The 271,520-nt window shown below is 46.6% G+C and overlaps 3 protein-coding genes and 1 non-coding gene across 5 annotated transcripts; 3 read left to right on the top strand and 1 right to left on the bottom strand.

Moving 5' to 3' along the window:
* The first annotated feature begins 45,468 nt into the window (after window positions 1–45,468).
* PPP1R16B (protein phosphatase 1 regulatory subunit 16B) lies at window positions 45,469–117,521 on the top strand. The gene is made up of 9 exons (XM_069496099.1): window positions 45,469–45,718; window positions 92,981–93,051; window positions 98,440–98,585; window positions 103,498–103,601; window positions 105,591–105,715; window positions 109,454–109,529; window positions 110,185–110,314; window positions 110,407–110,575; window positions 116,997–117,521. Exons 1-9 carry the CDS (start codon window positions 45,469–45,471, stop codon window positions 117,504–117,506), a joined length of 1,581 nt encoding a protein of 526 aa, XP_069352200.1. The 3' UTR covers window positions 117,507–117,521.
* A 6,311-nt stretch (window positions 117,522–123,832) lies between these two features.
* Window positions 123,833–145,422, top strand: FAM83D (family with sequence similarity 83 member D). Its single transcript, XM_069496262.1, has 4 exons — window positions 123,833–124,315; window positions 136,993–137,160; window positions 142,072–142,196; window positions 144,453–145,422. The coding sequence occupies exons 1-4, from the start codon at window positions 123,839–123,841 to the stop codon at window positions 145,420–145,422; spliced, it is 1,740 nt and encodes a 579-aa protein (XP_069352363.1). The 5' UTR covers window positions 123,833–123,838.
* Window positions 145,423–153,269: 7,847 nt separating this feature from the next.
* Window positions 153,270–219,831, top strand: DHX35 (DEAH-box helicase 35). Of its 2 annotated transcripts, XM_069495637.1 has the most exons (22): window positions 153,270–153,315; window positions 157,341–157,474; window positions 161,729–161,821; window positions 170,848–170,925; window positions 177,360–177,464; window positions 179,048–179,109; window positions 179,967–180,036; window positions 181,974–182,033; window positions 185,124–185,236; window positions 186,172–186,268; window positions 187,159–187,317; window positions 189,252–189,462; window positions 193,243–193,367; window positions 196,954–197,008; window positions 200,411–200,506; window positions 203,157–203,251; window positions 205,311–205,388; window positions 206,837–206,966; window positions 209,221–209,302; window positions 211,669–211,740; window positions 213,883–213,994; window positions 219,547–219,831. In XM_069495637.1, exons 1-22 carry the CDS (start codon window positions 153,276–153,278, stop codon window positions 219,589–219,591), a joined length of 2,112 nt encoding a protein of 703 aa, XP_069351738.1. In that variant the 5' UTR covers window positions 153,270–153,275; the 3' UTR covers window positions 219,592–219,831. The 2 variants fall into 2 exon arrangements, with proteins under 2 accessions (XP_069351738.1, XP_069351739.1); XM_069495638.1 differs by lacking the exon at window positions 161,729–161,821.
* LOC138401290 (U6 spliceosomal RNA) lies at window positions 161,376–161,481 on the bottom strand. Its single transcript, XR_011236452.1, has one exon. It is a non-coding gene; the product is annotated as a U6 spliceosomal RNA (small nuclear RNA).
* Window positions 219,832–271,520: the final 51,689 nt, after the last annotated feature.

The following is a 271,520-nucleotide window of genomic DNA, read 5'->3' as shown; positions in this document are numbered from 1 at the left end:
ATAATAAGGGAAAATGTTTCTTTGTAGAGGATTTCTAGCTAAGAATGAAGATGGAATGATGGAATACTACCATTTTCTAATTCCCAGTGAAATAATGGCAAGAGACAGATGATCATCAATGACAGCTAAAAGCCATCTGGTAAAAAATGGATGGGGATCTTTATAAAGGGTGGATATGACGTGCCTGCTGGTGCACTCCAGTAAAGCACACGGAGCATCATCCGTGAAGTGTTCCTACAAAAATATTTGAACCTGAGTCTGATCAACCCTCTGGATTTAACTGCCATTTGACTGGAAATACAGGAGACAGAGAAACATGGTGTAATTTGGGGTGCCAACAGGAAGCAGATGGTGTCCTCAGATGAGGAGGATAGAGGCGATGGCAGGATGGGAAGAATAGTGTGGAGTCCTGGGATGATCGGCAGAGAAGCCTTTACCAGTAGGAAGGAGAAGATACCCAAACCTGGAAGGAGAAAGAGTTGTGTAGAGCAGCTGTCTTGAGAAGCACGGTCACCTTCAGTCCAGCAGCACAACTAACCCGCAGTGGCCTTGCCAGCAGGCAGACACTCTGACCTCTTTCTCCTCCCTCCCTCCCATTCCTACCAGGGCTCCCTATTGGCCAAACCCAACTAAAGCCAGAGGGCAAGAGAGTCCAGCAGATGTAGTTCACAGAGGTGAACTCCAAGGGCAAAGGTCCAAGTATCTAAATGGAGCCAATGAATAAAAATCCTCAAAAACACGATAAACAATTATCATGGGGACACAATCAACAAAATCCAGAATGCAGAAAACTCTCCACGACAAACAACCTCCCTCCCCCATCAAATAAATTGCAAAGGGGGAAAAAGAGAGAGGAGAACATGTAAATTAAAATAAAATTTAAAAGCGTATCACAAATATAAAGTGTGGACCTTGTGTGGATCCTGATTCTAATAAATCACCTTTTTTTTTTTTTTTTTTTGTCTGAGGCAATCTGGGAAATGCAAACGCTGTCTGGCTATTTGATTATATGAAGAACTATTGATAGTTTTTTAAAGATGTGGTTGAGATGTTTGTGGTTATGGAGGGAAGGGGAGAGAGAGAGAAGAGCGAGTGAGCTTATCTTGCAGAGATACACACTGAAATATTTGTAGATGCAGTGATGTTTGGGATTTGCTCCAAAATAATCCAGTGAGGGTGAGAGGGGTGGGGCAGGGGCCTGTAGGCCAAACAAGAGTGACTGTGTTGATTCTCATTGAATATGGGGGAGGAGGTACACATGGGCTCATTATACTTCTCTCTCTGTTTTTGCATGTGTTTGAAATTTTCCATTAAAAAATATTGAAGAGTAATAACACTCTTGTCTAGGCTTGTTTTGTTTATCATATATAACATGACTTGGGTATCACTCAGTCTCAATGTACATGAATGTATGAATGTATATTGAGCTACTTCTTATCTCTCTCTCTCTCTCTCTTTTATTTTTTTTTTAGGGATAGGGTCTCCATCTGTCCAGGCTGGAGTGCAGTGGCCTCCTCACTGTAACCTTGAACTCCTGGGCTCAAGCAATCCTCCTGTCTCAGCAGCCCAAAGTGTTAAGATTACAGGTGTGAGCCACCTCACCTGGCCTTTCTTGTCTCTTTTTAATATATGTCTATATAAATTATATATGTCACAAACATGATAACGCCATGGGGATGCAATCGGCATATCCATGACAGATACATATAATTTTTACCCAAATGCTGCTACTACCAGCATACAGTATAACAGCATATCTTGGAGATCACTCCATATCGACACAAAGAGAGCTTCCAAGTCAGGTGGGGTGGCTCACGCCTGTAATCCTAGCACTCTGGGAGGCCGAGGCGGGGGGATCACTTGAGCTCAGGAGTTCCAGACTAGCCTGAGCAAGAGCGAGACCCGTCTCTACTAAAAATAGAAAAAATTAGCCAGATGTGATGGTACCGACTTCTGTAGTATTCCATTTATGTTCTTTATAATGTTACCCTTTTGTTGTACATCCCTAAACATTGTTTTCAAGATCCACCCACATTGCAGGTAGCTGTGGTTCATTCATTTTCATCGCTGTGTAGTATTCTATTTTATGCATGTACCATAATTTATTTATCCAATTGGAATTTATCTTGGCATAGGTTTATGGTAGGGCTTCAGCTGAATTTCTTTTCTGATGACTAGTGAGCTGTACCAACAGCATTTATTGAGTAATCCATCTTTCCTCAACTGATTTAAATGCCACTTTTATTATTAATGTTTATTAAATGACCTTATGTATTTTGGTCTACTTCCAGACTCATTTCATCTGTCTGCTCCATTCATCTCTCTGTCTATTGCTGAATTCGTAATTAACTATTTATTACTGTCACTTTATAACACACTTTAAGATCTGGCAGAGTTTGTCTCCTAGATTTCTCTTTCTCTCTCTTTTTTTCCCCAAAACTTTTCTTCAGTTGCCTGCATAATATTTGGAATCAGTTCGTCAAGTTCCAAAACAATCCTGTTGGTATATGTATTTGCATCCCAATAAAATTATAGATGAAAAGTAGAAAGATGGTTATCTTTTCTTTATTGAGTCTTCTGGCCAAAAATGAGATGTGCCTTTTTCTTGTATTCACATCTTCATGCCAAGTAATAAACTTTGAAAGTTTTATTCATATAGTGCCTCCACATTTCTTGTGAAGTAACTCATTCATTTAAACATCTGAATAGTATTCCGTTACGTTTCATTCCATGGTTTAATCATTCCATCTTTGCCTGACATTTGAATAAATCTGTTTCCAAATTTATTCTATTACAAATAGTGCTGCAAAAAAAAAAAAATGCCTGCATATGTATTTGGAAATGATGTAACTATAAATGAGATTGAAGGACCAAAGGATTTTCAAAATGTAAAATAATAAGGTAATAAGAGCCACGCTAATATAAAGAGAATAAACGTGAGATTGAAGAATAGCATAATAACGTGGAAAAAAGAAGAATATGAGGACAAACACAAAATACATCAAAATAAAGGTAAAATATGTAATATCCTTGATATTACATGGAGGATCATAGCAAGAAAGTAAAATGATTATTATATTATTATTGTTATTACACTGGTCTTGACTGCAAAATCATTGCCTGTCCCCAGGCTGGAGGCCACAAATGACAAGGCTGCTACCATTGCTCTGTTGAGGCTCTGCTCTGGGGCTTCTCTCCTCTGCAGAGGACACTTGGAAAGCCTCCCCCACAGGCACACAGCCAGGCAAGGGAACAGAAGCTGCCCGAGAGCTCTGGCTGTTCGCTGCATTAACACGTGGGGTATGGAACACAGCAACCATGTGGGGAAAGCCTGTCTGCAGAGAGAATCCCAGCAGAATTGAGCAGAGCCCCAAAGACATCACTTGAGGCCCTGGATCCAGCCTCACCTGAAGATGTTTCTGAGCAAAGTTCTCTGGGACCTGAGCCACAAGTGAGTGTAGCTGTATCAGGCCCCAGGGGACATAAGAATTGGGGAGAAGGTCTTGGCAGCTCAAATATCAACACTTTGGGAACTTCAGGAGTGCTCTAGGGGTGGACACCAGTAGTAGCATCAGCAAGGCCCTTCTAGAAGCCTAAAGAAGGGCATTGGAGCAGAAAGTGACAAACATAGCAGGGGATCGGTTATCTATTGCTGCATAATAAATCGCCCCAAACTTAGTGACTTAAAGTAACAACTATTGCATTTGCTCAGGATTCTGTGGGTCAGCAATTTGTGCTGGGCTCAGCCGGGCAGTTCTTCTGCTGATCATGCCAGAGTCACTCATAGGGTGACTTGACCGGGGTGGTCCAAGGTAGTTTCACGCACATGTCTGGGTGTCAGCTGGGATTCCTAGAAGAGGCAGTTTGGCTGGGTCATTCTCTGCCCTTGGTCTCTTATCCTCAAGGAGTCTATTCCGGTTTTACTCACAAGTGGCAGTGTTGCAAGAGAACCAGGCCCAGTATATAAGTGCTTTTCAAGCTCCTGCCTGCATCATGTTTGCTGATGTCCCACTGGCCAAAGCAAGTCCCAGGAGCAAGTCCCAAGTCAGTGAGGGAGGTGGTCCTTTGGGCACCATTAATGCTATGGCATTACTATGTAATAAACAACAGCCTATTCATAAGCAGGTGAGACCTTCCCTGGGACAGCCCATGCAAAAGCAGGGCGGCCAGCAGGTGGGCCAGGACAACACAGAAGAGGGAGCTGAACCAGTGCCAGGGCTTTCAGAGGCCCAGTGGCTAAGAGGTGACAAACACAGGCTCTGGAGCCAGGCTGACCTGGGTTCAAATCTTCACTCTGCCACTTACTTGTTCTGTGGTAACTTCCCTACTCTGACTGTCAGTTTCTTCACCTGTAAAATTGCTACTGTGAGAATTATGAGACTGACGCACTGCCAGCTGCTCTAGGAGGGCAGCTCCTGGCGTGACAGCCAGGGAGCTCAGAGGCTTAGCCAGGCACAAGGAAGCAGTTCATAGGTGGCAGTGGAAGTGGTCAGTGGGACAAGAGTGTGTGTGGGGGAGTATCATGACGGTCGATGGCGACAGGGGCAGGGCACAAGGTGAGGGGTGTTCTGGATGAGCAGAGAGCTCTGGATGGGTTAGTGGGAGCGGACTGTTAGAGGAGGCAGGTGAGGGCATCCCGGGCAAAGAGAATGGTGCATCCAAAGGCACGGAGGTAGGAATGACAATGATGTGTTGAGCAAACTGCAATGCCACTGATGTGTGGGTGTGCCATGGCAGATGGCACTTTCCCAAGACAGGTGTGTCCCTTTCCCGTGATCTTCTGACGATGTGGCTGTTATGGGCAGACTTGTGCTCCCCCCGATTTGTATGTTGAAGCCCAGTACCTCGGAATGTGACTGTGTTTGGAGATACAGCCTTCAAGGAGATAATTAAGTTAAAATGAAACCCTTAGGGTGGGGCCCTAATTCAATATGATTGGTGTCCTTATAAGAAGAGACGCCAGGGAAGCACCACACAGAAGAAAGGCCATGTAAGGACACAGAGAGAAGGCAGCCATCTGCAAGCCAAGGAGAGAGGTCTCCGGAGAAACCAACCTTGCCAACACCTGTTCTTGGATTTCTAGCCTCTAGAACTGTGAGAGATAAATTTCCATTGTTTAAGTCACCATTCTGTGGTACTTTGCTATGGCAGCCTTAGCAAACTAATGCATTGACCTTGACATTCCAGTGGTGGCCTGTGTCCTCTCCGCTTGAAACCTACACTCGGGCCGCAGCCATGCTGGGAGGAAGCCCAGGTAGTCCATGCAGAGGGCCCCCAGGTAGGTGTTCGGCTGACAGCCAGCATCAATCACCAGACATGTGAGTGAAGACGCCTCCAGACAATTCCACCTCCCAGCTACTGAGTCACCGCCCCCCACACACCTCCCATCCTCAGCTGTTGAGTCACCCGCAGACAGTGAGTCTTTCCACCTGACGCCCTGGGCATGTGAACGGATGAGCTGTCCCGGCTGCACCCTTTTTCCAAATTTCAGACCCGCAGAATTCACAAGCATAGGGGAATGGTTGTTTTATTCCACCAAGTTTTGGGGTGGTTTGATACACAGCAATAGTAATTCCCAAAGGCTTTTCCAGAGCTGTGCCGCCGCCTGGCTTTGTTTTCCCATGAAAGCATAGAACACCTCTCTCCAGCACGCTCCCCAACCTTATGGAGAGCTGATGCTGCCACCTGGTGGCCAGGAGAAATAACGCAGGCTCCACCGCTCTCCCTTCCTGTAGAGACGCTTATTCACATTCATTCATTCATTCCACAAACATTCGCAATCCCTGATGGTGGCAGGTCAAGGTTAGTTTAAAAAAGCACATTCTAACACTACCATGTTTTGGGGTTTTTTTTGTATTCTTTCATCTTTGGTCATGAGATTCTGTTTACAAGTCCACAATCTCTTATACTCTTTTCCAAAATCCAAAATTCTCTGAAAACTAACGGTGTTTGCATCAGTTTACACAAGCTTCCTCAGTAACTAAACCTACTGAACTGACATAGGTTGTTTATAGTCTTTCATTAATATTTCACGGTGGAAATATTAATGGTTGATTGTGGGGTGTTGCTCTGGGCCCCTCTAAGGCTGCTGCACAACAGAGCAGTGGTTCTTAAAAGTGTGGTCCCCAGACCAGCAGCACTGGCGTCACCAGGTGACTTGTGAGAAATGGGAATTCTCAGGCTCCGCCCCAGACTTATTGAATCAATGGGGCCCAGCACCGCATTACTTTTTTGTTTGTTCGTTTTGAGACAGGGTCTCACTCTGTCTCCTCTGGTAGAGTGCAGTGGTGTCATCATAGCTCACTGCAACCTCAAACTCCTGGGCTCAAGTGATCCTCCTGCCTCAGCCTCCCAAGAAGCTGGGACTGCAGGCTTGAGCCACGACTTCCGGCTAGTTTTTCTATTTTTAGTAGGGATGGGGTCTCGCTCTTGCTCAGGCTAGTCTCGAACACCTGAGCTCAAGGATCCTCCTGCCTCAGCCTCCCAGAGTGCTAGGATTACAGGTGTGAGCCACCGTGCCCAGCACATTATATTTATAAAATCCAAAAAAATTCTGAAATTCCAAAGCACATTTGACTCCCATGGCTTATGGTAAAACATTGCTTTCAGACCTGTATTTTGAAATTTCAAGGAACATTAAGGGAAGCCATGAGGTTTTAATGTCTAAAAAAGGGAGCAGAGGCCAGGCGCGGTGGCTCACGCCTGTAATCCTAGCACTCTGGGAGGCCGAGGTGGGCGGATCGTTTGAGCTCAGGAGTTCGAGACCAGCCTGAGCAAGAGCGAGACCCCATCTCTACTAAAAATAGAAAGAAATTATATGGACAGCTAAAAATATATATAGAAAAAATTAGCCGGGCATGGTGGCACATGCCTGTAGTCCCAGCTACTCGGGAGGCTGAGACAGGAGGATCGCTTGAGTTCAGGAGTTTGAGGTTGCTGTGAGCTAGGCTGACACCACGGCACTCACTCTAGCCTGGGCAACAGAGTGAGACTCTGTCTCAAAAAAAAAAAATAAAAAATAAAAAAAATAAAATAAAATAAAAAAGGGAGCAGAGATTCTTTGTAGGAATGGAGAAAGGCTGCGATTAATAACAACAGAAGCTAACTTTTTCTGAGTGTTTGTAACCTACCAGGCACTGGGCCAAGTCCCTGCACTTACCTAGTCCATGCAATGAACCTAGGAGGTAGGTGTCTTTATCATGCCAACTTTATGAATGGGGAAACCGAGGCAAGGAGAGTGAGCAATGACCAACGCCTGAAGAGGGCCACCAACAGAAGTTGTGGCCTTCAGTACAAGGACACAGCCAGCTCACATGGCTTCATGCCTTTTTCCCTCTGATCTCTTGCTGATATGTCCCTTTGGCTAAATCCTATAAGAAGCCAGAAGACAAGGGAATCCCTACTATTAAACTCACAGTGCTGCAGAGGAGGATGAGGGGCGGAGAAGGGATCTGTAGGGGTAGTGAAGACATCCAGGCCACTATATTTTATGCCTCTATTGCATGTCTGTGCATCACATATGGATGCTATTGTAGTTTTAAGGTATAAAAGTATCACACTATAAGTATCCATTTGTGACTCGCTTTTCCCCACAACTCATTTGTTTTTCAGATTTATCAGTATCGATACAGGCAGATTTATTTCAGTTCATTTTCTCTGTTGTTTAGGATTCCATGGTATTAAAATACTTCTTAATTCATTTGTCCATTCCCCTATTGGTAGGCATTTAGGATGTTGCCAATCTTTTGATGTTACAGCTAAAGCTATAATGAATATCCTTAGACATATGAGGGGACTTCAAAAAGTTTGTGGAAAATGGAATTAAAAGATAAAAATTTAAAAATGTAAACTTTATTTTGTATTTCAAAATATTAAGGGGTAAAAATATAAACTTTATTTCTCATCATAAGCTCCATCAAGTTCAAGACAATTTTGTAAGTGATGATGCCAGTCATTTAGTCCACCCCTAAAGAACTTAAGGTCCCAGGAATTTAACCATGTCAGTGCAGTCTTTTTTACACAATTAAGAAAAATGGGTGCTCTTTACAGATTTTTTTTTAAGTTTAGGAAATAAAAAGAAGTCAGAAGGAGCCAAATCAGGACTGTAAGGTGGATGCTTAATGGTTTCCCATTGACACTCTCAAAAAATTGCCCTTGTTTGATGAAAGGAGTGAGCAGAAGCATTGTCGAGGTGGAGAAGGACTCTCCGGTGAAGTTTCCTGGGCATTTTTCTGCTAAAGCTTTGGCTGACTTTCTCAAAACACTCTCGTAATAAGCAGATGTTATCATCCTTTGGCCCTCCAAAAAGCAACAAGCAAGCAAAATGCCTTGAGCATCCCAAAAAAGTGTTGCCATGACCTTTGCTCTTGACAGGTCTACTTTTGCTTTGACTGGACCACTCCCACCTCTTGGTAGCCATGGCTTTGTGCTTTGTCTTCCTGATCATATTGTAAAGTTTTGTTTCATCTCCTGTTACAACTCTTTGAAGAAAGGCTTCAGGATTTTTTTTTTTTTCTTTTTTTAGACAGAGTGTCACTCTGTTGCCCAGGCTAGAGTGCCATGGTGTCAGCCTTTCTCACAGCAACCTCAGACTCCTGGGCTCAAGCAATCCTCCTGCCTCAGCCTCCCGGGTAGCTAGGACTACAGGCATGCGCCACTATGCCCGGCTAATTTTTTCTATATATATTTTTAGTTGTCCATCTAATTGCTTTCTATTTTTTCAGTAGAGACGGCGTCTCACTCTTGTTCAGGCTGGTCTCAAACTCCTGAGCTCAAATGATCCGCTGGCCTTGGCCTCCCAGAGTGCTAGGACTATAGGCGTGAGCCACCGCGCCCGGCCAGGCTTCAGGATCTTGATCCCACTTTTTTAAAATTTCTGTTGAAAGTTCTGCTCTTGTTTGCAGCTGATCTGGGCATGATGGTTTTTGGCACCCATGGAGTGGAAAGTTTGCTCAAATCTAATTTTTCAGTTAGAGTTGTGTGAGCTGAACCCATTGAGATGCCTGTGGTGTTGGCTATGGTTGCTGTTGTTAATTGTCAGTCCTCTCCAATTAGGGCATGAACAAGATTAATTTTTCCCCTGCAAATTGATGTGGATGGTCTGCCACTGCAGGCTTCATCTTCAACGTTGTCGTATGCTTTCTTACAATGAGTTACCCGTTTGTAAACGGCGATTTCTTTGGAGCATTGTAAAGCCTTTTCATAAAGCATCGACGATTCAGCATTCTTCCACCCAAGCTTCGCCATAAATTTGATGTTTGTTCTTGCTTCAAAGTTAGCAGAATTCATGTTGCTCTGAGAGGGGGGCTCTTTCACACTGACATCTTATCCTTCTTAGTGCCTCAAACTACATCCTGTTCAAACATGGTACAAGTTAGCACTTATGTCTTCTCCTACATAGGTGGGGGATTTTCGTTCTGCTGGTGTTCCTAAATGTGGACCTGTGGGGTTACAGGATACGTGTATCCAACTTTCCTAAATAACACCACATTTTTCTCCAAGACAGCTGTACCAGTGTTTGTTTCCTCACACTCTGTGGGATTCCAGTTGCATAATCTTAGCCCACCTCAGTATTGGCAGAGATTTTTTTTTTTTTTTTGCCTTTCTGATGGCTTTGAACTCCTGGCTGTTTTATTTATATTTTCCTGATAATTGAGAAGTTGAGCATCGCTTCAACCAATTTGTTGTCCGGGGATAAATATTTTGCCTTCTTACTTCATGCTTTGCCTATGTACAGTGGAGCCTTAATGCAGTTTTGAACTGCGTGGGTCCACTTACACGCAGATTTTGTTCAATAAATACAGTCTCTTTGGACAGGCTCCCCAATTCTGCAATCCAATTCGGATATAAAACACAGCATCCTCAGGGTGTGAGAGGTGACAGGCGTGGCCACGTTTTTGTACCCACAGGTTCTGCAGAGCCCACTGTAGGACTTAAGAATGCACTGATTTGGGGAGACAATGCCCGCCAGATACTGAGAGATGACTGTTCCTCCAAGCCTGGATTCCTAGAATTCCAAAAGACCTTCCCTCTCTTCTTCCAGGCAGCAACACGTGAAAAGCACTTTGGCGTTCAGGCTACCCCCTGGGGTGTGTATGTTCCAGGCTCAGTTTTGCCACTGGGGACTGAGGAACAAGTCTGTTTGCTGTAGGTGGTGTCTGTCCTGCCCCAGAGGCAACATGTGACAGTGGATGAGTGAGGGCAGAGGCAGCAGAGGCGGCAGCGGCAGCAACACAGCAAAAATGGAGGCGATGAAAACCTAAACCTCAGGTGATGATTCCCCAGATATTATCTTGCTGCATCTTCAAGCGCTTGTTTACTAAAGCCCTAGTGATGCCAGGATGAGAATCTGTTCCTCTAAACCCTTCCGCCAGCCTCATAAAGCGGGGTCGTTGCATTCGTTCAGCAAATCCGTCCTGTGCACCTCCCCTGTGCCAGGCTTTGTCAACAAAGCAGGCTGGCTGCCTGATTGGTGGCACTAAGTGGCGCTCAGTGGCGCTCACTGTATTAGTGTCCTGGGGCTACCGTAACAAAATATCACAGACTGGGTGGCTCAAACAACAGATTTTTATCTCCTCACTATTCTGGAGGTTAGAAGTCCAAGATCAAGGTGACAGCAGGGTTGGTTTCTTCTGAGGCCTGTCTCCTTGGCTTGCAGGTGCCATCTTCCTGCAGTGTTCCAACGGGGTCTTTTCTCTGACTCTTATTCCCCTCTTATAAAGACACCAGTCCTGCTGGATTAGGGCCCACCCATAGGAACTCACCTTACCCACCTCTTTCAAGACCGTATCTCCAAATACAGTCACATTCTGAGGTCCTGGGTGTTAGGACTTCAACGTATGAATTTGGGGGTGGGGGAACACAGCTCAGCCCATAAGGAGAAGACATTAATTCAATAGCCACATGTGAAATGACAGCTATGGTCCCTGGGGCTGCCTCTCCCAAGGGGTTTGACTGAGTGGGTTCTAGAAAATCTTCCCTGAGGAAGTGATGGTTTTGAGCTGAGGCCTGAAAGAGGGGTGTGGTCTAAGCAGAGAGAGAGAGAACACCAGGCCAGCCTGGGGGAACAGAATGCGTCAGGAGCTGGTACCCAGCCGGGTGTCTGAAGACTGAAAAGCAGTGAGGACATGGGTTTGGGGTGGCGGGGAGACCTCTAGAGATGACTTTGGAGATGGTGGTGCATTGCACTTGATAAAAATCATCTGAGCACTCCTTTAAAAATGTAGATTCCTGGCGGGGGGCCGGGGTGGGGAGTGGCACCTCACACCTGTAATCCTAGCACTCTGGGAGGTCGAGGCGGGAGGATCGCTTGAGCTCAGGAGTTCGAGACCAGCCTTAGCAAGAGCGAGCCCACCTCTCTGCTAAACGTAGAAAAATTAGCCAGGCATTGTAGCGCATGCCTGTAGTCCCAGCTACTCGGGAGACTGAGGCAGGAGGATCGTTTGAGCCCAGGAGTTTGAGGTTGCAGTGAGCTATGATGATGCCACTGCACTCTAGCTGGGGCAACAGAGTGAGACTGTGTCTCAAAAATAAATAAATAAAATAAAATAAAATAAATATACACATCCCAGGCCTTACCCCAGACCTGCTGAATCAGAATCTCCAAGGGGAAGGGCCCAGGAATCTGCATTCCTCCCCACATTTTTATGTTGAGAAATCTCACACCCAGGGAAATTGAAACAAATGTACAAGGAACACTTAAATCTCCTTCACCTAGATTCACTGATTGTTAACCTTTTGGTTCGTTTTCGATTTCACACCCTTCCTTCCTCCCTCTCTCCTCAGCAGGCATCTCCTGACTGTCAGGACCTTTCCCTCCACAATCATAACACCATTGTCATCCCTGAGAATAGTAATATCAATCCAGTAACGTCACCTAATGTGCAGATACTATTTCACACAATGTGTGAAACGTCCACAATGTTTCTTCTATCTGCTTGTTCAATCCAGGATCCTACCAAGATGCACACATTACATATATTTTTTTGGTGTTTCTCTTTAGTCTCCTTTAATCTAGAATAACTCCCCACCTTTAAAAAAATGATATTAACTTTTTCAAAGAGAGTCCAGGCAGGTAGAATGCCCCACATTCTAGATTTGTCTAAATTTTCCTCATGATTAAAATCAGGTTAAGTATTTTTGGCAAGAATATGACATAGAAGATGTCGGGTACGGTACGTCTTATTGCATCACATGGGGCGGGGTGAGCAATGTCACGTTGTCCCATTCCTGGCCATGCTGAGTGTGAGCCCTCAGTTACGGTGGACACCCCTGGCCCCTGGATCCCTCTGTCATGAAGGTACGTTTCCCACTTTTTAACTAGTGAATAATCGGTGGCATGATGTTTTGAACAATGTGAATATTCTTTTACCCAGTAACTTCCCACTCCATAGCTCTGGAAACTGTTCATGACCTCTGCTCTCTTGATCAATAATTGTATTGGTGATTGCAAAATGGAATCTGCATTTTTGATAAGTGCCCCAGGTGATAATTCTCCTTAGGGAATTTTGGAAACCGTATTTAATTCAAAGTAAAGGACCCAAGAGAATGAGGTTTTACTGCCAAGACAGCTGAAGCATTTTCCTAGGCCCCATCCTCCGCCATAGAATGAGAAAGGTGTGCAAAGGAGAGGCCTAGGAAGGAGCATTTTTAACACACACCCCTGCTATGGTTTGAATGTGGTTTGCTTGTCCCCACCAAAACTCTTGTTGAAATCTGATCTCCAGTGTGGCGGTGCTGGGAAGTGGGGCTGGGTGTTTGGGTCATGGGGGTGGGTTCCCCATGAAGGGCTTGGTGCTATTCTCTCACTTGGGAGACTGGATTGGTTCTCGAGGGAATAGATTAGTACCCATGAGATTGGGTTGTTCTAAAGCCAGGAAGCCCCTCCGGTTCCCCCTCTCTGCACGTGTCTGCTTCCTTTTGGACCTTCTCCGCCATGTTGTGACCCAGCAGGAGGGCCCTCACCAGAAGCCAGGGCCATGCCCTTGAACTTCTCAGCCTGCAGAACCAGGAGCTAAAGCAGCCTCTATTCTTTATAAATTACCCAGTCTCAGTTGTTCTTTTATAGCAACACAAAACAGACTAAGCACCTGCCCCAAACCCCCCCTTTCCTGCCCCCATGATTCTGTGCTCACTGAAGTTTGAGAAACACTGACATAGGCAATGATCCTTAACCCTCACTAAGTTAAGTGAAGTTGCATTTTTCACATACCTGGGGAATTTTTTTTTTTTTTTTTTTTTTTGATCTCTGTGTATTTAAAAATAAACCTCTAGAGATCCTGACTCAAAGGATCGCAGGTAGAGTCCAGGCATTAAAAACTTTAAAGCTCCCTTGGTGATTCCAGTGCACTGCTGAGACCGAGAGCCACTGTGCAGAATTCCCCAGACACTCAGTACAAACGTGGAAACCAGTCTGCCCCACGCCTAGTTATCCTTATCCTCACAGCATCACAGGACGAGCTCATCTGCTAGCCCCAAACATGTAGAGCTCCCGTAACAGCACTTTTGGGGCTTCCACTGTGTGCAAATAGTTCTTTGGGGAGCTTATGAAAGAGGTAGAAGAAAGGTCACTTCCCTCAAAAGCGCAAGGACGTGGGAAAAAAAACACACATACAAATACACGCAAGGTTGTACAATCGGAGTTTTACAGATCAGGAAACCATCAATCTAAAAGAGGAAATGACCGCCCAGCCAGCTCTTGCCAGAGCCAAGACTTATTCGGGATGCCTTTCTCCCTCTTGGCTCATTTTTATTCAAACCCACAATGCACTTCCTGCTCTTCTTTTGGTTGGACCTGGCCTGGAGCCAACACCTTCACCAGCAGCGTGGAGAGACAAGGGCCACCTAGCAAAGCTACTCTGGGCCCAGCATTGGACTAAGTATCTGTTGAATGAATGAATGAATGAATCCATCCAGCCCAGCATCTGCCCACAGGCTGGCCTTAAGAACCACTGGATCAAATAACTTTTAGAGTGAATCCCTTCTGAGGCTAGAATTAGCTCATTTTTCATGGACTCAGGAGTCTCTAGGCCTTGCCTCACATCATAGCAACTGCATAATTCACCCAAATTCTACCTTCTGCAAAATTTGTATGTAATTATGAGTTGATTGAGATGCAGTTGACTACTTGACCTAAAGTTATGTTGATATTTAATTCTATATTTACAAACATCAATGTTTCAGATTTTGTATGTTGGAGCCAATCCATTTATTTGCAGGTCATCAAGCATTCTCCGTAGCCTCTTAGGACATTCATTGGCCTTGTCTGACCACAGATGGTACCACAGATGACTACAAAACAAAGGGAGGACTCTCCTCCCTGGGGACAGGAGAGAGGGGTATGGAGGACACGGTCAGTGTTGCTTTCAAGGACCAGAGTATAGTTTAACTTATTTTTTTGATAAAAACATTATTGAGCTATAATTCACATACCATACAATTCACTCATTTAAAGTACACAACTCAATGATTTTTAGTATATTCATAGTCATGCAACCATGATCACTATCAATTTTCAAACATTTTCATCACCCCAAAAAGAAACTTCCTTTCACAGTCACCCCCCCAACTGCCCCCAACAACTCCCTCCCAGCTCTAGACAACTACTAGTATGATTTCCGCTTCTAAAGATGTGCCCATTCTGGACATTTCATACAAATGGAATCACACAATATGTGGTCATGTGGCCTTATAACTTGGTTCTTTCCCTTAGCATCATATTTTCAAAGTTCATCGATGTTGTAGCATGGACAGTGCTTCATTCCTTTTGATTGCCAAATAATATAGTGTTGTGCAGATGTACCACATTTTATTTATCTGTTCATCATTTGATGGACATTTGGGTTGTTTCCACTTTTTAGCTATTATGAATAATGCTACTATGAACATACGCATACAAATTTTTGTGTGCATATGTGTTTTTATTTCTCCTGAGTAAGTATCTAGGAGTGGAATTGCTGGGTCATCTTGTAAGTGTATGTTTAATATTTTGAGGAAATATCATACTATTTTTCAAAGGAGCTGCACCACTTTCCATTTCCTCCAGCAACATCTGAGGGCTCCAATTTCTCCATATCCTCACCAACACTTGTTATTGCCTATCTTTGATTATCACCATCCTAATGTGTGTGAAGTGATATCTCATTGTCTTTGATTTGCATTTCACTGATGGCTTAATGATGCTGAGCATCTTTTCATGTGCTTATTAGCCACCGGTGTATCTTCTTTGGAGAAATGTCTATTCATATTTCTGGCCCATTTTTTACTGAGTTCTTTGTCTTTTTATTATTGAGTTGTAAAATTCCTTATATATTCTTATATAGTATAGATGTAAGTTCCTTATCTGATTTGCGATTTGCAAATATTTCCTCCCCATCTGTGGGTTATTGTATTAGTTTGCAAAGGCTACCATAACAAAATGCCACAGACTGGGTTTCTTAAACAAAAGAAATTAATTTCTCACAGTTCTGAAGCCTTTAAGCCTGGGATCAAGGGGTTGGTAAGTCTGGTTTCTCCTGAGGCCTCTCTCCTTGGCTTGTAGATGGCTGTCTTCTTCCTGTGTGTTCACATGGTCTTCTGTGGGGCACATCCTTGGTGTCTCTTCCTCTAACAAGGACACTAGTCATTGGATTAGGGCCTCATCCTAAGGGGCCCTAACTCAATCACCTCTTTAAAGACCTTACCTCCAAATACGGTTATACTCTGAGCTACTGGAAATGTAACCAGGACAGTTCAGACTCCAGCATACGAATTTGGGGGGATGCGGTTCAGTACACAGGAATTATCTTTTCACTTTTTTGATGGTGTTCTTTGAAGCACAAAAGTTTTTAATTTTAATAAAGTTCAGTTTATCTACTTTTTCTTTGTTTCTTGTGCTTTAGGTGTCATATCTAAGAAACCATTGCTTATTCTAAGGTCACAAAGATTTATGCTTATGTTTTCTTCTGAGTGTCTTATAGTTTTAGCTCTTACATTTGAGTCTGATCCATTTGGGGTTAATTTTTCATATGGTGTGAGGTGGGGTCCAAATTCATTCTTTTGCACGTAGTTATCCAGTTGTCCCAGCACCATTTGTTAAAAAGACTATTCTTTCCCCATTAAATAGTCTTGACACTCTTGTTGGAAATCAATTGACCATAAATGTAAGGATTTATGTCTGGACTTTCAGTTTTATTCCACCGTCCAGATGTCCATCCTTACACCCATACCACACTGTCTTGATTACTGTAGCTTCATAGTAAGTTTTACAATCAGGACTTGTGAATCCTCTGACGTTTTTTGAATATACTTCAACTGCTGACATGAAACCCTGGGAGAAATGTGAATGAACAGCACAACATGGGAGCTTGGGAGTCCCTTCCACCCAAGGACTTCATTTCGGGAACACAGGCTCCAAGCTCGACATATGCCTTGGAGAGACGGATTCCCGCTCTTCATTATAAATCAATGGAAACGTTCTGCAGAGAACAGTGATCCCCTTGGGTTATTTTAAACATCACTTTAAGTCTTACCCACCTGCTCTGCTCTCTAATTGCTCCTACTGAAATGGTGTCATTCACAACTGGATTATTAATGAACTGAGAGGGGGCAGATGGGAGGGGGCTTTCAGAGTTTGGGGGGAGGGCCTGGGGGCCTGGAACAAGCCCAACCCACAGGTTTTCTCTCCCCTGAGAAAGGTTACCAAGGAAATCACTATACTCAGGTGAGCATAGCAAAACAACATTGCTAGTGGGTAAGGGACCCAGAGGAGTTCTTCAGACAAGATGGCTGGGAACTGAATTAACTGGGTACCACCCCCAATCCCTCCAAACTGAAACCCTGTCTTCCCCTCAGCAGGCTGGCCCTGGGGTGCCTAGAGCTCTGATCTGTAGGCTGAAAAACTCAGGAAACAAGGCCCTTTGTGAAGAAGAGAACCCTATTGTTCTCAGGCCAGTGTGGATTCCAGAGAATGTTTTGGGACGGTTTTTTCTCCTTTGTTTATTAACTTTCTCTCCTCTTCCAGGGGTGGGGGTGGTGGGGAGGTGGTTCTCAACACCAACGTAAAGATAAGTTAGGGTGAAGAAAGACCGGTGCACCGAGTTGCAGGGGCCTTCAGCCCCAGAAAGAGGCTTGAGTTAGATGATAGAAGCCACCGCGTATGTTTTGCTTTTTATTTTTAGCGTTAAATCTCAGGGAAGCAGCCCCTTTCTCGGTCCTGCACGTCTCAGACGGTGGCAGACGTCGGCGGAGGTACGACCACTTCCTTCCTTCTTGGCTTTACCTCTCTTCTTTCCGGAAAGAGGAAATGATGCGAGCCCACGTCGCAGGCCACGGCCCCCAGGCTCGCACTTGTCTCCCCCTCCCAGCTGGGGACCTGCCCCCACAGATCTGTCCCCAGGGCAAGGCCGGGCTGGCCCCTGGACTTCCTGGGAAGCCTTCAGACTCAGGCTGCGCGGGCCCTTAAGGTAGGAGACTTGAATTCCTGGCATTTGCACTAATTCTGTGTGACTTTGGGCAGGTTACTGCTCCTCTCCGGGCTTCACGATGCCCATCTGTCAAATGGAGCAAGAATAACGTCCTTGGCTTCCCCCTTTCCATGGTGGGGGCTGGGGAGAAGAGCGTTAGGAAAACTGTTCAGAAGACAGGCCGCGTCCCACCCAGTTTCAACTCAACTTCCTGCTGCTCAAAGGAGGGGCCCCCAGCCCGACAGCGCGGGGACCCCGCGGTGCTCTGGGTGGAAGCCGGCCGGGTGGAGCGCGCCCACCCCCTGCCCGCGAAGTCAGGCCCCGCCCTGGGGGAGGAGCCGAGAGGCGGCAAGGAGGCTCTGTCGGAGCAGAGCTGGCTCTGTCGCCTCGCGAGCAGCTGCGGCTCGGGGACCCACAGACCCAGCCAGGATCGGGAGCTGCCCGGGGCAGGGCTCCGGAGAGAGGGTGAGTTCCTCGGCGGCGCCGCCTCCTTCCCTGCGCTCTGCGGCTTGACAGCGCGGGGGACTAGGATGGGGCGGGGAGGTAGTCCCAGCCTCTGATAGCCTGGCTGGGGGCGGGGACGCTTTGGCTAAGGGCCGGTGGCTTAAGATAATTGGGGTTGGGGGACGCTGGAAAGGCTGGTACCGAGAGCGTGGGGTCGGGGAGTCGGGCTGGGGCGGGGCGTTCTCCTTGGTCTCGCTCTCCCACGACGAGGCCAAGGGTAGGGGGCGCATTGGCAGGTTGTTGGCTGGGGCCGTCCTGGCCAGATCTTGGGGCGGGGAGGCGGGGTCCCGGACCGGTTCTGGACTCGTGGGCCGCGGTCTGCCGGGGGTTGCAATGCCGGGCAGCGGGAGCCACAGCCCGAACCAAACACCCTCCCGGGGCCAGTCGCCCGGCGGGGCATGGGGGCGCCGCCCCCTCGCGTGGCGGGGCTTGGTTTCCGCAGGGAGCGCTCCTGGCCGGGCGGGAAAGGTCCTCAGGGCAGGCGCCCCCGCACGCAGACCCGCCCCGCCGCTGGATCCGGCTGACAGTGCCTGACAGCCCGGGGAGACCCCGCGCATGGTGGTTCCCCAGGAGAGGTGCGCCCGGCCTCTCCCAAGGGCCGCCGAGCGCCGGCTGCTGGGTCCCACACGCCAGGAGCGCGCCTCTCCCCGCGAGTCCCGCGCATCCACTCCGGCCGGGAGGAGCGCCCCCGAGCGCCGAGGATGAGCAGAAACCTTGCAGTCCGCCCCCGAGAGGTCGCGCAGAGGGGTCTCCCCAAGGTCACCCAGAGCGTCCAGGCTGAGCTGCCCAGACCGCCCCGGGTGGAGAGCCTGGAGTGGGAGTCGCTCGCTGCCCGCCTCCTTTCCTGCTGCAGACTCCCTTCCTCCGCTCCCCCTCCTCCCCAGCCCGGCCTCCGGTTTCATGGAGATGCTGATGATGCAGCTCCCAGCCTCGGCGGATAACTTGAGCCTGGGCGAGCTTTGAATCTGGCCCTGCCTCCCGTTGCGCGCCAGGCCTGGGACCCGGTGCCCCCGGACACCTCGGCAGCAGGGGGACGAGCTGCTTGCGCGCCCATGTGATTGGATTCCACATAATGGGTCCCTGTTCTCGCTGTCAGAAGCGCTCACCAGCTCCCCGCGGGCCTGGGCACCAGGTGCCGCCTCTGAATCACCCTCTGTGGAGGACCCGGGGCCCCGAGGTACCAGGCACGCTTTCCTCAGGGCTTTCCCTGGAAGGGGCCTGCCCTTGGCCGCCTCAGCCCGCGGGGTAGTTCTCTGAGTGCCCTGCCATTTCCTGCGGCTGGTGAAGCACGCGAGAAAAACCCTCCGTCTGGGAGGCCTCCTCCTAGCTGGTATTACAGCTTCTTAGCTCAGCCAGCGGCGAGCTGTCTGCCCCTGGGCCTCAGCTGCCTCTGAGAAATGGGGCTGATAGTCCTTTATGAGGCTGTGAGTGGCCTCATGTAGAGAGCTGGGTGCAGCCGAGCTCCAGCTCGGGAGGGTGAACTCTGCTAGGTAAATGTTGGCCGCCTTCAATACTGCTTTTGAGTGGGGCGTGTCCCTTTTAGACAGGTGCAGAAGAGGAGCCCTGGTGGGTGGTTCTGCAGGGGCTGGGGGTGTTTCCACATCTTCCTCCCTCAGCTCTGTCATACAGAGCCAGCTTGCAGGGGGCCGGTGGGGGCCAGCGCGTCTTTCCAGCACCTGCGGGCTCACACAAATCCCCCCTGCTTTCTCCCACTTGTCACTCAAATCCCATCTTCTAGGCGGAGTGCCCAGGACGATGGGGGCAAGGTGTCAACTGGGCTGCTCTGGACCTTCAACTCTGTACCTGCCTGGCGATTGGGGTCTACCCAGTAGTGTCCCCCCACACCGGAACCTTCCTGGCCCCAGCTCTTCCCAGCCTCTGGAATGACTTTCTTCAGGAAGGCCGTGGATCCTTCCTTCCCCTCTTGAGGTGCCCTCCCACTGCCACCCTCATTTGTGGCTCTGTGGTTCCTGTGTCAGGGCCCCACGCATTCTGCTGCTCTCTGGGTCTTCCCTGGCCTGGAAGGATGTGGTAGGCGAGGCGCGATGCCCGCTCAGACTTTGTTCTCTCTGGTAAATGACGCTGGAGTGGAGGTTAAATTCTAATCTAGCTGGTAAATCGTTTCTGAAGCCTGAGGCGCAGGGCTAAAAGGATGCTGACGCAAGGAGGTGGTTTTTCCCTGGGGCCAGAACCTTTCTGCAGAGCCCTGCTGGCCCCTTTGGAAGCTAGGCCTCAGGTCTTCTCCAAAGCAGCTCCATACCTGGAGTGAATTTTCTCTGACGGGCAGAGGTTGCAGCCAGTTTGGTTTAGCAGATTGCAGAAGGCACATGCCTGGATGCCTTGAACTCTCAGGAATCCCCCCACTCAACTTGTCCCCCCTCTCCCAACCTCGCCCACTCTCCCAATCTAGCCACTACCACCCATGCACCTAGGACATCTGACTCACTTGTTGGACAGTGGGTCCCACATGGCATTCTTCCAGTAGAGACCAGGAAAACCTTTTTCCTGAGTACACCTTAGCAATTGGGCTTCGAGGAGGGCTTGGACAAGCCTGCCTTTTATAGAAAGCTACAAATATGAAGTTCAGGGGAGCCAGCAAGTTCTCGTTAAATTCTATGCCTAAAAGCTCTGTGGCCCTGTGTAAGTTACTTACTCTCTCTGAGCCCTGGTTTTCTCACCTGTGAAATGTGAATCATAGTATATGCCTGCTTCACGGGGTTGAGAGGCTTCTGTGAGACCATAACGCATCGAAAGTGCTTAGTACAGCACCTGGCGTGGGCAGGAATGCAGGAAGTGATTGTTGTCACCATCACCACCATTTCCTCCCTTGCAGTGGGCTCTCAGAGCTTCCACCTCCTTCCGTGGAGCGGGGAGAGTTCGACCCTGTCTGTTCTGCCTCTAGCTGGCAGGACAGGGAAAGTCAGCCTGTCTCCTGCGGGTGGGGTGGGGGCTGACTCCTGGGAATTTAAGTCCAGCAGGGGCCTGTCCTCAGGGAGTCTGTGAGCAGCCGCTTAGCCTTTCTGGGGTTCATTGATTCATGCAACAGACATTTACTCCGTTCCAGACCTTGTGCTTAGCAAGGGATTTCAAGATGAATAAGGCAGTGCTCAGGATTCTCACTCTGTGGGGAGAGGAAGGCCTGGGGACAGATAATGAGGACACTGTGGGATCAAGGCTTCAACAGCAAGAGGACAGAGTAGCAGATCCAGGTGGTTCAGGCCGACCCAGGTGTGAAGCCTGCAGCTGCCACCTGGGAGCTGGGTGAGGATGGACACATGCCTTACCTCTCAAGCAGGCAAGCTGCCTCCCTCAGGTGGTGATGTGAGGAGAAAAATAAGACAATGTGTGTACAAAATCTTAGCTCAGGGCCTTGTAGATATTAATAAGTGCTCGCAGATGTTATTTGCTATTACTATTATCACTAGTCTGTGATTAGCAGTAACAGGTGGGCAGAAGTTGCTGTGGGAGCACATCGAGCCCTTCAGTGGCGGTCTTCCAGGTGGTGGTTTATAGAGGGGTGGGCAGCCAAAGCAGAGAGAGCAGCGTGTGCAAAGCACAAAGGCTTAGAGGTGCTTGGTGTCTTTGGAGAGTAGTGGCAGGAGTTGCAGCTAGAGCAGAGTCACTGCAGAGTGTGACGGAGGCAGGGGCAGGGGCAGGAGCAAGGCCAGGGAGGTGGTAGAGGCCATCCTTCCAGGGGCCCCGAATCACTCGCTGACCCAAAGCAGGCACACTGCAGCCTTGTCAGGTGGTGGCTCTCTGACGAGGGTTGTCTGATTGTAGCACCAGAGAAAGTTCAGGATTAACTTTTGTACGGGAGGAAGGGCTGGCCTGTGCTCATACATTCATGGTCCCTCCCTCTTCGTTCCACTCAGGAAGCACAGAGGGCCCCTGTCTCTTCCTGAGATGTTTTCCCCCACCTCTGCACCTGTTTCTTTCTTCCTGGGACTCAGTTTCTCATTTGAAAGAAGAGGGTAGGGATGGAGGAAGTGTCGTGACCTGACCTATATATTGATCATAGTATAGTACCAAGTGCATTCCAGAATGCTTGTCACTGTCCAAGGTCTTTACTTGCGTTGCCATTGAATTCTCATACCAATCCATTGAAGTGGATGCGCCTATCTCCCATTGCACAGAGAGGGAAACTGAGGCACAGAGGGAGAGGCAATTTACTAAAGGGCATGCAGCTTATAAGCGGCAGGAACTCACATCTGAGGGAGTCTCCAAAAGTTGCACACGCTGCACCACCTCTCTCACACCCTTTGTAAGCCAGAGTGGACTGCAGCACGTCTGGCTTCTTTCACTCTGCCTACCCTGGGGTGCTGGGCAGTGGGCACCTTGGAGGTGGGTCACAGTGGGCTGTGCTCTGGGTACCTGCCCTGATTTTTGGGAAATTCCTGTGCAGGAACTTTGGGGTGGGGGGAGGTGTTTTTGGATGTCTCAGAATCCATTCCTCAGCCCACGAGCATCTCAAAAACGGGCCTTGATGCAGGCAGTTTGCAGCCCGATTGATGTAGCAGGTGGTGGCCCCAGGAAGGAATGAGTGTTTGTGGTTGGCTGGTCAGAGCATCACCCTGTTACAGAAGACATCCAAACAAAGGCTCACATTTCCTTTGCCTTGGGGCTGAAGTTTAGGGCCAGCGTTCAAATCCTGGCTCTGCCTTCAGTTGACTTTTGGGCCTTGGGCAGTTTGTTCACTTCCTTGAGCCTCTATTTCTTCACATATATACCAAATAAATACAGATATATAGCACACATACATAATTCAGGATTGTCATAGGAATTATCATATGTAAAATGCCTGGCTTTCAAGCTGTAGATAATATTGATATAATGTCCACCAAATTTTCCTCCATGATACTTACCATAGTTGTGATTGTATGGTTATTTGTGATAGTCACTCTTTTAGTTTTCTGTCCCGTGCACCAGACCTGCGGTTCTCAACTTGGGGCACTTTGGCCCTCCAGGGGCTATTTGGCAATGTCTAGAGACATTTTTGGTTGTCACAATTTGGGAAGGGGCAATGGGGGAGGGGAGCTACTGACATCTGTTGCGTAGACACCAGGGATGCTGCTAAATGTTCTATAGCGAGCAGCACAGCTCCCTATGACCAAAAATTCTCTGATCCCAGGTGTCAATAGTGCCAGAGTTGAAAAACACTACACTGGACTGTGAGCTCCATAAGGTCAGTGACTGTGTCTAATTCATTCAGCTCGGTGTCCTCAGTTGCCCAGCGTGGTGTCCGGCACACGGGAGACAATCAATACGCATTAAAGGAATGAATGAGCACTTGGAAGGCCTTATGTCCCCTGAAGTCCCAGGGGTTTGGCTTGCAGGACATTTTGAATGGGCAGAAGAGATTTTAGATGAACCTGAATGATGAACAGCCAGTTGGTACTTCAGGCCAAAGAAATTCAGACAAGCTCTCTGTTTTCCTTCCCAGGCAAGTCCTTGGGGGCGGGAATTATCTGAATTGTTCCTGCAGTCGGCACTGCATTTTGCCCATGTAGACACAGGACTCACCTTTATCTGGACAAGGAGGCTGGGGCAGGGGAACATAGGTGCTGACAAGAAACACCCTGTCAGCTGGGCTCTTGGGATTTGCCCAGCTCGGGCACAGCTGCTGTCAGCTTCCTGTTTTGTCCCTTTCTGGTGGAATGAAGGAAACCCACTGAATGGCTGTTTTCCACTGACATTTGCGGCAATGCGATAGGCCTTGGATTAATGAGGTCAAGCTACGGTGTGAAATCTGCCTGATAACTTGAAGCTTGGCCAACAGGAAGACATCGCTTGTTTTCTTTGGGCTGTTTGATGTCTCTGCATGGCTTTAGGCAGGGAAGCAGGGCAGGGTCTCAACTCTGTACAAAAGACGGGAGTGTTTTACGCCCTGGAATTATAGAGGCTGGAGTTATCTCTCTTTCAATTTATTGGGAAGGTTTATTTTAATGTGGACTTTAAAATAAATAACTTGTTAAAGCAAAGGTTCACCCTGAGCCTTACACTGGCGGCAAGGCATGAGTCTGGGCTATTGAAAGGACCACGGTGTTCTTCCGGGTCTCTGTAGGAGTTTGAAGGGCAAGATTGACCCCAAAGGGTGTTTGGACAGGTAAGAACGTTGGTTAGAACTTATTGGATAGGGAAAAGGGGTCTAGGGTATACCTCAAACTTGTGCATGAATCACCCTGAGGTTCCTGTTAAAATGTTAGTTGGACTGGGGCTGGGGCTTCTGCATTTCTGTGAGCTCCCAGGGGTGTCATTCTGCTGGTCTGTAAACTGCACTTTGAATAGTAAAGATCTGGGGAACCCCACGTCTACAGATGGGGGTTCCCTGGTAAAACCCACCCAAGGCCAAAAGCAAATTTGGCCTGTTGTGCATCACACACAGCCATCTGCTCTGCTGGCCGGCTTGTGGAGTCACAGATGTTTACTGTGCCCCTTCTCTGTGTGCCCAGGCCTGGGACCAGATGTGACATACAGGATGCCTGGTCTCAAGGAACAACTCAAACAGCCAGAACAAGGTGGGATGGGCTTCGAGTGCTTCCAAAAGCACACTGTTCCCGAGTCATCTGGTCACCTGGGTCTTGTTAAAAACACAGATCCCTGGGCCCTAGCCCGGCCCACCTGTGTCAGAATCAGCCAAGAGAATCTGTATTTTTAAAAGGTGTGCCAGGTGGTTCTGATTCACAGCCAGGCTGATGGGAGGGAAGGTGGGAGGAAGAACTGCCAGCACACGCAGGTTAATTGCTCAGCAGGGCCTATGTGAGATTGTAGGGCTGTGAGCTGCCGGTGGCAGAGTTTAGCGCACACTGTGCTCCACTTGCCAAGCTCTGCACCCTGCAGGGTTGCATCTGCCTGGAGGGAAGGGCACCTTTTTCCTAATATTCATCATCATCATTAACACTCGGTACTTACCATGAGCCAGGTGCTGTCTATTTGACTCTTTCAGTCCTCCTAACAAATCTAAGGGGTGACATTGCTACTACCCTGTGTTTGCTGCTTAGGAAAGTGAGGCACAGAAAGGTTCAATGACTTGCCCAAGGTCACATAGTCGGTAAATGGCCAAGTCAGAATCTGAATCCAGGACATCTGGTTTCAAAACCCTTGCACTTAATCATTCCGCTCTCTGGCTTTTCTTTGCATAAAAATGCTATCTTCTCTCCATGCATGGGGCTGTCCCTACTCTGAGGGAGTGCCTATTTTCTGTCCCTCCCTCAGAGGTGGGGAAGGCTAGCAGTGACCTTGGCTGGTCTTGGAGTCAGACCTGGGTTTGATTCCCACCTCCACCATTTGCTCCAACCTTGAGTAAGTTACTTGCTTATATTTACTGAGCCTCAATTTCCCCATGTGTAAAATAGGAGTAATAATAGTGTAAGATGATATGATTAAGTATTTAGCCCCTGCTTGGCAGGTAGGATGTACTTGATACATAGCAGCTATTATCATTGCATTATTATCATTCAAGTCAGCCCCTGGGAGTATTTGGAGGCTGAGGGAATAGGTGAGCAGAGCGGCTGGTCATTTGTTTTGCTCCCTAGGTTACTTACGGCCATTACTTACCTGGGCATCCCTAACCTTTGCTCCTTGGCCCTGGTTAAAGGCTCCAGTGTCCATGCCAACCTGGAGAGTTCTCAGAATGTCTTGGTCCAGAGTCTTCCTCAGAACTGGCTTATTTCCTGTCATCCAAGAGCAGGTAAAAGGTACACATTCTGACACTTATTCTCTTTACGGCTTTGGCACTTTTTGGTGACTTTCCTGTCTCCAGGTTCCCTTCTGGAACTATTGTTGTCCTTGGCTCTCCCACGGACTGGACAGAGAGATGATGCTGGCCTGTAAACATTGCCTATTGCTTTATAAAGAAATAGGGGAGATTTTCACCAAAATGTCATTCATTTTTTTTTACATATAAACTTAGGCTTTGTTTTCCTATAGCTGTATTTTATGCTTTCTAATTATAAAAAGAATACAGATGCATCATAAGTAAAACTTCCTCAGCCATCTTCCCAGCCACCCATTCCTGTTCCTGAGAAGAAATCTCTGAATGTTTTCTGTATCTTCCCATGCATTTTTTATGCACATACCAACCCATATTCATTTACGTTTTATCCTTTTCTCTTTTCAACACATCTGTACAACACTCTTCTGAGATTTTCTTTCTCAGCTGATGTATCAGAGCACATGCCAACACCTAGATCTGCCTGGGTCTTTAAGGCTACATGTTATTCCAGTGGTAAAAATGTACCATAATTTATTTTCTAGTCCCTCGATGATGGTTAAGATTGTTTCAGTTTTTTTCCTACCACAGATGTATAATGTTGTAACATCCGTGTTTGTAAAGTGTATGCCTTTGTACACTGGTTTGATTTTATTCGTCAGGAAAACTCCTGGCAGTCAGAACTATGATAGACATTGCCAAATTGTTCTTTCAGGAGGGCAAACCCATTTCTGTTTTCTCTACAGTGTGTGTGAATGACTGTTTCCCATGCCTTCTCCAACACTGAGCACTAACTTTCATTTTTGCTAGTCTTGCCGGTATAAAACAGAAATAACGTTTCTGAGTTAGGTTCTACAGTAATTCAGATCGCATGACCCTTTGGACCATGCCTAACATAACGATTGTTAAATATTCGGGAACTACATTTTACCTGGCCTTAATGCTTGGAATTAGAGGAACAAAACTGAATGAAACTGCCCTCTGCCCTCAAGTGGATCCCATTTCCTGGATGTGGCAGACACGTGGACAAATAAAACACAAGAGCAAAATGAGGTGGTGGAAGTTGTGCTAGAGGAATGCATAAGCTAAATTTTGTCTGATAACCTCTATCTTCAGGAATATCACAAATGAATTCATAAAATAACAGTATGCACTATGTCTTGGGGTAGGGGTGGGGGGTGCCTTGAAATTCTCGAAAGCATACAGCTTGTTTAGAAGCAGAAAAATCAGGTAGCTTACCCCTAGTGGGGGCAGCAAAAGAGTTGGGAAGTTAGGAAGGGTGAGAAATTTTAAAGTAGTCTCTTTTGGCCGGGCGTGGTGGCTCACGCCTGTAATCCTAGCACTCTGGGAGGCCGAGGTGGGGGGGGGAATTGCTCGAGGTCAGGAATTCGAGATCAGCCTGAGCAAGAGCAAGACCCCGTCTCTATTAAAAATAGAAAGAAATTATCTGGACAACTAAAAATATATAGAAAAAAAAATTAGCTGGGCATGATGGTGCATGCCTGTAGTCCCAGCTACTCGGGAGGCTGAGGCAGAAGGATTGCTTAAACCCAGGAGTCTGAGGTTGCTGTGAGCTAAGCTGACGCCATGGCACTCTAGCCAGGGCAAAAGAGCAAGACTCTGTCTCCAAAAAAAAAAAAATAATAAATAAATAAATAAAAATAGTCTCTTTTGCTGATTTCCATATTTACTAATAGGGTTTGTTTGAGGAAGCCTGTGCAGAAACCCAGCTGGGTTTGCAGCTGGCCCTGATTACAGATCACATATACCTAGGCAGATCTGTACATTCGTCCAGAAAGAGTGGCAGCAAGGGAGCAGAAGGCTGGCTTTAAAAATCTGCAGCCTTGGAGCTCATAGAGTGTGGATGTGGGTGGCATAAGTAGGCTGCTTATCCCAGGGGTTACAAGCAGGTGTGCTCTAAACAGGGCTGTTGTAGAGTGGATGCACAGGATGGGTGTTCAGTGACTGAGCGAGCATCAGAGATCTGTCTGTGTCTTGTAAAGGGGCCTCCCACTCAAAAAGAATAGGGCCATTTAGAAAGGGGTATGATCACCTGATCTGCCCACCTAGGGGGAAACAAACCTTCGCTATACATTTGCCTTGGGCCCACCTGTCCCAGATAGCTCTTCATTCACTTGGGACATCTTAAGAACAACACAAGGCAAGGGGCAGTGGAGAATATCAACTGAAACCATGCTGGGGAATGAACCTGCCATTGTTTTATAACAAATCCCCTAAGCAGGAGTATATAGAGCCAATTGCAAAGCCAATTGCAAGGCCAGTTGCAGAGCAGGAGGGAAAAAGAGACTGTGAAGTCCAGGGCAATCCCAGTCCATTCTTTCATGGAAGGCAAGATAGAAACCACGTAAGGTAAGTCCTGGTTCTGGTTCCAGGGCCCACCCTCTTCCTCCATCAGCCAGGTCTGTTTTGTCTGGTTTGATGCTACAGCTCTCATTCCAAGCCAAAGGACCACTCTCTTATGACAGAACTGATGGAATAATCTTTGTGAATTTTCATTCTCTTGGTCTCCCACCTTCCTGTCCACTGTCTCCCATCACCTGCCCTGTGCTGGGTGGCTCTATGATGGGATGTAAAGGTGAGTGACACATAGCCCTTGTCTTCTGAGAACATCCAGTCTAATGGAAGAGGCAGATCCCAAACCAACAGTTACCACAGAGTGTTGAATGTTGGGTGCCACAGTGGAGATGTGGTCAAATGCCTGGGAACTAGTAAGGAGGAAGAGACACATTTGGCATGGGGAAGGGAAAGAACAGTTCCGAGGGAATATTAAGAACATTGAGACAACATTGTCTAAGGGAGACTAAGCAAGGCAAGTGCTGAACATGGTGCCTGGAAAGCACTTAAGAGATGATGTTATCATCACCACACTTGAGCTGCTTTTCAAAGAACAAGGAGTTTCCCAGGTGGAAGGAAAGAAGGGTATTTCCACCTGTGGAACAGCATGTGTGAAGGTGAGGAGGTAGGTGTGATGGAGTGAAGATTGAATGGGTTTTGTAGAGGTAAATCTTTATTCAAATCCTAGCCCTGCCACTTCCCAGTTGTGATTTTGAGCATGTCAAGATGAGGCCTCCCTTTCCTAATAGTGGGGATAATGGTATCTGTTTTTAAGACCCATTGTGGGGATGAAAGTCAATTTATGCACAATACCTGGCACATAGTAGAGTCTTAGCAAATGGTGGGTACCATTGTGGAGGTGTGACTCTATCAGGCTTGTTCAGTGTAGCTGGAAAATAAGATATTTAGTGGGTTGGGGGTGGAAAGGAAGGGTAGGATGGCCAGTGATAAAGCTACAATGTCAAGGTCAGATACTGGATGGTCTGGACTTCTAGGCTGAGGGCTTAAGACTTGACCCCACCATAGGCACTGGGACCCATCAAATGCTTCCCTACAATGGAAATACAGGATCAGACTTGGTTTAAGAATGAAAACTCCACCAGTGATGTGGATGGTGGGTTGGAAGGTAAGAGATGGAGGTGAGGAACCCACTTTGAAAACCACTGCGTTCCCTCTTCTTGTCTTAGCAACTTAGCTCACATTAGCGTAGTAAAGGCCCTGTTAAGTTTCATAGTCAAGTCCTGCCTGGAGAGGCAGTTGAGGGCAATGGTTAAGAGCTTGGACTTCAGTGTCAAAGCTAATCTGGATTTGAATCCTAGCCCTGTTGCTTACTGGCTGTATGACCTTGGGCAATTACATAACCCTACTGGGCTTTAGTTTACCCTTCCATAAAATGGGGATTAATAGTACCTTTCTCACAGGCTTGCTGTGAGGATTAATTGAGATAATGTAGCTACAGCACTTAGCTCTAGGAACACAGTGAGTGTTCAGTAAAAGTTGATAGTTGTATTAAATATATTACTTATTTAACCGTGGAACCCTTTTGCCATGTAATGCCTATTAACCTCCTTTGGTGCCATTAGTGTTCTACCCAAAACATCCTGTTGTAGACTTTCTGGAGAAGCAGCAGCACTTTCTGCTCCAAGAAAGAGTAAGGAGGGTTGCCAAGTTCTGACACAGGGGTTCTTGGATGCACAGTAGACCCACCTGGGGAGCTTTTTAAAATTGTCAATTTCTGGCTGCACTCCAGACCAGTTAAACCAGAATCTGTTGAGGTGGGACCCAGACATTAGTCTTTTAAAAAATTTTTAATGAATTTTTAAGGAAAAACAAATACAGAAGAATACACCAATTCTCAGTGAATGTACTTTTCACAAACTGAACACGAAACAGAATGTTACCAGCATTCCAGAAATCCCCCAGTCCTTTTCCAGTCACTCCTCCTACCTTAAAACCTCATAGATTAGCTTTGCCTGATATTGAATTTTATGGTAATGGAATCATAGAGTATGCGTTTTGTGTGTGTTTGGCTTATTTTGGTTAACTTTGTGAGAATCATCCATACTGTTGAGTGTAATTGTATAATATGTTCATTCTTATTGCTGTACAATGTTCCATTGTGTGAATATACCATACTTTCCCCCCCAAACTAATGTTGGTGAGCATTTTGGATTGTTTACACTTTGGATCAATTACAAATAGTGCTATTAACATTCTTGTGAATGCCCTTTAGTGATGCATGTAGAAATTTCTCTTGGGTATATTCCTAGGAATGAAATTGCTAGGAATGAACATGCATATGTTCAACTTTACAAGATACAGCTAAGCAGCTTTAAAAAGGGGTTGTACCAATTTATATTCCCACTCAGCATATCAGAATTTTGGTCCATGGTTGGCATTTTCAGTCTTTTTAAAAAATTTTTGGCCATTCAGGTAGATATGTGGTGGTCTTAACATAATATTCCCAGCATCTCCAGATGATCCAATGCCAATTTTGAGAACCTCTTTCTTAATAGTTTTGAAAACGTAAAGTGGAATGGGGAAAGAGATGATACAAGGGCGAGTGCCTCCCATCGACTCCCAGCAGTGTCTGTACCCAGAGATTTTTTATAGACCTGACCTGGCTGGTTGGCCAGTGGAGGGAGAAAGTCCAGGTGTCTCAGCCTGACAGCCTGCCCCTCATCCCTGTGTGCTTTGTGTGGGGCAAATGGCTCCATCAGGAGTGATCTGGAAGCTAATTTCCATAAAGTTCTGAAAAGAGACCACGGCAGTACTTCACTTTTCTTTTCATAATTTAAGACCTGAAAGAGAAGGGAAAACATGAGAAGTGACTAGTAGTCTATATAGATATTATCAGAGGAGAAGATCTGGTCTTTGAGACAAGAGTTTAAGATTTTCTGTCGTATTTTCACTCCCCAAAGCCTGCCCAGAACTTGAACTTTGCCCAGAACCTTTAGCACTTGTAAGGTGCTGAAAAAAACAAAATCCACTGAAACAAATATTAGAACTTTGTAACTGTCCCCGGTGAGACACACAACTCACATGGATGCAGAGGAAGGTGTTGGTGAGGATTTAGCTGAATTGATTAATAGTTTTGGTTCTTTTCTTTGTTGTTTCTATGTTGCAGCTGAGATTTCTTATCTATTCATTTATTGCAAGCATTATTTTTTGAATATCCTTGAGCAAAGTTATGATAACTGCTTTAAAATCTTTGTCTATTAATTCCAACATCTGGGTCATCTTGAGATCAATCTCCATTGATTTACTTTTCTTTTGAGTTTGGGCCACATTTTCCTGTTTGTTCTTTTTAATTTAATTTATTTTATTTCATTTTATTGTTATTTTTTTTGAGACAAGGTCTCGCTCTGTCACCCTGGCTAGAGTACAGTGGTGTCATCATAGCTCACTGCAACCTCAAACTCCTGGGCTCAAGCAATCCGATAGCCTCAGCCTCCCAAGTAGCTGGGATTACAGGTGCATGCCACCACACCCAGCTAATTTTTCTATCTTTTATAGAGGTAGGGTCTTGCTATGTTGCTCAGGCTGGTCTTAAACTCCTGGCCTCAAACGATCCTCCCACCTTGGCCTCCCTAAGTGCTGAGATTATGTTCATCAGAAATAATTTTTTTTTTAAGTCAAGCAGTCAACTTGACCAAATTCAAAACTCCAAACTCAGTCTCCCTCATGTGGGCAACATCTCAAATCTTTGCTGGGTTCTTTTAGCTTTAGTTAAACTGCTTAGAGTCTGCCCTTTACATACATCATTCAGGGATATTTGGGCACAATGTATAATCAGATTTTGGGGTTACTGTTCTGTGACTCTCTCTTTTCTGGAATATGTGTCTTCACTTTCCAGCTGTAGTTACAGCTGAACTCTGTCCTCTGATTCCTCAGATAGGAAGAGAGAAATTTTCTATCCAAGTTTTAGCCAACAAGTCCAGCATTGACTAGGGCCATCCCTCAGGTAAAAAGCTATAAAAACATGAAAGTCACCTAGTGCCATTTCTTTCTTTCAAGTGTCGACTCCCCCCCAGTTTCTATGTGCTTGTTATTGAACAGATTGAGTGCCTCTGATTTTTTTTTTCTGTCCAGAGTTCATAATAGTTTAATTTGGGAAGGTTGGTCCAATAAGAACTCCTCTGCCATACTAGGAGCAGAACTTTTCTGATCAATAGTTTTGTTCATTCAGGGATCCTCTGGCCACCCTACTTTATTACCTAGCACATAGTGGACGGCAATAAATATTTATCTATTGACCAAATAAATGAGGCTTTAAATTAAAAATGGAAGTGAATTAGCAGAGAAAAATTCCAGAAGAAAACCCTGAAAGTAGTCGTTACTCGTGGATGACATCAGGTATGAAATAGGAAGTTCAGGAATTTGCTAAGTCATAGGATTGATATAATGGTAGGGCTCTAGATATCTTGAGTGTAGACCAAAGTGGTTAACAAAGTGAGCCTGAGACTTTAATATGAGGAGATAAATGCAACTGGGATAGTACTCCCACTCTCATGGGATGGAACTTAGGGCTTATGGAGAAGTCACCGTGTTCAAAGGAAATGAAGCTGGTCGGAAGCGAAGCAGAGGTGTGCTTGGAGTTCTGGACACCCAAGAGGAGGGAATCAAAGTGAGGAATCTTTGGCTGGAGATCAAAGAGGGGAAGAACAGAAGTAGTGTTGTAAAGGCAGCGCACTACAGCGTGCTCCTCTGCACGGTGACCCAGCACTGAGACTTCAAAACCCGCATATTGGATGGAAACTTCATGTACCAAAATGCAAAGCATCTTGAAACTTTCTGACTTATTTTACTAACAGTTTCACCTCTCAGAGAGGAGAGGAGAGAGGCCAGTTGCTGTTATAAATCTAGCTTGGGAGCTATGGGGTAAAGTGAAAGTGAGAAAGTGCTCACCAAAAAAGGAACACCAGAAAAGGAACAGTCATGGGGGGCTGAGCCTATAGGCATTTGGAAGGCAGATTTTATGAAATTTAGCATGAGATACATATATATTTCCTGCCCAAGCCTCCAAAAGTGATGATGGCCCCAACGGTTAGGAACTTACGACTTTAATCAGTTAACTTTACTCTGCATAGATTTCATTTATTTTCTTTCAAGAACTTCTCTTCTTGCTAGCAGTCATGCTTCTGTGGATCGTCTCTCCGGAAAATTTTTTTCTTTTATTTTCAAGCGGGGAGGGGGGGTATTAAAAATACTTGATGAATGACATAGGTACTGATCAATCAAAACAGATGTTGGGCTAATCAGAAGAGATGCCAACCACAAACAACTGGAACACGTAAGCCCTACTTACAAGTTCCTTAACCTCTCTGAGTCCCAGTTTTCTTCTCTTTGAAATGGGGACAATATCTGCGTTGCAGAGTTGGTGCAATGATTCCAAGAAATGCCACATGGACAGAGCTGGGTGGGGGAAGGGGTGCTGTATACAGAAGCTGCCGTTACTACCTGGCATTCTCTGTCTCTGATGAATTTTACATACCTAGTTTATAGGTTCTTTGATGTTTACCTGTAGTTTCATTAATCATAGGTTTTATTTTATTTTGATTTCAGCAAGTATTTGTTCTATTACAAGTTGGTCTGTCTGGTTTCTTAACTGACTTGTCCTCTTATCTCCCCGAGCTCTAATAGCATGGATTTTCTGAAATCTTCTTGCATTTCACGAGGAAGTTCTTATAAAGTATTTAAGTCCTTTTAGAGTTTTTCTTAGTTCCTTTTTCTCCTTCTGCTTTTTATATGTGTGGGCTTTGGGGTTAGACCCTGTCCTGGCTGTGCAGTTACTTGGAACCTGCTCTCTGCGTTGCCCTCTCTCTTCCCCTTCTCATTCTTTCTTCCTCCAGGCTAGGACTTTCTCGTTCAAGTTCAACTCTGCTTTTTATCATTCTTGTTTCCTTGGAGTTATTCTCTAAACCTCAGTGAACAAACTATATGAAAAGCTTTTTAAAATTCCCATCCCAGCTACTTCCTAATTGGCTAAGAACGCTGCTGGCTAAAGGGGAGGAGATGGCTTGCTGGGGATATTTTTGAGGTTTCTGCAGTGGAGAGAGGGGTCTTGTTAGGGAGACGACCAAGGTCCCTGTCCTCCTTTACGCTGGTCATGGTGTGGAGCCCAAGATGCTTGGAGTGGACAAGACAGTGATCCCTGGATCTGGATGGAGAAGGGTGTTGGCGGGTAGCAGTGCCTTTGCTCCCTTCCCCATCCTGTTGCCAGCAACCTGCTGTCTCCCTGCCCTCCAGGGACAGCCTTGGGCGGGTGGCAGTCGGCGGCAGAGGCTGCCCTCCTTTGCTTGGGTTGGCTCAGCACACGACTTCCTAAAATCCAGATCCAGGCAACTTAACAGGATGGAGTACAGTTCTTCCCTCCCCTCCCTAGGGCAGGTTACTGGAGAGATTCCTATTAGCACCTGAGATTTTCTTGTTTCTTCTCTGCCATTGAGGCCATGGTGATTCTGTGTTGTTGTTTGGATGAGAGCCTGGGATTTGCAGGTCTCTTCCACTCAATCTGGTAACTTTCTCGCTGTCTGTGCTTAAGAGTAGAGGGTTTTAGTCAGTGAGGCACAGGCAGATATGGGAATCCAAGCTGGGGCAGCATGGTGCGGAGCACGGTGGCATACCCGGTGTGCACGGCACCACTTCCCACTGCCTCAGCTGTGGCAGACTTTGCTCATCGATCACAGCACACACTCATCCTGTTGTCACATGTGGCTTCCACATCCCTCTCTCACGGCACTCCCACGAGCCACCACCAAACTAGGAGTTGGCACGCGAGAGGAGAGCTTGGTCAAGGGAGGCATGCTGAGAAAGAAAGGCAGAGGAGATAGAGGCTACCCCAGGCCCAGCCAGTGTGCAGGGCCATCCCCTGTTTAATAACTGTGTAACCCAGGAGGCTGTTCTGTGGCCACAGGTGGCCTGCTTTGGAAAATGATCTCTCCAGCTGCAAAGGGAGCATTTATCTCCCTGAGAAGGGAGGGGGTGGACCACACTCCCCCAAGCCTGGAGAAACAGTGTTTGTAATTGGACTCCCATTTCCCGGTGCTTAGCTATTACATAAGCGTCTTTAGAAGACTGGCTGTTTGGTTTAGCGCCGTGGCTGTCACTGACTAACATGTTTGTAGACATCATGTCAGCTTTGTGTGTGTGCCCGTCCTTAGCACATTTGTTACCGTCCCCTGCGGCCTTCTCCACACTGCTGTTCTTACCCATTGAAGTGTGCAGCCTTCTCTGGGTTCGGGCCCACGGGGAGACGCTCAGCGTGGAGGACGGGTGTGTGCGTGGGTTTTCCTTCACCTGTTCAAACTATGGCCTCCTTTTGACGTTTTCTTGGAGCTGAGCCTGAGAAAGCTGTCTCACCTTCACAGGCAGAACCACTCCAAAACATCGATCCATACCTGCTTGGAACGGTCCTTGCAGGTTGTCTAGCCTGGTGGTTACCAAACGCCGGGGTGCAGATACGCGTGGCAGAGCGCTTGCTCCTAATACGATGATCTCTGCCAGGCCAGGATTGGGGCTCGAGGGGCCAGTCTCACCTGCCACCCCCTCTCAGCAGCCCTATGAGTGGCCGTAGACATCCTGGTGCTGGGGACCCCTGCATCGTGCCATGGCTGGGCTTTGTGGAATTGCAACATCGGACAGTTTCCCCTCATGCCAGGCTGATGGTTCTTCATATTGCCCGTGCGTGATCCCAACTGTGCCCTCTAGAGGCTCAGAGCAAAACTGACCCTTTCCCACATGGCTCTAGTTAACGCCTGATCCTTTGCTCCCAATGTGTCCCGGCCAGTTCAGCTAGGTCACCTGGGCTGTTACTATTCCTGTGCCAGACATGAGAGAGCTCAAGATGTGTTAGTTGTCTGATCACTCTTTGTTCTTGTTGAACTTGTGGTTTTGAATCCTGCTTCCCTCATTCCCCATCACACAAATTCCTGCCAAATTCAGTTGCAGCAAACGGACTTCAGGGCACAGGGACAAGTCAGGGCCACCATTCAGAGATCTGAACAAAGGATCACAGCTGGGAGAAGTGGAGTTAAGGGGCAGGGCCGTGGGGACCTGAATTCCACAGCAGATTGAAAACCAGGGGGTCTGTCTATGCTGACTGTGCCTGAAGTCTGGAAGGTTCATCCCAGCAGGAGTAGGACAGTCCACAGAATCCCATGAGAACGGGGTCGGAGGAACAAGGGTAATTTCCAATTCAGATATTTGGAGCACCTAGGGCCCCAGAAGTCTCTTTGCTCATGAGTAAAGCATTTCTATGCTCGAAAAAAAAAAAAATGCTGTTATTCAAAGAAGCGTGTTGTGGGAGGGCGGGGGTGTGCATCCTTTAGGAGAGAAAGTAGGTCCCAAGTGAGATCCGAGGAGTAGGGAAGCCGGTGCTGTTTGTTTTGTTTTCTTTTTTCCCTCGTGCTCAACGGTACAGGAAACACAAGGAGAAAAGCTCCCCTGGCCTTCCTCCGGCCTGCTGCCAATATTGTGTAGAGAAGAATGGCTGAAGAACAAGAAAACAAATCTTCACGTTTTCTTTCAACAGTGTGAACTTTGAAATGCTTTCTGACTCATGTTTTAAAGTCTCTTCCATTTGAATTCACCTTCCCTCATGTTGTTTTTCTCAAGGCGCTAGGCTCCAGTCCAAAGATGTGTCAACCAGCTGCTCCCCGGGAACTAAGAAGTCACAAGGCCCGGGCCTCCTTCTCCCAGCTCAGTGGGCAGGGCTTCTGGGGGAACCTGGCTTTGACCTTCCCACCCTTCCTAAAGCTGCCCGAAGGGCCGGAAATGGCCATTGTAGGGGGAAATGGAGGCATGTGGTAATATGCCCCAGCAAGAGGCCCACTCATCTTGCTACAAGCAACAGTTCCTCCTGGGGTCCCTATTTCTGTATCCCTAAAAGCACCATTGCTGTCTCTTAGGGCGCTTTTGGCTACAGGTAACAAAATCCAATTCAACCGGCTTAAATATTAAAAGGGATGTTGTAGGCTTGGGTCGCTGAAGTCCTGAGGCCCCTTAGTTAAAGGTCCCTGTTTCCCGCCTGTGACTGTCAAGTATGGCTTCATCAAAGGCCAGCGTCCTGCGTGGATGGTGGCAGGACGGCTCCCAGGAGCACCTGGGCTTTGTGCTTCCAGCTCCCACTTGGTGGGAAGAGAAGCTTCTGATTGGGCCAACCCAGGACATGTACCTGCCCCTGAGCCAATCACTGGGGCTGGGCTTAGTCCCTTGCCAACAGGCTCTGGCCAATCAGGGTCCAGCATCAAGTGATAATGGGGGAACTACATAGAGCATCACCAAACCAATCCCTCTCTTGTTTCCCGAGAGGCATATTTACTTCCAAACAACATGCAGGGTGGGGAGGTGTGAGGGTGAGGGGTTCTAGAGGGCATCCTGCCCATCCCCCCGATCCCCCTCTCCACCCAAGCCCTGGCACACTTCCTTGCCCTTCCCCTCGAGGGTCTGCCTTCTGGAGCTTAGCCTCTGCTCCCCACGATGTACACCGGCTCTTTCTCCCTTTGGGAGCAGCAAGAGGAATCAAGTTCAGACTTTGTCAGACAGCAGGGGCTGAATCGGCTCTGGGGGAAGAGGTGTGGACACCCTGACAGCCTGATCCTGCTTCACCAGGGTCAAGGGCCCTGGCCTCTGACTTCCTGCTGGCCACGATCAAGCTATTTTGGTTTGTCCACCCAGATGTTGGAAAAATTAAAAACCCCTCCCTGTTTCCCCTTGCCTCTGACTTCTCACATCACATACACTTCCTGGGTGACCTCACCTGACCTGGCCTCTGCAGACCCCTCCCACACCCATCTTGCCAGCCCGGCCACTGTGTGGACTGTGGTCCCACGTGTCCAGGTCTCTGCAGGACGGTCCAACTGGATGTTCTCAACACACTGTGCTTAATCTGTCTCCGTGGAGCTGGTTTTCCTCCAGATGAGGTCTTCCTTGGGTTGGGGATCCCCTTTAAGCGTTAAGCGTTGATGATAACCACTGCTCTCCCAGGCCCTGGCAGTTTGGGCTGTGGTCCATCACCAGCCGGGCCTTTCGCTGGAAGTGTGGACAGGTCTGCCCAGGTCTCACAAGGAGGCCAGTCCGCAGCCCATTGGAGCCATGGCTGCTGTGGGCTGTCCCAGCACCCAGGTCAGTGCCTTGTCTTGGGGCCACCCAGCTGCTGTGTTAGCAGCACCGTGGCAATTCCTTAATTAGACCAAGCAGGGTTTTCTCAGACGGGGGCGGGAGGAGGTGTGTGGGTCTATTGGGGGAAACTAGGTCACCTGAAAACCAGTAATCAAGAGGGAGCTGTCCTTGAGTCCCAGCTCCAGGGAACCCAGAGGGGCGAGGTGGGAGGGGCTGGCGGGGAGGGCCAAGTCGGAGAAAATGTGCCCTGGCCCCTTTTGTTGGCCCTTGGGAGACATTGTCCTCACCTTTCTCCAGGGGGCTGGGCAACTGCCCTTAATTCCTTTGCCAGGAGCAGGGAGGACACTGCAGTGATGGCTTATGTCTGCCTGGGGCGCCATCCTGGGGCCCATGAAGGGAGCACTGTGCTGGGAGTCAGACCCCAGATTTATTTACTGCTCAGCCTCCTTGGAGCACTTCACCCACTCCCAGTGCCTATATTTGTCATTGTCCATGGGACAAGGACCACGTCTGTCTTCTACTCTGCTGTGTCCCCAGCCCTGAGCACAGTCCTGGCATGTGGTAGATGCCCCATGAATATTTCTCATGGCATCATGGGTTCATGTGAGTGCTTCTCTTATCAGATTGTTGTCATGAGGATCAGTGGCAAGGTGGGTTTCCCAAATGTCAGTCGCTTATAATTTTTGCCAATGCTAAATACCATGGTTATTCAATTTTTCTGTACTACTAACTTGCTAGTTTTCATCTGAAATAGATTTGTTTAAAAAGGAAATTTGATATCACTACCATAAATAAACAGTAACTGTGAAAGCAAATCCAGAGAAAACAAACAATGTCATTACAGCCTATGCTTGATGCAATTGCTTGCCTGAGGCTTGGAGCCTGGGGCCTGCTTTCTGTTTGTTTACAAGGGAGATTGCATGGTTATCAAGGCGGGAAGAGCCTATTAGCATAGGACTGACTCTTTCTTTTGGAGAAAGTCCGAAAGATTAAAAAATAAGTGAAAAGGGTATACCTTGCTCTGTGTGTGGGTCTGTGTTATAGTAAGCCTGCTCCCTGTGCTTTTGAAAATTCCCTTGGGGTGGATTCTCTTTCCACATTTAGGGAAGCACTTGGCTGAGATGATGGCTAGGGAAATTCTTTGCAACGGATAAAGTGCTTCGTAATCATGGAAGTGGTTGGCACCATTACTTTTATCTTCACTTTGGGTATGCTTCTGGTACCTCCCACTTCAGAGGTGGTCGGTAATGATCATGGAGTGAGTAACTGCAAACAGAATCTTAGGGCTGAAAGGAATCTCAGAGGTTATGTAGGCCAGTCTGACACCGGTGGAAATTTTATCCTCCAATAAGTGATGGGGACCTTGCCACCTCTTGAGACAGCCACTGACCGTGAGCACTTTTGTTGAGTTGCTTCTTGGGCAGCTCTGGAGGCCAAGCGTCCATTCTGTGGGTGCACACAGCTGCTTCTCTGTACATTGGTCCTGCTCTGTGCTGGGGAGACTCACAGACTGTCTTCCCTTTCTTGTGCAGATTGGAGCTCTGGATATTTGGAGACAGAGGTCTCATTCTGCTCAAGACAGGGCTTGCAAACTCAAATGACCATGGGAGCAGTGAATGATGTCAATTCATAAAGGAGCGTGGGTACTGGGTGACTGTGGTGAATGAGAATGTAGGTTCCCTCTCTTAAGGAGACGGCCCTGCTCTGCACCTGTTGATGGCTGCCAGTGAGCCCAGTGTGGCCAGATGCTGAGATGTTCTAAGAAAAGCAGGAAATCTGATGTTGGATTAAAAAAACCTCCAAGTGTCAAATGCTGGCAAGAATTAAAATATTGTAAAACAAGCCAACATGATGTGGACAACAGGGGGCTTTCCGGTTAAGTGTGGCCCACAGCCACAAGTGGCTCATCAGGGCCCCCAGGACTTCTCTGTTCCCTGTGAGCTGGGCAGCCCTGTCCTCTCCAGGCCGTGTCTGTGTGTGTTGGCTTCTAGAATTCCCTGCTTTGTGGCCAGCCTCTCTGCATGCCTTTGAACACTGCCAAGCTCCCTCTCACCTGGCCACCTCCTGCTCATCCCTGGACATTCAAATCACTTGTTCCTTACTCTGGAGAGAACTTCCGTAATAACCCCAGGCACACTGGCTCTTTCATTTTCTAGCTTCAGTTAATCCCTCTGTGCTTCAATTTTCTTATCTGGAAAATGGGCATGATGGTAGTACCTATTTCATTAGGTTGTTGGGAGGATGAACAGGATTTATAGATTGACAGACAGACAGGGATTTCCTAGAAGGCAGAGCTGGTCCCTGATCCATCTCTGAATCGGGGCTTGTCCCAGAGCAGGTGTTCATTAAATGTTTGCTCACGTGAGGCAGTGGGGTCTACTGGCTCCTGGTGAGCTCTGACCGTCGTGATGATACTGTGTGGTGGTGAATTCAACTCCCTGGAACTCCTCACTTCTAAAAAAGCCACCAAAATATCTAAATGGCTAAAATAGAAAGCAGTGACAACACCAAATGCTCACAGAAGAACTGGATCACTCATATGTTGCTGGAGGGAATGCAAACTGGTACAGCCAGCCGCCCTGGAGAAAAGTTTGGCAGTTTCTTTTAAAGCTCAACGTGCAATTACCATATGACCCATCAGTTATACTCTTGGGCATTTACCCCTAAGAAACAAAAACTTATGTTCACGCAAAAACCTGTAGATGAGTGTCATGGCCCCAAACTGGAAGCAACGCAGATGTTCTTCAGTGCGTGAATGGTTAAACAAAGGGGCCCGTCCATAAGCTGGAATACTGCTCAGCAACGAGAGGGAATGAACTATTGACACACCCAACAGTTCAGATGAATCTCAAAGGATTGACGCTCAGTGAAGAAAAGCCAATCCCCATAGGTTCCCTGATATCTGATTCTATTTACATACTGTATTTTGAAATGAGAAAATTCTAGAGATGGGGAGCAGATTAGTAATTGCCAAGGCAGGGACAGAAGTGGGCTGGAGGAGGTGCTTAGGGAAGGAGATGGGCGTGGCTGTAACAGGGGCGCATGAGGGATCCTTGTGGTGGGGGAACTGTAGCTTGACTGTGCTGGTGGAGACATTCATAAAATTGCATAAAACAAAACACATACATTCAAATAAACACATGTGAAACTGGAGAAATCTGAATAAGGTTAGTAGATTGTATCCATGTTAGGTTCCCGGCAGTGATATTGTACAGTAGGGTTCAAGATGCTACCATCAGGATAAACTTGGTACGTGGGATCTCTCTGGATTATTTGTTACAACTGCATGTGAACCTACAATGATCTCAAAATATGAAGTTTAATTAATTAATTTAAAATGCTTTGCAAAACAAAAGTCAAAGCCAAACCAAAGGCAACCAAAGCCAGTGAGCTTGTTTCCTGCGCAGCCTTGCCATTGGCTTATTTACACGGAAGTCAGACCCACTCAGAACTCTGGGATCTTTGCCTTTGGAGCATTGCCAAGCCAGCCCCTTCCACGTTCTGCGTGTTTACTGCCCCGTCTGAGAGCTGGGAGAGAGGCCTGAAGAGCAGTCTGACCCCACCTGAGCCCCTGAGGTCTTTAGCCTCAGGAGGAGGGGCATTTGGAGGGGCAGCGTGAAACAGGGGACCCGGGAGAGTCACAAGGGTTTCTGAAGCCCAGGGCTAACCTGCCCCCTTTGAGATAGCAAGCATTTCCACATTACTCAGATGTAGACCTTTGCCAATCTGCCCCTGTCACCTAACCTTGCCTGTTGGCTGACACATGGAGTCCATTTGCATTCCCCATCTCTTCTTCTGGGATCTCTTTGCTATTAGGTGTTTAACTTTTTTGACTGGGTCTTTTTATTCCTTGAATACCCTGCCCATAACTTCTGGGAGGTAGATAGAGTATTTTGCAGCGGGAAAACCAGCGTAGAGGGGTTCAAGTGATTATCCCAAGACCCTTTCCCTCTGCGTCGGAGAAACCATAGGGTCCGTGTGACATGAAGACCAGTTGGCTTCAGACTCTGAAATTTTGTTGACCCCATGTTGTCCGAGACTCATGAGAGCAAGAGGTGTGGTTATTTATTTTTTCTTTTTTAAGATCATACAAAGAAGGAAACTTCAACTAAGATTTTCTAGGTCCTCTGGTAGTTCAGTAGTTTTTAAACTTTTTCGTCTTAGAATCTTTTCATCCTCTTAAATTGAGGATCCCAAAGAGCTTTTGTGTATGTGGATTATGTCTGGCAATCTCTACATATTGTAAATAAATACTGAGAAATTAAAAAATAGTATTAATTCCTTTAAACCCATGATACGTTATAACAATATAACAACATATATTTTTATTAGACTATTATCAAAATATAACATTTATATAAAAATATATAACATTTTAATAAAAAATAACTTTTCAAAAACAAAAAAATTTAGTGAGAAAAGTAGCACTTTAAAATTTTGCAAATCTCTTTTTTTGGGGGCTTCCTAGCTAGGTTCTCATAATATATTTCTACATTTAATCTGTTACAATATCAGCTGTCATGTAACTTTGGAAACCAATGTATACTTGTGAGATAATGAAAGTAGAAAAGGTCAATAATATCTTAGTATAGTTATGAAAATAGCTTTGACCTTGTAGACTTCTTGGAAGAGTCTCAGGGATTCCCCTTAGTGTTCCCAGATCACATTTTGAGAACCACTGCAATAGTATATTAAATGTCTGATTTCCTTAAGTACTAAGTTTGACAGTTGATATCTCTGACATTTCTCTTCTTTTTTTCTTTTTTTTTTTTTTTTTTTTTTTTTTGTTGAGACAGAGTCTCACTTTGTTGCCCAGGCTAGAGTGAGTGCCGTGGCGTCAGCTTAGCTCACAGCAACCTCAGACTCCTGGGCTTAAGCGATCCTACTGCCTCAGCCTCCCAAGTAGCTGGGACTACAGGCATGCGCCACTATGCCCGGCTAATTTTTTCTATATAGATTTTTAGTTGTCCATATAATGTCTTTCTATTTTTAGTAGAGACGGGGTCTCGCTCAGGCTGGTCTCGAACTCCTGACCTTGAGCAATCCACCCGCCTCGGCCTCCCAGAGTGCTAGGATTACAGGCGTGAGCCACCGCGCCCGGCCTCATTTCTCTTCTTGTTTTATTTTTATTGTGAAGGTACATCCTCAGGCTTGCAAACGCATGTTTTAGCTTATGATTATCTTTCTAATTTTTTTTAAAGCAATTTTTGTGAACCCATGGGTAAGTAAAAAACTCGTGTTATTTTCAAATATGAGTTCCAGTGTGGAACCAATGCAGTGCAGACAGCTCGAAATATCAACCAAGTGTCTGGAAAGGATGTGGCTAATGGATGCACAGGATGTGGATGGTTTGAGAAGTTCTGTTCTGGTGATTTTAATCTTGAAAAGGAGCCATGTGGGTAACCTGAGACCAAGGTGGCCAACGATGAGCTGAAAGCTGTAGTGGAAGCGAATCCATCTCAACCTACGAGTGAATTAGCAGCAAGGTTTGATGTTACTATTCCCACAATATTGGACTACCTGAAAAAAATTGGCAAGGTAAAGAAGCTGGATAGATGGGTACTGCATGAATTAAATGAGCATCAGAAGAGAAATCATCTCTGAAGCTTGCCTTTCTTTGCTGTTACAACATAAAGGCGAACCATTTGTATACCGTATGATTACCTGTGATGAAAATGGATTCTTTTTGACAATTGAAAGCATTCAGCGCAATGGTCAGATAAAGATGAAGTGCCAAAACACAGTCCAAAACCAAATATTTATCAAAAAAAGCTAATGGTGTGTGTTCGGTGGTCTAGCACTGGTATTATCCACTACAGCTTCATGAATCTGGTCAACCGATGACAGTAGATGTCTACTGCAACCAACTGGATGAAATGATGAGGATGCTTGTAATGAAGCAGCTGAGATTGGTCAATAGAGACAGGCCAATCCTCTTGCAAGACAATGCCCAACCACATGTTGCACAAACATCTCTGCTCAAACTAGAGAGGCTGGACTTGGAAACTCTCTGTCATCCACCATGTTCACCAGACCTTGCACCGACTGACTACCGCTTCTTCAGGCTTTGGACCACTTCTTGCAAGGAAAAATATTCAATTCTCAACCAGCTGCGGAAAGCACCTTTCACGATTTCATTGCCACTCTCCAAGCTTCTCTGTTGCTGGCATAAACAAGCTACCGTTATGATGGCAAAACTTAATGATAGTTTAGGGGCATACTTTGATTAATTGGACTGCTTCTTGTTTGAGATATAATAAACTACACTTTTGATTCAAAATCGAACATTTCATATTTAATGACCTAAATATATCCTCTGGTCTCTTTCTAGTCCTGTGCCTCCCATCTCCATAACAACTTGCATCCCATAATGTGCAGACCAAAAGAGGCTTGAGCAGAAGTGTCCGGTATTCATATTTCTGAGGGCTTGGCTTGGCTTCTATTTGGATGCTCATAAAGTCTCCATGTTTTCTCTGTTCTCCAGCCCCCATCATGTTCTGAGCTCCCCTGTGTCCCTCCTGGTTCCAGCACCCACATACCAAAATCCTTGAAGTGTTAATGCAATGGCTGTATACGAGAAAGCTGGAAGGGCATGGTCCTGTTAGCTGTCTGCATCTGGAGAGGCAAACAACCACCACTGTCCAACAGAACTTTCTGCAATGCTGGGAATGTTCTCTGTCTGCACTGTCCAATATGAAGCATGTGGGACTTGAAATATGGCTAGTGTGGCTGAGGAACTGAATTGTTTTACTTTATTTTATTTTAATTAATTTAAATTCAAATAGTGGCCAGACACAGTGGCTCATGCTTGTAAACCCAGCACTTTGGGAAGCTGAAGCAGGAGGATAGCTTGTGGCCAGGAGTTTAGACCAGCCTGGACAACACAGCGAGACTCCATCTTTAAAAATTTTTTTAAAAAATTAGCTGGGCCTGGTGGTGTGCACATGTAATTCCAGCTACTCAGGAGGCTGAGGCAGGAGGATCGCTTGAGCCCAGGAGTTTGAGGATGCAGTGAAAAGTCAAATAGCCACATGTGGCCACTGACTGCTGCATTAGACAGCACAACCAGACCTTGCTGGTACTCAAAGGCTCCTGTAAGGATTTGCACTTTTGTCTGAGGAGCAATGGAAAGATAACGTCAAAAGGGTTTTGAACCTGGCGTGGCGGGGTGACACAATCAGATCTGACTTTTCCAGCCTGACAGGTGTGTCCATCTGTGTCTCTCTTCCTGCCACAGGTGCCACCATGAAGCCCCAGCCCCACAGGAGCCCCCGCGCTCCCCTGGCCCGAGGCGCGCCGCGCTAGCCCCCTGCTAGGGCGTGGGGAGGCGCGGTGGCCATGGCCAGCCACGTGGACCTGCTGACGGAGCTGCAGCTGCTGGAGAAGGTGCCCACGCTGGAGCGGCTGCGCGCCGCCCAGAAGCGCCGGGCCCAGCAGCTGAAGAAGTGGGCGCAGTACGAGCAGGACTTGCAGCACCGCAAGCGCAAGCATGAGCGGAAGCGCAGCACGGGTGGCCGCCGCAAGAAGGTGTCCTTCGAGGCCAGCGTGGCCCTGCTGGAGGCCTCGCTGAGGAACGACACCGAGGAAGGTAGGCCCCTTCTGTGCCCTGGCGGCTGGTCGCTGCCCGGGCCTCAGAGCCTCCTGTTCAGGGTCTGGATTGCAGGTTCATGCCGTAGCGGTGTGGACCAGGCGGGTTTGCAGACCCTCTCCAAGTTCGGGCGGCCACACACATCTCGGGAAGCGGATGTTCCTAGGGAAAGCTGTGATGAATTTATCTTGGATTTTTATTTTTGTTTGTTTTTGGAAGCTAGGATTCCAGCCTTTGGCTGATGAAGACCATAATAATTTTTCTTCTCTCCCACAAATATTTACTGACAGCCTACTCCTTGCACATGACTGTTCTAGATACAGCGGGGAACAACTTGGATCTGATTTCTTCTCTCCAAGAGCTCAATATTTATAGGATTTGCATTTCTTAAGCCCCTTCTCTGGGCCAGACCCCGCTGTCTGTATGTGGTCCCATCTTATTTAGTCTTCGCTGCAGACAGAAATGGTGGAGAGAAATGTTTAAGGGCCTAGATACCAAAGTGAGACTACGTGGGTCTAAAACTGGCTTTGTCCGTTTCCTCTGTGACTGACACGTAGACAAATCCCTTTGGCTCTCTGTACTTAGTTTCTACCTCTGTCAAATGGAGCTAATAAGGGCTTACTGTGAACATTAAATTAGATAATCCCTGTGAAGTTCTTGGACATGGTCCCTCATGCTAAATGGTTATTAATATGTTATATTTTATTATATTATTACTATATTTTATTTCACTACGTTTATATTATCCTAGGATGCCCATAACATCTGAAAACATAGATAAATGTACATAGTGTTGTCTAGGACATTTTCACTCTATAAAGTAAATGAAGAAATAAATGTAAACAAACACATATACACATTTATATAATCTTACGTTTCCAGATTTGATGGCTACGCTGTACTTGTTATCTTTGACTTAGTTATATTATTAGTGTCCTGTGACCCAAATATCATGATCTGAGCCATGTATAATGACACCCATTTTACAGATGGAGAAACTGAGACTCAGAAAGGTTCAGAACCTTGACCAAAGTGGCAGAGCAGGAGTAGAACCCCCAGCATCCAAGCTCTTGTCACTGTCTTCATGGCCTTGTGGGTTTGCTTCCCGTTGTGAGAATGGATGGAGAATCCACGGTTTAACCTAAGCCTCTTCTCCAGGCGTGTTTTGAGCGGGTTGTGCCTGCTAGTTGTGCAGCCTCTGGCCGGTCCCCATGTACTGAGCCTTCCTGGCTGTCCCTGGAGAGGCCCAGCTGTGTGTCCTGGGTCCCTCCGCATGCCCTCCGGACACTTGGCACTGAAGCAGCCAATGGAAGAACTGAGTGGTGGTGGCACAAGAGGGTGCTGGGTTTTATTCACTTGGCTCTTCAGGTTCTAGAACCATCGGAGAAGCACGATTCCACTCCCACGCTGGTCACAGAGGGCTCCGGGCTGTGAGCCGAGGAGCGTGCCTGGCCCCACGCTGCTGGGAGCAGCTCCGAGGGGAGCCGGGGGTGAGCAGTCCCCAGGAGAGAGGCGTGAAATCTCATGCTCGGGGACACGGCCCCGCAGAGCTCCTTCCCACGTGTGGTTTGCCGGATGACGTGGCAGCCCCGTCCCACTCAGTGGGTGGCTCATCATGATGTCTAATTCTTGCCGGGGGCGGCGGTTCATCAGCTTTTCTCTCATCCCTCACCGTTCACTCCCTTCTTCCCCGACAGAGCCCCATCTCCCCCTCCCTGGGGGGCTTTCAGAGGCTCCTGTGAGCAGGACGTGCTGCTTCAGAACATCCCCCCTCAGGGATGGTGCCTCCCCAGCCCCCTGCCCGGGCCCCACCCCTCGCTGGCTGCCACGTGCACTGGTTAGAAAGAGCACTGGACTCGGAGTCTCAGGGACCAGTGCCCTGCAGCCCTGCCTGTGACCTTGAGCAGCTCGCTTCACCTCTCTGGGTCCAATGTTTTAACCTGTAAAATGGGGTTTTGAACACCTGGCCTCAAGAGTGTGCGGCAGGAATTAGATAAGATTCTGGGTGTGACCCCTCTTTCAAAGGTTACCCTGAGCCCTGTGCCAACCCAGTGATAATTTTAACACACTTTTTCTTTGTGTGTGTGTGCATGTTTTTTTTTTTTAATAGACTTGAATGTTTTCAAGAACCTAGGTACGCACTAACATGTACTTCTTGTAAAACGCAAGCAACAGAGATGTGCACAAAGTAAAAAGTCCCCTCCCTCCCTTCGTTCTTTCATTACTGTTGTTAGTTTGATGTGTTTCCTTCCAGGCATTTTTCTCACTTACCTATAGAGAAATATAGAGTCAAATTTTTTTAAAAAAGGTATTACATAAGTGATGACATCCCAGTATGTTATTCTGCAATTTCCTTTTTTTTTTTTTAATCCAGTGGTATATCTTGGTGATATTTTCATGCCAGATACATAGAGTGCAATAGATCTTCATCATTCTTTTTAACTGCTGTGTAGTATTTCATAATATGGATTCACCAACCTTTTTTATCCCTTCCTTATTGATGTAGGTGTTTTCCCAGTAGTTTTGCTTTTGCCACAATGTTTTGTGCGCATGTGCAAATGTTTATCTAGAGCAGATGTGGAAAAATGGAAGAGATGGATGGAAAGGTATTAAATTTGAATGACAAAAGTGCTAGACCCTGTGGGCTGGTCCTCTGCCTCTGGGGACGGCCAAATGAGGGTGGAGGGGCCAGAGCACTGTGCTCTGTGCAGGCTGTGGGGGTCGGGGGAGAGGTGTCCCTGGGGTCCACAGGTGGTTGGGTTTGGATGGGGGTGTGAGGCTGCCGTCAGTCAGCCCTCGATCTTGCTGGGCTGTGCTAAGCCTCCTGACAGCATGACAGAGCCCGCTGCTCCCAGCTCGCTGGGAACAGCTTCTGCTGGCTGGTGGAGCTGGTGCTCGGGAGGCTGCCGGGGTGTTAGCTCACAGTGGGGTGGGAGCGTGGGGTGGCAGCTCCCCCGCTCCCCTGAGCTCACAGCAGCCTCTGAGGCAACCTCCCCCACTTGCCTGGGGAATGTGATTTGTTCCCAGAGAAAGGCAGGCTGGGAACGCACTGAATTTCCTCCTCTGGCCGTGCACTGCCTTTAGGCTCATGGCCATGCCCTTGGACATGACTGAGCCCCACCCTCACTGCCCCAGCTCCTCCTACCTGCCCCCATATACCTGTGTGCTCTGACCTCCACACCTTTGCATGTGCGGTTCCCTCCATCTGGAACGCTCTTCCCCTGACTAACTCCTATAACTCTTCAGATCTGGGCCTGGCGTGAGCTCCTCTGGGGAGCGGTCTGTGAGCCCTTCTGTACCCCGACCCCAGCACTAGGTAGTGCAGCAACTCCAGGCTTAGTGCAGTTTACTGAGAGGCACTGCAGTGTCATGGCTGAGAGGGTGGGGAACCTGCAGCCTTGGGGCCACGTGCGGCCTTCTGGATCCTTGAGTGTGGCCTTTTGACCAAATCCAAATTTTACAGAACAAAAATAAAGGGATGTGTTCTGTGAAGTTGGATTCTATCAAGGGGCCGCACTTGGGGATCTGGGGGTGGGCCACACGTGGCCTTGAGGCTGCTAGTTCTCTGCAGTTCCTCCTCCAGGATTCACACCCCAGCTCACCATTTCCTAGCTTCTCAATCTTGGCAAAGCCACCTAACTTCTTGGTGCCTCAGTTTCCCCATCTGCAAAAATGAGGCTGGTAATACACCTGCCTCATAAAGTGGTTGGGGGAGGGCGTCAAATTGCGTTGATAACTATTGCAGTGGTGTGGTAAGAACTTTATAAGTGCCATAAATTGTTGTTTTCTACATTCACATAATCTGTTATGGTTATATATTTTGATTGTCATCATCATCATTATTTATCAGGTACTTACTTTGTGCCAGGCAGCCTGCCTTACGTGTGTTATCTCAGTCAATCCTCTGAGGTTAGAAAATCAAACCCCATTTTTAAAAAAACAGCTTGGGGTTTAATTTACATATCATATAATTTGCCCATTTTAAGTGTACAATTCAATGATTTTCAGTAGATTTATAAAGTTGTGCATCCATCACCATCTAGTTTTAAAACATTTCCAGAGTCCCCAAAAGAAGCCTCCTGCCCATTTGCAGTGACTTGAGTTTCCACCTGCAGCCCCGGCTCCTGGCAGCCACTCATCTACTTTCTGCCTTTCTCTATATATTTGCCTTTTCTGGACATTTAATTTCCATGGAGTCATACAACATATGCACTTTTGTGATTGGCTTCTTTCCTTTAGAATACTGTTCTCAGGGTTCACCCGGGCTGTCGCATGGACCAGAGCATCCTCCCTTTTCATTGCCACGTTGTATTCCAGTGTACGGACTGACCACTTTCTGTTTATCCATCGCCAGCTGATGGACATTTGGATTCTTTCCATTTTTGGTGATGATGACTAATGCTGCTAAGCACATTTGTGTGCAAGTCTTTGTGTGGACACATGTTTTCATTTCTCTTGAGTAGTTACCTAGGAATGGAATTGCTGGGACATATGGTAAATTTATGTTTGACTTTTTGAGAAACTGCTAAACTGTTTTCCCAAATGGCTGCACCATGTTCTATTCTAAAACCCTGTTTTACAGATGAGGAATCTGAAGCTCGGGGAGGCTAAGTCACTTCCCAAGGTCTCACAGGTTTTTGTTTTTGTTTTTTTTTTAATTTTTTAAGAGACAGAGTTTTGCTCTGTCATCCAAACTGGAGTGCAGTGGCCCACTCATAGCTCACTGCAGCCTGAACTCCAGGGATCAAGAGATCCTCCTGGCTCAGCCTCCTGAGTAGCTAGGACTGCAGGTGCCAACCACCACATCTGTCAATATTTTCTTAATTTTTGGTAGAGATGGGATCTCACTGTTTGGCCCAGGCTGGTCTCAAACTCCTGGCCTCAAACAATCCTCCCACCTTGGCATCCCAAAGTGCTGGGTTTACAGGCATGAACCATCATGTCTGACTGGTCTCACAGGTTTTAAGTGTCAGATCCAGAACTCAAATCCAGATCAGTTGTGTCCAAAGCCCACGGTTTTAACCACCAGGGAGTCCTGGCTCCTCTTGCTTTGGATTTTCCCTAGAAAACAAGAGAACCACTCCCTTGTGGTCTGTGTTTCTTTTGGCTGTATGGATCCTGGTGTTTCTGCTGGCCTCTTGGGCCCTTTATTTAAGGGGCCCCCAGAAAAGCCTTTCATCCCCTGGTATAACTTCTTCTAGGGCTACAATAGCCCAGCCTCCCTTGAAACCACAAAATATATATATACATATATATATATATATATATATATATTTAGACAGAGTCTCACTCTGTCGCTGGGTAGAGTACAGTGGCATCATCATAGCTTGCTGCAACCTCCAACTCCTGGGCTCAAGTGATCCTCCTGCCTCAGCCTCCCAAGTAGCTGGGACTCCAGGCACGTGCCACAACACCTGGCTAATTTGTCTATTTTTAATAGAGATGGGGTCTCACTCTTGCTCAGATTGGTCTCGAACTACTGAGTTCAAACGATCCTCCCGCCTTGGCCTCCCAGAGTGTTAGGATTACAGGCGTGAGCCACTGCGCCCGGCCCACCAAATATATGTTGTTGGGGCTTTTGTTTTTCTTTCAAAATGTGTAGGGTTTTCTTTATGAAAACTCTGTTCTCATTAAAAAAAAAAAAGTTTGATTCTTCTGTACTCTAAATTTAACTCTTATTAAATTTAACCGTTATTCTCACTGTAGAAGTTTTCAAACTTTTTCTTAAGCAGTGGAAACTTTTCTTTAAATGAAATATGCAGGAACCCCATATGTATAACAGATGAAGAAGCCGTTCGGACTGAGGTTAGGCTGGGGGGTGCTGGAACCTTATGCGCTCACCCCCCCAACGGCCCCCACCCCCAGACGCACCGGGGGACACCTGGGCTCCAGATGCCACTTCCTAAACCATTGGCTCAGCTCCAGGAAACAGCTCTGACTTTCGCTTTTGGTGATGTTTAAAATGGAAGTTTCTTTTCTTTTAATGATAAAAATATGGAGACGGAGGGGAGAGGGAGAGAGAAAAAATTATAAAAATAATGCATCCTTGCTCTAGAAAATTTTTAAAGTGCAGAAAAAAAGAAAATGAAGGGTTTGCAAAGGGTTTAGGGCAGTGGTCCTCACACTTCTTTGGTCTGAGTCCTTTTATACTTTTTTTCCTTTTCAAAAATAATTTAGCATATTACATAACCTTTTATATTCTTAATAACTGAGATCTCCTAAGATCTTTGGTTTAACTGGGTTTTAGCAATCCCTATTTACTGTATTAGAAATGAAAACCGAAGAATTAAATATTTATTCGTTCATTAAATCAGAACAAGAAACCCATTATCTGTGGTACTTTCTGTTATCTATTGCTGCATAGCAGATGAGCTCAAAATTTAGCAGCTTAAAACAATAAACATTTATTGTCTCACACAATGTCTGCAGCTCAGGCATCCAGGGCTCGGCTTAGCTAGGTGCTTCCAGCTCAGAACCTCTCATGAGGTTGTGGTCACTTCAAGGTCTACCTGAGGCTGGATGATCCACTCCCGCTATGCCTCACTCATGTGGCTCTTGGCGGGCGGCCTCAGCTCCTCGCCATGTGACCCTGTCTGTAGGACAGCCGGAGTGAGTGAGCCAAGACACAAGAGGAAGCCACGGTGCCTTTATGACCTGGCATTGGAAATCACATCCCATCACTTCCACCATATTCTATTCATAAGAAATGACTCAACTAAGTCCAGCCCACACTCAAAGGGAGGGGAATTTACCTCCAGCTCTTGAAGACAGAAGAATTTGTGGACATGTTTTAAAACCACCACACGTTAACATAAATATGTTTATGAAAAACTATGATATTTTTTCAAAACAAAAAAAAAATAACAAGGAGAGTAGCTTCGTTTTATACTTTTGCAAATCTTTTAAAGGTCTGGCTTAATAGAAGACAGTTGGTTTCTCTTATCTGCTGCATTCAATCTGTTGTGGTGTGTTATTTTGGTTGAAGTAAGGAGAGAAAATCTTACCTCACAGAGATATATAGTTAGAAAAGGAAGGAAATATTTTAATTGCTTTTTCAGATAATTGTGGGCATTCTTTGATACTACATTTAAACTCAACAAGTGGTAGCTTCTTAAAGATTAATTGCCACGTGGAATTTGAAAGCATATCAATTTTTCACTTCTCTTACTCTGTTACATTAAAATCCATTAGTGTGGCTTGCATTTTGAGTGTCCATTTTACCCATGTGTCCTTTTTAAAACATCATGTATCAGTCTGTTAGAAAATAGTGGTTCCCTGAGTTACGCAGATCTTCCAAATGTGGACATATTTCATTATATAGTATAAAAATATTTATAGTTTCAACATCAATCTCGCCAGAAAATTCTTCAAGTACTGGAAACTGTAAGCTCATGGTGGCTATACCAGTTTCCTAACATTCTAATTTTTGCTGAAAAATTCAAGTTCTACCATTTGCAACACACGCTGTCAGTTATGAGATGACCCCTTTGTTCATTTTAGAAAAAAAAGTCTGCTAAATACTCCAGTCTGAATAACCATTGCTTGTTATTCATCCTTTAAGTAAAAATTGTACTCCTTGAGAGAAGGGGCTAGCTTAGTGCACAACTTGAGCAATGGCTCAAGGCATGCAGATTGAGACAATGATTGCACTTGTTGTACACTTCTCATCTCGTCATGCAGAATAGTAAAAGGACATGTACTAAAGGATTAAGATTTAATAAAATTAGTACATTTTACTGCTTCATCAAGAACATTTTTAAGGGAAACTGGTATTGATATATATGTTTTTTTTACTGTGTCTATAATGCAGTGAAAAATACTGTGATTGCTAGTACAGTTTGGTGCCATTGGGCTGATTCTATTAAAGCGACAATGGTTTTATCCACCATTGTTTTTGTACCATCAATGCAAATGTCAACACAGTGGAAAATGCAAATAACGTCTCAGTGTTCTTACGAAAATAGTTTTGACCTTCTGAATACCCGAAAGAGTCTCGGGGACCCCTTTGAGAAACATTGGTTTACAGGAACCAACAAGGGATGGGGTAGTACCTTAGGCTAGTGCAAGTGGGGAGATGTTACCATCCCCAGGGCCTGAAGGGGACAAGGGAAGTTGGACCTGCTGGAACGTAAAGAAGGTACCGTATGCAGAGGGCTGCCTGGCTGGAGCGGCAGCTTCCGCCCCACACCCCGGCCTCCTGCCGGTGCTTTCCATTACCAAACTGGAAAGCAGAATGCGAGGATGCCTTTGAGGTCGTCCAAGTGGGGTGGCTTCCCCAGGCTCGGAGAAGAGGGGATCTGGAAGGACAGGCTGCCCAGTTGTCTTCAACCCCCTGGATCAACGCACAAGCACAGAGTGAGTTTGTGTATATTTAAAAAACAACTTTTATCCTAACATTCACTTGTGCTTTCAGCAAAATTAGGCGTCTGCTATGCGCTTTGAAGAACCTAAACAAAGTAATGTTATAAATAAAGGACGGAGGAGGGAGGCTACTGTGTGAGCCAGGGTGTCTGGGAGAGTGGCTCTGAGGGGGTGCTTTGGGCTGAGCCCTGACTGGGGGGGCTTCTGGAGGAGGGATACAAAGGCCTGCCATGGGAATGAGCTTGGTGGCTTTTTTGTTTGTTTGATTTTGTTTTTTGAGACAGAGTTTCCTCTGTTGCCTGGGCCAGAGTGCCGTGGTGTCATCAAGGCTCACAGCAACCTCAAACTCCTGGGCTCAAGCCATTCTCCCACCTCAGCCTCCTGAGTAGCTGGGACTACAGGCGCATGCCACAGCACCCAGCTAATTTTTCTGTTTTTTGTAGAGATGGGGTCTCACTCTTGCTGAGGCTGGTCTCAAACTCCTGAGCTCAAGCAATCCTCCTGCCTCCACCTCCCAGAGTGCTAGGATTACAGGCGTGAGCCACCGCATGCAGCCTGAACCTTGTTTTGAGGACAAAAAACTGATGGCAGGTAGAAGAGTGCTGGGGGAGAGGTGGGTTGGGGGTGGAAACTGGGGTAGGACGTGTGCATTTAATTTGATTGTGATGAAAAGCCACTGGTGGTTTTGAAAGGGACATCATAGGATGAGATACAGATTTTGAATGAGATGTAGACTTTCCTGGCTGCTGGGTAGAGAACATACTGTAGGAGCCTGTTCTCATCGAGGTATGTGGGGGGCAGGGTGCTCATAGGAAGCAATCACTGGCTGTGCAGATGCAGAAGAGAGAAGGTGGAGCTAACAGGGCTTGTGTGCCAGGCAAGGAAAGGAGGGACTCAAGGATGACTCCCGGCTTTTTGGCTTGAGCACCTGGGTAGATGCCAATAGTGCCATATTTTGAGACTGGGAAGATCAGAGTAGAGGGGAGGTAGGGATTTGGAGAGAATCAAGAGTTCTGTGGGACTGTCCGAGTTGACGTGCACTTTGAACACCCAAGTGGAGGCCTTGAGCAGGTCCATGAATATGCGAGTCTGGTGCTCAGGGATGGATACAGCACTTTGGGAGCCACTGGCATGCAAATGCAATCTTTTCAAAGCCAGGGGGCTGTAGGAGATCCTGGTAGGAAGCAAGAATAGAGCAAAGAAAGGACCCCAAGAGGAAGCCCTGGGGCACCTCAATAGCTACGGGTTGAGCCTAGAAGAAGAAGAGAACAAAGGAGATCAAGAATGATCTACCAGGAAGGTAGAAAGAAAACTAGGACTAGTGTGGCACCTCGGGAGCGGAGGGAGGAAGGTGCTTCTAGAAGGAGGGACTGTCTGCTAACTCAAATGCTGTTGTCAGGTTGACTATTTTTATGTTGTCTTCATACAATCTTTGGAAAAAGAGATTTTTAATGATGACCTCACATACCCTGTCTAGATGTTTCCTAATTTGTGCAACGATTCCCCTATTATTTTATTTTGAGGTCGTTCCCAATTTTTGCTGCTATAAATTATGCTGTGTTGAGTATTAGTGTATAAAAGTATTTGGCTACAGCTTTGATTATTTACTTAGATAGATTCCTAGAGGTTCACTGGATTCGAGGATATAAACATCTAAACGTCTACCGGGTTTCGATATAAACCGCTCATTTGGTCACCAGGAAGGTTGTGTCAGCAGTGGGTGCCAGGCCTGCCTCACCACTGCCTTCCACGTCAACACTGGACCATGGCACTGAAAACACACCTTTGTGGATATCCTTGGTATATGGAAAACAGCCCTGGTGTCTTAATTTGCATAAAATGGAGACATTTAAGGTTGCATACCTATTTCATTAGCTTACTTGTCATTCATCCCTCTCTTTCTTTGATTTGTCTAGTGTTTTTGGTCCAGTTTTTCTACTAGTGTGTTTCTTTTTCTTATTGATTTCAATGATTGTGTATGTGTATATTTGCGGGTTTGAGAGGAGAGAGAGGGAGAAGAGAATAGGAAAGAATGACATTGGGGGGAGAGATGCCAACCCTTTGTCATGTATGGTTCATATATGAATATTTTCTGCAGTGTGTGTATATATATGTATGTGTTTGCTTTAACATTTTGTTTATAGTGGGTTTTTTTAAAAAAAAATGCCTTGGAGTTCTTATTTTTTGTGTAGTCATACCTAACGATGCTTGCTTTTCTTTTCTTTTCTTTTTTTCATCACATTCATTGTTCTTTATCGTTATCCCTTTAAAGCAGGGGTCAGAAGACTATGGCTGGAAGGCCAAATCTTCCCAGTGTTTGTTTTTGTAAATAAAGTTTCACTGGAACACAGCCATGCCCACTCATTTACACACCATCTATGGCTGCTTTCACACTACAATGGCAGAGTTGAGCTGCTGCAACAGAGACCATATGGCCTGCAAAGATGAAAACATTTACTCTCTGGGCCTTTATAGAAAAAGTTTGCTGACTCTTGCTCTAAAGTGTTTCCTCATCTAACGATCTATATTGATCTATATTTTCTTCTAGATTTTGGTGGCCTTATTTAAATAAGTATGTCATCTTTCTGGAATTCATTTTTGTATAAAGTAGTAAATGGAAATCTATATTTTATTAACAAAGATTTATCAATTGTCCCAGTATCCTTTCCTTCCTCACAAGTTTGTGGTGCCACCCTCATACGCTAGAGCCTCATCTGTAAAGAAGGATAACTTTCCAAGCTGTTTATTCTGTTCCAACAATCTGTTTTGGTGCCAGTTACACACTGCTTTAATCCTCGTAGCTTTATATTGTGGCTTAATACAGATAAAACAAATCCTTCCTCATCTTTTTCAAAATGTTTTTGGTAATTATCAGCTGTTCACATAATATTGAAGACTATTTGGTCAAATTTCCCCTCCAGACCTCAAAAATACATTCCTCCAAAATTGATTGGGATTATAAAAGCCAGTAAGTTAATTTGGACCAAACTGATATCATTATCATGCTGCGTTTTTCTAAGCAGGCAAAGGGTACATGTCTCTATTGGACAAGTATTCTTTTATGTCCTTTAGGAAAGCAGTAGGGTTTTTTTTTTCCCCATATAGGTCCTATTTATATCTCCGAAGGAGGGCTTTTGGTTTTTGTATATTAATGTTATATCAAGCCTCTTTATTGAACTCACCTTAGTCTTGGTTTTTCAGTGGGTTCTCTTGGGATTTTCTCTGTATAAAAGAACATTATTTGCAGACAATAAGGTTGTCTGTTCATTCCAGTGTTTCAGTGAACCTGAGGGTACTAGTCCTATCCAGATCCTATCCTCTCATCTCTTCTCTCCAGGCTAACTACTCCCGTTACTTTCACTATTCTTTCATGACGTGTGGTTTTAAGATTTGTGAACATGCTCTACTTTGTCTGTATCCTTCCCAAAGGCTGATCTGGCTCACCTTGGAGTGAATGGAACTGTCATCTTCCTCATTCTGGTTGAATTTGTCTGTTAATATGCCCCAAGTTTCCATTGACTTTTTGGGTAGCTACTGTTGACTTATATTGAACTTATAAGAAAATGAAACCCCCAACTCATTTTGCCATTAGTGAGGCTACATTTTTCCCATCCTCATTTTTTAAAAAAACTATTTGTTGAAGTATATTTGTCATACAGAAAAGGACAAAACTGGTTGCATTTTCATATGCTGAGCAAACCCGTGTAACCAGCACTCAGATCAAGAAACAGAACATCGTCAATACCCCAGAGCCTTCCTGGACACACAGTTGATTTTTACCATTGAGGTTAAGGCTCTAAATTTATCTTGTTGGGTTTTGAGCCCATTATTCTACTTGCCCAGATAATTGTGGATTCTTGAATGCTAACTTAGGACTTTTGTGTCACCAGTGAAAGAAACTCGAAGTAACTTAAGCAAAACAGGGTTCATGTAATAAATAGCTGAAAAGTTCAATGATATCACAGCTTCAGGCACATGTGAGTACAGGGGACTACCAAAAATGTCTCTGAATAGATGACTGTCTGCAGCTTGAAATATATATCCTATCCTTTTAGCAACCTCAGTAGGAATAATTCCTCTTCCCAGCAGTGTCCCAGGCTCAAGAAGTCCCAGAATGGACTCCTGTTGGCTAAGATTGGCTATATACTCACTTCAGAGTCAATCACAGTAGCAAAGCCATGATTGGTCTGGTCTGAGCCATACGCTCACCCCTGAAGTCAGCTTCTCCCCAAACACATGGACTGACACTCAGGGATAAGTTGTACCTACCCCAAGACAAATTGAGTTGTTGTTTCCAGAAGGAGGGAAAATGGGCTCTGGCCAGGTCATAATTAAATATATCCACCTCAAATGAAATATTGAGCAGAAATTTCTACTCCATGTCATTCATAGATGCAACGAGCGTTTGCCTTCGAGACCCGAACTTTTTTCCACTGATGGAGATGTGCTGTTCAATATGGTAGCTGCTAGCCCTGTGTAGCTATTGAGCACTTAAAGTGTGGCTAGGACTGAAGAACTGAGGTTTTGACTTTATTTAATTTAAAATAATTTAAGTAGTCAACTGTGGCTAGGCTAGAGGCTGCTGAGTTGGAAACACAGCCCTAGACCGCTATCCAAATCCCTAATAAAAATGTTGAATAGGTTATGGGCAAAGACAGAGCCTAGGGGCACACCCCTGGAGACCCTCTCCAGATTAAAGCATCAAAGTGTCACTCATTACTCGTTGGGAATAGTTATGCCATTGAAATGAACTTAACTATACTGTTATTTGTAGTTGGTAGGTGAGGACAATAGCAAGAGTCTCTACCATTAAAAAAAAAGAGCCTTCCTTTTCTGCAAAATCTTGATGGAGGATTTCTCTCTGAGGGTTAAAACTACAACAAAATATGGAGGGTCAGAGTACAGATTTGTGCACAGACATTCATGGAACACAGTCTGGGCATCATCAGGCTGGCAGCGATGGTTCAGTAGTGAACAAGACAGACTGGGACAGGCCATCCTGGAGCTCAGAGTCTAACAAAGTCACTCTAAAGAGAGCACATTATTAACTGGCTTAACAATGGATAGTGTTGTTACCAAGAGGGCCTTGTCAAGAACAGATGCCTAGGAAAACAGAGACTAGGATATCATTTATGAGCAATGCTATTTGAACTTTATCCAGGGGAGAGGACAATGTGATCAACAAGTTTGAAGATTACCATCCTGTTGCCAAGGACAATCTGATTATGGAAAAAGGAGACTTCAACCCATCTTGGCATAATACCATTAAACATGATGATTATGTACCTCCTTACAACCTTCTGATTTGAATTTGGCACCCCAGCCAGGTCTGCTTACAAGCACAGAAGGAGCTGACCATGCTTAAATGAATTTATGGCGTTCAGGGAAATTCTTGTGCCCCTGTGATGCTGGCATTGTGGTTTTATGCAGTGGCCTCATAAGCTTGGGTAGTATGAGGCTACCCTTGGGAGAAGCAACCACTTTCATTCAGCTGGTCAACCATGGCCAGTCACCAAGCTGATGCTATCCCTGGAGTCTTGGGAGCATTCAGCCAATTGCACCTCTCTTGGAACCTCACCAAACTCAAACCACCATGCCACTCAACCAGCATTCCCCCAGGTTATTAATAAGGAAATATCTCAAAGGCTTGTCAAGTGCTCAGTGGAGTCCAGACAGTTCCTATCTTTCAAATTTCTCAGTCTAGTGAACCCGTTGTGGAGATGGACGAGGTATCTGTGGCATGATTTATTCTCACTTGGCTCCCTTGGGTCATCATTTCCTTTCTACCCGAATGAGAAAATGGTCAGTATTTCTGTGGAAGAAATTCAGAGGCTCTGTAAATGCATGAACCTCAAGGCCTTCTCTCAATAATCACCAAAGCCAAAGCGTCGTGTGGAGGAAGGCTGGGTTTTGAAAAACAGAAGAATGTTGCGGAATCTTTCCAGAGCATTGCCTTGTCCAGCACTTCCGTCCCAAGTTTGTGCCAACAGACAGAGCTGGCCCTGCTGCCCTGGTCCTGTGTCTATGGTGTTAGGCTGAGGTGTGGCATTCAGAGCGAGGTGGAGATTAAGAAAGGAGACACATGAAACCGATGAGTAGGGGAGAGGGAAATCTCGCTTCGTCATTTATTTAATACACTTGACAAGCAAAATGAGATTCAGATCTTGGTAGAAGAGTCAGAGTTTTCACTCCTTCAAGAAAAACTCTAGGACATGGGCTTTTTGGCTTAAGGACCCCAAATTCCCTGGGTACCTGAAGGTAGTAATGGCAGTCCTTCAGGTGGGTCAGTGTCTAGAGCTATGCAGTATCAGTTGCCTGTTGTTAAACCTATTGCCAGGGTGACCTGGAAACATGGTAGTGGCTTAAGGTAACAACTTCTTATTTCTCAATGATTCTTTGGGTTGACTGGGCACTTCTGCAGTTAGCTGCTGGGTCAGCCAGTGTCTGCGCTCGGCTGGGAGGGCTTGGCTTCCGTCTCCATGTGGTCCTTCACCAGCATGGTGGACTCAGGATTCAAGAAGGTAAGCTCCAATGCACAGGTATTTATCAAGCCTTTGCCTGCATCACGTTTGCTGATGTCTCATTGTCCAAAATGGGTCACATGGCCAATCTCATGGTCAACGTGGGAAGAGTCTATACAAGCTCACGGGCACCAAAAAGCATGATTCATTGGGGTCCGTTATTGTTCTAGACTTTGCTGTTCTTTAGACCGGAATTCTACCAATGCAATGTGATAACCCTGGGCATGTCATGTTGCTCACACACTAGGATTGGCTGTTGATGTCCCTGGAATGTCTGGGATGTACAGGGTGGACCAAACGCTGTTACCAGAGCCCTCTATCTGGGAACCCTGGAGGCTGGGTTGAGAATGCCAATCATATGAGTGGCATTGACTCTAAAACCTTGTGGCAGTCAGAATTCAGTGCTGGGGAATGGTGCTTAGTTAATTTTATTGCCCATTAGCTGCATAGCCATGGCAGTGATTTGTGTGATTTCATAACATTATGTTGAACCCTCAATAATTGGGGTTAAAGTCTGGATCAATGTTGAAACAGAAACAGGAATAGAAAAATAATCATCCGCCAGATGGAACAAATTATTAGTTCACAAATGCAGTGTGCTCAGTAATGAAATCTTTCAAAACACGATGGCATAGGGGAATGAAATAAAAGGGGCCCTGGGTGGAAAGGTTGGGGAGCTTTGCAGGGAGGTGGCGGACCTGGGAGGTTAAGAACATGGAGTCAGACAAAACTAAATTTTCATCTCCATTTTGTGACCTTGGCAAGTCACTTAACCTCTTTTGGACTTGGATTCCTCGTCTGTAAAGTGGAGAGAATGATAATGTGTGTGTGTGGTATCGGGGGTGGTGAAGATTCATAGAAGTAAAGGACAGACTGTGAATGTAGTGAATGTAGCTAGTAGTAGCATTTGCCAGTAGCCTCAGTTACCGTAGATCAGAAGCAAGATTAATATTTCCTTTTTCTTTCTAATTCTTCCGCTTAACCCCATTGCCATAACTACCCTGATTTTCTCAATCTCTATTTACTCAGTGTCAGCCTCCTATCAGTCATTCACATAGAAGTGTTCTTATTGTATTCATTTACACTTTAGTGTGAATGAGTTGGCATTTTTTTTTTTTTTTAAAGTGTAAGCCAGTGGGAAATGAAAGGTTTTGGCCGTCCCACATAATGTATGACTTACAGCCTGCTGCCTTAGAAAACCCCTTCAGAGTCCCTGAAACAAAAGGACCCCTGAAAAACTTCTGACCACAGACCTCACAGTGCCTGAGATTTCCTGATTCCCATGTGTCACCTCTTAAGGCAGCCATACACAACCATTTTGATCGACTCGAGCCATTTGAATGTCTGAAACCCATCTTAATTACAGAAGCTCTTTGAAGGGACCCTAATTAGCATCTTTCAATTGCTTTCTCTAACCTTTTAGAGTTAATGTAATCTGTACCCTTGTCATTAAAAAAAAAAAAAAAAGACAATCTCGAATATATCACAAAACTTCTCCCAAGTTACTTGGCACCTAACATTTTGTCAAGGAGACATGGTGGCCAACCTTCCCCTGAACGGGCTCAGTTTCTACAGAGTCATTCCTTCCGGCTCATGACTTTCTTCTCCATTTGCTGCCCACGAATGCTGAAAATAACTTGTTTTCTGGCAGGCTTGGGATGAGATTCCTTGTGATTTAATCAGATCCATAATGAAGCTCTCCTAGTTTTCAGGAGAAAACATCTTGAACTGCAGGGCTGGTTAGGGCAGGGCCTTGGTGAAGGGGAGGAGCCTCCTGCCTGAGTATGACACCTGCAACCAGGACAGCTGCAACAGGACCATGCCACCCACCCTCTGGGGTCCTCCCTCTGTGGCTGAGACTCCTGGCTCTGCCTGGCAGTGTTCCATGGTGTGGACCAAGTGGGATCTGCCTTCCCAATCCCTATAGCCCAGCCTAGCCCAGCCTACAGGCCTTAAAGATAATGGGCAGGACATCCCATCTCTGAACATCAGCTGCTTGGTTCAGGAAGAGACAGCTTCCTACAGAGAGAGAGATACATACATATACATAGAGAGAGACGAGAACAGATTTGCCCTCACTAAAGCCAGGATTCACTTGATTGTTCCAAACTTATGTTAAATTAGAAGGTAATTCCAGATATGAGAAGAAGCTGGGGGTGATAGAGCAGCTGAGTAATGAGTGATTTTCTGGGTGGGTGACAGGGAGTTGGATAACGAAGGAGCAGGTAAGATAATGGAAAGTAGCTGGGGAGAGAGGGAGTAGCTGGAGAATGGGAGAGTAACTGGATAATGAAGGCTGGGCACAAAGTGGGAGTTACTGTAGTGGAATAGCAAGACAGCCCCAGACAGGGGGGTAGAGGCCATTCTGCCCTGCTCCAGTAGGTCTTGTTGGTGAGAAATAAACTCAGGCTGAGTCTGGACCGGTTAGCTGCAAGCTGGGCTGTTGTAAACTAGTGGGGTGAAGCTTAGCAGAGGTTGTGGCGGTGGTGGGTATGCATGGTGTGGCTGGCTAAGTGTCTTCCCTTGAAGGAGGGGCTCTCTCTCAGCCCCTCAAATGTTGGGTGAGGTTACCAGCCAGAGGGCCTGGCACAACCCACACCTGAGCCGCCACTGCCCGCCATCACCTTCATCATCCTCTCTACTGGTTTTTATCTGATAGCTTAAGTGCCAGGCATTGTGCTAAAGTCTTTCCGTGCATCAGCTCGTTGCATCCTCTCAACAATTCTCGGAAATAAGTACCCTTAGCAACTCCGTTTTATAGGTGGATAAACTGTGGCTTAGAAAATTCTAGTAACTTGTCCAGGTAAGAGGCAGAGCCAGGACTGTCTGACCTCAGAATCTGTGCTCTAAGCCTTAGGCCACGTGATGGTTGCACCTATGTGGAGCAGTTTTCCTTCTTCAAAAGCCCACTCACTGTTTAACAGCTAAACTTAGCGAGGTCTGGGCTGCGTGAAGGCTTAGGTAGAGCATCATGGTTGAGAACAGGTGCTCCTGGCCCTCCACCTGCAGTGGGTACAGCCGCCTGGCCACCCTGTTCCAAACCCGTCCCCAGTGAGGTCTGCCAGATAACGTCACAGTGTAGAATCAGGCTTCCCCAGGGTGCACCCACCACTGGCAATCAGACCTCATTTGCACTGAGACATTTATAGTCCGTGGTGAATTTCCATCCTCTGCATAGGCTGAGATGTAGAAATGGAAGCCTCCTGGTTTGGGGAAGTTTCTCCTCTCTTCTGTCTGACAGCCACCCTTTCCAGTGTGTCATGGGACACTTGCCATGTCAAGGGTCACACCCAGCTGACATTTTCAAAAGCATCCCTGACACTAGGTGCTTGGAAAACAGTGTATGGCAGTAATTCCAGACTTTAGAATTTTTTTTTAATTCAAAAAAGGTCTACATTTGGGTCCTGGAGAGCCTGACTATACTCCTTATTTCATGAAAGCAAAAATGCAGTCACGTTGTCATTGGTGACGTGGCACCTTATTTAATAAGCTGCTGGCTCCCAGATGAGCCATCTATCTACTCCAGGAGGTTCTCGATTGGTAAAATTGTTTTTCACTAAAAGAAGCTTAAGGTTAAGCGCTAATTAATGGAAGGGGGTCGGATGTTATATAGATAGATGGGTAGGTAGGTTTGGGGACATGTCAAATATCACCATCTTTGTCTCTGCAGCTGAAAATATATTCTTAAAGCCCACACAACTCTGTAGATTTCTTGAAGCTCCATTTTTGGCAAGGATATTCTGGTCTTGGTGTGCTCGGGCTAATAAACAGCGTCTGACTCATGGCACTCAGTGACTGATCATTGCATTGACCCAGGTGTCTCTCAGGGCACAGCTCATGGGGCCAAAATCCCTCTGGTGGCTTGAGCCCATCAGTCTTTCTTGGTGGACATGGTTTGGGGACCTCGGCTGGGCACTGGGGTGCTGTCTTAGTCAGCTTGGACTGCCATACCCAAATACCATAGACTGGCTGGCTTAAACAATAGAAACATATTTCCTTATAGTCCTGAAGCCAGAAGTCCAAGATCAAGGCACCAGAATGGCTGGTTTCTGATGAGGGCTTTCCTCCTGGGTTGCCACCTTCTCGCTGTGTCCTCACATGGTGGGGGTGAGGGCAGGGGGTGGGCAGAGAGTGCTCTCTTGCCTCTTCTTATAAGGGCACTAATCCCATCATGGGGGCCCCACCCTCATGACCCCATCTAAACCTAATTATCTCCCAAAGGCCCCCATCTGCAGATACTATCACACTGGGGGTAAAGCTTCAACGTGTGTATTTTGGTGGGGGGCACAGTTTAGTTTCTGTTGTCAGGTGAGAGGCCGGCTTCTCTGATGCCCGTGTGGCTCCCTGCAGTGCTGGAGAAGCCGGTAGGAACTCTCCAAGGGCAGGGGGTACATAAAGGCCTCAGACAGCTGGAGGGTGTTCCTGAGGCCTGGCTGCACTGAGGGCAGATTCCCTGCTGATGGAAAGCCCGATGGTGTCTCCAGATCCTGGCAGAACTCCGGATGTGTCCTTTCTGGGGGTGGAATCCTGGTCTTTGAAAACTCTGTAGTGGAGAAGAAAGGAAAGGAGGCAGAGGGAAGGACCAAACCTGACTTACCGGGCAAATGAATGAATGGGTCCAGTGGCTGACACCTCTTCGTGCCACGAGATTGGAGGAGGGGGAGAGGGTTCCGATCCACAGAACTGTGGAGAGGGCAGTGGGCTTGTTTCCTAATCCCTGATGCTACCCAGAGAGGTGTCCGGGGACTTGAAGCAAGTCAGGATGTGGAGGGAAGCTGCGTTATTAGGGAGGTCTCTGTTTCTCTATTGTCACATGAAGAACCACTCCAAAATGTACTGGCTTAAAACCACGACCATTCTATCGTTCTCTCTCATGGGTCAGGAGTTCAGGTGGAACACAGCAGGGAATCTTCATCTCCGCTCCATAATGTCTGGGGTCTCAGCAAGGATGACTTAGACAGTCATCCTTATGGTCCCAGGGCCTCTCCATGTGTCTTTTCCAGCACAGTGGCCTTGGCATAGTCAGACTTCTTATATGTTGGCTCCACGCTCCAAGAGCAAGTGTTTCAGGATCCAGGGAGCTGCCATGTGGCCGGGCACAGTTGGCTCATACCTGTAATCCTAGCACTCTCGGAGAACGAGGCGAGAGGATCGCTTGAGCCCAAAAGTTCGAAACCAGCCTGAGCAAGAGCGAGATCCCACCTCTACTATAAACAGAAAAATTAGCCGGGCATGGTGGCGCATGCCTGTAGTCCCAGCTACTCAGGAGGCTGAGGCAGGAGGATCGCTTCAGCCCAGTAGTTTGAGGTTGCTGTGAGCTATGATGATGCCACTACACTCCAGCCTGGGTGACAGAGCAAGACTCTATCTCAAAAAAAAAAAAAAAAAAAAAAAAAAAAATACAGGAAGTTGCCAAGCTCTTGAGACCTGGAACAGTCACAAAGCCTAACTAGGACTTACAGGGAAGGGACGAAGACCTTGCCTTCTGACGGCAGGAGTTTGATGGTTGCAATCTGTGGCCATCTGTAATCTACCACAGGAGGCTAACTGCTATGACAGCGTTTCTCTTGCTCGCTTAGCCATCTAGCAAGGGTATTTGTGGTTACCTTGAGCTGGAGGTGGGGGGCGGAGGACGAGGAGTGACTGCAAATGTGGGGGGTGGGGTTTCTGTGGGGGCTGATGAAATGTTCTGAAATTGATTGTGGTGGTGGTTGCACCACTCAGGAAGGTCCCCCTGGGCAGCTGTCCTCTGCACGGTGACACCTAGGCACCTTCCATTCTATGGCTCTTCCTTCTGGATCAGAGCTATCCAATAGGAATAGTACGCAAGCCACATACATAATTTTTAAATGCACTAATACATTAACAAAAGTAAAAATAAACAGGTGAAGTTAATTTTAATAATATATCCAAGGTATTATTTCAACATGCAATCCACATAAAAGTTAGTAATGAGAGATTTTGCATTCTGGTTTTATTTTGTATAAGTCTTTAGAATCTGGTGTATGTTGATGCACCATATGTTGATTCTGACTGGCCACATTGCAAGTGTCATGGCTGCATGTGGCTTGTCGTCACCATAGTGGGCAGTATAGCTCTGGACGCTTAGAGTCCCCTCCGTTCAGGCTGGAGGGGAGGATTGCAGGGCAGGGATCTGCAGGCCACACCTGCAAGTGGCATGGGTCACTGCTGCCCTCATTCCACTCCCCAGGCCCCAGACTGTGGTCACACCTTTGCAAGGGTGACTGGGACAGATCTTCTAGCTTTGTGTCCAGGAAGATAAGGAAACAGGGTTTGGTGAACACAACAGAGTCTGTCCTAGCGGCCACCAGTCTAGTTTTCTGTGCGTCTACGATGGGCTGGTCCTACTGGTTGGCAGGCTTTGCCTAGGTTTTGAGTGAGGGGGAAAAAGTTTTGCTTTGTGTACCAGCTTCCCTTGGCTCACGGTACATATTCCCTGAAGTGGCATCCAGGGTCTTTTGTGCCAACTTGCATCCCACCCACGCTCTTGCTCGTGCCCTTCCTCCCACCGTGGGTGCTCATGTTCTCCTCTGGGCGTATGCCAGTCTCCCCTTTTCCCTTGGCCCTCTTGGTCTCTTACGCTTCCCTTCGCTGCCCTCCACCATGTACAGACATGCAGACAGCACGAGGGGAGAGACGTGCTGCTCAGAAGAAGTTGGGCCTGGATTCCAGCCTCAGTTCTGCTCATCTGCTGTGTGACTTTGGAGCAAATCTCTCAACGTCTCTGAGTCTCACCTTCCCCTCTGTAAAATGGGAATAGCCAGAGCTACCACGGGATGTTGGCTCCTGCCTGTTTCAGTTCTGCACAGCTGCAGGCCAAAGCCCAGCTGGTATGTGAGCTAGTTCTGACCAGGGCAGGACCTGGAGGAGGGCCAGACCCCTGCCCACTGCAGCAGGTGGACTTGATCTCGCTGTCTCAGACCTTGGCTATGAGATGCCTGGGGTGGGCCGAGACTCCTGTATACCTGCAACGTGACGGCTCTGCCGGAACTAGGGTCTGCCTCCAGCACACCATCCAGCTCCCTAGTTTGCTTAGAGGAACATGAACCTGGTTCTGATGGGGACTTTGACCTCCTGTAAGGTTTTTCCCTGCAGGTGAGACACTTTCACCCCCTGTCAAAGCAGCCAGCCTGCATCAATTTCCTGTTGTCCACTTGAGCACCAGGACAGCAGCCCCTGGCCTGATACACTTCCTCCTTTGCTGCAGGTCTCTTTCTGGGCCCCTGGGAGGCTGACACCAGCCCTGACCAAGCCCAGCCTCCTTGGAGGACAGGCCTAAGTCCAGCCCGCAGCCGTGTAGGGCCCCCAGCTTCATTGACTCCCACACCTGGCTTCCTTCCCTCTCCCTAGGGGCAGACCATGCTGGGATGGCTGCCTGGGGCACCCAGAGACGTTGTGAGGAGTGGACACTGAATGCCAGGTGTCCGGTGACCCTGAGCCAAAGTCCTCATTCCTCTGTTCAGTGGAGACAAGAGCGATGTTAGCACGTTGAATGTTGAACTGTGCCAGGTGCAGTGGAAATGACACAAGGCAGCAACTATCAGGCAGAAGATGCTACAACCATTTTATAGAAGAGGAAACCGAGGCACAGAGAGGTTCAGAGACTTGCTCTCGTCTCACATCTCCTAAGTGGCCAACTTGGATTTTGACTCCATGTCAAAATGAGTGACAAGTGTGTGCTCCTAACTATGGCACAGCCCTACCACCTTAAAAATTCAAAGGAAGATATGAAAGCAAATATATATAGCTGGTACCTAAAGGTAAAGTGAAGAACCCTTATGACTCAGAAATAAAATCATCTTCCCCTTTGTCCAGAAAACTCCTAACATAATGGGTGAGGTTGATTACCCATCCAGGGAAGCCCTGAAGGATTTGGGGTTTCTCCCGGGTCAGGGCAGGAATAAGCAAGTCTTTGAGAAAACGAGGAACTGGGTGAAGAAGAATGCTCTGGAGGGTGTGCATGGCCACCAGGGTGGCTTTGGCCTGCCTTCAGAGTGGGGAGTGCAGGGGCAGGGGCTTGGAGCTCTTGGGGGTTCCTTCCCTGCTCTCCCGCCCACCCAGAGTCCATCAGTCACAGCCTCGGGAGCCTGTCTGAGTCTCTGCCCTGCTTCCTGGCCCCTGCCTGTCACCAATTCAGCCTCCCAGGTGTTCTGCTGTTGGAAGGGGGGAGTGCGTGGATGGTGGGCGGGAACATCCTGGCCTCTGGGAAGGAGTGGACTTGGGTGTCAACAGATACAATGGGCTCTCACCAGTCCCCTGGGGCTAGGAGACCATCAGGGCACTGGGTCGTGAGGCAGAGAGCATTTGTGGGCTGTCCTGGCTGAGGACCGGACCTCTGAGCCACAGTGACCCCCAGAGGGCACACTCTCCGGAGGCCGGCCCGCCTCCCTGCTGCGAGTTGCCTCTCTTGTGCGTATAAACCACAGCACAGACCACAGCACAAAGTACGAACGGTGTGGAAATGGAGAAGTTCCCGGAAAGCAGCTCAGATAACCCCGTCTGACCACAGAGATCTGATGCACGTCTTACTTCCCGTCCCGTCTGTGAACCGTGAATTTGGCTGGTTTTGTGCCTGTGAAGCGTGAACTGGGCTGGTTTTGTGCCGCCTCAGCTCAGAGGTCCCTGCTGACACGTTTAGCTCTCTGCACGACCGGACTCCTGCAGGGCTGGCCCCGCTCCGCCAGGCTGGGGGGCTGGGGGCTCCCTGTCACTCCAGCACGCCCTTTCCAGGTTCAAGTTCTGAGTCCTCTCCACTTTAGCTCTGTGACCCTGGAAGTTGCTGTGCCTGTCTCAGCCTCAGCTTTTTCATCGGAATAGTGACAGTCACAATAACAACCATGTCGATGAAACTATGAGAAGTAAATAAAGCTGTGGATGTCAGCCTGCCTGCAACAGTGACTAGCAGATAGTAAGTGCTCAGGAGAGGTTAATTCCCATCTTTTCTGCTGGGTGGCCCCAGATGAGATGAGGATGTTTTATTTAACAAAAACTTACATAAAGAACCAGCAAAGCCGCCCCTAGGCATATCCCCCAAGAGAAATGAAAACATCTGTCCCCACAAAAACGTGTACACATATGTTCATAACCACGTTTCTCATGATAGCCTCAACATGGTAACAGCCCCAAACGACCATCAGCTGATGAAAGGATAAATAAAATGTGGGTTAGCAACACAATGGAATATTACTCTGCCATAAAAAGAAATTGATGGCTGACATATGCTCCATCATGGATGAACCTTGAAAATATTATGCTAAGTGAAAGAAGCCAGACATACAAGGTCACATGTTCTATGACTCCGTGTGTATGAAATATCCAGAACAGGCCAATCTATAGAGACAGAAGTAGATTAGTAGCTGGGGGTGGGGTGGGGAATGAGGGAGTGAGTGCTGATGGGGGTGAAGTTTCTTTTTGGGGTGATCAAATGTTCCAAAATCAATTGCGGTGATGATTATACAATGCTATGAATTGTGCATTTTAAGTAGGCGAATTGTATGGTATATGAATTATATCTCAAACAGGCTATTAAAAAATGAAAAGTTAGGGAGAAAAAACGACACCTACCAGTGTTGGCTGGTGCCACTGACTTAAATTGCTTCCTAAGTACTCACCCACTTAACCCTCATGAGAATCTTAGGAGAGGTATAGTTATTACCCTGTTTTTGCAGTTGTGGAAATGGACGCACACAGGTAAAGTAACATGGCCCAAGTCACACAGCTAGTTAATGGCAGACCTGGCATCTGACCCCAGGTGGACTGGCTTGTGCCTTAGTCACCACTGTCAGCTGCCCTTTGTTGCAGCAACCAAAGGTCAGACTGTGGGCATTACAGAGGGGTCCACAGGACATCCTCAACCCAGAAAGACCACCAGGATCCCCCACTTCTCACAAAGGATCTTCCGGGACTTGGCTAGGGAGAGTGTGGGGCCTAGATGCACCAGCAGAAAGCCAGGCTCTGAGACGCAGACAAGAAGTGGGTGTTTCCGGGTGACTCTGAGGGACTAGCATGTCTCTGACCCAGTTTGGGAGCTCCTGGCCCCTCCCGGAGTTGGAGCTGCAGAAATCGATTTGTAGACTGGCGGTTTCCACTTAATTAGCGTGGCCTCCTTCTGGCTGGGAAAACACCATTAAATGGGCTGGGTTGGCCTGAAATCATGCCGGCGGCCTCAGTCCCAGTCCTGTGGGGCTGTCTGTCTCTTGGGCTCTGTCCCCTTAGCCGGGCTGGAGTTTAGAATGGCCTGAGTTTCCAATGTTGAGTGTGAGACAAATGCCACCTCTGTCCAAGCCCAAGGAAACACCTGCCGTGAACAAGGCGAGTGTGAGATTGCCCTGGGGCCTGGGTTGTGAGGGGACAGCAAGGAGAAGCAGTGGCTGCACCCCACCACGCTCTGCCTCCCTGGGCCAGCTACCAGCTGGGACGTAGACGGGGCACCTACACCACGCCCCGCACAGTGTCACATCCTTGACACGCATCACCTTGTGTGCCTGTTGCCGGAGTCTGACACAAGTGGGCTCCGCTTCGCGGATGAGGAGACTGCAGTGCAGAGCGACTGTCGCTTACTTGATGTTCCCGCAGCAGTAGTGGCAGAGCAGGATTCTTACCTCCAGGTGTCCTGGCTTCTGCCGCAATCTCAGCCTGCCCCTGCCGAGCCTGCTTCTATTTTGAGAGCAGCACCCATTGCCTGAGTTTTAAAAGCTCACAAAAATCGGATTTCTGCTTCTGGCTTTGGAGGGAGGATGAGTGCTCAGGCACTGGGTTTCTGGGGACCCGAGGAACTCCTAAGCCCGGGGTGCTGTCCTCTGTGGGCTGAGGTGTGTGTCGCAGGAAGGGGGGCGCTTGTGGATTCCACCGCTTACCTGCTGTGTGATCTACAGCAGGTGACTTGATTTCTCTTAGCCGCTCTCCCTCGTCTGAAGCACAGAGGTCACAGCGGCACACTCCTCGGGGTTGTTGTGAGAATTAAATAGGTGACATTTCTGTGCTTTGGCACACAGTGTTTATTAACAGCTGCCGGTTGTCTCGCCGGTACTCTTGTGTGGTTAGCCTCTCAGAAACCGAAAGGAAGGAGGGCTGCTTGCTTTTTCTCACGCTGTGGATGTCTGGGGTGTGAGGCAAGGCACGTGTCTTTGCCATGGAGGGGACACAGCCAGGCATGCAGGAGACAGCCAGGGATGGAGGGTGGGCCTAGGAATCAGGCGTAGGCCGGGAAGCCCAGGCACCCTGTAGGGTTTTTGTTTGTTTGTTTGTTTTGTTTTTTTTTTTATCAAGTGGGGAAAAAAGGGAAGCCAGATGTGGGGAGCAACAAAGCCGGGAGCCCTTTGTCCAAGGAGGCTGGGCTCGATCAGGGCTGGTGTCAGCCTCCCGTCATCCTCCCAGGAGCCCAGTAAGCGACCTGCAGCACAAGAGGAACCGTGGCAGGCCAGGGGCCGCTGTCCTGGTTCTCAAGTGGAAAAACTACTGTTTTTTGTTTTTTTTTTCCTTTTTAACTGAAGTGAAATTCACATAACATAAAATTAACCATTTTAAAGCGTACAGTTCAGTGGCATTTAGTACCTTCACAAGGTTGTGCAGCCATCACTTCTACCTACTTCCAGAACATTCGGCTTACCCCAAAAGGAAACCCTGTACTCATCAGCAGTCACCCCCCAGTTTCCTCCTCACCCCAGCCCCTGGCAACCTCTAATCTGCTTTCTGTCTCGATGGGTTCATCTATGCTGGACATTTCATGTCAATGGAATCATATAATATAGGACCCTTTGTGTCTGGCTTCTTGTACTTGGCATGTTTTCAAGGTTCATCCATGTTGTAGCAGGTGTCAGTACTTCATTCCTTTTTACGTCTGAATAATTTTACATTGTATAGGTAGACCACACACACACACACACACATGCACACACAGCCTGGAGCCGCCCCAAGGCCCACCCCCTGCAGTGATGGTTAAAGTGACGTTCCCAAAGGGCACTGTGACCTTGGCTTCCCTGGCCTCACTGGCTCTTAGTGCTCAAACATGCAGCCTGGTGCTGATGGGGTGAGGTGGGAGTGGCTCCAGGGCATGGGGACAGTTAAAGATCCACCAGAGGCAGAAGATGAGCTTCCTGTGTGATCCAACCCAGGAGTCACAAAGGTACATGGTTCAGACCCTGGGCTCTGGAGCAAGACCATCTGGGCTCAAATCCCAGTCCCACTGCCTCCTGGGTGACCTTGGGCAAATCACTCAATCTCTCTGCGCCTTACTTTCTCATTATGTTGGATGGAAATAATAATACAGTACCTAGTTAAAAAGGTTATACCAGAACTAAATGAAGCCTTGGCACATAGGAAGTTTCCAAAACATGTTAGTTGTCGGCTCTTACTATTCTTTGATTCTGCGAGTTGGTGTTTCTCCTTAAAATTGCAGTCCTGAGACTGTGTGGAGACCCCGACCTGTGGGTCTCTGCTGTGCATGGTGTGCCTTTTCCTCCCATGCTCCTCCATGTGTGTTTGAGTGGTTATCTTGTCACTGTGCACCCCTGTGAGCCCCTCAAGGCAAAGGCAGGCTCTGGTTGGTTCAGCAAGTGCATACGCCCTGCGCAGTCCATGGGACACCCACAGCACTCCTGCTTTCATCTCAGGAGCCCAGGGCCCTGTCCCAGCCAGCTGAGCTCATGCCTTTTATTTTGAGATAATTGTAGATTCACATGCAGTTAAAAAAAAATACAGAAAGATCCCCTCTCTCTACATCCAACTTACCCCAATGGTAACATTTTGCAAAACTATAATATACTGTCACAACCGTGAAATTGACATTGATACAATACACCAACTCTATTTGGCTTTTGTCAGTTTTACATGGGCCTGTTTGTGTGTGCATGTATTTTGCTCTGTGATGTCATTTATCACAGGTGTAGATCTGGATGACTGTCACCACAGTAAAATATAGAATTTTAAAATATTGATTGCATGATAAAATTATAATATATTGGATATATTGAGTTAAATAAAATATATCATTAAAATTTCACCTGTATTTTGATTTTTTTTTTTTTGTAGAGATGGAGTCTCACTATGTTGCCCAGGCTGATCTTGAACTCCTGGCCTCAAGCAGTCCTCCAGCCTCAGCTTTCTAAAATGCTAGGATTACAGGCGTGAGCCACCATGCCCAGCCTATTTTTACTTTCATAATGTTGCCAACAGAAAATTTAAAATCACATATGTGGCCCACATTATATTTCTGTTGGACAATGCTGGTCTAGACATTATCGTCAGTCCAAAAAGTTCTCTTATGCCCTACCCAGTCAATCCCTTACCCTCTTCCAGATAAACGACTGTTCTAATGTTTTTTAGATCTTTTTCCCAACACAGGTTATCTTTTTCTATCCTTTTTTACTTTTTGTGGTGAAATGCACATAACATAAAATTAGCCATTTTAAAGTGAACTACGGCATTTAATGCATTCGCATGGTTGTGCAACCACCTTATCTAGTTCTGAAACGTTTTTCCTACCCCCAAAAGGAAACCCAGTACCTATTAAGCAATTGCTCCTCATTTCCCCCTCCCTCCAAGTCCTGGCCACCCATCTGTGTTCCTTCTCTGTGGGCTTACCTATTCTGGACATTTTGTATAGTGGAGCCACGCAATGTGTAACCTTTTGAGTCTGTCTTCTTTCAGGTAGCATGATGTTTTCAAGGTTCACCCACATTTTAGCAGGTATCAGTATTTCATGCCTTTTTATGGCCCAATAATATTCCATTTCATATAGATACGGGCTGACCATCCCAAATCTGAAATTTGAAACACTTCTAGTCCCGTGCATTTCAGATAAGGGATACTCAACCTGTATAGGCATATCTATATCTGTATCAGTACCTGTATCGTATATGAGGGCTGTCCGGAAAGTATCCAGCCATGTAATAAGGAAAATGTACTAACAATGGCTGGATACTTTCCGGGCAGCCCTTGTGTATATCTCTATATATCTCACATTTTTTAATGCATTCCTCCACTGATAGACACTTGGGTCATTTCCATCTTTTGGTTATTGTGACTAGTGCTGCTATGAATATGAGTCTACATGCATTTGTTTGAGCACCTGTTTCCAACAATGGTCAGCCCTCCATAACTATGAGTTCCACATCCGTGGATTCAACCAACCACAGATCGAAATTATTTGAAAAATAAAATAAAATAACAATACAATAATAATGAACAATACATATAAAAAACAATATAGGATAACAACGATTTACATTGTATTAGGTATCATAATCTGGAGATGATTTAGAGTATATGACAGCATGTGCATAGGTTATATACAACTGTTATGCCATTTTATACCAGGGACTTGAGCATCTGTGGAGTTTGGTGTCCGGGGAGGGGGGGGCGTCCTGGAACCAGTCCCCTGCAAATACCAAGGGACGACTGTATTTTGATAAATACCTAGGAGTGGAATCTCTGGGCCATCTAGTAACTTTATGTTTTAGCTTTTTAGGAGTCTGCCAGACTGTTTACCATAGCAGCTGCACCATTTTTCACTCCCACCAGCAAGGTACAAGGGTTCCAATGTCTCCACCTCCTTTCCAACACTTGTTATTGTCTTTTTTTTTTTTAATTAAACCATCTTAGTGGGTGTGAAGTATACTTTTAGTTTTGCTTGTTCTAGGAGTTCATGCAAGTGGAATCACACAGTATGGACTCTGTGTGAGCCTTCTTTTACTCAACCTATATGTGAAGATTTTTGAGATGTGTGGTTTGAGAGCCTGAAAAATCACATCATGGCCCATGGAATACATTAAAGGGAAGGGAAGATAAGATTCTTTAAGGCGAAGGTGGCAGCTCAGTAACCCCCTCCCCTGCAGATCCCTGCCCCGCTACATATAGATGCACCTGACTGCCTTCCTTCATTACAGAGCAGAATGATTGAGCACCTATGGTGTGGCAGGCCCTGTGTCAGATGCCAGAGATTCATTTATGAATAAACAGACAAGGTTCCTGCCCTTGTGGAGTTTATAATCTATAGGGGGAAACTGACAACAGCCAACAAGTACATAACCTATAATTAAAAAATATGTCTAAATGCTGTGAAGGAACAGGCAGGGTGCTTTGATAGAGGACAAAGGGACAGTGATGTGTATAGGCAGTCCAGTTGGGGTAGGTCTCAGAAAAGGTGACATTTAGGAGACCTGAAGGATAATGAGCAAGTGGTGCAGAAGGAGAGAAGAGGCTGGGCCAGCGGAGGGCGTTCTAGGAAGAGAAAATAGCATGAGCAAGGGCCCTGGGGCAGGAAAGCCGCTGGTGTTTCAGAGCTGAGTTGGGAAGGTGTAAAACCAGTGGGAAAGGAAGAGGTGCTACCGCTGGCTGATGGCCCGTGCTGTAGGGACCACACGTCATGTTAGCTGTGATCAGGACCTGGGACATAAGAGTCCAGGCACCAGAACAATTTCCTTGCTGCCTCCTCAGCTCCAAGGGGCAGCTCGGCCAGGATGTTGTGGCTCATCCCAGTGTCTTGCAGCCTCTTAGACTGGAGGGCTGGAGAGTTGGGGAGTGGTTAGGGGCAGCTGCATCAGAGACCCTCGGGAAACAGGCGTGTAATTCCTGTAGTGACTTACACCCAGGCCCCAGTTCACCTCGGCTACATGCTGATACAGGCTTGGATGCTTGTGTCTCCTGGACCCCTGTGCACCATCACCCTCCCAGGCCCTTGGGGACATAGGTGGGGGAAATGCATGGCTCAGCCTGGGACCCTCCCCTCACTGGAGAGCTTGCCCCTAAAGCCCCAAGCCCAGGTCCATGCCCTGGGCAACCTCCTGGAGCTCTGAGAATGAGGTGTTCTGTACACAGAGTCCTGGCCCCGGGACCCGAGCTCCCTGTTTGCAAGAAGGAAACTGACCCCAGCCCCGAGTTACATAAGGACATCTTTGGAATTTGACTCCTTTTGAAATGAAATGGGATAACTACAGTCACACAAGCAGGTACGGGGAATGAAATAGGAGGGATATAGCCTCAGGGTCACCTGTGTGGGCCAGTCTGCATTCTGGGCATTGGGTTTATTCATTCAGCAAACATTGTTGGCACCTACTTTGTGCCAAGCCTCATGGTGGGGTACAAGAACAGTTGTTTAATAAATGTTTATGGGAAGAAGAAGAGAGGAGAGGAGAAGACCGGGAGGGAAGGAGAAAAGGAAGGAAAGGTTGTCAGAAATGTCTCCATGGAGCTGATAGCTCTGCCTATAGTCATGTGACTAAATATTTACAATCTAGCTCAGCTCTGGTCAATGGAAAAACAATGTGAGCCACATATGTAATTTTAAATTTTCTAGTAGTTGCATGAAAGTGAAAAGAAACAGATGAAATTAATTTGAATAATTGTTTAACTCAACATATCATTTTAACCTGTAGTCAGTATACAAATTATTGAGATATTTTACATCCCTTTTTTCTGTACTGAGTCTTCGAAGGCCAATGCGTGTTTTATACCTTCAACACATCTCAATGTGGATTACGTACATTTCAAGTGCCCACTGCTGGTGGTGCCTTACAGGACACTGTGGAGGCTGGCGGGCCGCTCTGATTGGGGTGCGCAGGGCCTGCTAGGACACTGAACTCAGGGTCGAGGAGGACTTAGCTCCAATGGTGCATCCAGTCATTTCGTCATCACTCATTTACTGTGCAGCTAATGTCTATTGAATGCCTCCTGCACTGGGTGTGAGGGCGGGCAGGGGCTGTGCTGGCGGGAAGGAGGGGCATTCCAGACTTTGGGGGGACACACTGCAGGCTCGGAAAGGGCAGATCAGTGTCTGTTTCGTTCACTGCTGTGGCCCTGAACCTGGTGCAGAGTTGGTGCCTGGTGAATATTTGTGGAGGGGGGAGGTGAGGAGAGGAGATGGGTGTTTCTAGAGTCCAGGAGCCCAGAGAGGACCGGTCAGAGAGGAGGCTGGAGCCACGGTTCTCACACTTGATGGTGCGTCAGAATCACGGGGAGGGCTTGATAAACCATAGCTTGTTGGACCCACCCCCAGAGTTCCTGATTCAGTTGGTTTGGGGCAGGGACACATGATTTGCATTTCTAACAAATTCCCAAGTGATGCGGCTGCTGGTGGTCCGGGGACCACCCTTTGAGATCCACTGGGTTAGCTCATGAACAGTGGGAAGGCAGTGGGGAGCCATGAGAGATTTCTGAGCTAGAGAGAGGCGTGTTCAGGTTCATGATTTAGAAAACTGTGGGTGGCTGCTGAGGGCGGGGATTGCCACCTTATTCCCCACCTCTCCTGCCAGGTCATGGTACAGCTCAGGAGGGTGCCTCAAAACCCATCTGCAAACAGTCGGAAAGCCTGGGCTGGGCTCCTAGGACAAGAGAGAGCCCCAGGTGATGCGTGACGCGTACGCACAGTTCCCAGCACTGTGGGCAGAAATAGAAACCCTTAGTCAGCTGTAGCCTTCAGAGAACAATTTCCCTGGTTAACGGAAACTTGACTGACTGTGGGCGGGCGTGGAGTTGGGTAGGGACTTGGGTTCTGGGGGCATCTAGGAGGCCTGGGCTCTTTGGTTCTCATGGTGCTCAACTCAGCATAATGTCTGCAGACTCGACCCTCCACCTCTGGTTGAACCTCTTCTCTAGTGCGTTGGTTATATATGCTGCATAACAAATCACCCCAAAATGTAGCAACTTAAAACAATAACAAACGTTTGTTGCCTTACAGTTTCTGTGATTCGGGTGAGTTAGGAGTCCCTGGGTGGCTGCGTGGTCTGGGCTCAGGGTCTCTCACAAGGCAGTAGGCAAGAGGTCTGCCGGGACTCCCATCAGCTGACGGCTCGTCTGGGGCTAGGGGAGCTGGTTCTAAGATGGTGCACTCACATGGCTGTTGGCAGGAGGCCTCAGTTCCTCACTGTGTGGTCTCTCCATGGGCCAGCTGAGTCTTCACAGCATGGCAGCTGGCTTCCCCGAGAATGGGCCATCCAAGGGCAAAGATGGAAGCTGAAACATCTTTGATGACCTGGCCTCACAAGGCACATGCCAGCCTGTTGGTGACACACATTAGCCCTGTTCAGTCGGGGAGGGAACTGCACAGGAGTGTGAATCCCAGGAGGCTGGGATGCTTGGCTGGCATCTTGGAGACTGACCACCTCTCCCAGGCTGTCCTTTGGCCCCGTCTTGTAGCCTGGCCACAGACCTCCCAAGATGCTTGCTGTGTGGAGCTGAAAGCCTGGGCCCCATGTTGCTAAGGTGGGCCTGCTGAGGCTGCAATAGTTCAACAGCTTGCTTCATTCCAGGCACCGTGGTCAGCACTGTATAACCGAATTCTCAGATAGCCTTATGAGGTCAGAGCCCCCATTTTATAGATGAAAGAAACTGAGGCTCAGATAGAGGAGATAATGTGCCTGAGATCAAATCACTGGGAAATTGTGGGGTCTGAATTCTGAGCCACTACACCTGTGTTTCCATGCCAGTTGCAGTGCTTAGGTAGGCTGCATGTCCCCATAGTACGCTTTGGTGGCCTCTCTCCAGGGTGGAAGTGATTGTTGCAAAGGTCAGACTAACCCTTTCGTCCCTTGGGTGCTTGGCATGCTGGCAGAACGGGAAACAGGGAGGCCTTGGGCTGCAGATCCCCAGCTCTTGAAACCTGGGTCAGGTTTGGCTCTAAGACATGTGTTGAAATTCTCATGGGGAAGCAAGCGTGGATCAAGTGTGGGGTGCTGGGGCCTCTTACCAGCCGAGTAGAATGGGGCAAGTTAATTGAACTCACTGTGCCTCAGTATCCCTGTTTGCAAAATAGGAGCTCATGATAGAGCCGGCCTCACTTCTGCACTCCTATACGTGCTAGACATGGGACGGGGCATGCAGCAAGTGCTCAATAAATGCAAGCTCTTAGTATCACTGGGTTGTTAGACACTGGTGGGTATCTGCTCTCTGTCCCCTCATCTGGCTGAGCCGTGAGGACGTGAGGGTTGAGGACAGTGGCATTTTTGTCTGTTGCTGGGAGCATCAAGGTCCCAGAGCTCAGAACATTCTCAGCCCATGACTCCCAAGCCCCATTCCTAACTCTCCCTCCATCCTGTCCTGGTCCTGTCTGAGCCAGGGCCGGCTGAGGACAGCGGGTTCCAGGAGCTCTGGAAAACCTGCAGCTTGTCCCCTCCAGGCCCAGCCAGCTCCGCTCTAGCTGTTCTTCTCTGATAAGAGAGTGGATTTTTCCGTTTCCTGCGACAGAAATGCTTCTGTTTACCCTCTGCCCACCCAGCTGGCCTGGTTTCTGCTCCTGAGCTGGCAGAAGATGGGTATCTCAGCATCCCAGGGGATTGTGTGGCATGTGGGGAGAGTACGCAGGACAGGGTGCCGGGGCAGGTGGGCCCGGGGCAGGGGGAGGCAGGCAGCATACCCGATTAGGGGACAAACTTCTCTGTTCTGGTGTGACAAGGGAGCCGAGTCTGTATACGAAATGACAAAACCAACCCCAGCAAACAAAATCCCCCAGCCAGCAAACAGGAAGCGGGGTCTGGATAAAAATACCACCCCCTTTGCAGCTGCAGCCTCCTCCGTGCAGGTTTCAGCAGGTCACGCTCTTGACAGGAAATGTGGCTGCTCTCAGAGTTGGGCTGGGGGTAGGGACAGTGGTGACAAAGGCAAGCTGCAGCAGACTGTCGGAGGAGGTGTGTGTACCCTTCACTCCAGGCCAGGGGAAGGAAGACCTTGGGCCTGATATGTCCGTGCCTGACCTGGCCACGATCCCAGGACTCACCTTGGACTTCTCATTTGTTTCTTCCTCTCCCACCTGGGACCGTGAGACTTTTATGGTGAAATGAGACTGTGGTTTTGAACATATTTTGTTAGCTGAAAAGCACTACCCCAAGGATCAGCAAAGTTTCTCTGTTAAGGGCCAGAGAAGAAATATTTTAGGCTGTGTGGACCATATGGTCTCTGTCTAACTACTCAGCTGTGCTGTTGGAGCCAAAAAGCAGCCATAGGCAATGCATAACAAAGGAGCATGTGTTCCAATTAATTTTTGGACACTGATGCTTGATTTTCATATAATGTTCATGTATCATAAAATATTATTATTCTTGGATTTTTTTCCAACTATTAAAAAAAAAAAAGAAACCATTCTTAACTTGCAAGCAGTACAAAATTAAGTGGTGGGCCAGATTTGGCCCATGGATCATAGTTTGCCAACCCTTGCACTCTCCAAACAAAATGGTTTTTGTTATCATTGCTATTTAACTTCCTACTCAGCGCAGGAATCTCGGCTTTAGCACCTCCTTCATGCGGTCAGCCAGCCTGATACCTCATCACTACACCAGCAACTTTTAGCAGAAATATAGTTCTTACCATTGGCTATCCTTCTGGGGAGGGTTTTTGTTTTTTAGTGAATTTGAGAAATTCTAGTGAAGAAGGTAGTACCTACAGATTTTTAAATGCTTGGAAAATACTGGGAAACAGAAAATAAAGATCACTGATAACCACAGTTAATAACTTAACTTTTTTTCCCAATGAAAAGCGCATGGATGCATGGCATGCATTTTTCCTTTCCAGTTGAGATTGCATTGCATGTATAGTTTTGATTCCTTGTTTTTCCATTCTACATTATATATGAAGCATTTTCCCATGTCATTACAAATTCCTCAGAGACACCAGCTGCAGAATATCCCATTGTATGGATGTTCCATAATTTACCCCATCAATCTCCAGTTGTTTAGACATTCCAGTTTCTTCTAGGATTTCTCATCTATAAACCACGTACATATATAAACAATGTTGCTGTGAGCATCCTTGTCCATAAATCTTTGTCCACACTCTGATCTTTTCTTTAGGGTGTATGCGTGCTGAAGATTCCTAGGAAAATTGTGCTTCTGACTCGTATACTAACAGTTTTTGCTTTACTGAATTTTGCTTCGCTGGTTATGCAATTCATAAGGTTTCCCACTGATGCACCTCCCTTCTCCCCACCTGCACCACTCGCCCCAGGCAACCACTGATCATCTCTCTGGTTCTGATTTCATTCTGAAGTATCTTCCTTGATCAACCTAAAGTTGATTACCTCCTTATTTGCCCAGAATTCCACTCCGCATCGTAGTAGTATTGCCACCCCCACTTTCTTTGTGTTTGCAGTTGCCTGTTTTATATTTGAACGTTCCTTTATTTTTAGTCTCTCTGTTATTTTGTTTGGGACGTATCTCTTGTAAGCAGTACACAGTTGATTTTTTTTTTTTTTTGGCAACTGAATCTTTATTGCCTTATGGGGAGGATGAATGATTGAATTTATTCTTATGCTACATGTTTGGGTTTGGGTCATCTTGTTTCATGATTTGCGGCATTTATGTTTCTTTGTTATTCTCTTCATTTTGTGACTTTGGTGAATACTATGTGTATTTGCTTTTATCTTTTCCACTGATAATATGGAAGATACAAATACTGATTTCAGTTTCTCATGTGGTTACCTTTGAGATGTTAGGAAATCTTGTTTAATTTCCCCAGCCAGACAGGTAGAAGCCCAGAGTGGGATTTGCTCATGTCCTGTGTAATCCACTACTGAGGCAAAGAAGCAAAACGGAGCATCTTTAGGAGAGACCAAAATGAGAGCCAAGTGGACAGGCAGAGAGGGGGCAGATGGTTACAGGACAGCAGGGCAGGGCCAGGGGAACCAGAGGGAAGATTCAAAGTGGACAGGTAGGGGCTGAAGAAACTTCTTCCTTTCTAGGCAATGCGTTTCCTCTTCCTAAATATTGATAGGAATGGATTTTATTCTTGGCTATATTTGGGTGAGGGTCTCTTGGCACTAGTTATGCTTAAAATACCAGTTACGCATGAAATCAACCAGACTAGAATTGAGTCTCAACACTTATTAGCTAAATAAGCCTGGCCAAATCATGGCAGTTCTCTGCTGAACGGGCTGAGAATAGCACCTAAGTCCTAGGGTTGTTGTGGGGATTAAGGGATCCCAGAGATCTGGGATAATAATCCCAGCACCGTGCCTCGCACTTGGAAGATATTCAATGAATGTTGGGTACTGTTAAGATGGCTGTGAAGCCATTTCAGTGTTTATATGTGTGCATGTCCTACCTGGAGGGCTGGGAATGTTTTTATCTGCTACTTGCCTAGAGATATAAAATAATAGTGCTTTTCAAAAAAAATTCAGGAGAGATAGGTAGAAAGAGAAGTGGATGAGAGAGATGAGGGTCAGAGAGCAAGAGGAAGTCAGAGAGAGGAGTGAGGGGCATTTGGGGAGAAAGGGGAAATGAGATAAGGCTGCTCTTGGAGATACCTTGGAGAGTTCCCGGGCAGCCGGCTTGTGTAAGCAGGCCAGGCTCTTCCAGGCAGAAGAGGGACCAGGTCCCTGGGTCTGCAGTGCAGCTGCTGGGGGTGACGCTGGGAGAATTCTGGACGTGGAATCAGTGAAGACCTAGCGCAGCTGGGGTCTGATGTGTTCATGAGTGGAACAGGAAAGTTCCAGGATCATGTTTCTGGACAAGCAGTACGTTTGCCTTGACTGCCTGGGATTATTAAGCACTGTAGGGGGCAAGGTACCTATTGGGGAGGCAGGGGGTGGATAATAGAAGAGGACAAAAGGACACAGGGAAGTGTGCACAGGTACAGTCTTTGCAGCTTTGTTGGAGAAACCTTACAGACCCACATCTTCTCCACATTGATTGAGATAAATGCAGTTCACCCTCCCTTTGAGGAAATCCAGTACATAAATGTCCACTCACGCATTAGGAAGTGACTGCCCACCCCAGCCCCTGCCCCCATGTCTCAGGTAGACAATGCCTTTTTCTAGAGGATTAACTGCGAGCTTACTTTGCACATCTGATTCCCTGGTATCTTTGTTTTTTGTTTTTTTTTTTGTAGAAGAAAAAAATTTTTTAATCTGTTTATTTAGTAAACAAATATTTATTGAGTGCTTCCTCTAGGTGCACGCTCCAGATAAGAAGACAAACAAGATTTGCCTGCATAGAGCTTGCATCCTAAAGGGTCTGCAGTCACTTTTCCTGCACACACCCAACACTAGATGTGAGTTACACACATGCAGAGGCATCTGGGTAGCTGATGCGAATCTCTGTCAACCCCTTCTGTCCAGCACAGCTGCATGTTCTGGGCGTAGAGGTTCTGGGAAGGAGAAGATTATAGCTACCTGCCTGGGTTCCCCTTGGCTGTCTTGTCCTGGTGATGCTGAGGGTATCAGAGATGCTAAGAGAGAAACTGGTCTCTTTGTACAAGCCAAGGGATGAACGTTCTTTCTGGGATGGAAAAGCCTGTGGCCCAAGCTGGGAGTGTTGTCCAAAGGAAGAAACATAGAGTAGCCCAAGAACACATGCTCTGGCCAGTTCTGAGGCTTAGGTAGAGGCCAGGTAGGCTCCAGTCATTCCTGTGGTCATCAGATATCGACTGGGGGCCTGAACTGCATCACAGTAGCAAGAAGGTAGTGGTCTTACTCCCTCCACCCCTTCAGAGCTTATATTTTAGTAAAGACACAGAAAAATCCATATACAACTACTTCATAGTGTTAAGTGTTTTGGGGGTGGAGGGGTGCATGGAAAGTGCATGAGAAGAGTACCTGGCCCAGCGTGGGGAGGCTTCATGGAGGAAGTAACATTTAAGCTGGGACCTGGAGGCCAAGTAAGAATTAAGCAGAAGTGAAGACAGAGAAAGACAGGAACAGCTCCCGAGAAGGCCTGCAGGTGCACGGGAGGGTGGCACGTGGGTGGTCCTGAAGGGAGTCCCTATGTTTAGGAGGGACGATGCTGGGAGGGGTGGGCAGAGGCCAAGTCATACAGGGCCCAGAAGGGCCGAGTGGCCACTGGCTTTCCCCCTTCCTTCCGCTTTTCATAAGTAATGCCTGAGCACCTACTGTGTGCCGGGCTCCATCCTCACTCTCTGGGGTACAGAGATGAGTGGCACGGGCACTGTTTTGACCTCACAGGGCTCCCAGACTGGCAGCGAGTGAGCTCCCAGCAGGATGTCAAGGCCTGGCTTGGAGCCCCCTCTGCTTTTTAAACTGAGATGTAATTGACATACCAATAAATTCACTCCTTTTAAAGTGTGCGACTCTGTGGTCTTTAGTGCCACCACGACCACTGTCTAATTCCAGAGCATTTCCTCGTCCTCAAAGGAAACCCAGCAGCCCCTCCCCACTCCCCTCCTACCCCCAGCCCCTGGCAACCACTAATCTGCTTTCTGTTTCTAGGGACTTCCCTGTTTCCCATAAATGGAGTGATACAATATGTGGCCTTTTGCGACTGGCTTATTTTACTTACCATGATGTTTTCAAAGTCCGTCCCTGTTGCAGCATGTAGCAGGACTTCATTTCTTTTTATGGCAGAATAATATTCCATTGTATGGAATTTTGTTTATCCGTTCATCCATTGATGGACATTTGGGGTGTTTCTACCTTGCAGTTATTATGAATAATGCTGCTATACATATGAATATGCAAATTTTTGTGTGGCCGCATGTGTTCATCCCTGTCCGATATGTACCCAGGAGAGGAATCGCTGGGTCATATGGTAATCCCATGTGTAACGTTTTGAGGAACTGCCAGCTGTTTCCCGCAGCGCTGCACCATTTTACGTCCCCACCCTGCAGGGTGTCCTCAGCCACACTTGTTATCGCCCAGCCCCTCCTCTTCTTGAATGGGCCAGAGTGAGACCCTCTGGGGAGGAGTGAGGGTTGGCTCCTGGGGCCTGGGCCTGGGGATGTGACTCTGAGGGACGCCCACGTCCCCCGGGCCCACCCTCCACTATGGCTGAGTCATTGCCCAGGATCCTGGGTGACTGCCTGGCAGAGGGGCAGGCTGCACCAGGCACTGCAGAAGCCACCGGGAGACTTGACGGAGTCTCCACCCCCACCCTCGGGCGGCCGGGCTTCCCTGGAAGCAGCTATTTCTGGCTATTTGTGCTCCAGGGAGGAGCAGTGGTGGGTGGAAAGGTTGAAATTGCTCAGGGGTGATTTTGGAAGCACAGTGCATTGAGGACACAGGACAACTTTGACTGGGGAGGAGAGTAAAGGGGCTGCTTCTGAGTGTGCTGGGCATGGTCAGAGCAGAGGGCTGGGCCGGCTGCAACCCTGACAGCACCTTGAGGGTGCGGGACTCGGTCAGTGTGGGCAGGGATTTCCAGGGAAGAGGTGCCGGCCCAGTGGGTGGGGTGCCACAGACCACCAGGGTGCTTGGAATGAGGGGTGGGGCGGGGGCTGCCTACCACAGAGGAGCAGCAGGAAGGCCAGAGCTGGCACCTGTCTGCCACATGACCTTGGGCTAAGTGTTACCCTCGGTGCCTCAGTGACCTCATTTGCAAACCTGAGAACAACCAGACGGCTGCGACTGTTGGCGATCGTTGTCTTCTTTGCCACATGATGTTCTGGAACACTAAACCTTATTGGCAATGTTCTTGACCTTCCTTTTAGTTTTTTGCCATCTCTGCGGCTCTCTTCATGCAAACACCTGTGTCCATCCTGCACACCTCTCTGCTGCCCAAGTTTCCTCCCCTGGGTCCTTGTTTGGCACCGTTTTAGCAAAGTGGTTAAGTGTTCAGTGTTTGGAGCTGGCCCGGCCTGAGTTAAAATCCCAGCTCTGCCCTACCCAGCCACGTGCCCTTGGGCAAATCATTTCACGTGTTCAAACCTGAGCCTCCCTCAGTTTTCCCATCTGTAGATTGGGGCAATAAGAGAAAGTAGTTAATTAATCATAGCAGCTCATTAATGCTCATAACTGGGTGATGAGGACTAATTGATTTGATGGATATAAAGTGCTTAACACTATGCCTGGCACACAGTTAGTGCTGGGTTGTAGAAGGGACAACCCAGGACACAGGGCAGAGAGAATAAGGACTGGGATCCTGAACAGGAGAGAAATGATGGGTGCCCTGTGCGTGGCCTGGGGAGGGGACAGTGTGGGGTGGAGCTGAGAGACTCTCATGTCAGCTTCTAAGTCTGGCTGTGTTGATGCGGGAAGCTCAGGGAAAGGTGTTTGCTCACTCGATTTTGCTGTTTTGTGAGGAAGGGTCTCACTATGTTGCCCAGGCTGGTCTTGAACTCCTGGGCTCAAGTGATCCTCCAGCCTCAGCCTCTCAAGATGCTGGGACTACAGGCTCCCACCACTGCACCTGGCTTCTAATTCATTTCTGTACAAAAGCCATAATCATTGCTTTTCGGTTGAGTCACACTCCTTGCAGTGCCCTGCGTCTGCAGAACTATAACAAGAAACAGTCCCATGGCCTCAGGAGCAAGTAGCTCTGCAGGCAGTGAAGTAGGTGCTGTTGCGAAGTACAAATGTAGAAATGCAGAGTACTGTGCAGAGAATAGCTTGGGAAACTTGATTAAGATTGTGGGGATCAGGGAAGGCCTCCCAGAGGAGGTGACATTTTGTGTGGAATCTGACGGATCAAGAGGAGTTTGCTGGTCCAAGAATGGGAAGAAAGAGGGCTCTAGGCATAGGAAACAGAGTGTGTGAAGGCCTGGAGACTGGGAGCTTGTTTTCGATTTGTTTTAGGAAATGAAAGAAGCCAGTGTGCCTGAATCCCTGAACCGTTCAGGGAGGGAGGTGGGATTGCAGGGTGGGGCGGGGGTGGGGAGCGGGCAGGCACTAGATCATGCAGGGCTGTGGAGGCAGTGGGAGGAGGAGGCCTCATGGCTGGGCGCTGGGCAGGAAAGGAAGGGGGTGGGAAGCGAGGGCTTGGTGGGTGGGTACCCCCTGAACAGGACTGCAAGTCATGGGACCAGGTGGCAGTGGCTCAGCCCTGGAAGGGATGACGATTGCCCAAGGTCCACCTCCAGTGGGCAGACACCTCTGTCTTGCTGTCCCTGTGTCCCCAGGGCAGGAGCAGGAGCCACACCTGTGCTCACGTGTCACCGACTGTCTTGAGGTCAGGCAGTCTGCTCTGTGGGACAGAGTGGATCAGATGCCAAAGAAAACACAAGCTTGTCAGCAGTGATTTCTCCCTGCAACGGCAGCCGCCACCCGCTTCCTGCTGAGATGGGCCGGCTCAGCCTCACTTGCTACAGCTGGAGATGGAGGGGAGCAGATGGCCCTGCTTGGCCCAGATTCCAGCCAGATTGCCAGGGCGGTGTGGGCGGAGCGGCAGGTTGGCGCCAGGAGCAGGGTACACGAGTGAGGAGGGCGGGGCTGCTTCTTTGCCATCTCAGGGGGCTCCTGCCTGTGGAGGGGGTGGTGGGGCACCGACCATGGCCTCACAGTGGTCCGTGACCAGCATATGCTGGGAGCTCCCTGGAGGGAGATGGCCTCTGTCTTTTACGAGAGCTCTTTAGGGATGCAAGACGTCGATGGTTATATCCCCAGCACCCGGCACCGGGCGGGACACAGGCAGGATCTCAGTGGTTTGTTTTTATTTTTATTTTTAAAATAAATGATCACGGTAGGTCTAGGGCATAATCTCTTTTAAACCTCACAGTGACCCCACGAGGGAGCACTGCTGTGATCCCCATTTTACAGATGAGGACACAGAGGCACAGAGAGCAGGAATAAGTTGCCTAAAGCCACAGCTACACATAGGCGAGAGAACAAATGGGTCACTCTGACACACTGGTGGCCAAGCCTGGGACCTGGGCTTGGTGGGCAGGGAGCAGACCTGAGTGTGGGCAACCAGGAGAAGTGCTGGACACTCCTGGCTGCAGGGAGAGCATGCCCTTCTTGTCTTGGTGCTCCCCGAGCTCTGCTCAACACCTTAGACCCCCAAGCCAGCCTCCTCCATCGTGCAAGGTGCTTAGGGAGCAAGAGATGAGCCTGGAGAGATAGGGAGACAGGACCTCGGGGCACAGCTGAGCAAGCTGAACACTGCACAATTCCAGGGCACCCCATTCTCATAGACTATGATGAGAACAGAGCAAGGAACTGTTATGCAAGCACTTTGCATTTTGCTTTGGAATTCTGAAAGACAGTAGCTCTGTAGACAAGACCACACCACATAGGACCTTGAAGACCAGGGGTCTGTAAACCTTGTCTGTAAAAGGCCAGATAGTAAATATTTTAGGATGTGTGGGCCATGCAGTCTCTGTTGTAACTACTCAAATCTGCTGTTGCAGGGTGAAAGCAGTCATAGGCGATATGTAAATGAATGAGTGTGGATGTTTGCCAATAAAACTTTATTTACAGAAACAGGCTGCCTGCCAGATTGGGCCCACGGGCCATATTTGCCAATCCCAGTGAAAGTCATGGAAGGATTTTTGAACTTCATTCTAAGAGCAGTGTGGAGCCATGAGAGGGCTTTAAGCAGAGAGTGAGGGGCTTTTACATTTGAAATTGTCCTGAAAGATCTAACTGGGGCCGCAATATTTCTTCTGTCCTACTCACAGATCCTTGGGCCCTTCTGTCTGCATAAGGACCTGCCTAAGACCCGAGGGCCTCTGATGCGTAGATGGTCTCGGAAGCAGAGGTCACCACTGTCCGTTTCCCTGTTACCCTCCTCCTCCCCATCCCAGCTCTCAGCACAGGTCTGGACACGGAGCAGGGCTCCGGAAACACTGCTTCCCATTCCCGGCCACAGGGCAGAATAGAACAGCCCACTGACCAACGGCCTGGGCTTTGAAATCAGAGAGGTCTGGTGCCAAATCCCTGCTCCTCCATTTGGCCCTGTGTGACTGTGAGCTACACCTTTCTGACCCTCTGTCTCCTCTTCTGTACAAGGAGAATAATTACAGATGTGAACCTATGAACGAAAGTGGTTCTGAATTGACCTGGATGCAAACGAAAGGCACGGAAGGAAGATATTGATGTAAGGATCACGTTTCTTGCTGAACCTCAGAGGCGGGAAGCCTGGTCGAGCACTGGGTAGTGGGGCTTTGCTCCAGTGAGCTAGGTGCAGAGCCAGGCACTGGACTCCTAGCTACAGTGGAAGTAGCTCTGCTGAGGCAGCCTTGGCTCATGAATATTAAGGGCTTCTTAAAGATGGGGATGATTTGTCCCACCTCTCGGGCTGAAAATAACTGCCCAACACCAGGGTAATTATACGTCTTGGACTCCTGCACAGCCTAGAGAGCACCACAATAATTACTGAGCACGAACACTGCTTTTGGCAGCTGATGCTTGTTTTCTGCCTCATAGAGTGTCTCCTGGACAGAAAGCTTGTTCTACCTCCCACCCCATGGGACTTGAACCCTTGCCTCATGTGAGCAGAACCTTCCAGGAAACCCACCTTGGACATAGTGGCCACTTCTACTCTCCCCAAGGCCATCTGTCAGGCTCAGGGCACTGGCCCTTGGTCAGGCTAGACCTTGGTGATCAGTGGCTTTGCATAATCTCTTTACTTGGCCCTGAGGCTGCCACCAGGTCCCCCACAGCTCTGTAGGAGACACCTGTGAGCAGAGCTGCATAGTACAGACATGGGTCTTCCGGAGTCAGCACTGGAGGGTGACCTTTGCTCAGAGATGGAGAGGCTGTGTCCTTGGACGGAACCAGGGCACTGACAATTAGATCAAGGTCCTGGAGAAGTTCTTGAGGATTTACTCTGTGCCAAGCCTTAAGGATAGAACCCTAAGTACCAGGTCATGGTCCTGCCCTCTTGGGACTTAGCATCCAGTGGGCAGACAGACCCAAAGCCCATAATTACCCAAATTGTTATGTAATTGTAGTTGTGATAAGGCTATAAGTGAGATGTATGGGAGCTATACGTATGCATAACGGGGAGTCTGGAGAGTGTGAGCTGAGACCTAAAGGATGAAGAGTGAGGCAGCTCTGTGTGTGTGTGTGTGTGTGTGTGTGTGCGTGTGTGCATATCTGTTAGAGATGGATGCATGGATGGTAGATGGTGGTGGATGGGTGGATGCATGCGTGCATGGTGGAAGATGGATGGGTGGATGATGGTAGATGGATGCACACATGCATGAATGGATGCATGGATGGATGGCTGCGTGGTGGCATGTGGATAGATGGATAGATGACTAGGTCTTCCAGGCAGTGGGAATAGGCTATGCAGAAGCTCATTGGCCAGAGGAAGTGTGGTGACTCTGTAGCTGACAAAAGACTATTTTAGAAAGTGTTTGTGGTTTAAGAAATGAGACTAGAGAGGTAGGCAGGGAGGATCACTGTGTACAGCTGAGTAAGTTGTGCACTACACAGCTCTAGAGGCTTCCAGGCTCATAAACCACGATGTGAATGGTGCCTCCTAGAATTGTGCAAGATGGTGGCCTGCAGGCAGGGCTCACATCATGCAAGACCTTGTAGACCATATTCCCCGAGCAATGGGGAACCACAGAAAGGTTTAGCAATTTGTGATGGAGCTTACTTCCATTTATGATGCCGGAAAGCAGCACTGTCCAATAGAACTTTCTGTGAAGGTAGAAGTGTTCTATTTCTGCCCTTTCCAATATGGTTCAATTTCTCCCCTTTCCACATGTGGCTACTGGGCACTTGAAATTGAACAGAGAGTGACTGAGAAACTGAATTCTGAGTGTTTATTAATTTAAATTCAAATAACCACAAGAGCCAGATGTAGCCAGTGGCTCCCTGTTGGACAGTCTGGCTGCAAAGGATCTGGCCCCTGCTGGACAGAGTCCTGTCACACCTCTCCCCTGCCAGCAGTGCATCTGGGCAGGTGTGCTGGAGACGTCACACCTTGCTGGGCGGAGGCCTCAAGCTCCCTTTCACACAGGGCCTCTGTTTACGCTGGGCCCCAGGGTGCAGTGGGGCTGTGGTCCAGGAGCTGGGCCTCACGAGGGAGGAGCTGCCTCCGCCCCTGCTCCTGAGGCCTCACGGGCCCCCCACCTCTTGCCTACCAGCATTTTCTCCCCTGCCACCCCCTGGGTTTGCAGACCGGGTACTGTGTCCTGCAGAGGGATGACCTCCCCACCCTTCCCAGCTACTCCAAGTTTGCTCCTCTACAGCAGAGGCAGATCGTTAAGGAAACCACCTCAGCCCTGCCCGGCTGCATGAACCATAGTGTGGAGACAGTATCCTCAGTGGGCAATGGGGGATGTGACTTTGGCTCATGTTTCAGAGGGAGCCAGACTTGGAGGGGGCGGGAGGAGGCTCGGAGGGGCCAAGGCCAGCCTGCATCTCCCCTTTTCAGGGCCCAGGTGCCCCCCAGCCCTGTCCTCATCAGTACCATGACACAAGGGCCCCTACACAAGCCAGCTCGTGTATTCAAGTCTGTCCACTCACCCCACAAACAGCCACCCCTTGTTCACCCCTCTGGCCCAGAGGGACACTTGCCCATTAACCACACAGGCCACCCTTAGAAAGCTGGATCCAGGGACAGCCTGTTTAGGCCCTGTGGACAGTCTCAGAGCCACGTGGACAGGGGTGGTAGGGTGTGGCCCAGAAGGGGAACATGGGCTCCAGTGGACACACCCCATCGACCCCATGAACTCCTAAGTCCAGGGGGAGGCATAGCTGGAAGTTGGCCAGAGATCAAGCTCCCAGCTGCCAAAGGGCCTGCAGGGCTGGCAGGCTGGCTCCCCAGCTCCTCCCTGTGAACTTGGGTTCAGGGGAGAACTGGGACCTGAGGGGTGGTGGGGAGAGAAGGAAGGAAGGTCACAATGGTAAGGGGAGGGGGTCGTCCTCAGTGAGAAGGATTCCAGGCTGTCACTGGAGTTCACTCCAGCCTCCCTTGTCCCTGCCCACCCACCATCCCTGAACACACGTGCACACACACCCATGCACACCTATATACACCCACGCATACCTATACACACCCATACACACATGTATACGCACACACATGACTAGACAAAAGTCTACGAATCATGGATAGTAAAAGCCTCTGCTACTCTCACTCCCCGAGGCCCAGTAAGGCCAAAGAAGGGGCATTTGACACTCACGGGTGAGCTATCACCTGGCATAGGAATCTGCAGTGTTAATAAAATAATTACAGCGGCCCGAGCAAAAGTTCACCTTCAAACCACACAGTAGCCGCTGACACGGCTCCCCTTGATGATTCCTGTAACACCCCTGCAAGGTTGGATTAACATCATCCCCATTTTGCAGATGAAAAAACTGAGGCACAAAGAAGCAAGTGTCTTGACTGAGGCTGCACAGCCAGTCAGAATGGTGCCCAAATTTGAAGCTAGGCCACCGGGCCCCAGAGTATGTGCTTTCAAGGACTGGAATGTGCTCCCTCTGGACAAAACAAATGTCAATTGCTCAGCTCAGGACCTGGCATACAGGAAGTGCTCAATACTTGTCAGCTCTTGTTATTGTTGTCCACAATAAGATAGGCAATGCCATCCTCCTCTTGGAAATCCTGGACCAAAGACCTACGTTGTGTGCCTCAGTTTCCTCATCTGTAAAATGGGAAAGGTGTTACTACTTGCCGCTCAGGCCTGCTGTCAGGCGTAAACAAGACCATTTGTGTCAGGACCTGGGGGACAGTGGGTCTTACCTGGGCCCCCGCGTGCCTGCACACCCCGTGTGTGACAGCAAGCTCACTCCTGTGCCCTCCTGTTGCAGTACGCTACTTCCTGAAGAACAAGGTCAGCCCCGATTTGTGCAACGAGGATGGACTCACAGCCCTGCACCAGGTAAGGCTGGGTTTGTGGGGTTCCTGGGCTCCCTGCGCCTCACCTGGACAGGTGCCCCATTTGCCCGCACTTTCTGGCCCAGAACCCTCAGGGAAGGGGGCAGGGAGCCCCAGCTGGCCCATCTGAAAGGCTTTTGTCTACTTCAGAGACGCATGTGTCTGTTACAAACATGCCCACAGAGCCCTGGCGCACACACACATGCGTGTGCACATGTGGGCTCCGAGGACAAGGCGCCTTTGTTCACTGCACACTTACTGCCCAGCAAAGCAAGGTTGTCTGGAGCTTGATGGTTTATGAAACACGTTCACACCCACTAGGACATCTCATCCACCCTGGTGACAAAGGCGATTGACAGGGGTTATGTGACCTGCCTAAGTAAGGTCACATGGCCTTGAACTAGGGCCGTGAGCCATGTGCTGTCACAGCACAGATCCTCTCCACGGCAGAGCGATGGGTCCAGCCCTCCCTGCCTGGGACAGGCTGGCCTGGCTGTCACCTCTCACGTGAATGCTGCCACAGCCTCCTGACTGGTCCCCAGCACTCAGTCTGGCCCTGCTGTCATTCCTCCTCCACGCAGCAGCCACAGGGATGCTGGAGCCAAAAATCTACTCATGTTACGTGCAGCTCCTGGGTGTCTTCCCATAATGCTGTGGGCAGAGAACAAACTGTGCCACACCGCACAGGGCCCTATGGGGTGTGGCCCCTGGCCAGTCCTCTGTGCTTCCCGGCTCTCCAGGCTCCAGCCACCCGGCTTTTCAGGTCCTTGTCCTCCCCACCGCACTCCCTACGGGGCTCGGTGCATTCACCTGTTAGCTCCAGTCCACAGCAGGAGCCCGAGAGCTGTCCGTGATAGACACATCCTTTGTTTGCTGAATGCCCTCTTCCTTGTAATTAGTCATTTCAGCCATTAACGTGGTCGTTGGATGTTGGCCTCTCCACCTGCTCAGACTGCGCTACACCAGGGCACAGCCCATGTCTCTTGCTCATTAGTGTGTCCCAGCATCTTTCCCCATGCTGGCATGCAGTAGGTGCTCAGTAAGTGCATGCTGAATTAATGAATGAACACACTGAAGCCTCCCTGTGCCCTGGTCCAAGTTTCTGAGCAGATGGACTTGAGTGTAGCCTGAGAGGCCAGACAGCTGGAACCCTGGGCTGGGGGAGGTCCTCTCCCCCTCCATACGGGGGGGTCAGGGAGGGGTGAATAGAAACTGCCCATGCCCTTCCCATAAGCCCCCGGGGCAGGCCCCTGCCCCAGCCAGGCAGCCCACTGGCTCCATGTGTCCTATCAGCTTCTAATGTCCCCTGGGGCCTCGGGCACCCACTCCAAGCTGCCTCAGTACCCCCACTGAATCCCGCCCATGGAAACTCCCCAAACCCCAGCTCTGTTAACTCCAAGGTGCCTGAGACTCCACCAGAGGGTGGAGAGCAGCTGGGTGCTGTAGCTTACCCTGGAATGGAGACCCAGACGGCACTCCCCAGCCTGGCAGCACCCAGCAGCCCGGGGCACGAGGATAAAATGGATGGGCTACCTCCTGCTGTGCACGGAAAAGTGAGCCAGTCGGGGTAGAGAGTCAGACTTGAGCCCTGGAGCTGCCACTCGCTAGCTGTGTGACCTTGGGCAAGTTACTGAAGCTCTCTGTGCCGCAGTTTCCTCATCTTTAAAAGAGGAATAACAAGTACCCGTCTCACTGGGCTGTTGTGAGGATTAAATGAACACACATAAAGACCCTTCAAGCAACTCTTGATAGTGGATAAATATTAGTTATTATTATTATTAAAATTCATCAAGTGACCACTTCTCTGTAAAGCACTTCACTTATATATTTCATTCTTATCCTCACAGCAGCCCTCTGAAATATTACTGTCCCCATTTTGTGACTCAGGAAGCTGAAGCTCAAGAACGGCCCTATTCCAGAGTTTTCTATGATGATGGAAATGTTCTGTGCATCCGCACTCTCCAGGGCAGGAGCCACCAGGCACACGCAGCTGTAGAGCACTGGGAATGGGGCCAATGCGACTGAGGAAGGGGATTTGGAATTTTATTTCACTGTAGTGAATTTAAATAAAGAGTGGCAGCTCTATTATACAGCGCGGCTCAGGGAGGTGAAGTCTGTCCAAGGTCAAGCAGTGAACGCGTGGTGGAGCCCGGATTTGAAACAAGGGGGTCTAAACTGCTCTGGGGACACCGCAGCTGGCAGTGCTCACGCTCTGAGCCCCAGGTCCTCGAGGTGCCGTCCCTGCCGCGGTAAACTCTCTAGTGGTACCCCCTCTTTTGCTTGGGGTTCCTGCCATATCATTCTTCCACTCCTTCCTTGTGGGTCACATTGCTTCCTCAGGACCAGTTCCTCTTGTGGGTTCCTGGGTCTGGGGCTGCACGGTCAGGGAGGTGAGAACTTGCTGCCTGAGACTCCACCACCCCACTCACCTTGGGCCCCACTTTGAGAGCCCTCTCGGTGGTCTCTGGGAGGCATCCACCCCCACTTGCTTGGGGGCTCCCATTCATTTGTTCAGCAAATACTTATTGTGCACAAACTCCAGGCGAGGTACTCTGCTGAGGATAGGGCCCCAGAAATGCGTTAGGCAGGGGCTCTGCTCTCAGACTTCAGAGTGTGATGCAGCCACAGGCACACAAATAACAGAGGACTGCGATGTGGTTAGCTCTCACACGGAGATTAGCAGAGGGCTCAGTCGTAGCTCAAAGCTGGGAGCTGAGGACCTGACTCAAAGGGGAACTGAGAAAGCCTTCTAAGAGGAAGGGATATCTGAGCTGGGTCTTGAAGGATGAGTAGGAGCTTGCTAGATAGAAAAGCATAAGGAAGAACATTCAAAGCAGAGGGAACAGCATGTACAGAGCCATGATAAAGGGGCTCCACATTTCAAGTATGGGGTCTAGAGGGTTCGGTGTGGCACAGTTAGGGTGCAGGGGACCTCACGGAGACTGGCAGGAGATAAGACTGGGAAAGCTGAGAAAGGGCCTTTGGAGTCAGATTACTTGGATTTTAATCCATGTCTATAGATGGGTTTTAATCTGGATTTTAATCCACCCCTTAACTATGTGTGACCTTATGCAACTGGGCCTCTTTGAGCCAGTGTCCCCATCTATAAAATGGGGATGATAGGACTCTCAATAGGCTTGTTTTGAGGATTAAAAGGAGGCAATTCATGGCCAAAGTTTAGCAAGGTGCTTGACTCTGGTAAGTCTTCAAAGAGCGTTAGCTGTTATTGATGTGGCATGACATGTTGTTATTCCCGTTGTTTCCGGGGCTGTTGTTATTGCTATCACTATTGTCACTGTTGCTCCAGTGCCACACAGGAGATTGGGGCACATTAAGAAAAGCTTCCCATGCCTGGCAAAGTGTGGATTTTCTTCTCTTGGCAACAGGGAGCCTTCAGGGATTTGTGAACCGAGAGCAACATGATTAAATCAAGCAGGAAGCTCTCTCTGGTTTAGGGCGTTTGGAAGGGGAGCAGCAGGGAGGCAGGGAGAGACGACGCAACCTCACCTAGGGCAGTGGGGATGGGGACAGCCATCTAGGAGATGGGATTCATACCTGGTGATGGATTGGATGTGGGAAGTGAGGAGGCGGGTGGAGTCAGCCTACTGCCAGGTGCCCTTTCCCGCCTTGGCGAATGCTGGGGAGGAGGCCTGCCCACCTACCACGTACCACCCTCTCCGTGTGCACCGCTGCACTCAGCCCAGCAGCCTTGGGCAGCCAGGTCTCCCAGGTGCAGACTGGTCCAGCCCCTGGACGTCTTCCTGACAAAACTCTGCAATTCTGGGCACACAATTCCCTCCCCCTTCAACCTGAGGCTTCCACCTCACCCCCGTGTTTTCTGCAGTCTCTCAGGGTTAGATCTCTGGCTCTCTTGCCCCCGACCCCTGGGGCTCCCCAGACACATCTCCCAGTGACAGCCCCGGGCCCTCGCCTTCCCCTGCTGCCTGGCTCCAGTGCCTTTGGCGCCCTCTGCCGGCCGCGCCATGCAGCTGCATGGTCCTCCCTCCCACCTGAGGCAGCGCCGGCCCCACAAGGTCACACATTCCGTCGCCTTTCCTGTCCAGAGGGATGCCCTCAGTCCCAGCCACCCTCAGACTCGCTGGGACAGAAAGAACCTGGGGCTCTGGAACCATCTGTGCAAGCGGCTGCTCTTTTCCCCCATGTCCTGGCGCTGAGCCCTGGCCCCGCTGGGGGTGGGGGCGGGACTGTGCTGCCGCCCCATCCCACACCCGCGCCCGTTCCCACCTGGGGCTGGGGCTCACACAGGTGCCCCTGCTCCTTCTGCTGGCATCCGGCCACCTCTCCCCGTCCGCACGGTCACTTCCGGAGGCCAGGAACACAGGAACACAGCTCCTAGGTTCCCCTTCCCAACACGCACTCATGCAAACACACGCGGTCTGTTCCCCACATGCAAAGCAAGCCTGATGGTGCTACCCTTCCGAGGGTAACTCCCGTTGCCGAGGACCACGCCCTTACCTGGATGCGCAGGGCTGAGCACAAGTTCCCCTGCAGTGTCCCCTGCTGGCTTCTCCAGAAGTCACCTCCAAGGGGAGTCTCCATCTTGCAAGTCTATAAGGTGGTTCCAAGCTGTCTTCTTCCTTTGTCCTCACCTCTCCCTCCTCCTGGCCTAAGCTGAAGCCTCTCCATCCCCTTGGGATTTTTACTCCCCATCTCTGGAGTTTGGGGGCTCCAATGGCTGCTGGAGCCCAGTGTTCCCTCTAGGGGGCTGACCCACATGTGGTCACTGCTCTGTACAGGCAGGAACACAAACCTGGCTGTCTCCTTGCTGAGACTGTATCGGGACCCCCTAGGACCCTCAAATGGAGCTGGATTCTTCTGGGGGAGTTTTGGTTACTTGGGGGATCCCCTAAGATCTGACCTCCTGGGTCAGAAGTTCCTAAGTCAGACGTTTCAAGCTATGATCTAGGGCCACACCTTGGGGGCCACTGCCAAGCACACACACCTGCCTCAACCCAAGCACTCTGCTTGAATTTATTGGTCATCTAAGTTAGAGTTCTCCATACAATTTTGTTTGGAGAAAGCCTTCTGGGATTAAAAAAAAAAAGGTTTTAAAACCTCATTCAAAATTTTGTCCCATTCCGCTAACACTCACAAACCATTTTATAGTCAACAGAGTGGTTTTTATCTTTATATTTTTATCTTATAAATTATTAACTTCATTTTTACTCGCAAGGAAACTGAGGCTCAGAGAAGTTAAGTGGTTTGCCCAAGGTCGTGGGCAAAATGACAGCATGTCAGCATTGGAGCTGGATTGAAACTCAGGCAGTCCAACTCCACTGTCCTTCTCGTGGCCTCTTTCGGGAACATGACGTGTCCCCACCAGGGCCCGGGGCCTTACCTGGAGCTGACTCTGCCTGTGTGTCCCTCCCAGTGCTGCATTGACAACTTTGAGGAAATTGTCAAACTGCTCCTATCCCACGGTGCGAACGTGAACGCCAAGGACAACGAGCTGTGGACACCCCTGCATGCTGCGGCCACCTGCGGCCACATCAACCTGGTGAAGATCCTCGTTCAGTAGTACGTGCCCCTCTATGCCCCAAACAGCCTCCCCTCCGCCTCTTGTCTTTATCCAACTAATTTCCTCCCTCCCTGCCTCCCGCCTGCCCGCCTTCTTTTCTTCTTCCTTCCTTTCACTTGCCTTGCTCTTCTCTCTTTCTTTTTCTCTCTCTGCCTCTCCTTTTCCATCTGCCTTGGGACTTGTCACTCACTCTCTCCCCACATCCTCCCTTCATCCATCTCTTTCTCTCTCTTTTTCCATCTTTCTCTTTCTCCCCTGAATTCCCTCTTTCTCTCTCCATATCTATGTCTGTATTTTTCTCTCCATCTCTGTCTCTTCTTCACTCTTGGTCTCTCTCTGTCATTTTCACTTTTTTGTTTCTCTTCATTTTCTCTCTCCCCCTTCATTCTCTTTTTCCCCCTATTTTTTAAAATTATGGTGAAACAACATAACGTTTACCATCTTAACCATTTTAAATATAGAGTTCAGTGGTATTAAGTACGTTCATATTATTGTGTAACCATCACCACCATCCCTCTTCAGAACTCCTTTCTTCTTGCAAAACTGAGCTCTGTACCCATTAAACAATAATTCCCATTCCCCACCCACTCCTTATCCCTGGAAACTGCCATTCTGCTTTCTGTCTCTCTGAACTTGGCTACTATGGGTATCTCATAGGAGTGGAATCATGTAGTATTTATCTTTTTGGTGACTGGCTTATTTCACTTAGTGTAATGTCCTCAAGATTCATCCATATTGTAGCATGTATCAGAATTATCTTCCTTTTTAAGGCTGAATGATATTCTGCTGTATGTATATAGCACATTTCACTTATCCATTCATCTGTCAGTGGACTCGTGGGTTGCTTCCAGGTTTTAGCTATTGTGAATAATGCTGCTATGAACATGGGTGTACAAATAATCTCTTCATGACCCTGCTTTCAATTCACTGGGTACATATCCGTAAGTAGAATTGATGGATTATATGGCAATTCTATTTTTAATTTTTTAAGGAGCTGCTATACTGTTTTCCACAGCAGCTGTACCATTTTACATTCTCACCAACAGGGCACAAGTGTTCCAGTTTCTCAACATACTTGACAACACTTGTTATTTTCTTTTTTTTTCCTTTTTTTGTTAGTAGCCATCCTAATAGGTGTGAGGTGGAATCCTATTGTGGTTTTGATTTCATTTCCCTAATAATTAGTAATGTTGAGTATCTTTTCACATGCTTATCGTCCATTTGTATATTTTCTTTAGAGAAAATGTCTTTTCTTTTTTTTTTTTTTTTTTTTTTTTTTTTTGAGACAGAGTCTCACTTTGTTGCCCAGGCTAGAGTGAGTGCCATGGCGTCAGCCTAGCTCACAGCAACCTCAAACTCCTGAGCTCAAGGGATCCTCCTGTCTCAGCCTCCCGAGTAGCTGGGACTACAGGCATGCACCACCATGCCCGGCTAATTTTTTCTATATATATTTTTAGCTGTCCATATAATTTCTTTCTATTTTTAGTAGAGATGGGGTCTCGCTCTTGCTCAGGCTGGTCTCGAACTCCTGAGCTCAAACGATCCGCCCACCTCGGCCTCCCAGAGTGCTAGGATTACAGGCGTGAGCCACCGCGCCCGGCCGAGAAAATGTCTTTTCAAGTCCTTTACCCATTTTTGAATCTGGTTGTTTTTTGAGTTTTAGTTTTCTATATATTCTGGGTATTAATGCCTTATCAGATATATGATTTGCAAATATTTTTCTCCCATTCTATGGGTTGCCTTTTTATTCTCTTGATAGTGTCTTTTAATGCACAATTTAAAAAAATTTTTTTCAAAGTCCAGTTTGTCTATTTTTTCTTTGTAGCCTTTGGCATCATATCCAAGAAATCATGGCCCACCCAATGCCATGAAGCTTTTGCCCTATGTTTTCTTCCAAGAGTTTCACAGTTTTAGGTCTTTCATTTAGGTCACAGGTCCATTTTGAGTTAAATATGCATATGGTATTAGGTATAGGTCTAACTTCATTGTGTGTGTGCGTGTGTGTGTGAGTGTGGTTATCCAGTTTTCTCAGCACTATTTGTTGGAAAGATTGTCGTTAATCCATTGAATGGTCTCAGTACCCTGTCAAAAATCATTTAAGGTATATTCAAGTGTTTATTTCTGGAATCTGTTCTATTTCATTGGTCTATATGTCTTTGTGCCAGTACCATACCACTTTGATTACTGTAGCTTTGTAATAAGTTTGAAATTAGGAAATGTGAGTCTTCCAGCTTTGTTCTTTTTCATGGTTGTTTTGGCTATTTGGAGTCCCTTGAGATTCCCTATGAATTTTAGTATAGGTTTTTCTATCCTGCAAAATCATTATTGGGATTTTGATAGGGAGTATATTAAATCTGTAGATTGTTTTGGGTAGCATTAACATTTTGACAATATTTAGTCTTTCTATTCATAAACATGGGATGTCTTTCTACTTACTATATCTTTAATTTCTTTCCAAAATGTTTTGTGGTTTTCATTGTACAAGTTTTTCACTTCCTTGGTTAAATTAATTCCTAAATATTTTATTCTTTTGATGCTATTATAAATGGAATTGTTTTCTTGATTTCCTTTTCTGATTGTTCATTGCTAGTGTAATAGAAATGCAACTGATTTTTATGTGTTGACTTTGTATCCTGTTAACTTTGCTGAATTTATTAGTTCTAACAGGTTTTTTTTTGTGTGTGTGAAATCTTTAGAGTTTTCTACATGTAAAATCATATGATCTGCAAAGAGAGATAATTTTACTTCTAGGAAATAAATTTTAGTGTCTTTCTTTTTTCTTGTCCAATTGATTTGGCTAGAATTTCCAGTACTGTTTTGAATAGAAATGGCAAAAGTGGGCATCTTTGCCTCGTTCCTCATCTTAGAGGAAAAGCTTTCAGTCTCACCATTGAGAATGACATTTACTATGGGTTTTTCATATATGGCTTCTGTTATGTTTCTTCTGTTCCTAGTTTGTTGAGTGTTTTTATCATGAAAAGATGTTGAATTTTGTCAATTTTTTTGCATCAATTGAGATGATTATAGGAACTTTTTCCTTCATTTTGTTAATGTGGTGTATTACATTGATCAATTTTTGTCTGTTGGACCATCCTTGCATCCCAAGAATAAATCCCACTTGGTCATGGTGTATAATCCTTTTAATATGCTACTAGATTTGGTTTGCTAGTATTTTTTTTTTGAGGATTTTACATCATTGTTCATAAGGGATATTGGTCTGTGATTTTCTTTTCTTACAATGTCTTTGTCTGACTTCGGTATCATTCTCTTTTTATTATCTTTTACTGTTTCCAGGAGATGAGCTTATCTGTCTTCATCTTCTCTACCATCTTTATGTTCTTGCCATTTCAAGAGAGAGAAAGAGAGAGAGAGAGCAAGTATACTTCCTTTGCCCTGCCCCCAAATCCTGTTTACCTGCTTTTCTTTGGGGAAGAACCTGCTTTGTGGGGAGGACACCATGTGGCAGTGTCTTTCCCAGGAGTAAGGGCATTTCTCTCTGTACTGCTTTGAGAGTCTTTTCTTACCCTGAACTTCTTTCCAGTCTGCTCGGATACTATGAACACAGAGAAAAGGCAACTTTCAATTTCAGGTGTATTCAATTGAATTTGGCTAATAATTGGCAGGTGCCCGAGCTGGGCCAGGTCCTGTGCTGGGCACTGGGCACACAGGGATGTGGAAGTCCTGGGCAGCCAGGCAGCAAGTCAGGTGATTTAAGTACCAGAGCAGAGACGGAGCAAGACCAGTGGGCTTGAGCGTCTGAGTGCAGGGAGTCAGAAGGAGTGGCCAAGGGCAAGTGGCCTTTTGGACAGGTCTTGGCAGAGCGGCAGGAGCCCATCAGTGGTTCCCGGGGGGAGGGGGATGACAGTACTGCTGCCCCAGCTCAGGGAGGTGGGTTAGCTTGCTCTGGGCATACAGATCAGAAAGGTCACAGTGGTGGGCTGCTAGGACAAAGGACTAGATGGTGGTCCGTACCTACACCTCTGATGAGAACCTGCCAGGAGCATCAGGTAGCCACAGCCCCATGGTGCCAAGAGGACAAAGAAAGTGGTGCCAACCTGGTCCAGTGGGTCCCCAATGCTGATCTGTACCAGAATCACCTGGGGTATGGGTTTAAAATACATATTCCCAAGTCCCCACCCCCAGAGACTCTATTTCGAGAGGGCTGGAGTGAAGCCCAAGACGCTGCGTTTTATTTTAGTGGTCTCCTGGTAATTCCGCTGCAGGGCCTCCCAGGGCCATGCCTGGAGACCACTGGCCCAAAGGGCACCTTCTGCCAGGGAGCCCCAGGGCTCTTTCCTGCCCCTCTCCTGGTCAGCCTTTTGGGTAGAGACTTGGAGGAGGAGGTGGAAGATGTTTCTGCACGTGGGCAAAGATTGAAATAGAACAGGGAGAAGCGAAAAGAGCTGACATATGGGAGATCCAGGTTTGAGTCTGGACTCTGCTCTGTCCAAACTCTGTGATCTAGGACAAGTGACTGAACCTGTCTGAGTCCTTGTTTCCCCTTGAGGGCCAACACTACCAACCTGAGATGACTGTTACGAGGATTAAATAAAATGATATGTGTAAAGGGCTTATATCAGGCTTAGCTCTAAGCAGGTGCCGGGTAAGTGGTGCTGCTGCTGCCATTAATGTTATTTTTATTATTTTCAGCAGGGAGGAGTTTAACTAAATGCCTGCTGGTTCAACACAGCAGGAGGCTGAGGGAGGTCTCCTGGGATGGCTCTCCTGGGACTTTGGTTCCTTCCCAGAATTCTGCAGCTGCTGTGCTTGTGGGCTGTGTGGGGGGCAGAGGCGGGCATCACCTTGCTGGGGTGGGCAGCAGGGTTGCAGGTGAGAGGGCAGAGGGCAGAGGGCAGCCAGACCTAGCCCAGCCACACTTGTCTGGCCCTCACCGTGGCCCTCTCTCTGCAGTGGGGCCGACTTGCTTGCTGTCAACTCTGATGGGAACATGCCATATGACCTCTGCGAGGATGAGCCCACCCTGGATGTCATCGAGACCTGCATGGCATACCAAGGTGAGGGAGGGTGGCATACTGTAAAGTGGTCACAGCACGGTGTTGCAGGTGAACCAATGAGCCAGCTACGTGCCGGCTGCCTCGGGCTCGGCTCTCAGTAAACGGGACAGGTCCCCATTATCTGTGTGATTATCACGATGAGGACGTTAAAGGACCCTGGAAAACGTGCTGCGCAGAAGGGAGGTATTGTTTTCCATGTGTCACCCACACACGTAGGCGGCCTCAGCTGGCCTCGTCGCCTGTTCATCAGCTGTGACAATTCGATTCCATAAACATTCACCGTAAAGATATATTCCCATGCGGGAAAATAATAAAGTCAAGAACATTGGCGGGCGCCTGCTCTGTGCCAGGCACCACGCTGGCTGCCAGGGGCCCAGATAAACAAGACGTGGGCTGTTCTCAGCTGACAAATGAGGTTCCGAGAGGAAACCAATGTAGCAATGAGAGACCTCCCTGCCCCCAGCACCCCACAAACATGCCTCTGAAGTGCCTCCCTGGAAATATGCCTCACACCAGAGCCTCAGCTGCAGCCTGAGTCCTGCCCCGGCCCTGCCCTGGCCCTGCCCTCCTGTTCCTCCCCAGATCCCTGCTGTGACTGCAGTGGGGTCTCCTGTCCCCTGGCACCCAAGCTTTTCTGATTCATCTTCTGCAGAGATTCTTAACCATTTTTGTTCCAATCTGGTGAACCTATGGACCCCTTCTCAAACTAGTGCTTTTATTTTTTAATTTTAATTATTTATTTTATTTTATTATTATTATTTTGGAGACAGGGTCTCGCTCTGTTGCCCAGGCTAGAGTGCAGTGGTATCATCATAGCTCACAGCAACCTCAAACTCCTGGGCTCAAGCGATCCTCTTACCTCAACCTCCTGAGTAGCTGGGACTACAGGTGTGCACCACCACACTTGGATAATTTTTCTATTTTTTGTAGAGATAGGGTCACACTCTTGCTCAGGCTGGTCTCGAACTCCTGAGCTCAAGCAATCCTCTCTTCTCAGCCTCCCAGAGTGCTAGGATCACAGGCGTGAGCCACCATGCCCGGCTCAAAATAATGTTTTTAAATGCAGTTATAAAATCATAGAATTATAAAGGAAGCCAATTATATTAAAACATAGCTACCAAAATATTTTGAAATGTGTTAGATAGAAACTTTATTGATTCATTAAACAATAAGATAACATATGAAAATACCCGCAGTTTCTCTGGGTGACAAAGCACCGCTAATGCTACTATTGGTTTTGCTTATATTCTAGTGGTAGTAAATGCTAAATTTCATTTAAAGCTTAGTCAAAATAAACATATAATTTTTTTTCTCCTTTCAAGTTCATCGACCTCCCCTGAATTCTATCCAAGAACGCCTGGTCGAATGGATCTTTTTATGGAGTGTGTCACTCCTTAAATACCGTTAGTAGCTGCCAGTAACAAATTTGTCAGCCAGGGATTCAGGTTAAAGATGTCTTTCTGGGCCCCTCTGCTTCAGTTGATTCAATTCTCCATTCAAAAGTAGTACACTCATTAATTCAGTTGTTCCTGTAACAAAAATTTCTTGAGCATTGTGCTTGCTGCTATGAACATGACCGTGGACAAGACGAAGGAAATGAACAGGGACCCTGGTCAGATAGGGTGGTCTGCAGAGGCCAGCTGGGGAGGTGATCCAGTCTAGGACCTAAAGAACCAACCAGAGCTGTCCATTCGAGCAGTTGGAGGTGACCACGTGCATGGTAGGGACTTTTAGGTGGGAGAACAGCATGTCTAAAAATGATCAATATTAATACAGTGCCTACTGGGTGCCGGGTAGGAATGGCCATCACTCTGTGGGCCAACACATGTCTGTGTTCATCGGGCCTGGAGGACAAGGATCTGTGGCATGTCTGTGTGCCCCCTGGACTGGCAGACCCTGGGGAGCAGGAGCCATGGTTGCCCCATCTGCCCTCCTCCCTGGGGTCCTAGGCCTCAGGGTGCTGAGTAAATCCCCTCTTTCCCACTGCAGGCATCACCCAAGAAAAAATCAACGAGATGCGGGCAGCCCCGGAGCAGCAGATGATCTCGGACATCCATTGCATGATTGCAGCGGGCCAGGACCTAGACTGGATAGACGCCCAGGGTGCCACGCTGGTGAGGAGATGGGCCAGGCTGGTTTGGCCAGTACCAGAGCCAAGAGCAAGTAGGGCCTAAGTGAGCCAGCACCTGGTGGGGGCCATGCCTGTCTGGGGCCTTGGACCTCCTCCAGATCCCTGTGGGGCCAGGGTTGCTCCTAGAATGTGGAGGGTTAGCAGAGCAGGCTCAGTCTCTTAGAGAACCTGGCCACCGTCAAGCCTGTTCACCACCTGCTCCCTCTCCAAGATCCTCCTTCATCCCAGGCTCAAGGGGTCCATCCTGAGCTCATCATTTCCCCTCCTGTAATGATGTTCCCCCTCACGGACTGGTGCCACCACTCACCCAGCCACCCATGCCATCCTGCATTGCACTGTCAATTCCCCTGCCTTACATCTCCTCCACCGCACTGCCTGGCCTCATCAGTCCCGCTATTGCTACACCAGCCTCTCCTCCGGGTTCCCTGACTTCAGAGTCTGGACACCACCAGTCATCCATCCATCCATCCGTCCATCAGTCCATCCATCCATCCAGTCGACACACAGTTATGAGCACCTCCTCTGTGTCACATGCTTTACTAGACCCTAGAGATAGAGAACAATGGAATCTTCTCTCAAATCTGCCTGGTTGATACTACCTGTCCTTGGAGCTCAAATGTCAGTGACTTGGGAAACCTCTCTGGCTTGTCCTCAGAGGCTGTCTCGCATAGCACACTGCAGCCCAGTACTGGGAGGTTCTACTTCTGCAGCTTCTAAACTGAAAGCGAGTATGGTGTAGAAGCTCACTCCCCGATGGGTGGGCCCTGTCCTGGGCTCAGGCTCCGTGCTGGCCATGGGTGCTCAGGGGTCTCAGGATCATGAGCTCACCAGATAGGACTCAGCAGTATCAAGCCCCCCTCACTCCCCGCCAGGCCTAACCTGCTGGCCCAGGTGTGATAACTGGGCTTCTCCCACCTGGTTCCTGAGATCTACCTCTGCTCCAGGCCCATTCTATTAGCTGGGTCTCTGTTTGAGTCACCCTCTCAGCCCAGAACTCAAGAATGGGGCCAGGTAGGGAGACTGAATGCTGCTGTCTAAACTCAAGGCCAAGCTGCACCAGGGACTGCCCACCATGGCTGGAGCTCCACTGGGTCTGTCCCTGGGCCCTCTAGACTCAGAGGTCTTCTGCTCCTCGGCTAATGCTGGTCTTAGGGTGGCCGCAGCCCCATGGGCCAGGCACATACTAGGTCTCAGGTCTTCCCCATAAGCTGGTGATCATAGTATCTTCCTCACAGGGTTGTTGGGAGGATTAAATGAGATTCTACATGTAGGTGCTTAGCACAGAGTTTGTAAACTCTCAATAGATGTTAGCAATGATCATCATCATTATAAACAATATCACTGTTCCTCTCGTGCCTTTTATTCCCAAGTACAGAAGCCCCATGGTTTGTAATGTCTGGCTGGCCAGCCAGGTGTCATTCTCCACAACTGGCAAGCATCAGACATTTATAAATCAGATAATTATACTGATTTTCATGTGTGCCTATACTATATCATACCCTGGATTTATTCTGCAAATTAAAAAAAAGGAAAAGAAAACTTCCATTTGCCAGAACTTACAACAGGGTTCCCCCAGGATGAGGCAGCATCTGACATTCAGGGCTACGTGCTGAAGGGTCACTTCCTGGGGCCACGCCTTTTCTGTCCCACTAACTCTGCTGCCTCAGACCTCAGCCCCCCTGGAGTTCTCTGGCTACTTCCCAGCTGGGCTTCTTTAGCCTTTGGGGACTCTCACCTCTGTCTCCTACCTTGGCTGGGCAGTTGGTTTCTCTTGGCCTCATCTCCTTCTTTCTCCTTCCTTCGTTATCACGGTGCACCTTGTCATTATTTAAGGCTCTTTAAGAATGGTAATCCCTTACTGAGTGTTCATCATGTGCTAAGCACTTTGCATATTTTCTGGGAGATTGAACAAGTGGGACAGCCGAGGTCTGCTAGGCAGTGGCTATGACTAGAGGCCTTGAATGGTGCCAGGTAGAAGAGTTGGGACTTCAACATGGGGCTTTCTCCAATCAGTTGTGTTGGTCATCTATTGCGGCATAACAAATTACCCCACAATGTAGCATCTTAAAACAATAGTAAATATTTATCGTCTCACATGGTTTCTGTGGGTCAGGGAGTTAGGCATGGCTCGGCAGGGTGGCTCTGGCTTGGCCTTTCTCATGAGATTTCAATTAAGATGTTGGCTGGGGTGCAGACTCATCTAAAGTTTTGGAGCTGGAGGATCCACTTCTAAGATGGCTCATGCGTGTGGCTGGCCAGTTAGTGCTGGCGGTTGTCAGAGGCCTCAGTTTCTTCCCTCCTTAGGGCTATTTGAGAGTCCTCACAACATGGTGGCTGCCTCCTCTTAGAGTGATTGATCCGAGAATGCGTAAGGTAGAAACAGCAGTGTCTTTTTGCCCCCGTGTCAGAAATCACACATTGCCACTTCACGATACCCTACTTGTTAGAAGTGAGTCACTCAGTTGACCCACCTTCAAGGGAAGAGCAATCATGCTCCATCTTTTAAAGGAAGGTGTGTCAAAGAATGTGTAGGCATATTTTAAAACCAGAATTGGACCTCTGAGACACCTTCTCCAGGGCTCAGCACACAGTAGGGTCTCAGTAAATGCTGTTGCCTTAAGCACATGCTAAGACCAACCACAGAAGAGATGAGCTCACCTGTCTGCCTTCCCTTCTAGGTACATATTTCAGACTTAATAATCCTCTGCAATATGGCTGGTATTTCCATGCCATTCTATTCCATTCTGCTGGCCCCAAGGATGCCTTGGGACTTGGGTGGGGGTGAGGGATATCCTGCCTCCACCGTGGGGCCAGTCCTCTAGGGCTGTGGTCCCCAACCCCTGAGGCCATGGCTCGGTACCAGTCCGTGGCGTGTTAGGAACCAGGCTGAGCATTGCTGCCTGAGCTCCGCTCCCCCCTCGCTGCCCCTGCCCCCCAGGTCCATGCAAAAACTGTCTTCTATGAAACCTGTTCCTCATGCCAAAAAGGTTGGGAACTGCAGCTCTAGGGAATGCTCACTTCTTTCCTCTTCTCTAGCTGCACATAGCCGGAGCCAATGGATACCTGCGGGCAGCTGAGCTCCTGCTGGACCACGGCGTGCGGGTGGATGTGAAGGACTGGGATGGCTGGGAGCCCCTGCACGCGGCTGCCTTTTGGGGACAGGTAATTCCCACCAACAGGGTTGTTGGGGAGGCCAGCACAAGGTTAACTGGCTGTCACCAAGTCCTTTGGGCTGGTGATTGGTTCTAAAGAGTACGAGACCCGTTTAAGGTGTTGAGTACAGCTAGTATGTGGCACATGAAAAGGCTTAGGGAGTTTGCAAAAACATTTGACAAGTTCTGTCCTGATAGTATGATAACCAAATTTGCCAAAATTTGCAAATTCCTAGCATTTCTGCTTTGAGTAATTTTTCCATTCGTTTCCAGATATAAAACTCTGATTGCAGTTTACGCAGCCCCTCCTAAGATACCTGAGCTCTAGAGTTACAGTTGACTCCTTCTTCTCCTCCCTCTTGGTGTGGCTCAGGCTTGCTGAGGAGGTGCCACGCACATTGCGTCTGCCAGGATTACCCCCAGGGCTCCAGGGTGTGGGGCCTTCCCTGGGAATCAACTTTGCCCCTCTATTCTTTGGGTCACATCCTAAGAGGCCTTGGGCAGTTTCCCCACCTCCTAGGTTCTGTGAACCCTGGGCAGGGGAATATGATCTTCTTCCTGTGTTTCAGATGCAGATGGCAGAGCTTTTGGTGTCCCATGGGGCTAGTCTCAGTGCAAGGACATCCATGGATGAGATGCCAATAGGTGAGTTAGCAAAACACCTGGTACACACATAGGCAGTCCTCAATTTTTTTGATGGGTGGAAGGATAAATAGATGAATATTTGGTTGGCTAGATCGATGGATTGTTATGTAGATAGTTGGATGAATGAGTAAATTAATGGATGGTAGGTTAATGAACAGGTGGACAGACGGATGGATGAATGGATGGATGAGTGGGGTAGATGGGTGGAAATGCCTAGTACTTTGGGAGGCCCAGACGGGAGGATCACTTGAGGTCAGGAGTTCAAGACCAGCCTGAGCCAGAACGAGACTCCGTCTTTACTAAAAATAGAAAAACTTAGCTGGGTGTGGTGGTACTTGCTTGACTACTTCTCGTATCATTGGAGACTCGATGACTCTTCTTGGAAACTATCAAAGAGGAGTTTGAATCCCCTGGTCATAGCTGGGAACCTTAGGAGTTGCGACTATGCAAGGAACCTGGGTGTCCCATTGTTACCATCCTCCAAGGATTGGGTTGCAGACCAGGAAATGAGGCTGGCATTGTTTTCTTCCCTCCCTGCCTGCCCCCAAAGATGCTTGGAGTTTTCAGTGGGTCGGGGTGGCAGCTCTTCTGGTCTGGAGCACCCTCTCGGGCCACAGTCCTGTGCCCTGACCCTGGTTACTGATTGCCCCCTCAGACCTGTGTGAGGAGGAGGAGTTCAAGGTCCTGCTGCTGGAGCTGAAACACAAGCACGATGTGATCATGAAGTCACAGCTGCGGCACAAGTCGTCCTTGAGCCGGAGGACATCCAGCGCAGGCAGCCGTGGGTGAGTCCAGGGCAGGGCCGCCAGGGGTCCCCCGAGTGCTCCTGCCCATGGCGCCCCGGCGCAGCCTTCCAGCATCCTCTCTGTCCCCTCAGGAAGGTGGTGCGTCGAGCCAGCCTGTCGGACAGGACCAACCTGTACCGGAAGGAGTACGAGGGTGAGGCCATACTGTGGCAGCAGCGGAGTGCGGCGGAGGACCAGCGCACCTCGACCTACAACGGGGACATCAGGGAGACCAGAACAGACCAGGAGAATAAGGACCCGGTGAGTGGCCTCCTGCCCTGCCCCGGTGCGAGCCACTGCCTCGAGGGGAGGACGCCAGCCTGGCCTTGCCTCTTCATCTCGGAGCCTGCAGAGGAAAGTAGCTGCCCTTAAACCAGAGCATCTGGTCTGATGGTGGCGGCTACTGCAGTGAATGAGGTGACCCCGGGGCATGTTAGAGGCCGAGGGGGGAGGGAGTGAGTGACCGCCATGTGCCTGCCTGTTCTGCAGCAGATCTAGCTGTGGGCTCCCCAGAAGAGAGGTTTAGTAGGGCTGTCCCCCAGGAGCTGGGGGCACTAAACATTTTGCTCCCCAGGAAATATAATGAGATGTTGACAACTGTGTTTGTCAGAACACATATGGTTGGGCGGAGGTTTTTGAAAACCTGGGTAGTGTGCTGGTGGGACCTCTGAGAAGCCCGCTCCAGTAGCCGCCAGTGGTCCTGGGCTTTAGACTGCTTTCCCGAGAGGAGGCGTATTCATTTCCTGTGGCTGCTGTAACAAATTCTCACAAACTGGGTAGTGCGAAACAGCAGAAATTTATTCTCTCACGGTTCTGGAGGCCAAAAGTCTAAAATCAAGGTGACATCAGGGTTGGTTCCCTCTGGAGACTCTCAAGGGGAATCTGTCCCATGCTTCTCTCCTCGCTCTGGTGACTCAGGCGTTCCTTGGCTTTTGCTAACATGACTGTAATCCCTGCCTTCATCTTCACGTGGCTTTCTTCTATATGCATGTGTCTGTGTCTCTGTTTTCTCTTTTAAAAGGACATCAGTCATTTGGATTGGGGCCCACACCAGTCCAGTATGACCTCATCTTAATTTAACTTATTACCTCTACCTTTCTTCCCACCCCAAAGATACCCACTGTTTAACTTTGAGCACTAAAGACTAGTTTTGTGTCTGTGTATCCATGTGAATGGACCCATGTAGTCTGTTGGCTTTTGTGTCTGGCTTCTTTGATGTCTGTGAGAGTCATCTATGTCTTGGCATATAGCAGAAGTTTATTGTTTTTCATTGCTCTGTAGAGTTCTATTGTTTGAATATTATAATTTACATCTCCATTCTCCTCTTGGGGGACATTTGGGTTGTTTCTAGTTTTTGTCTACTATGAATAAAACTGCTATAAACATTTTTTGCACATGTCTTTTAGTGGTTATAACCGCTTTTTTGTGTTGGGTATGTACCCAGGAATGCAGTGTGCATCATGGGGTAGCATACTGCATGCTTTGGTGGATATCGCCAAGCGATTTTCCAAGGTGGTTGTACCTGTGTGCTCGACCATCGGCAGTGCAGGAGCATTTCCAAGCCCCGGTATGGTCCGTCCTTTTATTAATAACTGGAGCCATCCTGCAGGGGTTGCTATGGTAGCTCACATCTTCAACTTGTATTTCCCTGAGGACAGATGATGTTCAACACCTTTTTATAATCGTATTGGCGATTTGATTATCCTCTTTGGTGCGGCTGGCTCTTCTTTTGCCTTTTTTTGTTGGGTTCTTTTGTCCTTATTGATTTGTAGGAAAGACTAAGGTTCTTAAAGAAATCCTCATGGAAGCAGCCCCTACTCCTCCACACTTGATTTGACCCTGTGTTTGTCCAGATTGCACAGGCCCCAGGACTCCCCCAGAAGTGCTCATGGATGTGGAGCCTCAGAAATCATGAGGGCTGTAGGGCATAGGGCAAGGGCACATGGCTGCTGGAAGCCACCCTTGGTTACGTGTGATTTTGGTGGCGGTGGTGGTATTGTTAATTTCTAGGGCTTCCTCATCAAGGCTGCAGTTTGTTTGGGGTTAGGCAAGGCAAACAGATGGGCTGCTTTGCCTCTGGGGCTGGGGAAGAGGAGAGAAGGAACCCAGATGGCATAGCCAGCAGTCACTCAGCCCTGGAGGAAAAAAGGAGGTCACAGGACACAGCTACAGAGATCAAAACTCACTCCTTTTTTCATCCCCCGCTTTCAAGGCTTTAGATGCTGGCAAGGTGCTCTCTAGGGCAGGAATTCTCAAAGTGTGGTCCCCGGACCAGCAGCATCAGCATCACCTGGGAACTTACTAGAAATGTAGGTTCTCGGGCCCCACTGCACACGTGGTGATCCTCATACACACAAGCATTTCCGAGCCCCTTATGTACGGGAATATTTGTTCAGCCTGACTCCCAAACTGGATTTCTGCCAAGGCTCTGCCCTGTTAGCCCTCAGGCCTGACGTTGGTTCACACCTGTCGCAGAGCTAACTCCCTGGTACCGGGCACAGCGGTGATGACGGCCATCATCTCTTCAACCAGCGGTTCACAAAATTTACCCGTACAGTGGAATCACCTGGGGAGATGTTGCTGTTGTTCTTGTTGTTTTTCAATCCTGATGTCTAGACTGCAGTCCAGACTGATTAAATCAGAATCTCAGGAGTTGGGACCTAGGCCCTGTGTGTGTGTGTGTGTGTGTGTGTGTGTGTGTAAGTCTAAAGAGACACTTTATTTTAAATGATTGTAGCAATAAGTAGAATGCTTCAACCTCAGAATTGGCAAGGATCTTGGAGTTCAGAAAGAAAGGAGTTTGTTTTCTAGGGAGGAGGACAGAGGCTGGAAGAACAGAGGGTGGCATGGGCGGGCGGTGTGATCAGACAGTTGACCAGGAATGTGTGTCCATGGTCAGCCCATTTCGAGAAGCGTCTTCAGGAGAGTTGTTCTGCTCTGCGGGGCCTGTTTAGCCAGAGGGATGAGTGCGGGTTCAGGGTCCTGTGCGGAGGAGGGCAGCTTGACTAAAGTTGGGTTAAGTCCTTTAGCAAGCATTTTATTTCACTTGAGAAGTGGGGAAAACAGTTCAGCTACTCATTGGAGAGAAAAAGAATGAGCATTTGGAAGACTGTGTCTGGGTTGTCCTAGGCAATGGAGGGGTCGTCTGAGTGTTCTGGAAGCCATAAGGGGAAGGGTAACTCTGTCCAGTGAGCCATTCCCCAGGGCACGAATGGTGGGGAGGTTTCTTTAGCCTTCCTGTTTTCTCAGGGCTTGTGTTAAGTTCAACATTGTCCAGATGATTGTGCTGACCACAGGGGGTGTTCTAGGATCCACTGTGTTCTTATACGTATAGCTCAGCCCATAATTTGTGCCTAGGCAAATAATACATCATGAGAAAAGCTCTTTTCCCTCTAGCCCACACTCTTCATGCTATGGTTATTCCTTTTCCTTCAGTGCTTTCATTTCTGACACTGAAGATGGATATATGTGGGTTTTTTTTTTTTAACCAATAGACTTTATTTTTTACTTTTAATTTTTTTTGAGACAGGGTCTCACTCTGTCACCCCAGCTAGAGTGCAGTGGCATCATTATAGCTTGCTGCAACCTCAAACTCCTGGGCTCAAGTGATCTTCCTGCCTAGCCTCCCAAGTAGCTGGGAACACAGGTGGGCATCACCACGCCCGGCTAATTTTGTCTATTTTTAGTAGAGACGGGGTCTCGCTCTTCCTCAGGCTGGTCTTTAACTCCTGAACTCAAGGAATCCTCCTGCCTCAGCTTCCCAAAGTGCTAGGATTACAGGTGTGAGCCACCGTGCCTGGATTAGACTTTAATTTCTTTGAGCAGTTTTAGATCTATAGAAAAATGAGTGGAAAGCACAGACAGTTCCCATATACTTCCTCATTATTCCCCCCAGGTCCCCCATTATTAACATCTTGCATTAGTGTATTGATGAGCCAATATTGACACATTATTATTACCAAAGCCCAGAGTTGACATTAGGTCCACTCTTTACGTTGTACAGTCTATGGGTTTTGACAAATGCGTAATGTCGAGTAGCCATCGTAGTATTGCACAGAATACTTCCACCGCCTAAATATCTCTGGTGCTTTATCTGTTCTTCCTCCCAAACCCTGGCAAACACTGATCTTTTACTGTTGCCATAGTTTTGCCTTTTCCAGAATGTCATATAGTTGGAATCATATAATATGTGGTCTTTTCAGATTGGCATTGTTATATGTATTTTTAAATCCCTAGATGATTCCAATGAGCATCCAAGCCGGGACCAGTGTCTCAGATCCCTCCCACTCAGCACACTGGCAGGAACTTGTCAGAAATGCTGGATTTCAGGCCCCAACCCAGGCCTATTGAATCAGAATATGCATTTTTAACAGATTCCCAGGTGACTCATAGGCCCATTAAAGACTGAGAAGCACTAACTTAGACCATCAAGAATCTGTCTCTTGGCCAGGTGCGGTGGCTCATGCCTATAATCTCAGCACTTTGGGAGGCCAAGGTGGGAGGATCACTTGAGGCCAGGAGTTTGAGACTAGCCTGAGCAACCTAGCAAAACTTTGTTGCTAAAAAAAAAAAAAAAAAAAAAATTAGCTGGGCATGGTGGCATGTGCCTGTAGTCCTAGCTACTCGGGAGGAAGAGGCAGATGGATGGCTTGAGCCCAGGATTTTGAGGTTTCAGCGAGCTATGATCACACCACTGTACTCCAGTCTGGGCTACAGAGTGGACCCCTAGCTCTTAAAAATAAAAAAATAAAAAAAACTTATGCCAGGTGTGGTGGCTGACGACTGTAATCCCAGCACTGTGGGAGGCTGAGGTGGGAGGACTGCTTGAGGCCAGGAGTTTGAGACCAGCCTGAGCAACATAGCGAGACCTCATCCCTACAAAAAATAAAAAAAAAAAATTAGCCAGGCACAGTGGCACGTGCCCCTGCTACCAGGTACTCGGGAGGAGTTCGTGGCGCAGTGAGCTATGATTGTGCTGCTGCACTCCAGCTTGAGCAACAAAGCCAGACCTTGTCTCAAAAAAAAAAAAAAAAAAAAAATTCAAAATAAAAAAGAATCTGTCTCCCCATGATGTAGCATCAGTCTGCCTGCATTGTTCAGAAGGAGCCATTTAAAAGAGAAGAGGAAGAAACACACACATAAATGGAAACTTACTGTGGAGAATGTTCTTTGCCTTAACCATATTTTAACCTAAATATATATTTTTTGGAGTTCTTTTCATACCAGCATGTGTGGACTTCCGTCAAGCTTTTCACCAGCTGCCGGGCATTCCAGTAGAAGTACTGGCCACAGTTTCTCACTTGCCCAGTGACACCTTTCAAGCTTTGCATCCATGAGAGAGATTATCTTTGAAACAAAGTCCTAGAAATGGGCTTGCTGGTGCGAAGTACATATTCTCTAAAAAAATTTTTTTTGGATGGATGAATAATGCAAAACTTTCCTCCAAAGAGGTTGTGACAGTCTACATTCTCACCTATTTCCCCACACACTTGCCAACACTGAGTATAGCGAACTTTAAAAATATTTGTCAATATGATAGGTAAAAATGATATTTTTGTTGTTTTTATTTTATGTCATTAATTATTGGATTGAATATTTTTCCAATGTTTATGTGCTATATACTATGGGCTGCATATTAGTGTCCTCTGCCTACTTTTTTCATTGGGTAGTTTGGCTTTTAAAAATTGACTTTTAAGAGCTCTTTATATATTTAGAAAATGAGTCCCTTTTCTGTTATATATGTTGAAAATATTTTTCATGTGCCCTTTGACGTTGTTTATGGTGATTTTTGGTATGTTTTACATTTTTGTTATTGTATGTACTTTTTAGTTTATAGTTTCTAGGCAGCAGCTACTTTTCAAGGTCTTGTTATCCAAGGATCACTGGGTATACAAGATTCTTGGGTGAGAATGTCCTTTGAAGCAGAGACATGCTGGGATTACAGAGGAAGGATTACAAGTGACTGAAAAACTCAACTAAAATTGACTTACACCAAAAAGGAAATTATTGGCTCATGTAACTGAAAAATCTGGGCCCACCTAGATCCAGGGGCTCACAATGCATCATCAGAACAGTCTCTCTCTTTTGGTCGTCCTTAATGTCAGCTTCTTTCATAAGTGGATGCTTTGATGTGGTATCTCTCCAGCCCACAGTTTATATCATTCTTTTTTTTGAGGTGGGGTCCAGGGTCTTGCTCTGTTGCCCAGGCTGAAATGCAGCGGTGAGACCATAGCTCACAGCAGCCTCAAACTCCTGGGCTCAAGCAATCCTCCTGCCTCAGCCTCCCAAGTAGCTGAGACTGCAGGCGTACTGTATCATTCTTCCTACTCACAGTTCTTGCCAAAATTTCTCTTTCCCAGTTGTTCTAGCAAAAGTCCCAGGGTTGAGTTTCACTGAACCTATTTTAGTTAAGAACCTATCCCTGGACCAATCCCGATAGTGACAAAGGTTGATTGGCCAGGCTTTGGGTCATGGTCCAGTCACTGGTGCAAGGCTGGGGGTGGGTCAGCTCTACTGAAACACATAGACTGGTGATCCCCAGAGGACATGAGGGGCCCTAACACCCAGGTAGGGAAAATGGATGGAGGGCAGGTCCGAACAATAATGCCCTCAACAGAGGTGCAGGTGGGTAGTAGGTTCAGGTCCTCTAGCCAACTGGTAATGTTGTCCTTCTCACTCTCAGAACCCCAGGCTAGAGAAGCCCGTGCTGCTCTCCGAATTTCCCACCAAGATTCCACGAAGTGAACTGGACATGCCTGTTGAGAATGGCCTCCGAGCTCCGGTCAGCGCCTACCAGTATGCACTGGCCAACGGGGACGTCTGGAAGGTACATGAGGTGCCTGACTACAGCATGGCCTATGGCAACCCTGGTGTGGCTGACACCACCCCACCCTGGAGTGGCTACAAGGAGCAGAGCCCCCAGACGCTTCTGGAGCTGAAGCGGCAGCGGGCTGCAGCCAAGCTGCTCAGCCACCCCTTCCTGAGCACCCACCTGGGCAGCAGCATGGGCAGGTCGGGCGAGAGTAGCAGTGAAGGCAAGGCCCCCTTGATCGGAGGCAGAACTTCACCGTACAGCAGCAATGGGACCTCGGTGTATTACACGGTCACCAGCGGAGATCCCCCGCTCTTAAAGTTCAAGGCCCCCATGGAGGAGATGGAGGAGAAGGTCCACGGCTGCTGCCGGATCTCCTAGTCTCCTTGTAACAGAGGAGAGAGATGCCCCGGGGAGGGGTCCCTGGAATCCAGGCCAGCCCAACAGCCCTGGCTGGGGAGGTGTCAGAGGGCAGCCGGGAGAGGTGGGCTCTGCTTTCCAGAGGAACGCTGACCCCACCCCTCGCCCAGCTGCCTGCAGCTTCCCCTTTCCCCAGGTTCTGCTTCCTGCTGCATCGTCCACGTTTGACACAAGGCCCGCTGTGGCCTCCTGACTCACTCTGCTGTCCCATTTTGGGAGGGTGGGCTTGGGATCCCAGCTCTGTTCTTGGTAAAGGCTTCTCTGGAATACTTGCACGTCACCTATCAACACACACACACACACACACACACACGTGTGCTCAATCAATCAGCGTGTGAAGGAATGACACACCTCGGCTCATGGGAAGCAGGTGGGGCTGAGAATACACAGGGTGTTCCCAAAGGGATGGAGGTTACGACTCAGAGTCTCATCCACTGCCAGTGTGGCTTTAGCAGGGGAGGGGACCTGCTAGGCTGAGACCCATTTTCCAGCCCAGAGTCATACCGCCAGCAGCCGCACATGGCAGGGGCAGGAAGCCCTTACTGTGTTCACAGGGAGCCTGGACATGGATTAGATGAGATGGACACAGGCCTGCTCCCCACAGCCTTGTTGAGAGCCACCCGCTTGCCCATGCCAGGAGCCAGCTGTGTGGCCACTCAGGGGAAAAGCAGGCTATTCCACTCCTGGAATAAACCGTGTTTTACTCTTGGATGGAAGCATCAAAGGCAGGAATGAGGCAAGGTCAGTGTTTACAAAAGTGCACTTGGTAAAAAAAAATTCTTTTAGGCTGTAAAACTCCAGGTGGGAGGTAACTGAATCCACTTTCTTTATGGCTAGCATCAGGATCACTAGGTTTTACTGGCCGGTATTGGGAAAATGAAGCTAAATGAGGAGCTTTCATTGAAAGCCCTATTCCAGGGAGGGGGTGAGTTAATTTCTGTAAACGTCTCTGGTTAACAGCAACAGAGCCCGAGCCCGGCTGATCTTTGTGAATATCCAGGCTGTTTCAGCCCAGCCCATCTCAGCCAGCCCTGCTCAGACTGAGCCATCACAGTGAGCAGTTCAGGGCTGTCTGGGCCTCCTTGCCACATCAGTCGTGTGTGCAGAGCCAGTGCTCAGGACCCCAGGCCCAGCTTGGCCTTTTCTGGAATGCTCAGTGAGGCAAGTCTGCCAGTTGGCCCTTGTGAGTCCCTGCCTGGCCTGGGGGCTCCTGGCCTGCTCCTGTCGGGAGTGGTGATGCCCCAGGGCTGCAGATCCAGGGTGCGGTGGTCACATCCTGTGTTGCATTGAGCGGAGCAGTGGCAGGGCTGGAGTGGGACCTCACCCAGCTCTGCAGTTCCACAGCCCCAGTCTTCCTGATGCTGGGGAGGGAAGGGACCAGGAAGGGACAGCTGCCTCCACCTCACCCCTGCATTCTCCCTAAGCCCATTTGGAATTGTTGCCATGAGTTGGGCACCTTTTGATGTGACTAACAAGCTGCAGGTTTGCTCCCTGCTCTGTGCGCCTTTTATTTATCCTTAAACTACCTCCTTAGAGCGCTGAAGGGCCCCCCCAGGTCCAGCTTCTAATTTGGGGAACAGATCCACGTTCTCTTTAACGCGCTTGTTTCTGAGTCTGAGAAATTCTCCCTGAGGGGCCCCTGGGCTAGGGGGCTAAGGCTGGGGATCCCCCTTGTGCCACAACCGTAGTAAGGGGGTCTGTTGTTTGCAGTCTCAGCCTCCTGCTGTGCCCCCCCTGGCCCCTGTAAGCTGGAGAGGGAACTGGACCTCAAGGGGCCTGGCTCACTAATACTCTCCCAGGAGCAGGGCAGTTGGGCCAGAGAGCACAAGACTCATGGGAGTGACTGTGCCCCTGGTGGCCGCTGGATGCAGAGAGGGTCTCAGCACCAGGCCACCCCCACCCCAACACCAGGACAGAGGTAGTGTAGAGTAGACAGGCAGCTCAGGAGACTGAAGACAGGTGTACACGATCCGCCCCACATCCCTGGGGTCTGGGGTGGGCTTTCCAGTGTCTCAGCCTATGTGATCTAAAACACACATACCTTTGGCTGAAGGCACAATCAACCCAGACTGACACTGAAGTCCCTCGTGACCTGACTTTAGCCACCAGGCAGGGAGTGCCGAGGGAAGCCACACGCTCTTCAGGAGAGGCAGGTTTTCCCATCTTTTTGCTCAGGGACCAAACACTGAAGGCATTTATTGCCCACCCTGAGCCCTAGAGGCCATTCCCTCCTCCCCCCTTGCCTCCTGCCCCTGGGCCATTCCTCCCTACCCAGAAGACCAGGAATCCCAGCTGCTTCCTTGACAGGAGCCGACATTAGCTCATGTTTTCAGCCAGGGATAAACCATTCCCTGTCAGGGCTTTGAGTCCCTGGGGAGCTTTTCCTGTGGGTCTCCTGGGTATTGAGGGGCAAGTCGGGGACCAACCTCAAATGAGTGAGCCGGGGTCATTCATTTATTCGCTCATGTCATTTATTGAGTACACAGGACATCCCTGGCTCTGTGTTAGGTTCTGAGGGTGAAGGAGGAGGAAGACAGAGTGAGGAGGACTGTTCTTTATGGTTTTCATCCCTGGGGGATCGCGGGCATGAGCAGCCCCTCAGGTCACCTGAGGCAGAGGACCCGCAGCCCAGGCTAGCAGCCCTGTGCTCTACAGTTCCTAGATGCTTGGTTCTGAATCCCCTTAGCTGGGAACAGCTGTCATGGCCCCCTCTGGATAACATTTGCCACTCAGTGCAGATGCCACATCTCGGGCTCTAGGCAGACACCATCCCAAGTCCATCTGGAACTTTCCAGGATAGCTACCTTCAGCCAGCATCTCTGGGGGACTGCATTATAGCAATCTGAGGTCAGTGTCTAGAAGAATGGGTCTGCAGTTTGCTGCTGAATGCATCTCAGGTTCTTACAGTCATTGTTTCTTGCTCATTTTTGCTCGTTTATTACATAGACCCCCACTCCCCAACCTTACCCTGGTAGTGGACAATGGGAGGAAAAGGAGCTTCTTTCAACATTGAGGCCTTTCCTCTGCCTCTCTCTGTGGCAGGGGTGGATCAAGGAGTTGGAGGCAGCCTGGCGAAGTCAACTAGATGCCTGGCCCCTGCAGGTCTTGTGGTAGCGCCTCATAGACTAAAGGAGGCCACTTCCAAAGCAGGTGCGCTCAGCTCACTGTGAGCATGGGCCCTTGCTCAGACCTTATGTCCCAAACAATTGAAAATTGGTGGCTGTCAAAAGATTGTGAGTTTCTGACCAGAGGCTCAGGGAAGCCGAATGAACCGTAGGCCCAGGGCTACTGAAGACTTCAGGATATAATTCTCCATCAAATATGCAGCATCAGTAAAACTGCTCCACACTGTCTGGTCAGTTTCAAGGGGCTTAGGAGAGTTAACAAGGGTGTGTCTGCTTTCCTGTCCCACCAAAGTGTGCTGGCTTTGTAATAACATGAGACCATTTGGGTTATTGGTGTTAGATACCTTTTAATCCTGAGCTCTCTCTTCCACCTGCTCTCTCCCCTGAAGCAGGATATTGGGGTACTTTCCAGAAGGGTGCTTCTTACAAGATGCCCAGAAGGACTGTAATTAAGTCTTGTTATTGTAGCCTGGGGATAGGCTCCCCTCCCCCAGGGCACATAAGAGCAAAGGGTCACATGGTCAGTGGATGACTCTGCAGAAGTGACCCCCTTGGCCAGAAGCTATAGGCCTCTCCTCAACAGGAATCTCTTACTGGCCAGAGGGCCTGCTTCCCCGTGGGCATTGCAAGTGCCACCATGCGGGGCCTGGCTCTGCGCACCCAGGAAAAGTCTGCAGACCCCCAGCCTTCCGCAATAATTCACCAGACCAGAAGCCACTGATGTACAGAGAACACTTAAGAAAAATGTATTTTATGTGAAAAAAAGTTAAAAAAAACTCTGTATACTGTATCAGCAGCTTTGTGTAAAATGGCAATCAAGAGAGTCTAATATATTTAAAACTTTTTTTAAAAAAAAAAATCCTTGCGGATCTTTGATATTGTATTGAACTAATGTCCAGGTACCTCCTCTCCTTGTGGCCAAGACCGTGGCTCAGCCACATCCCAGAGGGGCATATGTCCCTGGAGTTGCTCCCAGTTGCCAAGGCCTGTGATGGAATTCACTGTTAAGAGTTTTTAATTAAGATTATTAAATTCCTTTTAATAACACCTGCTAGTGTGACTGGTTATTGCCGTGAACTCACTTGAATGGTGCCAACTTGAATTCATGAAGAGGTGGTGCCTGGGACTGAGGGTGGGTGAGGGGTCCCGGCCCCTGTCCCCACCACAGAGGGCTCTCCCGAGCGGCCCCTGAAGTAGAGGGAGGTCTGGGGGCTCAGACATAGAGCAGGTGTCTTTCTAGACTGGGAGATGGTAAAAAACTGGAGGGTGGTTGGGAATGACCTTCCTTCCCTCAAGTATTCCCTTTGAAATTAACATGAGGCCCTATAATAGCATATATTATTAATTCCCTGCATTTTCAAAGGTTTTCCTGATGACATTTATGTGTAACAAGGCTGCCCCTCGCCTCTGTTCCATTCTTGGGGAGCACTGGCTTGTCCTGTCCCCTTCCCCTGCCCCCCTCGTCCTCCCCTTCATGTGGCTTACAGTGGGGAAGTGTAACACTGTGTAGTACTTCACCTTATTACAACACAGGCAGGGCCCTGCTATTCTCATGTTTTACCTCAAGCAATAGAGGCATAGAGCAGCTATATGGTTGCACAGCCCCAGACCACAGTCCTTGTCACACGCGGAAGTTTGTTGGCATCTTGAAAGAGTATGGAAAGGGATTTTCTTGTAGCCTGCTGGACTCTGGATGCCAGAGCAGGGACATACCTGGGCTTGAAAAACTTCACAAACAGGCTGGGGATGTTGAGGGGATGGAAAGACAGGGAGAAGTGTCCGAACAGCAGTGGGCATTCATCCATTTTAAAAGTTTATTGGCTGCTAAATAATAATGGTAACCTCTTCCATTTATGAAGTACTTTACAGTTGTACATATGCTCTCTCCTTTATACAAAGATGAGGCCTGAATATTGACTGTTAGATTTAGCACTGTGGGACTCACGGTGACCCCGACAAGAGGTTTTGGAAGAGGAGCGGGCAGGGTGTTAGCCTGACTGGAGAGGGCTCAGAGGGAACTGGAGGAAAACTGGAGATACCAAGTATAGAGAACTCATTTATGTTGCAAAAGTGAGCAGAGACATGGGGAGGTAGCTCTAGAGGAATGTAGGGTCCAGAGGGTTGTTTAAAGATGAAAAATATTTCAGTGTGCTTGTATGCTGATGGAAATGAATCCGTAAAGAGGGAAATCGATGTTCCAGGAGACAGGAGAGAATTGCTGGAGAGATGCAGGTCAGCGGCAGAGGAGCTGGAAGCTAGTGCCCAGGCACAGTTTGTCTTGGTGCAGAAGGTTCAGATGCAGACAGGAAGTAGACATGGTGAGAGCATGTGAGATTCTCTTCTGACTGCTTCTGTTTTTTCAGGGGAAAAGGAAGCAAGCTCTCACAGTAAGGAGAGAGGAAAAGGTAGAGTGAGTAAAGGAATTGCAAGCTAGCAGGCAATCTTAGAGGCCCGCTTGAGATCATGAATTTGAAGCACGACCAGTCAGCAAGTGTGATTGCTTTCCCCCCTCACTCCCCAGCCTTGTATGGCTGCCTCGGTGCAGGTGGAAAGTAGAGTTTAACCAGGGTTGGGGTTCTACCAGGCACAAAATGATGAAGCGAGAGGAGAAGGCTACCTGAGTATAATCAAAGGAGTGGCTATCATGATGGACCGGTATTTGTTAAACGAACAAATGAATGGTTAAATGCAGGGGACAGAGGCGACACGGGTGGCCACATGCAGGGTCTGAGAGCCCAGGAGCGGCGCGGTCAGTGCGCCTGGGAGCGGGCGCCAGCCTTTGCTCCCTGCCTAGGCCCGACCGCCCTGGCCACCTAGGGCCGCTCTGCGGGGCGGCCGGCAGGGGGCGCTCGGGGACGGCCGGGACGGGCTCTCCGGCCTCAGTCCGGTTCCGCCTCCTCCGCTACCGTCCAGGTTTAAATTCCGCTCGGCAACCTCCGCGGCTAGGATAAGGGCTCGGCTGTGCCGCGAGACAGCCAATAGCGCAGAAGGGGCGGGGCCGTGGCGGCGTGCGCCCCGCCCCGCTCTGGCGCTGGGAGGGAGGCAGCCAATGGGAGGGTCGGGGAGGGGCGGCGCGGCCAATGGCGCGGGCTGGTTTGATTCAAAGGTGCCTATAAATCGGGCCTGCACGCGCCTCGCTCCCGAGAGCCGACCCGTCCGACCGCCGCCATGGCTTTGCGGCCCGAGGCCCTGGACGAGCTGCCCGCCGCCTGCCTGTCGCCGTGCGGGCCGCCCAACCCGGCCGAGCTGTTCAGCGAGGCGCGGCGCCTGGCGCTGGAGGAGCTGGTGGCCGGCGGCCCCGACGCCTTCGCGGCCTTCCTGCGACGCGAGCACCTGGGCCGCTTCCTGAACCCCGACGAGGTGCGCGCCATCCTGAGCGCGGCCGAGCGGCCCGGCGGGGAGGGCGCGGCGGCGGCGGCCGAGGACTCCTTCGGCTCGTCGCACGACTGCTCTTCGGGCACCTACTTCCCGGAGCAGTCGGACCTGGAGCCGCCGCTGCTGGAGCTCGGCTGGCCGGCCTTCTACCAGGGTGCCTACCGCGGCGCCACGCGCGTCGAGGCGCACTTCCAACCTCGCGGCGCGGGCGCCGGCGGCCCCTACGGCTGCAAGGACGCGCTGCGCCAGCAGCTCCGCTCGGCGCGAGAGGTAAGCGGCCCTGCTCAGCCCCCGGTTGGACGGGACACTTTTTTCAAGAATGGGAAACTGAGGTCTGCTGCGAGCGCTGGCCGAGTGGTCCCGGGGTCTCCGACTCACCCCAATCTGCATGTCTCTCATCGGAGCCCGGATCTCCCTGGCCGCTCCTCTTGGCGGCGGGTAGTGAGAGGAGCCTCGATCCCCGAGGATGCGAATTGTGCCAGGGTTCCAACTCCTAACACATATATCTCCCTGCGGGAGGGACCAGGAATACTCCCAGTTCCAAATTTCAGTTAAAATCACACCGGATTGCCAGTCTTTCTGGCTGTCAGCCAACAGCAGATCCCACTTTCAGGAGCTTCTTAGGAGATGCATTACCAAAGAAGCACATTACCTAGGGAAAAGTTGCTGAAAGATGGTCTCCAAAGACAACTATGGGGTATTAAGGATCAATTATCGTTGCTAATTACTTCCAAGCATTTTATGTTGTAGATAGCAGATAAATACAAGAGTGGCAAAGTAAGAGCCCTGCCCCTCTCTCTCCCGTGAGACCAAATGGGGAAGTTGCTCCTGTGAATGAGTGGGGCAGGGGATTTGTTTTCCATAGTCTGGGTCTGCTCGAGTTTGCAGTAGCCTCCTGAAATGCAGCTATGGCTGCATTAGATCGGCCTACCTATACATAGTGGATTTTCCTCCCATTATCTGTCTCTTGGCGTGGCATAGTATTGGGATGCAGTGGGAGATCTCGTCTGCCTGCCAGCCAGAACGAAGCTGAAGCAGGGTTCTGGGGATCAGGGAGGAAGAATACAGCACACAGGTCCGTGTGGCAGGTAGGGTGTGGTGGCAGACACCTTAGTCCAGACTCCAGAGCCATGGTCAGCTTACTTGCTGATTGGCAGTGCCCAGTGTCCTGGCTGTCTGCCCATGCCAGGGACATGGCAGGTAAAGCCCCAGGTCGTGGTAAGACTTGGTAGGGCTGGGACCTGAGTGTGTCTGCCTGTGTGAAGATATCTGTGCATTAAGTCTGGTGAAATATCCAGGTCCAGGAATAAGCCCCAGCTCTCACCAGTGTTCTGATGTTGGCTGTGCTTCACCTGCCCTGGGGGTTGCAGTGGTAGTGGATACAGTGACCTAATGCCTTGCTTTCGGGGAAGTGGGTATGGGGTGCAGCTAGGCTGGGGTCAGCCCTGTGGTGCTTTGGGTGGGCTGAGGGTCCTTTTGATGCAGCAGACATTTTACTTGTGGGTTCAGTGAGAGTAAAAAGATGGAAAAGGCAGAACTGTGGGGTGGTTGTGCATTCCCAAAGCTCACCTTCAGGAGGACTGGAGCACTTGGAACTTGAGAAAAGTAAGGATCAGGTCTCCATGAACAAGAGAGATATGGATTGCACTAGCCGTTTGTTCAGCCTCAGACTTTAATGACAGTGAAGGGTCTAGAAGCCAGAGAGAAACTATCTGTAAACTCACACTCTGGCCTTGGAAGGGATCGAGCCCGGAGCTTGCACTGTCCCCCCTCCCGTGCACATTTTGTATTAGTGACATTTCTGGACGGAACCTCCTGCCCTCTTCTTTCCGCTAGTCTAGCTACCTACTCTTCCCTCTGAGATTCTGTATTGGGAACCTGGGCAATTTTAACTGAGAAAGGTGCTGCATTACCTTTAAATCCAGTGAGTATTTTCAGTGTATCTGCCATCTGCTGAATTACTTATTTATTCAGTGCCTACCATGTATCAGATACTACCAGAAGCTGGGGCCACCGGGGAAGGCATGATCCTTGCCTGCACTTGGGAGTGGACAGTCTGCTGGTGGGAAGCATTGAGGAGGTTGTTGAAGAAAGTCTCATGAGTGGCAGTGACCTTGGAGCTAGGTGGGACCGGCCCAGGGTTGTGAAAGGACCTGGCATATTTGGGGGGTAGCCACATTCCCCACAGCTGGAGCAGAGAGTGTATGAGAGTTAGTGGTAGGAGAGGAGACTGGAGGGGAAGACTGGAGCCAAGCTTTTGAGGGCTTTGCCCGCTACCGAAGGAGGAATGGGGAGCCATTGGAGGAGGAGGAGGGGAGCGTGATCAGATTGGTGTTCATGAGCAGTAATTCTGGTGGGAGCATGAAGGAGGATGTGTTCAAGGGGGTGGGTGAGACATGTCGGGAATGGTGTAAGGGGGAGGCCATAGGGATCTATGTATGAGAAGAGGGTCTGCACTAAGGCAGTACTGGCAGGGAAAGAATTTTAGGTAGAGTTGACAGGAATCAGTGATTGGATGGACTAGAATGGCAGGGAGGGGCAGAAGAGCAGGCAAGGCTAGGAGAGGAAGATATAGGAAGAGCGGAGGATTGAGATTTTTTTTTTTTTAGTTTGTGTGGGCAGTGATGCTACCAAACTGGAATACAGGAAGGAGAATGAGGCTGAGGGCAAGGGATGCTGAGATGATTTGGGCTCAAGACAATGCTGAATTTGAGGTCCTGGAGAACCGTCTCTTTTGTTTAAAAACAACAACAAAAAGCCAGATACTGTGGTGCACGCCTGTAGGCCATCTACTCGGGAGGGAGGCTGTGGCAGGAGGATTGCTTGAACTTGGGAGTTCAGGCTTCAGTGCGCTATGGTGTGAATAGCCACTGCACTTAGCCTGGGCAACAGAGTAAGACTCTGTCTCTTACAAAAAAAAAAAAAAAAGTAATGCTTTCTACCTACCAGGCACTGTTCTAAGTAATCTGGAGGTAGGTGCAAATATCATCCCAGTTTTACAGATGGTAGAACTGAGGCATAGAGAAGTCGTTCCCCTGAGGTCGTCAGCTAGGGAATGAAGGAGTCAGGACTGAAATAGAGGCACAGAGTCTTTGAACCGCCGTTAGCCACTATACTCTGCCACATGCAGGGTCAGGAGCCTGTGGTCAGGTGGACAGAGACATGCATATGGGTGGGGAGAGGTAACAGAGAGCAGGTCTGGTGGCTGGCCAAGTGCTACCACTCTAAATTGTGTACACAGAAGTGGCTGTGTCACTCTGGCCACATCTTTTACAATACAGTACCTGTGACAGCGAGGACCACGAAGGTGCGGGTCTCAGGTTATCGTCAGGATGAGATGAGAAGCTGTGTTCTGATGGCAAAGGTCCTTAATGATATGATCGAGCACTTCCAGTGGGTCCATTTCTGTGCTAAGCCCTTTACCTGAATTATCTCTTTTAACCCTCCCAACCCTGTGAGGAGGCCACAATTAAGAAGAGCCTAGGCACAGAGAAGTTAAGTAACTTGCCCAAGATCGTACAGTTAGTGTGGAACAGAGCTGGGTCCAAGCCCAAGCCTACCCAGTTCTAGCTCTGGAGCACCCGTCCCCCAATCCCACTGCTCACAGCCTCCCTGCTATGAGGAACGACTGGAACTTTGGTAGTTTCAACAGGCTGAAGGTTTTTAACAGTTTATGATTTGGACTCTTAATTTCTATGTTGTATATTCAATAAACAGGAAAATGATGACAGTACTAGATCTGTCCCTTTCAGGAAGAAGACAGGGGTGGTCACTTTTTAGAGGAGGAGGTGTCAAGCTGGCGGAGACCCTCCTCAGCCCATCAAACTGGGAAGGTTGTTTATGATGCCCAGAGAAAATATAGGTTCCTGGGGTTTACATTTTGCAAATTAGCATCCTCACCCCCCAGGAAAGATAGGGCCAGATAGGTACCTGGAGCAGAGTAAGTACATGGGACTCCTTTGGTGGGTGAATGAAGGAACTTTGAATTCCACATGAAAGGTCCCACATAATGACCCAGAGATTGGTCTAGGCTGCAGGGGAGCAGGGTCAGACCCCAGGTGTGTGCCCTGTGTAGCTTTATTTGCCGTCACTGAGGAGGTCCCAGGACCAACCTGAATCTTCAGGAGTGTCTCTGGAAGGAGCCAGGATACGAGGCTCCGTGACCAGGGTACGGGCACAGGAGGCCAGGGTCACTTGGTAAATGGCAGGGTCTAATCCTGGCTTTGCAGTCTGCATGGATGGTTCTGGGGTAGGTGTTATCCAGCAGCTCTCTGACCACACAGAATCACCCGGGGTGTGTCTGACACATAATAGGTGCTCAATAAATACTGTAGAGGCCTATTGTCTGCACGTGCTCATTCAGCTACGCTTTTGAGGGGAAAAAAAGGGAGGGCAGAGAAGAGGAGGGAAGGGGTAGGAAGAAAGAAAACGAAATATTTTATATAGTTGAGGTGATTATGTGTCTGCCTTTCCAGTTGGCTAGTGTTTGTCCCTGGGCGGGGGTGGCTGGGGCTTGTGAATCTGCCAGCCCCTGTGTTGGCTCCACTTCTGTACGCCTTTCAAAGTGCGGACTTTCCGCCACTCTGAGTGAGGTGCAACGTTTAAGGACACACAATTTACGTATAGCGTGGCTTGAACACAGGCTGACTGCTTCCTGCTGCTCAGCTGAGCTTCCCCGAAGCTGGAGGAAATAATGCTTTGGACCTTTTGAGAGCCCACATGCTTGCTTCCTAAGGGCTTTTTCAGATAATTTTGGACTATACATGATTTTTTCCTTACACACTTGCTGTAGATCCACCCCTACGCTACTCTATCAGTTGATGACTCGTTCAGCTCCTTGCCTCTGTTGCCATGTCAATCTGTCTGGCTGGGCTGTGACCGCCGCCTGCAGGTGCTGCGTGGCCTCCTTTGGGTGATGTACTTCTGATTTGGCTGTCTCGCTGGTCCTGGTTTGTGAATGGGAGTTCAGAGACAAAGCTTACCCCACTAGAAGGTTCTGTACCCCTTAGAGTGTTCCCCAAAGGCCACTTTTGCTATGACCTCACCCTTGGGCACCCTCTCAATGACCCAAGCATCAGTAGTGGCGACCATTTCATTGCTGGAGAGTCCTGCCCGAGGAGTAGCAGCTGTGGAATCCGTCGGAGGCCCTTGGTGTGTATATGGATGTATCCGAATTAAGGCTCTCCCAGTCTTGCTCAACTCTCCTCTGCATTACAGTAGGACCTGTGCAGTGTGGTCAGTTCCTGTTCCCGATGCTGGTATTAACCCAAAGCAGGGGTTCTCAACCTCACCACTGCGCCACTGGGGCTGGGTAATTCTTTGTCCTGGGGGGCTGTGCTGTGGGATGTTTAGCAGCATCCATGGCCCCCATTCACTAGCTGCCAGTAGCATCGCCCCAACCACCACAAGTAGTCATGACATTGAAAAACATCTCCAGAGATGGGAATGGGGAGTTATTGCTTAATGGTCACATGGTTTCTGTTCGGGGTGATGGAAGAGTTTTGGAAACAGTAGTGATGGTTGTACAATATTGTGATTGCAATTAATGCCTCTGAATTATACACTTAAAAATTATTAAGATGGCAAGTTTATGTTATGTATTATGTATTTTACCACAAAAAAAAATGTCTCCAGACATTGCCAAATGTCCTCTGGGGGCAAAACCCGCCCCCCCCCCCCAGTTGTGAACATTGTGAAGTTCTCACTAGTGCATCATTATAGGATGTTTCCCACCAGACTCAAGCGGGGCTACTGTTTATTCCTTCCTTTTGATTTTGTATGTCAGGTTACGAATTTTAGAATTTTTAGTCATTTCTTTTTTTAAATTCTGATAAAATATGTGTAACAAACTTGACCATTTAACCATTTTTAAGTGTACAATTCAGTGGCATTAAGTACATTCACACTGTTGTGTGGCTGTCACCACCAGCCAGCTCCAGAACTTTGTCACCTTTTCAAAGTGAAACTCTGCCCATTAAACACTAGTTCCCCATTCCCCCCTCCTCGCAGCCCCGGCAACCACCATTCTGCTTTCTGTCTGCCATTTCTGTATTCTTCTCGCCTAGCATCCATCAGATGATTATTCTCTGACTCCTTTATGGATAGAAAATATGTTCTCTTAGGGGGAAAAAAAAAGCAAAAACCAAAAATGTACTGGGTAATTGGCTTTAGAAGAAATCTTGATGCAAATGATAAAACCTCTGGAGGGGACTTTGGCAATATGCAGCAAAATTTCAGTTGTATTTACCCATTGACCTACCAATTCTACTGCTATATATCCATCTCAAGGATACACTGGCAAAAATACAAATAGACGTATGCAATGGGCTATTTGTTGCAGCACTAATAATAATAGCAAGTAATAGCAAGACTGGAGAGGGCTCAAATGTCCATCAGTAGAGGACTGGCCAATAAACTGATCCGACTCTGCGGTGGGGCACCTGGCAGCTCCAAGAAGGAATGTGGACTAGCTCAGTATTCTGATGTGAAGTGTCTAGAAGTGCACTGACCAGTGCAGTAGCTGTTGGCCACATGTGGCTATTTAAATTTATATGAATTAAAATTAAATAAATTAAACATTTAGTTCCTCTGTCATCTTAGAAGGTTCTTCTGGGCCGTACTAGTCTAGAACAATGTGTGTAGTATGCTACCTCTTACCTACAGAGGAGATGTGAACATATATACATATGTGTATACATAATACATGTACCTAGTATACTTGTTTATGTTTAAAAAAAGGAAGAGTAAACCAAAAACTAATTGAAAGTATTATCTTAATGAGGAGGGAGGGACAAGGATGGACGTAGATGTCTCTGAATAGACCTTGTTTTGTAGATTGGTTTTAGAACCAGGCAAATGTTTTATATAATTGTGAAATAAAAATAACTCAAAATGATAAGCCCTCCCTGCCTCCCAAACTTCTTGATGCTTTTCCCTCCGTTCGGACAAGCCCATCCACCTGTGCACTTCATGCTGCAGCAGCATGGAAGTGCAGCTGTGTGTGGCCAGGTCCTCTGCACGGTGGGACATTGGCTTCTGCCGCCCCTGCCTTCCTGGAGAGGTAGTGCAGGCTGAGCCTCCATCAGTACTTTCCTCTGATACCAATTGTTAATTTCATAGTAACAGCCTGTGAGACCTAGGGAAGACAGTGTGTGCACAGACAAATTTGGGTTTGGCTGTAGAAATTTATGTTCTTTTTTGTTTTTAAACCCTGAAGTTGATATCAAGACAGTTAGTTAAAGATTTTTACATTTCAAGGATCAACACATTGAGGAAAAACAACACTACTAATGCAGAAGAAAGGGACCACATTCGAGAAACACCGTAATGTTTACACTGTAAACTACTAACAACTTAAGACAAATGAGGCAGAATAAAGACATTTTCATACAAAAAAAAATTTTTGAAAGAGATCCCAAGGAGATCATTTCTGTTCTATTAAAACATATAATGAATGGGGAGAAAATATGTCTTTTGCTTTTCTTGGCAAGAGGGTCTCCAGGACAGTAAGGGGAAGAACCGAAGGGATCAGTGGGTGCCTTGTGGTCAGCACAGGGAGCCCAGCGGCCAGGCCTTTGGTGGAATTCCAAGCACCTTGCACACCTGACCTTGCTTTGTGACTCTGGCTGAGAAGGGAGGGAAACTGAGGTACAGTGAGAAGGGGCAATCGGGATGAACTTCCTGCTTCATGCTGAGGAAGAGCTGGAATGAGAACTGGAATGACTGGCCCCGAGTGGCCCCATGGGGTGCACCTATGCCTGGTCAGGGCTCAGACCCGCCCACTGAGAGTGCATGAATCACAGACTTCCCGGGGGGCCTTGTTTGAAGACACCAAGGCTCTGGTGGAATGGCTTGTCCAGGGATTGCGGCAGAATTGGGACTAAGAATATGAGTAGCTGCCATTTGAGGCCATCTAGATGCCAGGAACTGCCAAGCATCTCTCTGAACCAGCAGAAAGTACAAGATAGGTGGTTTTGATCAGCCTCCCTGGTGGGCTTGAGCCTGTGTACTTTATGAGATTCTCTGCTGATCCTCTTAGGATCCGTTCGAAGCTGCCAATCACCTTAACACTAGTTTGGGATAATATTTAGTCTAGTACTTTTCTTATAGATGGCTCTAGAGTCACACAGACCTGGGTTGAAATTCCAGCCCCTGCATTTGCTTAAGTGTGCCACTTTGAACAAGTTACCTAAACCTCTCCAGGCTTTAGTTTTCTCATCTGTAAATTGGGGATAACAGTTAATGGGGTTTTAAAATCTCTAGATATCTCTTTAGAGCTTTTGTGCAAGGAGGCAAGTGGGAGAGATTCCAGTTCTACGTGGTAAGTAATTAAACAAGGTCTGTGACCTTCCCAAAGACCTAGAATGCCACAGTGATCTCTGCTCTTCAACTTCGTGGGTCCCTGAGTCCCCTGGTACAAATCAGCAGGGGGTAGTTGGACTGAGAGGGGTAGGCTTGTGATTTGTCACCCAAGATGATGACATGGGACTTGACACAGGTGTGTCCGCTCCAGATGAGGCTAGAGAAGTTCAGGGACAGTGGGTAGTGGGCCAGCTAGCAGGCTTCTGACCAGCTGGGTGCTTCCTCCGTAGTCTCATGCTGTGTCTGATTTGCACTGAGTTGCAGATGCGTGTTGACCGTAGCAGGGACTCTCAAAAGTCACCGCACACACAGCCTCCAGCTCTGAGAGAATGGGTGGGCTCTGGGCAGCACAGGCAAGGAGAGGGCAGTGCCCACCATGACCGTGGGCACTTGATGGGCATGGGCTTTCCGCCTTCCAGACATGTCTTACTCTTGTCCATCCCACATCTTGCCTCAGGGAGTGGGAACAGTGACTGATTTCTACACCATCTTTCAAGTCCAGGTGTTCTGGGCCTAGCAGTTTGCAACGTGATACCTAGGAGGTGTGCCCTACCTTGGAGAGCAGGGCCTGGCTGGCTTGTGGATGAGTCTAGCAAGTTGCTGAGCTCCGTGAAGAGACTGCCCAGTCCAGCCCTGGGTCTAGTTCAGCTGTGCAAGGCTTGGGCCCACAAGGGCTGAAGGGGGAGAAATAGGGGAGTGGAATGAGTTTTTGAAGGAAGGAAGGCTGATTGCTTTCACCAGTATGACTGCTCCTCCTTAAAAGACAAAGACTTTTTTTTTTTTTTTGGCGACAGAGCTGAGCTCTGTCACTGGCTAGAGTGCAGTGGTGTCATTATAGCTCACTGCAATCTCAAACTCCTGGGCTCAAGCGATCCTCCTGCCTCAGCCTCCCGAGCAGCTGGGACTACAGGCCTGGCTAATTTTTCTATTTTTAGTAGAGATGGGCTCTCACTCTTGCTCAGGCTGGTCTCAAGCTCCTGATCTCAAGTGATCCTCTTACCTCAGCCTCCCAGAGTGCTAGGATTACAGGCATGAGCCATGATACAAAAGCTTTTGAGAATCCCGCTTTAGTAAGGAAGGAGGGGATGTTGGGTATCGGGGGTATCAGGGGAAGAAAAAGCCTCCATCAACCCTCTGAACACCGTGAAGGTGTGAGGGACCAGTGTTCAAATCCAACACGCAGGAAAGGTTGAGGCTTTAAAACTGAACAGGGAAAGGAATAGCAAATGAGGTATTGACTCACCATATAACAAAGGTGGTGTTGTATAATTGTTTTGTTAAGTGGTGAATCAAAATTCAGTTTGGCAGGTGCCTTGTGCTGTGGGCCCAGGTCCCTGTCCCCAGCAGCTCTGTAACCCGGCCAGCTGGGCAGGGCTTCTCTGGTCTCTGCTCCAGTAGCACCTGGGGGTGTGCGAGTTGGCCTGTCACACTGTGTTATCCCTGGCTCGTCTCCTGCTCATTAGGCTGGGTTCTCAGGGACAGGGATTGGCCCTCAGTGCCCAAGATGTGCCTGGCTCAATCGGGCTCACACCCAATATTTGAAAGAAGAGTGGAGAGTTGGAGAGGCAGGAAGGTGTCTGTGTTTTCCTCTCTGGCTTTTCTTGTGAGCTCTACTCATTCTTACACCTGCGTATTCAGATCCTCCTTGTGAAGGTTTTACCACCACCTCGAAATCAGTTTGGAAGCCTCTCTCTGAAGCTTGTTTCTTTTTCTATGGACCTGAGCCTCCCTCTCCTGTCCTTCCTGCCCCCAGCCCACGTAGTCCACTGCTGGGCTCTCCCACGGCCTCTTGCTCTCTGCAACCCTCATGCCTTCTTGTCGGGCCTGTCATCGAAACCTGCATGTCTGATTTTTCTTCTGTCTCTGGTCTCCCTGCTGACGTTGGTTAACCTACGGAGCATCCACGTGCCTGCTGTGCTGCAGGGCCTGTGTTGGAGAAGCTGGGGCCAGATCTCAGACCTACCCCAACCGCTTCCAGCATCCATTTCTTCTGTCCTGTTGGATTATCACTTGGAACTCGTTACTCTTACCCAGGCAGTGCGGAGAAGGAAGTTTAATGTTGATTCCTTGATTGACATTCAAGGCATTCTGTGATCTTGCTCATTCATCCACCTTTCCCAGTCACGTCCTGTGGCTCCCTTTCATGCATACTGTACGTTCCAGCCAAACGGGTACATACCCCATCCTTCCCTACCCCTTCCTCTGTCGTCACGTGGCCTCCTGCCAGAGCGCGTCCATCACTGCAAGGGAAATGATTTACTGCCCTCCCCCAAAGTGTACCCCTGATTTAATTGCCTCTGACAGAGGGTATAATTTTGCTTCCCTGTATCCTGTGTCCTCTCCTTGAGGGTGAATCAGGTCTGTGAAAAATTCTTCTTCGCCTAGTACAGTGTGCAGCCCATAGTAGACTGCGAAGGGGTGCTGGCTGCATAGCTGAGCGCCTGTTTCATGCCTTGCCCTGGGCCAAGCCCCTTTCATGCTTTGTCTCACTTAATCCTCACAACAGCCCTGTGACCCAGTGCTATCGTGCGTATCTCCCAGAGGAGGAAACTGGCTCAGAGAGATTGAGCAACTTGCCCAGGGTCACACAGCTAGTAAGTGGCAGAGTGGGGTTCTATACCCAGGCCTTTCTGCCTTTTAACCACGGTGTTATGTAACCTGAATGAATGGAATAGATCCAACTCTCAAAATAGGACATTATAAAAGCCACTGGGGAATATAAGTTTCTGAAGATGCCCCCAGTTCAGAAAGAACACTTCTTTTAAAACCCCTCTGTCCAGTGGGTTTTAGCGTGCCCTTACCCAGAGTAGCTCACAGCTGGGGCATCAGCAGGGCTGAGGAGGGGTGAGAAGGCAGCAGAGGGGTAGCTGGTCTCCGTGACTCCTCACAGCAGTGACTGCCCAGAACGGCGTTTCAGGGTCCCTCATCCTGCTAGACGAGCCCCTGAGCCTGCAGTGCTGGAGAAAGACAGCAAAATTGCCTCTTTGCCTTTGCATTTCTTCTTTAATCCCCAAATCCTTAAGGTGCAGTGACTGTCAGGTCCCTCGTCCTTTGGGACCACAGAGATGAATCCGTCCCATTCAAGGGCCTCTGCTCCAGTGGAAGGGTGAGACCTATGAGTGAAAACCTTGACGTTCAGAAGAAGCGCTGCTGTGATGCTGACAGACACAGGATTTGACCGTGGAAGTGGGGAGCAGGGAGAAGGCCTCACAGCTCCAGATGCAGCAGAGCTCCGGGACCTTGGCTTCCTTAGCTAGCACCCCCAACCTCCGATGCCTTTTGTAGGGACTTGTTTCTAAGCCTGGATGTTTTGATACCACCCCCACCACGAGTTAGCTGAGGGCCACAGTTTTAAGCCTGCAAAGGGTGTGATTAGAGGCTTTGTGGCCAGAGCAGCCACCCTTTAAAGAGCAAGGAAAGCTGGGAGCCGGCAGGTGTCTCTCTGTGGTGGCCTGTCTGGGCAGCTCCAGCACTGGACTGGCAGAGGGAATAAATGAGCAGATATAAGGATCTTTTATACCTTGCACTTTATGTAAGATAGTCATTTAGTTCTTCAGACCACCCTAGTTTGCAGCTAGTGAAACAAACACTTGAAATAGCTGTAATTTGCCCAAAGACACATGGCTAAGGGTAGCTCTCAGCTGTAGTCTGATGCTGGGTGTGGCACATCAACTGGGAGGCATGAAGGGAGCCACGCTGGGGAGAAGAGGGGACTGGTCTGAGCTTGAGGGCAGCATCCTTAGGAAAGAAATGTTCCCCTGATCTTGTGGGCTTGCACTATGGATGGATACCGAAGAACTGCAGAGACCACCTTTTATTGAGGAGAGGCTGGTGCTGTGGAAGCTGTTTGGTTAGATCCCATATAGCAGATGGCAGGAACGGCCTGGCTGGCGGAGAGAGTAGGATGCTGAGACATGTGCAGTGTTCGGGGGACAGAGAGTGGGAGAATCTGCGTGCCTAGTTTGATTGCTTTTAAGCCATGAGTTGGTGGTGGATGGGGTGGGCCTTTCTAGATCACACTAAAATAGTCAGAGGTTGTGATCCATAGTCAGACAATAATGAAAATCATAGATTCAGAGAATGCGACCCCCAGAAAGGACCTTAGAGGAGTCTAAGGTTTCATTGACAGGAAACTAAAGCCTGGTGGGGAAAGCAACATGCCTAAGATGATGGTGTGTGAGCCATAGAACCCGGACAGCCTGCTGGTCTGAATCAAGCCTGTAAGACGGGGGTTTTAGTGAAGGAGCAGAAGTTGAATGGAGCAGATTCGTAGGAGGGCAAGACAGGGGATTATTCTGTATCCCTGAGAAATTTGCCAGCGTGGAGGAGAGCGGCTGGACAGCAGTAGGGAGTGTTAGCTGGGCCAAGTCAAGGTTTGTAGGATACGGGGCCTGAGTGTCTTTGGAGATGGAAAGAGGCCATGGTGAGGGGAAAACCGGCACTGCAGAAGGCGAAGGAAGGAAGGATAATTGTGGGATGGGGTCCTTTCCCAGCTTGAGATGGGCTCCGGAGTTCAGACAACGAGCTGTAAGGCTGTGTGTTCTTGTGCGCTGACAGCGTGTTCTCCCCTCTGCCTTACCCCACAGGTGATTGCAGTGGTAATGGACGTCTTCACAGACATCGACATCTTCAGAGACCTGCAGGAAATATGCAGGAAACAGGGAGTTGCCGTGTATATCCTTCTGGACCAGGCTCTACTCTCTCAATTTCTGGATATGTGCATGGATCTGAAAGTTCATCCGGAACAGGAAAAGGTTTGTGGTACACTGTTTCCATCTTCACCACAATCACCAAATGTGACCGAGCATCCATGATCTGCAAGGCGGTTGGTGGTGGTTTCCCTGTTGACAAGTGAGGGAACAGGCTTCGAACAAAGTCACTTGCCTGAAGTCTCACAGGAAATGAACGATACCTGTGACCTGGCAGTTCCACTCTTAGGTATCTACCCAAGACAAGTGAAGACATATGTTCACACAAAAACTTGTGTATGAATGTTTATAGTAGGCTTATGCCTAATAGCCAAAGGGTAGAAACAATCCAGTATCCATCAACTGATAAATGGATAAATAATATGTTGTCTGTTCATACAATAGGATATTATTCAGCCATGGAAGGGATTGAGGTGCTGAAACATGCTACAACATGGAAGAGTCTGCAAACACTGTGCTGAGTGAAGGAAGTCAGGCACAAAGGCCACATGTTGTTACATGATTCCATTAAGCCCAGAACTGGGAAATCTATAGAGACAGCAGATTAGTCCTAAGTAGATTGCTCAGGGCTGGGGTTGGCAGGAAGGATGGGGTGGTTTTTAAAGAGTATAGACTTTTTTTTTTAAGACGATGAGAATGTTCTAAAATTGACTGTGGTGATGGTTATATATATCTATGAATAAACTAAAGTCCCATAGAATTGTGCACTTTAAATAGTGAATTGTATGATGTGTGAATTATATCTCAATTAAACTGTTAAAAAGAAAAGACAGGATTTGATACCTCGGCCTCTCCCCCATACTGTGCTGCCTCCTAACAAAGCCTGGACTAGCTCTCCTGTCCAGGGCGCGGAAGCTGCCTTGGAAGCTGCTACTTTTGACAGTAGCTCCAGGAGGCTCCACTTTTAATCATAGCGACCAGCATTTATTGATCTCCTACTCTGTCCTTGGTATCGCTCTATTCTCTTGATGGTATGTAACTTAATCCTTGCTGGAGTCCTATCAGGTAAGTGGCACGATCTCTGTGTTTCAGATTAGGAACTGGTGACACAGAGAGCCCGTGTCCACAGCTACAAAGTAGCAGGCCTTTGCCTTCATCTGCCTGTCTTCAGCCTTCATAATCACTAGCACGTGCTGCTGCTCGTCTCTCATTATTATAAAATTAGACTTTATGTCCATGTCTCCGATCATGGAAATAGTTTAAGTGTTGAAATGTAAGGTTACACAACTCAGCTACCTAGATTTCTTTAGTGGAAAGAAGCAAGAAAATGGTCATGTTTATTATAGAATTTATTTCTTTAAATTAAGCAACTTAACCCATGAGCTTTGGAACTTAATTTGTTCATCATCTGTTTGAACACCAACTGTGCACCATGGGTACCAGAAATAAAGCGGTCAGCAGTCAGCAAAATGAACAAAGAGTTTGGGCTTTGGTGCTTTAGGTTACTCTAATTTGCCATCTTGTTATTATCAAGCAATTTGGTTTGCAAAATTTTGGCTATTTAATTTCTCCCACAGAGTTCTTATTGGTTGTTTCCTCTATGAGAGAATGGAGCATTGGGTTTAATTAGGTAGTTACTAACCTGTCCCTGATGTTACAAAGCAAATTCATGATGGAGGTAGGATTGGGGCTTAGAGACTGAATGAAATGAGACAGCTATATAACCCCACAGTAAATTAAAGAATGAAGTCACGCAGACCCAAGGAAAATACATGTTGGCATAGAAAAGAGCATTATCATCTAACCAAACATTCAGCCCATGACTGCTCTCATACAGAGCCAGGTGAAGAAATTGAAGGTGTCAATGTTTAATTTTAAGGCACTCTTTCTATAATTAAGGATATGTGCTAGCAGGAGAAAAATCAGAATAGTTCTGATTGCAAGTTTGATCAGGTGATTGGCTCTGATTCATCTACTAGGCAGAAATCTAGGTGTATTTACTAATTCAGTTGCCCAGTGTTGGCTCCTGCCTTAATGGGTGCCCAGATCCTCTGTAAGAAACTTTAAAGGAGGTCTATACCTCTGGCCTCCCCAATTTTTAAAAAATTTCAAATTATTATGGGTACATAATAGTTATATATGCTTTCCCCCATTTTTGTAGTGTCTTATCTTTTTCACAGGGAAGCACTGTCTCCCCTGGTTGCTTCGTTAGCCTGGGTGTGTCTGTGCCCTCGCTGTATGGGGTCTGGCTTTCCCAAACATGCCCTGACTCTTCAGCTGATTCAGAACATTGGGTTGTCCTGTCTGCAGGAACTTGGTCACACATGCGTGTGCAGGTGCTCAGACGTGCTTTGGTCACAGTCACAGAGTGTGCACAACATTTGGATGTGTGTCAACGGGAAAGAGACATAAAACCACACCTAAATCTGCCCATATGGTATTTTTTATGCTTTTTATTCTATGTTGATCCTTTAAGACTCAGCTCAGGAGTCGTCACCTCCTCTAGGAAGCTCTCCTCCTACCAATTCCATTTGTACCTCTATGAAATTTCCTAGTTTGTTTTTAAATTTTCATTTTGAAATAATTTAAGATTTATAAAGAAATTAAAAAATAACATAAGGAATTCCTAAATACTCTTTGCCCAAGTTCTCCACATGTTAACATCTTACAAACCTTAGCACAAATAACAAAATCAGGAAAATAAGTTTGATATAATACTATTTAATCTATAGACCTTATAAATTTCACCAGTTGTTCCATTAATGCCCTTTTTCTGGTCCAAGATCTGATCCAGAACCACACCTTGCATGTAGCTGTCAAGTCTCCTTAGCTTCTTTTAATCTGGAACTTTTCCTCCATCTTTCTTTGTCTTTTGGGATCTTGATGCCTTTTTTTCTTTTTTTAAGAGATGGGGGTCATTCTGTACTGCCCAGGCTGATCTTGAACTCCTGAGCTCAAGTGATCCTCCCACCTCAGCCTCCTGTGTGGCTGAGACTATAGGCGTGCACCACCATGTCCGGCTGGGTCTTGACACTTTTGAAGAATAGTAGCCAGTTTTCTATAGAATTTCTTTCCTCAAGGTTAAATTCAGGTAATGCATTTTGATAAGAATACCACAGAAGTGGTTTTATATCTTGCCATAGTTTTTGTTTTGTCTTTTGTTTTTAACTTACTTTGAATAATGATAGAGTCACAGAACTTGCAGAGATAGTATAGAGAAGTTTCATTCATGTACCCTTTACTCAGTTTCCCCAGTGGTTACATCTTATGCAACTTATAGGACACTATCAAAACCTGGAATTTGACTGGGTGCAGTGGCTCACACCTGTAATCCTAGCACTCTGAGAGGCCAAGGCGGGAGGATTGCTTGAGGCCAGGGGTTCAAGACTGGCCTGACCAAGAGCGAAATCCTGTCTCTGTAAAAACAAATAGAAAAATTAGCCGGGCGTGGTGGTATGTACTTGTAGTCTCAGCTACTCGGGAGGCTGAAGCTGGAGGATCATTTGAGCCCAGGAATTTGAGGTTGCAGCGAGCTATGATGGCACCACTGCACTCTAGCCAGAGCAACAAAGTGAGACTGTGTCTCAAAAAAAAAAAAAAAAAAAAGAAAAGAAAAGAACCCCAGAAAACTGGCAATTGACACTGGTACACTGTGTGTCTGTAGTTCTATGCCATTTTCTCATCACATCATGTACATCAAGACACAGAACTAGTCTATCACCACAAAACCTTTACAGTCACATCACTGCCCCCGCTGTGCCTCACTGCCACCATCTTTAACCTCTGGCAACCACTAATTTGTTCTCTATTTCTATAATTTTGTCATTTAGAGTCTATTATGTAAATGGAATTGTATAGTATATGACCTTTTGAGACCGGGTTTTCCTGCATCAAAATGCCTTTGAAACCCACCCAAGTTGAAGCGTGTGTCAGTAGTTTGTTCCTTTTTATTTTGGGTACTATCATATGGTATGGTTGTGCCATAATTCAACCATTCACCCACTGAAGGACTTTTGGGTAGTTTCCAGTTTTTGTCTATTGCGAATAAAGTTGCCGTGAACCTTAGTGGTGAGGTTTTGGTGTGGACTTAGGTGTTCATTGCTCTGGTATGCCGTACTGTGGTTTTTTTTTTTAATCATTCAGTTAGTTTTCTCTCTCCTGTTCTAGTCCTTGAAAGTAAGGAGCATGCCTTATATCTCTGTTGTCTCAGAGCTTGGCACATTGTAGGGGCTCCAGGTTTGTGGAATGAATGAAAGAATCAAACATCTTAAACATTTTATTTGAGTGTGTAGGATTTCTAACCATCTAGAGCTCCAGAGACCACAGATTGTCTTAGTCTTTTGCATCCCGTTGTGATTACATTTACGTGTGTCATTTGAGAGGATAACTATGCATAGACGTGCAGTATATGGCCCCCATGTAGTGCCAGTGTCTCATTTTGGTAATTAGCTACTTGTAGATGTGACATTGCGGATTAAGCCTCAGCATCCTATGTTAGAGAAGGCTTGTCCCATGTTCTCTCCCCCATCCCCATTATAGGGTGGGGGTATGTGAGGCCGGGCTGTCATTCTGATGTGAGGCCATTAAACAAAAGAGTAGGAGAAAGATCAGCTTAGTTTCCTTCAGCCTTTGCTAAAATGTTTTTATTATTAGGATGTTTTCTTTGATTTTATCCTCTACATTTTGCTTCAGAATCATTGATGGATTCTGTTGTTTAGTATCCCAAAAAGGTAAATCTTCTTTCAGAGCACGTGTACACGTGAACTAAGGGTCTCACAAATAGGAAAAGGACATATGAGAAGATGGGCCAAGTGTAGGAGTAACACTACTGGAGTCCTGAGAACCATCTGGCTAGCATATCATGTGCGATGCCACTAAATGGTGACCCTAAGCCATGCATCTGCCAATAAATTTGTCAGGGAAGTGTAAACTAAGCCCTCTTGTCTTAATCATTTGCTCACCAACTGAGTGTTGCTGAATTATTTGTTTCTTTTTCTCCCACTCCCCCACCAACAGCTGATGACAGTTCGGACTATTACAGGAAATATCTACTATGCAAGGTCAGGAACGAAAATTATTGGGAAGGTTCATGAAAAGTTCACGTTGATTGATGGCATTCGCGTGGCAACAGGCTCCTACAGGTAAGTTTCTAACCTGTCCATTGCTTATTAATCTAAACTCTTTGGAAGAAACATGTCATATAAAGGTAAAAGTTTCTTTTTCCTCTCAATGAGAGCTTTTATGGCCAGGCATTCTGATATGTACCCGATGTGTGTGTGTGTGGGTGTGTGTGTGTATGTGCGCGCGTGAGAGTTGGTTAGTCAAAGCCTCCTTCTGTTGGAGGTAATCAAGGTGGAGGTCACCTCCCCTATCCTGTGGTCCGTAAGATTAAAATGCAGAGGTTAAACTTGCCTCAAGGCCACACAGTCAGCAAGTCCTAGATTTAGGCCCTGGCCCAGGTGGACAAATTGGGGGTTAATGGTGACACCCCATCTCAAGTCCTTGTTCCGTAGGGATTTGGACCCCACTTGCCCTGCTCACTTGACGGTAAGGGCAGTTGCAGGCATCAGCATCAGTGTTGAAGGCAGAGCCAAAGCTGTCACCTTCAGACTTAAGGCATTTACCTTGCTTCTAGCCTATAATTTAGTGCTTTAGTCTAGAAAACACTGATCATGTTTCTGACCCCACCTTTGAAGTTTCACTTTGGCAATGGTGTCTTAAGGTAGAGAGCAGGGAGGTTGGATAGAGGGCGGGCATACTGAGTGGTTGGTACTAATCTCCAGAAATGGTGCCATGTACGTGGCTCCAATGGTTGTGTGCTTTGCCACTTCTGCATTAGACTGGCTGATGGTGTGTATGACGTACGTCTGTAGAGTTTTAAAAAGAAAAACTCATTTTTGAAGAAATGCATGTCCCTGAGTGATAATTACATGTCAGCCGTGGGTAAAGTTTTCGGAAACGTGAAAGTTCATGGAAGATGAAGTATAGGATTAAGAAATTCTTGATACTTTTCTTTTCAAACAGCACCATGATTGCTCAGAACAAAATTTGAACTCTTGAGACTTCTTTTTGTAAGAAGTTTAAAAGGAACAGGAAGAAACTATATTTTTTTTACACAAAGTAGGATTTATCTGTATCAATGAAACTTAGCTCCAAATGGTTTATGGCTGTTCTAAAATAAAAAAAAAGTACCCTCTGCAAATGATATATGCTGCCATTGATGATGATGATAGTTTCCATTTGTTGAGGACAATTTATAATATTGATGTTGGATAGGTGCTTTGTTTACATTGTCTCATTTCAAAAGAATCTTCCTTCTCAGGTTTTGAAGGCAGTTCTCAGGTGCAGTTTGCACTAGCTGAGATTCTTGGTTGCAAGAGACAGAGTTGACACTATGTTTTATGATCTCATTTAAAACCCACTTCTGGTATACATTCTGTACCGGTGGGGTGGTTGCAAGTGTAAGAAAGCTAACTTAAACTACTTTATGCAAAATGAAACTTACCTACTTGCAGAACTTGGACAGGTAGGAAGGTACAGCTGGTTTTCAGCTCATTTTGACCTAGGAGCTGTACCTTGATCAGAATACTGTCCCCTGGCTCTGCCTCTCTTTAGCTGATCTACTTTCTCAGGCAGGCTCTCCCTTTGAAGGCAAAGATCCCGGCGTACTTACATGGCCTGCATCTCCCAAAGAGTGAAACTCTCTTTCTGTCAGTATTGCCATCAATTCCTGAAAAATTACTTGTACCTGGTGGGATCACATGTCCCCCTGGATGAATCCCAGCACCCAAGGGGATAGGATCTCTGGCTCACCTGGATGACATGCCGCCCCATTGTGATTGGAGAGGGCACAATAATAAAAGCTTTCTTGGGTAGGGGTGAGCGTGAGTTCTGTTAGCAGAGGAAGGGGAAGGGATTCCTGCTGGACAGATGAGGGCAAATGGCCACAAATCAGCTCCGAGCATGTCTTGAGCAGTGGTGATTTGTGACAGTGGCAGTGCTGTAAGGTAGCAAGGGGCAGGGCATTAGCAATTTGTACGGACTGGGTCTGACTGGGGGTCAAGCAGTAGCTCCCTGCTGTAACATCTCTAGCTGGCTTCCTTACCTCTAAAATGAGAGTGTTGGCTGAAATATTTCTGGTTTTTAAAAACTCTGAGGCTGAGGACTGGGTAGGTTTCAGTGTGTTAAACAGTTGTCCTTTTTACTTTTGTGCGAATGCATATATATGTTATATACATATGTTAAGGCTAGTTCAATGCATGCTAAATGGCAGGTATGCTATCACCAAAGTTGTGAATCTTATGTGGCAGGATATCTAGGCTATATTATTCAGATTGACAATAAGTAAACTAAAATTGCTTATCCTTACCAGCTTCTGTTTGTTTTTAATCCTTCAGTTTTACATGGACAGATGGCAAATTAAATAGCAGTAACTTGGTAATTCTATCTGGCCAAGTGGTCGAACACTTTGACCTAGAGTTCCGAATCCTCTATGCCCAATCAGAGCCCATCAACCCCAAACTCCTGTCTAACTTCCGGATCAGCAACAAGTTTGACCATCTAGCTGACCAAAAACCACTGTCCAAGGAGCCCACGTTGGGCAACCTGCTGCGGATGCGGCTGGCCAGACTCTCGAGCACTCCCAAGAAGAGCGACCTGGACTTGGAGGTGCCCACCGAGGGCAAGGCAGGGACCAAGCGCCGTGACTCTGAGTCGTCCACCATTAGTGAGGAAGGCCACTTCAACAGCCACAAGGATGAACTGCAGGGCAGAAAGGCTGCCGACGTGGCCACACAAACAGAGCCAGGAGAGGAGGTGCCCGTGGTGCACACGAATGAGGTGGGGACACAAGTCAGCACCAGCACTGCCTGTGCTGGCACCCAAGCCGCAGTCTCCACCAGGGCAGGGAGCTCCCAAACTGTGCTTTCGTCCAGGTCGGCCACCACTCAGACTGATGTGGACGAGAACATTCTATATTCTCAGGGAACCCAGTCGAAAGAAGGGTCACCAGTCTCAAAAATGTCTGTGTCGAGATCTTCCAGTTTAAAGTCTTCCTCCTCTTTGTCTTCCCAAGGCTCCGTGGCAAGCTCCACTGGCTCCCACACTCCCCTCAGTCCCGGATATCCCAAGTACCTGGGCACCCCCCACTTGGAGCTGTACTTGAGAGACTCATTTAGAAACTTGAATAAAGAGCGGCAGTTTCACTTTGCTGGTATCAGGTCCCGGCTCAACCACATGCTGGCCATGCTCTCGAGGAGAACGTTCCTTACTGAAAACTACCTTGGCTTTAATTCTGGCAATTTTAACAGAGCGCCAGTTAATTTGCTTGCTATTAGAGATCTGGCACTTTATCCTTCTTATCAGTAACTGCTCAGTGTTCAGACGCCTGGGCTCAGCCAGGCTTGACATCATCAAAATTTCCTGCTTTAAAAAATAGCACGTCCCTCATTACCTTTCTTTCACCTGACTTGTAGTCACCTTGGCTGCCTTTGAATTCTATAAGCTACATTCTATTTTACTTGCTTTTGTTTTATTTTTCTCATGTATAAACCAGGTATTGGTTTTATGGTTTAAACACTATAGGTACAGGTTTTTTGCACGATTTTAATAGAGTCATGCACTACATAATGATGCCATGGACCACATGTACGATGGTGGTCCCATAAGATTATAATACCATATTTTTACAATACTTTTTCTATGTTTAGATACATAAATACTTACCATTGTGGTACAGTTGCCCATAGTATTCAGTATAGTAACGTGCTATACAGGTTTGTAGACCAAGAGCAATAGGCTATATCATATAGCCTAGGTGTGCAGGTGTTATACCATCTAGGTTTGTGTAAATACACTCCATAATGTTCATACAATGATGAAATTGCCTAAAGATGCATTTCTCAGAATATATCCCTATCATTGAGTGACACATGACTGTACTGATATCTCTTAAAGAGAATGTTTAGGTGTTCTAAAGTCAATTCAGGTAAGAAATGAAATATGTTTTGTGTTTTTCTTAATTTGTGTGCTCTTCTGTTTTAGAGGTTTGGCTCACCACTGTTTTTGTGATCAAAATCCTGTTGAGAAAAACAAAACTATTTCTTGTTTATCTCTTTAAAATATCTGTGTTCTTAGCATTAAATAAATATGAACAACTTTTGATTGCTTGAGTACTTTTTTTCCCCCTCTCTGGCACTTTTTTCTTTAAATCTAGGAGTGTGTCACAAATGAATGCACCTATTAGATACCTATGCAATTATTCTTACAGTGTCAAGGTGGGGAAGAAATAGATGATCCAGATTGTAAAAGGGAAAATATATTCACTTAAAACTTAGAAGACATAAAGCTAGTATTGGCATTATACCTTCATTAGCATTTTGAATATTAATGCTCCTCTATAGTTTGAGTGAGGAAACTGGCCAGAAATAGCAGGCCTTCGCACGTGCTCCTGGTTGTTCTTTTTTCAGAGGAGAAGCCTGAACTACTTCCATTTGGACCTTGGTTCTCTGCTGCTCTGCCAAAGGAGGCTGTGGTGTGTGTTCCTGGATTCATTCCTGATATTAACTCTAGTGGCCCCATGGGCCTCGTTTCATCAGATGGGTGTTTTGACAGTGATTTAGCAATCTGATATCCTGGAGTAGGGGCAAAAGAGGACACTGACAATTATCCTAGATTCCTGATCCAGTGGCAGGCAATGTAACTGGTTTCTACACCCTGCTAATCAGGCTGTGCAATCCTGTTTTTGTCTCATTCACATGGACAGACAAAAGGAAGAGAGTTAAATGCTGGCTTCTTCCTTCTCTTGACTTGGCTAGAGAAAAAGAGATCTATACTAAGGGAGGGCGTCGTCTACCACCTAGAATGCTGATGCACCGGGTCCTGAGTGCTCCCGCACTCATGCGTGTGCCAGGACTGTTTTAGGATGACCAGGTTATTTGCTGGGTGAGTGCTATAATCTGGCCGTGAAGCAAACGTAAGGAAACTGGTCCATGTCTGGTTGTAAACAACTTTGGGCTAAGCCTTGAATAAATATATTGTTATTTGAAACCATTTTACAGATATAGGTCACCTCATTTATTTATTTTTTATTTTTCAGAGACACGGTCTTGCTCTGTCACCCATGTTAGAGTGCAGTGTTGCAATCATAGCTTAATAGTAACCTAAAACTCCTGGGCTCAGGCAATCCTCCTGCCTCAGCCTCCCAAGTAGCTAGGACTACAGGAACACCACCATGCTTGGCTAATTTTTAAATTTTTGTAGAGACGGGGTGTTGCTATGTTGCCTAGGCTGGTGTCGTACTCCTGGCCTCAAGTCAGGCTCCCACTTTGGCCTCCCAAAGTGTTGGGATTACAGGCATGAGCCACTGTACCTGGCCAGGTTTAGGTCACTTCGTGTGTGCCATCTTTGATCCTCACAACAATGTAGTACAGAGCTACGTAGGTTAGTCAGCTGTTATTTCCAATTTTCAGATGAAACTGGCTCAGATTAAATAGCATATTGAAGAACATATGGCTCATAAATGGTGACACAAGAATTTAAACACAGGTTTCCAGATTCTATGTTCAGTACTGTTAAACACAACTGTGTACATGGAATATGGAGGCATTGGAGAGAGTGCCTTGAGAAATGGCAGTCAGTGCAATGGTGCCTGGGAAACAAAAACTTAGCCTCGTTAACAAATATAGGTACAAAGCCCTAATCTGTGATAGTGTATTTTAATTTTGTTTGAAATTTTAACTTGATGTTCTACGGAACTGTTAATAGGATTACACAATAAAGGTTCTGTGTTTAGTTTGGGAAATGCTGGACCAAATAAATTCAAACAGGGTTCTTTCCTGCAGGACTACTCAGGACTTGGAAATAACAGTCACAGAGTCCTCTTTTTGTGGAGCAAGGCTCAAAACCATCATGCTCTGAAAGTGTTGCCAAAAATTAGAAATAAGAGCAATAGATACATGGAATCCTAAGAAAATAGCTCTGTCTCTCAAAATAAGCCAAGTTTTTCTGAGCTCAAGTCTGGAAAGTGTCACTATAGGGCAGAGTTTGCTGTGGTGCTGGTTTGAAATGTTGATTACTGGGCCCACTCCCAGGGGACAGGGGGGCAAGTGTGGCAGCCCATATGGTTTAAAAATATTTGTTACCCCTCCCTGGGAGAGAATTATATTCCTCTATCCTTCTGCTGTCCGATTTGGCCATTATAGACTTGGCTGTAGATATTTCAGGAGATATCTCTAAAAGAAAACTCACTTTTAGAAAACAACCCCAATATCACTATCACATCTAAATAACTTTGATAAAAATTTCTCAATATCAAATAAATATTCATTGTTCAAATTCAGTTGTCTCTCTCTCCCTTTTTTTTTTCCTCCCTGATGATTTGCCTGAATTAGAGATCAATCCATGCAATTTTAAGGTCAACCCAATCAAACTGTAGGGTTGACATTCTTTTGTAAAACTTAAGGAATCAACTGAAGAGATGGCCACCCCACCTCTGTAAGAAGTTGGGATGGGGAGTGTCTATTTTTTATGTAGAGAACCTAAAGTGATTAACAAGAAAACCTAAGGTTTTGTCAATTAAAAGTTATACGAAAGAAACCCAAGGGTGAGGGCTACAGAATGGAGTCAGGAATGAGGCTAAAAGTGCACGCCACGACATACACAAATACTTCGTGTAGGCCACACATTTAACTAAGCTTTCCAGTAACCAAGACAGAAAGAAACCTGGTGAAATGCACCATTCACAATATCCTTAAGATGAAAGTTAATTCAGCTACAGAAAGAATAGTGATTCCTGGTACTAAGATAAGAATTTCTTACAAGGATCTTCTCATAAAAATGGTACTGGAGAGCATTCTGATAAGCACATTCTGATGATAAACAATGACAGATATTGTGGGGCATGCCCAGGCCCTGAACTGCACAAGGGCAGTTGTCTGAAGCTATGAATGAATTGAGTGTATTCAGACATTCTGTGAGCATGGAATATGTACCTTGTGTTGAATACAGTCAGTTAAGTATCGTTAGGTTAGGTTTTACTGGTGCCACGCACCTAGATGTATGTCCCAGTTTGCCTGGCAAAGTTCCAGTTTATGTCTCTTATCCCCAGGTCCCATCTGGTTAACACCTTTTATTCTCAGAAGTGTCCCAGTTTGAACAATAAAGCATATGGTCATCCTAGTGGAAAGCACTTTGCAGACCTGAGGAGGCCTTACCCAATTTGACTGACTTCCTAGAATTGCATGTCCCTTGGGCCAGTGAGACAGAGGCACCACTGGTTGCTGAGTGCCTTTCTCAGTGATTCTCTCCACAAGTCTGTACCCACGTCTTTGAAGCTAAGCAAACACTTTTGTTTGTACGAATATGTGTGGAATGTGATGATCTCTGCACAAGCCAACAAACCAGACAGGTTTACATATGTTACAAGTTGTGGAGGGCTGTACCTTAGACTCAGTGGAAAACCGCAGTGTAGTACAATTCAGTAAAGCAATGCTACAGAGGACCACATCTCTTTTCAGTTTGGGGGATAGCAGCTCTCTCTGGTCTGGCTTGATGGAGGCAACCCAAGTGGAGTTAGGATTTTTCATAGGAGGCTAACAGTTCTAGCACATGGATACATGGATGGTTGTAGTGGACATCTGTTATTTTTGCTTCATTCATTCATTCATTCAATCACTCATCCTCTGATAATTTCACCTTCAGATTTCCCTCTGGGGAACCATTCTGTTCCCAATTCTCAGTCCATGTAGTTTTGGTGAAGCTGACCACACCTGACCCTTGGGATGGAATGTGTGACCTAGGCCTAAGCCAATTAATACATCATATTCCCTGGCCTTTGTGATTGCTTTAGAGATGGATACGTGGCCATTTTGCCAGAGAATTTTGGAAAGAGGTTTGACGCTTGGATGTGGTGGCTGGAGCTAACGTGGTCATCTTTTTACCATATTACACCTGAGTCAGTAGAAGGTAGGACATGATCAGAAAGAGTTCTGATTATGTCGTTATGTATCCTGATGCATCTGTGTCTTAAGGCCGAACTACTCTTGGACTTTTTAATTGAAGTGAGCCATTTTTCTTAGGTGAGGTTGGGTTGGGTTTTCTATCACTTGTATCCACAAAAGCCTCAAGTGGTACAAAAAGGAAAACCCCTAAATCCTATGTCTCCTAAAAATGGTCAGTATGCTTGGTCTGGAAATATTTCAAAGCAGAAAGTACCAGTTACTATAGGCACAGGAAAACTTCTATGTCGTACCCATGTAACATGATTTTGAAGAACATTCTTTCTGGAAAACCTATGATCATTTGGAAGTTGCAAAATTCACTCTATGTAACAAAATGATTAAACTTTCATAAAATTGTTGACAATGAACCAAATAAATTCTGGATGCCATCTCAAGAAATAAGTTTTAATTTTAGGAGAGTTATTTTAGGCCATTCTTTCTGAAAATAGTTAATTAGGAAGACTAATAGTCTATTGAGACCATTTCTAGTTTGTGACAATAAAACCACACCATCAACACTTATTATTTAAGGTATTCAATAAAAGAAGTCTGTCTAAGCAATAAAACCCACTGGGGACATTTGGACTTTGAGAACTTTCTGAGCCAGATGAACTAATTCTCTTCTAGGAGAGCTAGCTCTAATGGATTTAAATGGCCCATGTGGTTGAAAAAACACTGGCCTGGGACTTAGAAAGCCTGAGTTGTAGTTTCAGTTCTGATACTATTAATAAATTAGTCCACTGATTCTGATTGAGTCCTTCTAACCTCTATGGACCTCAATTTTCTCTTCTATAAGACAAGGAATATTTAGGTTAGATGTTGACGAAGGTCTCCTCTAGCTTTAAGATTATGATCCAATAACTTGGGAATGGCCAATCTACTGTCTCTTTGTAAACAGGAAGATTTCTTAAGTCATGAGTAACATAAAATATAGAAACAATTTTTTAAATGGTATTTATTTCATTTTTGCTTGTATTCATGTGTAAACCTTGTTTTCTGTATTTGGGCCTTTAGTGAAAATAAAAATAAAACAAGGAAGAATCAATGTAGTGAAGAACTAAGTATAAAGCATGGTGTTGTTACTGGGCTATAAATATGAATGTGACATGGTCTGTATCCCCAAGAAGTTCTCAGTATAGTAATAATTGTGAGGCAGATTAACTATACTTCAACTAAGTAAGTGTTTATCCCAAAAGTGAGCATATAGGTTCTGAGTTTATAGGAGGAATGCATTAAGTTGCTCTGAAAGCAAATACAGAGCTGGCCCTTAAAGGATGAGGACATTTTAAAGGATGGATGGAGAACTCTAGGCAGAAGGATTAACATGTATTGAACCTTCTTTTCATTATCATGGAAATAAATCAAAGGAGGTTATTTGTTAAATGAATCTATGCAGGTAAATTCAGATTTTTCCCCCTGGTGGATTTGCTCTGTTTGAGTTGAGGTACTGAGACCTGACATTGATTGCCTAGTACGTCTTTGCATCCTGTTAGGTACTTTACATGTCATCTCATTTAATACCTTTTTAAAACCTCTTTTTACAACTAAGATTAAATGATAGCTAGGAGCTAGAAAATGGCAAAGTCAGCACTCCAAGTCAGGGCTGCTTGTCTCCAGAGCCCTTACTCTTTTGTCAACAGAAAAGAAGCCAAACTCTAAAATAATTTAAAGAGATTTACTCTGAGCCAAATTTGAGGACCATGGCCCCAAGCCACGCCGAAGAAGCCTTGAGCAAGTGGATTCGCCGTGGCTGGGTTAGAGTTTGGTTTTTATACATTTCAGGGAGACAGGGATTACATGTAAAATCACAAATCAATACATGGAAGGCATACCTTGGTTTGGCCCCAAAAGGCAGGACATCTCAAAGCAGGGTCTTACAAGTCATAGGTGGATTCAGGGATTCTTTAGTTGACAGTTGGCTGAAAGAGTTAGGTTTTGTTCAAAAGATCAGGGATCAGCAGAAAGCAATGCTTGAGTTAAAATAAGGGTCCTCTATCTTTCAGGTGATGCTATACTGGAATCAGTTTTATTGAGATTTTACCATTTGTAGGTGTGACTCACCAGGCCCCCTTAAAAATGAATTTGGGCAAAAGAAAAAGATCAGAGTTTAGTCATCACTTGTCATAGCTTCCATGTCTCTCAAAGAATTCAGAATTTTCTTCACAACTTTAAAAATGCAAAGATTGTGAAGCCTTTCACTTCCTTCCAATTAGTTGCCTGCCTGTAAAGTACTTCCTCCCCTTGAGCTCATTAGCCCTCATTAACTCTCCTTTGAATTAGTGGAATCTTCCCAAGCTGTTGATATAAGACATCTGGAAGCTTCTTAAAATGCAGGTTCCCAGGCCATGCCCCAGGAAATTGATTCGAGATTGGATCCGAGCCTAGAATCTGTACTTTTAACAAGAATTTGATTCATGAGCATCCGATTGTCGGAAACGCTGTTAGTGCCCTGCCCTAACTGATCTACCCATTTCTGGTCTCTTTTTCCAACTGATGCCCCCCACCCCTGCCCGTTTTCCAGCATTGCGTTCAAGGTCCCATACTATTTCACATTGCTTTATTGGCTGATAATAATAAACACTACTCTCTATTGAGCATTTATTCATTTACTATAAACCCCCACTCCCACCGTGGACGAAAGCTCCATGAAGGGGCTGAAACCGCAGTACCTGGTCTCCCAATAATTAATCATCAAAATAACGAGGTAGTTACTATGATTTCCGTCAATGTGGAAATGAGGAGATTAAAAGACAAGTAGCAAAGTTAGGATAGCCTGTAACAGTATTTCGTAGTTAATCCAAGTAGCACTGCCTCAGCGCCCACTGCGTGCACGATGCCGCGCTGGTAGCGGCAAGACTCTCCCGCCAACGGTGCTCTCCCAAAGCCCGCCCTTCCGCAAGCGTGTAGCCTCCACTCCGGCGACCACAGACTCCTAGAAGGCCATCCGGAACACTGACCCACAATGCTAAAGAGAAGCAGAAAATCGCACTCTTCTCTCCAATATGGCGGGGCGAGGTCACGTGGGCCAGGGGCGTGGCCAGATTGCTCCCCAGGGACGTGCCGTAGGTCACGTGGTTCAGAGGACGGAGACCACGGGGGCGTGCCCCTCACACTGCCGGATCTGCCTGGGCGGAGGCTTCTCTCGGGCCACGCCCCCTGGGCCCTCACGTGCTCTCGCGCGACGGCGGGGGTGGAGCCTTCCTCGTGACCTTTCACCCCAGCATGGCTGCGCCCGTGGGACCGGTGAAGTTCTGGCGACCGGGTAAGGCCTTTGGCGGAACGCTGGGCAGATGCGAAGGCCTGACTTCGATGTTGGCTCAGCAGCCGGCGCCCTGGGGCCTGCGGACTTGCTGTCAGTCCTGACTTCGGCGAGCTAGGCACTGCCGTCTCTGTGCGGGTGGACTGTGCGTCTCAGGCCCCCACAGTGGTTCTGAGGGATTCGGGGATCCTCCCATAGCCTGGGCGGAAACTCTGTGTGACCTTGTTAAAATCTCACAGCCTCCTGGGGCCTCGTTTATGTCGTTTCTGATCCTTGTCCTGCCCACTTTGCGAGATGGGATATCCTAACGCCCCCACGCCTTGTTACCTCCCTGGGCCTGCACCGGGGCCCGACAGGTGATGCTGCTCAGGGCTTGAGAGCTCAAGCTGTGGAGTCAGACTACCCGGGTTCGAATTTTAGTCTCTGTATTATAGTAGTAGGGCGACCTTGGGCAAGTCTCCTCACCTGTAAGATGGGCAGAATAACGACATCTATCCTGTGGGCACAACGCATTGTCTGAGTTAGAGTAAGTGCTCATTAAAAAAGACAGAGTATTTTCTTTTAGAGTAATTCTTGTCCACCCCGAATGTCTACCAGAAAGTGAACATTCTCCTTCATATTATCTGCCACCCACTTCCTCTCTTGCAGATTAACGTGAATCACAATCACAAAATGCTTTGCTTGTTTTGATATTTTTATTGAACGTGTGTATGCCAGACCACGCTAGATGCATTACTTCCTCCACGTCCATCAGTTTCTTGTTAGAAAACCAAGTTTCTTAACAGTTACCAGCTTGTTTTTTTTCTCCACCACCTGCACCTCTGCAGGTCTGGATGTGCAAAGTATATTGCAGCAAAAATGACATGACACAGAGAAGGTAATATAAGGAGAGCTTTTAAAGGGTATTTTAGAGTGGTTCCCTGAAATTCCCATCATGCATATGTGATGTGAGAGATAAACCCAAACAAGAGAAGTGCTTAATTAATTTTTTAAAAAAATTTGTAGTTTGTCACTTAGTAACAGTTTTATGATTCAGCATTTCAAATCATTGGCCTATTATCCATCCTGAGTTTTATCTGCAGCCCAAACTAAGATTTCATCAAGTAATGAGATATCTTTCATTTATTCAAGCCTTTAGTAACAGGTGAAAATGTTAAGTATACTAAAGGCCTGAATGAATTGTTGACAATCAGACCTAGAGTACTGTTCTGGCTAAACAGTGTGGAATTACTCGAGGAGTTCTATTCCACTGTTTAGTTCTTTCATTGAAGGTACACTTGTTGAACACCTAACTCTGTGATCACAAGATAATTATAGATGACCAGGGCTCTGCTCTCAGGGTGCTCTTTCTCTCTCAATTGAATAAATGAGGCAGAATAAAGTGTTAAAGAATATGGACTCTAGAGTCAGACTGTGGTCCTCATCTTGACTACTACTTACGAAAAATTACAAAGTTGTTACTCCCTTAAACACAGAGCATACTCTTGAGGAAAAACAAGCATAAGCAGCCAGAGTGGGCTGTGGGATATTTGTAAAGGGAAAGCAGTCCTGATGTTCTGGTTTGGCTGAATGAAGTCTTTTGTAAGGAGAAGATATGCTCTTTATTGACTGATAGTAGCTCTTCTTGTAAAAGAGCTCATAATGGAATATACTGAGATAGACTGGGCTGCAGGTTAGAGACATGGGAGGGAGGGGGTAGTGAAGAAGACCTCCCTCACCTTGGGTGGATTTTAACCCTGGTGTGGGAGGAAATAAGAGACCTTGTAGGAACAGCGTTAAAATGTTCCAGAGAGAATGTGAAGGCTTACAGTGTGGTCTGGAAAGGAGGGAATTCAGGACAAAAACACAGCAGAAGAGGATAAAGTGTTTGCAATAGTTTTCTTGAGTAAAGATTACAAGAAATTATTAAGATGTAGTGAGAGGCTGGACGTGGTGGCTCACGCCTGTAATCCTAGCACTCTGGGAGGCCGAGGTGGGAGAATCACTTGAGCTCAGGAGTTTGAGACCAGCCTGAGCAAGAGCGAGACCCCATCTCTACCAAAAATAGAAAAAATTAACTGGGTGTGGTGGCATCCACCTGTAGTCCCAGCTACTTGGGGGGCTGAGGCAGGAAGATTGCTTGAGCCCAGCAGTTTGAGGTTGCATTCTACCCAGGGTGATGGAGTAAGACTCTGTCTCAAAAAAAAGATGTAGTGATAATAAAGGAAGAAAAGAAAGGAAACCTGCTTCTTTGAGTACAGGCTTTGTTCCAGGTCCTGTTCTATCTTTTATCTTGTTGAAAGGAAGGTCAACATTTTGGCAAAAGCAACACAGCAGTGCCCCACTTACTGATTTTTGGCAATCTTGAACCTCTGGAACACAACTATGTTCCTGGAAGTAAATGGAAAAAGGGTCAGAGCTCTAAAGCAGTGATTCTTAACTTAGCTGTAGGGGGTACGTGGACCCCCAGCATTCTATATTCTGGTATATTCTGATGCATTTTTGAGGAGAGGGAGTTCATAGCCTTTATCAGATTGTTGAAGGGATCTGGGACCCCTGAAAAAGTGTAAGAATAAATCACAGAGCCGAATATTCTTGTCATAAAGCCCCTGTGCTTTCACAGATTCTGAGTTCAGAAGACTTGGGAGATGGTAGTTTTTGGGAATTATCCCTGTAGTGCCCCTACTGGGAGGCTGTACAGCACATTATTGAACTTCTAGGGAGGATTTTTATTGATTGACAAGGCAGCGTACTCCAGTGTTGAACAGCTCTACCTTTTAGAAATATCTTCCTTATGTTGAGTTGATTCTGAACCTTGTGTCATTTACTTATTACTCCTAGTTCTGTCCTAGGGCCATACAAACAAATCGGCATGAAAAGTTATGGAAGCTGATCCTAAAATTTGAACCCATGTTTCTCCTGAGACTTTTTCCTTTTCAGGCTAAAAGTCTATGGTACCTTCAACAGGTTTTCATGATGAGATAGGGCTTCCTTGTTCTTCACCATCCTGAGCACCAGTTTGTCATTGTTGTTAGCAAGAAGCTGTGGTGGGTATCTATATTTAGTCTGCTCAGCACAGCGGTTTCTGGGAACAGCATTTCCCATCTAACCACTCCGACTCTGGGGTTCCAGTGGGGCTGCCATTCACTGCATCCCATTCTTCTGGCCATGGTTGACTGGATCACAGTGGACATTGGACCTAAGCTGGAGAAGAAGCCAGTCCCTGACTGTCCAGTATAAAAGAGCCTCCCCTACCCTCATAGACAACACACACCTGGGACTCCAAGTCCCCCTTGCAGTGTTTTTATTTCTCTCCATAACATTTATGACCACTTCATGCACTAAGTTACATTCTACTGAGAGGTTTGGGCCGGTATCTGTATTGCTCACTGCTGTATTTCTAGCACTTAGAGCAGCGCCTGGCGCAGAGGGGGTCCTCGGTCCATGCTTGCTGGGTGAGTGAATGAATGATTGGTAGAGGAGGTGTGAGCTTGAGCTCTGGCTCTGCCAGCAGCCTTGTTTCCAGCTCCTATAGAGAAGCCACCTAAGGGATTGAACGGAACCTGCAAGAGGTGTTAAAATGAGAGAAGGATAAAGCCATGGCTGCTTTGAGTCCCCAGGTGCTGTCGTCTCTGAGCCTTGTTGCCGTCCTGCAGTAACAGGATTCATCCTTTTGCCTCAGCTAGTTCCCACTGGGTTTCTTTCACTTCTGTTAAGAATTCAATAATAACATGGGCATAGAAGCCAGAACTACAGACACTGTACTCTGTAATACTGAGTTCTGGATGACCAATTTGGAGCCCAGTGGGACTGCCCTCTCTTTTGTTCTTGACACTGCAGTGAAGCTTTTAGGGAAGATTTTTGTGTTCTGGTGGGTACTTTTCTAGATGCTTTCCTAAAGTTAAAGTTGAATATCTCTTAGTAGTTTGAGATTAAAAGAAAAAGCATTGCTTCTGTTCTGTATCTTCGTCTTTGAAAATTTATAACCTTTACACCTCTTTCTGTTCACTGCATCAGAGAATCTGAAAAAACATTTATTTCTGCTACAGGTACAGAGGGGCCAGGTGTCAGCATCTCTGAAGAGAGACAAAGTATCGCTGAAAACTCTGGGACCACTGTTGTTTACAACCCCTATGCTGCCCTTTCAATAGAGCAGCAGAGGCAGAAGCTGCCGGTGTTCAAGGTACGTCGAATAAGCATGTTCAGTCTGGGGCATGAATTGTGTGTCTGCGATAGCTTTGTGCACGTTGCTGAGGGGTGGATAATATCCTGTTGCTCTTAATGATTTTTTTAGAGCACAGTGATCTCAGAAAAACCCTTCATGCTAAGGGATTTCTTTTGAAAATATGTGTGTTAACCTTTTGAAATCTTGAAAGTCATTAGATTTTTCAGTTAGATCTTACATATTGGAAAGTTCGAAGAATAGGAATGACATTCTTTTTTCCCTTCATTGCTTTCAGTTATGGACAATTTCAAGCATACAGAAAAGTAGAGAAAATAGCACAGTGAACGTTTATGTTTCCGGCTTCAACAAATTCCCAGCATATGACTAATTTTTGCTTTCTTTTTAAAGACATTCCTTTAAACAAGATTAATTGGGACTATGAAGTTGTTTCAGGTCAGTTAATACTGTCACTTTCACTGAGACAGTGACAGGATTTTGGTGTGGTTACTGCATAGCAAATGTGTACATCCTGATACTCAATTTTATTAATGCTCATGAAATGGATGTATGCTTAGCTACAAGAGACCAAAGTATAAACTAGAGTTCATTCAGAACGTGTTTGATTATGGTGAACTGTAGTTTTCCTCTACAGATGGACACAGTTGATGGACACACTTTCTCCCTATTGGGAAGTCCACATGGGAAGCCAAATTGTAATCAGGAAGTGCAGAGCCAAAAGCAGATTAGATAAATTTGAAGGATATTCATTTCAGCCCCCTATGAGGGGTGATGAATAACTCCCTGCTGCACAAGGTGTGTCTGGTATGACCCGAGTAGGTGTGGTCACCAGTACCTGCGTCTCTTTCTCTCTTTCTCCTGGACAGTGCTGAGTGAAAGGTGCCAAGTTCTTACACTCAGGGAGTTCCTTTGTGTAGACTGTGCTGATAATTCCTCTTCTATTAATATATTCTTTCTCCAAGTGGATACGAAACAGCAGTCTTCTTAATTTAGCCAAATTGCCTTGATTGGAGTTTTACGTGGCTCCAAACATTGTAGTCACTTACCTGTCTCTGGATTTCTTCCTCAAGTGACTAACCTCATTCATTATGTTAACGAGTTTGACTCACAGATGAGGTGAGAGGTTCACTATTGCTTCCTTACCACTGAGGGACAGTTTCAGCCGTGATGAAGTGTCTGGACTCAGCTAGACTTCAAAGTTCAAACCTAAGTGTCACCATTTGCATGCTGTGTGACCTTGCCTCACCATTCTGAGCTTCCGATCCCTTATCTGTTATGTGGGACTAACAGTAGCGCCTACCTCACAGGATTGTTACAAGGACTGGATGAGGTAATTTGTGCAGAGGATTTAGTAAGATACCTGACATGTCGTAGACGCTCAAGTACAAGAGAAATTACTGTTTACCTGAATATTTAAATTTTGGCCTTTTTGACTATTCTTTGTCCTCCAGCTGTGCTTATAAGATAGAATAAATGAAATGGCTAATGAAAAAAAAAAAAAAGGAAGGAAAACAGGAAGTTGAGAAATATTGATGAAATTAAAATGGTAAGAAGAGTGTAAGTTATTGATATAAAGCAAAACAGAGTTTAAGCATGGTTCAGGTCTTGAAGGATGTTAAAGATGAATGTAGACGATGAAAAGGATAAAGTTACCACTTTACCACCCCCTCCCGCATTCAAACTAAAAGTAAAAGTAGCTTTAAAAACAGAAGTTAGACCTAAAGCAGCAACAAATCTTTAAAGATCACCCCTTTTCCCCAGCACCATTATGAGGCAACCTTCCCTTGGCCAACTTTGTAGGCTGGTGTTCTCTTTGGGCCATGGACACTGCTGTGCAAAGTTGTCCTCTTATTCCTGCCAACTCCACCTCTCTGAAACTCATTCCCACCTTCCTCACCAACTCTTGCTTTCACTGTGCCTGTGGGTAGTATTGTCATTCTCCCAGTCTCTAAACTGGAAATCTTGTCAACTCTCTGAAATGTCATGCATCTGTCACGCATCTGACTCCATTTGCAATGCTTCTTAGACCTTGTAGGCCTTTAGCACATGAAGCTAGAATTAGTACCTTCGGTTTCTTCATGCTCAAATTAGTCTTGTGTGCTGCTGCTGACCAGTTTTCTCAAAACTCTCACTGTCTACACTGCCTTGAAAGTAAAGTCTAGTCTCTGTAGCTTTGCATTCGAGGCCTTTCACAATGAAGCCTTAACTTCAACTCTTGTAACTGATTTCTAAACCAAACCTGAACTTTTCATGGGCTTTTTATGGCCTCCTTTCGTGGGAATATACATAGTTTACTTATTTACATCTTTTTTTCTGCTTGTGTTATTTCCATTTTCTGGAATGCTTAGTCAGTTTCTCTGTTCTTCTGTACTCAAATTGTCTTTTAAGTTTTCCTTGATCATCCATCCATCCATCCATCCATCTATTCATCCAGTGGATCTATCATTTACAAAATACATGCGAACTTAAACTTTTCTCCTTCTCCCGCCCCAAACAAAGAAAACGCAAATTCTAAGCAACCAAGAAGAAAGCATCTAGGTGGACGGTCATTAGACCATCTGCAGCAGAACCTCCTTTGGGTGTGTGGAAGTACAGATTCCTGGGCCTAACCTGCTGAATCAGAAACCAAGGGTAGGGCTAGGAATCCTCATTTTTAACAAATATCCCAGGAGATTTTCACACTAAGATTTGAGAACTGCATACCTGGACCCTAGATAATGCCAAATTCAAAAGTCAATACCTTATTTGCTAGTTAGAAACTGGCAACATCCTAGTCTTTCCTTTCCTCACCAGACACACTGCTGGTGTGACGCCAGATGAGTTGAGCAGTGATCAGAGTGGGAGAATTAGGCAGTTTTTTACTTCATTCCAAACCAGGTGTTTATGGAAAACCTTCATTACTTTTGGACCATCAGGTGTGCCTATAATCAAATATGTGTACAAAAATATATTCTGAAGCTAAGACAGAGTTATCTTGACTTTTCAGTGCTCCCCCGTGTTTCTGCTCACACTGAACGGGTAAGGGAAGGCCCATTTAAAATATACATGTAACCTGTGGGTACTTGGTTGTTGTACTGGGATTTAGAAGTAAAGGTGAAAGCGTGTTCTTTTTTTCTGGGGCTTTTTACAAGTTAATGAATGAAAACATTTTAAATTAGGTAATATATGCATGTTGCACAAAATTCACATGTCTCCTTCACACCCCTGTTCCCCAGACACCCACCTCATCCCCCTATCTGGAGGCAGCACTGTTACTAGTTTCTTGTTTTTGTTTGTTTGTTTGTTTGTTTCCCCAAAGATAGTCTACATATAAGCAAGCATATATGTGTTTACCCTTTCTTTAAAAATATAAATACTAGTTGTTTTGGTTTGCTTTCACTGCTATAAAGGACATACCTGATGCTGGGTAATTTATAAAGAAAAGTGGTTTACTTGGCTCACAGTTCTGCAGGCTGTACAAGAAGCTTTGTGTCAGCTTTGTGTCAGCTTCTGGTAAGGGCTTCAGGGAGCTTCCGATCAAGGTGGAAGGGGAAGGGCAGCAGGCACCTCACATGGTGGGAGAAGGAGCAAAGAGAGAGAGGAGGTGGTGCCAGACTCTCTTAAACAACCAGCTCTTGTGTGAACTAATAAAGTGAGAACTAATGAAGTGATAACTTACTAATACGGCGAGAAATATAGTAATAAAATGAGAATGGCACCGAGCCATTCATGAAGGATCGGCCCCCATGACCCAGACACCTCCCACCAGGCCCCCCACATTCAATACTGGGGATCAGATTTCAACATGAGATTTGGAGGGGCCAAACATTCAAACCATATCACTAGTGTATTATTCGCAGTTCTAGACTTTGCTTTCTTTCCTTAATCTAGCTTTTTTTTTGTTTTGTTATTTATTTATTTAAAAGATAAGAAATGGTTCAAACATCTGTCTGTCGTCCTTGTGCAGGGGCCATGCTGTCATCTTCTCCTTATTCTGCTTTGAGTATATGTACTGCTGAACTGAGCACTCTTAACACATCTTGTAGATCCTTCCATATTAGGACAAATAGACATTTATTCCTTATCACACTCAATTGCAGTTGTATCAGCTCATGCTGACACCAACAGTACCTGTGAGTTAGAAATACATTTTGATGTTCTTTTTAAAATTTACTTTCTTTTGGAAACAGCTCATTTCACAATGTTTATATATCTTTGTTTAGGTCTTTTGAGACAGTATATCACTGTTTACAGTGTATGGTTATTCTTTTTCAGCTTAGGAATCATATTTTATACTTGATAGAAAACTATCAGACAGTGGTGATTGTTGGAGAGACAGGATGTGGGAAAAGCACGCAGATTCCTCAGGTGAGTACATATTTAATCTGTGTCTTTACACTTAGACCTGGTTGGACAGAGTTTATAACTTGAGAATTGTCTTTGCTATCATTTGCATTTTTAAAGTTTCCTGTCTGGAAATATGCACCTCAACTAGATATTTTTCATTAAACTTTTGAGCCTTACAGTTCTTTGATTAGTACTAAAGTAAAAATTTGTCCTTGGCTTATTATAATTCCAACATAGCCATCCTCTGCAAGGAACAGTGGGGACTCATTCAAAGATACGTAATTTGTAATTTTTGTCCATATAATGACAATTGAAGAGATGGGGCAAAATGAACCATTAATAGTTGTAAATAAAAATTGGCTTTTATAGAATTATGCAATGCTGTGCAAGAACCCTCTTTTACCAGGAAAAATCATATGTGGATAGAAGTGGAAAGAAGGGTCAGAAGAGACCTTGGAAAGTTAATGGCATTTGAAATTGACCTTGAATGATTGATTAGTGGGAGCTGACTGGGAAGGTGTTTCAATCCAGTGAATATTGTGGTTAGAGATACTGGGGTGGAGAAGTGTAGGGTGAGTTCAGAGTGTCTTAAGAACCTTGACTTGAAGAGTGAAGACTGATAATTAAGTGACCAGGGTTGAGAGACCTTGGAGATTTTTCTTTCCTTTTTAATGTTGATTTTTATTAAAGTGTAAAATACATGTAGGAAAGTGCCTATGTTATAATTGTACATCTTGATACATTTTCACAAGTGAAGACACCTGTGTTACCAACACACAGTTCAAGAAACAGAACAAGGCCAGAATCCCGGAAGCCCTCTCGTGTCGCCTGGTCTCTAACTGCCCTCTCTCTCTATCCCCACAGACATAAGCACAAGGGCAACTCTTATTTTGGCTTCTGACACCATAGGTTAGTTTTGCCTATTTTTGAACTTTATAGAGGATTAATATAATAGTTTCTTTTGTTCAACATTATGTGTGAGAGTCTTCTCTGTTGTTGAGTATAGCTGCGATTTGTTCATTCTCGTTGTGTAGCAGGGGGCAGCAGGTTACAGCTCTTGGCCCGAATCCAGCTGGCTGCCTGTTTCTGTAAAGAAAACTTTACTGGCACACAGCCACACTTGCTTATTGACACATTGCCCACGGCTGCTTTCATGCTATAACGCAGACTTGGACGGTTGCAACAGAGACCCTAAGGCCTTCAGAGCTTAAAAATTTACTATCTGGCTCTTAAACAAAATTGTTTGCCAACCCCTGCTATATAGTATTCCACTGTATTGGTATTCCATGGTTTATTTATCCTTCGTAGTGTTGATTGACATTTGAGTTCTTTCCAGTTTTTAGTTATGAATAGTGTTGCTATGAATGTTCTTGTTGCTTGTCTTGGTGAACACATGTGCACATTCCTGCTGGGCTATACCTAAGAGTAGCATTGCTGGATCCTATGTTCAACTTTAGTAAATAATGTCTAAGATTATCAGAGTGGCTGTATCCTTGTAGGGTTTCTAAGCATGTAATCATCATGAGCCAAGTTTTAGGGACATTTTTAAACTCAAGTACAAGATGACTTAGCAACTGGAGGAGGCAGGCCCTAGAGGCTATTGCAGTGCTCTAGGGAAGAGTGGTGTAATGGGTCCTTGATTAAGAGGTGATAGTGGGATAATCTGGGGAGGATAGGAATGAGAGCAATTGTAGAGTTTGGGGCTGTAGAAATTAGAAACTGGATGGATATTTATGATGACAAAGGTAAAGGGATGTTGCCTTGGAGAATAGTGGTAGTGCTAAATACGATAGATTTTTTTTTGTTGTTGGAAATTAATATGTTTGATTTTTTTTTTTTTTTTTTTTTTTGAGACAGAGTCTCGCTTTGTTGCCCGGGCTAGAGTGAGTGCCGTGGCGTCAGTCTAGCTCACAGCAACCTCAAACTCCTGGGCTTAAGCGATCCTACTGCCTCAGCCTCCCGAGTAGCTGGGACTACAGGCATGCGCCACCATGCCCGGCTAATTTTTTGTATATATATATTTTAGTTGTCCATATAATTTCTTTCTATTTTTAGTAGAGACGGGGTCTCGCTCTTGCTCAGGCTGGTCTCGAACTCCTGACCTCGAGCGATCCACCCGCCTCGGCCTCCCAGAGTGCTAGGATTACAGGCGTGAGCCACCGCGCCCGGCCAATATGTTTGATTTTTAAACAGACTTATTTTTTCCTATATCATTGATGGTCTTTAATGACATCATTATTAATAGGAAAATTGTATTGGGAGTTTGAAACTTGGCAGAGGTCACACTTAGAGGGTATGGATGTGGGATTATCCACATGTTGATGGTACAACATCTTGATACATGCAGGAGTGAGAGGGAACAGAAAGATACGAGAAGAGAACCAAAGACAAAGCCTTGGGGGCGTCAACATTTAGGTGTCAGGAGCAGAAAGGAAATAGAATGGCAGCCAGGGAAATGGCAGAGGAACCACGAGACTGTCCATGGTCAGAGAAAGCAAAAGAGGAGTGAGGTTTCTGGAGAGGTGGGTTGGCGGCAGTGGCCGGGGAACAGGAGACGTGACTCAGTCCTGGGTTGTTGGTCTTGGAGAGAGCAAATCCAGCAGTAGGATTTTATGGTGAGAGATTCCCAAGGGAACGTGATGAAATCCCTTTGCATTTTTGAATATATTAATGATGTATTACTGACTGTATGGTCCAGACTTGTGGCTATGACAACATCTCTGTGTGGTTCTCAATTCTTTTGTCTGCTCCCCCATTCCAATTCTGAATAATGGGTTTAGGTTGGGACCCAGACAAAGGCATTTTTAAAAAGTTACCCCAGGTGATCTAATGTGCAGCTAGGGAAAGGTAGGCAGAGGGGAATGACCTAGCAGAGAAAGGACCATTTTGAAATGCAGACAGCAGAGGCAGTGGCGGCCTGCAGGAAAAAGGTACCTGAATATGCAGAGGGCATTAAGAGCCCAGCAAGTTACTTGAGTCTTACAGACAGACACAGGAGAAGGGCCAGGTTAAATTACTGGGTGATTATTATTTAGAGAGTAATATAATAATCATAGTAACAAGTAATTATAATAACAACAGTAATAAGTGCTACATAAAGGGAGCACTTTACATGTGTTGATCTATGATCTGTCAGATCCTCAAAGACCCTATGAGGTAGGTACTATTATTACATTTTACACGTGAGGACACTGCAGAGTAGTGAGGTTAGGAATGTAGAACAAAGGTAAAAGGCCACGTGATAGTCCATAATTTTAGTTTGTTTTGGAATTAGTTTGTGGTTGTTTAGTTAGCCTAGGATAAACTGTGTTTGGTAACAGAGATCCTGAAAATCTCAGTGGCTTAAAAACACAAAGGTTTATTTCTTGCTCATATTATGTGGTCATCTTGGGTTGGCTTTGAGGCTACTCCATGTCATCATCGGGACTGAGGCTGACAGTACAGCTTTCATGTGGGACTTGTTGATCTTGTGGTACATGGCAGAATCTTGAGATGACGCTTAAAACTTCTGACCCGAAGTGGCCCTTCTGCTCACATAGCATTGGCCAAAGCAAGTTACATGGCCAGGCTAGATAGCACAGGGTAACAATGTATATAATCCTCCCACAGCGATGGGCAGCACATATTTGGAACAATGCTAAATATATCACAGCAGTCTGGTCGTTCACCCCAGCAAGGCCTAGCTACCAGGGAACAGAGAGAGCCTGCTGAGGGCTGAGTCTGAGGAAAGATGGCCAGGAGGAAACAGAGTAGGGGCTGAGGTTCCAAGTTGGGTAATACGACAGTAAGTGAAGGTAGTTTTTTTTTTGTTTATTTTCAAGTCTTTTGCCCATTTTTAAATTGGATTATTTTTTGCTGTTGAGTTGCTTGAGTTCGTTATATAACATATTCTGGATGTTAACCCATTGTCAGATGTGTAGTTTGCATATATTTTCTCCCATTCTGTATGTTGTCTCTTCACTCTGTTGATTGTTTTCTCTGCTGTGCAGGCAGAAGCTTTTTAGTTTGATGTGATCCCATTTGTCTATTTTTGCTTTTTGTTGCCTATGCTTTTGAAGTCTTATCCAAAGAATCCTTGCCCAGATCAATGTCATGAAGCGTTTCCCCTGTGTTTTCTTCTAGTAGTTTCATAATTTTGGGCACCTTACATTTATGTCTTTAATTCATTTTGATTTGATTTTTGTATAGGGTGAGAGATAGGGGTTTAGTTTTATTTTTCTGCATGTGGATATGCAGTTTTCCCAGCACCATTTATTGCAGAAACTGTCCTTTCCTCAATGTGCAGTTGGCTGTACATGCATGGATTTATTTCTGGGTTCTCTATTCTGTTCCACTGGTCTATGTGTCTGTTTTTATGCCAGTACCATGCTATTTTGGTTACTATACCTTTGTTGTATATTTTGAAGCCAGATGGTGTGATGCCTTCACACCTTGTCTTTTTTTCACATAATGTATTAATATCATTCTTTATTCAGTTCCATAGGTTCCAGTATGTGTACATAATTTATGTTACCAATCCTCAGTGATGGACATTTAGGTTGTTTCCACTTTTGTATTATCATGATGATGCAGTGAGTCAGTTTGCAGATGTATTAGTTTGTATGCACATAGGTATATTTATAGAATAAACGTAGTTATGGAATTACTGGCTCAAAGCACATGTGCATTTGAATTTAATCATTTTATGGAATTGTATTTTATTATAAGCACTTTTTTGAATAGGAAATGCATTTAATAATACATAGTATAAAATTTAAAAAGAACGAAGGACTAAATGGTGGACAGCGAATCTCCTAAGATTTGCTGTTGACAATGACTAGATCACTGTGATAGATTGTGTATTACTGGCCCAAATATTTGCTACCCCTCCTGTGGAGGATTATTCCTGTTTCTCCTGGCCATTCCGTTTCCCTTCTCTGAGACAGTTACAGTTTCCAGCTTATCGTGAAGCTGAATTTGAGTTATGGCCTAGGAAGATTGGAAAGGCTGAGAACTGAAGGTTACAGCAAGTATATGAAGCAGGTTTTTCTCAATAAACAGTTTTGCTGAATTTATGGAGTATCTTGCCTTGGAAAAGTACAGCATGCTAAAGCACTAGAGACTTACTAGTTTTAAAATTCCACAAACTGTGTGTGGAACCTAGATGATATTTTTTACTCTGTCAAAAAAATGGGCTATGAAAACAAGCTCTTCTTAACTACAGTTGTTATCAGTACTGTTATTGGTTATTGGTGGAGTTCTTCCTAATTCTATCTTTTAGCTAGAAAGATCAGATTTTTTTGGTCCTTGAAGAGTGGACCAAAATGAGGTGGAATTCGGCCTACAGTTTAGTGATCTTCCTCCATGACACCCCTCTGCCTTTTTTTTTTTTTTTTTTTTTGACAGTTCAGCTCTGTTGCCCAGGCTAGAGTGTGGTGGCGTCAGCCTAGCTTACAGCAACCTCAAACTCCTGGGCTCAAGCGATCCTCCTGCCTCAGGTTCCCAAGTAGCTGGGACTACAGGCACTTGCCACAACGCCGAGCTAATTTTTGTTTCTATTTTCAGTTGCCTGGCTATTTTTTTCTATTTTTAGTAGAGAAGGAGTCTTGCTCTTGCTGAAGCTGGTCTTGAACTCCTGAACTCAAGCGATCCTCCTGCCTCGGCCTCCCAGAGTGCTAGGATTATAGGCGTGAGCCACTGTGCCCAGCTCCCTCTGCCTCTTAACATGAGCACTACACCTGCTTTTTCAGTATCTTTAAATTTCCACCTTTCAGCAATCATGAGCTTGCAGAAGTCTGAGTCACAATGTATTGAGGTGGCTAGCTTCATGGATAGGTTGTTTGTTTTTATGAAAATTATTTTTCTTTCACTTAACACTACTACTAAGAAATTAACTATGTGTGTTTGAATTTGGATGATAGATTGAGTCCCAGTTATGTGTCATGGCTTTGGTTTACTGAGCTTGAATTCTAGCACTTAGGTTTCTATCCATTTCCTTGGACAAGTTATGTGACCTCTTTGTTTTGTCATGTATGTATTGTTGGTGATAATGTATGTTACCTTCCTTACAGGATTTGTTGTGAGGATTAAATGGGGCAATGGGGCTGGGCATGGTGGCTCATGACTGTAATCCTAGCACACTCGGAGGCCAAGGCAGGAGGAGTGCTTGAGGTCAGGAATTCGAGACCAGCCTAAGCAAGAGTGAGACCCCCATCTCTACCAATAAAATAGGAAAAATTAGCCAGGCGTGGTGGCACGTGCCTATAGTTCCAGTTACTGAGGAGGCTGAGGCAGGAGGATCCCTTGAAACCAGGAGTTTGAGGTTGCAGTGAGCTGTGATGATGCCACTGCACTCTAGCCCGGGTGACAGAGTGAGACCCTGTCTCAAAAATAAATAAATAAAAAAAAAATAAATGGGGCAATGCCTGTAAGGTACTCAGCACAGTTTCTGGCACTTAGTAAGGTACTCGTGAATCTTAGCTATTTTCCTCGTAGTTCTGTTTTTGTATTTGTATTGATGGGGCAGTTGGTGATATTTTGTGTGTGTATTTAATACAAGAGCCACTTGATAGTTTTTATAGCAAAAAACATATATTTTCTATAACAATTTTCAGTAATTTTTAAACTTTATTTTTAACTATTTTTAGACTAATAGAAAAGTTGCAAAAAAAATAGAGAATTCCCTTATACCTTCACCGCACTTCTAGTACAATAATCAAAAACAGGACATTAACATGGGTATAATACTAGACTACAGATCTTATGTAAATCTCATTGCTTTTTCTACTAATGTTCTTTTTTTAGTTCTAGATCCTACTCTGCATTTAGTTATTTCTCCCTCATCTCCTGCGGTTTGTGAGAGTTACTCAGTCTTTCCACAGCTTTCAGGATCTTGACATTTTTAAAGGATAATGGGCGTTTATTTTGTAGTATGTCCCTCAGTTTGGGTTTATGTCATGTTTTCTTATGATTAGAAGGAACTTATGCATTTTTGGCAAGAATACCACAGAGATGATAGTGTGTCCTTCTTAGTGCATCTTATCAAGGGGTTTGTGATGTTGATGTATCTTGCACTGGTGATGTTAACCTTGGTCACTTGGTTAAGGTGCCAGGTTTTCCTGCAAAGCTACTGTCTTTCCCTTTCAGTTGATATATATCATGGGGGAAGTATTTTCAGACTGCAAATAATCTGTTTTTCTTCAAACTTTCACCTACTAATTTAGCATCTTGTCTGCAGCAGTGATGATTTTCTTTTTTCCTCTTTCCCACTCCCTTTATTAAATAGACTCTTCTGTCAGGAAGAACTGTCCTTTCTTCCCTATTTGTTTATGCGTTAGATTGTTTGTGCATGTCAATATGGATTCATAGATACGTATTTTTTACTATGGGTTAAAATTCAATTTTATCATTTTTTTTGTTGTTGCTCATATCATTCCAGCTTTGACCATTAGGAGCTCTTTTGTTTTAGCTTCTGTTTTCTTATGAAAAAAAGCCTCCATCCCTTTTTTGACTACTTCCATGCTTTCTAGCACCACAAGCTGTTTCAAGCTCCTCTTTTCCCTGAACAAGCCCTGGCTCCTTTTATTGGAGAACAGTGTTTAGGAATCAAGATCTGGATCTCAGCATGCTCATTGCTACTGAGATGTCACTGCTGTGAGTCTCAGTGAGCAGGCTTAGGAATATATGTATGAATATTAACCCATACATATGAAAGCATCTATAAATCTGTATCTGTCTCTCTATATTAAACATCAGGCATTTATACTGATACTTCTGATTCCAATCCAATACCATAGGGCTCGTTTTAGCTTTTCCTTATTTGTAACTTTTCTTCAACAGTGAGAAACCCAGTCCTCGTTATCTACAATATATTTACAAGTTCATTTAATTCTAGTATGCACATAAAATAGTTTCAGAATTGCTAACTCATACCCCTATTTGGGTATGCACTAACATTTACTAACTAGATTACAGCATTTATTTATAGTTCTTTTTATCTGTAGCCTTAAAGCATCCAGTCAGGATGCTGTGTTCCGTCATTACTTGGGTTAGTTCTTTTCTTCTCCACGGACGTTAGTGTGAGTTTGGTTATTTTAGTCATTTGTAGTACAGAAAGGCTCGTTTGTTAATGTTTTATATCCTCTTGGTTTCCCTCTACATTCTGGTTGGTTTTATTTGTCTTTTGGATATTTAAAGAGTATGTGAAACATGACGATGGTTCTAAGAGCGAGAGCTACACAAAAAGCTCTGTTCGGAGCATTCCACTCCCTCTTCATCCCTGTCACCCTGTTTCCATTTCCCTTTCTGCCCCTTTCCCACCCACTCCCTGTAGACAGCCATTTTCTTTAGTTTCTATATTATCTTTCCTTTATTTCTTTTGAACATAATGAGCAGATACATGCAGTAGCTTTTAAAATCTTTTTTCTATTATAGAAGTAATATGTAGTCATTGTAAAACAATTAGACATTTAGAAAAATATGTAACTCTGATAACCACTTTTATTCATATTGGATTTTAAGTGCATATGATCAAATAAATACATGTAGATCAAATAAATAATAAATAAATCAAATAAATGCATTTACTCAAATTAGATATATATCAATATAATCTAATGGCATATATTCATATATATAGAATCTAACTATTTTTATTTAATTTGACTAAAATGTATTGTATAATTGATATTTACATTGAGCTGTTTCTGCATGTACTTTAAGATTCTTTGTTCTACAGATCTAGCACTATTCTGAGTGGCCCATGTATAATTTTTTGTTCCTTGAGGCATCTGTAATACATGGAAATTTTGTGGGACTGGGGAGTCATAATGCTAAATTTGTGCCTTGGTTCTTCTGTTGATCAGCATTGATGTGAACTTAAGGAAACTACCTAACATTTCCAAGCCTCAGATCCTTCAGATATAAAACAGTTTTCAGAATTCTGCTGGGACAGGAACTATGCTATTTCCTTTCTTGGTGATTTTAAATACAGTGCAGGGACACCTTGGGGGGCATTATTTCTGGAGAAGTTGTATCAGATGTGTACTTAGATGTGATTTTGTTTGTAGTACCTTGCAGAAGCTGGCTGGACCGCCGAAGGAAGAGTGGTGGGAGTGACCCAGCCTCGGAGAGTGGCTGCTGTTACAGTGAGTTTCTTTTTGTACTGCAAACATTCTGTCTGCATCTTCTACTTCCGTGACTTTTTCCATTTCCTAAAAGCTCCAAATAAATAGAAGTTGCTCCTTAAGAATTTAATTATTCAGTTTAAAAAGAACTATGATTTGAATGTTTTTGTAAAATTGATACCTGCACATTATGAACATTTTAAGTAATAGTGCTGAGGAAGTAAAAACAAAACAAATTAAAAAAAATCCAAAATTTCACCATCCAGCAGAAACAACATGAATATTTGTGAACATTATTCCAAGCTTCTCTTAAAGATGAATGATTGGCTGGCTGGACATAAATAATTTTATTAATAAAAATGGGATCATAACCATATGTTTGCTTTTGTTGAATTTAACAAAATAGGAAACTGAAGTGAAACAAGAGTAGTTACTGAACTTTAGACAAGTGTTTGTTCAACACAAGAGAATTTATTGAAGCTCGAAAAGTAAGAGAAAATATTACAAAAAATCCCAGGGTGTTACTTGTTTTTCAAACTACATGGTATAGTTTCTTGTTATGAAAGAAGAAGAAATTAGCATACATATTCTTCTTTCTACTCTTCCTCCCTCCATTTGTTGTAGATATAGTACTGTTATTTTCATTTCAAGATTTATAAGATGTATGTTTGTAAGCATAATTCCCACAGTTGTTTAACCTTAATTGCAGCGTAAATGGATTGAATGCTTATCACTAATTATTTTCCATGGTTTTGCCAACACTGAATTGCACATTTCACTTTATTTCTTGATTGGCTGAATTTTATTGTTCAGTAATTTTTTTTAACATACTTGAGTATGTTCGATTGTGGTCTTTGTTGATGTAAAATTCTTTTTTTTTTTTTTTGAGACAGAGTCTCACTTTGTTGCCCAGGCTAGAGTGAGTGCCGTGCCGTCAGCCTAGCTCATAGCAACCTCAAACTCCTGGGCTCAAGCGATCCTCCTGCCTCAGCCTCCCGAGTAGCTGGGACTACAGGCATGCGCCACTATGCCCGGCTAATTTTTCTATATATATTTTTAGTTGTCCATATAATTTCTTTCTATTTTTAGTAGAGATGGGGTCTCGCTCTTGCTCAGGCTGGTCTCGAACTCCTGACCTTGAGCGATCCACCCGCCTCGGCCTCCCAGAGTGCTAGGATTACAGGCGTGAGCCACCGCGCCCGGCCTAATGTAAAATTCTTGATTCACATTCTCTTTCCCTAGGAACTGTGCAGACTTTGCCTCACTGCCTTTTGGCATTGAGGGTCACTGTATAGAAGTCTGTGGTCCAGCGGGACTTTTCCCCCACCTTCTTACTTTACTTTTTCTACTTGAATACTTATAAGATTGCTTTTTCACCAGGGTATGTCTTGATGCTGATTGTTTTGTCTCAGTTTTTTTCTAAATATGGAAAAACTCTTAATCTTCAGGTTCAAATCGATCTTTATATTGGGCAAGTTTTCCTGTGTTATATCTTAGCATACGTTTCTGTTCTATTTATTTTATTCTCTTCTCTAAGAGCATCAATTAAGTGTATGTTGGCTCTCCTTTGTCTGTTTTTAGTATTTATCACCATCTCTGGATCATCTGCTCCTCTCCAGTTTGTGGGATTTCTTCAAGCCTATCCACAATGTTCATGGTTGTTTTTAGTAAAATTTATTCTATTTTTGTTCCTTTACATCTGTACCTGAGTCTCACAATCCCGTCTTTGAATGTTTTTTTCTTTCTTTTTTTAATAGGTAGAGAAGTGTGTATTTAGAATGAGAGGACGTATTACAGTACATTTCAAATTTTAAAAGTTGATAATGCCACAAACATGAAAAAAATCCAGAAAAATAACAGAATACTTTTATCAACTAACTGCCTGACATTTCTGAAAACCTTTTTTCTCTGAAATTTTTGGCTGCATTCCATTGATCACCTTTTCACATGACTGTGATTTTCTTTTATTTTCCTGTAGAGACAGTAGAGCAACATTTTACTCTTTCCTCTAGTATGGTTGATTTGCTTTTTATTATTGATAGTGTAGAGAAGTTCCTTTAGCTTTGTGACTTGTTATTTGCAGCAAAGTGTAAATTTGGGAAAAACTTCCCTCTAGCTTCTTTCATATCTAAGCTCTGAGATGTGGAGGACTCCTCGGGCTGTCTTCTGCCTTGTTTATTTGAGATCTTGTTTCTCCTTCACTCTCCTTTGACTTTGTATCTCTTCCCTTAACCTTTTTTTAGCTTAACTTTGTGATTTCTTTGAAACTGGATTTCTTTGGCTGAATTCTACTTGTTTCTTCGGATAATCCTTCTAAAGTTTCTTTTAAATTGCTTTTTTGCTCATGTTCCTTTTCTCTTTTTATTCCTTCTTTCTTGCCCAGCTTTCATGCCATGGGCTTGTGTTAATACTTTTATGATAATTACTCATCTTTGAATAGGGCCACTGGCCCCTGCAGAATTGTGAAGTTGTGCTAGTTTGGATAATGCATGGCCTCCCAACGCTCTTATCTTCCTTCGTTGAGTGGGGGATGAGGGTGAGGATCTGGTGGTGCACTCTGTAGTGATTTGAGTGGTCTTTATGGCTCAGGATAAAATTCTTCTGGCATTTTGACTTGGGATTTGATATTTGCTGCCTGCCTGCTTGCCGCCTTCTATTCCTCGCCCCTGTGATTCTTTGCTATCAAGGTGGGCCACTATTCTAACATTTCCCGTGTTTCCTTGGCCTGAACACACTGTTGCTGCTTGTCTTTCTAACACAAGGATTGTGACCCTGCCTTTTAGGGTGGTGACACTTACATTAAGGAAGCCAGTAGTCTGCACTTGTTGTGAGAAGGCCTGGGCCTCTTTCCTTCTAGATTCAGACCTCACAGTGTTTGGCAGCTGTGCTTCCTGGTCTATTATTTGGGCTTGTGTCTGTCTCCTTCTTTCACTGAAGATGAAGTTTATTGTTGATAATATGTTTAAATTCTTTTGTTGGTTTTAAATTAGCTTTGAGAGAAGGAAGTGAGGGCAAAAATACTCTTATTTTGCCATCTTTACCAGGACAAGAAATTAATTCTGTTTTTACTCTGTATGGAGTTTTAATTATTGTGTAATCCTTTTTCCCAAAGTCCATTTTAGAATGGTGTTCAAGTTAGAAATTATTAATAAACATTTTACAAGTTCTGCCTGCGTGTGTGTGTGTGTGTGTGTGTGTGAGAGAGAGAGAGAGAGAGAATGTATGAAAATGGGGTAACAGTTTGGAAACTATGTTGCAATCAATGCTAGAGTTAACCTTTTATGTCACTGAAAGGTGACTCAGTTACCTAAGAATTAGAGTAATTTTTCCTGTTTGTGGTTTGGAATCCCACCTCTTAAACAGTTTGCATTTTAGCTTCAGATTTGTAGCCATGGATAACTTCCATGAAACCACAAGCTTTCTCTTGAAAGAACAAACAGTGTATAAATTAACCATGTAATATTAATAGAGCTGCCAAGTTTGAAATGCTGCATCTCAGAAAGTACTTTGTGTGCAGACCAAAATCTGAGAACAATCTCAGAGCCTAAAAACAGGTTGCATAAGCTATTGCTTGATCACCGTGAAGAGGCAATTAGTCATGAGTATGTTTGTCGGACTCATGGTCTAGGTTTGGCTTCAAGACCAGGCCCTTCTTGACCTGTGATTCAGCAAAGCTCTAACGCCTGTCTTATTGCAGTTTCCTCATTTGTAAATTTGGGGGTGTCTTACCTATCTCATGGGCTGTGTGTATATTTAATAAAATACAATTTGTGAAAGCTTAGAGCACAGCACTTGCCAGGAGTAGGTGCTCAGTGACTGGCTGTGAAAAAGATAATGTTTGTCTAGCCCAATTGATGAGGTTATTGATGAGGAGCAGAATTTAAACAGTAGGGATAAAAATCTATTAAAAACCCAATAGATTCTGAGAAACCTCTAGTAACGGGGAAAAAAAAGCCAATAGAATATGACCTAGTGTGATTATAAATGATACATTTTTTAAAAAGTTTGAAAATAAACATATATACTTTTTATAGAAAATGTATACAAATAGTGAAGTAATAAGAATAAACAAGGCTGGGCATGATGGCTCATGCCTGTAATCGTAGCACTTTGGGTGGTTGAGGGTGGAGGATGGCTTGAGGCCAGGAGTTTGTGACCAGCCTGAGCAAGAGTGAGACCCTGTCTCTACAAACATAGAAAAATTAGCTGGGTGTGGTGGTGCTCACCTGTAGTCCCAGGTACTTTGGAGGCTGAGGCAGGAGTATTGCTCGAATCCAGTAGTTTGAGGTTGCTGTGAGCTATGATGACATCACTGCACTGTAGCCCTGGCGTCAGAACGAGACCCTGTCTCAAAAAGAGAGGAAAAAAAAAAAAGAATAAACAAGTTTGGCTTTTACTTTATAGACCCATAAAATGATTGTATTCTTATGGACAGGATTCATTTATTTATGTTCATTCTTATAAGCTTATTTTTTCTGTAAGTTCCCAGTATCTCTATGCACACATTCTCTATTTGTACCATTTTCCAAGATTTATAACATAGTGTATAGAGTTGAAATTGAAACAATAACAATAATAAAGCTGTCCTGGTGAAATGCTGGTTATTGGGGAAATACAACCACCAGAGGTAAAAAGCAGTGTAGGATGAATTTCATAAGGTATTTTGAAAGACTGTGTGGTATATACCAGCCAGTGGATGATTGATTCTGTTTTGGCCTTCCAGATCTGTGATTTCAAGTTACTAGACAGAGCCACTTCTGATCCTCACCTGCTCTTCAGTGTCTTAAACACTGACGGGCGATGATGCCTGGTTGTATTTGGCTCAGAAGCTGAGTACAGGGAGCCTCTGCGTTTCTGTGCCTGGAGCTGCTGGGGTGGAATGGCTGGATCAGTAAGCTCTGCCTCAGGACACCTCCTGTACCAGCCACATTCCCAACTCAGGACTCTGGAAGCGGGTGGGTTGGGGGAGAGGCAGTTGCCTCACCTGTGAAAGAGGGAGACTGAACTCCTTCCTTCCATGTGGGTTGGTGTGCCAGGTCCCTGGGAAACCCCTATTAATATTGTTTCCCTTTGGTTTTTTTTCAGTTAGGTAGTTTACATAGTGAATGTTAAACTCTGTATTTTCTTTTAAATTAAACTAAATGATAAGCATTATTACTCTTCCACTTTTATGCTTATTTATTACTTCAAGTATTTTCTTTTTTTTTCCTTTTCTTTTCTTTTCTTTTCTTTTCTTTTCTTTTCTTTTCTTTTTTTTGAGACAGTCTTGCTCTGTCATCCTGGGTACAGGGTAATGGCATGATCATAGCTCACTGCAACCTCAAACTCTTGGGCTCAAGTGATCCTCCTGTCTCAGCCTCCTGAGTAGCTGGGACTGCAGATATGTGCTATAACAGTCGGCTAATTTTTTCTATTTTTGGTAGAGATGGGTCTCACTCTTGTTCAGGTTGGTCTTGAACTCCTGACTTCCAGCAATCCTCCTGTCTTGGCCTCTCAGAGTGCTAGGATTACAGGCATGAGCCATCATGCCTGGCCTCAAATATTTTCTATTAATAAGTTAATACCCTTTGAATGGCCCTCTTGGAGAAGTGCGGGGATTCTGCCTTTGGATTCTTTTGTCTTTCCTATACTCACCTTTCATTTGTCATATATTGGCGGGTGAAATTCTATCCGTAGATAGAATTTATGGTCTTCATAATATATTATTGATTTTGTCTTCTACTTTTACTTTATTATGTTAGGTTGGATCCTTTATTAATCTTCTCATGTACTGATCTGCCCCTTTTTTCTAAGCAAGTCTTCACTTCCCCTTTTGGTGGTTTTGGTAGCTGGGACACTGGTGTGAATTGTTTTAAGTGTCTGGCTCTTGAAGGATTATTCTTTTGCCTCCAAAGAGAAAATGAACTTGGCCCAGTGTTGAATTTGATCATTCCTGTTCTCTTGCTTTCGTGGTCCAGTGTAATAGGATTTGTTTTAAGGCATGGAGATGAAAAGTTGTTGCTGATTGGTGTGCTCTTTCTTGAAGAACAGGGTGAATCTTATTTCTTTTACTTGCCTTTTTGCTTTGGCCACCAAATTTAGAGCTGAACTTGTGGCTGAACTTTAATAACTTTGGCATAACTATGTTTTTAAATTTTCCTCACTGGCTTTGATATTTTATTTGTAATTTCTTTGATCTTTATCTGTAATATCTTTAAGTGATTTCATTTTTATTGTGTATGTTCTTAATACGTTGCTCCAAGACAATTATAGAATGAACTGCGATACATAAAATGTGTGAGTTAATAGCAAAAATTACATGATGCTTTTTCTCTAATAACCTGCCCCTTTTCTTCTCATTTTTCACTATGTTCACAAACTATTTAAAAAATAAATGACCTTTAGATTTTCCATAGTGTGTGCTCTGTGCAGTAATTTCTATGTCTCTATTTTCAGCATGATCTTTCTTCCCAAAGGTTGCAGGGAGAGTGGCTGAGGAAAGGGGTGCAGTGCTGGGCCACGAGGTGGGCTACTGCATTCGCTTCGATGACTGCACCGACCTGCTGGCTACAAGAATTAAGGTGAAGTTCTCAAGCTGCTTTTCCTAGAGTAAATACAGAGGATTATTTGGGGGAAATTTAAAACAAGCCTTTCACTGCTGTACAGGGTACAGGTACCATGGCAGAAAGTATAGGAAATCATCCTGGCTCTCAGGGAAGTTAGTCTCCTGGGAGGTACAGAACTCTTTCAGGCAGTCCTTGAATCTTAGCCCAGAAAAGAACTTGGAAGTCAGGTTTAGTCTTTGGTTCTACAGATGAAGAGGTTGAAAGCCTGGGAGGTTGAATGACTTGCCTGATGTTATATGCCCATTGGTGATCAAATGAGGACTCAAAGCTGTCTTTTCTTATGTGTGTTTTATTGGTTTTCCACTAAGTCAAATAGCTATCTCACTATAGAAACAAGCCTATAAAGGACTTAAGAACAGGGAAAGAGTAGTATATATTGATAAAGCATAGAACTCATAAATGTTGTTTTCATTAGTTAGAACTTTCCATTTTTATGTGATAAAGGGTTTTATAGATGTGTTCTTTGACCTAGTTGCTAATATTAAAATATTAGTATCTTGTCAGGCCAGTTATTGTAATGTAAAAAGAAAAAAATATATTAGTATCAGTAGTAATCAGTGTATAATCAACTCAACAGGGTGTCTACTACATACCACTATGCCAGAATCAAAGTCTAATCAGATAGTGCAATAAAACAGTAAATGAAAATGCTTCGATGAAATTTGGTTATTAGAATCTCATTTACTTCTCAATTTGCAACAAAGGAAAATTGAAAATAATCAGATGAGCTAAGTGAACAATGTAATGATTTGTAAAAATATGGACCCTGTTTTCCAAATTTCTGTATTTTGTTACCTTTGACATTAATTTTACTAGGTAAAGGGAATATTCTTCTGTACCATCAAATATATTTGAACTAGATAATTTTCAGTGGATTACATAACGTCGTGGTTCTTTTTGAGTCTTTCATAGAAAGTTTTTGTATTCCATTTGGTTATAATTTTAAGGCACTTAGTTTTTGATCGGTGCTTTGTCAAGTTCTCACTTTTACTCCTATGTGTGTATGTGGCAGTTAGTACCAAGTCCAAGAAAAATATGGAAATGTATTCCATTCTTAAAAACAAAAAAGTAAAAACATTTAAGATACAGCATGCGAGGGAGATGTTTAGCCTTGTTAACATACTGTATTTGTTTGTAGGTGTAACAGCACCCAAAACCAAATTCAGTATGTTCTTTGAAGAACAGTTATCTCAGACTCATGATATTCCTTTGGGTAGACACGGGTTTGTCTTCACTGCCTGCTCAACTGTTATCAGTGGTGCAGGCCCAGAGGAAATGGGGCTTAGTTGATGTTCACGTAATAAATGCAGGTGAAATTCTGCTAAAAGATTTGTAACCCCAGCTGAGGCTCCTGTGTTTGAAGTCTTTTGTAAACAATTACACTGCTTGATAATGGGGCATTTTCTCATAGTTCTTTGTGGGAATTGTACACATGCTGGTGAAGAGGTTGTACTTAATACAAAGTTGTATTTGAACTTAAAGAAATTATTAATATACCATATAAATTATTTCTAAAACTTTGTGTTTTTATTTTTTAGTTTCTTACTGATGGAATGCTGGTCAGGGAAATGATGGTTGATCCATTGTTAACAAAATATAGGTAAATGTGTTTTTTTTCCTATGATAACTTTCCTAAAGTTTCCGAAGTCCACAAACAGATTGAGAAGCAGTTGTGTTAGTTGCTGGGATTCATGTCTGTGTTCAGCTGCCCCAAAGTGTTTCTCTTGATCTTGGCTTTTGGGACCCTTGATGTTTGTATCAGAATTTAGGTAGGATAGTCTCTTACAGACAGTCAAAAATGTACACATTAAAATCCCAGTCATTATTTAAAGTCTGTCGATTTGTCCTTTTTGTCTTGCCTCTGTCACACCCCAGGATTGAAGGTGACTGTGGAGAACTAACTGGCCAGTGTTTTGTTGAATGTAATACACAGAGTCCAAATAATTATTTATCACTTTCTCCCTCCTTGTGTGTCTTTGTCCATCACTATAGCATTAAAGCCGTTCCACCCAGACTCTGGTATTCTGGGAGAGGATGTCACATTTGACTGTCTGATACACATGCATCACAGCTGTGATCACCTGCCTTTTTGACTGTCTCTAAAGCTTAACAGTCTTCTGGTGGCTGAGCCTTGTTCTGATTTTTATGTGCTTTGTGGGGTGATAGGTTATGTTGTCATTTAAAATCAGGTACTAAATCCTATTGGAATTCAATGTGGATGGTAAAACTCTTTAAAAATAGCAATAGTATGCCATATTTTTATTAAGGTATATTAATGTCGCTGTTTTTATTAGCTTAAGAATTACCTGATTGTCAAAGAGGAGTGATTTGGGTTTACTTTTGATACAAGGTGTTTGCATGAGGTCTAAATACCCAGAAGTCCCTCTGATGGTCTAGATGATGTTACGTGGGGTTGTTTGTTTAGGTGCTCACGGAGAGCTTTCCTCTGATTCTTAGTGCCATCATGCTGGACGAAGCTCATGAGAGGACCTTGTACACAGACATTGCCATTGGCTTGCTAAAAAAGGTATGCCTTCACTGCCAGCTTTTTGTGTGTATGTTTTTGTTTTGTGCCCGATTAAGAGAGTAATTGTAGCAGTTTGGAAAATCTAACAGAATACCAAGGAAAAAAATTAAAATCATCCATAATCCTACCCATTCAGGAAAAAATCACTGGTAGAATGTTTGTATGTTTTGTTTACTGTTCTGTGTTGTGTGTGTGTGCGTGTGTGTATATGTGCATCCGTTTTGACATGGTAGGGATTGTATTATATGTGCTAATTTATATCTTGCATATTTTGCTTAACATTATAGCAAGATCATTTCCCTGTGTCATTAAATATTCTTTGAAGACATTATTTTTAATGGGTGTGTAATCACATCTCTACCATAAAAGTATTTAACTCTTCCCCTACTGCTAGCCATTTATATGGCTTCCAGATTTTAAATATTTTAAATACTGTTGCAGTGAGCAGCTCTGTAATTAAATCTGTTCAATTTTGTTTTTCTCTCTCTTTTTTTAACTTTTTATTATAAAGGTTTCAAACATCCCTCAGAGCAGAGGGAAAGGTATAATGACCCCCAAGTACCCATCATGTGGTTTCATCAATGACAACTCATGGCCAATCTTCTCCACCTTACCTCTACTCTGGCCTCCCTTCCTGTACCTTGTAATTGTTTGTTATGACAAATTCCCAATCACAAGACTCTAGAAAGAAGTGGCACGGGCTCTAGGTTAGACTTCCTGGGTTCAAATTCCGACTACTGAGTTTATGCATCTCTAAAATGAGGTTAATAGTCTCTGTATCTGTACCTATGTCTATTTAGATTTAAGTTGAATAAAATTTTAAAATTCAGTTTCTCAGTCACACATGCTATATTTCAAGGGCTCTTCAGCCACATGTGGCTAGTGGCTTTTGCATTTGACAGCGCAGTTAAGGAGCCTCTTCATCACTGAAAAGTGTTCTGTTGGGCAGAGCTGCTCTGTATCATTGTTCTAAGGCTTAAATAAGATAATGTAAAATCTTAGGATGGTGCCAGGCATAGGGTCACAACCAGACTATGAGGTGCAAAATAGAAAAAGATGTCCCATCTGCCCATAGCTAGGTGAGGGGAAGGGTGGGCTGGATTTCAGATGCCCCTAGCCTCCTCAGCCAGGCATCTTTGTGCAGAGTGTGTACTCTACAGCTGTATGCAGGGACTCTGGAATAGCACAGAACTCGGTCTGTGTTAGCTGTCACTGTTATTATTGTCATTATTATTTTATTCCTTGGCCAAAGATTTAGACTTTTTGATACTTACGAGGAATTATCCCACCACGTTATCACCTTTTCTAGGAACAGCGTAATAAGAGGGCCTATTTCACTGAATATTTACCAACACTGAGTATTAGCTTTAAAAAAAAAAATCCTTGCCAATGTGATAGATTAAAAAAACTCATTATATATTTTTTCCATAGCTTAATTTGATCATTTCTCCTATGCTTGTTAATTATCTGTTTCTTTGAATAACTGTTAATATCTTTTGTCTATATTTCTGTCTTGGTGCTGTCATTTATTATTTAGTTTTGGTATACTTTTTCATATTTTAATTGTATATACATAGATTCAGACTATCCCACGACTCAACTATCAGGAAAAAATGGTTTTATTCTCAGTAAATTCAGATTGGGATTTTAAAGCTCCTTTATACTTTCTATGATTTTTTTTTTTTTTAGAAGCTTTTTATTTTGGAAAATTCCATGCATTTACAAAACTAGAAAGATTAGTGTAATGAACCCCTTTTTACCTGTGATTTTAAGAGTTACTAATTTGTGGTCAGTCTTGTTTCATCTATAAGCTCCCCTCGGCAAAAAAAAAAAAAAATACACTTGCTGAATTGTTTTGAAGTAAATTTCAGATATCAAATTATTTTATCCATAAGTATTGCACTGTTATCATTGTTCCTAATGCCTTCTTTTTTTAGATTCAGAAAAAGCGTGGAGATCTTCGATTGATTGTGGCTTCCGCTACTCTGGATGCAGAGGTAAGAGCAGCTGCCCGCTCCCCGCCCCTGCAACCCCCACAAACACTGGAATTGTTGGACATACCCTTGGGAAGTTACCTGTAGCAAGAGCTTATCTGGCAGGATGGCCTACCTTCCTTTTGGAACCATCAGATGTCCTAGATTTCATATAATGAGAGGATACTCCATTTCAGCTTGTGGGTGGAAATCGGTCTGTAATTAATTGAGTTCCTAATTACCTACTTGTCTTATTTCTCAACATACTATCTCCATACAAGGGCAGCTTCTTTTTTTTAAATTTTTTTCAGTATGAGGCTATGTTTCTTGAATTTATTTATGATTATAGCATATATATTTAGATTTTTCTGTATAATTGAAGTTTCCCCTGTGTATATGTAATAATTTCCATGTTAAAATTTTTTATGGCTGAGTTCACATTATTTTTCTCTCTTGATGACTAATATCTTAGTGCAAACAGCAGTTCACCTCAACAAATATTTTTGGCCACTTGCTATGTATGTATGCTAAGCACCATGCTAGCTACAGGTGATTTGTACATTCCCTGACTCATTGTGGAAGCAGACACATAGATGTTTCCAGTTTAGTGTGTTCAGGGTACTGAGGTCGGCCATCCTTAACTCCAGCCAGCTGGGGGTGCCCAGAACCTTTCTCAGAGGAGGTAACATCCCAGCTGGGCTTGAAAGATGCACAGCAGTTTTCCAGATATGCAGAGGTGGAGATGGACGCTAGGCATGTACGGAACCACAGGGGCATCAAATCATGTGTTCTAGGAGCTTTGAGTCTTACCTTGCCTGCCAGGCTCATGTGGGTGATCTGTCCCCGAGCCACTTCTCTGACTTCATCTCCTTCCACTTTCTCCATTGCTCCCTGCGCGTCAGCCCCACTGGTCCCCTTGCTATTCCTCAAAATAACCCAAGCATGCTTCTGCTCTGGGAGGACCCTCTTTCTAGACCATTCTTCCCCCAGGTATTCTTACTTCATGCCAGGTTTGATCATTTTGTCATCTCCTCTCAGGCCTTTCCTGATGACCCTATCTAAAACACCCCTACTGCTCTCTGTCTTCCCACTCTGATCATTTTGCTTCTGTTTAGTACTCATCACTACCTGACATTGTATGTATATTCAGGTGTTTATTGTGTGTCTCCCATCACTAAACTGAAAGCTCCATGAAGATTGGGACTTTGACTGTCTTGCCCTTTGTTTTATCCTTTCCACTTAAAGCAGTGTCTGGCACAGAGCAGGTGCTTGGGTCGAATGAATTTGATTGAATGGGAAGCAGTGGGAGATTAAGATGGAGGGGTTGGCAGGGATCAGGTGATGGAAGGCCTTACAGGCTATGTGAAGGAGTATGGGCTCCATCTTGTGTCTGATTTGGAGCCTTGGGGATGGTGTGAGATAGGGTAATGACTTGATCATATTTAGGTTCTAGAAAGATTATTCTGGGTGCTGTGTAGAAGAGACCAGAGTAGGTATGGAGATGCCAATAAGGAGGCCAGTCCTGTAATCTGGGTGAGGTGTGGAAAGGGCTTGGCCCCTGGCTCCTGTCTCCTGGTTTCAGGGGTGCAGAACAACTTGGAGAGAGAAAAAGCTCCGCATGGCTAAGACAGATGTCTGTGTGTACCCAGGCTGGTTTCTCTGATCTTTTCACAGGCTGTAGGAGTCTGTTGTCTTAGGTCTGCCCACGATAACTTTTGGGTTAAAGCTTCTTTGTTGCTGTCTTTAATTAATTCTTATCTCCTTCACCTATGACATCTGCTGGAATGCTATTTTGAGGACTAAACCTGACCTCACCTCTAGTTACCTCCTCCATGGCCAAGCTGCACAGAGCATCTCAATTTTATTTCTCACCTTTTCCACCTCCCTCTCTCTCTTAAAAATTGTCAAATTAAATTTAAAAAGTATTCTAAATGGTTTTTGTTGTGTTGAAAACTGTGATGTCCAAGTCTTTTCTTAGATTCGTTGTTAATTCATTCTTATTAATTGCTCACAATTGCCTCTCGTTGTCTTTTGGTGTGGCACAGAGATTTAAAAAATAGCCTGCTTCATATCTGCCTACAGCAGTTACAGTTGATACAGTTGACTTTGTGGAAGTAATTTTTTTTCTGAGACAGGGTCTTGCTCTGTCACCTGGGCTACAATGTAATTGCATCATCATAGCTCGCTGCAATCTCAAACTCCTGGGCTCAAGTGATCCTCCTGTCTCAGCCTACGTAGTAGCTGGGACTACTGGCACATACCACCACACCTGGCTAATTTTTCTATTTTTTGTAGAGATGGGGTCTTGCTCTTGCTCAGGCTGATTTTGAACTCCTGGCCTCAACCAATCCTCCCATGTGAGCCTCCCAGAGTGCTAGGATTACAGTCGTGAGCCACTGCGCCTGGCCTGGAAGTAATTTTTTAAGTGGGATGGTAGAAAGTAGGAAATTTGTCATGCCTTGCTATGATGCAGAGTGTGCTGGGACTTAAGCAACATTCAGCGGGACCCCTGGGGAGCTGGGGCCATTCCTCCCTTCATCCCATCCTCTTGCCCATTGTGTGCCTTCCCTGCGAGGGGAGGGGTGAGATCTGTGTGTATGAAGGGGGATCTGTGTGGGGGGCTCATACATACCCCAAGAGAGGATCTTTGCTGTTGTTTCCTTCCCTGCTCTGGCCAGGTCTCGTCCTAGGCTGCAATTCTGTTGGTCAAGTACCATTGAATTTGATGTGGTCACTTGCTCGGCAGAAACTGCCAAGAGCTACTTCTCCCAAGAGGGTGCTGTGGGAGTGTTGGGGACGTGTACAATTGATGGCCTACCCCACACAAACTGTTGCGCTAACTCCTGTAGGGCATGTGAAGATGGAGAAGATACCATCCCTGCCATCAAGTGGCCTAAAACCAGTAACAGTGGGGGCAGGAACATACCTACTGAAGTAAAAGTTTCCTTTATAAACTGATAACTGTATGAGCACATCTGTGCTTTCCACGTAGAGCTCCACATCAGCCTTATTTAACCTGTATCAAACTTGAATCACACCTTTCTTTCCATGAATTACTATGAACTCTTTTTCTGAGAGAAATGAAGAATTTATTTTTTATTCTTTTTTTTTTAGAAATTTCGGGATTTCTTCAATCAAAATGAAACCAGTGACCCAACCAGGGATACATGTGTGATCCTTACAGTGGAAGGGCGAACATTCCCAGTGGATATCTTTTATCTGCAAAGGTTTGATGATGCTTAAATTGTTGATGGTGGTGATTAGAAAACTCCGCCTGTAATGTGGGGTGACAGGGAACTGCATCTGCTCGCAGGTCTAAGGGGATGAGGAGGAGCATGTTTTGTGTCTCCTGTCATTGATCTAGAATGTTCAGAAACCCTGCGCAGCATCACTGCTGAATGTAGTTTAAACTCTTGACACTGATGTGCACATTTCCCTGAATATATGGCCAGTAGCTCAGTTGGAGAGAGCGAGGTGGGGAAAGGTTGCAGGCGAGGAGCGTGGTAATTGTCAGAACTGGGGTTTACAAGGGTGCCTGTCAGTGGGAGCAGTGCTGGTGATTTGATGATTTGGTTCTCAGCTCTCTACATCCTTGGTGAGAAGTCCTGGTTGGCATTTTTGGGAGGAGCCCCCATGGACAGGAAAGGAACCATCCTAATTCCTGTACACAGTCACCGGGCAAGCAAAGACCAGGAGTCTGGTCCAATGGCTGATAAATCCAGAGAGTTGTGGGCTTGACTTCTGAGTTGTTCTGTCCGGAGAGCACATCCACCAGCTCCGTCCACCGACTCATACATGTTGCCAGTGGTTGGGAGGGAAAACAGGCCGGATTCAGCACCAGGACCACAGTCCCTGATTTTTCATTGGCCCTGTGTCTTTGCATGTTAAAGATAGCACATCTATTTGCATGAGTATATCATTTTTATTTCTTTGCTCATAAAGCTAAGAATCATAGTTTATATATAATTATGGATTCTTTCCGAATGGTGCATTTTAACAAAGATAAAAAATAGTGAATATTTATTTTATTTCTCCATGTACTAATTACCTGCTGGGCAGGCCCAAACTAGCTTTGTGGATGGTTTGCTGCCAGGTTATTAGGGTAATTGATCTGTAATTAACGAGAATATTCTACTGATGAATTCATCCCACGTCTTTTCAGTCCTGTTCCAGATTACATCAAATCAACTGTGGAAACGGTGGTGAAAATTCACCAGACGGAGGGTGATGGAGACATATTAGCATTTCTTACTGGCCAGGTAATTCCACTGGACCTCTCCGTGATGGGGCGTGTTAAGGCAGCACCAAAATTAACACAGGCCCTGCTAATTTACTCAGTCATTTATTTCATGTTTTATTTTATTTTATGGTTACTTAATTTTGTAAATACTTGTTTGGTTTGATGTCATTCATCTACCAACTAGATTGTTAGGGAGTCCTTAGCTTCTGCCTGTTCTATCTCCAAAGGGTTAAATGTATTTCAAATTTATTAGCTGATTCCAAAATAAATTAGAGAGTTGTGTCAGTAGGCTGTACTGTTTGCCAGAAGGGAATATTGCATTAGGAACATTTTGCTGCATGCGTGTTGCTGCTGCATACACACCTCTTTTCCCAGTGACACAAAGGTGTCACAACTCATCCTAGAGGTGACAAGTGGCTACGTTACAGAAAAAACAACTGAACAAGCCCAAGTGTGCACTCAAGGTGGTAGCACTGTTCATAGCTATCCTCCACCTGTAATCTTTTCTTTCCACTGCCAAACGTTTCTTCAGTGCAGTAATCTTTTCTGGAGAAAGCGTGCAACGATTTTATATGCTACAACTTGTCCATGTGCATGAAATGCTTGTTTGACATGCACATGTGAGCTGAGTAAAACAGTCATTGTTTTTATTTATTGGGAACTTTACTATTCACTGCAGATAGTATAGATTTTTAGTAATTAATATTCGTTACACATTTTTACCCCACTTTGCATCATTGTTCAGTAGCATTTGATTAAATACCGTCCCAGAGTGGAACATGATAGCAGTGAAATTCTTGAATCTGACCAAAATGAAAATCCTGATCCCAACTCTCATTTTCTTTCAGTATGATGAAATGATAATCAAATGAATCTCGGTTTCTTTGGTTCCTGGTTCATTGTCTTTAGGAAGAGGTAGAAACTGTTGTATCTATGCTGATTGAGCAGGCTCGAGCACTCGCTCGCACTGGGATGAAGAGACACCTCCGAGTGCTCCCCATGTACGCGGGACTGCCTTCCTTTGAGCAAATGAAAGTGTTTGAAAGGGTGTCGCGCAGTGTCAGAAAGGTGAGACTCTCCTGAGGACCACGGGTGTTTGCAACCATTTGTAATCACATCGGTGCCCCTTTGCTAACCTTTCCATATGTTGGAAAGATTTTTTTTTTTAATTGACGTGCAACTTGCTAAACAGGAATGTTTCTGTCAGAGTTTTAGGTTCATGTTTCTGTGTAGTAGATTTAAAAGCACACCATAAATAATGTGTGGTGAAGATTTCTAAATCCGCCCCACAGAAGGGTTACTCTGACAGTAATTAAATCAGAGCAGGTGACTTCTCTTTGCTTCTCTTCTGCCTGCCCAATATTTCCCACGACACAACATTGCCTTGGCTCGTGGGACTGTTTTGGTGGATTGTGGTTAGTCAGGAACAATAGATAAGTTACTAGGAATGGTCTAAATCATTTAGGTATCAGTTTGCCTATAGAGCCAAGTTTAAATCAATTAATTCAAGGTGTGGCATGGAAATCTTTAGCTTTGAACTTGGGGTGGGGAAGGGTGTGGTGGAAAGCGTCAGTTTGAAGGAGGCAGCAGGCAGCCAGTCTGCTCACTGCTCATTGTACCCCTGGGCCTGACTGTGCTGTTCCTTCCATTACATGAGGACTGCATAGAACTGGCCTGATGTCAGCTTATATTGTAGTAGCTGTTTATCAACGGGTGGCAAAGACTAAAGTAGGTGAGGGATGGTCTGAGGATCCACTTCCAGTTTCAGACCACTTGGAAGAGGGTGCTCAGCCTCTTGGCCATTGGGGTGGAGGAACTTGAGTCTGCCCAGTGAAACATTAATTGCAGCCAACCAATCAGGAGACCTGGGGTTGCTGTGTGCCCTGGCATGAGTTATTTAACCTCTGGTCTCAGTTTTTGTAGCTGTCGAACATAAATAATAACTTTTAGATAGTTTTATAGCATAAAATCTTAACTCTCTACTACATAAAAATATTAGGAAGATTTTTATAAAATGATCATTTATAAAATGACTTTTATAAGATGATTTATAAAACGAAAAGTACCTGAGAAAATTTCTAAGTGCCATATATACATGTCCTTTGTTGCTTAAAACTCATGGGGGCAGCTCCCAGTATATGTGGGATAAAATGCAAATATCTCACAGTGGTCCAGAGACCACGCATGATCTGGTCTCTACCTCCCTCCCCAGCCTCATCTTGTACTTACTCTGTACTCTGGCTGCTCTACTGTCCTTCATTTGAACTGTTTTTCTGCTTAGATCTCTGTAGGGTTGGCTGCTTCCTCTTATTCAGGTCTGCATTCAAAGTCGTCTTTCAGAGAGGCTTTCCCTGGCCAACCAATGTACTGTTACTATGCCCTTTTATTACAATATTATGATATATATTATACATATTGTATGCTGCGTCGTATTACCTGGTCGGATTTTTGTTATAATATTTGTCACTGTCTGAGATTAACTTCTTATTTATGTTTAGCACATTTCCACCCCAAACATGCCAGAGTAAATTCTGGGAGAGCTGGGACCTTATCTGTCTTGTCCATCATACATCTCCAGCACCTTGAACAGTGTGTGGCAAAGCGCACACCTTCTGCAAATAGAATGTGAATGAATAAATGAAGATGGTCATTTACTTTGGTTGTGCAAAAGGGAAAAACTAACATTGTTGAATATTTACTGTGTGCCAAGTAGTAGACTCTGATCAATTTATGTATGTGTTTTATTTAATCCCTTCAGCAACCCTGGGGGAGGTGGTAAATGTTATTATGTAGGTGAGGAAAGTGATGCTCAGGAGGTTAAGTAACTTGTCCAGGGTCAAGTCACCCTGGCTCTGAAACTCACGTTCTTTCTAATATACCAAACTGCCTCTCACAGATTATACAATATTATAAATATCATTAGATCTTTTAGCATTTTTAATTGTTTATTAAAGTAAAACAAATAAAATGACTTCCTTCTCTTCTTTCTGTGGGACACTTAGGTGATAGTGGCCACCAATGTGGCAGAAACCTCCATCACAATCAGCGGTGTTGTGTATGTGATCGACTGTGGCTTTGTGAAACTCCGAGCCTACAATCCCAGGACAGCTATTGAATGCTTGGTGGTGGTGCCAGTGTCCCAGGCATCAGCCAACCAACGAGCAGGACGTGGTGGTCGCAGCCGCTCGGGAAAATGTTACCGCCTTTATACAGGTTAGCGTGGCTTTCCTTAAGGGTTTTGGACGTTCTCCTAGTCAGCCTGGGCATTGGGGAATATAGCAAATATTTACCCCGATTGTAGAACTTAACATAAAATCCAGATCTCCCTCACAAGGCCTTGTGTGAGCTGACCCCCACCGCCTTCCTCTCTGCAGACAGCATTTCTTTGCTACTGCTCCCTGTCGGCCAGAGCTGACCTGTGGGTCACCACCTGTTTGCCATCCCCGTTCCAACCTAAATGGTGTCTGGGCTCAGGGCTGTTTGTAGCCATGTGCCCCTGGAGCACGGGCTCTGTCTGAGGTCCTGTCTTTTCTTACCTTTCTCTTGGTTTAGTGGGTGTTTTCCTGTTCTGAGATCCCTCAATTCTGTGGGGCCTCACATTGGGTTCCACTTTTACCTCTGATTCCGAGCATCTTTGCTGGGCTAAAATGGAGAGTCTGTCCTGACAGTCTTTCATAGAAAACAAACAGCTGGTAAACAACTCTGTGCCATGCACCACGCTAGGCTCTGAGGGGGCAGAATGAGAGTCCAATACACACTCTCCTAGCCCTTAGGAGCTTTCTTTCCAGCTTGAAGACAGCCTTCCCTACAGGTGATGATGTGCCCAGAGCTGCTGTTTCCTCTGCACTTCTCTTTTGTGGGGAGCGATACCGAGGTTTTCCTCAGTTGTCCAGATTCAATTTCTAAGTCACTGATGATTCCCTCCTGTCTCCAGTATCCATCTGCTCTCACTCACCAGGTCCAGGGTTGTTTCCTTTTGTTCTGTTTGTTTCCGTTGCTATAGCTACCTCTGAAGAAGGTCCAGGGGTTTTAGCTCTGCCTTTTATCTCTTCCTTTCCCTTCTGATTACCATTGTCCTTGTTCAGTCTTTGATGTTCTTTCTTTAACACATGTTTACAGAGCACCTGCTTTGTGCTGGGTGTGGTGCTAGAACTTAGAGATTTGGGGCTTAGGTAAGCCATGGTCTGTGGCCACATGGCTGACAGTCTGGTGGTAGAGGCAAACCCACAAATAGATCATCATATCATGGTGTGGTAGGGCTGCCATAAAAAATAGAGAGCCTTGGAAGCAGAGAACAGGCCCAGTGTTCCCCTGCTGGGGACCTGGGGAGCATTTCACGTCCAAGGTGGTGTTTGAGCCTCACTTTATTGGCAGCTCAGTAGTTATCCAGGTGAAGGGGTAGCAGGGGAGATCAGTTTCAGCACTCCAGGCAGCAGGCTGGAGTGTGCAAGTACTTAGGGGAAGGAATTTTGGCAGGGAGGGAATAGGCAGAACTGAAGGCCAGAGAAGTAAGCGCAACCACTGAAGATGCTAAGAAGGAAGGGCTGGAGTGGGAAAAGGAGAGCCAGGACTAAAAGACATTCTGAAATGCAGAGGAGGAGAAAGTTTCAAGGTACTTTTCTTTTTAAAAATAATTTGAGGTGAAATTTACACAACAAAATTAACCATTTTAAAGTGAACAATTTAGTGGCATTTATTATATTCACAATGTTGTACAACCACCACCTCTATATAGTTTCAAAACATTTTCATCACTCCAAAGTAAAACCTCTTACTCATGAAGCAGTTTCTCCCCATTACTCTCAGCTCCTGGCAATCAGCAATCTGTGTCCTTCTCCGTGGATTTATCTCTTTTGGATATTTCGTATAAATAGAATCATACAGTAAGTGACCTTTTGTGTCTGGCTTCTTTTACTTAGCATCGTCGTGGTTCATCTACATTGTAGCATGTACTCCATTCCTTTTTATGATTGGATAATATTCCATTGTATAGATAAACCACAATTTGTTTATTCATTCATCTGTTGATGGGCTGTTTTCATCTTTTGGCTATTGTGAATAGAGCTGCAGTGAATGTGCATGTATGTGTATTTGAGTACCTGCTTTTAATTCATTTGGGTAATGCAGGGTCCTATGATAATTAATTCTGTGTTTAACTTTTAAGGAGCTCAAGTTACTTTTAAAGAGGAAATGGCCAGCATCATCTCGTGCACCACAGAAATCATGTACTAGAATGTGGGCTAAAGATAGGCAGGTGGATTTGGGTGAAAGGTCACTGACTCCTGTAGCAGGAGCAGTTTTAGTGGAAGTGGGGTTGGGGAGGTGCCACCCGACAGTAACGAGTGCATTAGTATCCAGCCCCCAGAACCTTCCAGGACTTTTTCTCCTTAGCTTCTCCTACTAACCGCCGACACCTACCCTCCGCTGCCTCCCAGTTGAATGATACTCTTCTTAGGCTGCCCTCTGCTGTCCCACTTGGATACCTTTTCCTCGAGCTGTTTCCTGTTTGCCCAAAAGTTCCTCCTTATCCTTTAAATCCTCTCGAATGGCCACTCCCTTTTGAAGCTGCCCTAGGTGCCTTCTGGTGGCTGTGCTGTCCTCCTTCCCTGAGCCTCCGTTTCCCTTTGGGAGGACCACTCACTGGGACCTCGCCTGTTCCTCCTCCCAGTCTGGTCTCTTCATATCACTGAAGCTTTGCAAGGGATTGGCTGCGGCTCCTGCAGCTCCTGGCCCAATGCCTCCCACGCTCCCGTCCTCAGGAGAGTTTGGGTGTTACTGGACTCACAGGAAACACCTGCTGCTTGTGAGCATCTTCTCGGCAGGGTCGTCCTCTTGTCTGGTAACTTCGCTTCTCCCTTGGTCAGCAGAGTGCTTGGAAATATGGTTATCCTACCAAAAAGCTGGACCCAAAATGCTCTTGAAACTGAAGGGAGTATCCCATTTGGAACTTCCTCCTGTTGCCTGTCATCCAGAACCTTCCAGTTAGACCCATGCATTTGGCAATTTCTATCGGTCAGTCCATAGAACATTGATTGTTTCTCAGAGCAAACCTTTTTTATGTTCTTTAGTGATAGTGCTGTTTCTTCATGACTCTTTTTTTTGGTTTGTTTTTTAATTCTCTAGTTCACTAAAGCTTTATGATCTGAACGGAAGTTGGGCCACCCTCGTGTTGTTTAAGAAGGGTGTGCATCAGCTCAAATGTTGACTGATGTGAGAGGATTTTGTGGGTGGAGCATTCTCTATGTAATCCGTAAGCTTTCTGAATATGTACAAAAATGATTTAATCTCTTCCTTCCTCTTCCCTTTTTGCCTAGCTTTTATAAAGAGGCTCCTGAGGTCTCTTCCTCTCCCCACCCCCTTTTCTGCCCCTCCCATCTTGGGATCTCTGTGTCTTGTGATGTGTGTTCCTGTTTAAGGTCACCTTTTGTTCCTGATGGGATATGTAATCATTCTTTAATGTGTTTGGGGCAGCATCTGATTCTGGGTGTGATGTTGAGTGTCTGGCTCATTTGATTTAAAAAGTTAGATTTGGACCATTTTTGCCTGTTACAAGATTTGGTCATTTGTTGTATTTTGGTTGCTATTTTGGTGAGCTATTTTGAAGTTGCTCTTAGCTTATGTGTGCAGTTCTTACCTCCTTGACTTCTCTACCCCAAGCAGACATGCTGGTAACTGGGCACCGATGCTGAGTCCACAAACACTTGTTTTGGTTTAATGTTTTGCTGACAAAAAGCACTTGAAAAATAGCATTCTAAAGTAAAAAGACAAACTTTTGTAAAGGTGTACTGTTCAAATATATTTATCGAAAGTATTTTTAAATAGAATGGTCTTTTTTAAATATAATAACAACATTATATTATAATATCATATTCATCTGCTCCTAGAATCCTAGAGCTCTTGTTCAAGGTACAGAAGAAAAACTGTCCCTTTGGCACAATGATTGCATTTGATTGTGACATTTGATCCCAAACAGTTCTGATTTCCTATCCTCAGAGGAAGCCTTCGACAAGTTGCCCGAATCTACCGTTCCTGAGATGCAGCGTAGCAATTTGGCACCTGTCATCCTGCAGCTGAAAGCACTGGGAATTGACAATGTCCTCAGGTTCCACTTCATGTCGGTAAGTCCTGCCTGCCGTCTGGGGCCACAGGGAGGCAGGAGAGCTCATGGGGGATGTCAGGACATTGTTGTAGGGCACGCCATCTTTCCTTTTTTTGCCCTACTCCTCAGGTCATATGTTGTGTGTACTTTGCAGAGCATGGGGGAAACAGCCAGATAAGGCAGCCACAATTCCCGTTCTTACCTAATTCCTGTTCTTGTCTGCTGGGGGAGAGAGACAAGTAAGTGGGTAATTACAGAGAAGCTGCCCAGTGCTCAGAGAGGAAGAGCCCCCGGCCTCGTTAGTCATGTCTGAAATGAAACTTGAAATCCAAGTAGGATTTTACCAGCTTAAAAGGGGTGGAGAGTTCCAGGACAGCGAGTCTGTGTGTAGGCCTAGATGCAAGAGGGCCTAGATGCACCATGACTGGGGGAGCCCCAAGGGCTTTGGTAGAGCTGCAGGAAGACCCTATGGCTGACTGCGAGTCTGCTTGTTTCCTAAGGCAGGTTTCTATGAGTGGAATTAATGGGTCAAAGGGCTGCAGTCCTGTTGTCATAGCTCCTGATACTCAGCCAGATTGCTGCACTGTGTCAGCTTCAGCAGTGCGTGAATGTCCAGCTCTTGGTGCTCCTGTCATGCCGTGTTTGTTTCTTTTAGCTTTGCTAATTTGACTGCCCAGAGAGGGAGTGGATGTTATCTTTACCTTTTTTTTTTTTTTCATTTCTTATAAGGTAAATTTTTAATCGCCATTTTTTAGTTCTTCTGAATTGTTAAGTCATTTATCTGTTAGAATTAGTGTTTATTAGTGACTTTCCAAGAATACTTTAAATATTAAAGAGATTCACCTTTGTCTGTAATATTTTTTGCTATTTTTTTCTGTTATTTGTATTTTACTGGCTTTTTGTTTTTTAATGTGCAGACATTGTAAACATATCTATGGTAAAATCTTTCTATCTTTGCTTTTATGCTATTCTTGTGCTTATAAAGCGCTCCTTTTTTTTTTTTTTTTTTTAATTTATTTGAGATGGGGTCTTGCTGTGTTGCCCAGGCTGGTCTCAAACTTCTGGGCTCAGGCAATCCTCCTGCCTCAGCCTCCCGAGTAGCTGGGATTACAGGTGCATGCCACTGTGCCTGACTTTGAAGCACTTATTTTATCTGTATCAGTTAATACATATTCACTCATATTTCCTTCTATAATTTTTATGATTTGATAACTTGCATTTTTATTCTTTGTTCTATCCCAGCTGTATTGGTATTGTGTGACAGGTCTGGATTCTTGGATAATAAAGTCCCTAGTGTCATATGTCATGGTAAACTAGGTGAATGAACAGAATGTACAAATACCAACCCCTCCAAAGAAAGTAGTTGTGTGCTTACCATAAGTATAGAGAAAACGTGCACTTTGATTATTGGTGTGCAGTGAAAGATATTGTAAAGAAAAGATGAGCAGTATATGCGATTTTAAGAGCTTATGTAAAGCCTCCCATGTAAGATTAAAGGAAAACTTAGGCAGAAATGACAGATAAATATCTTAAAATATACAAAGAGTTTTCATACATACAACATTTAGAGTAAATCAAACATCCACTAAGAAAAATCTAAGGGAAAGAAACAGCACAAATTGTAAACTTTAGGACACATTGAGCCTCTCTAGGAGAGAGATGAGAGCACACGGAGATAGCTGTAGAGGAAGCCTTTGCACTAAGTAAATGATCAACTGTAAAGAAGAATGATGAAATCCAGAGCTGACACAGTTTGGAAAAGTGAGTTCTTCCTGTATTGCTGGTGGTTTTATACTCGGTTTCTATCCTCATGCAGGATTTTCTGATAATATTTAACAAGCCATAGAAATGCCTGCTATTCTTTCTCATGGAAATTTCACTTGAAAAAAATAATTCAAAAGAAAAAAGCTTATATATATGGTAAAGCTTATAGCATTATTTTATATTAAATTTAAACATATAAGCAACAAAAATCATAACAAAACTTTTGGACAACTGAAAAATGGAAAAAAAATACATATAAATTCATCTTCATATACTCCCTTCTAGTTATTTTCCCCTGAATTGTATTTTTTATAGTTGAAGTCACAGGGTACACATGATTTTGTATATTTAGCAGTGTTATTCACCGTTGTGAAAAACTCAAAGCAACTCAATTGCCCAGGAATAAGAAAATTGACTTCTTTGTGGGGTATGACCGTGAAGGAGTGTTTTGCAGCTACCCCAAGTAATTATTGTGAAGCTTCTTTGGGCACAGGTGACAATGAGAATGGAAAAACATGGCGAAAAGAACAAAATTATGCCTACCCAATAATTCCAAATATGTTAAAACAATCTTTATATGATCCTAAGTCAGCTGAGGATTATATAGAGAAATACTGGTGTGTGTTTAGGTGAACATACTATGGATGTGATTTCGGGGTGGGGTGGGTTGTAAATTTTTTTGATTGGTGATTATTGACTGGAAATAGGGGCAGGGATTTAAAGGAGTCAGAGAGGAGCTTGTTAGTTTTTTTCTGTAATCGTTATAACCTAATTCAGAGCTTTGCTGTTCCTGAGAGATCCCCAGAGGGTTTAAGCTCCTCCATTAGGTGTTGTACATTTTGGCTCTTTGTAAAGAAAGATTTCATGGCACTGAGGAGAGGCTTGTGGATCACGTACATGATTTGCTCAACAGTGATTTGTTGAATACTCTCTGTGTAATGAATCAGATAGGTTTAGTTTCTGCCCTCGTAAGTGTTTGTACCTGGGTGTGCAATCATTACAGCTTTTAAAAGTTCTACTTTGTTCCTTGGCAAACCAAGTGGGGGAAATAGATTGGAAAAAATGAGGTGAGACAGCTTCTGGTTTTGCTACCACCTGCATATATGATCTTGTTCAAATGTCTTTTACTTACTTTTATTCACTTTCCTCATCTGTAAAATTGAGCTGAAACAATGCGATGCTTTAAATACATTGGTTCCGTGAATGCATTCAGAAAAAAAGCTATGCAGTTTGAAAAAATACTATAATTTTACCTGGCTTATAGAAACCAAATAACTTAGAACAAAATAATAATGCATGGCACTTAGTAGGTGCCCAGTAAGGATTTGTAGAAAGAAAGGAGGAGGTGTGGATCCAGAGAATCAGACTGAAGGTCACAGCATCAGCTTTGCTTAACTTCGGGTTCTCTAGCATTCTGGTATTTTCAGCAATTCAAATTCACCATATGCTGTTCACCCACCACAGGCAAGGCCTGGCATGGGGCTCTGGGTGATGCAGAGATAAGTCCTCCCAAGTGCTGTAGTATCCTGGGGCTCCCAGTGTGGTCGAACGTTGAGCCTGTGAAATGAAAGTTAGAAATGTCGAGGAGAGTTTAGGGGAAGTGAATAGGGAGTTTGAGGTAGGGACCCATCGCTTCTGGTGGAGGGGAGGCTGAGGGAGGGCTTCAAGGGGAAGCATTTAATCAAGCTGAGCCTACAGGCTGCATTATACTAAGGGTGCCAAGAAGGCTGGGAAGTATGGGGCATGTTAGAGGAGAGAGTGGATTTGAGCGGGAAATGGTTACATTTTTATGTCTGTTGCCCAAAGAAATTGATTTAGGAGGATTTTTGTTTTATTTGCAGCCCCCTCCAGCACAGTCGATGGTTCAAGCTTTGGAATTACTCTATGCTCTGGGAGGTATGCCTATTTCTCTTTTATTACGTGTTCTCCTATGTGATATTAGGTTGTATTCACTTGAGGGCTCCTAGTGTCTTTAGGAATAGGATTGATTCTCCCCATATATATAATCCTCTTAATGATACTCTTTATTGAAATAAGAAGTTGGGACCCTATTTAGACTCATAGAACGTGATGGACAATTATGACAGTTTATAACAGCATGCCAGTTCAAAAGCTATTAATAACCATCATAGGGCCACACTCCTAAGAGGCAGCCAGAGATTGGCGATTCCCTACCAGTATTTCAGATGTTACCTCCTCGGACCTTTTTCTCCATCCCCCCCATCACGTCTTGAACCTGCAGCTCAGTGTTTCTCTCCCTAACACCATTTTGTTCCTGGAGTTGTCTGTGGAGAACTGGGTTCCTTACCAGCTTGTGTTATTGTTTGGGCAAGGAAACATTATGTTATCAGGGAACCTCTATTTACTGTTGTTTGAAAATGCGGCATTTATTGTAAGATAGAGAAAATCGTAGCCTGAATCCACCTGTTTTGGATGTACTGGCTCTTCTGTGAGTGGTGCCGCAACTGAATTTAATATTTACTTTGGTATTAAGCTTTAGTGGAGGTTTTGTTTTTTGAGATTTATTCTGAGTGCTACTCTTTTTTAAACAGCTTTATTGAAGTATAATTTATATATACTATACAATTCACTCATTTATGATGTATAATTCAGTGGCTTTTAGTATATTCACAGGGTTGTGCAACTATGACCACAATCTAATTTTAGAACACATTTATCACCCAAAAAAGAAGCCCCTTACCCATTAGCACTCACTCCCCATTCCCTGTCCTCCACCCTCCACCCCAGGCAATCACTTATCTGCTTCTATCTCTGTAGACATTTTCTATCTCTGTAGGTTTGGCTCTTCTGGACATTTCATATAAATGGGATCGTATAATATGTGGTCTTTTTTTTTTTAAATTGGCTTCTGTCGTAGTCCACTTGTGTTGTTATTACACAATACCTGAGGCTGGATAATTTATAAAGAAAAGATGTTTATTTGGTTCATGGTTCTGGTGGCTGAAAAGTCCAAGATTGGGCAGCTGCATCTGTTGAGGGCCTCATGCTGCCTCCACTCATGGCAGAAATCAGAAGGGGGCATGGACATGTGCAGAGACCACATGGTGAGAGAGGAAGCAAGAGAGAGCCGGACTCTGTTAATAACCCACTCTCATGGGAACTCATCCATTATCCCTGAGGAGAACATTAATCTATTCATGAGGGACCCCTGTGACTCAGACACCTCCCACTAGGTCCCACCAACACTGCCACATTGGGGATCAAATTTCAACATGAATTTTGGCGGGGACAAACCACGTCCAAACTATAGCCACTTAGCATGATGTTTCCAAGATTCCTCCATGTTGTAGCATGTATTAGTAGTTTATTCCTTTTTACTGCTCAATAATATTCTGTTGTATGAAAATACCTCATGTTATTTTTATCTGTTCATTAGTTGATGGGCATTTGGATTGTTTCCACTCTGTGGCTATGTACATAATGCTACTATGAGTTTTAGCATACAAGTTTTTGGTGGGCATTCCCACTAGAAACGAGAGTTCCGGTTTCTCCACATTTTTGCCAACGTTTATTATCTGTCTTTTGTGTTTTAGCCATCCTAGTGGATATGAAATGGTATCTTGTGGTTTTGATTTGCATTTTCTTGATGACTCATGATGTTGTACACCTTTTCATATGCCATTTGCCTATCTTCTTTGGAGAAAAGTCTATTCAAATCCTTTGCCCATTTTTATTTGTGTTACTGTCTTTTTTTATTGAGTTGGAGTTTACTATATATTCTGGTACAAATTCTTATCAGATATGTGATTTATAAATACTTCTCTCATTTCTGTGAGTTGGCTTTTTACTTACTTGATAGTATTGTTTGCAGGTTTTAACTTAAAGTTTTAAGTTTTTGTATAGCTCAGTTTATCTGTTTTTTCTTTTGTCATCTGTGCTTTTGGTATCATTTCTAAAAAATCATTGCCTAATCCATGGTCATATGGTTATTAAGATTTACTCCTAGGCTTTCTTCAAAGGATTTTATAGTTTTGGCCCTTACATTAGGTTTGTGATCCATTTCAAGTTAATATTTTGGTGTGAGGTGAAGGTAGGAGTCCTTCTTCATTCATTGTATTTACGATACTTTTCTATGAAGGAATAGCCAATTACTGATTTAAAAGATCTCCAGTGATGTAAAAGGCCTTCTGCTGAGTCTACATAAGATTAGCCCAGAGTGAGTGTGTGTTAGAATAGGTTTCTGTTCCCTGTTCTTGAGCAAGTAATAGGCACTTGAAAGCAAGGTTTCCTGGGATTATCTGAAATGAGGATGAGAAAACATTGGCTGCATAGGAGTTTCTCATTAGGCTGATTTTTCAGCAATCAAATAGAATGAATTTTAAAATATCTCCTATTTCTTCGCTGCCGTAGTAAGCTGGAAAAAGTAGAGAGAAACCCCCAGCTTAATTTAGTATCAAGGTGAATTATCACCTTCAAAGAGGTGATTATATTGGAACAGAAGAGAACTGACCTTTTCTGTCTTACTCTGAACTTTTGCAGCATTCGTTTTAGTTAGGAAAACAGTAGTCAACATTTCGGGGGTCTTGGAATCCAATACCTGGATGTTGGCAAGTGGTGGAGACACAAGGAAGGAAGGTGGGGAATTGGAGGAGTCAGCCCAGTTCGCGACTATCCAGGAGGCAGTTGGATAAACAGGTCTGGTGTTGGCTCCAGGGTGACCTGGGCTAGCATTTAGATTCCGAGTTGCTGGCCTTATACTTGCTTATGTCGTATGAGAAGAGCACAGGGGTGGGGTACCATCCTGGCACATATGTGGCCTGTTGGGTCATGGATGTGGGAAATGATCCAGGTGGTGACTGAGGGGGGACAGCAAGGAAAGTGGCAGAGAATCAGGAGAGTAGGGGGTCACGGGAGCCGTGGTCGCAGAGTCAGATGCTGCCGGAGACCAGAAGGAAGATGGCCTTTGTTTTTGGCACTGCCTAGTTGTTGGGCCCTTGGAAAGAGCAGCCTCTGTGGAGTAGTGAGAACAAAGTGAGGCTGTTGTGGATTGAGGAGAGTGGGAGCAAGAGAAGGCTGCAGGGCTGTTGCCTTCTAATTAAGTCCTTGAAAAGTCATTGGAAGTATCCGTTCTTTAAAATTAGATATTCAGAGCTCAGTGGAGATCTTTTCTTCTTTTAATATAATAGCACTCCGGTGTCAGACTGAGTTTGCTAGTGCATGAATCATCTTTTGGATACCTTCATTTGAACATACATCATCTTTTATTCTCTTAACAATTGTACATCTTCCAGCACAATAGTACATGCCTTCTGATTTCTTTTGTTGTTCTTATGTCAGGTCTGGACAAAGACTGTCGCCTAACCGATCCGCTTGGCATGCGAATAGCAGAGTTTCCTTTGAATCCCATGTTTGCCAAAATGCTGCTTGAATCAGGTGGGTGGAGCCTGATAGCTCATGTTGATTTCATTTGGATGATGAGAGGAGTTATTTCCCTGAATTCTGAGCACCCTGAGGAAGAGGGCACAGTTGTGATTAAAAAAAAAAAATCTAACATAAAATTTACCATTTTAACCATTTTTAAGTGTATAATTCTGTGACATTAAGTACATTCACATTGTTGTGCAGCAACGGTCCCATCCATTTCTAGGACTTTTTCCATCTTCCCCACTGAAACTCTGTACTCATTAAACACTAACCCTCCACCCCCAGCCCCTGGCAACCACCATTCTGCTTTCCGTCTCTAGGAATTTGACTATTCTTGGAACCTTATATAAGTGGAGTCATAACTTTGTGAGTGACTTATTTCACTTAACATAATATTTTCAAGGTTCATTCATGTCGTAATGTGTATCAAAATTTCTTTAATTTTTAAGGCTGAATAGTATTCCACCGCCTTTGTACGATACCACATTTGTTTATCCATTCATCTGTGGGTGGACACTTAGGTTGCTTCTACCTTTTGGCATTATAGTCCCGGCTTTTGTTTCTTTCGGGTACATACCAAGAAGTGGAATTACTAAATCATATGGTAATTCTTTGTTTAAATTTTTAAAAATGTGTTTTTTTAAAAAAATTTTTATTTATTTTTTATTTGTTTATTTTTTGAGACAGAGTCTCACTCTGTTGCCCTGGCTAGAATGCAGAGTGTCATCCTAGCTCACAGCAACCTCAAACTCCTGGGCTCAAGCCATCCTGCTGCCTCAGCCTCCCGAGTAGCTGGGACTATAGGTGGTTGCCACCTCACCCGGCTAATTTTTTTCAATTTTTGGTAGAGATGAGGTCTTGCTTGTGCTTATGCTGGTCTCAAACTCCTGGCCTCAAGCCATCCTCCCATCTCAGCCTCCCAGGGTGCTTAAAAATCTAGCTTTAATTGACAATAATTATATATATTTATGAGGTACAATGTGATCTTTTGATCTATATACATGGTAGAAAGATTCAATCAGGCCAGTCAACATATCTACCACTTTACCGACTTACCATTTTTTTTGTGGTGAGAACATTGAAAATCTATTCTTTTACCAATTTGGAAATTGTAATAATACATTAACTGTGGTCATCATGCAGTGCAATAAATCACTAAAAGTTATTCTTCTGATCTAACTGAAATTTTGTACCTTCTGATCAACATCTTCCCTTTCTCCATCCTCCCCCAGCCCTGTTTCTGTAAGATCAACTTTTTAGATTCCACATATAAGGGAGATCATACAGTGTTTGTCTTTCTGTGCCTGGCTTATTTTACTTCACATAGTGTCCTCTAGTTCCATCTATGTTGTCGAGAATGACAGAATTTTCTTCTTTTTAAAGACTGTGTAGTATTTCATTGTGTATACACACGCACAGCACATTTTCTTTGTTCATTTATCCACTGATGGACTCTTAGGTTTGCTTCCACGTTTTGGCTATTGTGAGTAATGCTGAAATGAATATGGAGGTGTAGATATCTCTTTGGCATATCAATTTCAATTCTTTTGGATATATACCCAGAAGTAGGTTTGCTATGTAATATGATAATTCTATTTTTAGCTTTTTGAAGAACCTCCACACTCTTTTCCAAAATGGCTGTACTAACTTTGTTTAATGTTTTTGAAGAACTGCCACACTGTTTTCCACAGTGGCTGCACCATTTTGTATTCCAACCAGCAATGCACAAGGGTTCCAATTTCTCTGACCCCTTCAGATTTTTGTGAGGACATGAGTTCTAGGATAAAAGTATATGTAACCTGGAGATCTTTTTGTAATTAGAAATCACAATCATCTAGACAGTCTAGTTTGTCTTCCCCCCTACCCCAGGAAAGATAATATTTTCTTGCTTTTGTCTAACTTTTATATCAACTGGCAATTTATAAAGATGTATTTCAGACCCAGCATGGTGAAAGTTAAGTATAATTTTGTTTTAGAACAACCAAATGCCCTTAGCTTTACATTGGAAAACAGGACTCTGAGTGCGAGGTTGGAGGAGCTCATTCTTCGTGAACAGGAGGCTGTGGGGAGATGGGACAGGCAGCGCAGTTTGCTGAATGCCCCAGTGTCGATTGCTGCTGACTCTGTTCCCAGGTGCTAGCAACAGCCCACAGAGTGCTGTCCTGGTCTAACTGTGCCTCGGGCTTCCCAGCTGAGAAGAGCCCTTTTGAGAGGGAGGCCACTTCATAGAAGAATCTAGGAGCAGCAAAACAGCAGAAGGGACACAATGCACCTATTCCCTGTCCCCTTTTTCTCTCAGGCTTAACTGCCAGGACGTCCACACGAGAGTAGGGAGCAGTGTGGAGCTGACCTGCCCTTTGTCATGGGGCCAGTCTGGACCCCACCTGGGCTTACAGCAGAGTCCCTTGGTGTTACAGCTGCAGAGTGGAATAGCAGCTCCTTTCTCAGAGTCCTGCAAAGCTGCTGTTAGTCTGGGTCACATATAGGACATTCCATGTGGCATAGCGAAATATTTATATACTGTAAGCTTAAAAAATTAAACTGTATAAAATATATGATCTTAGTTTACAGTATGATGCAAGGAAAATATGGGAAAATGTCTTTCACTCCTCGTTGGCACGTTGTATGCTTGAAATGAAGCATGCTTTTTGTTTTCTAGGAAATTTTGGCTGTTCTCAGGAAATATTAAGCATTGCGGCCATGATGCAGATCCAGAATATCTTTGTGGTCCCCTCAAACCAGAAGTCTCAGGCAGTAAGTCCAGCTTTCTCCCCAGCCATTTGTACCAGTCAGTCTCTTTCACTCTGAGCTTTCTTTGTTAAAACTCTACCGAGGAACCAGTGAAGATGAAGCTGTGCAAATGATATCAGCTCAAGTTTGAGTGTTTACTGTATGCCTGACATTGGGCCACACATTTCACAGGCATCATTTCATTTTATCTTCAGTATAAACCGGGGAGGTAGATACTGTTATCATAGTTTAAAGATGGAGGCAAAGAAAGATTAGGTAACTCATTCATGGTTGCACAGCCAAAATTGGCAAAGTTGGCTTCAGAGTCCAAAGTCCCAGACCTTAACCACTGAACTCCTGACTTCCAGTTTTCTGTATGGGAAGTTGTCATTCATACTGCTCTGGTAGAAACTTTGGTGGGGATATTAGTGACATAAGAAGTCAGGTGCCTGGGCACCGCAGGCTGATTCTGGGCACGACACTGCGTCACGGTGGTGTTGCAGGTGGGACATTTTGAGCTTAAGAGATACCAAGACCTTGCCGAAGGCACAGGCATCAGCAGTGACTAAAAGAGTGAATGCTGGACAGGCTGTGAAGGAAAAGTCACTATTGTGAAGAGAATGTCAGAGTGAGGTAGTGATTGAGGTAGGGCTCAGGTAAGTTCAAAGTTGGTTCCTGTTGGAAGAGCTGGAGGAGCAGGCAGCAGCCTTGTGCATGGAGGGGCTGCGTTTGGATGTGTAGCAAGGAGAGAGACTTTCTTATGGATTGCTGAGCTCTTCCCTCACTGTGTATAACTATAGTTACAAAGTTTTCCTGCCTTTGTGCCTGAATGGTTATGTCCATTTTCTCATTATTTTTTAATTATTCTTTTTAACAATCCTACCTCAGGGCAAGGAAACTCACTTTAAAGATGAGAAAACAGAAGTTCTGACCACTCTGTCTAAAGTTGCAATATAGCCCCCCATTCCCGTCTCCATCCCCTGCTTATTTTTCTGTTCTAATGCTTCTTACCAGCTGATATGCTTAGAATAGTGCCTGGTCTACAGTGGGTGCTTGGTGAATATCTGTGAATGAATGAGTGAAAGGGAAGAAGGGGGGAAGAATATGTGGTATTTGGTTCAAGGATAAAATTCCGAAGTTTATATATATCTATATATATACACACACACATACATATATATATATATATATATATATATATATAGTCATGTGCTGCATGACAACATTTTGTTCACCAATGGACCCATATATGGTGGTGGTCACATGAGATTGTATTCATAATACTGTATTTTTACTGTGCCTTTTCTGTGTTTCAATATGTTTAGATACACAAATAGTTACCATTGTGTTACCATTGCCTATAGTATTCAGTACAGTAACATGCTATGTGGGTTTGTAGCCTAGGAGCAGTACCATATAACCTAGGTGTGTAGGGGTGTGTGTAAGTACACTCTTTGGTGTTCGCCCAACAATGAAATTGACTACCAATGCATTTCTTGGAATGAATCCCTGTCATCAAGCGATGCATGGCTGTATCTGTGTACTTGCGTGTATGTTGTATATGCTACTCCTTTAATCCATGGGAGCATATGGCATTGTTCAGGATTTTATAGAAAGAGAAATTCAAGGATGGGATCTGACAGGATTGTGCAGCTGGTGGTAGCCTAGAATTATGCAGTGTCTCCCATGTGCCAAAGAGTCAGCCCCTGTCCTTCTGGAGCCTGCATTCCTTCAGGGGCTGGGAAGAGTTCACATGAAAATGATACCAACTGAATCAAGGAGGAGAAAGACAAAAGAGCGTTTATTAGATTTCTGTGCCAAGTATTTAGTAGTAAATTATCTTAATCCACAGCAATCTTGATAGAGAGGTTTAATTTCCCAATTTTCCAGAAAAGGAAACAGAGGTCAAGGTCCAGAAAAAATAAATAACCAATCTGAGGGCTTTCAGGATACTACAGAGCTAGAACAGTGCAAACCAGATCTTTCTGAATCCACAACCCATATGCTATTCATCATGCTATGTTACCTCCTGGTAAAGAGGCTCACAGGAGTCGACTTCTAAACATTGCTTTATTCTTTCCAGATTCGAGTGCACCGTAAATTTGCCGTGGAGGAGGGCGACCACCTCACTATGCTCAACGTGTACGAAGCATTTATTAAAGTAAGCACAGCTACTGCTCAAAGGGCCCCCTCAGTGCACCTACCCACTTGAGGTGATCTAGGAGTGAGGATCCCAGAAGTTCAGTTCATAAAGGAATGGCTAAGAGACACCTTTATTTTCGTATTAGACTTATTGCCAGTACTTCTAGTTGGTGGGTGTGGCTTTCTGCCTGGGTTTCTGGTGCCATATTGCTGGAAGAACACAGGAATTGCTTATTGCTTTCCCACGCCTGGAGCTCTGGTGCACTGGAGCAGGCTCCGGGCTCCGCCTCAAAATACCTCACATCCACTGTTTATTAGACAGAAAAGTAACATTTGAGTAGAGAATTCTGTTATATTTTCTGCTAGATAAATGAGGCTGAGAGCAACTTATAGTTTTGGGTTGAATCTTCAAGGCTATCCCAGCTGCCATGAGAAGACATTTGGGTGAGGATTTGTGTGTATTCATATCTCCTGCCTATATGTAGCCATGGACAATGTTAATTTTTATTCTTTATATTCTGTAAAACTAAGAGCAAATAATACAGCTTAACATTCTCACTACAAACTGTTAAAAAGAGAGATCTAAAGCTGATGAAAATGATGAAAAAGGAAACCTCTCCTATACAGGAAAGGGTATGATATTTCAGATTTCCAGTGTTCATTTCTTAAATATATTTTTAGAAGTGGAAAGTACTAAATTTTTGTTTTACCAGAGATTTGAGGAAGATTATTCAGTTAATGAAGAGTTTTCAGAAGTCCATAATGAGTCTTATGGATTCAATCAGTTAAAATTCATTTGTATAAGCACAGTATATCATCTCCAACCTGAATCTTTCTTTACCAGTAGAATGTAGGTATAGGTCTACGTTGTATTATTCTGTAGTTGCCTTATTGGAAAATCTTGTATTTAAAACAGTTTCCTCCCTGGTTTAGAATATAATTTCAGAGATATATTCTCACAGAGATAATTTCTTCCAGATATAATGATCATACTTAAGAATGTAGAAAAAGTTAAACACTGTTGAGAGTAAAATCATACTTTGGGGAAAAATAATTTGCAAATTATTTCTACATTGGCAGGTGTCATATTGCTTGCCTATAGTATAACAAAGTGGTAAACTCAAACATACATAAAAGAAGAAAAATTGGTTTACAAAGAACCACAGGGAAGTGATTCTTTCTAATGGTTCACATCTCATGTAGGTATTTAAGATTGAAAACGACTCTGCTTGCCATTAAGTTCTATTTGCCCTTTAGTGAAGAGAGGGAGGTTGCAGTGCAATCAGATGTGTGCACGGTGGTTAACATCTGTTTTGAGATATTGAGCAAAAAAGAGTCAGTTACAACCTGAAAATCTCATCCCATTGAATAGAAAAATGGGGAAAGAGAAAAGTTATCTTCACAATATAGCCGTAGTGGAGGACATTTTGTGTTTTTCTAACTCTCTCTGTCCGGGTTGTTCTGTAGCACAATAAGAACTCTCAGTGGTGTCAGGAACATTTCCTGAATTACAAGGGCCTTGTCAGAGCTGCGACTGTACGAGAACAATTGAAAAAGCTTCTTGTCAAGTTTCAAGTACCCAAGAAGTCTAGTGAAGGTGAGAATAAGCTGCCACAGCTGGGGACTTCCCTGCTTTGCTGTTTGGTTGCGTCCTTAAAGTTCTCGTGCTGGGCTGGTGCGAGGCAGCACGGTGTGCTCTGTACCTACCCCAGGTCTCACATTGTGAATCGCCCTGAATCAGCTGCGAGCTGCATGTAAAGTGGCGTATTTTTTCCAAGGAAGTTCATTTTTATTTCTGAGGGGGATTTTCACTAAAGGAATTTCATAGCCCATGACAACACTTAAGAATTGTTAACATTCACATCATTGTACATCATGTAAATGACTTTCCCATGTAGGCTTTGCAAGAAAAATTACTTTTAAGTGGATGATATTTATGGCTATTAAATAAATATTACATTTTATTTTCAAATACAAGTGTTATTAAAGCATGTGCTGTGTGTTTAGCCTAGGCAGTCTATGGGTGAGGCAGAGAAGACACAGTCTCTGGGCGCCAGCACTAACCATCAGTAGAGGACACAGTAGGTTACACTGTGGCAGGGGTTCTACAGATACTCTCCCTAATCTCCCGCTCTGTGAAGGGTAGGCGATGTTATCCTTATTTTATGGATGAGTCACGAAGTCCTAGGGAGAAGGTAAATTAAGTTCAGGACAACCCAGCTGGGAATGAGCAGAGCCAGATCTGTGCAGCTCAGAAGACCACACTTCTGAGGAAGGGACACGTCTCATTTTTTGAGCAGTTGGCTTAAATGTCTCCTGTGTGCCGGGTACTCAATACCCTTGGTGCTCATTAACATTTCTTGCGTGTTTATATGTCCAGGCAGCATTCTGATGTTTCATATGTTGATTCATTTAATGTTCATAACAACCTGTGAAATTTGTGCTGCTGTTATCCCCATTCTACAGATAAGAAAAATGAGGCTCAGAGGCAAGAAATTAAATGAGAGAAATTAAATGCTAGAGAATATGATTTTGTAAGGTGGGGTTGCGCTTCGGAGGGCCCCAGACCATTGTACTATCTAAGGCATCCCTCCTACCTCTGCCCTCAAGAACTGATTTTCATCCCTTGGAAGCAATATCGTCTCTGATAATGCATGTTTTATGTGGAAATTTCTAGAGGAAGGATTGAATCTTGGATCAGATCATGATTAGAAATGTAGATTTGGGATTTATCAGTTCTTTGCTTAGGAACAATAGAGAAAATCATGGAGATTAAATTACGTACAAATTTAGAACATCTAGATGTTAAAAAACGAGAACGCAAACAGTAAAAGATATTTTCAGCAGTCATGAGATAAACAATAAAGATTTAAAGCTTTATTATGGAATGGTTTTATTTAACTTATTTAGAAAAAATCATTAGTTTTCAAGTTGATAAATGATCAAAGAATTGGAACTAAAAGTTCACGAAAGAAGAAATACATAGATAGTAATCAAATAAATGTAAAATGAAAGAAAGTAGCCCTTTTTTGCCAAAGCATTACTGGTAAGAATTTAGTGAAACTGACATTTTTATATATTGTTGATGGCTTTGTAAATAGAACCACCTTTAGGAACCGAACTTACCAATGTATTATATTTCTTTGGATCTAAGATACCATCATGTGTAAGATACATCATTATTTTATGTATCACTAAAGAAGAAAAAAATGCTGCCCATTATAATTGTAAAATGCTATCCTAGTTTCAGTGAGTTAAAATTAAAAAAAGACAGTGAGTCTTAAAATTGATGAAATATGGTATGTCATGAGCCATAAAAATGGCATTATCCTTTTCCACAGTAATTTGGAATGTATCCTACAGATATTCTGTAAGAAATGGGGAAGCTTTATTCATGGATGATGTTTACTATAGCAGTAGAAACACCAATTAAAATGGAACATTTGAAAAATTGCTTCAGTTTTCAAACACTGTAGCTTATAACCACAGAAATAACATTGCAGTGTAGTATGCCAGTTTGTGTCTTATGGAAAGATCATCACTCCTAACAAGGACTTCTGAGGTCCCTGGGCAACCTGTGGCATAGCTTTCTTAGGTTCTGGTGCCCAGCCTTGGTCCAATCACCTGTGGCCGAGGGGGGTTGGAGGGTCCCCAGGTTACAGGAGCAGTCCAGCATTGTTCTCCTCAGCAGCCATTCTGGGAGGTGGGAACGTCCGCAGGTGCATCCAGCATTGGGAAGTGCAGGGGTGGGACTAGGACCGGACCCTGCGCATCACAGCACCGGCCTGAGCACACAGGGCGCAGGACAGGCAAGGGTCTCTCTCATCCTTCTCTCTCTGCTCCTTGTGTAGGTGATCCAGATCCAGTTCTGAGGTGCATTGTTTCGGGATTCTTTGCAAATGCTGCGAGGTTTCATTCTACGGGAGCTTATAGGTAACAGGATACTTTGTGAAATCATTTGTTAAAGAGAAATCTTTTTTTTTTTTTTTTTTTTGAGACTGGGCCTTGCCCTGTCACTCAGGCCTCAGGCTGGAGTGCAGTGATGTGATCATAGCTCACTTCTGCCTTGAACTCCTAGGCCCGGTGGAACCTCCTGCCTCAGCTTCCCCACTAGCTACAACTACAGGCATGCACCACCACACCCAGCTAATTTAAAAAAATTTTTTAGAGACGAATCTTGGTATGTTGCTTAGGCTGGTCTGAAACCCCTTAAGCGATCCTCCTGCCTCAGCCTCCTGAGTAGCTGGGATTATAGGCCTGAGCCACTGTGCTCGGCTGAGAAATCTTAAAAATGACCCAAACCTCACAGAAAGCTGATATGTAGAAATAGTAGAGAAATTAAATAATTATTTTTAATTTATATCACACCTCCTCCGAGAACTGAGTTGAGGTTAGCTATATAGCCTTAAGCAAAATATCTTAACTTTCTGGAAATGGTTCTCAAATATTCACCCCATCTACATGCCGTAATGCACATTTTAGAGGGATGAGAATTGCACACCTGGAGGCTGGTGGTAATGTTTCAATTCTAATAATAGAATAATATGACTAGAAGAAACCATTAAAGATGATCTTTCCAAGGGAAGTTACTTTTACAAGATTGGGTAGTTCATTATGTCTTTAGAGATCCACTTACCCTGGTACATTGTGGCCATATTTGGTGTCTTTGGAAGTCAGCAAGTGTTTATTCAATGAGTTGGATGTACCTCCAGCTACAGTCTCCAACCTGTTACTTCCAGTTCCATTTTCTAGGCATAGAAAATCATTGATGCCTTCCTAGGAACCTTTAATACATTAAAATACTGTAAAAACTAAAGCCCAGGTTAGCCTTCTTATCTCCAAACTAAATCATTACAGTTCTTCGAATTGTTATTTTTCGGAGTAACAATTGTTATTGTTACTTTTGTGTCCTGTGGCTCATTTTAGTTTCATAACTCCACTGTAGCCCGTTTAAAGTGTAGCTCTTGTTTTCTGTTCTTTAAAAAGGAACAATGGAAAGAATTTCTCCCCAACTCGTCTTTGGATTTCTTCCACATATTATATTGTCGTTAATTTTTTTCCTTCAAAAGCTATTACAGTCCTATTATCTTGAGGCCAGCGAAGGTGTCCCTTGTCCTGGACACTGGGCTTCTGTTAATGAGTCCCGAGTTGCATTGAGATTTTTTGTATTTTGGCAACAAGGTCTGCTCCATCTTGTATCCCAGGAGCTGACTGTTGGAATGGAAGTGTACCGCTTTACATTTATTTCTAGTATGTTCTGTTTGTTACTCCAGACCAAGTGTTCCAGCCTATCAGTATCATGGTTCTGTTGCCCATCGTGTGAGCTCCTCCTCCCCGCATTGAGTTGTCGGTGTTTGAGGCACCAGTTCCCAGGTGGAGGTGAGTACCCTCTGGAGAGGCCTGAGGTCACCCAGTGGGTACTGCCAGTTGTCATCTGGATTGCCCCCTCTCTCTTGAAGAAGAGTGTTAATTAGCGATTTTGATTAGCATTGAAAACTTTTTTCATCAGTGACGTTGACAAAAATATGGGCCACCTAAGAGGTTCCAGAGCCAGTCATTCCTTTGAGATCAGCTCACCACCACCTGGTGGGACAGCCAGGACCCCAGGACCTGGTGTTATTACAGTGCTGGCAAGGAGCTCGCTCATGGCGCTTGAAGCTCTTCCCCCGCACAGCAGACCCCTGGCACCCGCGGGAACACTCCGTTACTGTGGTCTGGGCAGCAGCATCCTGGTCTATTAATGTTCCCTTGTGGTCTGATCTTACTGATAGTTGTGTGCCTAGTAAATATTTTTTGAATTAAGTTGAATCAAATTGGAGTTGGAATTGGAAATACAGTATTTCAGAGAAATTAATAGTCCAATATTGAGCTTTTTTCCACCAATTATTACCTCTCCCTATAGTCTTTATTCTTAGTATTTAACGTTGTTTAATAGAAAAGCTTATTGAAGAAACCGCATACATTATTTCTGTCCTGAAGGAAATTGTTTTGAAAGAATACCTGCAGAAGATAAATGTAAACATAGGTAGAGCATTATATTTCTGAATGTTTTTTCCAAGTGTCCACATGTTGCTTTTCTTCTCTTCGCTTTGCACATGATTTATTCTTGACTTCTGGGGTGGCAGCAGGGGAGGGGGTCAAGAAAGGGCACAAGAGAGGATGGAGAGAATTGTTTAATTTGTGAGAAGTTCAATCTGCATGCATTTTTTTTTTTTTTGGTAATATTAAAAACGTCTGTGGGAAAGTCTTGCTCTAAGTATTTAGAATGTGCTTCAGACAAAACTCTTCTATTTTGCAAGGACTATCCGTGATGATCATGAGCTGCACATCCACCCTGCGTCAGTCCTCTATGCAGAGAAGCCGCCTCGCTGGTAAGTCCCCCTCTCGCTGCAAAGCCCCTTTGCGACTGCTTTGAAGGTAGGGCTGAGTTCTTGTTCATCTCTGGGGCCCCAGTGCCTGGCACAGGGCCTGGAATACGGGTGTTCCCTACATGTTGGTTGACTTTGTTATGCTGAGTTGTCTATAGAATATCTGCTCTATCAAAGATCTCCTTAAGCAAATGGTGATATTTGTCACTCATCCACTCAGCAAACATTCATTTTTACCCACTGGCTAGATGCTAAATCCTGCCCTGGGCACAGCTGTGCAGAGATGAATTGAGTGGGGTCCACAGTCCTGTCATAGCGACAGACACAGATTCTAGCATCTCAGGAGAAGGGCTTTGCTAGAGGGATAAAGTGCTGGGGTTGGCATCTCATATGCCAGGGAGAGTTAGGGCTGGCTTCATGGAGATAACTTTTGTTCTGACGTGGAAATGAGAGTCATCAGGCGGAAAAGGACATGAAGGAGCCTCTTGTCTTTGGGCAGTGGGGAATCATTGGTTTGCTTGGCCCATAGCGTGGCGGGTGAAATGGTGCCAGTCTTAACACTGCCCAGGAAGGAAGTGATAAGTATGGAAGTCGAAATAGGCATCTTTTTTTTTTTTTTCCCTTCCTCCCCCCCGAAATAGGCATCTTTATAGCATTTTGACAAGTTAAGTTTATGTTTGCCCAATTTAATCATAAAAATTGGGGGCTTGTATTTTGTATGTCTTTTTTTAAATTTCATTTTTCTAGTAATTCATTTATATTTTATTTTACCAAAATATCGATCAACCATGGATGGGAAATTTTAAAGATAACAACATCTGGTCCTTCATCAGTTGGGAGATGGAAAAGCCCTGGGCATGTGTGGAGACAGGGAGGGAAAATTGTAGTAGATAAAGTTAGAGGTGAAAAGGTCTGTGGTAACATACTTTGTATCGACACCAGGGGTTTCCAAAGTGTGGTCTCCATCCCAGCGTCAGCATCACCTGGAGACGTGTTAGAAATGCAGGTTCTCCGGCCAGGCCCAGCTCTATTGCATCAGAAACTGCAGCGGGGCCCAGCACTCTAGTTTAACAAGCCCTCCAGGTGTTTCTGATGAGTGGTGAGGTTTGAGCTCTGTTCCCCTGCCAAGGAATTAGACTTTATCCTGCAACCGGTGCAGACTTAGAAGCTTCTTAGTAGAGAGTGACTTGGTCAGTTCTGGGTTTAGAAATGTTACCCAGTGGCCATTCATGTACAGGATAATTTGAAGAGGGAAGGCAAACCTCTCAGTTCTGGATCTTTTTTTAAGGGTTTGCTGACTTTGGGGTGATTAAATTTGGGAGTTGCTTAAAAGAAACAGAAAAGCCTTTGCTTCATTCTCAAGGAGCTCTGAAGGGCGAAGAAAGGATGGGGAGTAGAGCCAGCCTGAAGCAGACCCACGCGGAAAGTGCCCTCCCTCACTGCCTCTTTGCAGAGGCCTTTCCCTCTCCCTTTTCCTTTTCATCAGCTGCGATTCATTTACTGGCTTTCGAGGGGCAGGTAGACAATGTGTGGCTGTCGTGTTTACAGTCGTGGGGGAAGCCCTGAATCAACACTTCAGATAGCCTGGAAAATCATATCTACTAATTCGCACTCCTAAAATCTGGGGACTTGAAATGATGTTCTTGCCTCGTTGGTTGCCTAGTATCTGAGCCTCAGATAAGTCTTTTTTTTTTGCTTAAATAAAGGTATAATTTATATTAATATATAATGAAAGATTAGTTTTGGTCAATATGTATACCCATGTAATTCACACTCCAAATAAGATATAAAATGTTTTTATTCTAGAAAGTGCCTTCGTGTTTCTTTACAGTTAATTTCCAGCCCGTTTCAGAATCAGGCAAGCCTTTACCTCTATTTCCACATTTTCTAATTAAGTCATTAGGCTCTGTTCAGAGTTCTGTAAATGCAGCCTAAGAATCCAGGAAAGACCTTTGCTGATAATTGAGATGTCCTAGAATTCATGTAGGCTTAAGTGAGCAAATAAATGCACGTGTCTAGTGTAGTTCCTGGAATAGAATAGATAGATACCTGTTAAAGGTTAAGGGAAAAAACACGACATCTCTGATCGTGGTTTCTATCGTCATTAGCTATGGGAAGTCAGCTCATGTTTCTTTCATGTTTCAGGGTTATCTACAATGAAGTTATACAAACCTCCAAGTATTATATGAGAGATGTGACTGCCATTGAGTCTGCCTGGCTGTTGGAGCTGGCTCCACACTTTTATCAACAAGGAACGGTAGGAATGAACAGAACCTGTAACCCAAACCACCTGTTAGCAGCCTCTTCCTATCTTTAAATGTGCATTTATTCTCCAATTTAATGCCCTAAATTTGTACCCCACCTCCCAATAGTGCATAGGTTTAGAAGGCCGTTACCGTATCCCATTAAGGCCTTCCAACTTGGTAAGGAAAAGAAAAATAGTATCTTCAGCTCTCTCTCTCCCCATTTGCTCTTGTAAACCATTTCTAAAGAAATTATATCACACTTTGGATCTGTGTTCATTCACAAGGAGTGATACAAATGTTCTCTGAAGAGGATTGCCTCATAAAGAGCGTAAACAGGTGTGCAGGCTTAAACCCGAGGTGGTTTAAACCCATTGGTGGGTGATGTTGAACACCAACATCACCTTATCCATTCCTCTCCCATGGCAGGCCCACGCGCAGGAGGGCAGGGCAGTGCGCACTGTAGAGCAGATTCGTAGTTTTATTTTCTTTTTCATTTCTGCAAGAAATGATCACTGATTGCAAAAAAAAAAAAGTATATATTCTTCTAACAAGATTTTAAATTGGGAGATGGTTATATTTGGGAGGCTGGCGGGTAGATCAGAGTTCAAAACTTTCTGGCTGAATTCAGCCCATAGACTCATTCTGTTTGGTGTGCGCTATGGTTTTAATTGGAAAGTTAATTTAGTCCAATTATTTAATGTAATTATTGATATGGTTAGGTTTAAGTCTACCACCTTGCTATTTGTTTCCTGTTTGTCCGATTTAGTCTTTGTTCCTTTTCCTCCATGCCTTTTGTGTACTGCCTGCTTTTGAATTCATCAAATATTTCATCTTTTTTTTTTTTTATCTCTTCTAATGGCTTTTTATACCTGCTTGGTTATACCTCTTGGGTTATTTTGATGGTTTCTCTAAGGATTATAATATGCATCCTTAACTCATTGCAGTGGATCTTGATTTAGTAGAGCCAGGTTTCTGTCTGGTATCTCTTCCCTTTAGCCTGCAGAACTTCCTTTAATATATCTTATAGTGCATGTCTGTTGGTGAAATATTCTCTCAGCATTCATTTATTTGAAAATATCTCTGTTTCTTCTTTATTTTTGAAAGATATTTTTGCTATATAGAATTCTAGATTGAAAGTTTTTCTTTTTCTTTTTAGCACTTTATAGAATTTATTTCATTGCAGTCTGGTTTGTTCTATGAAAAGCCAGCAGTCATTTTCATGGTTCCTCTGTGTGTAACGTGACCTGCTTTAAGATTTTTTTTTTTTATCTTTAATTTTCAGCAGTTTGACCTATGATTTTCCTTGTGTTTATCCTGCTTAGTGTTCATTGAGCTTTTTGGATCTTTGGACTGATTTTTTAAAGTCATATATGGGAAATTTGGGACCATTATTCCTTAAAATATTTTTTCTGCTGTAATATCTCTCTCTCTACTCTCCTTCTGGAACTCCAGTTACATATATGTTAGAGCACATGATGTCCCACTTGTCAAAGAGGCTGTGATCTTTTTTTTTCTGTGGTTCAGTTTGGATAGTTCCTCTTGACCTGTCTTCAAGTTTACTGATCAGTTCTTCTGCAGTGTCCAGTCTCCTGTTAAACCCATCCAGAGAATATTTCACTTCAGGTATTTTTCCATTGTGGTGTTTTCATTTGGTTCTTTAGTTTATTTCTCTATTTAGGTTCCTCATGCGTTTACTCATTACATCCATCTTTTTCTTTAAATCTTTGAACATTTTTATAATAGCTACTAATTCAACGCCTCTGTCATTTCTGGTCTGTTCTGTCTTTGGACTGTTTTTCTTCTTCATTATGGGTCACATTTTCTTGCTTCTATTGTCTAGTAATTTTTTGTTGTATATGGAATGTTATAGATGCTATGTTGTAGAACATCTGGATTTTTTTTTTCTTATAGAATGTTGAATTTTTTTCTTGGTAGTCAGTTAATTTACTGGCACATCAGTTTAATTCTGGTGAGCCTTGATTTTAGTCTTTAATAGGGCAGGTCTAGAGTGGCCATATGCTTCAGACATGGCTTTTTTTTTCTTTTTAATTACACATGGCCTTTTTGATGTCTCAGCTGAATGCCTAGGATACTCAGGGAGGTCTTTGCACTCTGACAGGTCAGAGCTCCAGTGCTTCTAGCACTGTACAAACCTCCAGAATCTCCTTCTCAGCTTACAACTCTCTGGTAACTATTCTCTGTTAGAATTCTCTCCCATATCATATCTTGGCCTGTATATGTGTAGCTTATTATTTAGCCAAAGACTTCAGGGTAGCCCTGTGTAGATTTCTGTAGCTCCTACTTTTTTATGCCCTGCCCTACTAATTCCAGCTCTCTCTGCAGCCCTCAACTTTCATCTGTTTCCTGTGTTTGGACATACTGCTGTCCTCTGTTTAAGATTTAGTTCCCTGTGCTCAGGCTTGGAGACCCAGGCAGAGACCTGGGATGAATATGGAGCTCACTGTGCGGGGGTTTCTTTTTTCCAAGGATCACAGCCTTGTGCTGTTCCTTGTTCAATGCCTGCAAACAGTTGCTTTAGATATTTTGTCCAGGTTTGCCGTTGTTTACAGCAGAAGGGAAAGTCAGAGACCTGTTACTCCATCAGGGCTAGAACTGGACTGCACAGTATTTTCAAACTTAAAATTCGAATTGATTGCCACATGTAAAAATTGGGAGATTTCACATTAAATGTGGATTTATGGTTTCTCTTGAAAGAAATATTAAATCCAATAACATGGGGCCTGAGTTCCTGCTTAGTGGCAATCAGTGGGGCTGAAGAGTGGCTGCTTGCTGTTGGTGACACTTCCCAGTGCCACCGTCCTGCTTCACCTATGTTTTCACTTCCTAAACTCTTAGACACACTTGAGTTTGTGACTTTGTAAAGGGAAGGGTCTTCTCATCCCTCCTCCTCTGGCAATGTCAAGGGAAATTGCCCTTTTAACATTATCTTATAATTAGAATTTAATTCTCATCCAATCAAACAAAAAACATTTCAAACCTTTATAGTTCTTCACACATCCCAACACAGACATTTCAGCTGGAAACCTGATCAACTGCAGGGACTGATAAAAAAGTGGAGTGTGTTGTCTCTGCTGTGTTGGGTTGATGAGAGTGAACTTGTGGTGAAGGAAAATCTTTTCTTTCAAAATCTCTCAGGTGGAAAGCAGCAGACTTCAGGAGTCCAACAGAAGTGATCAGAAATGCCAACCAGAATGGCACAGTTGTAAAAGTGCTTGTTAAAGTAATGAGATGCAAGCAGTTAGAGACGGAAAAACCTGAAGTTGTCTTGGATTCATTTAGACTCTAGGAGGAACAGAATTAGCCTAGAAGCTGAGTCATTTTCCCTTCTCAGCTCAAAATTATAGTTTCTTTAGGTCAAACCCACAAAGTTAAAGAGCAAATAGTTTTAGAAGCTTGAAAAAAATGACAAGCCCAAATTTCTACATTCTCTCCAAAAGCCTGTTTTTCAGCCCATCACCTCCACTGTGATCAGAGTATTTTTAGAGACGCTGGGACATTTAGGAATCATCTAGTGCAATAACCTCATTGTACAGTGAGGGTCCTAAAACCTCAGGGAAACTTGTCCCCTTCTTGACTACGTAGTTCAAAGGCACTTCTATTATTAACTTGTCCAAAACAGATTGATTTCTCGAAGAACTCTCCAGATCTCCGGTAGCTGCCCATCTATGGTAGATGTTTCTTTGTTGAACACAGTGCAGCACCTCGCAACCATCCACGCACGGCCCACAGACCATCCTCGGCTCTGTTCCTGGCACCTTTGGTGACTTTCCATCACCATCGTTTTTCAGAGTGTCGCTCTCACCCTGTAAAGAGGCCTAAAATGGTTCAGAGTCAGCTTTGTTTATACTCAACATTCTTCCCAGAAACAAATACCAAAAATGGCCCCACAGGCCCAATGTCGTCACCTCCCATTCCCAAGCTAAGGCTGTGGATGTCTAACATTAGCTGTAGGGGTCACATTAGGTGAAGTGCAGGGAGGAGAGAATTTAGGAAAATTCAGCAAGACCCACAGCTGGACAGGGGAAGAACAGGGTGACCCGTTCAGAGATTTGCCTTCCAGTCCTTAAATTTTTTTTCCTTATTCTCGGAGACAACTTTGTTATCTAGGGGAAAACCCTTGTAGCCTGGCCTTTGCAAGAGCCTGTACTGGTCCTTCCTCAGATGTGAGTGGATAGAAAGTCCGACCTGGATCCCGTTCACTCTGTCATCTCTCATGTCATAGCTGGTGGTGTGCTGTGCTTCCTTTCATACCCTGCATTCTCTCAGGGCCTGCTGTCGTGAGGCCACGTGGGTGTACTAAGAAACAGGCAGACCACCATGGAGCACTCAGGGGGATGGGAGTTCCTCTTGTGGAGATCTTAGCGCATGTTATAGCAGCATGCCCGAGCTACCTCTTGGTTATCTATTTATGATTTTATTTTATTTTATTTTATTTTTGAGACAGAGTCTCACTCTGTTGCCGGGGCTAGAGTGCCATGGCGTCACCCTAGCTCACAGCAACCTCAAACTCCTGGGCTCAAGCGATCCTACTGCCTTAGCCTCCCAAGTAGCTGGGACTACAGGCATGCGCCACCATGCCCGGCTAATTTTTCTATATATATTTTTAGTTGTCCATATAATTTCTTTCTATTTTTAGTAGAGACGGGATCTCACTCTTGCTCAGGCTGGTCTTGAACTCCTGAGCTCAAACAGTCCTCCCGCCTCGGCCTCCAAGAGTGCTAGGATTACAGGCGTGAGCCCGGCCTATTTATGATTGTTAATGAGGTATCAAGTGTGCCTCAGTTGGTGAGCAGAGGTCCTTGATTAAAAACTTACGTGTACACCTGCTGTTTCAAATGTGTATTTTAGGATTTCTAGCACTTTCGGCTTTACTTTAGGATGTAAAGAATATTTTTAGCCTTCAGTCCTATTAACTGATGCCCATGATTGTGTTATGCTGCATGTTATTTATACTGGTAGAAAGTGACATTTCTGGGAGGAAAAGAGAGTTTCGCTGGGAGGTATCCTTTTCCTGTCTGTCTTCCCCGCAGGCTTCTACCCTACGTGAGGGCAGGGGCCATGTCTTTATCTCCATCCTTGAGCACGGGGACCTGGTATGTTGAGATGCTTCGTATGTTGATTGATTCTTTGTTCCTAAGGAGAGGGTACTTGTCAGGAACTTCTTGGAAACTTGAGGTCATCTCCAGCCCGAGCCCAGTCTTCTGAGCCGAGGTGTTTGGCTGCAGGGCTGTCCCGGGGGCTGGGCCAGAGGGAGGGCTGTGTCTAAAAAAGAGAACCTTTTGTTGACAGCTTCTGCAGAGCCCTACTAACCAGGTCCAGCCATGGGCTGGGCTTCGGGCTGTTGTCGGCTTCCTGAAGTCTGTTTCCTTTATTGGTCACTTGAGCATTTCCCCTCCAGACTGTTTCCTGAGGGACACAGCAGTTATTGAGAAGGTGTGGACCAGATGGAAGATTTGATTTGATCATTCATATGGGAATTATGTTGGAGTCTGGTTTCTTTGTCTACCCAACCCCAACTGTGGTGTCTTCTCTTCTCTTACAGCACCTGTCCCTGAAAGCCAAAAGGGCCAAGGTCCAGGACCAGTGAGCAGAGCTCAGCTGTGGCTTCAGGGGCTGCTTGGTGTCCTCTCCGTGCGGCTGCCCCTTGCCCTAGGCAGGGTGAGCTGGCACCAGCTCCTGTGGAACCTTCGGCTGCTCTGAAGTGGGCCGCAGCCCGTTCCTTAGCCCCTTTCTTCCCACTGTCCTCAGCATCTGCATTCCTGGCTGGGATCCCGGAGGACGCTGCATGGGCAGGCATCCCGCTGCGCTGCACCCGGGCAGAGCGGGCGTTGGCTCACTCAGCGCGCTCAGTAGCCCCGCATGCCACTTCCAGCAGGAGGAAAGCTGGCCACCGAAGGCTGAAGCACCACGTGGGGTGGACAGAGGGTTTGCTGGGCTGGCTTTGCTCTCCCTGCCGGGGCCACTGTGAGGTCCTCTGCCAAGTGTGAACATGCACGTGTCTACAAAGGAATGAGACCTCAGAAACGCTGGGGATCTCTGCTACCATCACCAAGGGGCGTGTCTGGCGGGCACTGGGCTTCCCAGACAAGCAAGCAGCTTGTTTGTTCTCTGCTCTGGTCTGCATTTATCTCCAGCCGGGAGACTCGGAGGGGACTGGTGATCGACACAGGGGACTCTGCACTGTGTTAGTCAAGGATTTCCATTTCACAAGTGGGCTTAGCGTCCTCTCAGAGTACACCACTGTGTCCTGGTGCTGCTGGCTGAGCACTAGTGAAGTTTATCAGCCCACAGGGGCTCCTCGTTAGCAGGAATTCACAACAGTTTAGACGCTCTAAACTTCTGTAGCTCAGGAACATAACTACTGTATCTTTATTTTTTGTTTGCTTGGATTCTTGCGAGAGCACACGGGGCGGCTCTTCCAGCAGGCACTGGTTTTAGCGTTGCCCCAGGGCTGCTTGGCTGTGGTGATGATTGCATTTCAGCACAAGACCGATACAGATTTTCCCCCCTTACGATTTCAATGACATTTATTTTAAAAACACGTAGCTTGAAAATTTATTTTTGTACTGATATTAGTTTGGATATGCCACTTTTGGCACCAAACACGTATGTCATTTTTATTTCTGTTTTATAAACATGTAAAATAATAGTGATAACTTGTTAATAATATTAAACCTTTATACCTAAAGTAAATGTATTCCCTCCCAGCGTGGCTCTCGTGGTCTGTATTTTAAGGTGGTTCAGTTAATTGTTCCAAGTGAGGGCCTGACATTAGCGAAGAAGCTGATGCTGTGGCAGCTTTTGGGGTCACGTGGACACGGGAAGCCCCATAAAGCAAGATCAGCTGATCGAGTGCCCTCAGGACCTTATTTTAGAGTAAAGCATGAGGCGTTTAAAGGAAGTTCCAACAAGGTGTTCATTCTTGCCAGTTTCTAGTTGGGACCTTTCTGTAGAGATGTCAGAAACATATTATTTTTAAAGTCTGGCCTTAGGCCTGGGGCCGATCCTTGTAAGCTCAAGTTGCAGCGGAAGAGGAAAAGGTATAGGAGCCGCAGCTCCAGGTTTGGGGCCGGAGATCCAAGGTGGGAGCACAGTGGCCTTGGGGGTGCAGACTGAAGCAGGCCCGTCTTCACTTGCCACCTCCCAGAGGACAGCCCTCACCAGGGCGGCCTGCCGTGTTTATCCTGTGTTCCGTCCCAGCCCCTGGGGGTGTGGAGGTGGCTGTGATTGTCAGAGGCAGCTGCAAAATCCCACGACAATGGCCAAGGGCCCCCTTTGTGCATACCTGAAGACCCATGTGGCCTTGTCAGGGAGCGGTCCCAGCCTGCGTGCTTTTGACTTTGTCTCCTGTAGCTCTTGCGTCCCTGGCCCCACTGCCAGTCCTCAGGCATGACAGTCGGGCCTGACTGCCCAACAGCTCACTAGATTTTGTCCCCCAGTAGTGCTGCAGAATCAGTCCCCTCAGGCTCCACACGGGTCTTCAAATATCATTAGAGAAATTGTCCACAGTGTCGCTGTGTCTTCCCTCTGGAGCAAGGTGAGAGGGTGGAGGGAATTTGTGCTGGGAACCGTGGAGGAGGTGGTGTCCTGGAGGCCCAGAGATGGGAGTTTCTGTGTTGGTGGCTTGCAGAGACCCCTCCGCTCTCTCCCATAGCGGGTTCCCCTCTGGGTTGGACAGTGCCGTCACTCGGAGCCCCTGGTTCAGTCAGAGCTCCTGGACTGGTCACTCAGTCCAGGCAGCAAATGTTGAGCCCTTGGGCCGTGTGCATGGCACAGGGGTGGCGGTGGAGACGCTTGATGGCAAATAACTGGATCAGCGCACCATGGCCGAGATGGGACGCTGAGGACGGCAGGAGATCGCAGCGGCCAGCAGGGTGGTTGCAGGCCGGGGCAGTGAACAAAGAGGCTTCCCCACGATAGGACGCTTTCCTGGTGAAAGTACAGGCTGTTCTCACTTTCAGCTGCCCTGGCTGTCCCCTCACCGCTGAGCTTTTCACTTTGGCCATGAACTTGGAGAGTTGCCCAGTCCCCCAGCTCCATGTGCCTGTCTCTACTGTTTTGTCCCGGTGCCGGCACAGCCTGCTACCATTGTGGACCAAGCCCTGCCATTCCGTCCCCGGTTGTCCCCAGCATCCCAGCCCCGCCCTTCAGCTTCACCTTCCAGGACCCAGCGTTGACAGCTAAGGGCTGTCATTTCGTAGCCTGAGCCAGGATGTCTGCTGCTGACCAGATGGAGGGTTGGGTGGGGGGCACAGGCCGTGGTGCCTGAATTTGGATGACCGTGAGACCCTGTCCTGGGACCCTGGACCAGATATCTGACAGTGAGATCTGGGAAGCTGTAAGTTAAAAGCCTCATCTCAGGTGGTTCTGATGAAGTAGGGGGCTTGGGAACCACAGGGGAAGGAGACTGGAGTTGGAGACTTGAGGATGTGCAGCCCAGGGGGAAGGGAGCCCCCAGATGGGAGGTCGGGACGTTAGGTTGGAGAGAAAGGTGATAAATTTGTTTTTGCACAGGTTGGTTGTACCCGCACATGTGCTTAGACCCCGGCCCCCGCCCACTTGCCTGTGCCCCCAAGGCACTGATCAGCACACTTGGGATGCGACTCTAGGCAGGTTGTGGATTTTTGTGACTCTCCTGCAAAACGTGTAATAATGAGCATTTTGTAAAACTTAACTTTTCTCATGTATATATATGTGTGTGTATATTCTATATAAAAGGGACAGGGTCTTGCTCCATCACCTGGGCTGGAGTGCAGTGACATCATCATAGCTCATTGTAGCCTTGAACTCCCAGGCTCAAGTGATCCTCCTGCCTCAGCCTCCAAAGTAGCTGGGGCTATAGCTGCACACCACCATGCCCCGCTAATTTTTTCTATTTTTTGTAGAGATGAGGTCTCTCCATGTTGTCCAGGCTGGTCTTAAACTCCTGGGCTCAAGCGATCCTGTTGCCTCAGCCTCCCAAAGTGCTGGGATTATAGGCTCACACCACTGTGCCTGGCCAAGCTTAACTTTACATAAAAGACCATCCTTTATTGTTTTCTTGGTGCTAAAATGTTCTAGGAAATGATAGTGATATTAGATGGTAGTTTTTTAATGTTTTCCTTGGAAAAATAAAATGCTAACAATCCTACATCAGTCACCCAATTGAAAACCAATTTGAAATGCAAACAAAAGTGGGTTGATGAAACCCCTGAGTCTGGGCACCCCTGGGCTGGGGCTGAGTGTGCTGGGGGGGGCCAGCCGGCAGCGTCGGGGCCAGCCCCACAGCGCTGGGGAGATCGGTCTGAGCTGCCAGGCGGCTGAGTCCCGGGTGAACTTCGGAGCAGCTGGGGGGCTTGTCTTTTTTCATCTCGCTGGAAGGGTTTGAGTTGGCAGCTCTCAGCCCCCACATCCCTTCTTCACCTCAAGGTAACATCAGATATTTTCCACTTTCCAGTGACTCATCTGGATTTTTCCTCAGCCTTCCAACTTGTGATGGAACAGGATGATGGATTTCTTGTCAGGTTGATGTATTTTTTTTTCTGCGTCATTGGGACTGGAAATAGGCAATCAAGTCATTTGACAAACAGCTGGTCACGCTGGGTGACTAGCTAGTTAGCATGGCAGGTGGTCTGGGGAGGGCTTGCCGTCCCTGGGTCCTCACGGTCATTGCTGCCTCTAGCAAGCAAGGATGACACGCTGACATCTCTGGTGGATCGTGGAACTGTTACCTTTGCGCTCCTGGGTGGTACTGAACTTGTTCGAGCAGGCTATCTCCTTGCCTGCTTAAGCAGGGCCAAAGAGATTCCCAGCACAGCGTTCCCCCGGGCCCTCTGGCACACGCAGCCTCCACGCCCACCTGTGGGTTCTCCTGCAGGCAGCGAGCAAGGCTGGGAGGTCACGCGGGAGTGGGTGTGCAGGGGTACAGTGGTTAATGCCCCAGAACCGCCACAGCCAGGCCGGGGCCCAGCACCGGCTACTGCCTGTGGCTTCTGAGTCCTTGTGCAGTGGCCACAGCCTGGCCAGTGGCTCTGAATACAAAGGTCCTAGCCAGGCCCTTGCCTGGTCTCAGCCTGATGCGTGAACCCAGGCGTGACCCAGAGGTTGCCTGGGCTCCTTCCCGCCCCCTGGCCACTGCTGCTGGGCTCTGCTGGGGACGTCCCAGCCGGCCCCTACCCCAAGTTTGTTCATTTCAGCCCTTTTCTCTTGGTTGTTTTTTCCTGGTTTAGGCTCATTCTGTTTTCAGGTTCGGTCTTAGGTTTGCTTAGCGTCTGCTGACGCCGTGTTTTCTCCCAGCCGTTGTTTGGTGTTTCGTTTTCACTCGTGGGCGTGCTCTGCCCCTTTAATCTCTGCCTCTCTAGCCTCTGCATTATTTCCTTTTTACTGTGAAGGTTTATAAAGAATACAGATGCGATTTTCTTTATGCTCTTCAAAAGTAATTTCTTCCCCCTTAACATGTATTTTAACTTCTTGGTCTTTTTTACACTCTACTTGTTTCTAACTTTTATTTTGTACATTTGGCTACAAAAAATCTCATTTAGTTTTGCCATGGTTCTGTAAATATATTTTGTAATTTTCATCTTGCATTTTATGTACTAGTTTTTTTTTGTTTGTTTGTTTTGTTTTTTTGAGACAGAGTCTTGCTCTGTTGCCTGGGCTAGAGTGCCGTGGCGTCAGCCTAGCTCACAGCAACCTCAAACTCCTGGGCTCAAGTGATCCTCCTGTCTCAGCCTCCCGAGTAGCTGGGACTACAGGCATGCGCCACCATGCCCGGCTAATTTTTTCTATATATATTTTTAGTTGTCCATATAATTTCTTTCTATTTTTAGTAGAGACGGGGTCTCGCTCTTGCTCCGGCTGGTCGTGAACTCCTGAGCTCAAACGATCCTCCCGCCTCGGCCTCCCAGAGTGCTAGGATTACAAGTGTGAGTCATTGAGCCCAGCCTATGTACTAGTTTTAAACTCAAGAATTTACCTATGTTATTTTACTTCTGTTACTCCCCCTGTCTTCTCTCCTATCTTGTGCTTACTTAATTTGCTTGAGTGGCTGGCAGAAGGCCTACCTGTAGGTGTGGGAGCTGGGAGAAGGTGTTGGCAATGGTTGACACCAACAAAGGATTCAATGTCAAGAACACACAAGGAGCTCCTATAAATCACCAATAAAAAGACAACCCCAATAGAAAAAAATGGGCAAGGGTAATGAAAGGCAATTTATAGAAGCAGACCCGAAAGTCTACCAAGCCAATGAAGAGGTGCTCAAACTCAGTCATTGGGAAAACACAAACTAAAGCTACAATCAGCTCTCAGTTTGCACTCGGTAGATCAGTGATGGACGTGCTGCTGAGCTGTAGGGGCCTCCGCGCACAGCTGGCGCGGCCGCCTCCCACCAGTCATCAGATGAAGCTTGTTCATGCCCCCCGACTCCAAAATTCTGCTTTAGGATGTATGTTCCCAACAAAAGTCTCATCCGGGGCCGAAGGAGACATGTCTACGGGGGCTCACCTAGTGTGGTGGGGAGTAATGTCACCTGTCACACGTGCAGGGAAAATGTAGTGCGTGACACCATGAAGTGCTACGGAGCAGTTTCAAGCCACCGACAGCATATAGCAGGGACCTTAAAAATAGCTGAGTGAAAAAAGAAACTGATGGGATGCTACTGTTTATAGAAACTAAAAATACATTCACGTAAATTGCAAAAACCTATATAAACCAGAAGATGCACATTAAAAGTATGACCTATATGGGGTGGACGTAGGGTTTGAGGAATGCAATAAAAGAAAAATTAAAATGACATATTAAAAAACAAGATGAGGCCAAAGGAGCCTCCAGTGTTCATCTGGAAGAGATCTGAATTTTAGGACATTTATCCCATCTTGTCTGAGGTTTTAGACACGATCACCAGAGGTCCCGGGAGTGAGGCGGTCGTGGTGCTGGCCTCGGTGGGCCTGCTGCCAAGCCCCCGGCTCACCTCCTGGCAGGATCCCCTTCTACCCGGGGCGGAGCAGCACGGTTAACAGCACAAGATGTCTTGATGCTTACGTTCCCTGTCCCAGCGTGTTTTTATTCCGATAGATGATCTCTTTGTCACACCCTTTTAATTCCTATGTATTCTACAGGCCCCATGGTAGAGTTCGTTTTCACTGGCCGGCCGAGAGCCAGCCCCAGCAGCAGGCTGTCTAAGCCCCGTGGACTGTGAGCCGTGCAGCCCCGAGCCCCTTTCAGTAGAGAAAGAGGCAAATGGACTCACAGGAAACTCCCCAGTTCATGAGTGCATGGGCTGCTGGGGTGGATGGGAGCCCGTGGGGCTTATCTGGGCAGAGCTCCTCCGTGTTTCCAAAACAGGAACCAGTAGGACACATTATGTCACTGTAAGTCCTTTCTGCTGATTAGCAGCCTCGATGGAATCTATACTCTCAACCTACGGGGACTCTTTAACTCTTGGCACTGGGCTTCCAGAGCCTTTTGCCTTCAGAGCTGGGCTGGATGGTTATGAGGCTAAAGGGAATTGGATATGCCAAAGCTCTAAAAATCCCTTGAGTTTTTATCCTCCGAGGAGCTGGTGAACTTGGTCTGTGTTTGCTGCCCCCAGAGGTGACTCCCTCTCTCCTTACCGTTGGCTTGCTGGTCACCGAGGACCAGCTGAGTGAGCACACACTGGTGTCTGGTTTTCCAAGGATTGCCTGGTAGGGGGCAGAAATCAGGGCCAGGTTAGTGAGGCAACGTGCAAATTGGAAGAGGCCACCAGGGAACTTACTACATTTAAGTTTAACTCTAAACTTCATTGCTTGGAGAAGGGTATTGTAGATCATCCTGGGTGTTCCTGACTTCAGCTGCAGACTCAGAAGGAGGGCAGATTCTGGGACGGCAACCTGTCCCAGTGGTGAGTGGGGTCATGGAAAGCCAGCTTCTAGGGAAACAGGGCAGGTTTCCTGTTCCCAGATTAATAAACCGAGGTCAGCTCTCCTGAATTGTGACAATGGCTGGCCCAGGTCTGAGTGGGCATAGATGGAATAAATTTTTACGTGTGATTTTTGCCAATTGATTGGTCTGTTGGCCCAGCCAGAATTAGGACTAAAGGGCCTTGCATCCCTGCAACCTTTTTTTTTTTTTTTTTTTTAATTTTTAAAAAATTTTGTAGAGATAGGGTCTTACTATGTTGCCCAGGCTGGTCTTGACCTGGGCCTCAAGGGATCCTACCACCTCAGCCTTCCCGAGTTCTGGGACTACAGGTGTGAGTGAGCCTTGGCACCCGGCCCCTGCAACCTCTCTGGATTGATTGGGTTTGTGCCCAGATGGAATTCCAACACTCTGGGTGTGAGAATAACTCTTGCCACCAGAGCCAGATCAGTGACACCACGACTGGATGTCACCTGAGTGGTGGGGACAAGAGAATTGGTATCTGAGTCAGAAGACCTGTATTAATAATAAAACCCTTTAATGAGGTATAATTTACATATAATAAATGCACTCATTTAATAGGATAGTCAATGACTTTTGACAAATCAATATGCCACAATGACCACCAAAATACGAACATTTTCATTGGAAAAGTTCCCTCATGATCTTCTGTGGTCAACAGCCCCCCACACGCCCCCTGGCCTCAGGCATCACTATTCTGCTTGCTGTCACTATGGGTTCATGCCTTTTCTGGAATTTCATATAAGTGAAATTATTCAGGAGGGTGATTCCGTGTGTCTGGAGAAGACGTGCCTTAAACCCCATTCCCACAATTAGATAACTTTGTGGCCCTTGGCAAAACACAATTTCTGTCTGCCTCTTAGTTTCCATATTGGCAGGATGGGGATAATATTGATAATTTACAGCCTTTCTGTCTCCCTCCTTCCTCCCTCCCATCTTTCCATGTGCACCGGTGCAGGAGTGAGCTCCGTCGTGGAGCTCCAGAAAGGTGCTGGACCAGGGATTACTCAGTAAACAGCAGCCTCTGTTCCCTCCAAGTCCAGCTCTACAGCAGGCTCCCCGCTGCCCCTCTCCACACCTGTCCCAGCCTCCCTGGTGCATGGTCTGCAGGTCCCTTCAGGTGCCTCCTTCAAGGAGCACTCCTTTTATTTACGGGAGATGGGACGAACAGCCCAGGGAAGAACAGGCTTCAGTGATGAGAGCTCCCCAGATGGGCAGAGGGGAGTAGTGTATCTGGGAGGGGTGTGCATAGGCCTTCCTGGCCCCGGGGCTTGGGACATTGGGTTTTTGAGGGAGCGAGTGTTGAGCGGAAGACGAGTGGGGCTGCTGGACGCTCCAGGCGAGTGGTGGCTTCAGGACAGACCTGTGCTTGGACCCACACGATCAGATGGACACACACGGAAGCGCTTACAGATCAGAGACAGCTGCACACACATGCACACAGTATGCTCACCCCAACATTCAAATATGTACCGAGTGTCTTCTGCGTACTAGGCCTGGGAGATGTGGCAGCCAACACAATAAGGTCCCTGCTGCCCGGAGCTCACCTGCTGCAACACGACCCCACCGGCAGGCTGCAGCCCACCCTGACAGCCTCTGTCTGGCGGCTTCCATCCCCTGGACTCAGTGCGCCCAGAGCGGCGCTGTGCTGCCCTCTGCTGGCCGCGTGGAGGCAGTGACTCCCCGGACTGCCACCCCCGCCTTGCAATGAGGGGCCGAGGGAAGGAGGGGACGTGTTTCTGGTCCCTTGCTCATAGCAACCTGGCAGAGCAGATATGGAGGGGCAGAGGCAGGTGAAGAACGCTTCCCCCAGTGCCTCAGTCTCCCCGTCATTCCCTTCATGCTCCAACCTCCCTCCCGTATAAGTATCTGATTTAGGAAGTGGCAGTTGAGTCAAACCATGTCGCTTTTTCAGCTGTCTCCTGTGGCACCCCCTTTGCACGGCACCATCCTCATGGCCCCCAGGTGCATCGGATTCAGGGAATCCCTTCTTGGCCATCTTTCATCCTGCAAGGATGGAGGGGCCAAGCCTGAGTTTCAGGGGGGAGCACCCGAGTTTGGAGGCGGAGCATGGGAGATGCCTTAGCCAGGTGACACCTTACCTAGGCCACAAAACCAGAATCAGTAGATGGGCTGGTGCCTCGGTGTGCAGATTCTAGCTGCAGATTCTCTGACACTCTTCCCTTTAAGAGGCGGGGTCTGCGTCCCCTCTTGAATCTAAGCGGGCTGGTGACGGCTTTGACCAACAGAGTAGTGTGAAGTGTTTGATGCTGTGTGACTTCGGAGGCCATACAGCTCCTGCCTGGCCTGCTGGAACCCTTGAGCTGCCAGCTAAGCAGGCCAGCCGCCCGAGACCAGGATGCTCGAGGGGCCATTCATAGGTTCTGGTCACTGGTCGCACCCCCGCAGCTAGGATGCTGTCTTGGATGTGGGTCTTGCAGCCCACGTTCCTCGGTTTCAGTCTCTCTGACCCACGCCAGTTTGGATGTGAAGGCAATGTCGTACGCGACAACCATAACCTCTGCGGAAGGTGTCGCGCGCGTGGGGCGGGGGGACCTTGAGGGGATGGACTGACCACAGAGAAGGCCGGGACATGGTCGGGGCCGAGGGTGCAGGGACGCTGCGGGTGGGAGAAGATGAGCGCCCACTCCTTCGTCCCCTGCAAGGAGTAACTGAGGCTCAAACGGCCACAGCCTCGCCCAGGGCGGATGCAGCCCGTGCGGGGTCCGCACCCAGGACGCGCGCGGGGCAAGACCGGAGGCCCCACCCAAGTCCGGCGGGCGCTGCGGGAGCCTGGGTCCTGCGGGTCCCCAGCGCAGGCCGAGGCGGCGGGACCTCCGGCCGGTGCTGCTCGCGGCGGCCAGTAGGTGGCGCTGGCGCTCCGCGTGTGCGCGGCCGGGACGCTGCCTCCCACCCCGCCGCCGCCCGGTGCTGCTCGGGGTCCTGCAGGCAAAGAGGGCCCAGAGCCGGGTCAGACCCGTGTCCCCGTCCGGTGCTCGCTCACCACCTGCCCGCCCGGGCAGGCCCCCAGCTGCTCGGGCCCCGGCCTGCGCGCCTCGGAGGGAAAGGAGCCCCCACCTCCCGTGCCAGAGTCCCTTTCTCTGTCTGCTTTGCCCAAAGCTGCACTTTATCCACCTTAAATCTTGACCCCCTCCCTGAGGAAGGCATGCATCTCCCATGTTCCAGGTCCAGTTCATGATAGTAATAAGCAACAAGAAAAACCAAATAACAACGCCAGCACACCTTTGTGGAGTTCTAATCGTCAACCTGGCCTGCCGGCATCCTGCAGAGTGGAGTTGGGGGTGGACGCGGGAGACGGGGGTAAGGCCAGGCCCTGGGAGGTGGCCCCTGGCACAGCCCCCTGCTCCACCATCAGGGTCTTTGCAGACCTGAGGACCCGCGAGGAGGAGCGGAGGGGCCTCTGTAAATCTCAGGGGCCAGTGGGATGTCCAAGCCACCCAGGCTACCCCATTTCTGCATTTCTGCTTCTTGCTGGCATTTCTCCTGCAGCCTTGAGTGGCCCAAGTGCCTGGGGAGTGGCCCAGGGAACAGGAGGCCTGGCAGCTACCAAGGAGCATTGGCCACGGGCATGGTGTTGCGAGCTACAGCCTGGTCCCAGAGATGTGCCCATCTGTGCCAGGGCCATTAGGCCACAGGCATAACCAAGCGCTCTTGGACCCTGTCCCCATCCCCTCCAGGCTCTGGTCATTGTAGAGCAGCCAGTGAACAGCCCTGCCCTGGGAGCAGCCCTGGGCAAGTCGGAGTGGCATGGAGGTTAAGGGCTGGGTTCAAGTCCTGCTGCTACCACCTAGCAACTGTGTTACCTCAGCATGACACTCAGTTTCCTGCATTGCTTTCCTCATTTGCAAATGCAGGTAATGGCGTACACTTCTGTGTTAATCATGTTATATTTTGTGTTTTATGATGCTTCAGCATCTTGGGGCTTGGTGGACCCAGGGAGGGGCTGCCCCTCCCAAGGGTTGCACATTCCTAGAGCCTGCGAAGGCTTGCGGGCAAGCACGCCTTTCATATGCAACCCCCTAGCACCCGCTTTATAAAACTCTCAGACACCAAGCCAATGTCTCCCTGCCCTAAATCACCCCAGGGCCACGTACCAGACGCTTAGGGACAACCACTACAGCCTGGATGTAAACTAAGATGATTAAAACCAGCCTGTCCTAAACTGATCACCTTGCCTCGCCCATCCCTTCCTTGTGAACTCCACAGCAGACGCATCTGTCCACGCTTTTGCTGTGTTCCTTCTGCCTCCTGCCTTGCCCTTGTGCTTCCCTCTGTGTCCCTGAGTGGCGTCCCTTCCTCTTGGGAACTGTAAGTAATAGACTCTCCTTGTGAGGCAGTTGTCTCTGTCTCTGCTGTCCTACCTACCATACCTGATTACAATAAAATCATCCTAGGTACGTTTTTAAAACAACCTCCTAAGATTGTGGCAGGGATCAAATGACTTTACTTTTCTAAAGTGCCTACAACAGTGCCTGGGACCAGGTGAAAGCTGAATGGGGAGTTGCTATTGTTACATCTCTTCCTCCAGCCTCTTCCCTCTTTGCACCAGGTGCCTCCCTCTGGGCAGCTCTGAGCACACACACATCATGAGGTGCAGCCCGTGCCAGGGGCCCGGGCAAAGGCCAGCCATGTGCTCCCCTCCCTTGGCCATGGTGCTGAACACCCCAAGCTGACAGTGAGTGCCAGGTGAGGGGCCTGCCAGGAGCCAGCAGAGGGATCCTGCCTTTGTGCCATTTGTCTGCAAGGACTAGATCTCTAATCAGGGACAACCTTCTCAAACCTGCACCCCTGAGACCTCCCAGCTCAACTGGGGTATCACTCTGGCTCTCAAAGATAGTCACTCTGAATCATAGTAATAATATACTGAATGCTTGCAGTGAGCCAGGCCCTGTGCTCACATCTTGTACCAGCAGTTCTCAAACTTTTTGGTCTCAGGAACTTTTTTTTTTTTTTTTTTTTTGAGAGAGAGTCTCACTCTGTTGCCTGGACCAGAGTGCCGTGGTGTCAGCCTAGCTCACAGCAACCTCAAACTCCTGGGCTCAAGCAATCCTTCTGCCTCAGCCTCCCAAGTAGCTGGTACTGCAGGCATGCGCCACCATGCCTGGCTAATTTTTTCTATGTATTTTTAGTTGTCCAGCTAATTTCTTTCTATTTTTAGTAGAGACGGGGGTCTCCCTCTTGCTCAGGCTGGTCTCGAACTCCTGAGCTCGAGCTACCCGCCGTCCTTGGCCTCCCAGAGTGCTAGGATTGCAGGGGTGAGCCACCGTGCCCGGCCTCAGGAACTCTTTATACTCTTAAAAATCATCGAGGCTCTCAAAGAGCTCTTGTTAATGTAGCTTGTATCTGTTGCTATTTACCATTTTAGGAGTCAAAACAGAAATTTTAATAACATTTGTTTACATTTTATTTGAAATAGCAATAATCAACACATTATATGTTAGCATAAATAACACATTTCTATGAAAAATAACTATATTTTCCAACACACAAAACATAGGGAGAAAGACGCAAGGCGTTGTTTTACATTTTTGGAAATCTCTATAATGTCAGGCTTAATAGAAGACAGCCAGAGTTCACACCTGCTTCTGCATTCAGATTTTTTTTTTTTCTTAAAGACAGGATCTCACTCTGTTACCCAGGCTGGAGTACAGTGGCCTGATCACAGCTCATTGCAACCTTGAACTCCCGAGCTCAAGGGGTGATTTTCCCATCTCAGCCTTCCGAGTAGCTGGGACTATAGGCATGTGCCCCCATGTCTGGTTAATTTTAAAATTTTTTGCAGAGACAGGGTCTCGCTGTATTGCCCAGGCTGGTCTTGAACTCCTATCCCCAAGTGGTTCTCCCACCTTGGCATCCCAAAGTGCTAGGATTACAGGTGTGAGCATTCAAGTTTGTGAGCCATCACGTCATGTGACCCCCAGAATATTCCACTGAGAGTTAAAACAAACAAACTTTCGTTGAGAGCAAAAAACAAAAACAAAACAAATAACATCTTAGTATCATTATGAACATAGTTTCACTTTTATGGGCCTTCTGGAAGGGTCTTTGCAACCCCCAGACATACTCAGAACACGCAGTGGAAACTCCTGCCTTACGTACATGATGGGTCGATTCTAATAGTGCCCCAGTTATACTTATGTGGAAACTGAGGCACAAGGAGATGAAGTGACTTGTCCAAGTTCACGCAGCTGGGCCCCCTTGGGGGGTAGCGGGGTGGGGTGGGGTGGGAGGAGAACTTGATTTTGTTGCCCACGGCCCCAGCACTCAGCTCTGAGAGAGGGCAGGGATTAGACAAAGCCAGAAGGGCAGGTCAGGCTAGTGAGGGGGGGGCGGGGGTTGGGAGGGGCTGGGGGATCAGTTAGTCACCAAGTGGTCCCGGTGACAGGGCTGGAGATGGCAGCTGGCGGCGGATGTAGCCTCGGGCTGGAAAATCAATAGGTGATCAGCGGTCCAGGGGGACGCTGTCCATCAGGTGCGGCAGAGAGGCAGGGGCGGGGGCGGGGGGGCCGAGAGGAAATATCACTGACCCCCGGCAGGATTGATCAAACAGCCAGACACCCAAGGCCAAACTCACTAATAAAGTGAGACGTTCAGCTCAGCCCCGCGGCTGCTGCTGAAGGTCTTAAAAAAACCGCTTAGCTGGGGAGTTCTTGCTAAACTGTCTTTGTTTCTTGAGGCAAGTGGGAGGGAGGATGGACTCGGGGAGGCCTGGCTTGGCTGCGGTTTGGCCTGGGGCTCACGGTTTGCCACAGGCCTGGACCACGGAACCCTGGAGCTCACGTGGCACGTGTGTGTGCTTGTGCTACGGCACACACCATTTATACGAGGCACATTATATGTGCACAGATATCAGATATGCATACAAATGTGCCTGTTCATGCCTTTGCATGTACATGCACATGCTACAGCATACAGCATTTATACATGACGTGTTACAGCACAAATGTGTGCACAAATATGCCTTGTTTGTGTGCATACAGGTACATGTACCATAGCACACAGCATTTACAAATGGTATGTGTGCACAAATGCGTCTTGCATGGAGGCATATATGTGCATCTGCCGTAGCACACAACATCTGCTTTTGAGGGGTGAGCACGTGTGCTTGTGAGTTCAACTGTTTCTTTTTTGTTTTTCAGTGATACCACCACTTTCTCTGCCTGTAGCCCCAAAGATGCAACATTTATGACAGTCGTGATAACTAAGGGGTGGGGGGATGGACAGAAAAGTGGGGACTAAAAAATTATACCTACAAGGCTAAGCTGTACAATAGAGAGAAGCAGATGTGGACAGGAAGGAGAGGAGGAGGAGGAGGAGGAGGAGGGGGAGGAGGAGGAGGGGGGGAGAGAAGGGGCAGGAGGGGGAGGAGGGGGAGGAGGAGGAGGAGGAGGAGGAGGAGGGGGGGAGGAGGGGGAGAGTGAAGGGCTGGCATGGCAGGGTTAAAGAAGGTTGAGGCCAGGAGATGAGAAAGAGGAAATTGGAGGGGGAGCCTGGATGGCTGTGGGGGAAGAAAAGTAAAGACTAAAGGATGTGCAAATGGAATTTTAAGAAGTGGTGTGAGGGGTAATGAATTTGACATCTTTTGCCATTCTTTGAGGGATCCAAGTAAAGAGCAGAGTGACTTCCAGTAACTTTCTGATTTTTTGGGATGTGTTTTGTTAAATGTGCCACCATACTGAGACTGGGAGACTGGGATTGTGGGTACACGGAATTTATTTGCATTAAATAATATCACTCATATTGAGAATTAAATTTTATGGAATGCCTTTGAGGACGAGAGATTGTACTAAGAGATTTCCATGTGTCAACTGCTAACCTTAAGGTAAAGGCATTACTTTCATTACCAGGGTTTGGATGAATTCATTGAAGCTCAGAGGCTTAATCGCTTCTTAAGTCGTGTGGTGAATAAGGAGTGGAGCTGGGATTTGAACCCAGACTTCCAACTCCAGAGCCCAGGCCTGCCTGGGCCGCTATTTCAGAGCACAGTGTGGGTGCTGGGGGACCAGGTAGGTAGACAGAGCTTGCATTTGGGGGAGCATTTCCCATCACTCTACCTTGGCCCTTGGGGTGAGGGGTGGAACATTTGGCTTGCGTACCATTCAGACCCTTCACCCACCAGCACTTACAGTTGTCTGGCCCCCAGTCCCCTCATCCCAGAGCCCCTGGCTGGGCACCATCTTGCTCTTTATTGCTGAAGGGCTTGTGGAGGTGCAGGAAGGGGCTGGGAGGATCTGCCAGACTTTGGCAGCGACTCTAGGATGTGTAGATCTTAAACCCCAAAGCCTTTGGGATTTTATACAAGCGTAGAACAGATTCACTGAGGATGACTGAGGATCTAAACCATCGGAGAAATATAAAACCTGCATCAGAATTACCGGTGGCAAATGAAAATAGATTCCTGGGTCCCTCCCAGATTTACTAAACCAGAATACCTGAGGCTGGGGCCAAGGGATCTGCATTTTAAAAATGTCTTGAGTAATTCTTCTGCACATTCTAATCTGATCCTTTGTGTTTGCTGTCCCCTGTGTCTGGCATGCTCTCCCTGCAGATCGTCCTTTGGCTCACACTTTCACTCCTTTAGGCTTCTGTTCGAATGTCTCTTCCTCAGAGAGGTCTTTCCTGCTACTTCCCCTAAAATAACACCGCTTTCATTCCCAATTCCTTTGCTCTGCTTTATTATTACTTTTACTACATGGATTAGGTGACACAGACACACGGGTCACAGTGTTTGCACTGAAGGTGGACCACAGATGAGTTCCAGAGATGCTGAGATGCAGATCTCTTCTTTCCTTGCAGAGGCTGGGGAGGCCTGGCACTGGTGGAGCCCCCAGGCTGGGGCCTTTGGGCCAGGGTAGCCCCACTTGTTTACCTAGTGAGCTTGGGGGATATAGCACGTCCTGTGTGTGTCTCCAGGTGAAGAAGGTTGGCAGGCGTTGGTGAAGGAACTGACACAAAGGCAGCTGCCTTGGGCAGTGGGGCCCTCTGTGCTTTGTTCGCTGTCTTGGACCAGACTGTCTGTGAACGTGAACTTGCCTGGGCCTGTTGCCTCAGTCAGCAGCACCCTCACCAGAACACGGCAGCAACGGTAGCCCAGGAAGTGGCTTCGAAAGGGTGGAGGCAATGAGATGGGGAAGACATGGGAATTCTGTGAACTGGGAAGGACATTGCTGAGAAGAATCCGAAGCCAAAGGTGGGGGAAGAGGTTCCCAGAGAGCCAGAGCATTGCTATACGCGGTGGGGATTATTAGCCCCATTTTTCAGACAAGGAAACTGAGGCTTGGAGTGGCTCGAAACCTCACTCCAGTCAATGGCAGAGCTAAGTGAGTCCACACTGAGCACTTTCTCTTCCCAGTGCTGCTCCCTGTAGCTCAAGGAAATTTGATAAAGAGTGTTTTGAAACTGCAATGGCATTTGGCAAGTGTTTGCATGACATTTTGGTAGAAAAGATGGAACAATGTCTGCTGGCATTTGGGGCAATCAGGTACACCGCCCTAGCACCAATGGGAATAGAGTGGACTTGCCATTTTGCCACCTAAGGAATGGCACAAGGACTGAGGCCATTCTGTTGGCAGAATAAACAACTTAGAGGGTGTATTGAGTTGAATGACAGTATCCCAAAAGATATGTCCGCTGAGAACTTGTGAATGTGGCCTTATTTGGAAAAAAGAGTCTTTTCAGATCTTAATTAGCTTGAGATCCTAATTAGCTGAGGATCTCAAGATGAGATCATTCTGGATTATCTGGGTGAGCCCTAAACCCAATGACAAGTGTCCTATAAGGGGAGGAGGAGACATGGATGCAGAGGAGGAGAAACTCAGAGGAGAAGTTGACATGAAGACAGAGGCAGAGGTTGGAGTGACGCAGCCACGAGCCAAGGGAAGCCAAGGGGTGCCCACGGCAACAGAAGCTCAGAGAGAGGCGGGGAACAAATTCCCCCTGGGACCCTTCAGAAGGAACCAAGCCTGCCGACACCTCGATTTTGGACTGGCCTTCAGAACTGCGTGGGAAGAAATCTCTGTTGTTTTAAACCACCAAGCTTGTGGTCACTTGTAGCAGTCCCGGGAAACTACTACCGGGGATTGGATGCCATCCTGGAAGAAATGAGGGTCGTCAGGTAGACGGGGGATTCTGCTGACTCCGTGTGTCCCTGGAAGACACCCAGCCTCCAGCTCCTCAGGAAAAGGACTTCAAGGGGTTCAAGGATGGGGTGGGCTGCGTTGGGGAGAGCGAGGACCCCATCACTCATACCGCCATAGGGGAGTGTAGGCGTCTGTTGTGTAGTTGACTTTGACCACTTGGGAGGCCTCCTGCAGCCCTGAGAATCCGTGCGTTGGTGCAAAGAGAGAGGAGAGTTGACAGAGGACTTAGATGCCCTGGGTGGCGTCCAGGGATCTGATAGATGGTGACGGGGGTTGGTAGAGAAATGGTTCTGCCGGAGAGGAAGAGGATGAGGAGAAGAGGGAGGAGGAGGAGGAAGATGAGGGTACGGAGGAAGAAAAGGAGGGGGAGGAGGAGGAGAGTTTGGCTGCCAGGCAGGCAGTGGCATCTTCTGGGCTCTGCGGGCCCCGGCACCGGGGTTCTGTCCTCCGTGAGCCCCACAGACCACCCCACAACATCCCCTCCCTGCGTCCTTCTGATAAAGTCATTTCCATTTGGATGTTGCCTTGAACATGATGTTCACAACCCCCAAGGAACAACATCCCTCAATAAGCCACAATATTTTCCCAGCCAAGAACTTGCTGTTCCAAATTCATTAAAATTGCTGTGATATTCTCTTCCCATTTCTATGCCAAGAGCTGCTGTGGACAGAATTCATAATATCACGGAGCGGTGGCTGTTACCGATTGTTCAGTCAGAAAGAAGCGAACTTAATTTTTTTTTTCTTAAAAAAAAGCGTACCTTTCAGGTTGGCAGTGAACACTGGCGTGGGTGTGGGGCAATGGCACACTCATGTGTGTACTAGGGGAGAACAAACCGGTACCACCTTCGTGGAGAGCAATTTGGAAATGACATAAGATGTGAAATGTGCACAGTGGTTTGGGGTCGCTTGGTCCCCAAAATTCAGGTGAGCAGGAAATGTAAGTTTTTGTTATTCTGTGGTTGCATTTGGTTTCTGTCTCAATACCTCTCCTCCCTCCCAGTACACATCCCCTTCCATGAGATGGCAGAAAATTAATTCTAGTTGAAGTTGGGTGCGGTGGTTCAAGCCTGGAGATATAGCTACTTGGAAGGCTGAGGCTGTGGGTTCCTTTGAGGCCAGGAGTTTGAGTCCAGCCTGGGCAACATAGTGAGACCCCATCTCTAAAAAAGTTTCAAAAGAAAAGAAAATGAGTTCTAGTTAATTTAAGACAAACTGGCCACTTGAGAGGGTCCCCAATTAAAATTTCTTCTCTCAATGCCTTCTTCCTGGGAGGGCACAGTACTTGGAGATGGTGGGTGTTTTGCGGTAATTTCTTGCCAGGCTGTGGCCCCTCAACTTTGGCGTCCCTGAAGGTGCCCATGGGCCCACACTGAGCTCACCTGCGGCATTTGCTCAGAGCCACGCAGCACCGTGACCCTACCGGCGTGGTGTCTCCGCTCAGTTTTCTGATCTTCTCAGACCCACAGAATCATCCGGCTCTCCGTCCGGGCTGCTTTGGGGCTGTGAAAATGTCCTGGGGCGCCTTCGGCTGTGCATCTCCCCTGCCATCTCTGCTAGCAGGACCGAGGTTTGCAGGTGGGAAATGGGGCCCATGACGCTTCCACGTTCAGGTCCCCAAATGCATCGGGGAGGCACGATCTCCCCGATCCTATGCTCGGCGCTGACCCTGAGCAGGGTGGTGACACGCCTGGCCCTCCCCTCCGGACATTCATCAGCTCTTCCTCCCCCTCCATTCTCCAACCCTTCTCCTTCTTCCTTGGAACGTTTCCCTTGTTTTAATTCCCTCCCCTCCCCCGTTGAAGAGAGAAAAGCTCGCCCAACACACATCTTCCACATCTCACCTCTTAACCCTAAAGCCAGGAATTCCCCCCTTCGCTCCCCTGCTCTGCGCCAGGCCTCCCCCTCCGCCAGGCTGCGGCCTGAGTGGGAGACAGTTCAGGGGGGTAAAAACCCAACAGGGCTCATGCGACACTTGTCCTTTTGTGTTCCCCTTATGTGCAAAATCTGGACTGGTCGAATCTGTGAAGACAGCGGGTGGCACAGGGGTTGCCAGGGCAGGGGGAGGGCGAGTGGGGAGTTACTGCTCAGCGGGTCCAGAGTTCTGTTTGGGGTGATAAAAAGGTTTTCGAGATGGATAACGGCGATGGTCGCCCAGCACTGAGCATGTACTGAATGTCACCGAATGAACAGTGCACTAACACATGGTCAACGTGGCCAACGCTCTGTTACATATATTTTATCCTAATAAAAATTAGTAAAAATACATAAATACGTAGCAACAGGAAAGAAAAAAAATTCCACATTAATTAATCCTTGACAACAGCTTTCCGACCCCGACTGGATGTTGCATTTGGGGGTTTGAGTCTCTGGAAATCCTGGCCGAGGCGTGCCGGGGTCGTGAGCGAGGAGGCCCGTTGCAGCCTCGCGTGTCACCGTGAGACACTGGAGACACCCTGAGCGCCCATCCGGGGGAGCCAAGTGCGTAACTGATGGTGGAGCCGCGCAGTGGGGTGAAGAACCAGCCCTTGCTCCACGCGTGTGCCGACGTGGACGATGCCCACGCCGTGTGGTCCAGGGAGCAGAATAATGTGTGTGGCAACATCCTGTTCGTGCAGAAACGCCCGTGTGTAGGCAATGGACTTCACCGAGCATTTGAGGGAAAGGAAACGCCGCCTGCCTCCCCCTCTCCCTCCCTTCCACCTTCCCTCTTTACCAAAGGTACCATGTGCCTCCCTCTCCTCGCTTTCCTCCTTGGCACCTGTGTTTCTAGTCCACGTGTCTGCCACGCCTAATAATAATTGTTGTCTTTTTGTTAACATTTAAAAAATTGTGAGAAATAACTAATACCTAGGAAAGTGCATAAAACAGAGCTGCCCAGTTAAATGTAAACCATATATAAAGCACCCCACACATCCTCCCTCCGGGCCAAGACGTGGGATGGTGGTGCACCCCCATGCATCTCTCCCCAGTTAACTCCCTCCAGAGGTGACTATTCTTGTATAGCAATTGTCATTGCTTTTTTAAAAAATCATTTTATTTTGAAATAATTTTAGCCTGACAGAAGAGTTGCAAAAATAGTAAGTACAAGGATTTCCTGTATGTGCTTCGTATACCTGTATATCCCTTGTATACCTGTATATCCTTTGTATACCTGCATACCCTTCACTGGGCTTCCCCCAGTGGAGACATCTCACACAACCACAGTGTGTTCATCAAAACAGAGATTCACACTGGCCCAGTACTGTTACCTGAACTGCAGACTTTATTCAGATTTCACCAGTTTTTCTGCAAATGTTCTTTTTCTGTTCCGGGACCTGATCTAGGACCCTGATTGCATTTACTTACCGTATCTCCTTAGTTGCCTCCAGTCTGTGATCGTTTCTCAGTCTTTTTCTTGTTTTTTCATGACCCTGACGCTTTTAAAGAGTGCTGGTCAGAAATTTTGTAGAATCCTTGCGTTTCTGCACAATTTTCTTCTCCTAAGTATGGGCCCCTGAACAGTATGTTTTAATTTTGCCTGTTCTGAATTGTACATAAATGGAATGATACCATACATATCCTTTTGTGTCTTACCTTTTTTATTTCACATTATTTTTTGGGGGGGAATTCATTCATGTTTTTGTGTGTGTAACTAAAGCTCATTTTCCTTGCTGAATATTATTTCGTTGTATGATTACAATATTTAATAATAATAATGTGCAATTGCTATAACTGAACCATTTTACATGTGACAGACTGAGGATGGTTTCTAGTTTCTCCCTATTGCGAACAATGCTGCCAGGAGCATTCTTACTCCATGTCTGTGAACTACATGGATCCAGGTTTCTCCAGGGCAGGTGTCTAGCACAGGAAACCGCAGCTACAGAATACGCACACCTTCAACTGCACGAGATACCTGCAGTCTGTTTTCCAAAGTGGTTGTACCAATCCACAGCTCCACCTGCAGTGTCAGAATTCTCAATGTGCCATAGCATTGTTTTTTGAAATCAAAATGAATCAGTCAAGGTTCTGGCAGGAAAGAGATGGACATAAAATGCTTAGAACAATGCTAGGGTTCAATTTCAGAGAGTTTAATGGAGGGGCTGTTTACAGAAGGGTGGGCAGGATTAAAGGAACCAGTCAGGAATGTCGAGGTACTCAGGTATGGGCAACAGCAGGAAGCCGTTGCTGCCTCTGGGGCTGAGGAGGTGGGGGGAGAAGAGGGGAAAGTGGAGGTCCCCGCAGGGTCTGTGGGCACAGGGCAGTGTTTCCTCATGGCCCCCTGTTGTGGGTTGATCTGTGTCACCCCCAAAATATTTCAAGTCCTCACCTCCAATGCTTGTGAATATGACCTATCTAAACACGGGCACCTGAGCCTTCCCTGTGCCTGGCCAGGACGTGGGTCTCTTCACGAGGCTCTGAAGTTTCATGGGTCAGCGCTGGCGAACCTGGCACCCTGTGGCCCTCCAGGTCCCACGGCGGAGTGCAGCTCCCTCTCCCTCTCCTCCCCCACTCCTCTTTAACAAGCCTTGGACCCCATCCCCTCCCAAGCCCCCCAGCTCTATCAGTGGGAGGAATCAAGTGTTCTATAAAGAAAGGCATGAAACAAGAAGGAAATTCACGTCTTAGGGGTTATAATAGGCAGTAGAGTGCAGTAGATGAGAGTTTGGGTCTTGGGCCTGGCTGCCTGAGTTTGGATCCTGGTTTTGCTACTTTACACACTGGCTGTGGAACCCTGGGTAAGTCACCTAACCTCTCTGTGCCTTGGCTTTTTTATCCGAAAAATGATATATGATAGTATTTACCTTATAAAGTTATTTTAAGTGTTAGATGAGCTAATGGACAGAAAGTGCTTAGAATAGTGCTTGGCACATAGTAAGTGCTATGTAAGAATAGGTCTATTAGTACCTTGCTGGGTGTATCTCTATTTGCATGTGCCTTGGAAAGTTCTAGATATGGCTAATGGCATAATCTCAGGGGAGTAGAGCTGGGCCTACAGGAGAGGAACTTTTGTTTTCTATTTTATATACTTTTATATTGTCCAAAATTTTAAAACCAGCGCTTAGTATTAAATAGTATTTAGTAAATAGTATTTAGAAATAAAATATCTGTCCTAGAAATTTCAACTCTTCAGAAGTAAAAGATAAGGTTTTGCAAAAAAGTGGTAAGCTCTGCACCATTTAATGTAGAATACAAGACTTGACATATTGTCATTAATCTCCCTTTCCCTGCATGTGTGCTTTTAAAGCAAAATTTGTGAGTGTTCCTAGGATTGGGGTTGGACTTGCCTGGTCCTCTAGATCCGGGGTTCCTTAAACTTCTCCTGCTGGATTTGGACGAGGGGCTGAACCCTGGGCTGCAGTTCTCCCCACCCACCCCTAGTGGGCCTCCCAGGACCACCTGCTTCCCCGCACCTGCCCTGGTTGCCAGGGAAACGGCCCTTTATTGCGTGGAGCCATCCCCACCTCAGCGCAGCGATTTGTCCTTGTCTAATTATTATTTCTCTTTGCATTTCCCCTTTGGATGAGTGATGGGGGAGGGCCGGGGGTGGGAGGTGCAGGCGCCGGGGAGCAGTGATTTGTGGGGTCGACAGCTCATCTTTGAGAGGAGGACATTTGTCTTTCTGGAAGCAGAAAACAGCCCAGTGGAGACGAATTCAACAGTTCCCATGTGGGTCTGCTGGTGGGTTCGCACTCTGATCCCGAGTCGCCCACCTGGAATGTGTGTGCATGTGGCCTCGAGGTGGGGGGACGTGTGCACGGTTGCACGTGGTAAGCAGACCACTCACAGCAGCTGTGTCCAGAGCCGTGGTCCTGTGGGTGGATCTGTGGGTGTCACGTGATCATTGTGTACGGCTCCTAAAACTGTATGTGCTCATATCTGTGTGTCTGAATGTCAACACTTTTGACTGGGCTATCTAACCTCGGCGTGCCTGCTTGTGTGCACTTGTGTGGTAGCATGTGGCTGTGCACACTGCAGACGAAGCAAGGAAAATCTGAGTGTGTGCACACATTGAGTACATGGCTATCAAGTATGTTTGCGTCTCATGTCTCTGTGTGTACACGGACTACATTCTATTTGCAAACAGTGAGCTTGTGCTTTGAGACTTAGTGCCTGCACACACATGTAGCCAACTTCTCAACTTGTCTGCATGTGAACACCGCGCACATTGCTAGGAAAACCAATGAATAGACCTTAAACACAGAGTGTTGACTTAAGTCAGAGACACTGGAGATGAAGACATAGGGGCTGCATAATATAGGAGGGTGCACACCACACTTTTTGGTAGCTGGGCTAGATTGTAAAAATGTCCTCATTCCTTCTCTCCTGCCAGAATCCATGCCCTTTGAATGTGACTTTGCAGTTTCTCCTCATAAAAGATAAAGTCTATTTTCCTTCCCCTTGACCTGAGCTGGACTTGACATTTGCTTTGGACAATAGAATGAGGTGGAAGGGACATTGAGCCGGTTCTGAGCCTCGGCCTCAAGGTGGCTTGCAACTGCCACTAGCTCTCTTGCAACCCTGTCCAGATGCACATGAACACACCTGAGCTAGAGGGTGAGGGGCCGTTAGAAATCAGGTGGAGGGCAGCCCAGTTGTCCCAGCCAAAGCCATCCCAGACCATCTTGTAGCCAACTGAGCTGCAAACACCTGAGTGCGTCCAGCCAAGACCAGCACAGCTTCCATGCCTGGCCCTCAGCTGACCACAGACGCGTGGGTGAACCCTGCCAGCTCTGGCCTGGCAGCAGTGATAGCTGTTTTAAGTCTATGAGTATGGGAGTTATTTGTTATGCAGCATTATCGTGGCAATGGTAACTGATACTATGTAAACACCCGGCATGCACACAGGTACACACACAGTGAAAGCATCTACCGCAGATATACACACAGGATTGATAGCTCTGTGTATTAGTTAGTTATCTATTGCTGTGCAACAAATTACCCCCAAATTTAGAAGCTTAACGCAGCAAACACTTACTATCTCACAGTTTCTGCGGGTCAGGAATTAGGGCAGGGCTTACCTGGATGCCTCTGGCTCAAGGTCTCTCCTGAGGTTACTGTCATACTCTTGGGGCTGCAGTCTCATCTGAGGACCTAACTGAGGGAGATCCACTTCCCTTTGCACTCTCAGGTTGTTGGCAGGATTCAGTTCCTGCTGGCTACTGGTGGTGGTGGTGGTGGTGTCTCCCTCAGTTCCTTGCTATGTGGGCTTTTCAATAGGACAGCTTACACATAGCAGAGAGAGAGCGAGAGAGAGAGAGAGGCACTCACACATGCAATGGCCTTTTTATAACCTCATTGCAGAAGTGACATAGTATCATTTTTTCCATATTTGTTAGAAACTAGTCACTAGGTCCAGCCCACACTGAAGGGGAGGGGATTGACCAGGTGTGAACACAAGGAGGTCAGGGTCATCGGTGACCATCTCAGAGGCTGCCAACCACATGGGGTGTACACATACATAGGCTCACACTCAGCAGGCCTAACTGTACAAGATCAACCTTTTTTTTTTCATGGATTTTGCTCAACCCAAAAAATTGGGTGTCAGAGAACGTGGGTTCTTGCAAGTTCCAAAGACCCAGGTGTTCCATTCTCCCGGTTCTGGCTTTGGAGCCAAGGCTATTTTGCCTGGAAAGGTGCTCTCTCTGCTGTGGGATGGGGCAGGAACCCTCCACCCCAGGTGCTCCGAGTAGGGTGCCAGATGGTACGTCCTGAAGCTTGAGGAGGGACAGGACTCCTCAGCTTCCCAGAGAGGAGGAACCTTCACATAGTGTGCAGCTGGGACCTGAGCCCCCAACGCCCCCAGGAGAGGCAGATGCTGACAGCTCTCTTCTTTTGGGGCCTCTGACCTGGAGAAATGTCCTGGGGGAGTCTGATTCTCCTCCCCAGATGGGGGGGGGCTTTATCCCCTGTGGTCCCAGGGCCGGGCTGTCCATGCGCAGACCCAGCCTTTGGCTCCCGGAATGACGTCTCCTGGATATCACCCTAGGCAGATGCTCTGCCCGTGAACCAGCCTCGTGCTGACACCGTCTATTTGGAGAATGGAGGCAGCGTCCTCCCAGGGTCTGCGTGGAGCTCCAGCCAAGTGCAGTGTGACCCCTCCTCCTGCTGGGAGCCACTGCCCCACGGGTCCCCACTCCACCCTGCTGGGAGCTGCTCACTGAACTGCCCAGGGGGCCTGAGTGTCCACCCCCAGGTCCAACCTGGGCCAAGGCTGGAGTCAGGTTTCCCAGCTCAGAGATGTTGAACTGGAGGGTCCTTGGAGCCCCTGTGTGGGGTGCAGCCCCCTCTTCTCTGAGTGAGCTTGTAAGCTCGGCTCTTGACATGGCCCAGGGGGAGATTATGGGGAAGAGGTGATGGGGACGGACAGCAGTGCGGGGACGGGGGTGGGGTGGGGGGGGTTGACAGGCATTTAGGCAGCTGAGCTGGCAAAGCTCGGAGGACTTAGAGGTGGTGGCTGGGCGAGGAGCGGGTGCAGGAGGAATTGAGAGGGAGGGGCGTGAGGAGGAATGCCACAGGTGTTTCCTGCAAAGGTGGTAACGAGCGCTCCTGGCATTTGACTAATGAATGTAGCAGCTTTAATTTCTGGTCTCTTAGCACTGACCACACTCTCTCCTTCACCCCTGACCCCTACCCTTCACTTCATTCTAGCCCTGTTTCCGTTTTTGTTCTCCGAGCTCTGGACTCTGTATTTGTCAGGACTTTCTTGACTTGTGTACTTGAGACATCCAGAGATAATCTGCCTTCAGGAAGAGCTGGATCCAGGAGATCAGCCAGTGGTGTCAGGAGCCTGCTCTGCGTTATCTTTCAATGCGCCTTTCCTTTCTGCATTATTAATTCTCAGTCAAAACAGCTGCTGCAGCCCTGGATTTACACCTTCGTGCTGAGCAATCCCAGAGCTAAGAAGACTTTTAAAAAGAATTTTTTTTTGAAACAGGGTCTCACTCTGCTGCCCAGGCTGGAATGCAGTGATGCAATCATAGCTCACTGTAGCCTTGAACTCCTGAGCGCAAGTGATCCTCCTGCCCCAGCCTCCTGAGTAGCTGTGACTCTAGGTGTGGACCACCACACCCAGCTATTTTTTTAATTTTTTATAGAAATGGGGTGTATGTTGCCCAGGCTGGTCTCGGACTCCTGGCCTCAAGCAGTCCTCCTGCCTCAGCCTCCCAAAGTGCTGGGATTACAGGCGTGAGCCACTGCACCCAGCCTGAAGATTTTTATTTTCAGTATAGTTCCAGCAAAAGTTTCAGGACTGGCTCTCTCTGGTGTGAACCAGTTGCTGGTCCAGCAGAGTGCGACATTTTGCCTGGCCAGGCACGTACCAGTGCTCACCCCAAGGGTTGGCTCAATCCAGCTCAGAGCACGTGGCCTGAGAGTGAGACAGAGCTGGTTCCCAGGCTGAAACTGGGGTCCCGAAATAGGAGCAGAGAGGAATGGAAGCCGGGCAGGGAGGACCACAGATACGGATCACAGACCCTACCTTGTCCCTACCGCCTTGCTGGCGCTCTTGACTTCTGGTATTGGGAATTCACTCATGCATCCAGCCTCAGGGTGGCCCGACACCTTGCTTTGGTTGCCCGGAGTAGAGAATTTTGCTCTTGCCTCAAAAAATCCTGCTCCCCTTGCAGTCACCGAGGAAGGAGCACCGTGTTAGTCAGGGTCCTCCAGAGAAAGGGGCCCACGAGGATATGCATGTGCCCATAGAAACAGATTGGTTGTAAGGAATTGGCTGACAAACCCCAATATCTACAGGGTGAGCTGGCCTGCTGGGGACCCAGGAGAGCCCATGGGGCAGGTCCACTCTGAATGCTGGGAGGCTTGAGAACCAGGAACAGCTGACGTTTCAGTTCAAGTAAGAAGGCAGAAAAAAAAAGCACCAGTGTCCCAGTTCAAAAGCAGTTAGGTAGGAGGAGAGAGTCTCTCTAACTCAGGGCAGGGGCAGCCTTTGTGTTCTATTCAGGCCTTCAGCTGATGAGATGAGGCCCACCTGCATTAGGGAGAACAATTGCTTTACTCCATCTACCAATTTGCATGTTGATTTCATCCAAAAACACTCTCACAGACACACCCAGAATAGTGTTTGACCAAATATCTGGGCAGCGCATGACCCAATCAAGTGGACACATAAAATTAACCATCACAGGCACCAAATGGGTCACCTCTGTCTGAGTCCTATGTCTGGTAGGACACCCTCTCTGTTCCCTGCATGACCTTTGTGCCTACCTGTGAGTGGGTGGTGTGATTCGCCTGCCTGAGCCTCACCCCCAAAATACTGTCTTCCTTCGTTCTCCAGCAGAGCTGAAGTGGAGAGCTGGGGGCCCAGGAAAGGGCCTGTTCCGAGTTCCCTCTGCAGGCGCCAACTCCATCAGGGCTGTGCCCCCGCCCCGCCCCCCATTGCCATCCTGTTCTGTGCCCCAGCGGGACTGACCCCCATGGCTGTGTCTTCTGGACCCCAGGTGGGATTGGAGGGAGGGAGGAGGGCTGGCAGGGGGTCAGGGCCCCTGCTCCTTCCTGCAGCTGGGCCCCTCCTCCCTGGCGGCAGGCTCAGTGACACTGCCCCTCCTCCTCTCACCCCTCAGGCGCAGGACTGTTGGCGCTCTCAACCCTGCCCACACCTCTGTGCACAGCCCCGTCATCCGTGTGTCTTCAGAATCCCAGATGCCGTGCTGAGAGCTGTCTTCTTGCAGGAGCCGACTCAGGGAGCGCAGCCCTGGGGGCCTGTGTGGTGGGCCACCGTCCCCTGCCCACACTGGCAAGTTTGTGTCCCGAGAAGGCTCAAGTCAGCCAGCAGGAGTCATCCTAAACTAATCCTACCCTCTTTCATTGGCATGATGAATTTGGGCAGTTTCCTGAGCCTGGGTCACGTTCTCTCACTGCCTCTCATTCGTTAGGCGACCTGTAGCAAATCAAGTGACCTTTCTAAGCCTCAGCTGTCTCATCTGTAAAGTGGGTATAACAAGACCTTCCCAGAGGCCACTCAGCGTGCTTCACCCCTAACAGTGGACTCTGTCTTTGGGGAGAACAAGGCTCGGCCTCTCATTCATTCATTCGTACATTCAGGGACTCCCCTCTGGGCTTCACAACGTGCCAGACTCCGCCCCTGACCGTCGCTCCTCCCGTCAGAAGCAACTCCTTCCCTTTCTCCTTTCCTCCCAAGTAAGGATAATGACATAGAACGAAATGCAGACCTTTTAGGTTTATAGATCAACCACTTTTGACACACGTGTGCCCGTGTATGCCCAATCAAGACATAGACCATTTCCATACTCTGGAAAGTTCCCTCCGGTTTCCTTGAAGTCATCACCGCCCCCCACCACCGTCAAGCAACCGCTGATCTGACTTCCATCATTTCTCTCACTTTGTCCTCATTATTTTCATTTTTCCTGGTGTATCCTTTATTCTTTAGAGCACACATCTCCTCCGTGAAACAATGCATTTGTCTACCATCTATTATACCTTCTGTAGCCACTGCTGGTAAGGAACACACACACAGACACATACATGTGCACGTACACACGCAACCCTCCCCCGTGCACCTCCCCACTCACACACACGTGCATTGCACAGACATATAAATGCACACAAATATATTACAGGTTAAGCAAACTTTTTCAAGGCTCAAAAAGATAAAGGCCAACAGGAGCCAGGCCCAGTGTGGTTTTTGCCGAAGCCCTTCCTGTCGGTGCACACGTGAGCACACACACGCAGCCCGCGGAGCCGGATCCTTTCACTGTCACCTCCCGCTGCCCTGTCAGAGTCAGCTCGAGGAGAGAAAAATCGGAATTCTTGCCCTGTCTCAAAAGTAAAAGGGACAAATTAGTTTCTTGTCAGTGCACTGCAATAAATACATTGTCATTTTTATCCCCCAGTGAATCATAGTCTCCATTTCTCCCGTAACTATTATACAGTCTGCTGGCACTATATCATTTTTTGGTAATTTTATTTTCACCAATTGTTTTATGAAATTTTTGAGTTTTATGGACACTAAAACAAATCTAGCCTGCGAGTGTTATAGCCCTTTAAATCATCGGCAGGAAGTCTCAAGGTTCCTCCAGACTGTGGTGGAAGGAGGCTTAGGGAAGAAAGATTGCCCCTAGCTTATAAACTGAGCAAAAACCCAGAGATAAGTTTGTAAAAGGGACATAGATCACGGCGGGTGAAGACTGGGTGTAAAACATCTCCCTGCTCAGCTCCTATAAGAATAAAAATGGACTTTTATTTAGCAGAAACACTGAAGTAGTTGGGGGCAGAAACACACAGTCTTGTCCCCGCTTTGGCCTCCCAGGTGAGGGACCCTCTCTGGAGGCTGAGCATCTCCATGACGTCTGCCCCAAACACAACCCCCCACGAATGTCAAAGTCACATATCTGCGATGTGGGTGAACAAAGGGAAAAAACTGATTCAGACGCACACGTGGGAAAAAACAAAACCAAAAACAAAAAAACCAACAAGAGGAGCATAGCTAAACTGATTTGAAAAAAGGCTCACCTCACCCGGTATTAAAATGCGTTATAAAGCTACAATAATAAAACCAGTATGTTACCGGCGTAAGACTAGACAGACAAATCGATGGAATGAAATGGATAGTCCTAAAAAAGAACCTAGTCCATGAAAGATGAAGGATTACATAGCAACACAAGGAGGATGGATTATTCAGTAAATGTTATCTGTAAACCTGGTTGTTCAGCAAATAGTCCGTTTAGATCTTCATCTCATTCTAGAGTTCAAAAAGTAAAAACTAGAAACAGTAGAAAGTTAAAAAAAACAAAACAATAAAAGGCTAGAAGAAAGCCTACATAAAGCATTTGATCTCTGGATGAGGAGGGCTTTAGCCATGACCTTGGATAGAACCGCCAAACTTTCTTTCCCCCCTGCTCCCTGGATCACTCTGGTGCAGCCACATTGGCCTCATTTACGTTTCTAGAACATTCAGTAGGGACCTTTGCCCAATCGGAGCTATGCCTTCTGCTGGACGGCTCCTCCCTGCTGTGCTTCACGGGGGGGGGGGGGGGGGGAGGGGGGGTGGCTAGTTCCCTCTCCTGGTTAGGTTTGAGATTAACACCCCCTCATCAGAGAGGCCGCCCCTGCCCCCTGCCCCCCACTGTCTAAGGAGGCTGTGAGGGCCCCTTCTACTCCTTAACCCAGTCTTCTGTTGGTTTCCTTTTCATCACTTATCACAACTTGCAAATTTTTAAAAAGTTGATGTGGTTGCTTGCTTGTGTCTTGTCCATTAGAAGCTGAGCTCCAGAGAGGACAGAAGCTGTCTGTCCTGTGCATGGTGGCACGCCCAGACCCTAGCACTATGCTTGGGACATAGAAGACACAATATAAATTTGTTGACACACTGACCGAGAATGAATTCATGCGATAAAATTGTTAGAAAACACCGTGGCTTATGAAAAGCCTCTGTCTCCCTGAACAACTCATCCTCACAGGCCACCGTTTCCAGGAGAGAGTGGGGGCCTGAGGACAACAGCTGGGGAACTTGACCTGGCAGGGACTGGGAGCAGCTCAAGATTTGTGGAGAAGGGGCGGACTGTTTGCGCGACTTACTTTCGGTTCTAGAGTGATACTTGGGGAGCTTGTGAAATGCAGGTTCTCGCATAGGCCCGGGAGTCAGCATTTCTAACCAGCCGCGCTGGCAGGTGATGCTCAGTGGTTAGCTACTTTAAGGGGCCACACGGGACCAGCTGCCTCGACTGCTGGTTTATGAACTCGGCTGCACATTGGAATCACCCGGGAAACTTTAACCAACTTTAACTACCTAGAAATTCTGATGCAATTGATCTGGAGTGTGGCCTGGGCATAGTTTTATTTTTTAAAAGTGCACGTGAGTGTAGCCAAATTTGAGGACCCCCTGCTCTGCACAGTGTTTTATGTTATACATAATTGTGAAAAATAAAGATATCTGGCTTGTCAGAATTCTTTTCAAAAAGAACACTGCATTTGCATGTCAAAAGAAAGTTTTCGTACAAGCTTGCCTGAGTCATGGCAGGGCCTGAGAGCGGGGTGAGCCCTTCTGCAAGGACACGGCGGAGGTGGGGGTTGTGCTGCCTTAGGGAGAAGAGTGAGGGTAGGGTTGCAGGGAGGCCTCCTGCTCCTTCCCTTCCAATCTTCAGAAAATTAATAACATAGCCAAATGCTTGAAAAGGATGGGGTTTATTTTAAAAGACGCCAGAGAAGGCAGTAGCGGTTCCCACGCTTATATGCACATTCAAATCACTTGTGGGATCTTAAAAAATTCCAAATTAAATCACAGTCTCGAGGTGGGACACAGGCTCCAGAACTTTCTGACGCTCTGGGGGTGGGGGTGGGGGGTTCCAACAGGTGGGCATGTTTGGGAACTACTGGCTTCAGGTGATGAGCCTCTAGCAGCCCAGGTGGGTGAAACCGGGCACAAAGGCAGAGAGAAGCCAGCGAGGTCAGCCATGGGGATTCTCCCCATGCAGGGAATGTTCTGGACTCTGAGTCTGTGGGACTGGAACGCCAAGCCAGGAAGGCTCCAGCCAACACCACCAGGGAGGCTCTTGGCTTGAGAGGAGAGCTGCTTCTGTGAGCCTCGGTTTTCTCCTCTGTAAAGTGGGCATAGTAATACCTGCCTAACAATGTTTTGAGGAACAAAGGAGAGGATGTGGGTGGCTGCGCTCTGTCGTACGCTGCATAGAGAGGAAGCGCCACGTAGCTCTTTGAACGTGGCGCGCTGTTTCATGGGGCACAGCTTTTGATGGAGAAGCGTCATGGAGAAGGACACGGCAGCGTAGGAAAGCGAGGCACTGACCCGCGCGCCACCTTGTGGTAGAAACCTGAATCGCAGGGGTAGGAGCCAGAGGGTTTTTTGATGGACGAATGGAAGCGTTTAAATATCATAGTATCAATCCCAGCCTCTGCACTACGGATATTTTGGACTGAATAATTGTTTGTTGGGGGGTGGCTTGTTTGGTACGTAGGAGGATTTTTAGCAGCTTCCACGGCCTGTACCCACTTCTAGCACTCCTCCTCCCCAAGCCATGACAACAAAAAATGTCCCCAGACTTTGCCCAATACCCCTCCAGGGGCAGAGCTGCCCCTGTTGAAGACCACTGAGCTACAGAAAACCTCAGACAAACAATGACAATAGTATCTGCTAACAGCTTTTGAGTGCTTAGTATTTCCAGCACTTTGCCCAAGCGTGCTGGCCGCTTCATGCCCGTCGGTTAATCCTCTCAGCATCTCCACAAGGAGGGCATGATGGCTCCACTTTAGAGATGGGGAAACTGAGGCCCGGAGAGGTCACACTTTCCCCAGATCACACTACCTGGCTGGCAGAAGTTGAGTGAGCGTAGTCTGGAACAGAGGGTGTCTGGAGACCAAAATCCGTACTGGTTTCCTAATGTTGCTTTAACAGAAACATCATGAACTTAGTGACTTAAAACGACACCGATGTGTTCTCTTACAGTTCTGGGGGTCAGAAGTCCCAAATGGGTCTGCCGGGCAAAAGTCAAGGTGTCGGCAGGGCTGTGCTCCTTCTGGGGGCGCCAGCGGAGGACGTTTCCCTGTCTTCCCCAGGGTCCAGAGCATTCCTTCACCCAGGGCCCCTCTGTCCCTCTTCAAAGCACCTGCCTCCAGCCTCAGCTTCTGCCGTCACAGCGCCTTCGGACCTGCGTGGGAGGCGACGCGTTCCGGAGAGCCCTGGAGAGCTTTGCTGAGAATAATTTGAGGAACTTACAGGAGGCAGATGGGAGCCGATGTCAAGAGGAGATTTCTAAAGAGCATGCCGGTGCAGGTCTGGGCTGGGTGTGTACGATTTGGCCATGGGCGGGAGTGGCTGAGAGATCATGCAGGTGGAGGTCCCTGGGAGTGAGGCAGGTGCGAGGTGACTCCCTTGGGGTGATGCCAGCTCTTGGGGGAACCGGGGCCTGAGCCAGGGGCCCAAGTTTTCAGTGTGTGAGGGGTCTCGGCCAGGTGGTCGGAGGCTGGGAGGGACAAGGCGGGAAGGATGGTAGACAGGGCCAGCCTCATGGACGTGCAACCAGGGCAGGCCCACAGGGGAATGTGTGTTTTCTAAGTGACGTCTCTGGGACAATGGAGTGTGTCCTGTGGGCTTGGGCCTCTGCCCACACCTAGTCCTGCCTCTCACGCCTCCCTGCCTCCCCAGGACAGGTCCTTGGGCACCCCCACCTCCACCCCCTGCTGCCTGGGTCCAGTGCACAGTCTCCAACGGGGTAATGGAGAGCAGTGTAATGAAGGGACAATATACACACGTGTGGGCAGAGGGAGGGAGCCACAGGGATGGTGCAGTGCCCTGGGGAGTCACTGTGGAGCATTTATCACCTCCAGACAAAGGGGAGGGTGGTCACCAGCACCGAGAGGGGACGCTATGGGAACAGAGCTCCTTGGGTGGAGAGACACAGCCACCCATGGGTACCCACAGGGACCCTACAGGGCCGGCACCAGGTGGCAAATACCCAGTCTCTCTCCTCCCTCCTCCAGGTCCCCTGCCAGTGCCTCCCATTCCAGCCAGCAGCCGATCGGTCCTTACCGCCATCTTCCCTGCCACCTAGCAGGGGGAGGGGAATCTCGGGGACCAGGAGTGGCCAGGAGGCTACTGGCCCAGATGAAAACTCCGAAGAAGAGTCAGGCTCGGGGGGCGTGCCCAGTTTGGGTCTGGCCTTGTGACTTGAGGCAGATGGAGACATCTGGGAAGAGCTGGATTCGGGCTGGGAGGGCCTTCAGCATTTCGGTCAGGCCCCTGCAGCCATGCACACCCAGGCTGGAACAGACGTGGATGTGGAGGGGGCTTGGGAGCCTTTGCAAGCCTGTCCTGTGGAGCTCACTTTCCGTTTTGCCCCAGAAGAGCGGCCCCTTGCTGGGGAGGGCTTGCCCTGAGCCCTGTCACCCACCGCCTCCTCGAGGTCAGGGCTCTGGCCTTAGCTCCAGCCTGGGGGCGGGGCAGTTTCAGCTTTTCCTTGGCCCCGGGCTGGCCTGGCCAGCAACAGCTCTGTCTCCTGCTGTCAGGGCCGCCAGAATGTGACAAGCAGCAGATGGGCCTCTGATCAATGGACCCCGTCCCCAAGCAAGGACGGTGGGGCTGGGGGCAGGATGGGGGAGCGGCCGCTAACGGATGGGCCAGGGAACAGTGATGGATGGGCAGGAAGAAGCTGCCATTTGTCTTGGGGAAGTGAGTGACTCCAGGGAGGAGGAGAAGGGAGGGTGGCCTGTGGGCTGGGAGGGTGGAGAGAGAGCAGCTGGAGCCCGAGTACAGCAGGGCTGGGGAGATGGTGGTGAGGGTGCCCTGGCTGGGGTGGGCATGGGAGGAAGTTCTTCCCCACCTGTAGCCAGAGCTCCCCAGCCCTGGCCAACAGCGTCCTGACATGTCAGTGGAAGATCCAGAGACACCTGCAAAGATGGAAATCAGATCATGCCCTCACCTCACTCATTCAGGGTCCAGCCCACGAATGATTTTCCTTTAAGACCCTCCATGATCTTCCTCACCTCCTCCTCTTCCTCTCTGATCTCGAATCCCATCACTGTCCCCTGCTCAGGCCACTCAAGCCAGCTCTGTCTCCTCCTTGTTCTTCCTCAAAGGCCTCTAGGCCTGGGGCCCGGCTGTACCCTGCACCGAATGCCCTTTCCCTAGGTATCTGCTCTGCGTTTCCACGTCCTGCAGGGCAGGTGTCGGAGCAGACGTCCCTGGGTACTCCTGATAAAACACCAGCATCCCCACCCCGTGCCCCATCTCCATCTGGAACACACTGTCACCCTGACTCTGCCTCATTACTTTGTATTTATTTTGTACCAGCCATCATCTGACACGTCACTTATTTGTTTATGGGCTAAGGTCTGTCTCCCCGACTGGATTGTGGACTCCATGAGGACAGATGGTTGTCTCTTCTGTTTGCTGCTGTATTCCCAGTGCGTACAATACACTCAGGTTGGGCTCCACAAATATGTGCTGTGTGTCTGAATAAAAGGGTTCAAGCTCCAGCTCTGACGCTTCCTGGCTTTGTGAGTTCAGACCATCTCCCCGGCTAAAGATCAAATCAAGGATGTTGCTTTAAGACCCCTTGTTAAATCTTCTGAAAGATTTAAGGTGGTACTAGAAGACCCCCTCAGCTAGATGAAATGGCTTCTAAGAATCTTAAAGGTTCAATAGGAGGGAAAGAAAGGTGTTGGGGGGAGAAGGGAGAGAGGGAGGGAAAGAGAGAGAAAGAGAGAGAGACAATTCAAATGAACCTCAATTAGATGCATAGAAAATCCATCTAGTTTCCAAGAGAGTTGCATCAGTGAAAACTGCAGCTTGGGCTAAAAGTGACTGCAAGTGTTCAAAATGAAAACAAGCCTCTGAGTCCTCAGTGTTCTATGAGCAGGAGGAAGCAGGCTGAGAAAACTGTGCACCTGTAAATATTGGCCGTTTCTTATTAAAAAAAAAAAAAGGATGATTAAGAGGAGAGAACCGAGAGTCCACATAGGAAAGCTAAGAGCCATGGAGAACAATGGTATGCTTTATATAGAATCACATGTATGGACCAGAATTCTTATTTTCAGTGACTTTAAATTTTAGTGAAAACTTAAGAAGCAGGAAATCATGAATTGTCTGTCATAAAACACTTGTCGTAAAACAGGTTATTGTAAAATTATAGTCATTCACTTAGCCAAACTCATAACTAAAAGATTTTAAAAAGCAAAAATCATATTCTTTGATACAGAAGAGACTCAGTTTTCCAAACAATCATAAGACCTAATACAGACAAACTGAAACACAAGTCAAAAGGTGAACAGAAATCTCTTGTTATTCCTATTAATATCATATGAAAATCTTGTCCAAAAGAAAAAAACCAAATCTTACCTTTGTATTAGTGTATTAATGATAAAGCTAATTTTAATAAAATCTTATAGATAAATCCATCTAATTTCAATCGGTTTGACTGTAAGTTAAGATTTTATAAATCTTTTATAACCTCCATTTTTTAAACTTTTATATCCATTTAGTTTTAATCACCATTTACTTATTTAATTTAAAACAGTTTTTAAAACCTGTAAGTTAGACAAAATTATCTTTTTTAAAAAAACGATATCTCTATATCTTATAAGCTTTTTATTTGAAAAAATATTATTTTTTTTATACAGAATTGTTTCTCTTTTACCTAGTAGATTCAATCACATATGTTAATCCTAATGCCAACTCTTAGAAAAACCTAGGAAGTTAAAGTAACTGTTATCAGTCCCCAATTTTTATTAGCACACCTAAATATATTTAGTTTTCTATATCACATAAAAATAAGATGTCAGGGTATATAAATTTAAACTTATGTTTAACAATTAATGTTTTAGTATAATAATACTAAAATATTTTACTAAAGTATTTTTTAGTATAAAAATACTAAAGTATTTTTATCTTATAAATGACTCGGACGTTTTATGATTATCTTCTGTAACTTAACATATCATGACTTGAAGATTTTAAGTTACTGAAAAGAATTTTGAAACCTCAACATAGGTACCATCCCTAAGGTCTTTCACGGTCCTCCTAGGTCTCACGTGGCCATGTGGCATCAAAGATGGCTACAAAGGACAGGGCCTATCTGTGTCCTCAATGCGTTTACCAGGTGTAGAGTTCAGGACAGAAAACAGGATGTCTGGAGGATCCAATTCCTCCCAGAATAGCCAGGGGGTGGGGACGAAGGGACTTATTGGTCTAGATTGTGCCTGTAGCTGCTGGTCTAGGCACTGAGGACACGTCCCCAGGCCTCAGCATGGCCACCTATCCAGACCTCAGAATCCAGAGGCTTAAAACCAAAAACATAAGCTCCTAGTCAAATCCAGAAAATATTAAAAATATTACAGAAGCAGCAGTTTTATGACCTTAAAACGTCTAAACTTTAATAACAATTTTAAAACTGGTTTTATTTGTCAGAGATTACCAAAGTCACATGAACTAGTATGCATTTGAGTTCTTTCCTGTTTTCCTGATAAAATATTTGATTTAAATGCTTACTTTTTTTTTTAAAACTAATTAATTAGAGCTCTTTACAAATTTTGGTAATGAAATATCACACACAGATGACATGTATAGACACACAAACATACAGACATACAGACAGAAGCAGAAGTTTTATTTATTTATTTATTTTTTATTTTTCTTTCAGAAGTTTTATTTGCCGGTGTTTAAATATATGGATATTTTTATTCATACTATCAATCTTTTACTTACTTATTTTATTGCTCTAAGCAATTGTTAGCTAGGCAACAATTTGCCTTCTAAAAAGATGACTCGTAGGTCAAACACAACAGAAAATTTGTATTTTGAAAGCCTAGAGCCAGGACTTTAGGCCTAAATATTGTACCATCATTTTTTCATACCAAGAAAAAAAAAAGGTTGTACGTAAAGTCCCAGTTAAGACAAGACGGCCAGGAAAAGTACCCTAAACAAAGGTAAGACTTGTCATGCAAATTTAGAACAAGGGTAAGAGTTTCTAGTGACTCAGTTGTCCGTCTCAGACACTCTTATAAACAGAAATTTCCTTTTTCATAGTTCTCCACTCCAGGAGGACTGAGCGGCCGCTAGGGCACGTCTCTAAGTCCGCCCCACCGGTGAGAGGCTGCAGAGCCATGGGAGTGTGCCCACGGGGGCCATCCTGGACGAGCCCCCACTTGTTACTGCCCAGCCAGGTTCAGCGTCCTGCCCGCTGCCCAGGAGGAAGCCAATGCATCGAGACAGCAGGTGTCACAGCAGAGCAAGGGCCGAATTCTGTGTAGTGCTAAGTAGGGAGATGGGAGGAATTTCTCACATCTGCCTCCCTGAAAATTGGGGAGAAAGGGTTTGTAAAGACAGTTTGGCAGACAAAAATCTAGGCAATTAGGTCTGGGGTGTAGAAATTGTCTTCTTTGCTGACCAGGTTCTTGGGTGGGGGTCACAAGCCCAGTTGAGCCAGTTCCTCTGCATGGGCCACTGGTCTGGGTGGGTCAACTGGAATGGAGGACCGGCAAAATATCTCAGAAACTGCCCCTAGATTTTGAAAAGGTGATGTCATCTATGGAGAAAGCTGAGAATCTTTATGGCCACCAGCTGTGTGGCTCCAGAGTAGCAATTACAGAGAAGCACAAACTGGGACAGTGACTAATTATTATTGAGCAAACGATGGGGCAGCGGCTGATTATTATTATTAATTTTGTCGAGGCCTGTGCCTTCACAGAGTTTGGGGCCCTCACCGCAGTACCCGCCCTGCGCCCTTTATTGATTGTTAGGGGCGGTTTCAGCCTCGCCCCCGGCTCAGAGCACTGCTGCTCCGAGCAGCCAAGATCCTAAACCTTCACCCCCAACTTTCATTGCCCTTTGCCGCGGGCTGTCCTTGGTGAGTCTTTCCCTCCCTTCCCTCTGGGAGTTTTTTCATCTTCCTCGCTAAGCCAGAACATGGAGAGAGGTTCCCAGGGACCCCTCCTTCTTGCCCACAGAGCAATAATAACCATCCTTCGAACATTATGACGTGCCAGGGCACTTTGCACTTACTATCTGCTTTACTCTCACGGCAATATCATAATTCCCATTTTACAAAGGAAGAAATGGAGGCACAGAAAGGTTGATTAAAGTGCCACAGCCACACAGTTGGTTAGTGGCTGTGTTTGAATTCAAACCCAGACACTGTCTGCCATTCTGAGGGTGATCTGCAATAATATGACTGAATCAGAGTTGGGAAGAGTGGGGATGGGGTGAGGACAAAGGAGAGAAGTCCAGAGACTGGGTAGAGACTATACGAGTCTGGAGGTGAAACCCTGGTATCCCTGTCCTTAGCCCCTTTTAAGAAGGTCCCCCTATGCCCAGGGGGAGACAGAATGGGATGGAGAAGAGAATTTCTGGAATTTCTTAAGTATTTTGGTCCCAAGACAGTATCTGACAAGTCCACTGAGAACAGTTGCACAGGTTGTGGACTGCACAACTCTAGAAGGCACCATTCACACCATAGTCCATGAGAATGGTGCTCTGTAGGCATAGGCATTTCACAACCTATGTTATAAAAGGACTTTGCAGCAGCTGGCTATGATGCCATGGGGACAGGAAGAGTTGTTTTCACCTTAGAACAGGGACCCTCAGCTCCTGCAGTAGAGAGAGAGGAGAATGGGACAGCCCACAATAGGCCATTAAGTCTCCCAAGAAGAATGAGATGAAGGTGTGAGTCCTGTCTCCCCCAGCAAGTTCTTCTGGGTCTCTCCTTCACCATGGTGCCTACTTACAAGCACCTGGTGGTCTCACCCTCTGCTGCCCTGTGCACGAGGCTGAGGTCCCTGCACACCTAGCTCTGGAACTCTGGGAGTGGGAGCTCAGCCTCCCTGCAGGGACGCTGGCTTTCAGGACCTTGCCAGCCCAGTGCTGTGGGTGGCCTCTCTCTGCCAGCTCTCCTGCCTGGCTTCTGAGCTTCCTCTGCTTCTTTTGGGGACAGCTGGGCGCCTATAGTTTGCCCCTTTCCCCAGAATCCTTCCTGTAGCAAACTTGGGGGTGACGGAGGCCTAGGGTGGTTAGAGGTTAATGCCAGCCCAGCCATTTATCTTCTTTGAATTGAATTAGTCCTAAGGGCTTTCCTCTTAAAACGCAGGAGAGCCTTCAAGCCCCCGGGGTCTGTCTCAGGGCCCACCCCCCTGTGTAAATCCCCAGTGCCCTTCCCCCTCCTTGTCAGGGACCGATTCAGCCCACAATGGCGATAGTTTATTACAGCTCACTTCCTGCTGTGAGTAAATAAGTTTGTCTCCTTTAAATTCCCTGGGCAATTAGGAGAATGAAAGACTGAGCTTTGCGTTAGCATTTATTTCCTCCAAACGTTTATATGAGGCCATTTTCCCACTGACAAATCGTGGGGCAAATTGTTCTCGAGGAAGTCTGTCTGCGGCAAAGGTGCTATGATTAAACTGCCGGTGTAAATTTGGGCCCATAAATCCTTTCCCTGAGTTAACGGGATTTATTCACAGCAACTGCCATTACGGGCTCAAAGAAATAATAATAAACGAGGTTGATTTTGCACCTGTTTCTGGGTAATTAATATGCACACTAAAGGGAAAAGAAGTTTTTACAAACTGCCTGACTCGTGGGCTGAAATTCACAGCCATTCTGGGGTTGTCGGGTCAGCGGCCAGCTTGCTTCAGGACCCAGGGCTCGGAGCTGCTGGAAGGGGCTTGTGGCAGGGAGGGGGCCGTCTGGGGTCTGACCGGAAGCTCCTGTGTTGCAGGTAACAGAACCCCCTGAAGCCAGCTTGAGTCGTGGGGGGTTTGATATAAAAGAAAGGGGTAAGGAGGACCTTCATGAAGCTCAAGTGTGTTGTGTTGGACAGAACTCTGGTTGCACGTGACAGAAACACAGGACAACGGAGCTCCCAGGATGGAGGGAAAGGCTGCAGAAACCCCGGCCTTGGGGATAGGGAGGGAGACGCAGGACCTCCAGGTCTCTCTCTCTGTCTCTCTCTGTCTCTGTCTCTCTCCTTCTCATCTCTGCTCCTCTTTGCTTCCCCAAAGGTGGCCCTACTAAGAAGCTTTCCTGGAAGAAGCCAAAATTCTCCTAAATGGAAGGTCAATGGCCAAAGCCCACTTGCTCTCTCCTCCGTCCTCCCCACGCAGGGGTGGAGGGGGTGATGGTTATTCCCCGGGCATCCTGGAAGGGCTCAGCCTTTCCAGACCCCATCTCCAGCTCATCCTGGCCAGAAGAGGTCTGTGCACCCTCAGGGAAGCCGCCCATCGTGCGCAACCCGCACCTGGCACCCCTGCCCGCCGCTCTGCCCCTGTGCCCACATGACCTGCCTTCTGCTCTCAGACCTCGCCCAGCTCCCCAGCCCCAGTGCCGCTGCGGGAACCCCTGCCCAGCCCTCCCTGGGAGCTCTGACCCTGTGTCTGCAGCCACTGCCTGCGATATTTCTCCCCACGGACTCCCCCAAATCCTGTGATCTGATCACACCCGGATGGGGACCTCTTTGGAGGGGAGTTTGCACTTCTGGTTAGGCGCGAGATCTGTTCCTACTGCCTCTGCCTGTTCTTGTCTGGTCTCCTGCTGTCCTCCCCTCCCTGGCCTCGGCCTCCAGGGCCTGGCCAGCTGAGGTCCTGGGGACTCCTCACTGGACCCCCATAGGAAGGCAGCTGGAGCAAGCTGTCCCAGCACAAATTCCATCCCCGCCCTTTCCCGAGAGGCAGCATAAGAGCAGCGATGCGAGCTGGGCCCTGGGGCCAGCCTGCCCGGGCTTGGACACCTGCCACCACTTCCCCGCCGCTGGTCCTGGCCAAGTTCCTTCACCCCTTGGGGGCTTGGTTTCTCCTCTGCGAAATGAAGATGACAGCGGTGCCCGGCTTGCCTGTTTGTTCTTTTTTTCTCTTCGGAGTGTAAATGGGATGGGCTTTATGCCTATGCCTGGGAGGAGAAGGGAACGGTGGAAGTGGAGAGTGTCTCTGATCCTTGAAGCCTTACTGGGAAGGCAGAATAGCAGGGTAGCTTGAGCTCAGCCCTTGCTTTTAGAAGCTCCTTAGGAAGTCTGGAGAGTGAGTCAGACTGGGGCAGCCGGAGAAGTATTCATGGAAGAGAGGACATAGGAGATGGGGTGTTGTGGATGAATAGGAGTTCTTCAGGTGGAGCCAGGGAGAAAGCACATTATTCCAGGCAGAGAGAACAGCTCATGCAAAAGTAGGAGAGAAAGAGCTAACGGTGTGTTCAGGGAATGACAAGGAGCCAGGGCGTGGCCCCAGGGGGATGTGGTGTCTCAGATGTGAAAAGAAATATCCAATTAGGTCTTTTCTTGAAATCAATTGAATCAGACTAATCCCTACCTCCTGGGCCCCAGAACTAGCAGGGAATTCAATTTCAGCCAGTCTCAGGGTCCTGCCCTCCCTGGGGTCTTATCAGAATCCAGGCCACCCAGGTGGCACCTGACAACTGGGGAAAGTCCTCTAATCTGCCCTCCATGCGGCTCCCATGGCTGACATCCTCTTCGTTTGAGCCCACAGAGCTTCCTGAAGCCCCACGACCCTCCCACGTGGGGCCCAACATCTGTGTCCAGGCCGGACCTCATGGGGCCCAGGGTCTTGCTCAGTGCCTGGTGCGAATGCCCCTTGCTTGTCTCGGGAGGGCCACAGGCTATGATGGGGTCTCTCGCCTGTCTCGTCCATGCAGCCTGAGAAGAGACTCTTCCTTCTGGGTCTGGGCCCGACATTCCCGCTCTCGGTCACCTCTCCAAGTCTCAGTGGCTCTGAGCTTGTATAGAAGCTAGAAAGACAACGGGCCAGGTACTATTTTTTGTTCTACAAAATCCCAGGGGCAAGGGTGTTCAAAAGGCTGTGGATATTGGCTTAAAATGCAGAGAAAGAAAAGGGGAAAAAATGGGAAGAAAGAAAAAAGAGGGAACGTAGACAACATTAATCTCTAAAAAATCATGCTGCTGCAGTCTGAATGTGCCCCCCCAACCCCCAGTTCATACCTGAGCCCTCATGCATGGGGTCAGGGCCCTTACGAAACGGAGCCCAGAGAGGGGCGTCGCGCCCTCCACCGTGGGAGGACACAGCGAGAAGGCGCCTTCACCCGGTCTGTGAACGAGGAAATGGGGCCTTCACCTGATACCGAATTCGTCGGCACCTTAATCTTGGATTGCTCGACCTCTAGAACTGGGAGGATAAATTTCTGTTGCTTGTAAGTCACCCAGTCTGTGGTGTTTTGTTATAAGCCAGTGTGTGCGGGAGATGGGCTGGGCGAGGTGGCCGGAGCCCGAATCTGCAGGGGTTTCAAAGTCAGACCTGCCAGTGGGGATGTGACCCGGGGAGGAAAACCACATGGCCTGAGAGGGACCACTTCAGTGGCCAAGGGGTGTTATGGCTCCTAGGACTCTTAGCAGGGACACAGTTCAACCCCTGACATCTCCTAAGGAGCCCACGAAAGGTAGACGTGGTCACCATTTTACGAATGAGGAGTTGCAGGTTGAGAGAGGTCAGGCACCTTGCTCAGGGTTGCAGAGCCAGAGGGGACAGATGAGGCTTAACGCCCTCGGCTGAGCCGTGCTGCAGGGTCCCTGTGAACGCAGAGAGCCGGACTCCTGCTGAGGCCGGCCCCTGCCGGGCCCCTCCCCTGGGCTTGTTGAGGTCAGGCTTCCTGCAGGGCTGGAAGGAGCAGGGAGAGTCCAGGAGAGATTGCATTCTGAGTGTCACTTTGCTGGGCCTTTTGTCTCTCTGTTCATCGCCCACAATGTGCTTGCATCTTATTACTCAGGCTAGGTAGGTTTTTGCTTGGCTGAGCTGAGATCAAAAAGTAATTTTTCTTTTTGCAACAGCCAATTAGAAATTCATTTATTTTCACATTACAGACATTTGGCAAAAATTTCTTTGGCAATTTAGCTCCATTTATATAGTCTGCATAAAGGGAGACAGTGAGGCTAGGAGAAAAAAAAAAGGCAAGGCCCCGGGCAAAAATTAAATGCAGAATCATGTATTAGAAATGAGATGTATTTACTATTGTTTTTGAAAATTAATGGTGCATTTTTAGCTTTTATAATGTAATTTAATGATGCAATTCATCTAATAAAAAAAAGAACACATTTTAACTCAGTCACACAGACCTACTGGGGCACAGGGCGGAACACCTTTTCCATGGAAAGGGGTTGGAACAGAATGCTTGGGGCCTTTCTCTGTAAGACAAAAAAGGAAAAATGGTCTCTCTGTGTGTGTGTGTGTGTGTGTGTGAGTGTGTGTGTGTTCCCATCTGGCTATCAGCAGGAATCTAATAAAAAGGACATTTTCCTTTCTCCATATTGGTGTTTGTGCTGTGTTATCTCAGATTCTGGAATGTTTGAGGATGTTGGTTACCTGGGCCCCCGCTGGGAGCTGATGCTAGATCCTGGCGAGGGGGGAGGGAAAATGGGCTTGGAGTGGGGTCAGGGTTTGTCCTTGTGGGACTCCGAGGTGGGGGGCGGCTGTGGTCTGATGTCGGCCACACTTGCTGGGTGTGGGGCCCCGCTGTCCTCCGGGATCCAACACATCTCTCTCGCTTACATGTCCAAGAGCCTGGTTCCACCTGCCATTGCTCCGGATTTTGGGTTAAGACAATGAAGACAGGAGACCTGGGAGATAAACAGGGAGGGGAGGGCGAGTCGGGCACCTGGGGGCTGTTCTGTTGCCCCTCCCTGCCCCTTTTCCCTAGAATGGAAGCTCCTTGAGGGCAGGGTGCGTTTTCTGTCCTGTTCCTGCCTATCTTAGAGCCCACAGTGCACCGTGGGCACTCACCAGAAAGTTTTTGACAGGCTGATAAGCCCTGGGCTAAACACATTACATGAGCATCCATTTAACTCTCGCTCCGATTCCGTGAGGAAGGGGGATGCCTTTACCACCCTGTTTTGTAAGAGGGGACACATTGGCTCAGAGAGGTTAGGGAACTTTCTCAAATTCACCCAGCTAGTACGTGGCAGAGCAGGGACCCAAGCCGTGACTGTCTCACTCCTAAGCACTTGCTTTGAACCACACCAATGTATGCAGTGAATGAATGATGGGACGGTGGCCTTTGCCAAGGTCACCTAACCAAGGGGCTGGGATTTGAATCCAGATAGTCTGATTCCAATTTGAGAACTTCTTTCTGCTGCCCTCTCTACCCGCAGCAGGAAGGAGAAAACTGCGAATAGAAAAGGGGGTTTGGGGCTCAGCTGTGGTCACAGGGCGGGGTGGAGAAGAGGGTCGTTTATGCAGAGGAGGCCCAGGGGCACACGGCCTGGTGTCCTCTGGATGCTGAGGCCCCTGGGGAGCTGACCAGGGATGGGGCACAGAGATGTCCCAGGGGTCGAAGTGAATGCCCAAGCCATTTTTATTCATTCATTCAGCAACTACTTACCGAACATCTTTCAGGTTCCTAGAACGCACCTGACCTCTTGGAGCCTCAGTTCCCTCACCTGTAAAGCCAGGCAACGTCGAAAAGTGTTTCTGGGCAGGGTGCACTGGTGGGTTTCGGGAGGGACAGTCTATTCTCACTCCTTTCCTGGCAGCGCTTCCCCTCCCTCCCATGCCGGTGGCGTTCTGCAATCATGGTGAGGTCCCCGAATGCTCCCAAACGTGCTCCTGGAATGGAAAGCCGCGGCTTTGCAGGGCTGCTGGGGGGACACAATGACTCAGTGAGCTAAGCTGCAGGAAGGCAGGTGCACAGCCTGGGGCACGGTCGCCCTTCACGCCCTCCTCCGCCCTCTCCTCTCCCCTTGCCTCTCACCCCGCCTTCCTCCAGCCCCGCAAATCCGCTCTGAGCACCATTTTGAGCACTCGACCCTGCTGCTGCCCGGTCCAGGCTGTCAGTGGGCTCTCTCCGCATCCTCGCAGGCCTGCATCTGGCCGCAGCCGCCACACGTGGACACTCTGCCACTGCCCCTGCTGGCCCCAGCACTGCCGGGCCTCGTCCGGCTGCCGCGGCCTTGGCAGGAAGGACAGTTATTTCCTCCCTTCAGGAGGCAGCTCCACCCTTCGGTGCCTGCCCGCATGGTGCACAGACCCCAGACGTTGGGATTTGGCATTTTGGGGCTGCCTAGAGAAGTTTCCAGGTGGGCATTGTAAGCAGGCCTCTGGTTTGGGACGTCTAGAGCCACACTGTCCAGTGTGGTTGCCACCGGCCGCCTGTGGCTGCTGGGCACTTGCCGTGGGAATCGAGGTGTCCCGGAAGCGTAGGGCACACGCCAGATTTGGGAGACCCAATGCTTCTGGGGTGCCAGCAGCTGAGTGTCACATCTCTTCACTTTATTTTCTTGGATTTAATTTGGAGTGGCTAGAAAACCCATCGTCAGTTCTGCAGGACCATCTCTTCGCCTCTCCAGGCCACGTAAATCCATAAACTCAGACACGTCCTCACCAGGCTCCCAGAGTCGGGATTCTGGTCTCTAGCCCGGCCGCACCAGAGCCTACCCACCTCCAGGGAGCAGAGAGGGCTTCGATGGGGAGCATGCCAGCCCCCTCCCTCTTCCTAGGCCCCCAGGATTTCTCTGGAAACCCTTTTCATCCCCCAATGTCCCGCTGGAGAGCCAGTGATAGGGACCGAGGGCTTCTTCTGTGGGATCTCAGAGCACTTGACATATACCCCGGGTGTTTCATTCCAGACTCTGCCCACCATGCGCTGCACACTGCCGCAGGCACCTTGGTACCCCCACAGGGCCGGGCACGAGGCCCACACCCCGCAGGGTGGTTCTGAGTGAATTGAGGCTGTCAGTTCCAAAGAGGCATCGAATCACACCCTGGAGCTCCAGCGGGTAAGAGCTGGTAACGGAAGTCTCCATTTCTCAGTGTGGGGCTGCTGCTTTGACACACACGCTGAAGGGCCCCGATGTCACGGTTCAAGCGCACTGAGCGGTCAGTGCTCGGTGCTGCATGTCTTATGCACACGGACCCACGCTGTCCTCTCGACAGCTCTATTCAGCAAGGCTACGATTGTCCTCAGTTTGCAGATGAGGAGTTGAGTCCCAGAGAGGTTACGAAAACTGCCCAAAGTCACACAGCTGGCAAGAGGCAAAACTCACATTGGTCCTCAGGTTGTGACCCTAGAACCCAGGTTCTTAAAAACATGGCAATTCTGTCTCTCGCAGGCAAACATGTACAGACACCAAAACACAGGGAAGGACAAAGACACAAAGGCATACATATATGAACATGCATGTAAAAACACAGAGATACACGTAGCTATGTGGGCAGACATATGATATGGACACACCCGTATGCCCATTGCTACTCAGATATAAAAGTACACCCATCCGTGCACCTGCACCCATACCTATGTGTATACCTACGTACACCTGTGCACACACCTGCAACTGTACATATGCAAATGCCGATATACACGTGGTTACTCAGACATACAGGTACACACACAGATGCACTCACTGCACGTATTTGCACACGGACATGCCCACATACATGTAGAGTTGGAAGCCTTCCCTCCTGCCACACACCTTTAGGCATACAGAGAAGCTTGCACACCCAGATCAACACTTGCACACTCACAGAAAAACACAACACACACACGTCTTGACACAATCCTAAGGACGCCCACCCACAGGTATCCAGGACACCCCTCCCCTGGTACGCACTCACAGACACTCACTCAAGCCCCGTGATCCAATTTAAACTGAAAAGGGAAAAAGCAAGTTGAAAATTAGAGGGGAAAAAAAGTCCTTCAGAAAGTATAAAGCTAATAAGCTGGAAGTGGTGAGCCTGCTGCCTTCACGATATCAATAACTCAGTATTGGGTTTCCAAAAAGACATCACATAATTTTTCAATGAGAAATCCATGAGCCCTGGAGATGCTGTTATGGTGTGAATTACAATGCACACGCTTGTCAGCCGTCCCCGTCAGCACTTTCTCGGACGCCTTAACGGGAGGGAAGTGCTGCGGCTGCAGCGGGGATGGTTATTGTTGTTATTATTTCTTCCTTTTGGAGCCTCAAATTAAGAACCCGGGAAGCCAGCAGGTCCCTTCCCCCCGCCACCCCCCGCCCCCCGCACTCCTCTTCCAATTGTACCCAAATCAAGAAGTTTCTCGGCTTGATATATTCTTGAGTATGGCTTCTCGGGTCTCAGCCTCCCCTCCCCTGTCCTGGAGCCCTAATGCCGAGAGAGACTGTCTCTAGGGGCTTGGGAACCAGGGTCAGGAGACGTGGGTGGGGCCACCCTCCCCCACGGAGCTCGGGCATGTGGGAGACTTCCTTGAGTGCTGTGGAAATGAGGAAAGCTGTGTTTTCCCATTTTTGTCACTTGGACCCTGGGATTTTGTTGAGCAGAACCAGCCCCCTGGGGACTGCTTTCTCCTGAAGTTGCCTTCAGGGCAGGACTTAAGTTCAGGAAGACAGGCAGGGGTGCACGGGAGGGACAGGCAGGGATGATCTGGGCGGAGGGCACAGGGCATCTTTACCAAGCATATGTAGGAGGAATTTGGGCGGCCAAGAGAATCTGAGTAGACCACCTAGGTGCAGGCCAAGGGGGCCTTGGGCTCTGGAGGCAAGGTCAGGGTGGATTGCGGCGATTGCATTATTTGGCTCAACTCTCTTGGGCTTTTTCCATTTGCTGTGAAAAGAGGATCCTTCAGTTCATCACTGGTCCCAGAGCCATGTGGAACAGACCTGAACGTGGCCTGCAGTCAGGAGCAGAGCCAGCCCTGTGGACCACAGATCCAGGAGCGGCGGTGTAGACCACGGAGCCACTGGGGCTGTTTGTTATGCAGCACTGTGAGCAGAAATCTGATGAACACAGAGACCTCTCCTCTGTGCTTCCATGATGCCCTGCACTCAGCCCAAGGTAGCACTATTGTAATGGCGGCTTAGAGCCTGGAGCAGCCTCTGTCACTAACCAGTATGAGGTTTAGGGCTTAAGAGTGGGACCCCCAGTGTCTGTGTTCAAATGCAGGTTTTTCCACTTGCTGACTATCATCTTGGGTAAGTCATTTAATCCTTTTTTGCTTCAGTTCCTGTTTCGTAGGGTTTGTCCCTCGTTCCTCCACAATTCACTCAGGTGGTCACCAAAGACACCTGGCCCAGGAATCAGGAAAAGCCCAGCTTCTGCCCTGGCAGCCGTTCCCAGCCTGCCCAGAGCCTGGCTCTAGCTCCATGTGCATCTTTGTGCCTCTGGGCCATCGCTCAGGCTGTTCCCTTCCTGGAGCCTCCTTCTCGCCCTGACAGCTTCTACAGGTCCCTTAAACCCGGATTCAAACGTCACCTCTTTTTCCTGAGCATCCTGAAGCAGGTGCCAATTCCTTGAACCCCTCTGTGTCACTACTAGACTGTGCTGTGCCGCAGTTGTTTGTTTGTTGCCTTCAGGCCTGGGATGGGCTGGGAATGACCAGTTGACCCTCCTGGCTTCTTGCAGAGTTTTTAGCAGGAGACACAGAATCCCGCACCTTCTCTCTTTTCCTCCCATACTTAGAGCCAGTGTGCAGCTCACCAAGGGAAGGTGAGCTGATTCTGCCTGCTGAGCTACTCAGTGCGCGTTACACACTGGTCATGGCCTGGGGCTTCTTGGGGTAATCATCCCAGCCCTGGTTTCCATGGTGAGTGTGTTGGTGGAGGCAGGGAAGGAGTGCCGGGTCCTTGCCCTGCTGGAGGGTGAAGGAGGGCCAGGTCAGCATGCAGTGGGACCCTGGGGAGGAGGGGCAGAGGTCACCTGCAGGCTGAGCAGGCCTGGAATTTCCTGGGAGCTTGGGTTCCTCCTAGACAACATGGGACATAGCAACTGCATGGAGACCTCAGTTCTGGACCACTTCTGCCAGGAACTCACTTCTTGTCTGGCTTGAAGGCTATATTCAAACGTTGTTTCCTGTCCCTGAGCATCCCAAACAGGTCTCAGCCCTGCATCTGAGGTCCCCCAGTCCCCAGTTCCCTGCACACCTCAGTGACACTCATGTACCATACTCTGGAATGGAGACAATAAAAGACACTAGAGCTTTAGTTTCCAGACTTCTACATTCCACAGACCAGTAAAGTAAAACAAACAGAACACTCAGGGGAGACTGACATAGGGGAGGCCATGTCTTTTCTAAGTGATGACATTATAGAATGGCTATCACATTTTACCATTATCATTTCATAAAAGAAAGAATAGTTTAATAGCAAAAATTTGGGGAAGGAGACGATCTCAGAATTAAGCAGAGTCCTCCCAAGAAAGGAGAGATAGCAACAGTACACAAATGTATCTTCTATATTGTGCAAAAGATGTTAGAGCAAAAGGGAAATTGGTAAACTATTCAACAGAGAAATATTAAGTGCCCTAAAATAGAGTTTATGGATTGGAGGAAGAAATTTTCAATGTGTGAGGAAACAATGGTGATGCTGCCGTTAAAGATGAGGATGATGAAGGTCTTGACTACAATGATGGTGATGATGATGGTGATGGCCATGATGGTGATGCTGTGATGGTGATGGCTGTGATGGTGATGGCAGCAATGGTGATGGTGATGGTGATGGCTGTGATGGTGATGGCAGTGATGGTGATGGTGGTGGCAGTGATGGTGATGGTGATGGTGATGGCAGTGATGGTGATGGTGATGGTGATGGCAGTGATGGTGATGGTGGTGGCAGTGACGGTGATGGTGATGGTGATGGTGATGGCAGTGATGGTGATGGTGGTGGCAGTGACGGTGATGGTGATGGTGATGGCAGTGATGGTGATGGTGGTGGCAGTGACGGTGATGGTGATGGTGATGGTGATGGCAGTGATGGTGATGGTGGTGGCAGTGACGGTGATGGTGATGGTGATGGTGATGGCAGTGATGGTGATGGTGGTGGCAGTGACGGTGATGGTGATGGTGATGGCAGTGATGGTGATGGTGATGGCAGTGATGGTGATGGCAGTGATGGTGATGCTGATGGTGATGGCAGTGATGGTGATGGTGATGGCAGTGATGGTGATGGTGATGGCAGTGATGGTGATGGTGATGGTGATGGCAGTGATGGTGATGGTGATGGTGATGGCAGCGATGGTGATGGTGATGGTGATGGCAGCAATGGTGATGGTGATGGTGATGGCAGCGATGGTGATGGTGATGGTGATGGCAGTGATGGTGATGGCAGCGATGGTGATGATGATGGCAGCGATGGTGATGGTGATGATGATGGCAGCGATGGTGATGGTGATGGTGATGGCAGCGATGGTGATGGTGATGGTGATGGCAGCGATGGTGATGGTGATGGTGATGGCAGCGATGGTGGTGGTGATGGTGATGGCAGCGATGGTGGTGGTGATGGTGATGGCAGCGATGGTGGTGGTGATGGTGATGGCAGCGATGGTGGTGGTGATGGTGATGGCAGCGATGGTGGTGGTGATGGTGATGGCAGCGATGGTGGTGGTGATGGTGATGGCAGCGATGGTGATGGTGATGGTGATGGTGATGGTGATGGCAGTGATGGTGATGGTGGTATGGCAGCAATAGTGATGATGATGATGATCCCGGGGCAGGTGCCGTCTCTCCTTGGTGTCTGAGCCACCTGCCTCTCTGGAGACGCAACTCAGCCTGGGGGGAAATAAGATGTTGTCAGCACAGCAGGACATAGGCTCATCGTCCTCCTTGCCTTCAAGGGTTCCAGTGCCCACCAGAGCAGGCTTTGCTGACTACCCTGCTTCAGTGGGTGCAGCTCCACCTTTTTGATTTCATGTAAGATTTTATTTGAGGAAAAGATTGAACAAAATTGCCAGAGTACTGCACAGTGGTGATCTGTCTGGGAGTATTTATTTGCCCTGCCTGACCCCAGGCAACCTGGGGCCTGTCCAGGGTGGCCGTGTAGAGTTACATCAGCCGTGCCCTACAGAACCCCAGGGGGTGCACTTCACGTGGGGGGTGATAGGAACTACACCCCCACGAGATGTGAACCGAGCTGGTCCTGGGTCTGCCTCCCTCTCCGACTGTGGACCCAGCTCCTGGTGTTGGTGCTCCCTCCAGTGGGGGGTTGGCTGTGGTCTGTAAGCTTTTGACCTTGTCACTCCATCAGGAGTTCCAGAAGTGGGAGCAAGTGTGAAGCCTGCATCCCTGGGCTGATTTTGGA

Source organism: Eulemur rufifrons, chromosome 20 (assembly GCF_041146395.1).
Source record: "Eulemur rufifrons isolate Redbay chromosome 20, OSU_ERuf_1, whole genome shotgun sequence".
Taxonomy (NCBI): Eukaryota; Metazoa; Chordata; class Mammalia; order Primates; family Lemuridae; genus Eulemur; species Eulemur rufifrons.
The sequence above is the reverse complement of the archived record's forward strand: the minus strand, read 5'-3'. Positions and strand labels throughout refer to the sequence as shown.

Coding starts and splice junctions, on each gene's coding strand:
- PPP1R16B (XM_069496099.1), top strand. CDS start 45,469: ATGGCCAGCCACGTGGACCTGCTGACGGAGCTGCAGCTGCTGGAGAAG. Junction 105,716..109,453: donor ACGCCCAGGGTGCCACGCTG/GTGAGGAGATGG, acceptor CCTGTGTTTCAG/ATGCAGATGGCAGAGCTTTT. Junction 110,576..116,996: donor ACCAGGAGAATAAGGACCCG/GTGAGTGGCCTC, acceptor TCTCACTCTCAG/AACCCCAGGCTAGAGAAGCC.
- FAM83D (XM_069496262.1), top strand. CDS start 123,839: ATGGCTTTGCGGCCCGAGGCCCTGGACGAGCTGCCCGCCGCCTGCCTG. Junction 137,161..142,071: donor TTCATCCGGAACAGGAAAAG/GTTTGTGGTACA, acceptor CCCCACCAACAG/CTGATGACAGTTCGGACTAT. Junction 142,197..144,452: donor GTGGCAACAGGCTCCTACAG/GTAAGTTTCTAA, acceptor TTAATCCTTCAG/TTTTACATGGACAGATGGCA.
- DHX35 (XM_069495637.1), top strand. CDS start 153,276: ATGGCTGCGCCCGTGGGACCGGTGAAGTTCTGGCGACCGG. Junction 157,475..161,728: donor AGAAGCTGCCGGTGTTCAAG/GTACGTCGAATA, acceptor ATTCTTTTTCAG/CTTAGGAATCATATTTTATA. Junction 177,465..179,047: donor TGCTGGCTACAAGAATTAAG/GTGAAGTTCTCA, acceptor TTTATTTTTTAG/TTTCTTACTGATGGAATGCT.